Below are 288,358 nucleotides of genomic sequence, written 5' to 3'. Positions count from 1 at the left end.
AGGGACATATAGTTCCGTGAGACCGGGTCAAAGTCGAAAAATATGGCAGGAAATTTGAGAAAAATGCTCTGAGAAGGTAAAGTTCAGTGGGGCAATGCTGCAGGAGTTGCCTGAGGAGTACATGTCATCATTGGGGAGCCTTGAGCCAAAGCTGCTTTGAAGATTTCTACATTCAGAATTTTTCAGAAGTCGAAAATCTGCAACAGGACGAGGCAGAAGGCTGTGAACGAAGGCAGTCCTGGGGCTCAGATACCCCTATGGCGAAGGACCTCTGAACAGGATTTGCTGCTGCGGAGAAAAAACGTAGCTGGAGAAACCGTGAAGCACATTGAGCAAATAGATATGCGAGTTGGTCCTAGTCTTCTCCTGGTTCTCAGAACAGGTTTTTGTCAAAAATGTCCTACCTCCTCAGGTTTGGTATTTGGCCATCAGGACTTTCTCAGGGTTTTCTCAGTCCAACTGTGGGTTCAAGATGGTGTGGGAGCCTCTTGTATCCCTGCGGCCCTGAACAGGAGGCCAGCAAACTAGACCATGGAGCCACTCTGGTATTTCTGCTGCAGATGAAAATGCAGGGCTCAACAGCAGGGCTGGCCTCTGAGGGTTTAAGGCAGGCTCCAGGCAGCAAAGCAGTTCTTCCATGTACTGCAAAGCAGTCTTGCAAAGTGCACAGCTGTTCACAGCAGCAGCCACTCCTCTGAGAGGCCTTCCACAGGTCCAGGAGTGAACTGAAGAGTGGATCTGAAGGTCTTATTTTTATACCCTAGTGCCCTTCCTCTGGAAGGTGGGAGGCACTTCTAGAAAGATTCTTTGGAGTGCATGGAATTTCCTGACCCCCTAACCTGTCTCCAAGCTGGCTGCATTGATAATGTGGAGGTGCTAGGTCCTTTACGTGAAGGCACAGCACACTCTATTAAAGGGAAAGTGGGGCTGTGCTCAGCTCCCTCATTCCCATCCTGCCAGCAGATGGCTCATCCTGGTGCATGTAATCACTCTTTTGTGTGACTGCCTGGCAGGAATTCACAAAGTCTGACTCTCAGTTATGTTTCAACTTTCTAAAAGTGGCATTTTCAAAATTGCAATTTTAAATCTAACTTCACTACTAAGGAAGATTTTTCATTAACATTAAATGGATACTAAACATGAACTGGATAGCTAATATAATCAAAAGTTAACACTTAATAAATGTAATATGTCAACAGAGTGTTATCCTATGGGACAGGCATGCCTCACAGTCATGAAAAACAAATTTAGGACTTTTTCACTTCCAGGACATGTAAAACTCAAAAGGACATGTTCAACCTGTTAATTCCAATGCACCTTGCCCTATGGGCTACCTAGGGCCCACCTTAAGGGTGGCCAATATGCAATAGAAGGAGAGTTTGAGGCTTAACAAGGGGGGGTGTATATTGCCAAGTCAGATTACGAGTTTAAAATGGCATTCAGGCTGCAAAGGCTGGCCTGGGATACATTTTAAAGTGCCATTTAAGTGGGTGGTACATTAAGTGCTGTGGGCCCATAGGTAGCATTTCATTTACAGGCCCATGATCTATGGTGTGTCACTCTACAAGGGACTATAAGGAAATTAAATTTGCCAAACAGGTGAAAGCCACTCCTACCATGTTTAGAGGAGAGAGCACAAGCACTTTAGCACTGGCGAGCAATGGTAAAGTGCACAGACTCCTAAGGCCAACAAACAGTGGAGGGTAAAAGGCAAAATGTTTGGGGTGATCCGGATAAACAATACCTATACTGCTGTGATTCCCTCAAAAGAGGATGCAACGGAATTTCAGATACAATGCATTGTCCACATAGGTTTAATCTGGTTGGTTGACCTAGTGGGTCAGCAGAAAGACTGAATGGGTAAGCTTTCTAAGGCCACTGTTTGTTCCAGTGGCATCAGTAAGACCCATTTGTGTCATGTACTAAAGTTTGACACTAAACGTTGAACAGTTGGTTGGCTCCATACATACCTATTGCTGATTACACCTCTGATATTCTGCAAATGTTTTTCTCTTAAGAGGTCTCGCTCTTTGTTCCAAGTGTGATCTCCATTGCTAAGTCCTGTAGAAGTTTAGTGTACAGACTCTTAACATCAAAAGACATTGATTATTACAATTGTAGCTACTACCTTCAAATTTGTTGATGAAATCCATACTATCCTTTATGTAGGAATGTACCTGTTGCAAGAAGATTCATTAATAAATCCACATATTTCATCAGAGGCTACAAGATCTAATCTGTACCACATTTTCTGGGTCTTCCTGGTGTATTTCTGAGGTCCTTGTGAACTTTGGGGTGAATATATCAAGCTGAAATATTGGGCTTCTATTGCCAAGATATTCATACTCCTTCTGGCTGAGCCAACCTCCTGCTAAGCCAGCATCGAGTGGGTCTCTTATTAGTCCTTTGATTTCTTTTGTGGGGTCTGATGGACCATGAAATCACCTCAGATGCCACTGGCAGACACCATTGCCAGCTGCTCTCCACCCCTGTCTTGACCAGAGACCCCTCACTAACTTATGCAGCCAGGGATCTCCTCTACCCATTTCATTATTTGCTAAGTTATTCACCAATGTACTGTGTGCTAGGACTGCCAGTCTTAAAGCATCTATAAATTCAATTGTGGATTGCATCACTAGCTGCATCACTAGTTCTGTGGCTATGCATGTTTGAATGAGCCTGTTTGAATGAGGGTTTCTTGTTAATAATGTTGTTACAATAGATGGAAAAAGGAAACTGGTATGTAACTCTATGATAAAATAAGGAGACACTGTGGACCAAGGCCAGATGGATTTCCTCTGAAAAGACTTGGGGCCATATGTACGAACACTTTTTCCCATAGTCACAGAATGGGTAAAAACCTTTGCTACATCTGGCCCTTGTTTTCTAAATAGCTGGGATTAAAAGGAAGAGGGAAGTGGCAGATTTACTTTATTAACTGTAAACCTCCATTTCAAAATGTTCTTAATCCAAATAATCTAAAAATCTAAAAATTTTACAACAATAAAAAGCGCTTAATGAAATAAACACGGCTGTGCAGTTCAATCAATATCATAAAATTGAAAAAACTAAACAATCTATAAAATCACAATAATATTCTGCGTGTTTTGTAAACCATCCCAAAAATATCCACATACGCTGTACTAAACACTAAACACTCTTGTAGAAAAACAAATCCTGCATGTTTTGTAAAACATATTAAAAACAGCCCACGCCTGATGTGAAAACACTAAAAAGTAATCGTTTGTTATTTTGGAAAAAGTACATGCTTAAGATGCTAGTCACACTGACGTTTAGAGAAAATTCTGCAATAATATTTTAGAAGTCATGTAAGTCAGCTACTTCCTTATGATGAAACACTTGAATTTAGACACTCTTGAAGGTTTGCACCTTTCGGGATTCCAGGGACCCAGCAATATAATATCTGTGATTTGAGAGTTAACGAAGATCAGACAAAATCGGAGATGTGAGAAACAAAATAAAGTTATGGAATACTTGAGGCTTGTTATACTATTGTCAGCCATATTTCACTAGACATTTCAGGGACTGAATCCTGGTATTTGCAGACGTATGAGCGAGCAGTCATGTGATGTGAATGGTTCAGCCCGAGGCTGGGTCAATAGAAACATTTGGAAGACGTGTAGCACCTGAGTTTTTAGTAGTGGATGGATGGGTGGGTGGATGGATGAATAGGTAGGTGGATGAATGGATGATAGATAGATAGATTTCCTTGTTTCGCATTGCATCTATGAAAATATTTTCAGAACCACATCTTGACAACTTTCCCCACAAGTGCGTGTGCACCCACGCTCTATGAAAACCACCTGAGCCGCAGCTACGAAGCCCTGCCAGAGGGGAAGAGCCTGGCAGCTCGTTCTCTGTGAAGGCTTCTTTCTCACAGGCCGAGGCTCCATTGAGTTACACGTGCATTGTCAGATGTAAGCGTGTCATTCTTGAAGACACTGTACAATGAGGGCTCTTTTAAATGCGACGAAGAATAACATCGTGCGGCTGAATCTGCAGACACGCTGGAATTGTTTTCCAAACTGAAAGGACCCTTTTTGAAAATGAAAAACTTGTTATTTTGCTTGGCACATCGTTTGCTTGGCACGCTATCTTTGTTCCTTGCGCTGTCTTTTAATTAGGCAGGTCTTCCCCGCAAAAGGAGGCGGCGTAAGTATAAACTACACTCTGGTAATAAAGGAAGAGAGTTGAGAGACTTGTGCATGATGTGGCACATACATTTATGAAATAAACTTATTGTGAAAGTAGTTGTCATATGTCTTCATTGACCAGGACTTTATGGGGGTTATTACAACTTTGGAGGAGGTGTTAATCCATCCCAAAAGTGACGGTAAAGTGACGGATATACCACCAACCGTATTACGAGTCCATTATATCCTATGGGACTCGTAATACGGCTGGTGGTATATCCATCACATTTGGGACGGATTAACACCTCCTCCAAAGTTGTAATAACCCCCTAAATCTGTTCTCCCTGTCCCCAGGCTCCAAAAGAACGTCCATGTTATATCTCAGCACCGGACACTTTCGCGTTTAATTGGAATTAGCATAACGTGCAAGCATCACCCATTTCATACTGAGCGTTTAGCAGTAGACTAGTAATTCCACGCAGGCTGTGCAGACTCACTGCCTCACTTTAACATGGTTGAAGTATTAACTACTGTTTGTTTTGTCTTAAATCTTAAAAACACATACTGAAAAGAAAGGGCAGGCTTAAGACCTTATTTAGGACTGGCAGATGTGTGGCATCCTATCTGCCTCGAAGAGGTGAGTGTCCCATCCTACAACCTTCGTGTCCTCTCACTTCATGTACGGGTGGGGCAACTCCAGGGTTTCCAGTGGTGGAACCTGTCAGTGGAAACACCTAACATGGCAGCCTGTCTGCCACCCAGCCGTTCTATCCTATGCAAGCGCCAATGATGTTTTCTGCCCGAGTTCAAGAGACATCAGTCAAAGTCAGAGAAAACATAGGATGGACCTATCGTGCAGGGTGAAGACTGTTGCTTGCTTCGCTAATATGCATTTAATATGCAGGGTGCCACAAAATGTGTAGCCAATGCAACAAAACAGGGTGGCCATCTTTGTATTGTTGTTTGTGTATTTATCATTGCCATTCCAAGATGGCCACTAAATGTAAAAACAAGGCATCGGCCACCTCGAAATATTTTTATATTAACTGCCAATAGTTCACATAATATAGTGTGTGCATTACAGAGTGGATGCCAGGTTCATGCAAATGTAATTTGAACAGACATACAGCTCTAAATCAAGTGGGAAACTAAAAGGAAAAAACAGACTGGGGCATCTGATAATTTCATGTATTCCTGGGTTGTACATTCCAGGGGATTTATTCCTATTCCTTTTTTAAAATGAATTGTGCATTTTTTGTTAAAAGCGTGAACCTTGGCGGCAGGGGCGTAGCTTGGCCAGTAAAACTAAGAGGGTGTGAGCTTAAAATTTTCCAACAATCATGCTGGAATATCATGTTAATCATTATAAAAGAAGCAGTGCATGTGGGGGGCTTAAAGGCCAGAGGAAAGGGAAAAGATTGCAGATTGTGAAGGGTACTTAAAACACAGACGTGGGTCCCGTGCTTGCTATGCCATCAGATTCAAGCTAGCCTAGCTGATGAAGGGTGATATCCTAAAACCGGTCCAGGGAGGACCTGGCCTGGCAGTGCAGGCTGCACTGTTTCCATGGGGAACAGGGTCAAGAGTGATTTGAATATGGCTGGGTCCAAACTGGAATGGCATGGCAAGCAAAAAAACTGATGGATTAAACCCAGATCTGTGACTGGGGTGAATGTTTGATTTGTTCTGCATTGTGTCCATCATCTGTTGTTTTTGTATTTAACATATGGCGCAGCATGATGCAGGTTAGGGACAATAGCGTCATCATTTTTTACTCTATTGTTGTACATTGCAGAATTAGCACCAAATATATGGGCGCTAATCCTGCAAAGTACATAGGAGCTCATTAAGAGTAATGGTGTGACCCCTTTTAATGGCTGCTCTGTGCAGGCATTAAAAATAGCCCCTTAAAATGGCGCAGTGGAATCTCAGAGATTCCACTGCGCCATTTTTGTGGTCCCACTAACGGGGTATGCTACCCGTGCATATGAAATGGCTGGCACAGGCACAATGTGGCACAAGGGTTACAAAGTGGCACAATGCATACATTGCAACACTTTGTATATCTGGCATAGCGAATTTGGCCTCATTGAGCACCATTAGCATCATAATATATTCTGCTAATGTGGCGCAAGGAGGCTCTATGCCTTCTTAATCTGGGTCAGTATTTTGTATGTTTGAGACCTTCAAAACAGAGATGAGAGGGTATATCTGTGTATATCTGTGTGTTTGTGTCGGCATGAGTATTTACAAATGCAAGATGAAATCCGACAGACACCTTACCATACTCAACTGAAAGCTCCTGTACCCAAATACTTATTAAATAAGACATTTATTAGGAGGGTGCAACATCCCACACACACCCCTGGAGCTGTGCCCCTTCTTGGCAGAAGTGTTGTTTATACCCAAATTGCAATTATAGGCTTTTTAAGGAATGGCACTTAGCACCACGTGTTGCAATATTGGAAAATGAAAGCGGATATAGGTACTTCATTAATACGTCTCAACGGGTCAATAGATTTCACTTTTCTTTAAAAACAAATCAGATTTCAATTCTCCACAAAAAGGCAAAAAAGGCATTTGTATAGGATCAGCATGCTACTCTTAAAGTTGTAACAACTTTGAAAACGCATGGATAGTTCAAACAGTGACCTTGTTATCTTACTATGTTACAAAGTGACATGACAAAAGTAGCGTTATAGTAAAAACTTAAAATATAGAAGACATTTCTTATTTTTATTGGTGGTTTCTCTTTGTTTTTGACCCGAGAAGAAAACAGACCACTTGAACAGAATGTTTGTTTTATCTCCCCTTTCTTTTCAAGCAGCTCAAAAACATGCTTTCACCAAGAATGTCATCAACAACACTTTCTTTTTCCAATACTTTTCAACTATATTTAAAAGCAGGGAGTTTCTGGGGAGAGGCTTTCATCTTGTTAACAAGCAGAAGTACTAATAAATACCCTGTTGCCAATTTCATCATTCTTGGATGATCGTCTTCTTATTTTGAGAATTTGATGTCTACTATTGGGTTCTGTATCAGGAGAGAAATTGCAGTTCCATGGAATTGTCACTGTGCACAGTTGGGGTTGTGATTAATGTTTTCAGTAACAGAGGTTGTAAGGACACCAGTTTTTAAGCAGACATGGGTTACACCACCAATATCCATTTCCCTCGGTTAGCCAGCTGAGATACTAAAGTCACAGTCTCATGACACTCAAATGTCAAAATGAATTAGGTACTCGAAAAAGGTCCTTAGATCTTGTTTTTGAATGTATGTAAGGACCTTAAAATGAAAACAATTTTTTCATGGGTTTGTATGTGCCTTTTCAGTCAGAAAATGTATGCAGCTCCTTCGAGGTGAGGAAAGCCATTAGTTTTGCCACTGTTACATTTGAGTATCATCTACAAGTTTCTATGTGTATCCTTGAGCAATATATCAAGGAATCAGTGGAGACCTAGATAAGGAGCCCCAGACTTTCTGAAAAATCTTGTTATTTGTCAAAAAGTGTTTTGTTCTGCTAGCCATGCCTGTTTACTGCAGGCTCCCAGTGTTTCAGGCAGATTGGCCTTTTTAAACTGTTGTTTTGTAGCGTGACTGTTTGAAATTTCTCTCCTAGTTTTTGGCAAAAGACTGCATAAACCCCACCTCTCTTTTCTAAGTAAAAATGATACACACACCTCAGTAGCTAACCAGAGTGTGCTTAAGAGACTGCTTAATCTGTTTCTGTGATTTAAATTGTGTTTAGAAACTGTCTGCATCACCTGTTTTTGTCTTGAAAAAGCGACATATCTGAGTGCGTGACAAGCATTATGTCAGTATTTTTACAATCTCTTTCTTCCCTGGAAAGTAGGCTCTGCTAGCTAACCTGTAAGTGTGGATTCAGCCTGTCATATCCAAGGAGATTCTGAATAGAGCAGCAGCTCTCACCTCCCCACCTACAGGGGGTTGGGCTTCAGTTGACCTGGCCCTTATATAAATTTCTATAGGTTGTTGCATCTCATGTTGTGATTGGATGTTGGGATTATTATTTCTAATGATTTATGGATTAGGGTTGGTGTTGTGATTGGTACTAGGGTTGAGATTCCTATTAGTTCATGTATTTAGGGTTGGTGTTGTTGTTGGTACTGGGGTTGAGATTCCAATTGGTTCATGTTTTAAGGGTTGGGGTTGTGATTGGTACTAGGGTTGGGATTCTGATTGGTTTGTGGTTTTAGGGTTGGGGTTGTGATGGTTGTCAGACTAGGGCTATGATTGGTGAATAGGGTTGGGTCTCCCATTGTTTGTGGGCTTTAGGGTTACGAATCTGATGGTTAAGGTTAGGACTAGGATTCTATTAGCCAATAGGGGTATTTAAGCCAGGAACTCAGTGCATCTCATCCCGGGTGTCGAGGCTAAGGGCAGAGAGGACAAGGACATTTGCCTGTTTGGGCCTGTTCAGGCCGGGTGGGGCCTAGGGCCAGAAATGCTGCCCAATTTCCTATTTACCAGAAAGGACCTCAATCCCTACACACCCATCAACATGCAAACATATTATCAGCAAAAACATCCAACTCATGCATCTTAAACTGACCTCATACAGATTGAGATGTCTCATCAGCAACACAAAACCCCATATACCCCACCTATACACATATCCTACACCTACAACAGTAAAACACCTTCATTCTGACAGCAAACACTACTCTGTCCATTCCCGCTAACACAACCTGCCATCACCTGCACAACACAAAACCACATTAGACATTACTTTCAACCATCCAGATACACATTCCCTGTTCAAACAAATCAACAGCAATATCCTCAGTTTGCTCCTGCCAGATCCCCTTTTATCGTGACAATACCTAAACCCAGCCTTCCAAAACACAATCTACAAACACCCTCCCCCTCTCTTCACCAATTACACACAACCAGACAATCCTCACACTCCACTCCACCACACACGTTACCTCGTCCAGTAATCAAAACTAACAGAAACACCCCTGACCACATCCATGCTGTCTTACACACCTCATACACTCTTCTCCAAAATACATCAACACCCCCTATAATATTCTAATATGCTCACCAGCACTAACTCACATATAAATCCTTCACAGACAACAACTACATCGATATCTCTTCTCACTATTCCACAAAAACAAAACAGGCTACACACATTAGCACATCAAAATAACACAGACATTCATAATACCTTCCATCACATCCACTCCAACCCTTATAACTACACAAAGAATATGAATCCTGACTAATCTTTACTCCTGCATTCTCACTCTTCACAAACATCTACCACAAGCACCCCAACACAGCAACATTCCTTCACCAGTTTCTCATCCATTGCACAATATAGAGCCTTATATTATGATCAACATGCTCCTTCACAACCCCTAACTCATACTAACAGATGCAAACAAAATAAACAACAAGCCACTCTTAACAATTTTGCATCCCCTTGTCTATTACATATTAAGGGTACTCTACAAAAAAAGTACACTCTCCAGGTCTCTTTCAGCCACCAAGTCTACCACAAACACACACAGACCCAACAACATACCTCCTAAGGCTGCTGGAAGAGGAACACTATATTAAAAAACAGGACTATTGTGACCCTCACATATTTATCACAACTAACAACACACCTGCTAAAAGCACAAAATATACTGCTCACCATTCTCCAAAACAAAACAACACTGCCACAAACACACATTTTCTAAACAACCTGCTCATAAATGCTCGATCACTCTCAAACAACAAGCACCACATCTCACACAACCTGACTTACTATTCCTAACGGAATCATGGTTGGGAGATAACATGGCCCCAGAATTGCATGAAGCCATTTCTCCGGACTATCACACAAAACCATGTAGGCAAGAGAGGAGGTGAAATAGTGATTATATTCAAACAAGCAATAAATCTTAATAAAACAGACATTTCCATACAAGTTTGTAAGGCTTTCCTCACCAGATGCAACCCTACTCTAACTTCCTCCTGTAACATTCTCCTCCTTTACAGACCTCCCTCTAACAACTCAACATTCCCAGAAACCTTTCTAGATACAATCTCAAACCTATCACATTATAGGCAAACCTATGTATTTTTGGGGGCCTAGACATTTGGTTTGACAAACCAAATATGTCCCATTCAAAAGCTCTCACCACTGGCCTAGTCTCATTGAATCTACATCAGATTGTACATAATCCTACACACATCACTGGACACATCCTAGATGTCATTTTTACAAAGCCTGAACTAGTTAGCATTCATAGCATCACACCAATCACATGGTCAGACCACCATTTGATAACCTTACCAGATAAAACACCTGGCTCAAAACAAACAACATTCATGACAAACTTCAGCTACACAAACTTAACAGAATATACAAATAATCGATCAAAAAAGGTTAAAAAAAAGTACTGCTCAGACAGAATTCTAAATGCTTAATCTGCAACCAAAGAATTTTATAAAATTCTCAAAGAATTTCAAAAACCTAAATGCATGGAAGGAAGTCATCCCACTGCTCAAGATTTCACAAACAAACTGGCAAATCATTGCACAACCAAGGTAAGCAGATTGGACTCCTATTTAAAGCAGAAGAAAACCATCAGCACCAACCACTTTCCTACAATCACCCCCAAGAATAAACCAACCCAGCCTCTGCACTCCTTCAAACAAATATCACAAGGTGAATTTATGGATTTGGTCAAAGCAAGCAGGTCTTCCGGTTGCCCTTCTGACCTTTGTCCATCACACATCTTCAAGAACATCCTTTTATCTTCTTCTGCTGCCACACATTTAAGAAGAATCATCAATAACTCTTTAACTACAGAAGCTTTTCCTGAAGACCTGAAAAAGGCATACATATGTCCATTATTAAAGAAAACAAATCAAGACCCACAGGACCCCACCAACTACAGACCAATCACAAATGCGCTTTGACGCCTCATCAGGGGTAGTAAGCGCCATATAAATACTATTACAATTTCAATATATAATCATATATGATGGAGTCCGAAGTACAAAAGGGATGGGTACTCTTCGCATTCAACTTTGATTTATCTTCAGAGTGTCCAACTTCTTCGTTCACAACTATTAGTACATCACTGTCTTCAGTATACTCTGCAAGATGAGGGAAAGTGGCTTGAATTTGTTGTTTTAGCCTGGGTCAAACACTGGACAAATATCCTTCAGGATGCTCAGTTGTTCTGCAGTATTGACAGGAATTGGTGTGGTTGTTGAGTGGGGTGTAACCCTACTCAATCAACAGCCACAATTTTTTTCAGGGTGAATCACAAAAAGTCAATAAATTAACCTGTTGTTAAGCCTCTGGTAGCTTGTCACAAGAGAAATCCCTCACCAATTCTGAAAAATAGAGTACATTTTCATAAAGTATTTGATACCAAATGGCAAACATCCAATCAGTTAAACAGAGTTATGATTTTTTACATTTTAAAGTGAAAAATAGTGCCTAAAAGATGAAATCGCCAACCAAGGGTGCACGAGACCATGGAAAAGTCAAAAGTTATGGCTGACCACGATTGAGGGTTGTTTGAATATACAAGGTGGATTTGGCCTGGTCTCTGCTCACCCTTGAACTTAGCAGAATTTATTTTAAGAAAAATGTCTGACAAGGTAATGTTCAGCATGGCAAGCCAGCAGACGATGTCTGAAGTGGAGGCGTCATTGCTAGGGGGCCACTGAATAAAGTCGCAGTAAAGATTTCTACATTTGGAATTAGTCTCTTTTATAGAAGTCGAAACTCTCCAGTGGGATGAACCTGCAGGCTGTAGCCAATGAGGGCTTCACAAGCTGGATACCCCTTCTGCAAGGATTCTCAATAGGATTTGCTGCTGCAGAGCAGAACGTAGTGGGAGCTGTGCGATGTTAGTCTGATCTGCAATGCACCATGGGTGGATCGGCAAACAGGCAGGCCCCAGTCTCCTCTCAGTTCTCAGAGCGTTTTGTGGCTGAACAGTTTCCTAAAAAGTCCCAGGCTTATGATGCGGGGTATCTGAACACCTTTAGCACTACCTTCAGGGGTCCAGGACTGGAGAGTAATCACTTGAAGGGTCAGGACTTCATCAGGTGGGACCAACAAGGTCCTTATTATAACATAGGCGTTAAGTGCCGCCTACCGCCGCGGTGACGGCCGCCAAAAGACCGTCACCGTGGCTTACATCCGTCCGCCATAATATGACCTCAGACTGATTTCCGCCACAAGCAGGGCAGAAATTCGGCTGTGGCCATGCTGGCGGATGGTGTTAAGACCCCCTGGATGCAGGTAAGTCAGGATTTCCGACAGGGGAGGGGGGTGTTGTGTGTGTGTGGGGGGCGTGTGTGCATGAATGTGTGAGTGTGTGTGTGAATGCAAATGTGTGTGTAGTGTTGTTTGCGTGTGTGTGTGCATGTTTGAGAATGTGTGAATGAATGGAAATGTGGATGCGTGTCTGCATGGATGCATGTGTGTATGAATGCGTGTATGCCTGTGTGAGTGAGTGTGTGAATGCGTGGTGTGTGCCTGCAAGAGTGTGTGTATGGGGTGATTGGAAGGGGGGAGCGTGGATGGAGGCGGGGTGAGGGGCATGTGGGGAGTCTAAAGGGGGGTGGGTGGGCCTCCTACCAGTGACAGGGTTACCCTGTCACTGGTAGGGCCTACCACCATGGTTTTCGTGGTGTTCATGGTGGTAGGCTGGGTTATAATGCAGCCGGTGGTACAAGAGCGGCCACCGGGTTGTAGAATTTTATCTCCAGCACAGCAGCTGCTACCGCCATGGCGGTCGGTGTGGTATATTGGCGGGTTGAATGTCATAATGTGGCTGTATATATCGCCAGCCTGTTGACGTACTAACGCCACATTTACACTGATGGCCAGAGTCAGCTTGACCCCCCAAGTGTGGGTTTAAGATAGCTGGAGGTCAGCCAATGAGCCTTATAAGTCACTCTGGAAGTTCTGCGTTCAAGCAATAAAGCAGGTCCCAAGCAGCAGGGCAGTCCTCTGAGGGCAAAAAGCAGGCTTCAGGCAGTAGGCAGAACTTTTGGTGCAGGAACACAGTCCTCTGAAGTTCACAGCAGGCCACAGGCAGCAGGCCTTCTGAGAGCCCTCCGCTGCTCCAGAAATGAATTGGAGAGTGCATCTGAGGATCCTAATTTTATACCTGTGCCCGTTTAGAAGTGGAAGAAACTTCTAGAGTATTCTCCTTAAAGATGGTGCTGAAATGTCCTTCCTCCATCCCCTGGTCCAGAATGCCTGGGGACACAGAAGTCTAGTGTGAAGTTCTTTATGTAGGCGGAGGCAGCTGCTTTGAGGTGCAAGTGGGGCTGTGATCAGCTCTGCCCCACCCTCCCCATCCTGCCAGGTTGGCCCATCCTGCCAACACCCAGGCCCCCTATTATGCAGCTGTCGGGGAGCAATATACAAAGGCTACCTGCCAACTACATCTAGTTGTGTGACCCAGGAATTACTCTGCAAGCACCAAATGGTTGCAATAAGCAAATGGCATCTGTCTAAAAGTTTAAGTCAAGTAGGGGTCGGGCCTGGAAGGATAGGCCACTAGAACATTAATTGAACAGAATCTTACCTGACGCTAGTTAACATCTTTTAAATTGTGGGCACAAAAATGTAATTGTTGCATCCTTTTTATTATTTAGATTTTTTCAAAGATCCATTCAAATATTTCTCAGTCTCTTGTCATCTATGTTGCATGGTGTAAATGTATAATGTCCAATGTTGCAATTGTGAATTTATTTTAGTGAATATTTACGGTTCTTAAAAGTAAAATGCTGTAACAGGCATGTGAAACAAGGTGGTTATGTCATAAGTGATGTTTTCTAATGATTTTCTACATTGTCTCTCTGATGTGTACAATATGTTTTGTAAAAGTTTTTTTTGTGCTTTGAATGATTCTTTGAAAAAATCTAAATAATAAAAAGGATGCAATAACTTAAGTTTTGTGGCCACGATTTGAAAGGCATTAGCTGGTCTTTCTAAAAATGACATTTTCAGAATTATGACATAAAATGCGACTTTACCATTAAAAATGATCTTAAGTTACAATTCCTTAGACAGCAAACATGAGATTCTATTCATTCTCACACAAACGTTATCACTTATTAAATGTAATAAGGTAATCCAATGTTATCTTAGAAGAGGGGAAGGCCTCACAGTAGTGAAAAACATATTTCTGTTGTTTTCCTTACCAGGATATGCAAACTTAAAATTACATACCCAACTGTTTAAATACAATACATCCTGCCCTAAGGTCTATTTAGGGCCTACTCTGGGGTGACGTATATGTATTAAAAAGGGAGTTTTAGGCCTGACATGGGGGTTTATTTTACCAGGCTGAATTGTCAGTTTAAAATATTACAAAGGCTGAAATGGCAGGCCTGAAACAATTTTTAAGGGGCTACTCAGGGGGATAGCACACTGAATGTAGCATGCTAACTAGCAACCTTTAATTTACCAGCACTGAATATAATGTACATCACTTTACTGGGGACTTACAAGCATTGTAGCACTGGTTAGCAGTTCTAAGGCCAATAAAAATGAATTCAGCAAAACAGGCGAGGAGAAGGCAAATCTTTGGGGGGAAGACCACCCTAAGGCTGACAGGTCTAACAGGTAGAATGTCATATGCTCACATAGTTTAAATACGTGCATATTTTATCTAGAATACACTGAATGAAGTCACAATCTCTTGTTCAGAATATCAGATGCTTTTAATCATCCTTCTCTTGTCTGGCTTGGTGTTTGCTATTACTATGATACATGAGTGTGAAACACCCTGCATGGTATCCTACATCCCTAGCAATTAAGCATCATCATCTCAGCATTTAGCCCATTATGTAAAGATTCAAAACACACTGCCTTACATCTTTATCCACTTTAAAGGTTAATGCAATCAGCAATGTTCTTTCTACATCTCATGGCCTTTATTGTCACAGAAGAAATATTTCTGTTCTGACATATCATGAATAATTAATCTTTTCCCCTCGCAAATCTTAACATAGAAATGGCCTTACATTCACATTCTGATATCTATACAATATTAGACTTAGAAGAATCAAGTTGATTCCTCTTCTTCCTCCAACATTCTGTAGCATAGCACATTGCCAGGGCCATGCTAGCTGAATTCCACTGCAATCAGTTAATCAATCTAGTATCCCAGTTTCTTCAGGTAAGCCACTTACACAATCATGAGCTTGAAACATTTTCTCTATAGTCGTATATCGTGAAGCCACATTTGTACTGTTGTAGTCAGCAGGACATGTTAGTATTTTAGCTGTAGTTTTTTTAAAGATTTTTTTTTCCCAGTCCATAGCTGATCTTCCTTGTGGTCTGGACACACTATCACCTTTCACTAACGTAATACCTCTCTACATAGTTTTATCTCTTACGGTCAGTTTGTGATGAACCAGTAGTTAATACAGGTACAGGTTCTACTAGTTTCATTGTTCCTGAACTTGGAGGTTTGCACATGTTAATGACAAATCTGAAAATATTTTCTGTGCAATTAGGTTAAAATATGTTAACGGAGCAACGTTATTGCTGTTCCTTATAGGCAGGCAAGCCTACCTAAATTACTGATTACATGGGAACTAGATAACTTCAGATACCCAGGAATACAGGTGACCCATAGAAAGAACAAATACCAACTTCTTAATACTTGCAAGGTTATAAATGGCAAACAAATTGCTCACATTTTGGCCAACACTGTACTTGTTTCTCTCAGGTCTGGCCTTCTACCATTATCCAAGATGATACTGCTGCTAGATACTGATATCTGTTTTAAGTTGACATGCATCTGTTACCATGCCAAGTCTGTACAGAACTGAATAGCATGCTTACAGCACTCTTCTGGAGTGGAAAATATGTAGAATATACCTGAAAATACTGAAGAAGCTACATTTGGAAGGGGTCTGGAGGATCCAGGCATAGGAAGTTGTCGCCTAAAGGCTGGCTTCAGCTTGTGGCAGAGTAGTTCACAGATGAAAGAAACATAGACATAGGGCCTGATTACAACTTTGGCTGAGGGGGTTAATCCGTCCCAAATGTGACGGATATCCCACCCACCATATTACGAGTTCTATAGGATATAATGGGCTCGTAATACAGCGGGTGGGATATCCATCACATTTGGGACGGATTAACCCCCGCGGCCAAAGTTGTAATCAGGTCCATAGTCTTTCTGCTGGGCTCTTTGATATGTATAGACTTACAAAAAATGTTGTTTGCCAAAGAGTGCATGGCACCAGATACCTGACAGCTGGTATAGATGGGAATACTGGATGGAGATATTTCTAATAGTAATGTGGGTCAAAATGCAAAACAAACACATCTGGTGTGCTCCTAGAATTTCATAAAGTGACACAAGACATGAAAGCCTAGCAACAGGGAGGGTTTTTAACAATGAGTGACCTCTCTTAGAATAGACCATAATTAGTTTTGAGGATGCAGAGGTCTATTTTGATGTAGGACAGTTTTTGTGGTGTAATATTGGAATGATCTACTAAAGAGGGAATGAGAATAAATTTGACCCAAAATGAAGTCAAGCCAAGTCTGCCAGGCTCAGTGCCTTCTATTACACATCAAGTCAGATTAAAAACTGTTTGATCTTCATGGACTTGGTGTGTTATAATTGCATGCAAGCTGTTTGCCAGCACTTTATCTAAAATGTTTGTGCTCATATTTAGCATTAATAACAACTATATGCTTTTATGTTTTGCCTACCTTTACCAAGTTTTAAGTGTATCAACAATAATGTTTCTCACACTGCTTGCAGAAGAGTACAAGTTGCCATTGCTTAATAAATGTGTTTCAAACATAGCCTTGGAACTGGAAACCTAACTCTTCACAGATTTTCTCCTTGTTTAGGCTCTAATGCGATTATCAATTAGTCTATCCAAAGGGAGGTACCCAGCATATCCCATTGTCCTGGGGAGAGATTAGGCTGACTTCTGACTTTTACGTTTACTTTATGGAGGTTCTCTGTCTAGTGAGCCATCTATTACACAGTTAATGGCCACAATCAATAATGTGACCCCTGCATTGTGTTGCAAGATGCAGTAAGTGTAAAAAGGATATATTGTGATCATTAAGTGGATAAATGCAAAGCAAGCAGTCCTTCCAGCTGCTCAGTAGTCCAGGTAGCAACACAGATCTACAATTATGATAGGCTTTTACTTTTGTTCTTGATGGTGTAGTGGTGAGAGCTAGCCATATTTCTGTACCTTTGGAGTGTGAAGAATAAATTGAGTGGTAAATGTTCTCTCATCAGCATCTAGGGACTTTATCGGCCTCCATCTGACTCAGATACATTTCCTGAAAGTAGGGTAGATGAATATAATGTTTACATAGGTATGATCCAACACTTCTGCATTTAGTGTAATCATATAGCCTCCCTCCCTCCGATCTTCCTTGTGTGTACCCCACTGCTGCATAATACATATATTTGTTAGATAAACCCACATTCTCCTTGAGTATCCAGGAGAATGCACAAGTGACCATATATGGTTAGTATAAAGAATATATCCCTTCTATATAGAGAATCCAAACTCAGTAACACCAAACTGCACTGGAACAAAGCTAGGCCAAAGTTCAGACTCAACACAATTACTCCTACATCAAGATAAAAAAATCCTATGTTTGCTATTGCAGATTCTCTCCTCACATTACAGGTATGTCGGTAGTGCCATCCTGACTGGACAGAGCAATCAGTGATGCCAGTATTGGGCGTAGGTCCTTGTTAGCACTCTGATACAGTATTTCACTATTTATATATACACAGTTGTAGCCGATATACCAGGTTAGATTTACACACTGCTAAGCCCACTGCCACACTTAGCAATTTCTAATTTTTAAAGCTTACCCTCCCTCAGCCATAACCATGGGAAGTGGAAAGCGAGATTATTTACTTACAGAATCATCCTTTGGTGAAGGTGTTGCATTTGGCAAAAAATGTTGTCTTCCTTAATTTGTATGTGACCCACAAGATCCCGGTGTTCGCTACCTTAGGGCTCATCACTAGTTGTGTCATTTCATAGTGATATTTTCTAGAAGACTCATCCTCCCCCCTCCACAGTTTGCACCTTATTGTGTGCAAATGATCCCTTCCAACCAGGGCCACGCCTGTTCAGAGGATGTGAGAAAATATGACTGGTCACCATGCAATATTTTCAGATTTAAAGAGAATAACATTGTTAGACCTGGCAGCTCTTAGCATGGTACTCCTGTACTTTTTGCTTCTGACCTCCTGTTTTTGGAACCTGTGCTGTAATTCATGTTTGCTGGTTTTGATACTCTGGGCAGTTTACCGCTGCTAACCAGTGCTAAAGTGCAAGTGCCCTTGGTCTAAAATATATTGGTAATTGGTTTTCTATGATTGGCACATTTGATTTACAGGTAAGTCCCTAGTATAGTGCATCATGTGTTCCCAGGGCCTGTAAATCAAATGCTACTAGTGGGCCTGCAGCACTGATTGTGCCACCCACATGAGTAGCCCTGTAAACATGTCTCAGACCTGCCACTGCAGTGTCTTTGTGTGTAGTTTTGCACTGCCAATTCGATACTTGCCAAGCCAAAACCCTCCCTTTTACTACATGTAAGTCTGCCCTAAGGTAGGCCCTAGGTAGCCTTATGGGCAGGGTGCAGTGTATTTAAAAGGTAGGACATGTACTGGTGTGTTTTACGTGTCCTAATAGTGGAATACTGCCTATTTCGGTTTTTACTATTGCAAGGTCTATCTCTCTCATAAGTTAACATGGGGATTGCCTTGAAATATCTTTTAAATGCAGTTTTCCATCAGGAGCAGATGGAGATGTGGAGTTTGGGGTCTCTGAACCCACAATTTAAAAATACATCTTTTGGAAAAGTTGTTTTTTAGGTTGTCTGTTTGAAAATGCCACTTTTAGAAAGTGGGCATTTTCTTGCTTAACCAGTCTGTGCCTTTGCTTGGCTGTGGCTGCTGAATCTACGTCTGGGTCAGACTGACGGTTGGACTGTTTATGAATTCACTCTAGACATTGACACAAAGGAAGAGGAGGTGTGTCCTGCATTTCCTGATGAGTCTTCCTGGGCTTGAGTGGGAGGGAGGAGCTTTTACCTGCACGTGAAAGGGCTGTGCCTGTCCTCTCACAATACAGTCTCCAACCCCCTGGTGTGTGTCTGGGGCAGGGCAAAGAAAGACTTTCCTTTGAAGTTTGCCTACTTCAAAGGCAGAAAGGAGTATAAGGGGTGGACCCAAAACCCAGACTTTTAGATTACTTTTGGATCAAGAGGAGCCTCTGCCAAGGAGAAGAGCTTGTTGCTTGAGGAGGACCTGCCACTCTGCCTGTTGCTTTGTTGTGCTGGCCTACTGCTTCTGCCTAAAGACTGAAAGGACTGGACTTTGCTTTCTGAAACCCTGCTTGTGAAGTTTCTCCAAGGGCTTGGACTGAGCTTGCCCCCTGTTCTGAAGTCTCAGACCCATCAAAGACTCCATCTGCCAGCACCTGGGCTCTCTTTCTGAAAACCCTACCCTGCCAATTGGAGCCACCTCCAGTCCCTGGGCCAGTGAAAGGAGAAGCTTGTGAACCCAAGGTGAAAATCACTGGAGTCGAGTGGCAGAAAAATCGATGCAGTGCCTACATTGCAGCTGAAAAATCGACACAGCACTGATGAAATCGACATATCTCCAGTTCAGAACAGATTCATTGTTGCCGTGCCGGATTTTCCATGCATCATCCCTGGGGGTCAAAATCTTCAACATCACTGCACGGACCTGAGGCTGCTTGTCCGTAAATTGACGCATCTCATCCCTGCGAGGAAATAATCTATGCGTTGCTTGCTTTTCCAATGCACGCTCACCTGTGCAGCTTTTATTTTGACGCATACCAAGTACTTTGTGCTAAAACAATGCATCCATTGATTTCTGTTGATTAATACTCTGTACTTTAAAAATTCATATCTTTGCATGTGCATGTTAGATTTTTGTCATTTTGGTCTTGTTTGATTTAGATAAATATTGGCTATTTGTTTAATTTGGTGATGAGTTCTTTTTTGGGTTTTTTCACAGTGTTTCTGTTTGTGTTTCTACAAATACTTTACACATTGCCTCTGCGATAAAACTGTCTGCTTGTGCCAAGCTACCAAGTGACACCCCCTTGCAGGGGTTATCTGAGTGGTGTATCTCCCTTTACCCTGACTAGAGTGAGGGTCCCTACTTGCACAGGGTGTAAACTGACTGAAAACTATAGACCCGTTTTCTAACAAACATCATTTACCTCAAGTCTAGTTCCCTGTGTGCTTTTTCATTGTATAATATGCTCACCTCAGTTTTTTAGCTTCTGAATCATTATAGTCATGCTTTCGAATTTCACTGTGCCACATCTGTGTACAGACTGAATGATGACATCCCTGTCCCAATAATTCAACAGAGTTTAAATAAGCTTACAGCTCGGAGAATGCCCCAGGTAGGGGCGGCAGAATAGGAGACCTCTCTGCTGTAAACCTCCCGGTTTTGCTTTGTTATCCAATTCTCCAGGAACAGCTACATGGGTGAGCATCTCTATCTTTTCCATCATTCCTTTACCTTTATTCTAGTCCTGGGCAAACCTTTAATTATGCTGAGTAATCAGAGTAATATTGGTAGTTTTGCATTACGCTTGTGTTGCAAAATTACCGAAACCTACGTGATTATGCCCAATTACGTAATTTAGAGTAATTTTGGGGATAAACACATACCGAATTAGTACAGGCACAGAGAGTGAGTGGCTGCTGCCTGCTGGTGATCATTGTTCTGTTACATTTTGTACTATTTTCCTAGTACAAAATGCATCCTCTGCTCCATTTTGGACATAAGGGCACTTTTTACGTGACGAAAATAGTGTTAAGTGCAGGGATACTCTCCTCGGGTAATTATGCGCAATCTTGCATAATTTTACTGTCATTTTACATAACAATGCTACAGCAAATTACGCAAGTTACGCCACCTTTATGTTATCTGTTTACGACATACCATCCACATCCTTTGTTTGTGTCTTTGGGGCTTTAGTGATCTTTTCAACAGCATCTTTTGGTTGAACGATATAATCATTCGCAGTTTTAAATGTGCTTTTTGCAACTTTTCATAGGTTTGCACAGACTAAAGTCAGGTTAATGGCAAATGCCATCAATGCTGGTTTCCAGTTAGGCGCTAGATCTGTTGATTGAAGTCCACAATTGAGTTTGTAGGTTTTGTAGGCCCATCCATCTGTGGTTCAGCTTGTGCTTTCTACCGTGGATGCTGTGGCATTTCTTCAGCAGATGTGTTTCATCCGTCCGGTCTATTTCATTAGATTGAGCATTGTTTGTAGGTTTGTCCTCATCATTTTTAGAAGATTGCAGTTGTAAACAGTTACCCTGGATTAAGTTAGAGCTCCCTCACTTTTCCTTGCGCTGCCTTTATAGGCCAATTAGTTTAAGCACCTGCCAGTCACCAATTTAATAACATCCATCGACTAACCATCGCAGGAATGTAATATTCCACTTAAGGAATGAGAGAATCTTCAACTGCTCTAGAAACAGATGGAACGTTTTTCCACCGCCTTGTCACAATTGAAAATGTGTACACACAGCATTCTTTTCCACATGGTCATGTCATTCACAGTGCTCATCCAGTGTGTCTAGAACCGGACACACAAGTTACTGATGCTAAAAGGATTGCTGTTTCTTTACAATGGATTTCACTTTATCGCACCAAGATCATATTTTATCCCTGGCTTGTTAAAGCTTTGAGCTCACTGAGACATGGCATACTAAACGTAAGTGATTTTTCCTCCTTTCACTGGGTGAAGAAAGGGGGTCTCTCACAGACCATCAGTACTGCCCCTTTACAGTAATATCATGTTGTTTCCATCGGTGGTGGGGTTGGGGAATAAAAAATTAAATACATTTTAAAAAAACACCTCTTTCTTCTGGAGACTAACCTTCTCCTCCGGGCAGCACATTCTCCTCTTGGCTGCTCAATACAGCCGGGTGGAGAAATGTAAAGTGTGCATATCTGTTTGGCCGGCCGAACACCGCCGGCCAAACAGTCATGCACACTAATTGTGCACATAAAGCTACCCTTCTAGCCCAGTCCCCAGGAAAAATAAAATGATAATAACACTTCATTTTTATCATTTGATTTTTTCTTCCCCTTCTGCTTGAAAGCAGCGGGGGACGTTCTTCCATCTTAGTGAAGGAGCTGCCCTTGGTCTCTAGGCAGACGGGAAGGGTTTGGGCATATATAACAGGCAAGATTACGGATCTTGCAATAATCCACTCAAGAACTCCAGTATCTCCTCACCTGGCTTAAGTTTTTTATCCACAGCAAATGTCCTTTTCCAAAGCCCCACACATATCTTCGCTGTGGTCTGACATGGGGGTGATATCGCAGTCCGTGCATTACCAACCACCTCTTGCAAAGTTCTGCAGACGAATAAGGAGGATATTGGGACTGAATTAGTGCACTCTCCAACTATGGAACACTGAGATGTGAACCCAAAACATGACAGTGCACTACCAACCACCTCTTGCTAAAGCCAGGCCCAACGTCTCTTCTGAAGATTGTAGTACTACATAATTCCCTGTCCGCTTCCTGTCTCAATCCTGACCTTTCCATTTCCCACTGTTATTTTGAAAATGACATTATTGAAATGTTAAAGTCTGAACCATTTGCATAAATATCCTTTCACCTCCATTGGTTCTACAGTTGCTCTATGTATCTCATAAATTCATACTTGTGTGATTTGGGACTGTTTGCATTTCATATGGAGTGTGCAAAGATATACTTGAAAGTATAGAAATGCCAGTCTCTCATTTTGGAAGAACTATCTCTGCTTCTTCTACTAATGCCTTACTCTTGCTAAAGCTCATATGAATCATTATTCATTCCCAGTCGCAGCTCGCTGCACTCACAAGGGGTGGAGTGGGTGCAGGGCGTGGGGGTGGAAGTCGGTGGGGGTGGAAGGGGTTAAAATTTAATTTAAAATTGTTTTATTTTTTAAACGTACCTGATCTGCCGCTGCACCGCTCCTCTTTCTCCCGTCGCTGCAGGCACAGGCTCCCATCCTGCCCTGCAGTCAATCCTGACACTGGCTGGGTGCGCCCACCCAGGGACCTCCCAGACAGACTGGGAGCTTGTGTGGGCTCTCTCCAGCCAGGCAACACAGTGCTTGCAGGGTTTGAGAGAGCCTACAGCGCATGTGCGTTTGTCCGGGCCAAGACAGCCAGCCAAACATACATACGCACTGAGGGTAGTGCAGAGTGCACTCCCCTCATCCTCATCATCCCCAATGCCCGCCCCTCTAACAAACAAAACAATAATAAACATGGTTTAGGATTAGGATTTGCAGTGGCTGCTGCTGACAGGGGTGAAGCGACGCTCCTCCACCCTAACGTAGGAGCCACCGCTGTTCATTCCTTATTAAACTCTGATTCATTTTTGAAAACATAGTAATTAACGATTTCCAGCAAGAAATGTATTATTGCTCTATTCCTATATTAGTTTGCAAGTTAATGAATATGTGCCCTTATATACCACTCAATATACATAAACCTGTCCCTAGAAATAGGTCTGCTATTCTGATGCCTTTCAGTACTCTCAGCGCATACAGCAGATGGTTTAGGAGAGTTACATCTCTGATCCAGCCGTTAGAGACATGCCAGGCCTTGAGCAAAGTAATTACACACCACACAATTATAATAAGTGAGAGTATCATAAAGGATGTGAAAACACTGATAAACATATCACATCACAAGCATAAAGTCAGCGGCATAACATGCTCATTAATATTAAGAGCACAATCACCCATGACATCTCAAACCATAGTATTAAGTTATACACTTGAAACTAATAGGGACAGTGCTCTCAAGTTTAGCCAGAACAGTTCAACTAGGGCTACAGACATTGGTTAACCATAACGATTGTGAGACCTTCTCCCCATCGGAGCACTCTGCTTCTGGCCAATGCCATCATCAAGCTTTCAAGCTACTAACAGTGTCAAGGAGGTATTGAGGATGACTAATGGTATGCTATATAAAATCTATCCCTGAAAACTATCCTTTCTTTAACAGTCTTTTCTTCAAATATCTGTTATGACTTTAATTTATGCTACTGTTTTTCTGTTTCTGTTTTCTATTCCTCCTCATTGGCTAATCTTCTGTTCTTGTGTATACCATCCTATGATACTTTAGCTGTTTCAGGTGAAGGGTTGTACACAAATTTTAAAAGGCCACCCTGCTGGTCATATAATGGGTACTGGAGGGAAAAGGACTTCAGGCTTAATCAAATACTGTTTGCTTCTTCACAGGCCTCATGCTCTCCTCCATGACCCTAGGGCACCCAATCTGATTCATTTCATTCATCTCCCTCGTTCATGGGAGCTCTAGAATACACTGCAGTGGGTACCATGGTAGACCTCTCTCCTTACAGAGATGGTGGAAAGCTGGTAGAATGAACTGTGGTAAGCTTCAATATTATCAGCAAGATAAAGTTTCAGTGACCCCTTTAATCTGAGGTTTATCTCTTTTTTGCAATATAAAGTCAATGTGTACCCCTGAATGATTCCAAAAATGTACTTATGAGAGAGTTATGCCTATTGCTGCGAGGAAATAATAGATTTATTTGTTAACTCATCTGATTTTGTCGAACTCAGTCTATCCACCAGCATGGTTCTCAAAAAGCCGTTTCTGCTTCAGCGGAGAAAAGTGCAGTGAAGCTGATGTAAATGGGAGGGGTGAGGTCTCCCTGCTGCACTTCCATTGCCTGTAATTCACATTCACATTGCATACAAAGCGCATCACTGTTGTGCTGATAAGCCAGCAGAGAGAAAGGAAGAGGTCCATAAGATCTGCTGGAGCATTTTTCACTGCTATCTCATTAGAGCCTGAAACCAATGCTGCTGTTACCCACTAGGGCAATAATGCACCACAGAAAGACCAGGGTTAAGTAACACTTTGATAAACATAATATCACTAACTCGGGAAGCTCTTTTGGGAAACAAGGTCACCCACAAAATTAATTTCTTTCATGATAACATATTCAAACCAAATACCTCTGCAATGGCCATGGCCATCGAGGTGCACAAACCAGAGGTGTCTACACCTCCTCCAGCTAATGAGTTCGCTTTAGACTCATCTTCATCCCTGAAAAACATGGCAACAAAAAAACAATCTCTAATCAGGGTTGGGATATAGCTGATCTTTTAGTAACAGTTGCTAACCAAGTGGCTGTCTGCACTCCACTCTCTCTAGCGCACTCATGTTCTTTTAGTCAGTTGGAGGACAATTCTTGATCTCCTCCCAGAGCAAATGATACCTATAAGAAAGTGGGTTACTGGTTGGGAGGGGTGCATCACAATCCTTGTCAGGGTGACGCACAAACAAACCCTAAATTACCTTGTGCAAAGCCCTCAGGTAGCTTGGCACAGAGCAGTCAGAGTTAACTCAGAGTCAATTTGTAACATACCTGTGCAGCACTTTAAACAGTAACATAGTGAAAGCACCCCACCAAAGGATTCCACACAATTCAGAAAAATAGAGTACATTTTAATAAATAATCCAAGACCAAAGCAACAAAAATCTAATCAGTAGAACCAGAGATATGTAATTTTAAAGATTTTAGTGAAAGTAGCAGCGAAAAACACAAAGCACCAACTGTGGTCCTCTGGTCGCACTGAATGGGCCAAAGTCACAAGTTTAGGCTGACCACAATGAAGCATGGGCCGGCTACAGGGACCCACTTAGGTCCTCTGACAACAGTACCTTAAATCAAAGTGCGCCGTCTGCATAGCGTTGCTATGTGAGACTTCATGTTACCCAGCATCAGTTGCAAGGAATCTGTGCAGCAAGGCTTTGTGGGGCTTTCCATCACATTGCGTCTATTAAGGGGAGCTGGAAGCTGTGCGACAAGGCTTTGCTTGGCTTTGCATTGGTTCCAATGAGCCTGGCAACTATATGGCAAGGCTTTAAAGGGCTTTGTGTTGGTTTGCATAATTTCATGTCAGTTCATATGAGGACCACAGCTGGGCTTGTCAGGCCACCATCAGGCCCACTTCCAAGGGTCCAGGACTGGAATGGCACCACTTGGGAGGGAAAGTCTCACATATGGCAGATCCCAGGTGCTGGGCTCAAGGGTGTTGGAAGCCTGTTGTGTCCCAGAGGCTTCTGACCAGGAAGCCAGCCAACTAGCCTTTGGAGTCACTCTAGGGTTTTGAGTTCAGAATTGCAGATCCAGTACTTTCCACTCAGGCAAGAGAGTAGCAGGCAGTAGGCTAACCACAGCAGGGCAGCAGTCCTTCAGAGCAGATCACTGACAGCAGATCGGAGACACAAATATTGTGCGGACAGAATATTGACTCACCATTATTGAGGACCGTAATATTGAGAAGGTAAGTGCAAATAGGTAATGATAGTATTCTTAACTTCACATCTATGTACCTTGAAGATATACATATTGTCAAGGTACAGATAGGTGGAGTTACATATAGAAAACTTTGGCTTACTCATAGAATCTTACCTTTGCAATAATTTTGTTCTTGATATTCTTCACATAATATTTTGTCCCACAATATTTTTGTTTCTGGTGTTCTGTCTAAACATCCTTCAGAGCAGCAGTCCAGCAGCGTGGCAGTCATTTAAGCAGCACAGGTGTTCTTCCTCCTGGCAGAGTATCAACAGGTCCAGAAGTTTACTGAAGAGCTTGTGTCTGAGGTCCAATGTTCCTACCTGGTGCCCTTCTACTGGAATTTGGAAGAAGCTTCTAGAATTCCCTTTGAAGTCCCCAGGCATCCTGCCATCCCTGTCCTCGCTCCAGACAAACTACTGGGGGTTTGCAGCCCATTGTGTGGAGGCAGAACACAACCTATTCAAGTATAAGTAGGGCTGAGGCTAGCTCCTCCTTCCCATCCTGCCAGTGATAACCCATCCAGGGAGACCTATGCTCTCTATTACATGTGACTGTTGAGGGGGAATACACAAAGACCTACTGCCTAGTACACCCTGTCATGTGACCCAGAGACAGGCTGCTAGCACTAAATGGCTAAGGCAGGTAAATGCCAATTTTCTAAAAGTGGCTTTTTCAAAGTTGTAATTTAAAATCCAACTTCACCATAAGTTAGGATTTTTCATCACAAATCCAAAGACACCAAACATTAACTGGTTACCTGCTCTCATTTGAAAATTACAGCCTGCTAGATGTAAAGAGGTAACTGCTGAGTCTCCGCACTCATAAACTTGCTATTAAAATGCAGTTGTGTGAATATTGGAAAAGTGTAAACTTACACAGATGAATAAGTTTACCTTTGTGAATTAGGCCATGAGTAATAGTGCAAATATAAGAATGCATTAAGGGTTAGTGAGTGATGGCACAAATGTGGTCATGCAGCAAAGACTGCCATATGAAGGTCTAATTTTGGGATGGCACTAAAAAAATGTATGTGCAAATCTGAACAAGTATTCAAGAATAATGAGTGCGGATGCAAATCTGAACATGCCAAATGGTGGTAACTGCTGGCAATTTCTGGGAATTCCTAGCATGATGGTCCTGTTTTTATAATTCTTGCACTCACATAATGGTGATAAGGCTTGGCATAGTACATGCACCCATGGCATGATGGTGCCTTTTAGAAATTGGGCCTCTTTTTGGCAGAGGTATGCACAATCCTACTCAAGGTAAATCAGATACACACCCTAAATTAACCTGTGCTCACCCTCTGGTAGCTTGGAACAGAGCAATCAGGCGTAACTTAAGAGGCAATGTGTAAAGTATTTGTGCAGCACTTAATTACAGAAGCACAGTAAAATACACCACAAAAAGACTCAACACCAGGTTAGAAAAGTAGATTATATTTATCTGATTAACGCAAGACCAAAACGGCACAAAATCCAATCAGTATATCAAAGGATGTGCTATTTGTAATATTCATATCTTGAGTAATCACAGTGCTAATAGAAAAGCAGAAGCTCCTTCTGAATTATGATAATACTAAACTCAGAGGCTCAAAATACACAAGGTGGCCTGAGGCAGACATCACCGGGCTGCCGCGTGACCTGGTAACACTTTGGTTTCTCCAGGCCAGCTTCGGGAAGTGGGTGAGTGTTACTCCTGCTTTGGGATACTGAGGCAAAGGTGAGTGGTACATGCCCTGGAGAAACGATGCAGCGCTCTCAGCACTGGAGTCACAGAGGCAAAGGAATGCAGCACACACACTGAGGCCCTCATGACGACCGCCAGCCTCGCTGTGGCGGTCTTACTGCTGCGGAGCTGGCGGTAAAGACCGCCGCATTACAAGTTGTGGGGTTTGGCAGAAGCCAAATCTCCACAATCCCGCCTGGCCCACCGGTGTGGTCGCACCGATGCAGCCGGCGGTGAGCACCTCTAGCCCGGTGGCAGGCCTCAGTCTGCCAGCCGGATTACAACACTGCAGACCACTAAGCTTTTCGTGGCGGTCACCCCACCACGAAAACCTTGGCAGAAACGTTCCCGCACACATTCACACACTTGAACACATGCACCCACATACATCCACACTCTTACAAACACTCATCCAGCTCACCCTTGCACTCACTACAAACACCCCCATTTACTCGGAGACACACACTCAAACACGCACACTGAAACATCCATTCGCGCATGTACATGTATTCAGGCACACCCATGCAAATGCGCACACGAACACCCCTATTCACATGCAAACAAACATTCACATTCAATCGCATACACGCACGCATTCACAGCCCCATTCCCTTTCTGCATACCCACACTCAGACTACACCCGCACTCACACATACGCAACCCCTTTCATTCACACAATTGCACACAGACACACCCACTCACTAGCTCACAAACACACACTCATACACCCCCATTCTCACACATACACGCACTCATACACCCCCATTCGCACACATACACACACACACATGCACCCAACATTCCTCACCCCGGGAGGGGATTGTCCTGGTGGTTTTGCACCGCCAGCACCACCATGCCAGCAAGACTCCTCAACCTGTATTACGGCTCGTAATACGTCAGGGAGAGTCTTGCTGCCATGGCAGTGCTGGCAATGCAGACGCTTCCTCAATACCGTCGTCCAGGCCGACGGAGTCGGACTTCCACCCATAAATGAGCAGAAGTCCTCCAACGACTCAAACCTTGGCGGTAAAGTCGTAATGAGGGCCTGAGTCCGTAGAGACAGTGCAATGCTCCCCAAGCTGGAGTCACAAAGGCAAAGGACCATGACACGCACTGAGTCTGAAGAGAGGATGCATCACTGGAGTCATGGAGGAGAAGGGGCACGGCACACAAGCTGGGTCTGGGAAACATTGCAGCACTCCCTGCACTGAAGTCACAGAGGCAGAGGAGTGTGGTGCACGAGCTGGGTCTGGGAAACATTGTAGCACTACCTGTGCTGAAGTCACAAAGGCTAAGGAGCATGGCACACATGCTGGGTCTGGAAAACATTGCAGTGCTCCTTGCACTGAAGTCACCTAGGCAAAGGAGCACGGCACACATGCTGGGTCTGGGAAATGATAAAATACTCCATACACACTGGTGTAGAAAAGGAATAATCTAGCAAATGAGGGTTTAGGCTTCCCCTCAGCATTGAGTGCCACTCCTGGTCAGGGAAACATTTTCAGGCAAGAAGCAACTGTAGGTATTTGATGTCCCTGAAGACCTCGAAGAGAACAGGAGACAAGCCAAGAAGCCCTTGGAGTTCTTTTGATTTTCGTAGAATTTAGAGTGCAGGTTCAGTCTTCCCTCGCTGCAGAAGTAGCAGGCAGCAGGCTAACACAGCAGAGCACAGTGTACTGTGGCAGTCCCTGTTAGCAGCACAGCAATCAGCAGGCAGCAGGCCAACACAGCAAAAGAAGTGGCAAAGTGGCAGTCCCTCCTGAGAGCACAGCTCCTTTTAGTTGTAGTCTCCTCGGGACCCCAAAGTGAACTCGTTTGGAGGGGTTTAGGGTCTAGTACTTATACCCATAAAGGCCTTTGTTGTAGGGGGGACTTCAAAAGAGATCTCTGAAGTGCACAAGGATCCCTTTCATGTTAGCAGTCTGCCAGACTTTCTGTAGGGGGGTAATGAGTCATTTGTGTGGAGACATGATGCCACCTATTGAAGTGGAAGGTGTGAATCCCTCCCCTTCCCCATGCTCAGGAAGACCCTTCAATTTGTAGATAAATGCAGATGCAGCTGATTGTCCTGTGTTTGTGGCTGTCTAGAGGAAATTCACAAAGTGTAGCTGTCACCCAACCCATCCTACATGTGTATTCAGAGACAGGGTAAGGCACAGAATGGTTAAAGTAAGAAAATGCCCACTTTCTAAAAGTGGCATTTTCAGACTTACAATTTTAAATCTGACTTCACCACGAGTTGTGATTTTAAATTGTGAGTCCAGAGTTACTAAACTCCATGGGACAGATGTATCAAACTTTTTTCATTTGTAAACTGTGCGAATCGCAAAATTCAGCCGTTTGTGAATGCAAAAATGCCTTTCACGATGTATGAAAGGCATTCACAGTGCAATTTTAAGGAATCGCAAAAATAGCAAATCCTTAAAATTGCGACCCCATTTAGAGAATCTCAAATTGCGATTCTCTAAATAGGAAATCGCAAATAAGGAAGTTCTATTTGCGATTTCCAAAGCACATGTATCAAGCATTTCCTAAATGCGAATTGGGCATTTAGGAGATGCAAATACCACAAACTCAAGTTTGGTGGTAACATGTGTAATTTTTAAAAATGCATTATAAATGCATTTTAAAAAATGACATGTAGCGCACACATGCCGATAGGGCATGTCTGTGCTTCACATGTCCACAAATATTTTTTGGGGTCCATCAGAGGGGGCCTTAGACCCCCAGGACCCAGGGGTTTGTATTACCTAATTTGCGAATTCCCAACTGGAATTTGCAAATTGGGAAATGCAGAACCATTCGCACTTATGGGCCTACAGGCCCATAGGGATGAATGGAGTCGCATTCTCTAATTGCGGTTCAGTAATAGCTTTTGCGAATTTTAAGAAATCACTATTACCAAATCACAAATTTCATAGATCCCATTTTGCATTTCTTAAACAGCGATTTCTTTAAATTTGCTATTTAAGAAATGCAAAACGGATCTTTAATACATCTGGCCCCATATTTCTAACTTCTGCCAATTGAAAATTATATTTAAAAGATGGTTCAAGGCATTCTCAATGCTAACTGATTAGAGAGATAGGCCTAGCAGCATTGGAAAACTAATGTAAAAGTTTTTCACTACTTGGACATGATAAGCTAAAAGGTACATGTCCATTTTTTTAATTCTCTGCAACTAATATGTAATACAAAGGAGGATTTTAGCCTGAAAAGTGTGTACATTTGCCAGGTCGACATGGCAATTTAAACCTGCACATACAGACTCTGCAATGGCAGGCCTGAGACATGTTTGAAAGGTACTGCGGTGACTAGAACAAGCAGTGCAGAAGGCCTAGTAGTAGCAGTTAAGTTACAGACCCTGAGTACACTCATTGCACTTTACTGGGGACTTACAGGTTAATTAAATATGCCAGTTGTGGATAAGCCAATGTTACAATGTTTCAGAGTAGTGAGAATGTGCAATTTAGCACTGGTCAGCAGTGGTAAAATGCACAGAATCCTAAAAGCAGGCAAAAAAGTGTCAGAAAAAAGGTCAGGGGGCAAAACGTTAGGAGAAACCACACCAAGGATGCCAGGTCTTAAAATATACCTCCTTGAATAAAACGTAACCATGATGCAGTAATAGTTTAAACCAACTACCCTTCCAGTCACTTGTTGACTATATCATTGCTTTGAACCTTGTACAGAGCTCTGCTATCTTTGTGGAAGTTTGCACTACACAAATACCACATACATACTTAGATCCATGCAGACACTCATGCATCTATCCATTGCCCATTCTCATATTAACCCGCTAACCCATCAACACAATCACACACACGTGTGTGCTTCTTCATTGTGGAAGTCAGTAGCATAACTGGATTTATCTAAATTCGACCACATGAGAGCACTCATTGGAGGCATCTCGGTCTGATCGCTTTATTTCAAATATTGTAAACAAAGATCATTCTTATGACCTATGTACAAAAATAAAGACGATATCTATATTCTATACTAGAAGAAGGTGTAGTCCTGTGGATCAGATGCACATGTGAAACTTAGATACCTGCTTTTTAATAGCGCCTTCAGCACCTGATGAAACACAACAGTGTCACCACGCCCATGAATCGAGAGATTTCATTCGTCTTATGGCAAAGCCAGCACGGAACTAAAATGGTTCTGTACTGCAGCTGCATGCGTAGATGTAGCCAGTTTCCTATGGACATCACAAGCACAAAAGCTTGTGATTAGACTTTCTGACTGGGCAACAGTATGATTATGGGAATATGCCTTTCTTTACCTCCCTCTATCATGTTCTTTAAAACTGCTTATTGCTGTATATAAAACTGCACAATGTGCTGTCTATTGTCCCAACATCATGGCCTCCCACCCAGTGCCACACGTTGGAGCGGGCCCTCACACACAATACTGTTCCATGTAAAACATCACATATTTGAAATGCTACAATAAGTTTTCTCTGCGAATTGTACTAATGTTCATTTGAACCAGGCCTCTGCCTTATCAAATATGTGTGCACTTTAGCCAATCCTTTGGGGCGTTACAAACAACAAGCATTATTCACGATAGTATTTGTCAATGCTTAATTTGAAAATAAAAAGGTGCCGGTGCTCAAAGCCCTCCTCAAACACGCGGCTGCAGCAATTTAATGTGTGAGCACGGAAGACTGAGGCAGCGTAATCCTGAAGCCATTTTGGGCCTCTCCAATCCATTTAAAGCCACTCCCTGCCCCTTCAGCTCACTCTCGCGGTGTTCTACTTTCTCTCTTTGTGACGTTTTTTCCTTCACCCGCCATTCCCATATGTGTATTTGCTCGCAGCAAATGCTTGAGGCAGAAGATTAAGCGCCGGCCTTCACAAATAAGTGCCGGTGCTCAGCACCGGAAACAACAAGCACAAATTAAGCACTGGTATTTGTGCACATTAGTTCAGGTGCTCACGTAACTGCATTTATAAGGTCCAATCTCCTTAAAAATTTACAAAATCGGTAAAGGATGATTTGTCCTGGGAATAGGAATTCCACTAGCTTGATGTGATTTCCATGTGCACACATGTGCTCCCAGCAGTGCCTCTGAGGGCGCACCTTGGTAGATCCATAAGCAAAAGCTGGCAAACATTAACAAGTTCCTATGTTTGTGGTTATGCACCAAACCTTTGGAGGTAGTTCCACACCCCGAAAATACACACAAAGGCGCTCCTATTAATTTCGTGAACAAATGAATTCTCAGGAAGGGTTTCTACCTGGGTTGGGAGAAATACGTAATTCAAGAACAAACAAAAAAGTGTAACTGTATTTTTCGTTTTAATTGTTCATATATATTTACCTCTGTGACTACTCAGGGTGAATCTGTGACAGTCACAAATTCAGTGGAGCACTCCAGGAACTCTTTGACATTTCGTAAAAGTTTGAAATTTACTGAAAATCAAAGTTAATTTCAAACGTTTTGCATGTTTTTTTAGGGGTCCATCTTGTTTTTGAACACCACTAACAATATTGAAATGCTTTAAATATTAACAAAAATCAACAGGATATATGATATTTTCGCTTAATTTCCTTCACAAACTGTAGATTGTGATCTAATTTTTTCTTGCATCAGAATGTTACATTACTACAAAATACCTTTAAATATTTTCTTCCGCACAATCATTTCTTTTACCTTTTGGGGTTTGAAATGTTTCACGCTGTGCTAGGCTGTCAGTACGTGTTATATTTTTTCATGTTAATACGCACACAGATCATCTTTAAGAAGAAATGAGAAGGAGGAGGGCAGCTCGGGAGGTCCCTCGGTGCCCATAGTGGGAGCAGATGTCTGCACAAGAGCTCCGCTAATGCCCACTTGGATTTTCAGACCTCATCCGCTATAAATTCTGCATTTCTGCCACTTAGGACTCTCAGGGCATTTGTAGCTTCTCTCGCAGAATCTAAGACTCTTTCGGGTGGAGAAATGATAACATTGGGAAACTTGCAGATTTAAAAGACACTGAGACGGATTCCGAATCTGCGTAGAATCCATCATCCCTGGCCACATGAGCACCAAAGCAGATAATCCCAGGAATAAACTCAAAAGATTTCTTAAAGCTTGTAATCGATATTTAGCAGCTCACTTTGCTGACCTATGAAGTTCAGACTTCCTCGTGCAAGAAACCGCAGCTAGAGAAAGAGAAGCAAGTGGAAAGTAACACAGGCTTTCAGCGCTGGCAGTTGATTTTGCCAATGCTTATTTTTTTGTGAACGTTTGAAGGCATGATTGTATCCAGAGTTGCAGTTTCAATTGTGTAATTTTAGTTCGGTCAGAGTTTCCATAGGAAGGGCATTTTGTTTTGCTAATAACTATGGCGCTGTTTGGCAATTCTTTGCGAAACCTTCCAAAAAATTTTCATCCACTTCGGCTCTTCTTGGGAAGTTTCGAGTAATCTGTCAAACTGGGGCTGAAAAAATGGGTGGTCCCTAAACATGTTTTCCTCATGCAATTTCCTTTAGAAATTTAAGAAGCATTTTAGAAAAAAAACAGGTGAACAAAAGCACAACAAATTTGGCAGAAAGCTAGATCCTTACTAAGAAATGGTACTTTTGTTATTTGCTGTAAATCTGTTCAGTCATTTTTGAGAAATTAAGGTTTAAAATTAGTGATATTTGGAGGGTTGGTGTAGTGGAAACTGTAAATTAAACAAGCATTTGCAATGCAATAGGTCTCACATTTGCTTGAGTTAGAGCGACTGGTGTTGTAAATGCATAACTGGACTTTTCTTGCCACATACATTGGTTAAGAGTGCTGCATAATTTGGTTCTCTCTGCCACATAATTCCAGTGGCCCTGCATATAACTAAAGCACTTTCATTTACCTTCTTCCTCCACCTGCAGCAAAAAATGAAAATATTGCCATTATTTATTAAATGTTTCAATATTATTGTTTGGGGCTCCCTGGTGAGATATGAGCAAAAATGTTTTGTCAAAGGAATGCCCCGCTAAGCATTATGGGGCGAGTTTCCGAGTGCAGCGAATACTGTAGTATCTTTACTTTAATGCTCAGAACAGCCCATAGAGCGCACCACTATAAAAATAACAATTGTTGAAGCATAGTCATGTAACCGTATAGTTATCCCCTAGAGAGCATAACCACATGAAAACAGAATGGCAGAACATAATGCAGTGTAACTACATATTTGGACTCTAGAGGGTTAGTGCATTACACATTTTCAGGCCTAGCATGCCTACTAGAATAATATTGCAAAAAAAGGCCCTTAAAACACACACTACTCCCAGCCTTAAAACAAAAGTTTCAGCTTTGAGAGCTTAAAAAGACAATGAATGGTGGGAGAGGTTACTGTTTTTGGGTCCCCGCAACCTGGAGATGCTTTATGGAGAACTATAGGAATATACTTTATTATAACTATAACATGGTAGACTGTAATAATTGTATTACTCTGAGATCCAACTTTCTTATTTAAGTCTATCTGTGTCATCACAGCTCACCTGTGATAAGAAAATGGTATAGCTACTTTACTACAGTAATGCATTACACTTGAGTTGTGATGTTGCATTGCCAGCAGGCAGCATAAAAGGCCGGTTGCAAGCTGTTGTTTAAATAACAAAAGGTGTCACTGAAATTTCCGATTTGTTCTGGGGTCTTTGTCTTAAACTTTAAAAAAGTTATTCGTCGACAGGGTGACTTTTATGGCACTCTTTTGCACTGCTGGAGCTCATTACAAGAAGTAAGAATTTTGCAGGTTACCACACATGCTACAGCTACTTGACTTACACTGAATTTCTTATTATTTCCAGCCAGTTATAATGTGCATATTGGCACTGGTTTTGTTTTCTCAGCACATATGTTTTACTTATTTTAGGTATATGCTGATTTGGTATCTCTTTAGAAGTAAGTAGCAAGACAATGAGGATTTTATTACAAGACTAGAGGCTCACATTATGCAAGAAGCAACAATACCCAGAAAACCCTGGGAAAAACAACTACAGTATTACATCACAATAGGAACGCCAATCATACGTCAAAAACAAGCATAACTATCTTGACTGGAAGCAAAAAGTCCTCTTTTCTTACTGCTCGCAGTCAAGATAATTACACTGCTCTGTAATTTTATTCTTTTGTAGTTATTTACTAAAGTTATATGGTTCTAGTGTGAAAAGTTTAATTTATGCCAATGTTAAAAGCGCTGCACACATCAATGCTAGTTCATTTATCTCTCAGCGAGCCCTTCCCCATCTGTTGGAAGGCTTGCAACGTTTTTTTCGCTGGGTGACACGTTTCCCACCCTCATTTGCCTTCCTCACAGCTGCAGCCTGTGGTTCCTCACGCTGTGGTACCTTAGCGCTTAGCGCTTTTATCTTCGACGCTCCATGATTTGGAGAAATCCTTTCTCTCATTTCTCTCATTTTCAGAGGTTTCCGAGTCTTCCCATACAGGAAAGGACTCAGAGTGGGCATTTTCTTCCTTGTTTGCCCTCCTCTACCGGCCTTTGGCCCGTCATGCCTCCAGGCCCAGTGCCATCCCCTCTTTTTGTTAACCCCTGAGGGTTGAATTTTTCTCCCTAGTTACATTAGTTTTCCTGTGATATTTAGTTTCAATCATTTTTTCTTCTATAAATTCAATATAAATAAGGAGCTATTTTCATATATTTTATTTTAAATTAATTTTAAATTTCATAAAGACTGATAGTGATCACTCCCAAATTCTAAAAGGCAATTTAAAATCCTTTATCAAGGGTTCAGTCCAGCCTGCAGTGTCCGTCTCAATGCTGGATATAACAAAACATTTAGGCCCTCATTACGACCCTGGCGGTCGGTGGTAAAGCGGCGGTAAAACCGCAAACATGCCGGCAGAAAAAAAAATGGAATTATGACCGCCGCAGTCATCCGCCACTTCACCATTCCTACCGCCATGGCGGTGAAGACCGCTGGGCTGGAGATTGCAGTCTCCAGCCCGGCGGTCGTCACTAGACCGCCGACGGTATCAGGACCCTGCATACCGCCATGGATCTCGGGTGGTTGGGAACCGCCATGAGATCCATGGCGGTAGGCACTATCAGTGCCAGGGAATTCCTTCCCTGGCACTGATAGGGGTCTCGCCCACCCTCCTCTACCCCCCACGAATCCTCCCTCCCCACCCTGACCCCGAACATGCACATATACACACCCCTACACGCACACACCCCGAACATGCACATATACACACCCCTACACGCACACATACACCCCGACAACACATACCCGCACACATACACACAGACATGCACACTGTCCGACCCGCACTCATTTCCCATACACACAACACCCCCGCACGCATACACTCACCCCCTCTACACTCCCACACGCACACCCCCATGCACGCACACAACACACAACATCCCCCCACCCCCTTCCCTAACGGACGATCAACTTACCTTGTCAGTTGATCCTCCGGGAGGGGACGGGATCCATGGGGGCAGCTCTGCCACCAGAACACTGTCACCAGAACACCGCCACACTGAATCATGGGACGTGATTCAGTGGGCGGTGTTCTGTTGACGTGGCGGTGGAGGTTGAGCAACCTCCACTTTCCCGCCGTCCGCCAGTATGGCTGCTGGCGGCTTTCCATACGAAAAAGGATGGCGGGCTGCCAGCGGTCATAATACGTGGCGCGGAAGACCACCACCACTGGCGGTCTTCAGCACAGCGGTACCTCGGCGGTCTTGCGAAAACACCGCCGAGGTCGTAATGACCCCCTTAGTGGTTTCTGTTTCTAAGATGTTACAAAACCCCTCTGAGGTTCCTTATAAAAAAAGGAAGGAAATGTTCTTCTTTGGAGTCTCATGAAGGTGCTTTGATAAAGTTTGGGCCTCTCGCCCGAGAGGCGAATAATATTTTGGAGCTACCCTCTTCTCCTCTTAATATTGTTGAACTCTATGAGACAGATGGTGATGGGAATGATGTGGATGATCTTTCATCCCATTTTGATTTAAATGATGACAGTATTCATGGTGGGCCTTCAGAGAAAAGGCAAAAAATTATCCTTCAGAGATTTCTTCCCACACCAAACGTTTTGAGTTGCTTGACCATACTGGAGTTCCTCCATTCATCACCCTAACTCATCTGAATGGTTCCCTTCCGAACACGTGTTGGATTATATTTCTTTTTACTTTAGACATTCCCTAGATAAATCAACTAGGAATAAGTTAAAGTCTGAATTTCCTCGTCCCTCCTTACCCTCCAAGGTGGCTGATGCCCCTGTAATTGACCCTAATATGATTTAATTTTTTACTAAATTTGGGAAAGATCCCAAAAAAGGGGTTGACAGAGCCAACTTCCAAGATAGATTGTTGGATTCGATTGGTCCTTTAACCAGGATTTTGGATTTAGCCAAAGAAATGAAAATGGAGGGTGAATACGAGGACCCCTACACACTTGCGAATATCCTAAGAGTGACGTAAGAGCCTTCTACTTGAAATAGATCCAAAACTGAGCAGTCTAGCGAACAAAGAGGAGGGTCCTGAGGCTCAAGGACTACTTTTTGGAGATTCTTTTATAAAAGAAATGGGCAAGTACGTGTCTACTTTCCCGGTAATTGATAAGGTACAGGTCTCCATGAAAAATATATTTTCCAATCAGGTTTTTGGCAGGGCTGGCAAAGGAAGGAGCCGTTTTGCCGGCTGTTATGCTTCAAGAGGTCAATACCTCAATAGAGGCTCCTACAGTGATGTCTACCAGCATGATTCTTACCTGGGATGTAAACCCCCGTTCTACTACCGTCGCTCATGTGGATTTCACAACAGGGGTTTCAGAGCCAAAGGAGAACACCTTTCAGTTAAGAGTTTCCAGTACTGGCCGTCCTCCTGTTGGGTGCAGGTTGACAAATTTTCAAGACTCTTGGTTATCTCTGACTTCAGATCCTTGGTGATTCAAACTGTGCAAGGTTCTTGCATATATCTCTACCAGATCCCTTTCCAAGATCACTTTCCCTGACCTCTAATGTTTTCCAAAGAACAATTTCTTTTGGTTCAAGAACAAATTCAACTCTTCTCACAAAACAAGCTATAGAACCAACTCCCTTCAATCCCTTGGGTTTCCTCAGTACCATATTTTTAGTTCTAAAGAACAAGAAACATCTCCCTTTCATAAATCTCAAGCTCTTCAACAATTTTGTGATTTATCGACATTTCAAAATGGAAACCATTCTCCATCTCAGAGCTATTTTACTCCAGAATGATTGGCTAGTTCGCTTGGATCTTCAGGATGCTTATATGACTGTTCCCATTCATTAATCTTATAGGAAGTTCCTTTAATTCCAATGGGAAAATTCATTCTACCAGTTAAAGACCCATCATTTTGGTTTGTCTTCAGCCCCTTGGTGTTTCACCAAGATTCTAAAGCCAGTGGTTGCTCTCCTCAGAAGTCAAGGGGTGAGGCTCATCATCTACCGGGACGGTTTTCTGATTATGGCTCAGGACAAAAATTGTCTTTTGCTTCTCTCTCTTTGTCTAGGTTTTTTAATGGAGCTGAAAAAATCTTTCCTCATTCCTTTCCAATAGCTTGAATTTTTGGGTTTCATGATAGATGCCAACAGAGCCATTCTTCAATTACCTCAATTGAAGGTAGACCTCATAAAAAAGGAAATTTGCCATGCTCTATCTCTTCCTCTATGTTCCCTCAGATCGAAAGCTCGTCAAGTAGGTGTCAGTAATAGAACCATGCGCGGTCCAGGTCCCGCCCTAAACTCCGCTGTGCGGATCTACAGCGCTTTCTGCGCACCACTTGTCATCCCCTCTTGCTCCAAAGGTGGGCATCAATGTCGTCTGCCCTGTGGTAAAGCTCATAGAGCTGCAGGTTGAGGTCAAGATGCACTTATCAGTGCTATTCCATGAAGGGACTACAATTCCCATGTTTTTAGAGGCAGCAGCCTTCTTGGGGTGTGGCAGGCCTATAAAGCCCAGCCACACCCAAGCACGTTGCTCACTATTTTGAAGACTTTGATGCAGCCAGACCTCGTGGGGGTTTCTCTGGAGAAGACCAGAGTTCCTGAATGGCAGAGTGTCATCCAACCAAAGTATCCTTGTTTCCATGGTGCATTCAAAAACGAGTAGGTCGTACTCATAGCGGTAAGGCCTTGCTGAATCCAGGTTTGAAGAAAGTCGTTACTTCCAAAAGGTAAAGTCCCCCTTAGCATAACGAGCAAAGCGTTTCAGGCCACACTGGTAAAGCGCACTTGGCACGACATTTAAATCGCTTCAGTTCACAGGAGTAAAGCGCACTTGGTATGGTATTCAAAGTGCTTCAGTTCACAGGAGTAAAGCGCACTTGGTATGGTATTCAAAGTGCTTCAGTTCACAGGAGTAAAGCGCACTTGGCACGACATTTAAAGTGCTTCAGTTCACAGGAGTAAAGCGCACTTGGCATGGTATTCAAAGCGCTTCAGTTCACAGGAGAAAAGCACACTTTTGCATTGTATTCAAAGTGCTTCAGTTCACAGAAGTAAAGTGCACTTGGCACGACATTCAAAGTGCTTCAGTTCACAGAAGTAAAGTGCACTTGGCATGGTATTCAAAGCGCTTCAGATCATAGGAGTAAAGCACACTTGGCATGGTATTCAAAGTGCTTCAGTTCACAGGAGTAAAGCGCCCTTGGCACAGCATTCAAAGCTCTTCAGTTCACAGGAGTAAAGCGCCCTTGGCACAGCAATCGAGGTGCTTAAGTTCACAGGAGTAAGGCGCCCTTGGCACAGCATTCAAAGCGCTTCAGTTCACAGGAGTAAAGCACCCTTGGCACAGCATTCAAAGCGCTTTAGTTCACAGGAGTAAAGCACCCTTGGCACAGCAATCAAGGTGCTTCAGTTCACAGCAGTAAGGCACCCTTGGCACAGCATTCAAAGCGCTTCAGGTCACAGGAGTAAAGCGCCCTTGGCACAGCACTTAAAGCGCTTCAGTTCACAGGAGTAAAGCGCCCTTGGCACAGCATTCAAAGCGCTTCAGTTCACAGGAGTAAAGCACCCTTGGCACAGCAATCAAAGCACTTCAGTTCACATAAGTAAAGCGCCCTTGGTCCAATAATCAAGGCGCTTTAGTTCACATGAGTAAAACTTTCAGGCCTTGGTGGCAAATGTGAAAACATTTAAAAGATAAGCAAATCATAGATTCCTTGTTTTTGGAAGCATAATATGTGAGATACATATTTAAGTCTTTGATGATATGTGAGATGCATATTTAAGTCTTTTTGAATTTCTAGGCTGAGACCACACATTTTATGTTTATGAATGCATAGTTGTTGCATGATTGATGTTCAGAGTATGTCCATGGTCCAAGCTCTTGCCTTCTCAAGGTTCAGAGGTCTCAGTTTGTTCTTGTTCCATGATTCAGAGAAGGGCCACGCCCAGTTTTGTCTAAAGTTCATGACATTCTGAAGTATCATGATTTTACTAATTGTTCTTGTTCAATGATTCAGAGAAGGGCCACGCCCAGTTTTGTCTAAGGCTCATGACATCCTGAAGTATCATGATTCTACCAATTGTTCTTGTTCCATGATTCAGAGAAGGGCCACACCTAGTTTTTTGCCTAGAGCTCATGCCATCCTGAGGTATCATGACTTTACTAATTGTTCTTGTTCCATGATTCAGAGAAGGGCCACGCCCAGTTTGGTCTAAGGCTCATGACATTTTGAAGTATCATGATTCTACCAACACTTGCATCCACGGAGACACCTTTGTCTATTCCATAAGGGTCTCAACTCTTGCACCTACGGAGACGCCTTTGTCTATTCCATAAGAGTCTCAACTCTTGCATCCACGGAGACGGCTTTGCATATTCCATAAGGGTCTCAACAATTGCATCCATGGAGACACCTTTGTCTATTCCATAAGGGTCTCAGCACTTGCATCCACAGAGACGCCTTTGTCTATTCCATAAGGGTCTCGACTCTTGCACCCACAGAGACGCCTTTGTCTATTCCATAAGGGTCTCAACTCTTGCATCCACGGAGACACCTTTGTTAATTCCATAAGGGTCTCAACTCCTGCATCCCCGGAGACGCCTTTGTTTATGCCATAAGGGTCTCAACACTTGCATTCACGGAGACGCCTATACTCCGGATATCGTGGGGCTTCCCTTTAGTATTTAGTGTCCTGGAAGGAATACGGACCGGAAAACGACTCATGGGAACCTGTGAAAAATGTCCATGCACCACGTTTGGTGCGATGATTTCACCTCCTCCATCCTGGTAAACCGGGCCCTGGACCGCGCTTGGGAGAGGGGTGTAATGTCAGGAACAGAACCATGCATGTTCCAGGTCCCGCCTGAAACTCCACTGCGGGGATCTGCGGCGCTTTCTGCGCACCACTTGTCATCCCCTCTTGCTCCAAAGGTGGCCATCAACATCGTCTGCCCTGTGGCAAAGCTCATAGAGCTTCAGGTTCAGGTAATTGGTGGACAAGATGCACTTATTAGTGCTATTCCATGAAGAGACCACAATTCCCATGTTTTTAGAGGCAGCAGCCATCTTGGGGTGTGGCAGGCCTATAAAGCCCAGCCACACCCAAGCACGTTGCTCACTATTTTGAAGACTTCGATGCAGCCAGTCCTCGTGGGGGTTTCTCTGGAGAAAACCACAGTTCCAGAATGGTAGAGTGTCATCCAACCGAAGTATCTTTGTTTCCATGGTTCCATGGTGCATTAAAAAACGAGTAGGTCGTACTCGTAGCGGTAAGGCCTTGCTGAATCCAAGTTTGAAGGAAGTCATTACTTCCAAAAGTTAAAGCGCCGCTTAGCATAACGAGCATAGCGTTTCAGGCCACACTGACAAAGCGCACTTGGCATGACATTTAAATCGCTTCAGTTCACAGAAGTAAAGTGCACTTGGCATGGTATTCAAAGCCCTTCAGTTCACAGTAGTAAAGCGCACTTGGCATGACATTTAAAGCGCTTCAGTTCACAGGAGTAAAGAGCACTTGTTATGGTATTCAAAGCGCTTCAGTTCACAGGAGTAAAGCGCACTTGGCATGGTATTCAAAGTGCTTCAGTTCACAGGAGTAAAGCGCACTTGGCACGACATTCAAAGCACTTCAGTTCACAGGAAGTAAAGCGCCCTTCACACAGCAATCTAAGCACTTCAGTTCATAGGAGTAAAGCGCACTTGGCACGGCATTCAAAGCTCTTCAGTTCACAAGAGTAAAGCGCCCTTGGCACAGCATTCAAAGCACTTCAGTTCACAGTAGTAAAGCATCCTTGGCACAGCAATCGAGGCGCTTCAGTTCACAGGAGTACAGCGCCCTTGGCACAGCAATCAAAGCGCTTCAGTTCACATGAGTAAAGCGCCCTTGGTCCAATAATCAAGGCGCTTCAGTTCACATGAGTAAAGCGCCCTTGGTCCAATAATGAAGGTACTTCAGTTTACATGAGTAACACTTTCAGGCCTAGGTGGCAAATGTGAAAACATTTCAAAGATAAGCAAATCATAGTTTCATTGTTTTTGGAAGCATAAAATGTGAGATACATATTTAAGTCTTTGATGATATGTGAGATACATATTGAAGTCTTTGTGAATTTCTAGGCTGAGACCAAACATTTTATGTTTATGAATGCATAGTTGTTGCATGATTGATGTTCAGAGTATGTCCATTGTCCAAGCTCTTGCCTTCTCAAGGTCTCAGTTCGTTCTTGTTCCATGATTCAGAGAAGGGCCACGCCCAGTTTTGTCTAAAGTTCATGACATTCTGAAGTATCATGATTTTACTAATTGTTCTTGTTCCATGATTCAGAGAAGGGCCACGCCCAGTTTTGTCTAAGGCTCATGACATCCTGAAGTATCATGACTCTACCAATTGTTCTTGTTCCATGATTCAGAGAAGGGCCACGCCCCGTTTTTTGCCTAGAGCTCATGCAATCCTGAGGTATCATGATTTTACTAATTGTTCTTGTTCCATGATTCAGAGAAGGGCCACGCCCAGTTTGGTCTGAGGCTCATGACGTTCTGAAGTATCATGATTCTACCAACACTTGCATCCACGGAGACGCCTTTGTCTATTCCATAAGGGTCTCAACTCTTGCACCCATGGAGACGCCTTTGTCTATTCCATAAGGGTCTCAACTCTTGCATCCACAGAGACGCCTTTGTATATTCCATAAGGGTCTCAACACTCGCATCCATGGACAGGCCTTTGTCTATTCAATAAGGGTCTCAACTCTTGCATCCATGGAGACGCCTTTGTCTAATCCATAAGGGTCTCAACTCTTGCATCCACGGACCCGCCTTTGTCTATTCCATAAGGGTCTCAACTCTTGCACCTACGGAGATGCCTTTGTCTATTCCATAAGGGTCTTAGCTCTTGCATCCACGGAGACACCTTTGTTTATTTCATAATGGTCTCAACTCTTGCATCCACGGAGACGCCTTTGTCTATTCCATAAGGGTCTCAACACTTGCATTCACGGATACGCCTTTGTCTAATCCATAAGGGTCTCAACTCTTGCATCCACTGAGATGCCTTTGTCTATTCCATAATGGTCTCAACACTTGCATCCATGGAGACGCCTTCGTCTATTCCATAAGGGTCTCAACTCTTGCACCCACGGAGACGCTTTTGTCTATTCCTTAAGGGTCTCAACTCTTGCATCCACGGAGACACCTTTGTTTATTCCATAAGGGTCTCAACACTTGCATCCACGGAGACGCCTGTGTCTATTCCATAAGAGTCTCAACACTTGCATTCACGGAGACGCCTTTGTCTAAGTGTATAATTGAATGTTAATGCTGTTATGAACAAGTATATACATACATGCTTAACCATTTTTCCTTTTCAGATCTCTCCCCCTGCTGTTCCCTACCCTAATTCCCTTCCCCCCAACTTGCTTCACCATAACTCTGTGCTATAATAGCTTTCTGAGTTGGTGACGCCGGAAGGTGGGCCTTTTGTCCGGCGGCGTGCAGATCCCGAGGAAAGGACACTGTGACAGTAGGTCTCCTTTCTTCCTGGATTCAAGCTATTTTACAAGGTTCTCTTCATTACAGAGTGCTCCTGAGATTAAAAAATTGTCATCTACACAAAGTGCTTGCTTATTCAGACCCGGTATCTTTGGATTCAGAATCCAAAAAAGAAATGACTTGGTGGCTGACTCATTTAGACGCCTGAAACAGGAGAACAATTTTCTCTTTCACCCCCGATCTTGTCTTAGAATCAGATGCAAGTTAGAGAGGACGGGGCGCAAGGTGTGGTTATCTCTTGACTGGAGGTACATGGTCCGCAAAGGAGTCATTACTGCACATCAATTGTTTAGAGATGCTTGCAGGTTCCTTTGACATCCAGTCCTTTATCAAAGATAGAGTGAAATGCGCAGTTCTCCTTTGCATGGACAATCTTTTAGCAGTCAGATACATAAATCTTCTAGGAGGTACAAGGTCCAAACCTCTGGCAACGGCAAGACCAGGAGTCTCTGGGAATTTTGCCTTCCGATAACATTTCAGTCAGGGCAGAGTATCTCCCTGGCGAATTGAACACGGTAGTGGTCTGGTTTTCCAAACACCTATATGACTCAAGTGATTGGAAGCTTCATCCTTCAGTCTTCAATCTTCTTTCTTCAACCTTTGGCATCATGTCAATAGATCTGTTTGCTTCATGTACCAATGCCCAACTTCCCTCCTTTTTCAGTTGTAGACCAGATCCTCTGGCTATAGCTACAAATGCATTTCTCCAGACATGGCCTTCGTCCCTTTTGTATGCTTTTCCTTCTTTCCTCTTCATTGCCTGAGTTCTAGCATATGTCCGCAGACAACAATCATACCAGTCCTCATTACTCCTTTCTGGCGATCCAAACCTAGTTTACCAACTCTACTGGAGCTAACCTCGAACTTCCCGATTCTCATCCTTGCATTTCCCGACCTATTCCTCAATCCACAGGGATTCAGACACAACGTTATTCTGGATGCCTCTCTATATCTAGTTGCTGGGAAGATTTCGGGCTTCTTGGAGAAGCCCAGAAATTTTGGAGGATGCTATCCATTTTATCCAACAGTTCATCCAACAATCCTGGGCTCCTGGAACAGCAAAAGTTTACAAATAAGCCTGGTTGGCATGGTGTAGTTGGTGTTTTCACAGGGATTCAGATCCCTTTTTGGCAAATGCCACTCTGGTGGTAATCTTTCTGGCTTCTCTTGCAGCCCAAGCCAAAGCCTACAGACCAGCCAATACTCATAGATCTGCAATCTCTTCAGAGCACGTTAGAGTGGACGGGAGACCCATTGGTGTGTCGTCTTATAAAGGGAGAATGTTTTGCCAAACCTCCTATTCCTAAATACAATGTTAAGGTATGTGGGATGTTAATCTTGTTTTACGTCTCTTTCGCTCATGGCCAGATAATGATGAATTATCTCTTAAACACTTATCTTCAAAGCTAACCATGTTGTTATGTTTGGTTTCTACCAAACGTGTTTCGGATGAAAAAGCTCTTGATGTCTCTTCTTTCCATTACTCCTCTCTGGGTGTCTATTTTCAAGTTCATAGATGTACCAAAACTAATCTGCCATCTGTACACTATCCTCTTTTCTTTTCTCAACCCAAATTATACATTGGCAATTGCTTAAAATGTTATGTTTGACAAACTGTAGATTTCAGAAGTCACTCCTCTTCCCAACTCCTGGTATCCTTTCAGAAACCACACAGACCTGTTTCTGCCCTTACCTTAGCACATTGGGTCAACTGGGTCATGTCTCTAGTGGGAATTCCCAATCCTTCCTTTGGGGCCCATTCAGTTAGGGGAGCCATTGTTTCCAGGGCGTTCTGAGTAGGTGCAAATTTACACGATAGTCTAAGATCTGCAGATTGATCAAACGTTAATACTTTTAGAACCATTTATTGCAAACCAGTTGATCATCCATCTCAAACGGTAATCTCTCTGCTTTAAACAAGCTTAATATGAGCCTCCGGTCTTGTAATAAAATAGCAGACAGGCAGCAAATTGATGTAAAAAATCACATTTTTAAGAACAATGCAACTTTGGCATCTGGGTCATTATTCATGGCCATGCATTATCATAAATGCATACAGAACACTTCTAGTCTGAAAAACGGTGCCCACGGAAACAGCATTGAAAACACAGCACATTCACAGCTTATCTACAGATGAAAAATATTTGCATATTATGCCAATCATTACTACCTATTTGAACTGGTCTTGTTATGAAGGAAGAAACAAATACATTTGTTTTGCACATGGAATGCTGCTTTAGTTTTGTGTAACTGACTGCAAACAGAGGGTGAAGAAAATGCAGGCATTGTTTGCTCTGACCTCATGGGTAATGTGTGCCGTGTGCATTGGGGGGGACCGCGGAGAGAGAGACTCGCTCTAGTCTCTCCGCGGGTCTTTTCGGGACGACAGGAAGTGGTGCGGGTGCGCCAGGATTGGTGGACAGGTAAGTGGGGGTGGGAGTTAGGGATGGGTTAAAAGGGGGTAGAGGGGTGGGGTCGGCCTCTTTCCAGGCCGACCATTAGAGGGAGGAAGTTTTGGACCACTCACCCGCCCTGCACAGAAGGTAGGCAGCAAGGAGAGGGTTGCTAAGGGTAAGGCATGATTAGGTAGGTAGGGTTAGGTTTGACGTCAGTTAGGACAGGTGCGGTGCACAAGAGTTGGCAGGAAATGGGGGAGAGGGGAGAGCCAGATGCGGGCTTGTTCCCCCCTTCCAAGGGGAAAAATGAGGTGAAGGATCATAATGGGGGGGGGGAGGATTGTTTATAAACAAGGAGGGCATGGAAGGAAGAGGGGAGTGTCTAGGGGAGGGGATTGGAAGAGAGCTATTAGAAGAGAAGGAAGGGCATAAGGAAGCTTTTAAGTTGAAAGTTGGGCGAAAAGGATTTCATGCAGTTCAAAGTTGTTGTTTATGTTAAATCCTGTCCTAAATAAATTACCTTTTGCACTAGAAATGAGTGTCAATGTATGTTTGTCCCGATAGGGGAGCCCGCGGAGAGAGAGACTCGCTCTAGTCTCTCCGCGGGTCTTTTCGGGACGACAGGAAGTGGCGCGGGTGCTCCAGGATTGGTGGACAGGTAAGTGGGGGTGGGAGTTAGGGATGGGTTAAAAGGGGGTAGAGGGGTGGGGTCGGCCTCTTTCCAGGCCGACCATTAGAGGGAGGAAGTTTTGGACCACCCACCTGCCCTGCACAGAAGGTAGGCAGCAAGGAGAGGGTTGCTAAGGGTAAGGCATGATTAGGTAGGTAGGGTTAGGTTTGACGTCAGTTAGGACAGGTGCAGTGCACAAGAGTTGGCAGGAAATGGGGGAGGGGGGAGAGCCAGATGTGGGCTTGTTCCCCCCTTCCAAGGGGAAAAATGAGGTAAAGGATCAGAATGGGGGGGGAGGATTGTTTATAAACAAGGAGGGCATGGAAGGAAGAGGGGAGTGTCTAGGGGAGGGGATTGGAAGAGAGCTATTAGAAGAGAAGGAAGGGCATAAGGAAGCTTTTAAGTTGAAAGTTGGACGAAAAGGATTTCATGCAGTTCAAAGTTGTTGTTTATGTTAAATCCTGTCCTAAATAAATGACCTTTTGCACTAGAAATGAGTGTCAATGTATGTTTGTCCCGAGTCATGATTCCCGAGCTGGGAATGTTTCAACACTTCACGAGTGCAGCAGGTCTCCGTGCAAGACGCCTGCCGCTTGTAGAGCAAGTTTCTGAATTTAAGGATCCATTAACTTAACACACGGGTTAGATAGGCCCGCCTGCTTGTTTATCTTAGAATTCCACCTCTATATACTGCTGTTGGTAAACATGCCCGACATTGAACACGAAAAAGATCGTAATTCAGAAAAATATCATCTGGTGATATGAAAGTGATATTTTCATTTCAAACTTCTGATTAGAGTCTGTTTAAAAAAATACTTTAAAGTACTTTTTAAACAAAGCCCATATATCCTGTGGCCAACAAATTGTGCAAACGTTTTTTGATTTCTTAAAAAGGAGGCGCATCAGTGTTCTGAAACAACGCACGCATACACTCCCGGACCTTGCCAATCTTAAGGCATGTGAGATTTGCCTCTCACGACTCTACGGACTAGATGGAAAGTCCATTGGCAGAGATGACTTAATGAAATATTGTTATCTTTTGACAAAAGCGCCGACGAGCAAAAACAAAAAGAAATGAGTGGGACCTGAGAAAAGACGACTGAACAAAATAAAATAAAGTTAGCTTTAAAAAATAAAACTTTGCAATTTTGTTTGTCCTGCTGGGCACATTTTTGCCAGTCACAAGCCTTCTGTTTACGGGCCACTGGAAGTTAGAACAAAATAGTACCTCAATCACATCAGGAGCAGCGAACAAGCTCTAATTAAGTTGAAATCAATTAGTGCTTGATCCCTGCTCCACACAGAGGAACGGAAATGATGCCAGACATGCCTTGACAAATTACGAGGCTGTAAAGAAGCGTGCCATGCAAACCAACAAACGGTGAGTGACAGGTGTGCTCCAAGCCCTTTACTGAAAACAACAGCGTCTCGCATATGAGACGCATGCGCATGCACTCGCAGACTCGACCCTAAACAATAGAGCAATCTCATTGATTGAGAGGGCTTTTTTAGGTTGCGCTTGCACAGCGCTTATGCTGTGCACGTGAAACCTCTTGGAACCAAAAAAAAACCTTTAAAGGGGCTTGGAGCCCCCTATTACCTACCAGTACTTGCCATTGGTTAGCTCCCACAACACTTTTCTTTCCTTGATTCTGGAGGGTCAGCGCCTCCTGCTCCTTCCTCCTACCTCCCGAGGCTTCAATGTTGAGTCTTCAGTGTGTGCCTTCCCTGGAGCTTGGACCAAGTACAGTTTCCTGTCTGTGGTCAGTGTCCTTCCACTGGCCCAGACATTTTCCAGATACTTTTTTAAAAGAAATGTTGGACATGCCCTCTTAGAGAGTGCATGTCTCTGCAGTCATGTCCCACTCCCTTGTCTTGATTTCCCCATCCCATCCCACTGATCATTGCTGGTGCTCCCTACCACCTCTCCCACCTGCTGTTGCTTCCCACATGTCCCTTTTGTTTGAGGGCCTGGAGTTTCAATTTCCAGTACAGTTTGTATGAATCCTCAGCAAATACTCACCCAATTGCTGAAACCATTTCACGTAGTAAGCCAACATAACGCTGCAGCCACATTAGCGATGTTGGTAATCCAGCGGTATACAGATACAGCACAGTAAAGCCGGTAAACAGTTAATTATGATTAACTTGTCCCACTCCCATGCATCACACATGCAAGCATCCCCAGTATCACCCACAAAACCATATTTGTAAGACGAGTGAGTAAACAACTCCAGCTGCGCACATCTTTTGCCAGGGGCATATGTACCAAAGGTGTATTTTGTCCATTCTGCTAATTCCTCTAGAAGGTGTATTTTTTTAAACTATAACGCAGTTTAGTAGTATTGCCCTCTAAGATATGGTTTGCGAGAGGCTTGTGTTTTACTTTCTAAAGCTCAAATGATGTGTGTTTGTTGTGATGACCCAGTTGTAGAATGCAAGTATACTTGTACATTGAATGAAACAGCTGAGTGAGAAATAACTTCAAGTGATGGCTAGGTAAGTAGTATTTTATAAGTATAGCTCATATCAGTTTTTGTCAGGTGAAGCTCACTTTCCTAACTCACAAGTGTTATTGGTGAAAGTTTTACTTGCTGGTATGCGCTTCTTTAAAATGGGGCCAAAATGCCAATTGTTTCCCCCGGTGACTGCTGCTTGGACCAGTTTAGAGTTGTTCCCTGATATATTTCAAGTCTGCCACTGCTGTTTTTAAATCACTGCCACATATCATATCATAAGAATATGTTCTGTCAGTTTCTTCTCTTGCAAGGAGAACTGATATAATGCCCAGTATGGGGATTTTGAATGCTGCAAAACGCTAATTTATTTTCACTTGACTGATTTATTTGCACTTGAACAGTCCATGCCATCAATTGCCCTTCCTGCTGTCTTTGACCTCTGTTTCAAACCCTGCTGTTTTAGTCGTCAATTAATGCTTTCTAGGGCTTGTAGTTTCTAATCTGTAATAAACGTTTGTAGCATAAAGCCCAGGCATGCAATGGGTTGTTGCCTAGTGGAAGATGTCAACCATGGTGGCTAAGGGCAGGATGGCAGGTACTAATTTATACTCTATTGCTTGCTAGTGTTGCATACTGAACAAGTTGAAATGTAGATGTAAAGTATTTAATGATGCATGCGGTACTGTGATGAAAGTTTTGGGATGGCGAACACTGTTCGAAAAAAAAGTCTAGGTCTATATGACTTCTCTTTTCTCTAGTGACAGCGGAAGTTTTTCTGTAGATAGCCATCACAGAAGGAATGTCAACCTTTAGTCCTACCTGTTCTTCTCCCTGGTTGTCCCATATTTGCATGTTTATGCAATGAAAGCTTTGTTTACTCTGCCTCAGTAGCTGACAACGGGTTGCACACAACCATCCCCAGAATCATTTTGATGCGCACAAGTTCATTAAAGTGAAGTGAATAGCCCCTGTTCAGTGCAGGGTTAGTCATACTGTACAACAGCCCTGAAGGAAGGGCTGTAGCTTTGTGGTGCTTCAAAGCCACAGTCATGTGACGGCAGTGCATCTTTAGTCTACTTCCCTAATGCTCCGAATGCCTTGCAGCCCATGCACCACGTACAGTTAGTAAGGATGGGATGTGTGTTGTTGGGAAGGCAGCTTCATGACCGGGGTAGAAAAGTCTCAATATAGTAGAGAGCGGTGACGGTGGCATTCCCATCAGCCCTTCTTCTCGACATGCATGGGTTCACTGTCAGACACTGATTTGTGATGGAGCGTTTTGCCCGTCTTCCTTAAGTGATGGGTCTTTCTTCTTTGAAGTAATAGATGTAGGAAGTTAGTTCTCAGCTAAGTCAACATCAGTTTACATTGTAAGCAATTTGGTCACACAATAAGGACCCAAATCAGAAGTATAGTTAACGATTTTATTACAAGTTAACAGTCACGTTTTTATAAGCGGATCTCAAAAACATGCTGTAGAGATACAAAATAACAACAGGGTAACTATATATCGCCTGAAAAAGTTTAAAGAATTTAGCATAAGTTAAAGTGATACAGAAAATCAGCAATAAGACTTGATGCTTAGAGAAAAGTCTTTCGGCCTTCCCTTCTATAAATGGGTACAATTTCAGGGCATTTACCAACTTTCATCTGTATAATGATAAGGAAAAATCTGAAAAACTCCAACAGCTATGGCAAAAAGAAAAAGTTTGACTGAAGAAGACATAACAAACAAAAATTGAGGGTGTTAGCATTTCTTGGAGACAGGTAAGTATTAAGTGTTAGCCTCAGCCCCATTCAGCTAAGCACAGGGACAAGGGGGAAAGTCAAAGGTCTGTATCTCTCAAAGTGCGGAGGGTTAGTGTCCTAAAATCAATCTGTGAGAATGCTAGCTCATACCACACAGTTCTGTCAGGTAAGACCCTCCCCATGCCATCAGGAGCTCCATTGTATTCTTCAGTTACACGTTGTAAACTTGCAACATTCACATTTTATTCTAGAGCAGGTCTGAGTACGCTAGAAAACTAACATTTCGTGTCAATGACATGTTAACCCCACATTAGTTAGACACGTTAGTTTCTCATGTTGAAAGAAATACAGGCCTAGTCAAGACAACTGAAGAATATTATCCACTGATACACATTAAGGCCCAGATTTATGAAAAGTGGTGCTACACCATCTGTACTCCGTATTTAACATATGGCGCACCATGGCAGCTAGTCAGTGGGACTAGCATCATCATTTCTGGTGCTAGCCCAGCGCTTTGCAGGACAAGCATCAAAAATGTTGATGCTGATCCTGCAAAGCACCCAAAGGCCCATTGAGCACAATGGGAGCCACTTTGTAAAGCTTGCACTTAGCACTTAGCGGGTGTTAAAAAATGCTGATAAAAATGGTGCAAAGGGAATCTGGTAGATTCCTTTGCACCATTTTTACAGCCCCCCTAGCACTGGAATGCCTCCCTTGCATACATTATTCCTGGCGCAGGTACATATGGCACGGCACTTTTGCCTTTCTAACCCCACATTACCAAAAAAAAATGATGGTAATGTGGCATTGGAGTGGCGCTAGGCCACCATAAATCTAGGCCTTAGTTTCATTTTACATTATATACATGTTAATTTTAACTTTCATATAAATGTCAGTTACATAATCTCAAATAAACTTCAGGTTACAGTTAGAAGGAATGTAATACATTTAAAAATACAGAAACGTGTGTCTGACTGAGAACTACATTCTTAAAGTTAACTGTAAACATTAGTATGAGGATGTTTTTTTCTTATTCAAATGATTCCATTTCATTTAATAAGGTTAAAGCACCCCGTGTACATTATTCTCTAACAGTGCAGTGAATGCACTCCATCTCTGAACTCAAGTGCAACACTTTACATTAATAAGATTAGATCACACATTATATGTCATATTAAATATACATATAGATTGAAGTTGTAACATCAAGGGAAGAGCAAAAATTACATTTACTTAAAGTGCAATTTCAACCATCTGACTTGGAAAGATTGCGTAGTCTTTCACCTGAAGGAATTTATGGGACAATACAGATTCAAAGTTGTTTTATTTTACTGCAGGGGTTGTCTGAAGTCAGTCTACTATAAGACTGAATCCACAGAAATAATGGATGAATAATTGGAAGCCAGATCTTGTTGGAGCCTTCATTTGCTACCTTAATAATCTTGTTATGTTTGTGTCGAAAAAACAATGCATGCTGTGCGGTTAAATATGTTTGTACTAATTTAACTCAGTCCATGCTTTTTATTAGATACAGTATTCACTTTCTGATTGAATGTCTGCTTATCGACGTGGCTGCGCAAGCGTGTCCACCATTCGATTTAAAGTCAGTTCTTTTTTTTTTTTTTTTCAGTCTTGATTTTGATTTATTCAGCCAACATTTGTGCCCAAATAATCGTTCTGTACATTTTACAAGTTCTAATCAACATCAATGTGAATGGATTTGAAATACAATGGTAAATGCAGCTGATATTTCTGTAAAGAACAATGAAGAGTAAACACTGTTGTAAACATTCTCATAGCATCAATGCCTGTATAGGAAGATATTAGACTCTGGTATATTTCTTGATGGCAGAGATTTTACAAATGTTCATGATCTGTGAGGAGACAACAGTTTTTTTTACCGTTTGGCTAATGCACTTTTTCATATATTTTGAACTTATATGTAACTAGATAAAATTATGCCTACAACAAAAAAACTAAAACAGAATAGGAAAATACAGTTTCCTTAAACATAATTATATAAAATATAATCAGGAACGTTGTTAATATAAAACATTTAACAAATGTTGTGCTTGCATTATAAATACATTTTACAATTCAACAAGCATTACTGTACGTACTGTAATGTACTGGTAAATTCTGTTGCAGAACAAAAAGCAGCACTGAAAGAATTTTACTATTAGTACTGTCTAGTTAAATACAGAATATCTTAACCTTCATGGAAATCTATGTTTTGAGCACAAGAAAATAATTTATATGCTCCTCAAGCCAATCCAGACAGTAGACATTTTGGAATATCCCACAAGGATTAGGGGTCTCCAACAGCAATTTAATTGAAGGCCTGTGGTGAATATTCTTTTACAAAACAAATCACTATAATATCATCATTATTGATAGATCTCTATTCCGTTTTCAACTATCTAAAGGGTCAATCAAATGCCATTCAATCAACAACATTTTGAAGACGTACTGACTGCCCATATTTGATAATTTAGGCAAGTATGAGCTCAAGTCATTAAGTGCTGTCTGGAAGTATCTACACTCTTTAAGCAAAGGCTTTGCTCAAGATGGCTCAAGATGTTTGTCAATGAAAATAATAACCTTCTTCTAAAGACATTAAGTAGATTTCAAGATATCCATATCACAATTATAAGTATCAAACATTAACAATTCCAACCCAAAAAAGTATTATTTAGGAACGTTATATTGTCTGTTTGACAGACACATTTACTAGACATCAAACCATTCATGATGTATTTGCTATTCAAGTTTTCACTCAGAGTTGGACTCTTCAATATTTCATTGTAGCAGTGTGACAGCAGAGATTTCTTTGCAGACAATGACTATTGCCTCTTCTGACTGTTTTTGCCTCTTTCCTTTTGGTGACTTTTCTTTTCTGCCTGCTGATTTCTCGTTTGTTGCCTCACATACCGCTCTTACATGGATCATGAACTTCTCTGTGTCCTGTGCCAATAGCCACATATCGCCAATGTAGACAGAAACCAAGAATACAAGAGCAGCTTTCTTTTTGTCGTCCTCCACGTTTGCAGCACGTTGGCATAATTCCTTCAAAGTTTCATGAAAACGGTGTTGTTGTGTTCCTTGCGCTTCCAATAGCTGGATCATCACAGTGTTAAATAGATGGAGGGCAGCAAAGTTGAGGGTCTTCATACAACCTGCATTGTTGACTTGGTTATAAATCTTAAAAAGAACGCTTTTTAGTCCACAGTCTCTCAGAATCTCGTCTGTCACAGCACCATGAGGCAATATCTTTGTTTTAAGCCACTGTAACATCTCAAAAACATTTTGCCAATTTATGGTGTGTGTAGCCATACATTTTAACACCCACTTGACCACGACATATGCAGTTGTACACACAAGCCCTACTGTTTCCTCCTGTGACTCTTTTATTCCATCCTGCCTAGCAGGAAGATTTGTAGACACAGACTGGAACGTAGGCTCCCAGTAAAGAAATATAATTTCCAAGTGTTCTTTACATGTTTCCAGAAGAGTATCATCCTTCTGTTCATCTACTTTGTCCTCCAAGTCTACGTTCATCTTTTTCCGACTTTGGCGAGTCGATGACCATCCTAGAACATGAGGCTTGTTTTTCTCTTTTATGGTTTTAAGCAGTTCTTTGACCTTTTATTTCTGAGCCAATGTCTGCAGATCACCTTGAAGTTCCTTGTCCTTTTCAATCACACTCCACTTGTGTAAGAGCATCAGGATGGCATTTGTTGAAAATACTGACTCGTTCAGGGTAAACCTGTCCATTTGCTTGAAAGCAGTCATGACTGTAGCACGATACCGCAGTATTGAACTTAACGAACTGAAGAACTGAGTTAGATGGACCAACTCTAAATTCGTCCGCATACACTCAATGAGTTTAATGAAAACATGGAGGAACTCGTTGATTATCTGCAGAGGTAGCAGCTTCGGTTGCTTCTCTGCTGCTTCCTTTTCACTCACTCGGTCTCCCAAGATGGTTTTCCACAAGTTGCTCAACAAAGTTATAACACTAGCTAACATTCTGTTGTCGTGAAACTTCTTATTCAAAAAATGCAAAATCCAGGTTAAAATACTGTGATCTCGAATGAGCTCATATGCAGCCTTTGTAATCATAGCTGCATTCTGCAGGATTTCAAATATCAGGTCCTGGGTGGACCCACTACTCAGTGGGCTGTTATAGTAAGACATGATGACTTGAAAAATCCTCTGATTGTTATACAGCTCATAGCAATATCTGTCTTGCAAACCGTCTGCCAAGAGTCGGAAAGTCCACTTCTGTTCCACTTTATGCTCTATGTCAAAGCTAAAAAAGAGCTTGTGGAAATCAGGTACTTTCTGCAAGTCCAGATACTGGTGCATGAGAAGGAATTTGGTTATCTTGATGTACATGTGATCCTCTGGGTTTAAGCACTGCTGGGCCACCTTTGCAATGTAGAGTGTTAATGGGAAAGTCAGTCTAAGATTCTGTCGACTGATGCCATTTTTTAACACATCCATGAGATAAAGCAACTGCCTCCTGTCGCGAAAGCCAGGACCGTCCAAATGAGAGTGAAAAGATCCCAGCACGTAATAAGTGGCTGCTCGTATTTTGGAGTCATAACTGCTGAGGGAAGCCACAGTTAAACCCAACGCATTGACTTCCACAAACTTCCGGCAATCCATCAAATACTCTGGCCTGACCAACTCACTGAAGAGTGGAAGCAGGAAACATGGGTCATATAGGTCCTGGAAGTCCTTCACATTTTCATCTGTAAATAACATCCTGGCCCCTTCCTTGGGATGTAGATGACGGTGCCGAGGGAAGTGGGCTATAGTTTTACTCATTCGTTCCCGATCCAGTAAAGAGAGGAACTCATCTGTACTTGGCTGCTGCCCTAGAGATTTCCCCAAACTTTTCCGTGTCTTGTGATGTTCAACAGCAGCTGGACCCCACAACAATAATCTAAAGTCTGTGAGGCTTATTTTATTATTTTCATACATTCGGAGAAGTAGCAATATTTTTTGACCTGTTATACTCATTGTTGCACCATATGCTCCCAAAAGTACAGCAAGGTGATTAATGTCACATACTGAGGGGCACTTCTGAACTATTGACGATAACACATCCACTAATGCCTCTCTTGTTCTATTGCTGTCCAGACTTTCTTCATCTCTAGACAGCAGAAAAGATTGTAGAAATAAAGAATGCTGGGTAACCATCATGTGAAGCATCGGCAATTGAATAATTTCTTTGTTTTCTGGGCTTTCCGTCTCATCCAGTATGTCAATGGCGGTCTTAAGTGTTCTCAGAAAAGTATTATCCTTGTAGCGACACTTGAGGCCCTTTTTCACAAAATTGTTCCATTCTGTCACTACCATTTCTTTAAGAAAAAGCTAAAGTTCATCTAATCTTGTTAAAATTGATGCTTCTGTATCATGTAGGTTTTCGTGTTCTTTGTTACTGGTGTACGAGGCTGTTAAGTACTTTGTGCACGCTGACAGCAGGCTCTGTTTCCAAACTCGTGACTGCTCAACCGTATTCTTTAAAACACTTGAAATAGCATCGGCCACAATCCAGCTTTGGTGATTTTCGGGAAGTGCCAAAATACCAGGGAGTTGTTCTATAAGATTTAACATCTGTTGTTCTTCTGCAGATGGGATCAAATTGGAAAACACAGCCAGCTGTTGGGAAAGTGTTTCACTGTGTGGATTTGTCAGAGCTACAGTCATCAGTTTGTTCCAAAAGGCATCTCTTAAAACTTCTAGGACTGCTGAGGACACTTGTAAGGGTCGGGAAAAATTGTACTGGTCTTTGCATAGCAGGTAAACATCAATCAGAGGGATATAGGCATCCATGTATTTCCTCAAGTGTTTAACTTGTCCAGTTTTCAAACACCAAAGCTCAAACTGGAAGAGGTGAGTTCTGCTGTGGTGCACCAGCAACGCTCCAATGGAAACGCAGGTTTCAGTCATCTGACCCAAGCAGTACACGAGAACATCCACTGAAACTGCATGCGTAAATACTGGTTCTGTCTGCAAGGCATACAAAAGAACCTTTGCCAGTTCCTCACTGGAAGATGTGGACAGCAAAATTCCCAATCCTTTAATATGTTCTGTAGATATTACCATCTCTCTTTTTGTTGGCTGCCTTCGGTTGCTTTCTGTGAGTAACTGCACCAGAGCCTCTCCATAAAAACTTAAACGCTTTTCTTTAGTGGTCTCATTCTTGGACCTCTTGATAGTAAGGCAATCTTCTGGAAGTTGTAGCATAGCCAGAGTCACATCTTTTATCATGGGTGTGTCAAGATACTGATATATATCTTGTAGACACATCAGTGGCTGAGACATTTTGTCAGGCATTTTGCTGCAGTCAGTTAGTCTACTCTTAAGTTCTTTTAAGATGCACTGGGTGACAACATGAAAGTATTTGGATAATATGTCAAGACAATTGATGTTTTCCAGCATCGGGGCACTTAGCTTCAGCAAGTTAATGATACCACTGTTAATATGACCTGAGAGGAGCTTTACAGTGACAGGGTTCAAATTGTGCTGAGGAAGAGTCTGGTGTTCTAAAGCCAGGAACCAGTTGTCCAACACAGGATGCTTCAAAATTGCTGTAAGTATATCTTGCAATACCTCATCCTTTGTAGGTTCCTCTGTGGTGAAAGACTCTGGCCCTCATTCTGACCTTGGCGGTCGGCGGAGAGACGGCGGTCGGACCGCGAACAGACCGGCGGTATTAAAAATGGCATTCTGACCGCGGCGGTCACCGCCGCGACCGACCGCCACTTCCCCACTCCGACCGCCACGGCGGTCATGACCGCCGGGCTGGAGTTTGCGCACTCCGGCCCGGCGGTCGTCCCAAGACCGCCAACGGTATCATGACCCTGCCTACCGCCGCGGTTTCTTGCGGGCGGGAACCGCCATGCGAACCATGGCGGTAAGCACTATCGGGGCCAGGGAATTCCTTCCCTGGCACTGATAGGGGTCTCCCCCACCCCCCACTACCCACCCGAGTCCTCCCCCCACACCCTCCACCCCCCTGCCACCCCCCAGAGGTGGTACGAACCCCCTCCCCACCCCCACCCCGACATGCACATACATGCACCCCGACATGCACACACCCCCAACATGCACATATACACACCCCCTACACACACATACACAACGGGGACACATACCCGCACACATACATGCAGACATGCGCACCTGCCGAACAGCACACATTACCCATAGACACAGCAGCACCCCCCGCCCGCATACACGCACTCACACACCCCCTCTACACACTCACATGCACACCCCCATGCACGCCCACATCACACAACACCCCCCCTCCCCCTCCCCTCACGGACGGTCAACTTACCTTGTGCGTTGGTCCTCCGGGAGGCGACGGGAGCCATGGGGAGGTGACCGCCAACAGAACACCGCCAACAGAAGACCGCCACACAGAAATGTGGGTCGTAATTCTGTGGGCGGTGTTCTGCTGGCGTGGCGGTGGAGGTTGACCAGTCTCCACTTTCCCACCGACCGCCAGTGTGGCTGCTGGCGGTTTTCCGGCGGAACGCTCCCAGCGGTCAGAATGCGCACAGCGGCATACCGCCGCGGTCGGCGGTCTTCACCGCGGCGGTAACTCGGCGGTCTTGCGAAAAGACCGCCAAGGTCAGAATGAGGGCCTCTGTGTCCAGAAATAGGTCGGTTGCTGCCTGAGATTCAACAGGCATCTGTTGGTTAGAAATGTTCTCCTGATCCAGCCTACAGATTAGTGAATAAAGCAGGTCCATGAAAAGGGTGACTAGGGCAGAACCAGGACCGCGGCTGAGCTTACTGAAATCGTCCACTGTAGTTTTAAGATACAGCATCACTTGTTTAACTTCTAACAAAAGTTCAGAGAGTTTTAGCTTGGAGATTGCTTCTTTCAGCTGATCCTTGGTAGTTTCTGCCAAGAGTAGGACATCATGACTGCTGTAGGCATTTTTCAACACAGTCGAAAATGAACACTGATCTTTGAGGTTGATTACAATCAATGGATCTTTTGCTTGTTCAAACAGTGTTTCGTTGACTTGTTTAGGTATCCAGCGGCTATAGTATGTGTTTAACTGATAAATCTGAGAGGTTTCATGTTCAGAGAACTGAGTTCTTTGTCATAGGATTGTAGAAGCAAGCAGAAGGCCAAAGGATCTCGCTGACAGTGCAAGATATCAGTCAGAACTGCCTGCAGATACGACAGCATGCACTCGGCTGACTGATCATCCCGGAGAAGCAATGTATTTCTTGCTTCCAAAGATGCAGGGACTACTGCACTGAAAGGAAATGTGTTGAGAATCATGTCTTCGTTCATTGTGAAGCCAATCTCTTCATCCAAGCCTTCACTGCCTTCCACGATGACATCTACCATATCTAGCACATCATCGATATGAGTGATGGGCACACTGACACTATCTGAGTCACGCTGGTTCACATTGACCTGAAGCATGCTGGCTTCCTGGACAGCATCTGCTGCCTTATCAGTATATGGGTGGGGGTTCGACATCAATTTAATTAAAATCTTTTCCAAGAAATTAATCACAGTTTCCTTATGGGTGTCTTCAATCTTATCCAAATATTCCAAACACAAATTCAGTTCCTTCCATGTGTAATCAAACACTCCACTATCACGTAAAATAAAGAATATGGCTTGTCTACAATACGGCAATATACGGTTTACATCACAATTTCACAACTCCTTAACCGCTTCTATGCCCTGGACGAGATCATCTCGTCCTAGCCACAGGGGAACTTGGGGGAGCGCTAGCGCGCCCCCCGTGCACTCCCCTCCCCCCCAGGTGGGGATGGAAGGGTTAAAGTCAGTTCTAACAACTGACTGATGTAAATTTGATGTCTCGCAGATACAAGTTTCAACGGTTACCTGAGGGCAGCCGGAAATAGCAAACTATGAAAAAAAGAGTCCCCCAGGTTAACTAAATAACTTGTGCAAGTGAGTGTGGCTGATTTGTCAGTATGCGGAAATCAGCATTAACAATACTATAAATGATCAACACCTTGTCAGGGGTAGTAAGTGAAATATAAATACAACAACAATACAATGGGCCTGATTCTAACTTTGGAGGACGGTGTTAAACCGTCCCAAAAGTGGCGGATATACCACCTACCGTATTACGAGTTCCATAGGATATAATGGACTCGTAATACGGTAGGTGGTATATCCGCCACTTTTGGGACGGTTTAACACCGTCCTCCAAAGTTAGAATCAGGCCCAATGTCTCCTTATTAGGGTGAGGCAAGGCCATACACATTGTTAGTATGCTATAGGCAGGGCCACTGGAATCATTTAATTTTGCGACCAAGTACAGTTTTCTGTCTGTAGCCAGTGGCTTTCCGCTAGCCGCAGGCTTCTTCCAGGTACCTTTTTTTGGTTACTTTTGGACATGCCCTCTTCGAGAGTGCATGTATCTACAGTCATGTCCCACTCTGTCACCAGCATTGACTGCGTCATTGTGTCTGCATAGGCAAAACCTATTGGCTTTGCCGATGCTTGTTTCTCATGGGCGCCCCTGTGCCATGTGGCCGACCGTGGTTCCGATGAACCTGATTCACTGGCCTCGTTATCAACAGAAATGTTGGGGATACCATTACAGGAGACGTGAACTCATCATATAAACACGAGTACAAAATGGCAGTAATAGCCTAGGACTACTCAAATAATACTCATAGACATAGCACTGAGGCAGAACACAGTTTCAGAGACGTTGGTATATAGACTACAGTTTTAAACATTATAAGAATATATGCAGGTCTTGCATAACAAAGATGAGTGTTTTGCGTTAATCATACAGTAAAAAACAAATAAAGACACATTTTGTGGTCCACTTTACATGGATGTATTTTAGTAAAGACATATGGCACAGAGTGGGTGAGGGAAGAAAGGGTTGGGGCAATCCAGAACCAGTGATCTTGTCTGCTGTGTGCACACTATTTGTTCCTTTTTCCTACAAGTATAACACTAGGATTGCATGCAGCACAGCACATCTATGTACAGACGCCAAAATAGTTAGAAATGCTAAGACATGCCATACCCCATGTCAAGCTGGGCTGCTACCACGTCTTTTGGAATGAGGGTGGAGAATACTAGCAGATGCTCAGGCAGCAGGATGCCTTTATTGTCATAATGCTCTAGAAATAGTCTAATGGAAATGAACACTTGTACAATACCTTACTTGTAAGGTTCATGCTCATCTGAATTTCTCCTAAAAAATGGGACGCATTTATTTTGGTATAAGAATCTGAAGACCAGAGAAGAAGTTAGAAAAGTGGGACCATCCAGTGAAATCTTTGACACCTGGTTACCCTAAATTGACAGCCAGTGGGTATAAATTAAATCACAAAAGAATTTAGTTTAGCAAACACAGCAGCAGTAAATCTTTGCCTGTGTATTATGCAATAGAAAGGTGGCCAACCCTGTCCTCCTATAGCACACCTGAATTGGCCGACAATCCTCTTTAGTCTGTGTCAAAGTTAGTATAAACCTTCTATTTCTCACTTGAATCGAATGATTGCATTGCCAAATAAGACAGCGTGTAAAGCAGCCGCTAGGACTGTGGTAGGGAATATCGAGGACAAAATATTGAAAGGTCACAATATCTTGTCCAGTATATCCAGGGACAAAATACAAACAGGTAAGTCCACAGAGGGAGGTATTTACCATTCTTAACTTCACAAGTATGTACATATATGTTGAGTTAGGTATAGAAAATGTATACAAAATTATCTTTCTATATTTTGTCCCTCAATATTCTGATCATGATTTTGTGACCATTCATATTTTGCACTTGATCTCTCCTACCTACATCAGCTGCCAGACTGTTTCTCATCACACCTCAGAATGATAAAATCAGCACAATATTAGAGTAAGTGCACTGTCTTTGGTGAGCAATATTAACAAATGTGCAATTCCTTGTCATCAATTTTAGGTCTTTGTGAAGCCTAGCAATAACATTTTTTTAAATTAGACCCAGCAGTTTTTTGATTTAGGTGTTATAGAGTGTTATTACAGCATGGTGCTGTCACAGTTTTCGAGGTGGATTTAATGTGACTGTGCCAACTCTTTCACAAAGATCCATTATCTCCATGGCCTGGAACTCCCGAGGCACTACGATAGTACACTGAGGCAACCCTCAGCCCATTTTGTCCCTACACTCACTATGGCCTCTCCCCATCCTCCTTCTTGTCCTTCACAGTTATGCTTATTGTCATGTTTTGCCCAGCATTTCACCCCGTTTTGTTACATTGCCACCTTGCAGTTCATGTAAGAAACTGGGTTACTGGTTGAGGGGGTGAAACTCTAATCAGGCTGCAGCCACAATCCTTGTCAGGTTGGAGTCACAAGCAAACCCCAAATTAAACTGTGCTCAACCCTCTGGTAGGTTGGCACAGAGCATTCAGGCTTACCTTAGATGCAATGTGTAAAGCATCTGTGCAACACTTCAAAAAGTAATAAGATGAAAACAAACCACAAAAAGGTTCCCACTCCAAATTAGAAAAATAAGGTAGATTGTAATAAATAAAACAAGACCAAAACAACAAAAAACAATCTGTAGAACCAGAGATATTTAGGTTTAATGATGTCAGTGAAAATAGCACCAGAGTGCCAAATGTGGAAATCTGGTCATGCCTGACTGGGACAAAGCCACAAATTCAGGACAATTGTGAAGCACTGGTGGCCAGCTACAGTGACTTTTTTAGGTCCGCTGAACAAGAGTACCTTAAATACTGGTTGAAGAGTGTTGAGAGGTCCTGTATCGAGGATTCATTGTATAGCCGAGGCAACGCGTTGGTTCCAAGGGGCTGCGAAGCTGCAGTGCAAGGTCCTGCGTCATTGTCGAGGATCCTGTTGATGAGGGCTTGCGATGTGAACTCCGGCATCAAGGAAGAGTTGCAGCCAAAGTGATGCATCCATTCCGTAGAACTAAGAGGCTGCAATGCGAGAACCTGTGCTGTGAATGAAAGTTTTGAGATGTGAGGGCCTGCCTTGGGGCTCCGTCGTGCATCAGCAGCTCTGGTACTTGCTGCAAGATCAATGCAAGATCCTTGCTCTGGGTAAATCCTCGCAGTAGAGCTGACGCGTCGGTTCTGCTTGGGGTTGCACTGCACCTTCAGGCCGCGCCTTCAAGCCCACTTCCAAGGATCCAGGTCTGAGATGGCACCACTTGGCAGGGTAGAACTCACAGTTACAGAGTCAAGGTGCTGGTTAGAAGAGACTACCCCTGGAGTAAACCTGCTCATCATGTGTTCAAGTTAAAGGTGCAGTCCTTCTCACGTAGGCAAGAGGGCAGTAGGTCAGCACAGCAGGGAGCAGTCCACTAGCCTGGCAGTCCTTTCAGCAGCACAGCAGTCCTTCTTCCTGCCAGAGTCTTCCATAGGTCCAAAAGTGTACTGAAGAGTTGGTGTCTAAGGTCCAATATTAATACCTGTGCCTTCCTTTGAAGTCGGAGAAGCTTCTAGAGGCTTTCTCTTGAAATGCACAGGCTTCCTGCCTCCCCTGTCCTGGTTCCAGACTAACTACCTGGTGTACGAAGCACTTTGTGTGGAGGCAGGATACAGCCTATTCAAGTGTAAGTAGGGCTGTGCCCAGCTGTTCACTCCCATCCTGCCATTGATGGCTAATTATTGTGTGTGGCTGTCTAGGAGGAATATGACGCAGAAGCAGGCTTCAGGTATTAGATGGCAATGGCAGGAAAAAGCCAACTTTCTTAAAATGGCATTTTAAAAATTGTCATTTAAAATCCGACTTACCATAAGAGGGGATTATTCATTACAATTACGAAGACACCAAACACAAACTGGTTACCTGGTCTTATTTGGAAATTACATCTTTTAAATTTAATAAGGTAACTCCAATGCAATCTATGGGAGGCATAGGCCTTGAGAAGTGAAAAACAAACTTAAGGGTTTGTCACTATCTGGACATGTAAAACTTAAAAATACATGTCCTACATTTTAAATAGACTGCAACCTGCCCTCTGGGCTGTCCTGGGCCTAGGCTAGGGGTGACATATTTGTTGTAAAAAGGAAGGTTTGGGCCTGGGAAAAGATTTATTTAACCAGGTCGAAAAGGCAGTTTATAACTGCACGCCAGGGTGCAATGGCAGCCTCAGACATGTTTAAAGGGCTATGTAAGTGGGTGTCACAATAAGTCTGCAGGAACACTTTTATAATTTAAGTTACAGGCCCTTGTTACATGTACTACCACTTTACAGGGGTCCTATAGGTAAGTGAATAATGCCAATTGGGCATAAGCCACTATAACCATGTTTTATGGAGTGAACACACGTACTTTAGCACTGGTTAGCAGTGGTAAAGTGCACAGAGTATTAAGGCCAGCAGAAACGGTTATCAGCAAAAATTGAGGAGAAAGGCAAATGTTTGGAGGAAAACCACCCTAAGGCTGGCGCGTCTAACAGTTCACCTCAACCATTCCCTCCTTCCTGTATTGTTGTTCATATCTGTCCTGACTTATTTACATTCCTGCATTGACCAGGAATGTATGTGCTTGTGCCTGACATGTAGAAAGTAGAAGGAGACACACATATAGTGCTTAATTTGTGCCAGTGTTTGCCAGTGCTTCACACCGCACTTAATTCTTAACAATGGCGCAGCATACAAATGACAGTGTACTACACGTTGGCATTGTCCATCTATTTTTATATAAGAGAACTTCAGAAGCAAGTTTAACAATTCAATATAGCCGTATAGCCCGCTGCCAAGGTCTCTACCGGATTTAATGTTCCTGAACCTGATTTATCGGCCTGAGCCACAGGGTAGGACCTATATCAAGAGAGAGTACCTTTAACAACCGAGAGAGCCTGAGACAGAAAGGCTATACTGCTATAAGAACATTCAATTCACTAATGGCAGAATATTCTTAAATAAAAAAGGAGAAACAAGAAGAAAAACATTGGAATGTTGAAACTCTGGGCTTATACCGCCCATTAAAAGCCTGGAGCTACTCCATTGTCTTCAATGGAGCTCTCAATATTTCAGTGTTCAGCTGTAGCGTGCTATACCGGCCATTAAAGGCCTGCTCTAGCATGGGTCGGGCCTTTAAAAATGGAGAGGGCCTTTAATGGCCAGTATAGTCCACTACAGTGGGCTATACAACTATTAGAACATTCCGTCCCATGAACGCAGAATGTTCTCATTTAAAAACACAAAGGCCTGTTGGAGCCTGAGGGGTGTTGAACTACCCCTTGGGCTCCGAAGCCTTTGTTTCACAGCTCTTGCTGTGAATGATTTATAGCTAACAGTGCCCGCAGAGCCACAGCTGTAAGCTGTTGAACATTTACAGCAAGAGCTGTAAAAGGGAGCGAAGTCAGCCCCTGGTTCTTCCATGCTTGCTTAAACTGTTTTTTTCTCGTTCAGGGCCAGGGAGATCCAGGATCCGAGCAGCACTCCCTCTCCCTCCTTCCAAGGCCCAAGTGATTCTGTGAGCTATGGGCGTAGGGATGGGGAAGGCTCTGGTGTGCCCTGCAGCGCAGCACCTGTTTTTTGCTTTCCCTTGCTCACTCCATATATTTGGTGAGAAAGGGGAAAGAGAAAAGCAGTGACTGTGGATTAGAACATTAAAATGTTGAGATCAGCGGGCCTATACCAGTTTACATAGGCCGCTGCTTGTCCATTGTCTTCAATGCAGCTCTCAACATTTCAATGTTCTAATATATGTTAGACAGGTAATTCTACCAGTAAAGACAGGTGATACTACCAGCAAATTGAGGCCATTCTTACAGGTGTGGGTGCCCAGGAAGAGAACATACTATAACATGTGTTGGAGTGTAATTGTTGGTAGGCAGAGTCGGTGCTGGTATTTTGCAGCACTGGTATGGAAAGTGATTTGTGGAAGTTACAGTGGCCTTGATAAAAAATGTCTTAGGCCCTGGCACTTCCTTTTGAAACACTACACAGACACCTCCGAGGTGATCCAAAGTTGAAATGGGAAGTCATGGGAGAGAAAAGCGAAGGTGTCGGTGTGTTCTCCTGTTGGACACTGAGGCTTCTGTTTGGAAATCACCTTACACTGGTGTTCAGGATGCTGATTTGTTTGAACAGAGACACTGGCATTTCGCCTGGGTATAAATTTAAATGGTTTGTGTAGACAACGGACAGTGAAGGAAAAGGGACCGAGTCAGAGTTGTTTCCTTCATGGCTAATAAGAAGGACCTCTGGGTTGTTTAGGAAGAGACATGTGTCAGACAGCCCTATTTGTATAGTAATGAAATCACAAAGCCATTGCACCACCTCAGGGGTGGACATTTTGAGGAATAGTTGAAGGTGTACTGAGCATGAAACAACCCATGCAGAGAACAAGGTGTGAGGAGAGTGACCAGGGTACTGAAGTGAAGGAGCAAGAGGGTGATAACATGGGGTATGTCATATGTCACAGGGAGCCAATTAGATGTTGAAATGGTGGGTTTTGTCTCCAAAAAGGATAGTGACCCAGACAAACTTGTACCCTGTAACCCTATCAAGTTTTAAGAGTCTACCAGGTCTTTACAAACGCTCTACTGTAGCTTGAGGACAAGGTTACAACGTATTTTAGAGGTGCATCTGTGCCAAATCCATTTTTAAATGAGTAAATAAAAACACTGTTTGCGTTTTATTGGTTATCATGATCTAGTGAACCAACGTGTGCAAAATGATGCTCATCTGTCGTATTAGATATGCTCATACAGAATTGTTAAAAGCCATGCAGACTAAGTTACTCTGCTGATTTTGAATACTGTGACCTTTTCCAAACTGGTATTGGCCACTTAGTACTGGAGTGATGGGTTCTCAGGAGCTTCATTATTGTCACATCCTGCATTTGTTATAGTCTCTTCAGTAAGCACAGATGAAGGCTCACACATATACCATTTCCATAATCCTAGCTAGATAATGCCAGGTAATTCAGAGGCTGGGCACTTCTAAGCTGGGCTAAACACGTGCTAAAGTTCCTTTGGAATATCAGGTGACAAGACTTGCTTTTACGGTCTTAGAAGCCTGAAAGAATGATGAAACCATGACAGGCGTATAATGGAAGGTGTGGGCACTGGAGAATCTCCATTTTGGGCATGTCAAGCGCAAAGAATCAACATCTAACTGAGATAATGCAACTGGTAAAGAACAAACACCTGTACTCGAAAACGATTTGCATGCTATTTTCAGAGTTCAAAAGAGAAAGTGCACACAAAAATAATGAGGGAAGTGAAATAACAAGAATATGTATTAAAAAAAATAAAGTATATAAATCACTGGGGGAGACAAAAGAACAAGGTTACACATGGAAACAAACACTGGAAATAAGAGTTTTTTTTCCTTTCCTTTGGTAAAACTTGCAATGTATAAATTATGTACTTATGATAATGGGGTAGTGGAACTTGTAGTCTTGGTGGTAATGGTGAAGTAGTCATAATGGTAGTGGTGATAGTGGTGTTGATGGTAATGTTGATGATAGTAATGTGGTATTTCTGACGGGGATAAAAAATGGTGGTAATGGAGTTTTAATAGTGGTGGCAGTGATGGCGCTGATGGTAATTTAAGTGGCGGTAGTAGTGGTAATGATGGTGGTGATGGTAAAGGTAGTGGTGTTTGTAATGGTGGCAGCCGTTATGGGTTGGGTGATGTCAGTGTATCTTCAGCAAAAACACTGTCTTACACAGTGCTTAATTTATGCCCATGTTTGCTGGTGCTGAGCACTGGCACCTTTGTCTAAAAAAATGGCCCATATTCATCCACCACAATGTAGAACTGTGGGCCAGATGTAGCAATGGTTTTTACCCCGTCTGTGTCTATGGGAAAAAGTGTTCGTACATATGGCCCTGTGTGCCTAATTGTTTTTAGCAGAATGACCTAGTGAAAGTTTAATATTTAAAAAAAAAACTTTCACATAGTTACTGCTGTCGCTGTCAGGACATGGGGCGGGTGGACTCCTGAGAAATACCGTGGGCCCTGGTGGTTAACTTTTTACAAATTAAGCACTTGTCTTACAGAAATATTGTGTCCTAAACAACATTCACAGAAATAGTTCTCCTTCGGTTGTAGATGATTTATGTTAAGTTTAATTGTACAATATCTAGAAAACAATAGTTAGAACACAACATTTGCATTGGATGATATTTTGGTTATGATATTCTGGTACGAGACCTGGTAATGTGGAGGTAAAGGTGTTAATGATGGTGGTAGTTTAGGGGTGATCGTCATGGCTTATAGTTGACTCCTTACAACACCATTGATAAAGTCTACTGCTGTGAAAATAATTGCCAAAAAAATAGCTTTCTGTATGAAACAGAAGTACAAAATAAAGAATTTGAAGTGTGAGAAATTGTATTTTTCAGAATCTTAATTGCCCCTCATTCAGTGCAGTGCACACACTCCTTAGGAGACAGTGATACATCAAACAACCAGTAAATAGCATGAGATGACAGGGTATTAATTCTGTAGGCGGAGCCAAAGCATGCTCTTTGTGAATTTTAAAGATTTTTCTAACAGTATGTTGTGGAAACACCTGTCAACACACTCCATAAAGACCAGTCCTGTGACAATTTGATACTAACATTTTGTTGATAAACAATGAAAGAGGGGGAAAAGACACACTGTGGCCAGTCTGATAGCAAGGAATGGAAGTTTAATGTCACACATTCTTACCAATGTCACTGGGCATCAGAATAGCTCTGAATAGTGGCATTCTTCAGGGTGGTCTTTCACTTTATAAAATATCCATATAAACATATAGATCAAGTCAAATTCATTTCAGAGTTAAATTTGGGTCAGCATATCCATGCCAGTGCCATCGCATTATGCCACTGGCCAGTTGAGAGTTCTTGTCATAAATGTTATGGGATCCTCCAAAGCAGGACCTCACCTTGAATTTCACGTCTGCTCAGTGGTTAATGTGTAAAGGAATGATTAATGGTACCCAAAGCAATGCTCAGAAGCCCGTGGCTGATGCAATTAAATGTCCGTGTGGCAAATACCAAGGCTGTGTATTCTTGAATCATGTCTCTTTAACCCGTTCTGTGCCTTGGACGAGGTCACCTCGTCCAAGGCTACAGTTCCCGTGTGCCTTGGACGAGGTCACCTCGTCCAAGGCACATGGGAACTTGGGGGAGCGCTAGCGCGCCCCCCCTGTGCACCCCTCTCCCCCCCAAGGCGGGGATGGAAGGGGAAGACCTTCCCCTTCCACCCCCGACCCCCACAGGCAATCCGATGACGTCAGCGCGCGCACTGCGCGCCGACGTCATCAAGTGTTGCCGAACGCGCTGGTAGCCATTTGCTTCCAGCGCGTCGAGGGGAAAGGACCCATCAGGTGAGTCCTTTCCGTTTTTGGGGTTTTGGGGGAGGGGGGAAACAGACACGGGGGGAAAGGAAAGGGTTTTTCCTTTCCCCCAGTGCCTGTTTTCACAAGATTCCTGCTCCACGATCGCGGGCCAGGAATCTCCACTAGACACCAGGGATTCTTTGGGCTGTGTTTCTTTTGGGGGCGACCCCCTGGGGGGCAATTATTTTTAGTATTTCACCCCCCCCCCGGGGGCAGATCCACCGATTTTTCAGCGGATCTGCCCCCAGGGGGGGGGGGGCGAAATCCACTAGACACCAGGGATTTTGTTTTGTTTTTGTATTTTGGGTGCGACCCCTTGGGCAAGGGTGGCCCGCCCCGGGGTCAATTTTTTTTAGTGTTTCGCCCCCCCCTGGGGGCAGATCGCCTTTTTTTCGGCGGATCTGCCCCCAGGGGGGGGGCGAAATCCACTAGACAACAGGGATTTATTTTTAGTGTAAAGTTTCTTTTGGGGGCGACCCCTTGGGCAAGGGTCGCCCCACTGGGGGGCTATTTTTTTTGTATTTTGCCCCCCCCCCCCCCGGGGGCAGATCGCAGATTTTTCGGCGGATATGCCCCCGGAGGGGGGGGGGTGAAATCCACTAGACACCAGGGATTTTGTTTTTATTGTGTTTTTTGGGGGTGACCCCTTGGGCAAGGGTCGCCCCACTGGGGGGCTATTTTTTTTGTATTTCGCCCCCCCGGGGGCAGATCGCCTTTTTTTCGGCCGATCTGCCCCCGGGGGGGGGGGCAAAATCCACTAGACACCAGGGATTTATTTGTAAAGAAAAGTTTCTTTTGGGGGCGACCCCTTAGGCAAGGGTCGCCACCCTGGGGGCTTTTATTTTTAGTATTTCACCCCCCCCCTGGGGGCAGATCGCCAATTTTTGGGCTGATCTGCCCCCAAGGGGGGGCGAAATCCACTAGACACCAGGGATTTTGTTTTTATTGTTTATTTTGGGGGCAACCCCTTGGGCAAGGGTCGCTCCCCTGGGGGGCTATTTTTTTTTCTGTTTCGGCCCCCCTATGGCAGACCAGCCATTTTTTTGGACGATCTGGCCCCCGGGGGGGGTGGAAGCACACTAGGCGCCAGGGATTGTGTGGTGTGTGGTGTGTGTTTGGGGGAACCCCTTGGGCAACGGTCGCCCCCCTAAAGTGGGGAAAGTTTGTATTGGCCATCTCTGCCCCCTTTGGGGGCAGATGGGCCTATTTTTGTAGGCCCATCTGCCCCCAAGGAGGGCAGAAACCACCAATACGCCAGGGATTTTTTTTGTTTGTTTTGTTTTGTTTTGTGCTGGGGGTACAGAGGTGTTGCCCATTGGCCAATTTTTTTACGCCCATCTACCCCCGAGGGAGGCAGGATCCACTTAGGTACCAGGGACAACTTCAAAGTTCTTGGTGGTGGGGTGTTTGTCAACTGGCGAAGTATTTGTATTTGTGATTATAACAATTTATTTCTTCTTTTTCTTCTAGTTCAACGCTTTTGCTTCCTTTGCTGTGGATCCTAGCGGTTTTGGCAGTAGTTGTCCTGCGGTTTGCATAGTTGCATGTTTTAGGTAAGTGAAAGCAATTTACTCCAAAGGAGTATTGTTGAAATGCATGAATGACATGTTTGTAGGTGGTGTACTAAATGCAGTATTGTGTGTTTGACATTGTCCTTAGATTTGAGCACAGTGATGTTTGTGTTGTCATATGTCTAATTTGCTTTTTTCTTTTTTCTTTTTAGTGGGATATCATTGGTGATTGCTGTGTCTGTGCAGAGTAGTTGCTTGGTGAGTAGCTTTTTCAGGCAAGTGAGTGGTATAGTTTTTTGTAGTACATAACTCTTTGTGATAAAGCTACACTTTGTTTATTACTTATTTTAGTGCTAGTTGTTGTTGGCAATCCATTTGTTGTTAGTGAGGATCATGGCTAGCCGCAGAGTGACCGCTCAGCAGGTTGTTCGCATGCTCTTTGAGTCCTCTTCAGACCATGATTACGACACTGACTCTGCATCTGAGGCAGAGGAGGAAGCAGGAGATTCTGGAAGTGAGTTTTCTGTCCGAGAGTATTCTTCTGATGAGGAAGTTACTCTCAGTGTAGATGAAGGGCCTGTGTTAGAGGAGGACATTGATGTGCCAAGAGTGCAGCAGCCTGGGGCTGAAGGGTTTCCCATTAGAAGACCTGACACCTGGAATGCCCCAAACATGGAGCAGCCACAGTTACCTGCATTTACTGGTCTCCCAGGGTGTAGAGTTAATACGGAAAACTTTTTGCCTGTCCATTTCTTTCACTTTTTGGACGATGTATTTTTGGAAGAGATTGTGGAGCAGACAAATGTGTATGCAGAGCAATATTTGCGGGACAACGCTGCCAGACTTAAGCCTCAGTCTAGAGCTACTCAGTGGGTTCCCACATATCTGGAAGAGATGAAAAGGTTTTTAGGTTTGACTTTTTTGATGGGGTTGATCAGGAAGCCATCACTGGCTTCTTATTGGTCTACTAGTCCCTTGATGGCAACCGCTATATTTCCTGCAACTATGACACGTAATCGGTATTTGCTTCTTCTTCGTATGCTGCATTTTGTAGACCATGCTTTAGCCTTGCCACGAGATCACCCTGATTGTGACCGTCTTTTTAAGATTAGGCCTGTCCTTGATCATTTTGTGGATCGTTTTTCAGAGGTCTATGTTCCAGGCAAAGAGATAAGTGTGGACGAGTCTTTGGTCCTTTTCAAGGGGCGCTTAGTTTTTAAGCAGTACATTCCTAGGAAGAGGGCACGGTATGGGATGAAATTGTATCTGCTGTCAGAAAGCAGTACAGGATATGTGTATAATTTCCGGGTCTACACTGGTAGGGATTCCAGTATTGACCCTCCTGGTTGTCCGGTCACTTTTGGAGTTAGCGAACAAATTGTGTGGGAACTTGCTAGACGGCTGTTTAACAAAGGTCACCATTTGTACGTAGATAATTTCTACACTGGAGTGCAGTTGTTCAAGGAGTTGTTTAGAGTGGACACTGTTGCTTGTGGCACAATCCGTTCTAACCGGAAAGGCTATCCAAGGGAGCTTGTCTGTAAGAAACTTGTGAGGGGACAGTGCAGTGCTTTGTGGAATAATGAGCTGCTAGCTATGAAATTTTCAGACAGGAGGGATGTGTACATGCTATCGACCATCCATGATGAGAGTACTTCCCCTGTGGCTGTTTGGGTTCAGGTTGCGGAAGTGCGTACTGCGTGCATTTTGGACTACAATAGGCACATGGGTGGTGTTGATAGAGTAGATCAGAGGTTGGAACCTTACACTGCTCTTCGTAAGTCTTATGTGTGGTATAAAAAGTTGGCCCTACATTTATTTCATTTGGCAACTTTTAATGCCTTTATTGTATACAAGGATTGTTCACCTGAGTCAAGGATGACATTTGTTAAATTTCAGGAGTGGGTGATAGAAAGCCTTATTGTGGTGGAACCGGCAAGAGTTCCTAGAGTAGAAGTGGTGGAGGATGTGGCTAGATTGAAAGATCAGCACTTTCCAGATCACACTCCTCCCACTCCCAAAAAAGACTTGCCCACAAATAAATGTAGAGTATGTGCCCGGAGATTAATCCGGAGGGAGAGCCGGATGTACTGCCCCGAATGCCCTTCAAAGCCTGGGCTGTGTGTGCCCAGCTGTTATAGAAGTTACCATACCCAAAAAAACTTCTGGGAAATACCATGAGCGTAAGCTGTCTGTTTTGTATTTTCATATGTTTCACGGTTGGCATCTCTGTCATGTATTTAGTTAGAGCTTTTGTGTTTGTAGTTTTGTGCTTATTTTATAATTAGTGGTTTCTTTGTTGTTTATAAACAAAAAAAAGTGATGGCGGTGTGTGTGGGGTGGCGCTTGGCTGGCGGTGTGCGTGGGGTGGCGCTTGGCTGGCGGTGTGGCTTGGCTGGCGGTGTGCTTGGGGTGGCGCTTGGCTGACGGTGTGCTTGGGGTGGCGCTTGGCTGGTGGTGTGCTTGGGGTGGCGCTTGGCTGGCGGTGTGCGTGGGGTGGGGCTTGGAAGGCGGTGTGCTTGGGGTGGGGCTTGGCTGGTGGTGTGCTTGCGGTGCCAGCCAAACGCCAGTCCACACTCCCATCAGCTGGTGTGATTCTTGTATCAGGCATGTGGGCGTATGTAAGTGATGGGCCCTTGAGTGGCGCAGTCTGTCGATGTGAGTGTTGTAATGTGCTGGGCCCGTGGCTGGTGGTGTGAATGGTCTTGTGCGTGTCATGTATGCAAGGTGTGTGAATGGACTGTAAAGCGGTTGGTGCCTTGTCGCGGCTTTACAGCTCAAGAGCTGTGAGTCATTGGTTCAGTTTTTTGCCTTTCAGTTATTAACAGTGCATTTCATTTTTGTGAAATCTCTTGTTAATAAAATTTGATCCACTGAACCATCACTCACCCTCGTGCCAAATCCAACCAGTATGTGTGGTAAAAATGACAAAACCTGCTCCGCTGTAATCAGGCGTCGCAGCACACCTGTGACACACTAGGTGCCTCGGGTGGGATCCCGATGATGAAGCATGCCACCAACTTGGTTGGTGGGTGAGGGGTCTTTTTCACATAACCTAAGTGTGTTTCTTTTCACAATTTTAGTGTTTGGCACATCACAGACGTATGTGCACACATCAAAATGATATATTACAAAAATACCTGTGTTTGGGGGGGAGGCCCTGGGGGGGAGGGCCCACCCATGTTTTTGGTCCTGGGTGCGGCCTTCATCTAGGGAAACCTACAAAACCCAGACATTTTTTAAAACTAGACACCCCAAGGAGTCCAGGGAGGTGTGGCTTGCGTGGCTCCCCCAACATTTTCTTACCCAGACTCCTCTGTAAACCTCAAAATTTGCATAAAAAAGCATATTTTCCTGACTTTTCTTAGTAGGATCACCGTCCAGCACAAAATTACTACTCCCCAGTTTTCCCCTCAGTCTCCCAAGCAAAATGACACCTCACTTATGTGGGTCCCCAAAGCAGAGTCCGTCTAAAGATGTGTAAAAGAATATGTCCTTATAAACTCGCTGTGCTATCCCCTCTATCTCTACAAGTTTTGGGCCTTATTCTGTTGCAGGCACCTGGCCCACCCACACAAGTGAGGTATCATTTTTATCGGGAGACTTAGGGGAACGCTGGGTGGAAGGAAATTTGTGTCTCTTCTCAGATTCCAGAACTTTCGTTCACCGAAATGAGAGGAAAAGGTGTTTTTTTAGCCAAATTTTGAGGTTTGCAAAGAATTCTGGGTAACAGAACCTGGTCAGAGCCCCACAAGTCACCCCATATTGGATTCCCCTAGGTCTCTAGTTTTAAAAAATGCACAGGTTTGGTAGGTTTCCCTAGATGCCGGCTGAGCTAGAGGCCAAAATCTACAGGTAGGCACTTTGCAAAAAACACCTCTGTTTTCTTTAAAAAAATTGGATGTGTCCACGTTGCGCTTTGGGGCATTTCCTGTCGCGGGCGCTAGGCCTACCCACACAAGTGAGGTACCATTTTTATCGGGAGACTTGGGGGAACGCTGCATGGAGAAAAAAATTGTGGCTCCTCTCAGATTCCAGAACTTTCTGCCACAAAAATGTGAGGAACATGTGTTTTGTAGCCAAATTTTGAGGTTTGCAAAGGAGTCTGGGTAACAGAACGTGGTCAGAGCCCCACAAGTCACCCCATCTTGGATTCCCCTAGGTCTCTAGTTTTAAAAAATGCACAGGTTTGGTAGGTTTCCCTAGGTGCCGGCTGAGCTAGAGGCCAAAATCTACAGGTAGGCACTTTGCAAAAAACACCTCTGTTTTCTTTCAAAAAATTGGATGTGTCCACATTGCGCTTTGTGGCATTTCCTGTCGCGGGTGCTAGGCCTACCCACACAAGTGAGGTATTATTTTTATCGGGAGACTTGGGGGAACGCTGCGTGGAAGGAAATTTGTGGCTCCTCTCAGATTCCAGAACTTTCTGCCACAAAAATGTGAGGAACATGTGTTTTTTTAGCCAAATTTTGAGGTTTGCAAAGGATTCTGGGTAACAGAACCTGGTCAGAGCCCCACAAGTCACCCCATCTTGGATTCCCCTAGGTCTCTAGTTTTCACAAATGTACAGGTTTTGTAGGTTTCCCTAGGTGCCGGCTGAGCTAGAGGCCAAAATCTACAGGTAGGCACTTTGCATAAAACACCTCTGTTTTCTTTCAAAAAATTGGATGTGTCCACGTTGCGCTTTGGGGCATTTCCTGTCGCTGGCGCTAGGCCTACCCACACAAGTGAGGTATCATTTTTATCGGGAGACGTGGGGGAACGCTGGCTGGAAGGAAATTTGTGGCTCCTCTCAGATTCCAGAACTTTCTGCCACAGAAATGTGAGGAACATGTGTTTTTTTTAGCCAAATTTTGAGGTTTGCAAAGGATTCTGGGTAACAAAACCTGGTCAGAGCCCCACAAGTCACCCATCTTGGATTCCCCTAGGTCTCTAGTTTTCAAAAATGCACAGGTTTGGTAGGTTTCCCTAGGTGCCAGCTGAGCTAGAGGCCAAAATCTACAGGTAGGCACTTTGCAAAAAACACCTCTGTTTTCTTTCAGAAAATTGGATGTGTCCACGTTGCGTTTTGTGGTGTTTCCTGTCACGGGCGCTAGGCCTACCCACACAAGTGAGGTATCATTTTTATCGGGAGACTTGGGGGAACATAGATTAGCAAAACAAGTGTTATTGCCCCTTGTCTTTCTCTACATTTTTTCCTTCCAAATATAGGAGAGTGTGCAAAAAAGACATCTATTTGAGAAATGCCCTGTAATTCACATGCTAGTATGGTCACCCCGGCATTCAGAGATGTGCAAATAACCACTGCTCCTCAACACCTTATTTTGTGCCCTTTTTGGAAATACAAAGGTTTTCTTGATAGCTATTTTTTACTCTTTATATTTCAGCAAATGAATTGCTGTATACCCGGTATAGAATGAAAACGCACTGCAGGGTGCAGCTCATTTATTGGCTCTTGGTACCTAGGGTTCTTGATGAACCTACAAGCCCTATATATCCCCGCAACCAGAGGAGTCCAGCAGACGTAACGGTATATTGCTTCGATAATCTGACATTGCAGGGAAAAGTTACAGAGTAAAACGTAGAGAAAAATTGATGTTTTTTTCACCTCAATTTCATTATTTTTCTTTTTCAGTTGTTATTTTCTGTAGGAAACCCTTGTAGGATCTACACAAATGACCCCTTACTGAATTCAGAATTTTGTCTACTTTTCAGAAATGTTTAGGTTTCTGGGATCCAGCATTGGTTTCATGCCCATTTCTGTCACTGGCTGGAAGGAGGCTGAAAGCACAAAAAAATTGCAAAAATGGGGTATGTCCCAGTAAAATGCCAAACTTGTGTTGAAAAATTGGGTTTTCTGATTCAAGTCTGCCTGTTCCTGAAAGCTGGGAAGCTGCTGAGTTTAGCACCGCAAACCCTTTGTTGATGCAATTTTCAGTGGAAAAACCCCAAGCCTTCTTATGCAGCCACTTTTTCCAATTTTTTTTTAAAAAAAATCACTGTATTTTGGCTAATTTCTTGGCCTCCTTCAGGGGAACCCACAAAGTCTGGGTACCTCTAGAATCCCTAGGATGTTGGAAAAAAAGGACGCAAATTTGGCTTGGTTAGCTTATGTGGACAAAAGGTTATGAGGGCCTAAGCGCGAACTGCCCCAAATAGGCAAAAAAAGGCCTGGCACAGGAGGGGGAAAAGGCCTGGCAGCGAAGGGGTTAATCCACCTCCAGACATCCCTGCCCCTTTATATAAAGCTTGCAAGTTCCTGCTTTCTCCGATTGCAACAGGTTTTCCGTCCTTCTCTTGCTCTTCTTTCCCCGTTGTGTTATTCCCTCTCCGGGCCTGGGCAAATATGTGACGTGGAAAAATAAGTGCTGCTTCCCAGTAATGAGTGGAGGTGGCCCCACCGGCAACCACCGGCTCAAATTTAGCACTGAGTCTGCTTTAAAATGTACACCGTTTCGCATGTGACCCTCCCATAATTGAAAACAATAACCAACTACCCAAAGGATATGTTTTAATAGTTAGTATCTCTATGCACAACATGCCATTAAAATGTACAGCAGAAAGAGACAAAACTCATATCATTCTATGAAGATAAAACTTATTTAGATTCAAGAAAATATAATGGATGGTCCACAATTTGTATGTGTTTAATGCAAGAAAAAGTATTTAGAATTACCATTTCCTTTGGAACAAAAGAGAAAACTAATCAAAAAAAGGTTTTCCAAAATAGGAGTTTTTGAGAAGTTCGAAAATGTCAAAATAGACTTTACATGCCACCTAGGTTCTTCGAGGAGGAGACTTTATACTGGGCCTTTGTAACAATTAACGCATGAAGGGACAGCTTTCAAGCTCCGTATTTCTGTATAAGGGAATAGAGGGAAGAGAAAACTGACTCCGATCCCCAATTAACTGGTCTGTTCTTAAAGTGTATACATAGTGCCTCTAAGCAAACGTTGGCACATGATGTCAGTAGTGATGATAGAGTCTGAATTTGAGGCTTTGTGCTGGTGTTGTTGTTTTTCTTTTATCTGCAACATTGTATGGTTTGTGAAGTATTTGTGATGATTTTAATTGATCATACAGTAAATTTCAACTTAACTAACTATAGCGAGAATGTAGTGAATGTTAGTTTTAAGTACCGAAACGTAGGATGTTGGATTACACTATGCAATCGGTTTGGTCAGTTTAAGGGACCGTGAGGGTCATTAATGTGACTGTGCTCTGCCGACATTCACAATGACACAAATACTCCTCCAAAATGCTCGGTAGCCCGTGTACCTAAGTGTTAAGTGGTCCACATGGGCTGTATTCTTCCACCATCCGTCCTGCAGTGACTGTGGATATCCCTCCCCACTCAGGGAGAAGTGTTGTTCCTGTCCTCTACTTCAGAGCCCAGGAGAGTGTGCAGCGAAATCTGAGGAGCTAGAGTAAATTGTTAATGCTTAACTCTACAACTCAATGAAATGAATAAACATTTCAGCTGCAGCCTAGTGTGACACTACCTACCTGTGTTCTCTGTGGCTTTTCATAAGTATTGACTGTGGATTTGGAGATGGTCAGTCAGTCAGTCAGTCAGTTACTGTAAAAATATCAGTATCACAAGGTGGAAGGCTATCATAACTGTAAAGATTTCAGATTTGGTGGTGTGTGACCTTTGGAAAATCGAAATTGTGCACAAAGGTGCCAAGTGAATAAAGGACAACAAGAAAAAAAAACAGGCCCACAATCTTGGCCTTTAAACAGTTAATCCACAAAAGGGCAAAGTTGGATTTTACTAGTTTGAGTGTTAACAAATGCTCTGTAGGCTCATAACGTGACAAAATCAATGGAATAAATTATAACTTGAAAAAAAAGCATAAGCAATGATGTTGAAATTTCTTTTGCCACCAGATTAAACCCACAGTTGAAACATCTATGCAATTATAATAGGTTAATTTGGGTAACTTTTATTTTGCACACAATGTGCCATGCTTCAAGTGAAAACATAATTAATTGAAAACAAGTTGCGGGCCTATTCACAAACATAAACTTAAAAATAAATGTAGTGACTTCCGCCTCCACCTGAACATACTTTTAGGGTTATTCTTGATGCACCAATATTCCCAGTAATGTAGGTTTCCAGGCATACTTGTGGAATACCTGGGTGTTTTTAAAAAAATGCTCCTATTCCCCCTGTGTAAAGTTCTCCATTGGACAAATAGAGACCATTCTCAGAATGCACTTTTTTTCTTCTTTTTAGAAAACGTATTTTTCCCCAATGGAAAAAGCCTGTTACCCACATCACCAACAAATCTGGGGGTGACCCATTTCCCTTTAGTCCATATAAGCTAGTGCTGAGGTACGTCTCGACCATTTCCAGAGTGGGAAGTGGTTGGAGAGGAGTTTGGGATTATCCACAAATGTAATTTTTTTTGTCCTTCCTAAACCTCCAATGCAAGCCACACCTTGGAGCACCTTCTTCCATCTTTCAGTGAGGTTTGGGCATGCCGATACCTCTGCTCTCCTGGTGGAGAACTCCTCCCTCATAAACCATTTTAAGCCTTCCAGGAATTTCTTTGCTAATTCCAGCCCAGTGCAAAAAAAGGTATATTTGGTTATAAACATACATTTACCACCAAATTTACTTTTGTTGATAAGTCATCCTATGTTTCAGAAATCTCTGAGAGGTAAGTGCCAACTGTCTACTGGAAAAGTTTAATAAAATTAGGCCATCATGGATGCAGTGTGGATAGAGCACAAAGGTGGAGCAACACTATCAGAAGCAGAAGTACAAGCAGATACTGACGGCACCCACAGAATATGAAAAACTAGCATGTGTTGGCTGGATCTATACTAGTTTAAAGTGCACAGTGTGTCTCACTTGACTCTTGCGACCCTCAAGCAAAATTTCTGTTTTTGCTAACATTTTACCAAGCGTTATGCATTGGAGATGCGTTCGTAATCTCTTTCTAAACCAAAGACCCAATCTTGAGTCACCTGATTTAATCTATTCAAGGGGAGAAACAGAGTTCCTGATGATATTGTGCATACAGAACACATACTAGTGAAAATGTTTGAGTGACTTCATGCACATGCACACAAATCTGCAAACCGGCACAGTGCCTTTTGACTGCAAGAAATCCTCAGGCGAACAGAGAAGAACATCAGCAGTGGATCAAAATGTCCAAAGTTTGAATAGAAAGTCTAGAAAATCACGAGACAAACTGATGGCCAATCTTTGCCAATAAGTACCAAGCGGTGGATGTCCACATGGGCCTCTGATGCTCCCAATCGGTGAACCTCAGTTACCTCCTGCCATCACTCAATCTTCTGCAAAACAACACCAACCACCAGTGAGTAGTTGCTGAGTGATGGTGTATAGTTAATGTAGTCGGTAGGCATTCTATTGCGAGTTCACTGTTCTCATCATTATGCAGTAGTAAAGTGACACTGGTGTACAAATAATTAACTTCCTATGGAAAATTCTCCACAAGGTAGGGCATTTATTCTGTGTTTAAAGTTGGTATTTACATTTGACAGATTGACTGAATATTCCAAACTTCATCATGACTGGAAATTCAGATTTATCCTTCCCCGAGTAATGTGTGATACAATAGACCTCTAGATATTAGTATGACCTCCAGACATTTATTTATTTTTTCAAGTGATTGCATGCCTGATTCTGCAAAAAATAAATGTCCAGATGCATATCATTAATACACACTATTTTGTACCCCACTCCACATCACACTGTTTGCGTCTCTCATCAAACTGCATCACAGGCACACCTTCCAACACACCCTGGCTAATGGCAGACCGTGGCTAATGACATACTTGCCACCCTCTAGTGTTTCACCTATTCCAGTGTTTCACCCATTTCATCAATAGTGATCTATGTGTATCTTAAGCCGATGACCTATCAACAGTACCTATCTCTTCATGCTTAACTTTTGCAGAGGTGCAGTATTCCATACTACCCAACAGCCCATGCATTTGGAAGCAGAAATTGATACTGTGTCCATGCCACCAAATTTTAAGACAGTGTTTGAAAACAAATGATTGGATGTATTGGTTTAGATTAACCATAAGCACCTGAGGTTTGGTCAGGGATTTTAATTCAGCAGGATAAGCATCATATTCAAATACTTCATTACACTTCTAACATATTAGTATTGGATCTACATAGCCAAGTAGTGCAGAATACTTTAAACAATTAAAAGTATTTGGAAACACATGCCTATGGCTCATGGTTTTTAATGTGACATCATTATTTCTTTGAATGAATTTAAATTTAGAAAAAGGTGTGTGCTCCGAGTCCTACAACCTGAAAAAAAAAGAATTAAAGTCTTAATAAAGCACAAAAGCTATGAAATCAAATACAATGCATGTATAAAACACTTTTAATATGACCACATATATCTGACTAAGCAGACTGGGCAGCCCCACCATACATGACTGTATTCATTCTCAAAGTATTAGGAGGTGGATGTGAAGCATAAGTCTAGGTCAGTTTCCATTAAGAGAAACAAGAGGGGTTTAATACAAATTAGAACAATGGAATGTTGGGAGCTCCATTGAAAACAATGGAGTGCTCCGGGCTTCTAATGGCCTGTAGAAGCCCGGAGCGCCAACATTCCAATATTGTCATTCACAGCTGTTGCTGTGAACAAAAGCATCACTTAGCCTGAGAGGATGTTAATCCCTTGAGCTCCTTGAAGTCTTTGTTTCACTTATTAGAACCTTCTACCCTCTAGTGGCAGAATGTTCTAATAGCCTTGTACCCCTTTGTAGCTGAGCTATACTGGCATTAAAGTCCCGCTCCCTTGTTAAAGGCCGTCCGCATGGGCCTTTAACGCTGTAGTGGGCCTTTAATGGCCGGTATAGCACGTTACGGTGGGCTATAAGGCTATAATATGGAACGCCTTTAAATGACATAGCTGCTTAACTGGATACTTATTACAGTTGAATTCTGACTTCATAATGCCTCGTGGAAGGCCACAGCCCAGTTCAAGGGAGATCACTGAATGTAATTGCAGCTGCAGGTATAATGAGCACAAAAAATAACATTTTTTTCTTATGGTCTGTTTTTCTAAAACAGTGACAAGCATAAAGGAGACATTTCTGGCCAACTGTTTTTTTTTGTCATTACCCTCATATTCTTACACACCCTTATAATGTATAAGATATATTCTATTCTGTTCTATTCTATTAAGAAAGTGGAGGGGAACTCTTCCTGCTCCTATTAAATAGTATTATAGGTCTGACCATGGATTGAGATGCCTTTCATGTGTTCTGTCACGGGCTATGATGCTGCTTTTTTGAGGGTTGTACCCTCTTCTGCAAAGCCATCTGGTTGGAGCATATTAGATAGAAGTTTCATATCTGAAGAGCATAAAGTCAAATTATTCAATGGCTGCTATCCACTTGTTATCAAGTAAGCATGTGTCATGTTGTTGGCCTATTTAATCATTAAGTGTGAATTGAACATTTAAAAAACACGACTAACACAATTATGTCCATGATATTGGAAATATGGACAATAACATATTCGCGCCCTACTACAGCCACATTATGCCTCAGTTCTTCTATATACACATATTCTACTGCAGCATAGGCCTCAAACACAGGGGCTGCTCCCCCGCAATGGCAGAGGAGCATCGCCCCGCTGGCCAAGAACAAGGAGATGAAAAATAAAATGATAGTTACACTATTGTTTTATTTTTTATCTGCTAGCTCAGCCAGCAGTACAGGGAGGGCAGGTGCTGAGCCATGGGAGATGGGAAGTGTGAGGAGGAGATAGTGCACCTAAGTGCGCATGTGTGTTTGGCTGGCCGTCTCAAGCCAGCCAAACACACATGCACACTTACGTTTGTCCAATCCGAGAAACTGCACAGACCCCAGGGCTGTGTCTGAGTGGGTGGCCAAGCCGCTCAGACCAATCCTGATAATGCTTTCATGCTAGGTTTTGCATGAAAGCAGCAGCAGGATTGTTGGGGAGCTTGTGTCCCAGTGAATGCTGGGACACCAGAGAGCGGTGGCAGGAGGCAGCTGGGGTTGGCAGGAATGGCGAAAAAGGTGAGTTTTTTTATTGTTTATTTTTGTTTTCCCCCATCCTCGTCATCCCCCAAGTCCCCTTGACATGTGTGGCTGCCGCCGCTGCTGCTAACATGTTAACTCCACCATCCACCTCCATCAGTGAAAACTTTCCTAAACAAACGTCAGTCTATCAGCTCTCCACCCTCGCTTTGATAGCTTTCCTGTTTCTGTCCCTTGGGGTTCTGATGCATCTCCTGTGTACACCTCACTGATGCATTGTAAACAACTGAATTTACAATGTGTGTGCTCTTGTTGGTTTTGAAAGAGATGCTATGTATGTGTTTTGTGTCCCTGGTAATTTCATTTTGATTTTTAGGTCTGGGGTTAGCCAAGACCTTTTGATTTTACTAAAATATGTATATTACGGGCTTTTAGCCAGACCTCTTCATTCATTGGTCTGTAATTGTGTTTTCTTCTTACCTCCAAGGCATGATGAACTGTTGGCAAACTTCACTGTGAGTGGCTACATTCTGCTCTTTCACAGGAAGCACATCCAAACAAAAAAGTTAAAGCTCTTCAGTTCCATGAACTACTTTGCAATCCATGCGTTTTGAGATTAGAACTCTGTTAGAAATGGGGTTTTTGGTTGGCAGATAGGTTGCCCTCTGTCCAAGCAAGAACCCTCACTCTAGTCAGGGTAAGTCACACACAATCCAAAATCAGCCTGTGCTCACCCTCCGGTAGCTTGGCACGAGCAGTCAGGCTTAACTTAGAAGGCAATGTGTAAAGCACTTGTGCAATAAATCATACAACACCATAGTATAACACCACAAAAATACACCACACAGTGTTTAGAAAAATATAGAATATTTATCTGGATAATTGTAGGTCAAAACGATCAAAGTTGCAATACGAATTTGTAAAGATATCACTGAAAAGTGATATTAAGAGTCTTTAAGTCTTTAAAAAGCAATAAAGGGTCTTTCAAGCACAGAGTACCTGGTTTCTGGTGGGAAATCTCCTCAGAGGGCCACAGGAGAAGAGATGCGTGGAAAAAGGGGTGTGTGCGTCGTTTTCCGCTCAGCACACACAGACTTGCGTCGTTCTTTTCCACGCTGGGAAGTCGGGCGTCGTTTTCCGGCGCGCAGACAGTCTCTTTTTGTGGATCGCGAGGATTACCAGATGTCCCGGGTCTGTGCGTGGGTTCTCCTGCTTATTTTCCGGCTGCGCGTCGTTCTGCGGGGCTGCGCGTCGAAGTTTCGATCTCACGGTAGGCGTCGCGTCGATTTCTCCTTGGAAGTCGGGCGGCGTTGTCCTTGCGAGGCCGTGCGTCGAAATTTTGGTCTCACGGCAGGCGTCGCGTCGATTTCTCCTTGGAAGTCGGGCGGCGTTGTCCTTGCGAGGCCGTGCGTCAAAGTTTCGCACTCCCGGTAGGCGTCGCGTCGATTTCTCCTTGGAAGTCGGGCGGCTTTGTCCTTGCGAGGTTGTGCGTCGAAGTCTCGATCGTCCCGAGGGCGTCGCGTTGATCAGCGTCGGTGTGCGGCGTTTTTCTCGCCGCGAAACAAGCTGTGCGTCGAAATTTTCGGCGCACGGAGTGTCCACGTGAAAGGAAGAAGTCTTTTTGGTCCTGAGACTTCAAGGAACAGGAGGCAAGCTCTATTCAAGCCCTTGGAGAGCACTTTCACAGCCAAACAAGAGTTCAGCAAGGCAGCAGGGCAACAGCAAGACAGCAGTCCTTTGGAGAAAGCAGACAGGTGAGTCCTTTGAGCAGCCAGGCAGTTCTTCTTGGCAGGATGTAGTTTCTGGTTCAGGTTTCTTCTCCAGCAAGTGTCTGATGAGGTAGGGCAGAGGCCCTGTTTTATACTAAGTTGTGCCTTTGAAGTGGGGGTGATTTCAAAGAGTCTCTAAGAAATGCACCAAGTTCCCTTTCAGCTCAATCCTGTCTGCCAGAGTCCCAGTAGGGGGTGTGGCAGTCCTTTGTGTGAGGGCAGGCCCTCCACCCTCCCAGCCCAGGAAGACCCATTCAAAATGCAGATGTATGCAAGTGAGGCTGAGTACCCTGTGTTTGGGGTGTGTCTGAGTGAATGCACAAGGAGCTGTCAACTAAACCTAGCCAGACGTGGATTGAAGGGCACAACAAGATTTTAGTGCAAAGAAATGCTCACTTTCTAAAAGTGGCATTTCTAGAATAGTAATATTAAATCCGACTTCACCAGTCAGCAGGATTTTATATTACCATTCTGGCCATACCAAATATGACCTTCCTGCTCCTTTCAGATCAGCAGCTGCCACTTCAACAGTGTATGAGGGCAGCCCCAATGTTAGCCTATGAGGGGAGCAGGCCTCACAGTGGTGTAAAAACGAATTTAGGAGTTTTACACTACCAGGACATATAACTACACAGGTACATGTCCTGCCTTTTACCTACACAGCACCCTGCTCTAGGGGTTACCTAGGGCACACATTAGGGATGACTTATATGTAGAAAAAGGGGAGTTCTAGGCTTGGCAAGTACTTTTAAATGCCAAGTCGAAGTGGCAGTGAAACTGCACACACAGGCCTGGCAATGGCAGGCCTGAGACAAGGTTAAGGGGCTACTGAGGTGGGTGGCACAACCAGTGCTGCAGGCCCACTAGTAGCATTTAATCTACATGCCCTAGGCACATGTAGTGCACTCTAATAGGGACTTACAGGTAAATTAAATAGTCAATCATGGATAAACCAATCAATAGTACAATTTACACAGAGAGCATATGCACTTTAGCACTGGTTAGCAGTGGTAAAGTGCTCAGAGGTCAAAAGCCAACAACAACAGGTCAGAAAAAATAGGAGGAAGGAGGCAAAAAGTTTGGGGATGTCCCTGTCAAAAAGCCAGGTCCAACATGACCCCCCACCAGCCTAAAGCCAGGGGAGAACAATCACTATCCTGATGTACTTCCCTGTTTGAGGCGACAGAACCAGGACCCAGGCCCACAACAGCAGGGGCATGCTCCAGTTCTTCGCCTTCCTGACTCCAATTGGATCCTCTGTCCATACTCTCAGGGCCCACTAAGCCCATCCATGGGGAACCTTTCTCCTTTCCTGCGGATCCCATCTGTGCAGCACCTAACCTTACATTGCTCACAGATGTATCCCAGGAGCAGGATAGTACCACCAGGACCAACACAGTGGTGTTGCCCATTCTATCCCCGGGGTGGGACACTTGTCCCCTCCCCAGGGATAACTCTGTCCACCCGGACAGCAAGCCACAGGGATTACTGACAGCTGCCAGGGATGAGAGCCAGGCCCCAGGCCTCTCAAAGCTCTCCAACCACTGTGGCTGTGGAGAGTGGGGGGCGGTAGCCCCAGGTGCTGGGCACCCTTTAACCACTCTCCCTTCCACCAGGTCAGGGATGACAGCCTGAACCTGGTCCTCCCCTCTGGGGCTTTGTACCCTCCCTCCTGGAGCGGTACCCCCAGAGTCCAACATGGCCAGGGGGCTTACAGAAGTCGCCCGGTACCATTCCTCCACCAGTGCAGGGCTGTTAACCTGCCACTGGCCCTCCAACCTGGGGTCTGTACCTTCAGGTTGGACTAGGGCCCGGGGTGAGGCTTCCCTCCCCCTGCCCTCCTTTCTGGGGTCCAGCACCCTCCAACTAGGAGTGGCCTCCTCAGAAGACAACATGGTAGGGGCACTGTTATCAGTAGCCCCTCCCTCCAGGTCCGGGGGGACACCCTGAACCTGGTCTTCCAGCCCAGGGTCTGTACCCTCAGACTGGATCACCGCCTGGCAAACCAGGACTTCCTGGGAGGCACACCTACCCCCCACCAGGTCAGAGTTTAACCTCTGCACCTGCCCATTCAACTCAGAGTCACCACCCTGAAGTTGAACAATTGCCTGGCACGCCAGGACTTCCTGGAGGGCACACTGACCCTCCACCAGGTCAGAGTTTAACCTCTGCACCTGACCATTCAACTCAGAGTCACCACCCTGAAGTTGAACAATTGCCTGGCGCACCAGGACTTTCTGGGAGGCACACCTACCTCCCACCAGGTCAGAGTTTAACCTCTGAGCCTGGTTCCCCAACCCAGGGTCACCACCCTGAGGTTGGGCAGTTGCCTGGCACGCCAGGACTTTCTGGGGGGCACACCTACCCCCCACCAGGTCAGAGTTTAACCTCTGAATCTGGTCATCCAACCCAGAGTCAACACCCTGAGGTTGGACAATTGCCTGGCACAGCAGGGCTTCTTGGGAGGCACACCTACCTCCCACTAGGTCAGAGTTTAACCTCTGAACCTGGGTATCCAACCCAGAGTCAGCACTCTGAGGTTGAACAATTGCCTGGCACGCCAGGCCTTTCTGGAGGGCACACTGACCCTCCACCAGGTCAGAGTTTAACCTCTGAACTGGGCCATTCAACTCAGAGTTACCACCCTGAAGTAGAACAATCGCCTGGCACGCCAGGACTTCCTGGAGGGCACACTGACCCTCCACCAGGTCAGAGTTTAACCTCTGAACCTGGTTCTCCAACCTAGGGTCACCATCCTGAGGTTGGACAACTGCCTGGTACACCAGGGCTTTCTGGGGGGCACACCTACCCCCCACCAGGTCAGAGGTTAACCTCTGAACCTGGATATCCAACCCAGAGTCACCACCCTGAGGTTGAACCATTGCCTGGCAGGCCAGGACTTTCAGGGAGGCACACCTACCTCCCACCAGGTCAGAGTTTAACCTCTGAGCCTGGTTCTCCAACCCAGGGTCACCACCCTGAGGTTGAACCATTGCCTGGTATACCAGGACTTTCTGGGGGGCACACCTACCCCCCACCAGGTCAGAGTTTGACCTCTGAACCGGGTTAGCCAACCCAGAGTCACCACCCTGAGGTTGGGCAATTGCCTGGCACCCCAGGACTTTCTGGGAGGCACACCTACCTCCCACCAGGTCAGAGTTTAACCTCTGAACCTGGCCATCCAACCCAGAGTCGACACCCTGAGGTTGGACAACTGCCTGGCACGCCAGGACTTTCTGGGGGGCACACCTACCCCCCACCAGGTCAGAGTTTGACCTCTGCACCTGGTAAGCCAACCCAGAGTCACCACCCTGAGGTTGAGCCATTGCCTGGCATTCCAGGACTTTCTGGGGGGCACATCTACCCCCCACCAGGTCAAAGTTTAACCTCTGAACCCGGTTATCCAACCCAGAGTCACCACCCTGAGGTTGAATCTTTGCCTGGCATGCCAGGACTTCCTGGGGGGCACTCTCACCCCCCACAAGGGACACGCCGTCCCCAAGGGCCACACAAGAGTCTGGTTGGCGCAGGTCTCCCGACCTCTGCCCATCCGGCAGAGTCTGGGTTTCCCCCAAACCAGAAACGGTCTCACCTGGGTCATTCCTGGGGGGCTCTGCTCTCAGAGCTGACCCCTGACTTTCAAGATCCTCCACTGGGGTCTGCCACCCCCTCTCAACCCTATGTCTGGACTTCTGCACCCCCTCACTAGGAGTGGTACTGCCAGACACCAGAACTGTTGGGATGCTGTCTACAGTCATCCCCCCAAGTTCTTCTGACACTGCGGGGCTTCCCTCAAAAGGTGGCCCTACGGTACAGGTTAGGCTCTGAGACCTACCTGGGACACTACAATCCTCTCCCACCTCACTTGGTCGGGAACCACCTAGACCACTCCCTTCAGGAGCACCCCCAAATGCCTCTTCAGACTCTCTGGTACTCACCCAAAAGTCTGCCTCCACTGTAAGTTCCCTGGGGTCAGAGAACTCACACTCCACCTGGTGTTGGCGTAGCTCTGGAAAATAAGGACCAGACATATGCTCTCCAGCAATTACATCACTCTGCCCTTCCCATGTATTAACCACAGTACCCTTCACCCAACCACCCAGTAACTCAACCTTGGAAAAGCACTCTACTTCACCCTCCTGAGACTGGTGAGACAGTATCTGTCTGTCCCTGACACTCAACCCAAACTCTTCTGGGATGTCTCTACACTCTATATCCAGGACGTCCACCAGGGGGGAACCCTTTTCTCTGTCACTCTCTGCTAGAGTCAGTAAAGTGTCCCTCCCCCCAGTAGGAATATGACTCCCTGTGCCAGTTCCCCAATCCTTCTCAGGGACCCTGTGCATACCGGGAACTACCTCATACCCTTGAACTGCCTGGGGTGTGTCAACTCCCTTCTTCAAGTTGGGCACCACATCTCTGGGCTTGTGCCCTTCTTCAGCAGTACTAGATGCAAGATTTTTGCTGCCACCATCTGAACTGGACTCAGCCCTTCCGGCCTCCAGTTTCAGCTCTTTACAGCTCAGCTCTTGAGCTGCAATCTTTTCTTCTTCCAGGGCTAAAAGTCTTTTTGCCTCAACCTCTGCAAGATACTCCTCTAATTGTTGCTCCTGTCGCCTTTGACTTCGGAGCCATTCATCTATTTCTGGGTCACTGTCCAACTCTGAGTAGCCTTCCTCCTCATCTGAGTAGTCTTCCTCCTCATCTGAGGGGTACTTAGTCATTTGGTTTCTTGCTGCCTCTCTCTCTGCCCATCTTTCCTCCCCCCAGACTATGTAGTGATGGAGCATCTCCGCTTTAGTAGATCTCCTTGCTACAGGAAGGCCCCATTGTCTGCAAAGCTTCCTTAGGTCAGCCTTAGTGAGGTGGTCAGTACGAACAAAGAATGAGTAGGTAAGCAATCCCATTTTGATAAGATCTTATCAGCAAAAACCAAAATCCAAAGTCCAAAATATCAATAGTATATCCAGGAGGACATCAGAGAACCAAGAGCCAAAAAAAAGATGAAAAATCAAGTTGACCTTCCACTGTGGGTAGGTAGTGAAATACTTAGCTACTGTATGTCACTGCACAAACACAAGTCCTATCCTCACCGCTGATCACCAATGTTAGAAATGGGGTTTTTGGTTGGCAGATAGGTTGCCCTCTGTCCAAGCAAGAACCCTCACTCTAGTCAGGGTAAGTCACACACAATCCAAAATCAGCCTGTGCTCACCCTCCGGTAGCTTGGCACGAGCAGTCAGGCTTAACTTAGAAGGCAATGTGTAAAGCACTTGTGCAATAAATCATACAACACCATAGTATAACACCACAAAAATACACCACACAGTGTTTAGAAAAATATAGAATATTTATCTGGATAATTGTAGGTCAAAACGATCAAAGTTGCAATACGAATTTGTAAAGATATCACTGAAAAGTGATATTAAGAGTCTTTAAGTCTTTAAAAAGCAATAAAGGGTCTTTCAAGCACAGAGTACCTGGTTTCTGGTGGGAAATCTCCTCAGAGGGCCACAGGAGAAGAGATGCGTGGAAAAAGGGGTGTGTGCGTCGTTTTCCGCTCAGCACACACAGACTTGCGTCGTTCTTTTCCACGCTGGGAAGTCGGGCGTCGTTTTCCGGCGCGCAGACAGTCTCTTTTTGTGGATCGCGAGGATTACCAGATGTCCCGGGTCTGTGCGTGGGTTCTCCTGCTTATTTTCCGGCTGCGCGTCGTTCTGCGGGGCTGCGCGTCGAAGTTTCGATCTCACGGTAGGCGTCGCGTCGATTTCTCCTTGGAAGTCGGGCGGCGTTGTCCTTGCGAGGCCGTGCGTCGAAATTTTGGTCTCACGGCAGGCGTCGCGTCGATTTCTCCTTGGAAGTCGGGCGGCGTTGTCCTTGCGAGGCCGTGCGTCAAAGTTTCGCACTCCCGGTAGGCGTCGCGTCGATTTCTCCTTGGAAGTCGGGCGGCTTTGTCCTTGCGAGGTTGTGCGTCGAAGTCTCGATCGTCCCGAGGGCGTCGCGTTGATCAGCGTCGGTGTGCGGCGTTTTTCTCGCCGCGAAACAAGCTGTGCGTCGAAATTTTCGGCGCACGGAGTGTCCACGTGAAAGGAAGAAGTCTTTTTGGTCCTGAGACTTCAAGGAACAGGAGGCAAGCTCTATTCAAGCCCTTGGAGAGCACTTTCACAGCCAAACAAGAGTTCAGCAAGGCAGCAGGGCAACAGCAAGACAGCAGTCCTTTGGAGAAAGCAGACAGGTGAGTCCTTTGAGCAGCCAGGCAGTTCTTCTTGGCAGGATGTAGTTTCTGGTTCAGGTTTCTTCTCCAGCAAGTGTCTGATGAGGTAGGGCAGAGGCCCTGTTTTATACTAAGTTGTGCCTTTGAAGTGGGGGTGATTTCAAAGAGTCTCTAAGAAATGCACCAAGTTCCCTTTCAGCTCAATCCTGTCTGCCAGAGTCCCAGTAGGGGGTGTGGCAGTCCTTTGTGTGAGGGCAGGCCCTCCACCCTCCCAGCCCAGGAAGACCCATTCAAAATGCAGATGTATGCAAGTGAGGCTGAGTACCCTGTGTTTGGGGTGTGTCTGAGTGAATGCACAAGGAGCTGTCAACTAAACCTAGCCAGACGTGGATTGAAGGGCACAACAAGATTTTAGTGCAAAGAAATGCTCACTTTCTAAAAGTGGCATTTCTAGAATAGTAATATTAAATCCGACTTCACCAGTCAGCAGGATTTTATATTACCATTCTGGCCATACCAAATATGACCTTCCTGCTCCTTTCAGATCAGCAGCTGCCACTTCAACAGTGTATGAGGGCAGCCCCAATGTTAGCCTATGAGGGGAGCAGGCCTCACAGTGGTGTAAAAACGAATTTAGGAGTTTTACACTACCAGGACATATAACTACACAGGTACATGTCCTGCCTTTTACCTACACAGCACCCTGCTCTAGGGGTTACCTAGGGCACACATTAGGGATGACTTATATGTAGAAAAAGGGGAGTTCTAGGCTTGGCAAGTACTTTTAAATGCCAAGTCGAAGTGGCAGTGAAACTGCACACACAGGCCTGGCAATGGCAGGCCTGAGACAAGGTTAAGGGGCTACTGAGGTGGGTGGCACAACCAGTGCTGCAGGCCCACTAGTAGCATTTAATCTACATGCCCTAGGCACATGTAGTGCACTCTAATAGGGACTTACAGGTAAATTAAATAGTCAATCATGGATAAACCAATCAATAGTACAATTTACACAGAGAGCATATGCACTTTAGCACTGGTTAGCAGTGGTAAAGTGCTCAGAGGTCAAAAGCCAACAACAACAGGTCAGAAAAAATAGGAGGAAGGAGGCAAAAAGTTTGGGGATGTCCCTGTCAAAAAGCCAGGTCCAACAAACTCATTCTTCCTTATAGCCACCTTTTTCACATTAATGAGGACCCAGCACCTCCCCCATAAAAAGGTTTTAGAAAACCACGAAGAATAGGCATTGACAGAGGCAAACAGCTGCTGGCAGACCTACTGGCTTTGCCAATTCTCATATTCTGGTTTTTAAGATTCATGCAAGATTAGATTTAAAAAACACAGACCTTTTCTTCCTTTTTTCTTCTCATGGAATCTTTTAATACGTGAAGTTTTGCTTTCAGAGATGGACACAAATGTTAAAATAGTAATATTCAGTGTACAATGGAAAACGTGAATGTCTATAATCCTGCACCACTCATACCTGGCTTATTCAGGATTCAGGAGAAGCATTGTGTGAGGGTCCTATTAAACAAGATAGGAAGCGTAGTGTGAAAGCTGAATGATGAGAACTGCTTGTAGAATCATGTTGTACTAGAAAAGATACAAATGTTAACTTGATGGGTGAGACTGAAATGCTCCCAGGAATTAACAATGGATGCACTGAGTAGAGTACAGATTGCAACAAAGAAGATGGCTGACGAGCCTGACAATGGGAACAGGAGAAGAAGAGTCAATCATCAACGTGTGAAAGACAGTTTAGATTTATCCTAGATTTGGGTTTTAGTTTTCATTGGATCAATTGTAAATGTATGATTTCCTGACCAGTGATGATGTGGGAAGATGTTTTAGGGAATGTAAACTTAGTCTGACTGCAAGGAGAGTTGTCTGCCATTTTTACTTTAGCCATTGCTGCATGAGTCGCATACCCATAGCCATTTTGCCCTCAGTCATTTTACCTTAGCCATTTAGTTATTTTCTTTTTGCCACTCGTTTGCTTGTTTTTTTCTGATTGGGGAGCTGAAGAGTTCCAGGCAATCTTTTGTTTTATAACCATCCTCGTAGAGTAAATTTGTGCTAATACTGATTCCTTAGTTTGCTAAACTTAAATGGTTCAGATAGCTTAGAGACCACCATGTCTGAGCCATTCCCTTTCCCTTTCACTGCCTATTATCGACGCTGACCAGACGGATGTCCAACTGACGAAAAGAACCGCAGTTGGCTGATCCATTTTAGGAGAGTTATAACGCAATGCTATCTGTGTGTTGTATATTTTTGTGCCACTTTGCTCCTAGGCACCAACCGCTGTTTTGATAGAGCCATAGTTAGATGTTTTCCAAATTAACTTTTGACAAAAAATTGTTTTGCATGAAGCCCAAACATGCTATTCTAATTCGAGGGTTAGTAAGAAATCCTAATACTGACTAAATTTGTTTAACTGAGAATTTATCTTGTATACCTGCTGCAGCCCGATATATGTTATTTCTCCTGCACAGCCTGTGTTGTTATTTATTTGTATTGTAGCTCTTGAAGGTCTAATTGTGAATGCTTTAGTTAAATTGAGATTCTTTAGAAGATTTGGTTAGCCTCTGTTATTCATTCACTTGTATTAAGACTGACATACATGTTGCTAGCATTGTTAGTATAGGGAAATAAACATTCTAAATTTTACTAAAAGGTGTGGTTATTCATGGCCACGTGGTTCGTGGTGTGTGACGTTTAATGACTCAAAGCTTTGACAGATTGATTGTTTATATATTGTGGGGTCTAAATTGTTTATGGAGCAGGTTGGGGGTAATGATGGTGAGATTCCTTCAAGCATTGTCAAAAGGTCTATCAAACCTCTAACGCATCCCCTTATAAATTAACGATGTAAAAGACCAAATAAGGTCAGAAGCGCTGACAGTTTTTGGTAGCAGAGTCGGATGGTTAGTCTCCTTAGGAGGACACCATCATTTTCAGTTACGCTTGCCCAGTTCTGGGAGGAGTTGGATGGGTAAGTCTTCTTAAGAGGACACCATAATTTTAAATTGTCATTTTCCAGTTTTGGGACAGTTCAATGTTCAGTCTCCTCAGGAGGATTAGTATTTCCCAGTCTGACAAAAGAGTCGGATGGTTTGTTCCAGTGGTATAAGAAATTAAGATAATGGTGCTCATTATGACATTGACTGTCTTTTACGAAGACCACAGTGCTGATGGCCACCAACGACTACCATGGAGGCGGATATCCACCCGCCAGATTATGACACACAAACACAAAACTGATAGAAACCAGCCACAACAACAATTCCACCAGACCCAATGGAGGCAAAAAACTGTCAGAACCACCACCCTCCCCACTATGCCGGCAATACACCGCCCTCCAAATTATGAACCATGAATCACCATAGCGGACACTCAACGGCGGCCATCCATTGGCGGTGCACACTGCCGAAGCAGAATTGGGCACCTAACACCAACAGGACGTAACATTGGCCAGATTGAAAAACCCACTCCTGGCACATATACACACACCGTACACACCCACCAACAGCACTATGAAACACACCCCCACACAACCCACAATCCTTGCAAAAACACAAAAAACGAAATACACCTTGCCAGCAAAAAGATAATACAAGAACTGCACACACTAACCGCAGTCACCTATTCACCTGTCATGCATCACACACCACACCATACCCCAACACCTATCACACTCTGCACAACACACACACTACATCCACCACACAATAGGCATGGCCCAACAGAAGAATCCCAGTTTCACAGATGAGGAGTTGTGGATGATGGTGGAGGAAATCGTCAGGTTAGAGCCACAGCTGTTTGGTGTACAGGTCCAGCAGATATCCATTGCCAAGATGATTGAGCTATGGCGGAGGATCATGGACAGGGTGAACTCCGTGGGAACATATCCACACACAATGGAGTACATTCTGAAGAGGTGAAACGACCTACAGGGGAAGGTGCATGCAGTGGCCTCCAGGCACCAACTTGCCACCATGAAGACTGGCGGTGGACCCCCACCTCCTCCCCCACAGTTGACAGCATGGGAGGAGAAAGTCTTGGAAATCCTGCATCCAGAGGGCCTCACTGGAGTCACTGGAGGGCTGGACACTAGTAAGTCACCGTTACTACCCTACCACCACCAATACCTGCATGGCATGTCACTCCCTCACCCTGATTCCCCTCACCCTACTCCATCCCATAGAGTGAACCACCCCATAACCACCCTCAAATGTGTACCCCTGTATGCCCTACCCACTGCAAGCACACCTCTCCCAGGTCTGCATGCACACTGAACAGTTGTTCCCAATCCCTCACCATATCAGAACCAAAGGTGGGAGGACAACACCAAACCCATAAGGAAAGTCAGAAATGCTGAATATGTGACAGACAAATACTGTAACAAATCTTCCACATGTCCACAGGTACCTGAAGCCAAAGTCAGCGGCGAGCATGTGTCACAGCAACCCAGTACCCCACCAGAAGATGCCCTCAGTGATGACAGCAACTCTGGATGTCCCGATCTGGATGATCTCCGAGGCCCATCTGACCCTACTGGTCAGTCGGCTTCCTCATCCAACACCCAGTCCACCACAGGGCCCACCCATCCGACTCTAACACCACAGCAGCCACCCCACTTCCCCAAACCTCTGTTCCCAAGACACGTTGATCACTTGTGTGCCCACCTGTACAGGGACCCGAGTTGACACCACACAGGCAGGACAATGAAGATCCTGGTGTAAGTGGTAGTGGGCACACCATTCAGGGGACACAGGCACAGGGGACCAGGCCCAGTGGGAGGTTCACTTTGCGCCAGGGGGACACCCAACCCAGAAAACCAACTGCCCAGGAGGCACTCACACATGTCCTGGGGGGCTACCAACAATCCCAGGACAGGATGGGCCAGGAGATTTCCATCTTGTAGGAGAAACAGCAGCTGCAGGGGGTACACCACCAGGAGGTCATGCAGCAGTTGTGCCAACATGGCCACCATTGCATGGGTGCTGGGTGACATGGCCAACACGATGCATGAGTACACAGCAAACCAGTGGGCCCCTTCCTTGAGCCAGTCTACTCACCATTCAACAACATCTGCTGCAGCTAGTCAACAGGAGGACCTGCCACATCACTCACAGGCCACCAGCACCCCTCCCACTGCAGAAGGAGAACCACCCCGCAACCATTCCCTGCGACCCAGACAGACACCAGAGACTGTTGCCAAGACCCAAGCCACCACCTGGAAATGAGCCCCTCCTGAATGTCTCCCTTGTGTGCCACTGAGACACCTTGTTTACTTTGGACTGCCATTACTCCTTTTCCTATGGCCTCATGGATACTGTGCCTGTGCTACAAACCAACTAGGACACAACACTGAAGTTTACATCCACCATCACCCCACTCTATTGCACTATCCCATCCTTTTCGTCACTTCAATAAACACCCTTGAACACAACTGAAGTGTCTGTGCTTCATCATACAACAATGTGCAATGTCCTAAACTGCATTATCCTGTGCAAATGTCCTGGAATGTGTGAATCCATCCAACAAATGTGTGTAAGCAGTCTGTAGTCATCACATATGTACACATTTGTGACCACAAAAACATCTGCAAAAAAGGAAACCACAAGTGACAGTCACTTGAGAAGTAAAGGAAGTGCTTGGCACAACACAGCAGCCACACAGCATTTAACTGTAATGGAGGTATGAATAGAAGTACAGTTTTACCTAAGTGTCACGGGAAGTACTGCTGTATCATATGTGTCCTGTTGTTCACATCGTCCTCCTCCCCCTCCTCATCACTGTCTTCAGTGCCCTCTGCTGCAACAGGTGCATTGTGTCCCCCCCACCTCCTGCAGGTAGGACACATGGCGTCTGAGTGCCAAATTGTGCAGCATGCAGCAAGCCACCACTATCTGGCAGACCTTCTTAGGGGCGTAGAATAGGGATCCACCAGTTACTTGGAGGCACTGGAACCTGTCTTTCAGTAGCCCAAATGTACGTTCAATAATACTCCTGGTACGCCCATGTGCTTCATTGTACTGAAATTCTGCCCATGTCCCCGGATTACTCACTGGTGTCAACAGCCAGGACAGGTTTGGGTAGCTGAGTCACAATGGCACAGAGTCCAACTTCAGGTGGCATACAGTAACATACATTGAGTGAGGACTCAAGCTCACCTATGAGCCACACTCTTTGCCTCTGTAGTTGTGCCATCACCTGTGGGACGCTGGTATTCCTCAACATATAGGCATCATGCATAGATCCAGGAAACCTGGCAGTGACGTGGGAGATATATTGATCAGCTAGGCACACCATCTGGACATTTATGGAGTGGGAACTCTTCCTATTTCTGTAGACCTGCTCATTTATCCTGGGAGGGACCAAGGCAACATGGGTCTTGTCAATGGCCCCAATCACATGTTGTATGTGTCCCATGGCGTAGAATCCAGCCTTCACAGTGGGCAAATCTTCACTCTGGGGGAATGAGATGTAGCTGCTCATTGTGAGAAAGTAGTCCATTTCAAGCATGGTTACCCCCATGTTTGGCCTGTGTGTCAGTGTTTGTCAGTGTGTTTTTCTGTCTCAATGGGATCCTGCTAGTCAGGACCCCAGTGCTCAAAGTTTGTGGCCTACATGTCAGTATTTTCTACTGTTTTGTCAGTATGCTTGACTGTGTCACTGGAGTCCTGCTAACCAGAACTCCAGTGCTTATGCTCTCTCTGATTCAAAAATTGTACTTACATACTGATAACCCAGTATTCCACTCCAAATTGACATGCTGGACCCCCCTTATAAGTCCCTAGTATATGGTACCTAGGTACCTAGGGCATTGGGCTGCAGCATTTCTTTTGCCACCCAGAAGGAGCTCACATAAACACTTCTTCAGGACTGCCATTGCAGCCTGAGTGAAAAAGTGTAAACACTAGCCATTTTTCACTGCACCAGGCCACTTATAAGTCACCTATATGTCTAAACATCATACCCTGAAGGCTAGGTGCATGGTACCTGTGTGTGATGGCATCCCTGCACTAGCAGAGGTGCCCCCACATCGTCCAGTCCATTTTCCCGAACTTCATGAGTGCGGGGACGCCATTATAAGTGTGCACTACATATAGGTCATTACATATATGTAGCTTCACAATGGTAACTTCGAATATGGCCACGTGGAGTGTCTAGGAACTGGAAATTGTACCCCCAATCTGATTCTGGTATTGGGGAGTCAATTCCATGCACCCTGGGGGCTCCACCATGGACCCACAGTACTACCATACCAGTCTTCTGAGGTTTTCACTGCAGCCCCAGCTGCTGCCACCTCATAGATAGGCTTCTTCCCTCCTGGGGCTTGAGCAACTCAATCCCAGGAAGGCAGAACAATGCATTTCCCGTGGGACAGGGGTGTTACACCCTCTCCCTTTGGAAATAGGTGTTACCAGCATGGGAGGGGTATCCTCCTGGAGCCTCTGAGAATGTTTTGAAGGGCACTGATGGTGCCCTCCTTGCATAATCCAATCTACACTGGTTCAGGGACCCCCAGTCCGTGCTCTGGCACGAAACTGGACAAAGGAAAGGGGAGTGACCACTCCCCTGTCCATCACCACCCATGGAGTGGTGCCCAAAGCTCCTCCAGAGTGTCCCTGCGTTCTGCCATCTTGTTTTCAGATGGACAGGGAATTCTGGGAGCATCTGAGTGGCCAGTGCCAGCAGGTGACATCAGAGACCCATCCTGATAGGTGCTTACCTGGTTTGGTGACCAATCCCCCTCTCAGGGCTATTTAGGGTCTCTCTACTGGGTGTCTCCTCAGATTCAGTTTTGCAAGACTCCAGCAGGAATCCTCTGCAACCTCTGCTTCACCTTCTACCATCGGATCAACCACAGAACTGCTCCAGGAACTCTACAACTGCAACAAAGTATCCAAGAAGGCTACTGTAACTCTGTAACTTCAGCTGCTGCCAGCAACTGCAACAGTTTCCAGGTCATGCATGCTCCAGACTCCTTGTCTATATCCTGCACCAGAAGGACCGAATGAATCTCCTGTGGATTGACGGAGTCACTTCCCTGCTTCAGCAGGCACCTCTCTGCAGCAATGACCAGTACTCTGGGTCCCCTCTCCTGATGATGAGCATGGATCCTGGAACACAGGTGGTGGACTGAAGTGACCCAAACTGTCCAAAGGTCCAACTTTCCAAATTAGGTGGAGGTAAGAGCTTGCCTCCCCGAACCAGACAGTACCCCTGTGCGCAGCATGTTTTGAAGCTCCTAGGGCTGCTGTGCACTTCTACAAGGAATCCTTCATGCACAGTGTAGCCCAGGTCACCAGCAGGTCACTGCGACACTCAGCTCCCTGAGAAGTTCTCCAGGTGGCGTGGGATCCAATTGTGTAGTGCTGCGACCACCGTGATTTACAACTCCTTTGTTCCCATGTCCTGGGACTCCTGTGGGTGCTGCCTGGACATCTGAGGGCTCTCTGAAGTGCTTAGAGCCCCGTCTGTCTCCTCAGTCTGAGTTGAGACTCCCAGGTCCCTCTTGGGTCCAGGTAGTGCCTTCTCCCACCAAACGTGTCTTTTGCGTGAGCCATGGCTTGTAGGCAGAATTCAATGACGAAAACCAGCATGCATTCTTCTACTCTTTGTGGGACATCTCTTGCACCAAGCAGGAACCTGCAGCTGTCTTCTCTGGTGCATTTCTGACTTTTTCTTTTAATCAGAATGCACTTTTGCACCTTCATCCGGGTTAGCAGGGGTTCCTCTTCTTCCTGGACTCTTCAGTTGTTCTTGTACTTGGTCTCCTCTCTCCGCAGGTCTTCAGGTCCAGGAATCCATTCTTGGTGTCCTGCAGTCTTGCTTTGTTTTTCCATAATTCTTTATCTCGACTTCTAGTGTGTTCTGAGGAAACTTGCTGTACTTTACTCCTGCTTTCCTGGGTTCTGGGGTGGGGTACTTTACTTACCATTGGTGTTTTATTACATTCCCAGCACCCCTCTACACACTACTCTTGCCTAGGTGGGAAACCGACATTTGCATTCCACTATACTAGTATATGGTTTGTGTTCCCCCTAGGCCCATTGTAACCTATGGTGACTTTCACTATTTGCACTATTCTATGACTGTTTACTTACCTGACTTTGGTTACTAGTGTATATTTTGTGTATACTACTTACCTCCTAAAGGAGTATAACCTCTAAGATACTTTTGGCCTTGTGCCACTGAAATAAAGTACCTTTATTTTTGGTAACAATGAGTATTTTCTATTCTTGTGTGTAAGTACTGTGTGACTACAGTGGTATTGCAAGAGCTTTGCATTTCTCCTAGTTCAGCCTTGGCTGATCTGCCTACAGCTACCTCTAGACAGCCTGGCTTCTAGGCACTCCATACACTTCACTAATAAGAGATATATGGACCTCGTATAAGGTGTAAGTACCTTAGGTACCCATTACAAACCAGGCCAGCCTCCTACACTAATGTGTTTTAGCAAGGCAGACAAAATTCTTCCAAGCACATTTGAAAACATTGGCTGTGACATTCCTGCAGCCAAGCCGACAGTCACCTCCTCTGCAGTGGTAGGTATCTAAGTAAAGCAAACATGAGATGTGTGTGACTACAGGAAGTAAGGACACACAGTATAACAGTACACAGATCATGTATGTATGTAGCAGACTGGAATTGTCTTGGTCTGTACCATCGGTACCTATGATGCACATTAAATTGTCCGCCATGAGTACCAGCATTAGGAATTGATAACCACCTGTCCCGTATGCAGGGACAGGTGGAAGTGACCTCAATCCGCTGGAGTTTGGCGTCATGGCGGAAGGCAGTCTGCACCAGCGTGCAACTCCTCATTGGTTAACATGGAGCTCTATGGAGCACAAGAACCAATGATGATCAACGCTGGTAGTGACGGTGTTCACCACTGCGGACATGAGCGCCATTTTCTCTGTCCCACTTCACTTGATTCCTAACTCTCTGCAGGTCAACACCACACTGCGTTTGCTGCTGTGTCCTGTGTCTGGAACCCACAATGGCCTGTGCTACAGGGGAAAGGGCCCTCACATTGGAGGAGTTGGAGAAGCTTGCGGATGGGGTCCTACCCTTGTATGGGCAGTTGTATGGCCTCCAGACCAACAGGTGAGTACCTTATGGGTACGTTGGATGAGACATTGCTGTATGAAGACATATGTGTGTGCTGGCAGTGTGTCGTTTAGAGAGTGTATTTTTGCTGCATGCTAAGTGTATGCAGAGGTACGGGTCATGTGTGGGCTTGAGTGGGATCTTTGCAGTATGTAAGCCATTTCTGTTACAGAATGGAGTGTTGAGGGCATGGTGTCCATTTGTCTGTGTTCCCCATGAAGGTCAGAGCCCATCGGAAGAAAGGGTTGTGGTGAGCCATCTCCAAGGATGTGTGGATCCTGGGGGTCCATAGCCGGTGGAGCACCCACTGCAGGAAAAGGTGGGAGGACCTGAGACGCTGGGTCTGGAAGACCGCGAAGGCCCAGCTCTGGATGGCCTCCCAATGAGGGAGGGGTGCCCATCGGACTCTGCCCCCCCCAATGGCATGCATACTGGCGATGGCCAATCCTGAGTTGAGTGGGCGCTTGAGGGCAGCACAGCAGCTACAAGGGGATGAGTACACAATGGGCCTGATTCTGACCCTGGCGGCCGGTGACCGCCAGGGTCACCGGCCACGGGAGCACTGCCGACAGGCTGGCGGTGCTCCGAAGGGCATTCTGACCGCGGCGGTTCAGCCGCGGTCAGAAAGGGTAAACCAGCGGTCACCCGCCGGTTTACCGCTGCCCTTCTGAATCCTCCATCGCTCCGCCGCCATGGGGATTCAGACACCCCCTACCGCCATCCTGTTCATGGCGGGAAACCCGCCATGAACAGGATGGCGGTAGGGGGTGCCGCGGGGCCCCTGGGGGCCCCTGCAGTGCCCATGCCAATGGCATGGGCACTGCAGGGGCCCCCGTAAGAGGGCCCCGCAAAGTATTTCAGTGTCTGCTATGCAGACACTGAAATACGCGACGGGTGCCACTGCACCCGTCGCACCTTCCCAATACGCCGGCTCAATTCTGAGCTGGCGTCCTCGTGGGAAGGTTGATTTGCCCTGGGCTGGCGGGCGGCCTTTTGGCGGCCGCCCGCCAGCCCAGGGCAAATCTCAGAATCACCGCTACGGTCTTTCGACCGCGGTGCGGTGTTCTGACGGGGTTACTTTGGCGGGCGGCCTCCGCCGCCCGCCAAAGTAAGAATGACCCCCAATGTGTGGTATTTTTTTTTGTTTCTTGCCATGGGGTTTGGGTGCAAGGTTCTAGTCAGTGTGTCCTGCTTAGCAGTGTAGGGTGGAATGTATATTTGGTAATGACAGGTAGCTAGTATACCATGGCAGACATGGCTTGGTTAGTCCCAGTAGGAGTGCTGATGGTAGTGTTTGGGTTAATTTCTGCTGTTGTTCCCAGGTAATGGTTTGGCATTGTGGTTCATACTGAACAGTGTTAGTCCCAGTAAGAGATTGTGATGTGTATGCCATATCTGCTGCAGTTGCTGTAATTGACCCTGTGCTCCCTTTCTTTCTCCCCCACCCTCTCTCCTTTTTTCATCCTGTCCTTGTGTGCATTAGCATCATCTGGCAAAGGAGCAGGGGCACCAGCGAGTGGGGAAGCTGCAGCCCACAGGACCCAGGAGGCAGAGTCCACTGACACCAAGAGAACCAGTGGGTTGGAGGGCAAGGGGAGCACCATGGAGGAGACTGGAGCTGATCCCTCTGACTCCTCCTCGGATGGAAGCTCCCTGGTGGTGCCGGACCCCTCTGGGACCACCCCAGCCACAATATCTTCCATCACCCCGCGTACCAGCACTGCCCTCCCAGTAGCCCTCCACCCAGTTGCCTGTGCCCGCTCACCCAGGTGGGTGGGCGTCTACTTTGCCTGAGGCACCTCAGGCCCTACCCCAGTCAGCCTGGCTGCCCTCACTGAGGAGGCTATTGACCTCCATAGATCCATCTCTGTAGGGCAGTCAACCATAGTTAATGCCATCCAGAGGCTGGCATCCCAGATGCAGCAATGCAATACCTACCTGGAGGGCATTCACAGTGGCTTGGCTGCCCTACAGAGATGGTTTCAGGCCCCGGCCTCATCTTTGATGGCAGCCAGCATCCCTGGTTCTTCCATATTGCCACCTGTACATCCTTGGCCACAGTCACCACAACAGCAGACACGCAGACTAGCACCCCATACACCACATGCGCAGTCACCAGCATCACAACCTCATGCAGCACACCCACCTCACTTGCAAACACCACCACAACATACATACACATGTCCTGTTTGTCCTCTCCAACCCTGCCTGCCCCCCAAAAAACACATAAACGCTCCCACTGAGACACTCAACAGCCATCCACCTCACACACGGACACTGTGCATGCACCTGCAACCCAGTCCAGCACACCTACTCCTCCTACAACCACTCCCTCTACCTCCACTCCCAAACCTCCTCCCACAACCCGCCCTATTGGACCTAAGAATGTTTTCCTTTCCTGTATTGACCTCTTCCCTCCTCCTCCCCATCCTGCCCCTAAGCGGAAGCTCCCTCTCCCCCAGCCTAGTACCTCCAGCTCCCAGTTCACTCATGTCCCTCCCCCTTCAGCTACACCTGCCACTAAGGAGCACAAGAGTGGCACACCAGCCCCCCGCTCTAAGCAACCACCTTTGCCCCTGAGCAACGGAGCAAGGACCTGCCCCATCACAAACCCAAGTCCAAGGAACCCCCTTCCAAGAAACCCCTGCCCCACTTCCCCTCCCCAAAACCCCTCCCCCCCTCCCTTGAGGTGCCTGCCTACCATCAGCATGATGTCCCTGCCCAGTGGAGTGACTTGGGCTGTCAAGTTGGGCCTTGTTCATTGCCCTGTGGCTTTAAATAGATGTATACATATATTATTTTATTGCTGTCACTGTTTCCACCGAATTACAGTGGTTGGACCAAAGGTATGTGTCCTGGCTTTCTTTGCTCCTGGCTTATGTTGTTGAATTGCTCTGCAGATTGTTCTCAGTGTGTGATATGTGTGTACAGTGTGTGTTGTACATGTGGGTGTGTCACTCTCCCCTCCCTCCATTATGTGCTTGGTGGCTGTACTCACCATTGTTGTCGGAATTGCTGCACCTTGACTGCCATCACGTGGTACAGCATCGACAGGACAGGACCAGTTTGGGTTCCAGGGCGGCGGCGGACTCCTCTATGTCCCTGGAGGTGAGTGTCTCCTTTATATGATCCATTTCTGCCAGGCTTTTGGTGGTAGTGGTGCCGCCCCAGAAATCCTGGCGGTCTGCTATATCATAATATGGTGGGCGGAGTGTGGTGTTCCGCCAGCCTGAAGATGTTATCCGCCGTGGTCAGTGGTCGGACTGTACTGGCGGTTGAGGTGATACTTTGTCTGTCTATGGGAGGGATCACCGCCATGATCATAATTTGGCGGTTTTCACCGCCAGACTGGCGACGGAACTACCACCATCGATGGCATGGTGGTCAGCTGTCCGCCAATGTCATAATGACCACCTATGTCTCCCTAAGGGCCTAACCTCATTTTCCCAAAACCTTGGAGTTTGACAATGCTTGTTTGAAGACTCTCTCTGCATTCTAGTGAGAGAGTGAATGTAACAGGTTTTGCGCTTGCACAGCTTAAGCAAATCACAGGCAAATTGTGACGTTTGTGTGTGGATAGGGAGTCCACGTACTCCAAATTAGGTTGTTTAAGGAATTTGCGTACTCCAAATGAAGTTGTTTAGGGAGTTGGCGTACTCTAAAAATGTGTTAGTAGAGAAGTCGTCAAACTTCACATGTGTGTGGCGCTTTGTGCTAAAACATTGCCCTCGTGGTTATTGGTATACGGACTCTGCGTGGTCTAAGGCTCCGGAGTATTGTAAAAGTGTTTGTGACACTTGGTTTATGTTGTAATTTGTCTGCTTAATAGGTCAATCGGGTGTGGTTAACAAACTCAGAGTGCGTGTTGAAATTAGTGATAGGTTTTCAGCTGAGATATGGTGAGTCCTAAATGCACCAGGAGGATCCAATGATCAGTTGAGAGTAGAATTTGCAGATCGAATTTTGCTTGCAAGTCAGGGAAACTGAGATAGAAGGAGCATCTGTCAGAACAAAATACCACAGTGAAAAATCAGTAAGGTTTCTGAAGTGAATGTTACCTACCTGTAGTAAACAAACACGTTGTATGTTGATGTTATTTAGTGATCGCAATATTTGCATTTCGTTTTGCATGGATCTGAGTTTAGGAGGGCACGCCGAAGGACTTTGTCAGCCACTGTACATGTGAGTGTGACGTCACTAGAGCTGCGGTAGGATAGGTCAGTTACTGAGAAAGGTCGCGAACAGATTGGTGGACAACCGTGAAGCGTAATTGGGTGAGAAGGTGGACGAAAAGGATTTTGGGATTGAAATGTACTTCCTGATTCAATTGAAGAAGTGCAAGATTACTGAAAATGAAATTTTTCAAAGCTTTAAAGAGCACCCTAACAGGAGATGTGTTCATTCCAATTAGAGTAGGAGAAATTACACTGCCAGAAGGTAACCTCCCTATGTTGTATTCGAAGAACAAGGTCCTGCGCCTTGTCTTTGGCTGAAACAATTGTGCAAGGAAACAGAGAGGGATGAGAGTTTAGTGTTTCATGCCCATGGAACATTTAATTTGAACGTTTTAGAGAATTTGAGGCAAGTACTGTATGACTCAGAACTTCTTCAGAGACCTGCACAGTTTGAAGCATTAGCTATTTGGGAATTAGTGGCCAGACAGCAACACCAACTGAAATTTGAGAAGGGAATGATAGAAGCTGAGAAGACTCTAGCTGAGGCGCGATAGGATAGTGAGCAGAAATTTTGGAGAACAGAGACTTTACAGGGAATCAAGTTTTTTCTGGCAATTACACAAGAGAACATGAACAACGCTAAGAAGAGTACTAGGAAGAGGGATTCCTATCCTTCAGACAATGGACAGCTGAAATCCACAGAGTCTAGAAAGTCTTTGACTCACGACAAAGAGTTTATTTTGCAATTATTGAGAAATCGGCCCCACCGTATGCAGCACATGAGTCAGGTTCAAAGGCTATTACAGACCCTACAGCTCCGATGTCCATAGAAAGTACACAGAGACAAATACAGGTTAGCCATAAGGTCCCTACCACTTCTGTGATTCAAATTCCTATGCCACAGATTGAGATACCAAGAATTTACCCAGACGTACCTATGGAAGATACTGCAACAAACTTAGTAGTGCCAACAGGACAGACTGCCCACATGAGACAGGTTTATCTGAAGCCGACACTTGTCCAAATATAGTCTACCCCAAATTTGATGTCTCCAGGACAAACACACGCGATTCCGAAATACACCCCCATAACAGGATCACAGAAAGAGATGTCTGCATTGATAATTCAGAATACAGGAGTAGTTTACCCAAGAGATCCAAATGTTCAGCAAAGTCCAGATGATGTGGCAGTACCAGTTGCCATTGGTCCAGTTATACCATTGTTTGCCCAAGGAAATGATAAGAGCAGTGAACAGAAAGTAATGAACCCAAGCATAAAAAAGGAATTGGTTCAATGAAAACGCAAGAATAATGACTCCCATTAGATCGACATTTGATGGAACAGGTCCTCTAATAGATTTGAGTTCTTTTAGAACTCCTCCAAGTAACAAGTGAGATTCGACCTAAGTTCCAACCCAAGCATGAGGACACCAGAAACCTCAAGCCAAACATTACAGGAAGTTGCTGGTGCAAGCAATAACAACATTTCATTACAAGGTTTGACAGATCAGCAGTTAACCGAATCGTTAGAGAAGTTGAGTAGCACACAAGGAGATTTCAGTGGAGGAAGTGTCCCGAATTTAACCAGGCTTAGACTAGAAGCAGAAGACTTAATTGAGGAATGATGGGAATAGACAGAATTGACTCATACCGTGAAGAGGAGTTGTGTTAGTTGTGCAAATTGGTCACCAATAAAGCAGGACTAGTACATCAGAAATTAGCAGACCTGGCAGAGAAAAATGACATAGAAATTGAGAAAAACAAGTCTTTAAAGAGGAGTTACAGGTTAGAGTTTGACTGAAAGGACTTTGAGAACATGAGAAAATCGATAATGAAAATTCACCTCAGAGAATTAATTCAGAATATTCAAACATGGGGAGCATTTGATAAGTGGGAAGGCAGATGGGTGAAGAAAAGAGACAAGAAGAAGAGAGATTTGGGGAATCTTACTGTGAATGTGCAGTAGGTTGAGGACCCAGTAAAAATATTACCAATTAGAGAAATTCCGGGAGGGAATTTTGTTCATGTCCCTTGGAGCAGGAATGACATATTATCGTTTACCAATGGTTATCCCAGGTTGAGAGAGAAGCCAGTAGAAGGGTACCAGCAAACAGATAGGTTTGTGAAGCTTGCAAAGTGCCTCTGGGAGGATTTGAACACCCTGTTAGAAATAGTAGTTCGAGCAGACTTATTGGTCGAATGCAAGAGGAGAGTAGACTGGACAACACGAGAACCTCGGAGAGATCCAGCAACAGGTGTACCATCCCCTGATGTAATAAAATATTACTATAAGGTGATTGATTTTTTTTAAACAAGCATTTTGCCCAAGAAAATAGACTGGCAGAGGATAGACAGGACAGCTCAAGAAGGAAAAGAGTCTATACATGAGTACTATGAGCGACTGTTGCAGGCTTTGAAACATTACAGTGGGACAGAAACAATTGAACCGAAAGATATGATTCATTTTGGGTTAAGGTTTATCGAAGGGTTGAGACCTGAAATTAGCCAGATGATTCAGAGTCATTTGATTTGTTGGCAAGCAAAGACAATGGATGAGGTATTGCAGTATGCCAAGTATTGTAGTCACGAGATTGAGTTGTAACAGAGAAAGTTGAAGGAAAAGGCAATAATGATGCAGTTAAAGCAGCACAATCAGGAATGCAGGGAAGTTTTCCGCAACAGGAAAATGCATGGATACAAAACGAGGCAAAAGGTAGATGTCGAGGTGGAATGAGAAATGTGAACCATAGTCCTGATTTGAATACTGTGGTTGTTCAGAATGATGTGCAACCAATAAAAAGGATGTTACCTTGTCACACTTGCGGAGGCCTCGTACATTGGAAATGGGAGTGTCCGATGGTAGGTCAAGATGGTGTTGTTTAGCAGACGAGAGAGATCACTTCTTTTCCAAACATGAGAGAACCAATGAGAATGAGAGGTCAGACTAAAAATTTCCAAAGTAATGTGAACTCGATGCAAGGTTTTCAGCCTGTGCAACTGATACAAATGGCATGTTTGAAGACACATCAAATGCAACCCGAAGTTCACATGGTACCTCAGCAACAAATTCAAATACCTCAAGCCCCAATGGAGCAGCAGCAGGTGATGCTTCCTCATCAGGTCACAGGTCAAAGGTTTAATCAGAGTAACAACACAATACACCAATACCCACTACACAGTGAGGATGAAGCGAACGATGATTGGGTGAGTGAGAGTTCAGATGAGGAGGAATGTGTGTTAGCAGCTTCATTAGAGGTGGATCAGAAGGGCCCCTATGTGAAGGGAAAGGGTAAGGGTCACAAAGTCTAATTTTTAGTCGACACAGGAGCTACACGCTCTACAGTGAGGACTGCAGAAGTTCCAAATTTACCACTTTCAGGGAAAACAGCACAGATCATAGGAGTTGCAAATCAGTATTTGACAAATCCAATCACAGAACTAGTTCAGGTTAAAATTGTAAACTTTAAAGGGTTACACAAATTCGTAGTTTGTGATTCAAGTCCGGTATCCTTACTGGGGAGAGATTTGCTGTGTAAAACAAGATGTTCGATTACTTGCTCAAACTATGATACTGCTATCCAGACAAACAGTGATGATGCAACAAGTTGTGATACAGTAAATGAGGAGTCCCCGTTGATCAGTTTCTTTCCAGCTTTCACCATGAGAGATCTTCCCTGTGACTTACAGGGAACAGTAAAAATGAAAATGTGGGATTTTACAGAAAAAAAACATTGGTCTAATCAAAGGAGTTGAGCCAGTTATGGTCCCAGTCAAGGCCAATGAGATTTTTCACCAGATACCCCATACCACATGACACAGGACTGAATTGAAGGGATTGCACTTATAATTGCAGAATTCGTAAACCAAGGGGTCTTAGAGGAAGTAGCCCATGTAACTCACCAATAATGGTTTTGCGAAAACCCTGTGGGAAACTTCGGATTGTTCAAGATTTGAGGAAAATAAATGAAATTGTGATTAAATGTTGTCCTATGGTACCAAATCCAGCCGTGATATTGTTTTAGATCCCATGCGATGCTGAATGGTTCACTGTAGTGAACCAGTCACAAGCATTCTTTTCTGTATCTCTTCATGAAGATAGCGAATTTCTTTTACTTTGAATTAATGGACAAAGTTTACTGTTGATGCAGAATTCCTCAAGGGTTTTCAGAGTCACCATCCGTTTTCAATCAGATACTGAAGAAGAATCTGGAGTCATTGGAATTGCCTTTCCAATTGATGTTAGCCCAGTACATTGATGATTTGTTGACTGCTTCAAAGACAAGAGAGACATGCAAGTATGATACTATTGCTTTATTGAATTACTTGGGAAAGAATGGACATTAAGGAGGTCATTACGACCCTGGTGGAAGGCAGAGAACCGGCGGTAAGACCGCCAACAGGCTGGCGGTCCTACCTTGTGGGATTATGACCATGGCGGTTACCGCCATGGTCATCCGACGGTTCTCCGTTCCGCCAGCCAGGGCGGAGATGACCGCCGGGCTGGAGACCTGGGTCTCCAGCCTGGCGGCCGTCACAATACCGCCGGCGGTATTTGGACCCGGCTTACTGCCGTGGATTTCCAGCGGTTTGAACTGCCATGAAATCCATGGCGGTAAGCACTATCAGTGCCAGGGAATTCCTTCCCTGGGCACTGATAGGGGTCTCCCCCACCCCCTGACCCCACCCCAACTCCCTCCCCTACACCCCCCACCACCCCTGCCACCCCCCAAAGGTGGCAGGACCCCCTCCCCACCCCGACCCCCAACATCACATAACTCGCACACACCCGACATGCATGCAGGCACCACCAACACACACACGTACACACCCCGACATACATGCCAACATCCACACACACACTCAGACACGCACACCCACATTCAAACATACACGCACACATCCATACAGACATACCCACAGACATACACGCACTCACACACTCCCTCTACACACTCAGACGCACACCCCCATGCACGCACACAACACACAACACCCCCTTGCCCCCCTCCCCTAACGGACGATCGACTTACCTGGTCCGTCAATCCTCCGGGAGGGGACGGGAGCCATGGGGGCAGCTCCGCCGACACCACACCGCCAACAGAACACCGCCACGGCGAATCACAGGACGTGATTCGCTGGGCGGTGTTCTGTTGGCGTGGCGGTGGAGGTGGAGCAACCTCCACTTCCCCGCCTCCCGCCAGTATGGCTGTTGGCGGCTCTCCATCCGAAAAAGGACGGAGAGCTGCCAACGGTCATAATAGGCCGAGCGGCAAACCGCCTGCACTGGCGGTCTTCCGCACGGCGGTCCCTCGGCGGTCTTTAAAAAAGACCACTGAGGTCAAAATGACCCCCAAAGTGTCCACAGCAAAGTTACAGTACTGTCAGAAAGAAGTAAAGTATTTGGGACACCAAATTGAAAAAGGAGCTAGGAAGATTTCCAGTGAGAGGATTACAGCTATATTACAGATGAATCCCCCTGGCATACAGAGAGATGTCAGAATGTTTCTGGGAATGGTGAACTATTGTCACCAATGGAGTCCCAACTTTTTGATGATCTCAAAGTCATTGCAGAAGCTGACCCACAAAGAGGTTGCTGATCCCTTAGTTTAGACCAAGCCTGTATGAAATCCTTTACTGAATTGAGAGAGAATCTGTGCAAAGCTCCGGCTTTGGAAATGCCTGACTACACCACGGGCCAGATGTGAAAAAAGCACATTGTGATGCCCAATCCCCGTTTTGCAAGTCAGTAACCAGTGGCAGCGCGATGCTGTATTGTTGTGTGACCGCGAACGCATTTTAAGGAAAACGGGCTGCATTACAAAAAAAAAAACTGCATTATTTAAAAGCAGTCACAGACATGGTGGTCTGCTGTCTCCAGCAGGCCACCATCCCTGTGAGAGCCGCCACTCGCAAGGGGGCCGCAAATTGCGACCCACCTCATTAATAATAATGAGGTGGGCCTTTGCGACCCCCTTGCGAGTCGCAGATGGTGTCAGGGACACCATCCTACTTCTGGATTGCGACTCGCAAATTGCGAGTAGCAATCCAGATTTTTACTACATCTGGCCCCAAATCTTTTATGTTGTTTTGTCAAGCGCATGATCAATGTTTTTTGTCTGTTTTTATGTAAATCCATGGTGGTGTAAACCACCCAGTAGCATATTTTTCAGCTACTTTGGACCCAGTCACAGTGGCTTTACCTGGCTGTTTGCATACAGTAGCAGTGGTTGGACTGAGTCTCACTCAGTGAGAGTGTTGTGATGGGGCATCCTTTAACTGTCATGGTCCTGCACTCCATTAGAGTTTTGCTTACTCAAAACAAGACCCAACACTTGACCAATGCTAGACTGACTCCTTACGAGACCATAATCCTAGGGTCTCCGAATGTAACATTGAAAAGGTGTACGAAGCTTAATCCCGCAACTTTGCTTCCCAATGAAAATGTAGAAATTGATAAATTGAAGGAAGTTGAACATGACTGTCTGGAGGTAACTCATTTGTGTGCAAAACCGAGACCTTACATTAGAGATACTCATTTGGAAGAAAATGATAAAATAGTTTTTGTTAAGAGCTCCTGTTTAAAAGATAACATGGGAACACTGAGAGCAGGATATGCTGTGTGCACAATTTCTGGTGTGCTTGAAGCGTCATGGCTCTGAGGAGTGTATTCCGCTGAATTAGTGGCTCCTAATAGAGCATGCCATGTTTCCGCACACTTGAGGTTACCATCTACACTGATAGCCAGTATGGATTTGGAATAGTCCATGACTTTGGCGAACTTTGGTCACAGAGAGGTTTCCTGACTTCTTCTGGTTCGCCAGTTAGAAATGGTGAAAGAATTCATGATTTGTTACAAGCTTTACAACCGCCTGAAAAGATTGCTGTGGTGAAATGCAGTGCAAATCTGAAATTGCAAGATTTTGTATCAATGGGAAATGCATATGCGTATCAAGTCACAGGGCTTTGAGCCCTGAATTGTATATCCTTTAAAGACAAATGGAAAGTTTTGCCAGAGGAAGAACTGTGTGCCAATTTTGTTTTAAATGTAATTGACACTTGGGAAGAGCTGAAGGAGCTTCAGGATAATGTTGACAAAGATGAAAAAAGAACTTGGGTAAAATTGAAATGTTTACAGCGAGATTCTGATGTATTGGTGTCAGGAGAAGGACAAGTGGTTTTACCAAATAATTTATTGACACAAATGACTAGATATTATCATGGGCAAGCGCATGTTGGAGAGATGCCATGATTCATACATTTAAGCAGTTTTTGTTCAATCCAAAGTTTAGGCAGATTGCTGAAGCAGTTTGCCACCGTAGCATCATCTGTCAGCAGATGAACGTGGTCAATTTGAGCCACATTGGAAGAGCGGGAGGTCCATTTAGCAGGATGCAGAAGGATTTTATTGAGATGCCAGTGTGTGGAGGATTGAGATATGTGTTGATGATAGTGTGCATTTTTAGTCACTGGATTGAGGCATACCCCACACGAAGGAGTGATAGTCTTACTGGAGGGAAACTACTGCTTAGGGAACTGATATCTCGTTTTGAGTTTCCAGTCTATTTAGAATCAGATAGAGGAAGTCACTTCAACAGTGAAGTAATTAAATTGCTATGTTCAGCTTTACACATTGAGCAGGAGTTGCATTGTTGCTCCTGCCCTGAAGCATCACAATTGTTGAGCAAATGAATGGTAACTTGAAGCCAAGACTTGCAAAGTTGTGTGCGTCCACGAATCTGAAATGGTCAGATGCACTACCGATAGTACTGATGAATATGAGAAAAAATCCCAAAAGGAGGACTGGACTGTCACCGCATGAAATCCTCATGGGCAGAGCAATGAGGTTGCCGGCAGTTCCTGCAAATGCTCTTGTGAATATAACAGATGATGTGGTGTTGGACTACTGCAAAGGCCTGGCTGATGTGGTTCCCTCTTTATCTCATCAGGTGGAAGCCACCACATTGCAACTGTCTCAAGATCACAGCCACAACCTCAGAGCGAGAGATTGGGTTGTGATCAGAAAACACGTGAGGAAGACTTGCTTGGAGCGTTGGTGGAAAGGCCCTTAACAATTAGTACTGGTTACTACTACAGCTGTGAAGTGTGCATGAGTCCCGAATTGGATTCACGCAAGCCATACTAGGAAAGTACCCTGTCCTCTGGACAATGAAGATGTGCTGTTGAGAGTACCAACAACTTCTGGACGTTCTTCAGAAAGGGAGCAGAAAATGGAAGAATCAGAGACTGACTCTGAGCACACCAGAGGTGGTTCAGGCACTCCTGTGAGAGATGATGTGGAATACCTACAAGAGGTTAACAGCGAACGAACCTCACATGAAATAGCAGAACAGTCTAGTCAGAGGAGGGCTCTCCCAGAAGCAGACGATCTTGAAAGACAAACAAAGCAAGTAACAGGCTGTGAAGAAGTGGAAGGAGTTGAGGCAGGTCAAAACGATCTGACTTTTCCAACAGAAGTTGAAGGTACCTCAAGTCGAAATCCTGCAGAATTGGGAAAAGTTGAAAGTTCAAAGCTGAAAAGAGCATTGACCAAAGATCTACTGAAAATAAATTAAGTGGCTGAAATCACAAGCCAAGAGAAAAGAAGCAATTACAGTGACAACAATTGAGGAAGAAGTAGACACAACAAAAAGAAAAGATTTGAGCGATGGAGGGTTAAATGGAGATCGAAGATTGAAAAGAAAACAAATTGCAAGCAGAAGGTTCGCAGGTCCTGAATGGGAGTATGCAACGACAAGTAAATGGTAAAGTGCATTTTTTTCTTTTTGCTTTGATCATGAAATTACAGGTCAATATTTTATCACGTGATGGAGAACAATGAATTGTAATTTGTAAAAGTTATACAAGAGAAACGTGAAAAGAGACAATTTAAATTAACTGGAAGAGATATTTTGAATGAACGGATTTGACAAGCCGCTAAACCGATTGTGACAATAAGTTACCTATTTTTGACAAAGTCCTGGAAAAGATACTGAAAGCTGTAAATATTTTGCAAAAGAAGATTTTGCTTGGATGCATAACTATAATGTCTGAGTTCTTCTACTTTCTAATTCTTTACAGACCATGAGTAACCCTAACAAGCAAATTAGAGAGAGTAGATACTGTAGATATATAGAAATAGGCTTAGCGATTGTGTACCTGATGGTATTATTGATATTGATTGTGAGTGTTAGTCTTATTGAGAAAACTATGGTCAACAATGCTACCGCTTTAGAGACAGCTACTACACTTACAGGATTAGAAAAGTTTAATAGGGATGAGAAATATTTACATTTAGATCATTCACAAGGAGCTCTTTCTTCTGATGTCTTCTATTGCTTATTAGATGAATATGTTGAGACGATGAATGCAAGAGAGAAATTGAAGAATGATCAGAGGAGGGAAGAAATTAAAAGGGAGAAATATCTTAGAGAAAATTCAAAGCAGATAAGAAGAAATAAAAGTTATGGAGAAACTAAATTTTAGGTGAACAACAAATTTGTATGGAATGATGTAAAGTGTGAGGACATATTTAGACATCAGAGGAGGGATGTGAAAGCTGAATTAATTACTAATGATTTTGTTTCTTAACAAGTAAGAATTTTCATGGAATTGGGTTAATGTAGAAAATAATGTGTGACTTGGAAAATGTGCCCACTTGAGTGGTCGTCATCATTTCATAAATGTTTTTAGTGAATGCATATTATTATTAATCACAGTGCACGTTTGGAGGGAAATGTAAAAGTATGTCACATTAACAGATCTATGTTATGTATTTGATTTATTAACTGTAGTCCATAAGCTGGTGAGGTCTGGGCCTAGTTTGTGAGGCCTAATGTCAAGCTACAATGTTTAATAAAATAGTGTGAAATGTATGGCCAATGAATTACTAACTGCGTTGTTCACACTGTGCTGACCAAACAATGTGCAGCTATCTTTTACTTTCTCATAAGAAGAGCTTGTAGAATCATGTTGTGTTAGAAAAGATACAAATGTTAAACTGATGCGTCAGACTGAAATGTTCTCAGGAATTAACAATGGATGCACTCACTCAAGTAAGGATAGCAACGAAGAAGATACCTGATGAGCCTGACAATGGGAACAGGAGAAGAAGAGCCCATCATCGATGTATGAAAGACAGTTTAGTTATATCTTACATTTGGGTTTTAGTTTCTATTGGATCAATTGTAAACGTACGATTTCCTGAAAAATGGCGGTGTGGGAAGATGTTTTAGGGAATTTTAACTTAGTCTGACTTCAAGGAGAGTTGTGTGCCATTTTCCTTTTGCCATTGCTGCATGAGTTGTTCGTCCATAGCCATTTTGCCCTTAGTCATTTTACCTTAGCCGTTTAGCTATTTTCTTTTCTTAGTTTATTTTAAGAACCACAGGTTCAAATTTTACATGTAATACTTCAAATGAAAGGTATTGCAGGTAAGTACTTTAGGAACTTTGAATAATCAAAATAGCATATATACTTTTCACATAAATCACATATAGCTATTTTAAAACTAGACACAGTGCAATTTTCACAGTTCCTAGGGGGAGTAAGAGTTAGTTACTTTTTGCAGGTAAGTAAACCACCTACGGGGTTCAAGTTTGGGTCCAAGGAAGCCCACCGTTGGGGGTTCAGAGCAACCCCAAAGTTACCACACCAGCAGCTCAGGGCCGGTCAGGTGCAGAGTTCAAAGTGGTGCCCAAAACACATAGGCTTCAATGGCGAAGGGGGTGCCCCGGTTCCAGTCTGCCAGCAGGTAAGTACCCGAGTCTTCGGAGGGCAGACCAGGGGGGTTTTGTAGGGCACTGGGGGGGAAACAAGTTAGCAAAGAAGGTACACCCTCAGCAGCACGGGGGCGGCCGGGTGCAGTGTGCAAACACACGTTGGGTTTCCAAAGGAAATCAATGGGAGACCAAGGGGTCTCTTCAGCGATGCAGGCAGGCAAGGGGGGGGCTCCTCAGGGTAGCCACAACCTGGGCAAGGGAGAGGGCCTCCTGGGGGTCACTCCTGCACTGGAGTTCCGATCTTTCAGGTCCTGGGGTCTGCGGGTGCAGAGTCTTTACCAGGCGTCGGGATCTGGGAAGCAGGCAGTCGCGGTCAGGGGGAGCCTCGGGATTCCCTCTGCAGGCGTCCCTGTGGGGGATAAGGGGGGCAACTCTGGCTACTCACAGTCTCGTAGTCGCCGGGGAGTCCTCCCTGAAGTGTTGTTTCTCCACACGTCGAGCCGGGGGCGTCGGGTGCAGAGTAGCAAGTCTCACGCTTCCGGCGGGAGATGCAGTTGTTTTAAAGTTGCTCCTTTGGAAACAAAGTTGCAGTCTTGGGTGAACAGGGCCGCTGTCCTCTGGAGTTTCTTGGTCCTTCTAGAGCAGGGCAGTCCTCTGAGGATTCAGAGGTCGCTGGTCCCTGGGGAAAGCGTTGCTGGAGCAGTGTCTTTAGAAGGAAGGGAGACAGGCCGGTAGAGCTGGGGCCAAGGCAGTTGGTGTCTCCGTCTTCTCTGCAGGGTTTTTCAGCTTAGCAGTCCTCTTCTTCTTAGGTTTTAGGAATCTGAGTTCCTAGGTTCTGGGGAGCCCTTAAATACTAAATTTAAGGGCGTGTTTAGGTCTGGGGGGTTAGTAGCCAATGGCTACTAGCCCTGAGGGTGGGTATACCCTCTTTGTGCCTCCTCCCAAGGGGAGGGGGTCACATTCCTATCCCTATTGGGGGAATCCTCCATCTGCAAGATGGAGGATTTCTAAAAAGTCAGAGTCACCTCAGCTCAGGACACCATAGGGGCTGTCCTGACTGGCCAGTGACTCCTCCTTGTTATTCTCATTATCTCCTCTGGCCTTGCCGCCAAAATTGGGTCCGTGGCCGGAGGGGGCGGGCAACTCCACTAGCTGGAGTGCCCTGTGGTGCTGTAACAAAGGGGGTGAGCCTTTGAGGCTCACCGCCAGGTGTTACAGTTCCTGCAGGGGGAGGTGTGAAGCACCTCCACCCAGTACAGGCTTTGTTACTAGTCACAGAGTGACAAAGTCACTCTCCCCATGTGGCCAGCAACATGTCTCGACTGTGGCAGGCTGCTAAAACTAGTCAGCCTACACGGGTAGTTGGTTAAGGTTTCAGGGAGCACCTCTAAGGTGCCCTCTGGGGTGTATGTTACAATAAAATGAACACTGGAATCAGTGTGCATTTATTGTGCTGAGAAGTTTGATACCAAACTTCCCAGTTTTCAGTGTAGACATTATGGTGCTGTGGAGTTCGTGTTTGACCGACTCCCAGACCATATACTCTTATGGCTACCCTGCACTTACAATGTCTAAGGTTTTGCTTAGACACTGTACGGGCACAGTGCTCATGCACTTGTGCCCTCACCTATGGTATAGTGCACCCTGCCTTAGGGCTGTAAGGCCTGCTAGAGGGGTGACTTATCTATACTGCATAGGCAGTGTGAGGTTGGCATGGCACCCTGAGGGGAGTGCCATGTCGACGTACTCGTTTTGTCCTCACCAGCACACACAAGCTGGCAAGCAGTGTGTCTGTGCTGAGCGAGGGGTCCCCAGGGTGGCATAAGACATGCTGCAGCCCTTAGAGACTTTCCCTGGCATCAAGGCCCTTGGTACCAGGGGTACCAGTTACAAGGGACTTACCTGGATGCCAGGGTGTGCCAATTGTGAAAACAAAAGTACAGGTTAGGGAAAGAACACTGGTGCTGGGGCCTGGTTAGCAGGCCTCAGCACACTTTCAAATCAAAACTTAGCATCAGCAAAGGCAAAAAGTCCGGGGGTAACCATGCCAAGGAGGCATTTCCTTACACAACCCCCCCCCCAAACGAAAGAGGATGAGACTAACCTTTCCCAAGAGAGTCTTCATTTTCTAAGTGGAAGAACCTGAAAGGCCATCTGCATTGGCATGGGCAGTCCCAGGTCTGTGTTCCACTATGAAGTCCATTCCCTCTAGGGAGATGGACCACCTCAACAGTTTTGGATTTTCACCTTTCATTTGCATCAGCCATCTGAGAGGTCTGTGGTCAGTTTGAACTACAAAGTGAGTACCAAAGAGGTATGGTCTCAGCTTCTTCAGGGACCAAACCACAGCAAAGGCCTCCCTCTCAATGGCACTCCAACGCTGCTCCCTGGGGAGTAACCTCCTGCTAATGAAAGCAACAGGCTGGTCAAGGCCATCATCATTTGTTTGGGACAAAACTGCCCCTATCCCATGTTCAGAGGCATCTGTCTGCACAATGAACTGCTTGGAGTAATCTGGAGCTTTTAGAACTGGTGCTGTGCACAGTGCTTGTTTCAGGGTGTCAAAGGCCTGTTGGCATTCTACAGTCCAGTTTACCTTCTTGGGCATTTTCTTGGAGGTAAGTTCTGTGAGGGCTGTCACTATGGATCCATATCCCTTCGCAAACCTCTTGTAATGCCCAGTCAAGCCAAGGAATGCCCTGACTTGAGTCTGGGTTTTTGGAGCTGCCCAGTCAAGAATAGTCTGGATCTTAGGCTGGAGTGGCTGAACTTGGCCTCCACCTACAAGGTGTCCCAAGTAAACCACAGTTCCCTGCCCTATCTGGCATTTGGATGCCTTGATAGAGAGGCCTGCTGATTGCAGAGCCTTCAAAACCTTCTTCAGGTGGACCAGGTGATCCTGCCAGCTGGAGCTAAAGACAGCAATATCGTCGAGATAAGCTGCACTAAAGGATTCCAAACCAGCAAGGACTTGATTCACCAACCTTTGGAAGGTGGCAGTGGCATTCTTTAAACCAAAGGGCATAACTGTAAACTGATAATGCCCATCAGGTGTGGAGAATGCTGTCTTTTCTTTTGCTCCTGGTGCCATTTTGATTTGCCAGTACCCTGCTGTTAAGTCAAAGGTACTTAAGAATCTGGCAGCACCTAATTTATCAATCAGTTCATCAGCCCTTGGAATGGGATGGGCATCTGTCTTGGTGACAGAATTAAGTCCTCTGTAGTCCACACAAAACCTCATCTCTCTCTTTCCATCTTTGGTGTGAGGTTTGGGGACTAAGACCACTGGGCTAGCCCAGAGGCTGTCAGAGTGCTCAATGACTCCCAATCCCAGCATCTTGTGGACTTCCACCTTGATGCTTTCCTTAACTTGGTCAGACTGTCTGAATATTTTGTTTTTGACAGGCATGCTGTCTCCTGTGTCCACATCATGGGTACACAGGTGTGTCTGAGCAGGGGTTAGGGAAAAGAGCTCAGCAAACTGTTGCAGGACCTTCCTGCAGTCAGATTGCTGTTGGCCAGAGAGGGTGTCTGAGTAGATCACTCCATCTACTGAACCATCTTTAGGGTTTGATGAGAGGAGATCAGGGAGAGGTTCACTCTCAGCTTCCTGGTCCTCATCTGTTACCATCAACAGATTTACATCGGCCCTATCATGGAAGAGCTTAAGGCGGTTCACATGGATCACCCTCTTGGGGCTCCTGCTAGTGCCTAGGTCCACCAGGTAGGTGACCTGACTCTTCTTCTCTAGCACTGGGTAAGGGCCACTCCATTTGTCCTGAAGTGCCCTGGGAGCCACAGGCTCCAAAACCCAGACTTTCTGCCCTGGTTGAAATTCAACCATTGCAGCCTTTTGGTCATACCAAAACTTCTGGAGCTGTTGGCTGGCCTCAAGGTTTTTACTTGCCTTTTCCATGTACTCTGCCATCCTTGACCGTAGGCCAAGTACATAGTCCACTATGTCTTGCTTAGGCTCATGAAGAGGTCTCTCCCAGCCTTCTTTCACAAGAGCTAGTGGTCCCCTTACAGGGTGGCCAAACAGAAGTTCAAAGGGTGAGAACCCTACTCCCTTCTGAGGCACCTCTCTGTAAGCGAAAAGCAGACATGGCAAGAGGACATCCCATCTCCTTTTGAGTTTTTCAGGGAGCCCCATGATCATGCCTTTTAATGTATTGTTGAATCTCTCAACAAGGCCATTAGTTTGTGGATTGTGAGGTGTAGTGAATTTATAAGTCACTCCACACTCATTCCACATGTGTTTCAGGTATGCTGACATGAAGTTGGTACCTCTGTCAGACAACACCTTCTTAGGAAAACCCACTCTGGTAAAAATACCAATGAGGGCCTTGGCTACTGCAGGGGCAGTAGTCGACCTAAGGGGAATAGCTTCAGGGTACCTAGTAGCATGATCCACTACTACTAGTATGTACATATTCCCTGAGGCTGTGGGAGGTTCAAGTGGACCCACTATGTCCACACCCACTCTTTCAAAGGGGACCCCCACCACTGGAAGTGGAATGAGGGGGGCCTTTGGGTGTCCACCTGTCTTACCACTGGCTTGACAGGTGGTACAGGAGACACAAAACTCCTTGACTTTCTGGGACATGTTGGGCCAGTAGAAGTGGTTGACTAGTCTCTCCCACGTCTTGGTTTGTCCCAAATGCCCAGCAAGAGGAATATCATGGACTAAGGTCAGTATGAACTCCCTAACCTCCTGAGGCACTACCACTCTCCTAGTGGCACCAGGTTTGGGATCTCTTGCCTCAGTGTAAAGGAGTCCATCTTCCCAATAGACCCTATGTGTTCCAGTTTTGTTGCCATTGGACTCTTCAGCAGCTTGCTGCCTAAGGCCTTCAAGAGAGGGACAGGTTTCTTGCCCCTTACACAACTGCTCCCTTGAGGGTCCCCCTGGGCCTAAGAGCTCAACCTGATAAGGTTCTAACTCAATAGGCTCAGTTCCCTCAGAGGGCAGAACTTCTTCCTGAGAAGAGAGGTTCTCTTTTTGTTGTTGTGTTGCAGCTGGTTTCCCAGTTGTCTTTCCTTTTCTCTTGGTAGGTTGGGCCCTTTTTCCAGGCTCCATCTCTACTTTTTCACCCTGAGCCTTGCACTGTGCCCTTGTCTTGACACACACCAGTTCAGGGATACCCAGCACGGCTGCATGGGTTTTCAGTTCTACCTCAGCCCATGCTGAGGACTCCAGGTCATTTCCAAGCAAACAGTCTACTGGGATATTTGAGGAGACCACCACCTGTTTCAGGCCATTGACCCCTCCCCACTCTAAAGTTACAATAGCCATGGGATGTACTTTAGTCTGATTGTCAGCGTTGGTGACTGGATAAGTTTGTCCAGCCAGGTATTGACCAGGGGAAACCAGTTTCTCTGTCACCATGGTGACACTGGCACCTGTATCCCTCAGGCCTTCTACACTTGTCCCATTAATTAAGAGCTGCTGCCTGTATTTTTGCATGTTAGGGGCCCAGGCAGCCATTGTGGCTAAATCCACCCCACCCTCAGAGACTAATGTAGCTTCAGTGTGACACCTGATTTGCTCTGGGCACACTGTTGATCCCACTTGGAGACTAGCCATTCCAGTGTTAGCTGGAGTGGAGTTAGAAGTGGTACTTTTCTTGGGACAGGCCTTGTCTCCAGTTTGGTGTCCAGGCTGATTACAGCTACGACACCAGGCCTTTTTGGGATCAAAGTTTTTACCCTTGTACCCAAAATTGGATTGTGAAGAGGCTCTGGGCCCACCCTCCTGTGCAGGTTTTTGGGGGCCTGTAGAAGACTCTTTACTATTTTTATTTTTGGATGTCTCAACACTCTTCCCCTGGGGAGGCTTTGTGACCCCTTTCTTTTGGTCATCCCCTGTGGAAGTCTTGGTCGCCCTAGTATTGACCCAATGGTCCGCATTCTTTCCCAATTCTTGGGGAGAAATTGGTCCTAGGTCTACCAGATGCTGATGCAGTTTATCATTTGAACAATTACTTAATAGGTGTTCTTTCACAAATAAATTGTACAGCCCATCATAGTCATTTACACCACTGCCTTGAATCCAACCATCCAGTGTTTTCACTGAGTAGTCCACAAAATCAACCCAGGTCTTGCTCGAGGTTTTTTGAGCCCCCCTGAATCTAATTCTATACTCCTCAGTGGAGAATCCAAAGCCCTCAATCAGGGTTCCCTTCATGAGGTCATAAGATTCTGCATCTTTTCTAGAGAGTGTGAGGAGTCTATCCCTACACTTTCCAGTGAACATTTCCCAAAGGAGAGCACCCCAGTGAGATCTGTTTACTTTTCTGGTTGCACAAGCCCTCTCAAAAGCTGTGAACCATTTGGTGATGTCATCACCATCTTCATATTTAGTTACAATCCCTTTTGGGATTTTCAACATGTCAGGAGAATCTCTGACCCTATTTATGTTGCTGCCACCATGGATGGGACCAAAACCCATCTCTTGTCTTTCTCTTTCTATGGCTAGGAGCTGTCTCTCCGAAGCCAATCTTTTGGCCATCCTGGCTAACAGGAGGTCATCTTCACTGAGGCTCTCCTCAGTGATACCAGAGGTGCTGTGCCCTCCTGTGAGGGAAGCAGCATCTCTGACTATTATGTTTGGAGTCAGGGATTGAGGGTCCCTGATCTCCCTAATTAGGACTGGAAGGGGGGAATTCTCCTCCAAGTCACTATCTTCCCCCTCTGTGAGGTCATCCTCAGAGGGGTTGGCTTTTTCAAACTCTGCCAGCAGCTCCTCTTAAGCCAACTGGGATTTTCTTTATTTTGCAGAGAGACCTTAGCTCCCTCATCTTAAGATGGAGGTAAGGTGTGAGGTCGAGTTCCCTCACATTCTCTTCTGCCCCAGACATTATGGCCCTCATTCCGACCCTGGCGGTCGCGAATGACGGAAGCACTGCCAACAGGCTGGCGGTGCTTCATTCGTCATTCTGACCGTGGCGGTAAAGCCGCGGTCGCCCAGCCGGGTCCGGCGGTTTCCCGCCGGATTTCCCCCGGCTGGGAGAATCCTCCAGGGCAGCGCTGCAAGCAGCGCTGCCCTGGGGATTCCGACCCCCTTCCCGCCAGCCTGTTTCTGGCGGTTTACACCACCAGGAAGAGGCTGGCGGGAACGGGTGTCCTGGGGCCCCCTAACAAGGCCCCAGCCTGCTTTTCACTGTCTGCCTAGCAGACAGTGAAAAGCGCGACGGGTGCAACTGCACCCGTCGCACACCTGCAACACCGCCAGCTCCATTCGGAGCCGGCTTCAGTGTTGCAGGCCGCCTTCCCGCTGGGCCGGCGGGCGCTAACAATGTTAGCGCCCGCCGGCCCAGCGGGAAGGTCGGAATGGCCCCAGCGGTCTTTTGACCGCGGGGCGGCCAAATGGCGGTTTCCGCCAGGCAGGCGGCGACCGCCGCCCACCGGGGTCAGAAAGACCCCCTATGTTTCTAAAAGTTGGAATACTTTTTAAGAATCTACAATTATTTCTAGAACCTAAGTCAAACTTTCACAAAACTTTTAAACTCTAAAAGAAATGCTAACAGGGACTAACACAAGGCCCTAGCAGGACTTTTAAAAATTTAGAAAAATAGCTCAAATTTCAAAAATCAGTTTCTAATGACAATTTTTGGAATTTAGTCGTGTGATCAGGTATTGGCTGAGTAGTCCAGCAAATGCAAAGTCTTGTACCCCACCGCTGATCCACCAATGTAGGAAGTTGGCTCTGTATGCACTATTTCAAAGTAAGGAATAGTATGCACAGAGTCCAAGGGTTCCCCTTAGAGGTAAGATAGTGGCAAAAAGAGATAATTCTAATGCTCTATTTTGTGGTAGTGTGGTCGAGCAGTAGGCTTATTAAAGGAGTAGTGTTAAGCATTTGTTGTATACACACAGGCAATAAATGAGGAACACACACTCAGAGACAATTCCAGGCCAATAGGTTTTTGTATAGAAAAATATATTTTCTTAGTTTATTTTAAAAACCACAGGTTTACATTTTACATGTAATACTTCAAATGAAAGGTATTGCAGGTAAGTACTTTAGGAACTTTGAATAATCAAAATAGCATATATACTTTTCACATAAATCACATATAGCTATTTTAAAACTAGACAGTGCAATTTTCACAGTTCCTAGGGGGAGTAAGAGTTAGTTAGTTTTTGCAGGTAAGTAAACCACCTACGGGGTTCAAGTTTGGGTCCAAGGTAGCCCACCGTTGGGGGTTCAGAGCAACCCCAAAGTTACCACACCAGCAGCTCAGGGCCGGTCAGGTGCAGAGTTCAAAGTGGTGCCCAAAACGCATAGGCTTCAATGGCGAAGGGGGTGCCCCGGTTCCAGTCTGCCAGCAGGTAAGTACCCGCGTCTTCGGAGGGCAGACCAGGGGGGTTTTGTAGGGCACTGGGGGGGACACAAGTTAGCACAGAAGGTACACCCTCAGCAGCACAGGGGCGGCCGGGTGCAGTGTGCAAACACACGTCGGGTTTCCAGTGGAAATCAATGGGAGACCAAGGGGTCTCTTCAGCGATGCAGGCAGGCAAGGGGGGGCTCCTCAGGGTAGCCACCACCTGGGAAAGGGAGAGGGCCTCCTGGGGGTCACTCCTGCACTGGTGTTCCGTCTTTAAGGTCCTGGGGGCTGCGGGTGCAGAGTCTTTACCAGGCGTCGGGATCTGGGAAGCAGGCAGTCGCGGTCAGGGGGAGCCTTGGGATTCCCTCTGCAGGCGTCGCTGTGGGGGCTCAGGGGGAGCAACTCTGGCTACTCACAGTCTCGTAGTCGCCGGGGAGTTCTCCCTGAAGTGTTGTTTCTCCACACGTCGAGCCGGGGGCGTCGGGTGCAGAGTAGCAAGTCTCAGGCTTCCGGCGGGAGATGCAGTTGTTTTAAAGTTGCTCCTTTGGAAACAAAGTTGCAGTCTTGGGTGAACTGGGCCGCTGTCCTCAGGAGTTTCTTGGTCCTTCTAGAGCAGGACAGTCCTCTGAGAATTCAGAGGTCGCTGGTCCCTGGGGAAAGCGTTGCTGGAGCAGTGTCTTTAGAAGGAAGGGAGACAGGCCAGTAGAGCTGGGGCCAAGGCAGTTGGTGTCTCCATCTTCTCTGCAGGGTTTTTCAGCTTAGCAGTCCTCTTCTTCTTAGGTTGCAGGAATCTGAGTTCCTAGGTTCTGGGGAGCCCTTAAATACAAAATTTAAGGGCGTGTTTAGGTCTGGGGGGTTAGTAGCCAAAGGCTACTAGCCCTGAGGGTGGGTACACCCTCTTTTAGCCTCCTCCCAAGGGGAGGGGGTCACATTCCTATCCCTATTGGGGGAATCCTCCATCTGCAAGATGGAGGATTTCTAAAAAGTCAGAGTCACCTCAGCTCAGGACACCTTAGGGGCTGTCCTGACTGGCCAGTGACTCCTCCTTGTTATTCTCATTATCTCCTCGGGCCTTGCCGCCAAAAGTGGGGCCGTGGCCGGAGGGGGCGGGCAACTCCACTAGCTGGAGTGCCCTGTGGTGCTGTAACAAAGGGGGTGAGCCTTTGAGGCTCACCGTCAGGTGTTACAGTTCCTGCAGGGGGAGGTGTGAAGCACCTCCACCCAGTACAGGCTTTGTTACTAGCCACAGAGTGACAAAGGCACTCTCCCCATGTGGCCAGCAACATGTCTCGACTGTGGCAGGCTGCTAAAACCAGTCAGCCTACACGGGTAGTTGGTTAAGGTTTCAGGGGGCACCTCTAAGGTGCCCTCTGGGGTGTATGTTACAATAAAATGTACACTGGAATCAGTGTGCATTTATTGTGCTGAGAAGTTTGATACCAAACTTCCCAGTTTTCAGTGAAGCCATTATGGTGCTGTGTAGTTCGTGTTTGACAGACTCCCAGACCATATACTCTTATGGCTACCCTGCACTTACAATGTCTAAGGTTTTGCTTAGACACTGTAGGGGCACAGTGCTCATGCACTTGTGCCCTCACCTATGGTATAGTGCACCCTGCCTTAGGGCTGTAAGGCCTGCTAGAGGGGTGATTTATCTATACTGCATAGGCAGTGTGAGGTTGGCATGGCACCCTGAGGGGAGTGCCATGTCGACGTACTCGTTTTGTCCTCACCAGCACACACAAGCTGGCAAGCAGTGTGTCTGTGCTGAGCGAGGGGTCCCCAGGGTGGCATAAGACATGCTGCAGCCCTTAGAGACCTTCCCTGGCATCAGGGCCCTTGGTACCAGGGGTACCAGTTACAAGGGATACCTGGATGCCAGGGTGTGCCAATTGTGAAAATAAAAGTACAGGTTAGGGAAAGAACACTAGTGCTGGGGCCTGGTTAGCAGGCCTCAGCACACTTTCAAATCAAAACTTAGCATCAGCAAAGGCAAAAATCCAGGGGGTAACCATGCCAAGGAGGCATTTCCTTACAGATGGTTTCCAAATTAATTTTTGCATGAAGCCCAAACATGCTATTCTAATTCAAGGGTTAGTAAGAAATCCTAATACTGACTAAAAGTGATTAACTGAGAATTTATCTTGTACAGCTGCTGAAGCCCAATGTCTGTTATTTCTACTGCACAGCTTTTGTTGTTATTGAGTTGTACTCTAACTCTTGAAGGTCTAATTGTGAATGCTTTAGTTAAATTAAGATTCTTTAGAAGATTTAGTCAGCCTGTGTTATTCATATATGTTTATCAATTGGTATTGAGGCTAATATATGTGTTGCTAGCATTGTTGATATAGGGAAATAAACTTTCTAAATTTTACTAAAAGGTTTGGTTATTCATGGCCACATGGGTCATGGTGCATGACGTTTAATGACTCAAAGCTTTGACAAATTGATTTTTTATTTATTATGGGGTCTAAACTGTTTATGGAACAGGTTGAGGGTAATGATGGTGAGATACCTCCAAGCATGGTAAAAAATTCTATCGAACCTCTAACACATCCCCTTATAAATGAGCATTATAAAAGGCCAAAAAAGTCAGACGCACTCACAGTAGTATTTGTGACAATTATGTGAGGTTCTCAAGAGAAAAACGTGGCTACTTCGAACAACCCTACTTACGAGTAAGTTTCAAAATACCTCTAGGCTTTCGTTACAAGTGGCCCACCAATTCAGGTGAGACCGGACATGGATATTACGGCCCCATCGGAATTTCAAGTTTTGCATGAAAACCGCAAGTCTGTGTTTTTTAGGGAAGCTGTGGGTACTAAAGCAGACTGGAAATTAGCATAAAATATTGTGAGGAAATATGCAGGAAATGGCATGGAAAACTGAGTCACAGATGGTTTTTCACAAAAACGTGTACAGGTGAACAATCTTCCCCCCAAAGTTCCCAATGCAGCATGATCGGTAATTTCGTGGGTGAATTACTAGGTTGTTTTCTGTCCAAAAAATAACCGAGACCCAGTTGTGAGAAAAAAATTGCAAAAGTTTCCAAATTCTCACAATGTTGCCATTTTAGGATGCTGACACTGTTTACCTTGCGTTTTCATCACCACTTTCCTCTGAAGGTTAATGACACAACTAATACTTTTGTATGCATCATTTCTGAATGCTTCTATCGAAAGCCTGCTTATGCACCCATAAGGTCGGGCTATTTTGCTTTCATGGTTTTGAAGTAAGGTCCCTCTTTCAGTTATACATGCTGGACCAGGGACATCTTAAGGATTTTGGGGAGCCTGGGCCAAACGTATTTTGGGGGACCTTGTCCGGAGCAGCTTTGAATATAATATCCAATGTCAGGTCTTTCATGCCCTCTTTGGCCAGGTCACTGACAGTGCACAGGCAAACTGGTCTAAATTCTAAACATGCTTACATCTAATATTCAGTGGTAATGCCGTGTTTTCGATATTGTAAAACAGGAGCAGCTCAGTAATGTTATTGCAAATAATCTCTGAGACTCCCTTCTATTTATCATATGAGAGGTCTCGTTTTGATCTAAAAGGAGCATTTTAATGGTTGCTGCATGGTGCTGAAAACCAACTGGTATAGACTCTTACACATCACCCACAGTAAACATATATTAAAGGAAAACAGTTTTTACAACAATTTGTTTAATAATCATTCAAGGTCATCGCTGCAGGACTGCTTGCAGAACTGATCACCACCAACCAACCAGCTCTCCACATCACTGAGCCTGAACCCCCCGGCAGCTCAACGGACCCCAACCAAGCAGCCAACAACCTCACACAGTGGATCACCAACTGCGCCGACCACCTCGCACCGCTGAAAAGCCATCCCACCAGACCCAACAACAAGAAAGCCCCCTGGTTCAACAGCGACCTCAAGAACTCCAAGAAGAACTGCCGCACCCTCGAGAAAACCTGGCGAAAAAACCCAACTACAGACAACATGACCGCCCTCAAGCACGCCTCCCGCAAACACCACCAGCTGATCCGCACCACCAAGAAGACAGCATTCAAAGAACGACTAGACAACAACGCACACAACAGCAAGGAACTCTTCAACATCGTCAAAGAGCTCTCCAACCCCAGCGCCGGAAACAACGACATCACGCCCTCACAAGACCTCTGCGACTCACTCGCCTCGTTCTTTCACCGCAAGATAGCCGACATACACAACAGCTTCGGCGCACAGACCACGCACCCAACCACCAAACCAACGCCCCCCAACACCACCCTCCGCGCCTGGACCCCGGTCAGCACCGAAGACACTATCCACACGATGAACACCATCCATTCCGGATCTCCGACCGACCCATGCCCCCACCACGTCTTCAACAAGGCCGACTGCATCATCGCACCCCATCTCCGGGACATCATTAACTGCTCCTTCAACACTGCCACCTTCCCGGAGAGCTGGAAGCATGCCGAACTCAGCGCCCTCCTGAAGAAACCCGCAGCCGACCCCACCGACCTCAAGAACTACCGCCCCATCTCGCTCCTCCCGTTCCCTGCCAAAGTCATCGAGAAGACCATCAACAGACAGCTAGCCGCCTTCATCGAGACTAACGGATCCCTCGACCACTCGCAGTCCGGCTTCCGTGCCAACCACAGCACCGAGACCGCCCTCATCGCAGCCACTGACGACATCCGAGCACTGCTCGACAACGGGGAAACAGCGGCACTCATCCTCCTGGACCTCTCCGCAGCGTTCGACACTGTCTGCCACCACACCCTAGTGCAACGCCTCAGCAACATCGGAATCCAAGAGAAGGCACTAGAGTGGTTCATCTCGTTCCTCACCGGAAGAACCCAGAGAGTCCGCCTCCCCCCGTTCAGTTCCGAGGCCACCAAAGTCATCTGCGGCGTACCGCAAGGATCGTCACTCAGCCCCACCCTATTCAACGTCTACATGAGCCCCCTCGCAGCCATCACACGCCAACACAACCTCAACATCATCTCCTACGCCGACGACACCCAGCTGATCCTCTCCCTCACCAACGACCCAGCTACCGCTAGAACTAATCTGCACGAAGGGATGAAAGACGTAGCCGAGTGGATGATGAATAGCCGCCTGAAGCTGAACGCAGACAAGACGGAAGTCCTCATCCTGGGATCATCACCCTCTGCCTGGGACGACTCCTGGTGGCCCCCTGCACTGGGCAGCGCACCCAAACCAACGGACCACGCACGCAACCTGGGCTTCATCCTGGACTCCTCCCTCTCGATGACCAGACAAGTCAACGCTGTTTCATCATCATGCTTCAACATCCTACGCATGCTCTGAAAGATCTTCTGATGGATCCCCACCGAAACCAGGAAGACGGTCACCCAGGCACTCGTCACCAGTCGACTGGACTACGGAAACACCCTTTACACCGGAACCACGGCCAAACTACAGAAAAGACTCCAACGCATCCAGAACGCCTCCGCACGCCTCATCCTCAACATCCCTCGAAACAGCCACATCTCCGGACACCTGAGAGACCTGCACTGGCTCCCCGTCAGCAAGAGAATCACGTTCCGTCTCCTCACCCACCCACACAAGGCCCTCCACGACATGGGCCCCAGGTACCTCAACAACCGCCTGACCTTCTACACTCCCACCCGCCAGCTACGATCGATCAGCCGCGCCCTCGCCGCCATTCCACGCATCAGGAAAGCCACCGCGGGAGGAAGATCCTTCTCCTACCTGGCAGCCAAGACTTGGAACTCCCTCCCCATCCACCTCCGTCTGACCCAAGACCACCTCTCCTTCAGGAAGCAACTCAAGACCTGGCTGTTCGAGCAGTAGCGGTCCCCCCCTCCCCCAGCGCCTTGAGACCCTCCGGGTGAGTAGCGCACTTTACAAATGACTGATTGATCTGGCTTTTTCGGAGGGGTCCTAAATGGCTGGGGCACTTAGCCAGGGCCCACTTTGCCGATTCCTTAACCGTCTCTATGCTGTAAACAAAATTTCTCTCTGAGCAAAGAATAAGGTTTACTCACAAAACGATCTCAGCCTGCGCTTTCCAACTATTTCCCACGATACCACACACAGTAAATACCGGAATCGCTTGGTGAGATATTTACTGGGCGAAGTATTGCGGCATAAACCTGACTTTTGCTTCGATTCCCCAGAATTGTGGATATTATGGTAATAACGCATGCGTTCCCCAATTCAGAGGTGCACACACTCAGAATTTGCTTACTTTCCGACACATTTTTGACAGGTTTCACCTGGCGAAAATCATACCGGCACAAAATACAATGGATGGTGATCTCGAAATCGTGATTTGGTCACTAATAAAAATTTGTGATGAAATTCGGTATACAAAGAAAGGGAGAATTTTAAGGCCATATACTTTACATATAAAAATATATGTTATACAAAAAGATGACTATGTAATGCAAAATTGAGTGGATCGAAAAAAACACTTATGCGTTATAAATACATGTGCCTAAAATATACATGCCTATATACATAGAGGCGTACACATACCTATATATTATCTCGTGTAATATATACACATTAGGCTGACATGGAATTTGCGGCTATTAGTTAGTGGGCACTGTTACATCATCATCTCAATCCATTAAACGTAATGCAAAGTAATTAAAGCTGCAAGATTCAACAGATATGAAAAACCCAGTAGCACAAAATGTTGTAAATTGATTAAATTCATTGCAGCATTTGTAGTACATACTGTATGACAGCGTTTGATTCCTCGCCGTCAGTATTTAACAGATGGAATAAGCACAAATTATGCCCGTTACTTCACATAAAGAACAAGTGGGACTTAAATAACATAATTTCATTAAGAAATGCCCAGTGATTGCTGCTGGAGATTAAGACTTCAGGCTGCTTGCCAAGTAGGATGAATGCATCAGTCTGCGAGAGGGCTGAAGACTGGCAGATGGGCTCTATCATGCCATTGGTTGCTGGGTGCCAAGCGAACAGCCGGCCAGGGGGACTGGGCTGGCTGGTCAGGGATTCAGGTCTGGGTTATAGGAGGCAGATTGTGCAGTGTGGTCTAGTTCTTGTTGACACTGCTTACTCAGGGGCCTAGCTTCTGGGGTGTACACCCCCCTAATAAATGTATTATCTTGTAAATAGTTGGGTACAGGTGCTTTCAGTTGGGTATGGCAAGGTGACTGTCGGTTTTCATTTAGGATGTTTACATACACACAGAGACTAAAACACACACATACTCTCTCCCCTCTCTGTTTTGAAGTCCTTAAAAAAGCCACATTATTTTACAAAGCATTCACTAACAATCCGCACTGCTCTCGCTTTTCAATACCCCTCAAGCCCCCTCACCTCTTGTTTCTCAGATAATGTATTTTACCATAATATGCCCGCGTGATTCTTGGGAAATCTGAAACTCACTCCCCAAAATCACCCCTACCCCCATCTTACTGACCAAGCCAAACCCCTTTGCTTACTGCCACCACGCTGGAAAACAGTCTGGGCACCGTGTAGGCACAGTTTGCTAGCATTGTGTGATGGATAGTCGCAAGAAAAAAGAAGGGAAACATTGTTTAATTTGCACAGGGTTGCACTGAAACGTGGGATGTTCCTATGCACAGAGGAGCAGGCAGGTGTCTGGGAATCTCTGTTTCTAATCCGAAGGATCTGTGTTTATATTAAAACCAGAGTGGAAGGGCCTCCATGTTAAGTGACAGTGGAAGATGCACAGAAACCCACTCGCCTGCTCCTTTTAACCCTTGCCTGAGGCTTGAAAGCAAAACAAAATGGAGGGGTGAAACTTAGAGCTGAAGATGTTCACAGCGGGCCTGACACAGCGGGACACTGATATCCAAAAGAAAACGTGCATGCATTTTGGAGAAATTGTTTCTAATTCACACAGTCTCATTAGTTTCATGGGGAATGACCTTATCTACCTACACGTTAGTTCTGATTTATTTTCACGTTTTTTTCTTTCACCTATCTGTCAAGCTATTTGGTACGTGAGACAATACGGGCTTACAGAGGAGCAAAGAAATTCATTTTCCTGCTTTAAAAGACTGCTGTGGAAAGTGTATTTGCTTGTAATGCTCTGGATAATCAAAGTGGCATGGTAAAGTTGCTCCCAAGCAAGAAAAATTAAACATTCCTACCTGACAATCACGCAAAGTTGCCACTCCTAATAGTCAAGGATAATATGCCAAATTCAGTGCACAAGAGGTATGTACCTCATTTGGGATTAAGTTCTGAGTTTGGTTGTAGGGCGCTTTCACCTTCTCCTACTAAACTTAAGGTGGGCCAGGAAAAACTGGAAGTAGCCCTTTGTGTGCCCCGCACATACCTTACAGTATGTTCTGCTCTCACAGTGGTGTAACGTTGTTGTCGTGGGTCCTGGAGCAAGGAAGATGGTTTCCCTGTTCACCGGTTGGGTAGTACATTAAACTACAGCCATAATTAGAGTTCAGTGGGTCCATAAGAGCTCTGCGTCCAGTTGCTACTATATGTGCAGCACTTTTGAGAGCTAGGCCCCTACTGTCAAGGAACTAGGCAGGCCTATCCAGTAGGAAGGAACATCAGCTTGGTGCTAATACTACATCCGTGGTGAGGTCAAACATAGTCATGACACAGTTTGGGCATATCTTATATCGGGAGGGGGAAATCCTATGCTGACCTGTTCAACGCTATGGTAGAGCACAGAGCTGAACAAACCGAAGCACCACGCAACATTAGCACACTGACCTACCCCATGCAAGGCATACACAACGTCTCTTCATTATCGCGCGTCTTTGAGAAGCATTTATCACAGGCTGATAAATTTACTTTTGACATAGCGTTCTTTTGTCTTTGACAATTTTTTTTTACAGCATAATCAAGAATTGCTTGTTATTAGTGATCTTTTAACTTCGTGCTTTTGAAATTACTTTAATTGCCGGAAACCACAGTGCAAGAAACCTAAAGTGAACAAATCATGTCAATAATTCTTTGGTTTTTTTTTTAAGTCGGGATATCTTTATTCTATTTTTTCTGCTAAATTTTTAGGCGAAATTGTGGACATTTTTCAGAGAAACGTTCAAGTGTATCTTCTGCCAGGCTTTTAGGGTGAAATTTCTAAATGAAGAATTTGAAACACGTATTCAAGTGATTCGGTGATGAATTCGTCATTCATTTTGTTTTGTGTTCCATTGGCACACGTTAATAGGAATCTTTAAAATTGGAAGCAGTCATTCAGACTATGTGATCCACATTCTGTCACGATTATAGTCGTAGTCAATTTGCCCACATCTGGAATCATGGGTAGTTCTGATGCTGACATCACTAAGCCAGAAAGAACATGTCCGCGAAAAACATTTTAAAATTCGATAAAAAAATCAGGTTTAGGTAGTGTTTGGAAAGAATTTGTCATATAACCATGTTTTCATGGAGTTATTGATTGTGCACATTTTTCACTCTAACCCTAAAGATCTAAAAAATATATTTCCAATATCCTAATTATCAGTTTTCCGCACCCCTGGTTACAAAGCTAACACTTCTGTAATTTCCTCAAGTTGTCAGTAAGTGTGGGCTCTGCAGTTCAATCAATTGGGTATACCTATACAGCAACAACGGAAAGTGTTTGAATTAATCTTAACCACTGTGAATTTCTCTGGTCACTTCCCATCATCTACATTTTTATCTTTCCTGTGCATTTACAGATGCGGTGCAAACACAAAGCAACCATGATCCTGCACAAATATGAACAATCCATCTGAATGTCTAGGCTACAACTCCTCTGAATGGCTTGAGTTTTGGATTTGCTGGTCTATGGCGTGAGACGTAGCATACGTCCTTGTGGCACATCGAGCAAAAGACTCTTGTATGGGCATTGGGCACACCATCAGCACAAAACTTTGGGTGGCTCAACTGGACAACACACAAATGACTAATGGAAAGGCTTAATTTGAACAAGTGCTAATTGATCTTGGAACATTTCAAACTATTGTTTTTTGGTTTGCCTTAGTACAACAGCACTTGATAATATCATAGGAGGACTGACACTATTATGGTACACATCACAGCAAATGGCTGTGATTCATTCTTTGGGCGCAGCAAGAGCGCCAGATCATAAATGTCCAGATCCCAAAGAAATGCTTGATTGAAAAGTCACTTGTAGGATGTCTGTCTCTGTCTATCTGCCAGCAAGTGCTAATCACAGAAAACGTTTTATTGGTGACATTATCATCATCATAATCATCTTCTTCATCATCATCTTCTTCTTCTTCATCATCATTATCAGCATCATCATCATTGTTACTATTATTATTTACAGTACAACTTTCATGAATATTTTTCTTATTATTCAAATGCATATCAATAGTTATTATTTCACTTATTTATATGATTTCTACTGCTACTACTACTAATAATAATAGTAATACTATTAATGATTCATTTAAATCCTCACCAACATTGCTCGTTAATAAGCAATACACTGCTTTTAAAGTCTCATGAAGAAACTACAGCCAGCTCATATTGGTGAACTAAGCAGGTGGGTTGTAGAATCCAGTGTACTAAACTCAGCTTCTAATGCCACGGAACACGTGCTGTCCACCCACACTTCATGTTCCAGGAGGCCTGGCGTCTCTCATGTACAACAGAAAGACGGAGAGAATTGCCAGTGCCCCATGTTAAACTATTAGCGGGGGTCTGCAGTGACCCAGGGACATTGGCATTGCATGTGAACACATTTCGTATTCCATATACAGATCACAAAACACTTGCTTTACTTTGTTGCTTCCAGCTTCAGCGGCTAAATTATAAAATGAGAGTGCTGACCAAGAAAAGTTGTAAAAATGCAAATGTGTCTAATATCATTACACAAGCTTGGCCATGGAGATAGCCATTGCTGGCTCTGTTGATGTGTCATGCGGGTGTGTATTACTTTGGAACACATTCCATTTATTTCTTCCAGAACTTGTCCTCACTGTTGCTATGCAACAAGATACTGGCAGATAACATTACATGCTGGCATCAGTAAAGGAAGGACTGGTTTAGGTGTTTCACCATGAAGTGACCCTCATCTGATTAATAAACACGTTTAAACCTCTTTGCCCTGCTAAGCAAAACAAAAAAGAAAGTTGGAAAAATATGACATTTTTCAAAAAAGTTTCTTTTGGCTACTTTTTTTAAATCAATGAAACACTGATTTAAATAACTTTTCTATTTTGTATTGTAATACAGTTGTCTAAAGAGGAATGAACACGCTGTTTTCTGAAACAATGTATCATTTTGCTGTTCATCACGTTTAAAATACACGTTGTATTTGTTTTTTTCATATTCTCCGTGGCTTGATCTCAACAATGGGAACTCCCACTGCTTCATTGTCACTATTATTGGCAAACACCGGAGTTTCTTATGACCCAAAATGACTTGTTGCAGACAATCTTCAGTGCAAATTTCACCGAAATCATTGGTTAAAGGCATGTGCTATAGTTAGGCAAGATGCGCGTTTTTCTTACCCCTCTTGGCATTTCCCTGAGTCCTGTGTGAATACAGCTGCCATGACGTCATCTTACTTGCTAGGCAGGAGCTCCTTTATGGCCAATGTGTTCGAGGGCCCAGCTGCTTCTTGGTTTGTGTTCTATCCATTTGGTATCTCTTGGACTTTCTTCAGTTGGCCAAAACACCTCTGAGTCTTATTGCTGGAATTGTGGCGCACTGTAACATTTGGGAAGGATTCATTTAGTTCCAAAAATCTGGATTAATTTAGCATAGATAATCCCAAAGTGGCCCTTTTTGAATGGCATAATCTTATATTTTTGCATCAAATATGCCTCCTCATTGGCTTCATTTGTAGATGGTGGAGTTTCACTCTTGCTGGGATTTTCCATCCTTATGTCTTAAATGTACACCTGCTTTGTTGGTCAGCCGAAAACAAAAACTTTAAAATAGAGATAGTTTGATGTTAGTTTCAGCAGGAGAGTCCTGGCAGGGAGATTTGCAGAATGGGCAGAAAATAGTAAGTGTCAGAATGAGAGGATTATGATACGACACCACCTTGAGGCACCGCTAGATTTCAGTAGCATAGAGCATGTTTTTTGAGACTAAGATTATGTCAATTCTCGAATAGTTTTCATGAACGTGTGACTTGTACGTAAAACTAGGTTCCTTAGGTTTAAATCCTCGCCAGACGTCAACCAAACCGTTTATACACATTGATGCGTTAAAAGACTTATGAACCTGTCATTCATGGATTTGCACCTTGATTTGTCGTGTCCTTTTTCTATTTAAAAATACAATGAAAATTCCCTACAACTATTAACAGTCCCGGCCAATCTAAGAGTACTGTAGAAATTGCATAAAGTATCTGAGAATAGTCCTGGTTTGTCAAAGAGATCATAAAAACATTATAGTTGATCTGATCAATCTTAATCTTTGCAATAGCCCTCCTCCCTTATCTATCCTCCATTGTCCTACCAACTTTAAAAGGCATCAATGTAGTGACCAGTGTAGCCACCCTTCTAATAGAAACTCACTGTGATGTAATGCCAGTATGTATAAAATCGAGTTGCCTGTAAAGTAATCAATTCTTATAGGCTATATGGGTCTCTGTAAGACACACTGTTCGAGGTTTATATGTTTTGATTGTTTCTTTTACAAGTCACCTTTTAGCTACATTTTTGAGTTCTCTGACATTCCACCACATAATTTTACTTACCACTGGATGTGTGATAAAACATCAAGTTACATGGACTGATATTCCGTACAATTTTAGTATGGGTAATATAGGTAATATAATTACATATTGAATCCAAAACCAACAATTTATGCGCTGATCTTTCAAAGTCAAAGTCAAATTGAGAATCAAATTGACATGACCATGCCTTACATTTTTCCACTCTTTTCATCTCCCACTCCCAGATCCCCCAACTCAGATCTATCTGACCCATAATAGACACCTCCCAGGGGAAATCACCCCACCCATTGAAGTCAAAGCACTTGGCTGCCCCTCATGACCATGGACGAGATCCACCAAGAAGAAAAACAAAATTATATTATATGAAGTTAAAAAACCTTGTGCTTCTCCATACCTCTCCTCCACGCCCAAGTGACAAAGTGCTTAGAAGAAGGATAAAGGATAAAGAACAATAAACTAAAAAAAGGAAAGAAAAAAGAGAACAAGTGCAAAAAGGAAGGGAACAACTAAACCATACACCAGCTACCTCTCAACATGTATAGTTAACAATCATTTCATAATTACCCCCCTAAGCCATATTCAAAAGAATTGGAAAGCATTGAGTGGTTGGAGAGCCAAGGAAGCTAGGTGAAATGGGGTTTAATAGGAGCTGAAACAGAGTATTAGTAATTGCCAGTATCATGTGACCCAATATAAGTATTAGACCAAGGGCCTGATTTATATTTTGGCGGACGGTTTACTCCTCTTTAGCAGCCGAGTGGGTTCCTGCATAAATGTCTTGACTCCCAGTTCTTGTATAGGAATAATGAATTTGCTGTGCTGCCACCATTGCTCTATAGTGGAATGACAAAAGTCAGACCTCACAAAGAACTTCACATTCTCCACAATGGCTGATGAAGACTGCTTAACTATGGCATAGACCTTTTGCCGCAGAATAAAGATACCTATATAAACCAGGATGGGCCTAGGATGCTGTGTTCCAGAACCTGATTGTGCGGACGGGCTCTGCCAAAGTGGAAATAATTGGGTCTCTTGTTGGCAGAGGTATGCAATCTGTCTAAGAAAGGACCACAATCCTTGTCATTGTAAGTCACAACACAATCTAAATTATCTTGTGCTCACCCTCCGGTAGCTTGGAACAGAGCAGACAGACTTAACTTAGAAGGCAATGTGTAAAGTATTTGTGCAATAACTCATACAGTAACACAATGAAAACACTACAAAAAGTACTTCACACCAGTTTAGAAAAATAGATAATATTTATCTGAATAAAACAAGATAAAAAAACCAACAATGATCCAATATGCACAAGTCAACATATCACGTTTTGGAGATTTAAGTAAGTCTCAAACCATAGGAAGCAATGTATGTATCATTTGAGCACAAAGGACCTTTGGTGCATCAAAATACCAACGTAGAAAGAATTAGAGGAGGTGAAGAGTCGGAAAGTAGAGTGATGTGCAGATTTTTCCAGTGAGGCGGGGTTGATGCGTTCAATTCCTTCCTCGTGGATAAGGTGATGCTGGATTTCCAGGTGCGCAGCTTTGGCTCCTTACTGTGGTGTTGGGATATTCAGCAGGTGATGCGTTGATTTTTCAGGCGTTGCGTCAGTGTTCGGGCGCAGTGGATTTTCTCCCATGGGTGAAGTCCTTGATGGCTCTGAGACTTCTTCACAGGAGGCAAGCTCAGTCCAAGCCCTTGACTACCACTTGTGGGGGAAAGCAAAGTCCTTCCAGCAGAGTCAGGGAGCAACAGGCAGAAGAGAAACAAGCAGGAGAGCAGTCCTGATGAGTCCTTTGGACAGCATGGCAGTCCTTCTCACACTTGCATGTCTAAAAGTGTCTGATTTGAGGGGGTCACAGACTCAGTATATATACCCAAATGTGCCTTTACAATGGAGAAGGCTTGAAAGAGTGGTTTTGAAGTGCACCAGATACCCTTTCAACTAAGTCCTGTCTGCCAGGAGATCTGGGGGGGTTATCAGTCCTTTGTGTGAAGTCAGGCCACCAACCTTTGAAGTGTAAGGAAGAGCCCCTCCACCTTTCCTGCCCAGGAAGAGCCATCAGTATGGAGTTGAGTGTCCTGTGTGCATGGCTGTCTGGGTGGAATACACAAGGGGAGCTGTCAACTAGCACAGACCAGACGTGGATTGGAGAAATCCAACTTCACCAGTAAAGCAGGATTTCTCATTACCATTCCAACCATACCAAACATGACAATTCCACTCCTTTCAGATCAGAAATTACCACTTAAAAGCATATCATGGAATTTCTAATGCTGGCCCATGAGAGGAGCAGGGTTCACAATAGTGAAAAATGACTTTTGGAGTTGTTTACTACCCAGACATGTAAAACGTACCAGTACATGTCCTGCCTTTTACTTACATAGCACCCTGCCCTTTGGGCTATCTAGGGCCTACCTTAGGGGTGACATATGTAATAAAAGGAGAGTTTAAGACTTTGCAAGTAGTTTTAAATGTCAAGTTGATGTGGCGGTAAAACTGCACACACAGGCCTTGCAATGCCATGCCTGAGACATGGTTAAGGGGACACTTATCTGGGTGGCACAATAGGTGCTGCAGGCTCACTAGTAGCATTTAATTTACAGGCCCTGAGCACATCTTGTGCACTTTACTAGGGGCTTATAGGTAAAGTAAGTATGCCAATTGGGTAGAAGCCAATGTTACTATGTTTAGGGAGAGTGCACTTAAGCACTGGTCAGCAGTGATAAAGTGCGCAGAGGCCTAAAACCAGAAAAAACAAGATCAGAAAAACAGAGAGAGGCAGGCATAAAGTTGAGGGAAGACCACCCTAAGGCTGTCAGATCTAACATGTGTGTCCCACAGCTGAAAGTGGGGACAGCTACCAACCCCTTGGAAGCTCTCTTCACTAAGGCAGAAGAATATGGAGAGACCATGAGCATTGGCGATGCTCCACTGTAAAGTCTATGCCTTGTAGGGAGATGCACCACCTCAAGAGTTTAGGATTTTCAACCCTCATTTGCATGAGCCATCTGGAGGGCCTGTGACCTGTCTGAACCCGGAAGTGTGGTCTTCACTTCTTCAGTGCCCAGACCACAGTAAATGCTTCTCTTTCAATGGCACTCCACCTCTGTTCCCCTGGAAGTAACCTCCTGCTGATGAAGGTCTAGGCCATCCTCATTCAGCTGTGCTAAGACTGCCCCTATGCCATGCTCAGGAGCGTCTGTCACCACAATGAATTCTTTGGAGTAATCAGGGACCCTGAGCACAGGTGCTGCGCATAAGGCTTCGATTTCTTCTGGGAGGATGCTCTCTGTATGCCTAGACAGTATGGCCTTCTTCTCAGGTTCTAACACAAAAGCTCTACTGTACATCTTGCTCCCGCTCTCACTTCTTCTATGGACTGAAGATAGAAGAACTTTCCTTTTTGTCACCAATGGCAGCGGGAGAACAGTACCAGGGATGTTAGGGCCAACAGAAATATCAAGAGTACATAGGATAGCAGGTTCAGCAGAAAATTGGTGTTCTTTGTGAGCTAATTGGCTCTCCAAAGCTGGAGTTTGATGAAAGCTGTGTCCTGAGGCTGTAGTTGGAGCAGAAATTGCTAAGACTCTGTCTGGTGGCAATCTCTTTGCACAACCCTCTGAGACCTGTGCTGTTTCTGATGCAATCCACTGCAATAGTTACTTGACACAAGGGAGTTTCCCTTGCCGAGTCAGAGAGTTGGATTTTGCAATGTGTGTCTCTCTTTCACTCTCTCTCTGAAGATGTTGGGACACACCTGAACACACCAAAGCAAGGTCTCTACCTCCCCTGCCCTCAAGCTGGCAAAAATAGCCTGGGGATAGCCCAACCATGGCCCAAGTGGCATGTTCATTCTTATTTTGCCACTGATTGGGCAATGCAGTGCTTAATTTGTAAAACAATAAGTATCAGAGTCCTTGCCAGGATGTCACTTCCACATGCACTGCCAATTGCGTTTGTCAGTGCTGCCAATTACTGTAACAACACACCTACTAACCATCACACTCTTACAAGCTTGACAATTCTGACTACACCTGGCTCCCAAGGCTGTAAGAATGACTTTAGTGGCAGGTATTGATCATTTTATTATGTATTGAATTAAGAAGCAACTGCTGTTGTGCAGTGACACATGGTTCTGCTGGCTCCAGTAAGGCATGTTTTTACTATTTCTTTTATTATTTCTTACTTTTGATTCCTACTAGTAAAATTACAACCTTGTTTATACGATTTACTTTTTTCTCCCCCATGTTTGTTATCCCTGTATTTCCCTGTGTTTTCTATATTTCCTGTTTCTGCAGCTGACTTTCTCCTGTCTGTAGATTTCTGCTGCTTCCTTTATTAGTAAGCTTTCCCTCACCCCTCTTTAACATGGTTCAGGTAGGACCGCTAAGAAAACAGATTTTTGGGACAATAAAGAGGATTGCAGGCCCAAGTATTCACCAAACATGTTGGTTGATCAAACAGTCAAAAAATACTGAGACAGTGACAGAATGGTCATGGAACTCTAATGTTGTCTTATTCTTATACTCACAGTTTCCACAACAGTGCAGCATGACAGGAATGATTTATCATTGCCAACTATACCATTTTTCCTTCCACCCCCTCACTGCGTTTCACTCTTATCTTTTCATAGCCTTATCTCTCCATTAGGAGAAAACTGTTTTTGGTTGACTCGATAACAACCTGGGTTTTAAAATGTTGTCAACCAACAAACCACCAAAAGTGTTACTTTCGATGGAAGATACTGATAGATAGCTAACCTAAATGTAGTGAGGTATTGCTGTTGCACCTTCAGCAAAATAAATAATAATTTAAGTGGCTAATATGGTATCTAAAATAGGTGTATTATGTTCTTCTCTAGGCACACAGGGGGTCATTCTGACCCTGGCGGCCGGTGGCCGCCAGGGCCACCGACCACGGGAGCACCGCCAACAGGCTGGCGGTGCTCCCACGAGCATTCTGACCGCGGCGGTTCAGCCGCGGTCAGAAGCGGCAAGTCGGCGGGCTCCTGCCGACTTACCGCTGCTCGGGGGAATCCTTCATGGTGGCCTCCCGTAAGAGGGCCCCGCAAAGTATTTCAGTGTAATGGCAGACACTGAAATACGCGACGGGTGCAAACTGCACCCGTCGCACCCCTGCAACTACGCCGGCTCAATTCTGAGCCGGCGTCCTCGTTGCAGGGGCATTTCCTCTGGGCCGGCGGGCGCTCTTTCGGAGAGCGCCCGCCGGCCCAGAGGAAATGTTAGAATGGCCGCCGCGGTCTTGTGACCGCGGTGCGGTCATTTGGCGGCGGAACCTTGGCGGACGGCCTCCGCCGTCCGCCAAGGTTAAAATCAGGGCCACAGTGCCGCCACAAGTACCAGCCAGCCAGGGAAATCTCAGGAGGCACAACCGGTAAAGGGAGGGGCAGGCCAAGTATTAAGTCACCTTGCTTTCCAATTGACAAAACTGTACTTGATAAGTGTGGAAGATATCGAGCCCATCTCCTCCAGTTCCTACCCACAGCATTTTGCTGCCTAAAATTGCAGCACAGTTTAATTCAGCGCTGCAGTGCAGGTGGTGAAATGTGCATCTGCAATGGCACAACAAAGTCTGTAATACATACAAACTAAACACAAGATGTGTTTTCACTGCCCACTCTGTCACCTTCTAATATTTCAGATCACATTTTTTTCTTTCTGTCCCACCCCACCCTAAGTTGTAAATTCTGTCTCTACATGTGTCACTTTTTTTCTGCCCAAATGACTTATGTATCAATCCTTCCATTATGGATTTATGGTTGCAATTTCTTCCTTTCATCAACCAATCTGACTAAGCAAAAGCATAGTACATGATCAGTGACATCTAACCATTCCATGGCTGAACCTCTATGTAGGCCAATCCCTATAGCTTACCTCCCTGTATACTAAGGGGCATATTTATACTCCATTTTACTCCAAATTTGTGTCATTTTTTTTTTTTTACGCTAGCCCACCCTTTGCACCGGCTTGCACCATTCCATGCATGCACTGTAACAGCTTGGGTTTGAGCTGGTGTCATTGATGTGTACATTTAGTTAATAGAAAGCAAACCCAGACAGACTTGTTCTTCTGTAGGTAGACTTACGAGCCTCTTTTCATCTGTCTTGTGAAAGAGTGCTGTAGGAGGCTGAGGGGCTACCAAAACAGGGCCTGCAAAGTTACATAATTAATATGAATACACTTGGTAAGTTTTATGTAGGCCAACCTAAGGCAGCAGAAAGGTGATTGTGAGATATTTTCTTGACATTCAAAGAAATATGTGGTACACCTCTAGTGTGTGCTGAGTACAGACATGGCATTTACACATACCGGGCTTTGTGATGGGCTGTTGAATCAGTGCTGCTTGTATTCCTGACACACCTGTTGGACTGCTTATGGTGCTTCAACATTCTTTTCATGTATGCACATACTGAGACTGGGAGGAGAAAAGGAGATGTGAGGCAATGTTCATTTTCTGCCTTTCTGTGGATAGTTCCTAAAAATGTTGAGGGTGCATGTTTGCTTGTGTACGTGTGAGCGTTATGTCTAATGCGTGACATCTGTTTTGTTTGTAAACATGTTATATGTGCAGCATATGTAATTTATTGCTGTGAGTAGAACTGAGTGCATTTTACCTGCCCTGACAATGAGTTGTCTCTGGACCACAAAGGTAATGCAGCTGGTGGTGGTACATGGTGGAGTTGATACATTGATCCCATGGAGATCTTCTAAGGCAGGATCAGAGTCCATTGCTAAGGCATACAGCTGCTAAATGATTCTTGTGGAACCAAAACACACAGAAGGTGATGGTGAAATGCTGGCAAATAGCCTAATCCATTGGCAATAGCTCTGGATATCATTCTGACTCATTTTTTGGCCTCTGTACCACTCTTGACAAAGACACATCTAGCCGGTGTTGACTGTTGTCCACATGGGGACAGTCCATCCCAAAGTGCCCGGTGAGGACCCTTTAAGATGGAGATTCAAAAAATCCTAAGACCAGCTTTGGCCTTGTTAGGTGCCCCATCAGTGAGGTATAACTGGGACCTTGAGGAGCAAAAAGCAACTTATATTCACTTACTTGCTCTCATTCTGCCATTATATTGTGATGACCCCACAGTGCGTATCTCCACCCCAATGCATTCAACCTATTGGTGACATACTTCCAATGGTCACCTTTTCCTCTCCACTGAGGGTGTATGGATGCAGACCATTTAATTCTTCTTGGTGGTCTAATACAAAGGTGACCAAAACACATGTCACTTCTTGAGTGAAGTTCTATCTTTCTATTGAGGATACTGGTGTGCATCTTGCTTGATTTACCACATGTCAGGCTCCAAACAAGACACGGGAAAAAAAAGTCAGAGCCACGGTTGTTGAATATATTTGTGGTCTTCAAAGTGTGATTGGTGCTTAGTGTCAGTGACTGTGGTTAAGTGTATCTTTTCTTTTCCCTCAATTTTGATTTATATGCAGCACAGTGTATTCATATGGTTGTCAGAGATACACTCTCTGCTTCTAAAAAAGCGTAAAGGCTACTTCTCTCCAATGTGCCATTTGTGTCTGGATATTATGGGTCACTTTGTTTATGTACGATACCTCTCCTAGTGAGAAAATGTTCAAATTACTTAGAAACCAGCTAAACCCTAATCCTAATATCTGACAAAAAATGATCTAGAATCGCCCTCTCTATGAAGTATCAGACTCAGACATTTCACCACCATAGACCAGCTAACGTTTCAAACTGAAGAAACATCTGTACATATCCATAAATACAATTAAATACAAAGGCACCCAATCTTCCTAAATTTGGCCAAGAACATCAATAGTAATTTCATCGCGTTGGCGTAATCGAAAAAACCTGCCTACCATTAGCGGTGTCTTCACTCTCATACTTATCGCAACTGACACAATCAACACATTCTCTCTCTTCCCTCGAATCTCTGCCAAGAACTAGTATTCAATCCTCAACTTCTTTTTGGTCTTACTATACCAAAAAGAACTACATGGGCAACATCTGTCAACCAATTTATAATCCAACAAAGAAGAACTAATCTTGATGCTCAGAATAACAATCAATCCTGCAGTTCACTCTTCATCAACCAATACGCTTTAGTATTCATACCTATACCCTTATGATACTTTCATCCTTAAGTCACATATCCGCAGACCTCTTGCACTTTTTGATGAGATTTTAGTTCTGACAGTAGTTCTTCTTGTGCCTGTCACAATCCACACTTTATTCACACATGTCCCTCCTCATCATTACCTCCTATCTCTCCATCAGCCTCATTTTCTACCGGTCTAACAAACCGTCCTCTGTTTCATTTCAGACACACAGAATACACTTTACTTCAAAATCACCACCCAGCAAAGCAATTGCACACTTGCATATTTTAGATGAAACCAAATCCTAAATACTCTTTTTTTGAAAATATATCTCATAACCTGGTAAGCATCTCAAATTTCGCACCTCACAAAAAGTTCTTAAACATCTTGATCATCTAATGTACCGCTAAAGCCTCTCTCTCAATAGTTCTTCTCTGCTTCTCGTAAGATATGAAAAACAAACGCTAAGATGTTAAAGTACTCCTTAACTTGCGGCCTTAAAAAATAACACATTTAACCCTTATATCTGTAGTGATACTACAAGTATCTGCTGGAATAAAGCCAGTGGAACCTGGAGCTTGAGTCATTGAATCACTATGGATAGGTATAGCAGTTTTTTCATACTCCATTTCCAACTCATTTACTATGGGGACACAAATTTGACTATAACTTTTCTTCTTCATCTCTTCAACAAACACCGTAGAAAGGTTCCTCTCTTTTGGTCACCATTAACATCACATTCAAATTCAGATTATTTCTAAGACATTGTCCCATATTTATACTTTTTTTGCGCCACATTTGCGCCATTTTTGTACTCAAAAGCAGCGTAAACTTACAAAATACAATTGTATTTTGTACGTTTGCGCCGATTTTGCGTCAAAAAACGATGCAAATGCGGCGCAAAAAAAGTATAAATATGGGCCCTATTTCTTTACATTTTATCAATACTACACCGGAGCATAAATTTATTCGCAATACAAAGCAGATTTACAAGGAGATGCGAATTTCCTTAGAGTTCCAACACAGTGTTGTACTTTTTTGTCATGTCTTTGTACACACATGCTAGAACTTTGTCAAACTTTCTGATGCAAATTGTATACTTATTTAGGATTGCATCTTCCTCATCATCTAGACCTGATAAATTGCCAAAAACTGGTGCACTTCAATACCAAGATATTGTTGTCAAAGTTGCACCACATATATATTTTAGCTTAGAATCAAAATAATTTCTTGCGTTTAAATGACTTTACAGCACGCTTTGCAGGATATATCAGGAACAGGGTGGTGAATTACAATTTTGCATGTTGAAACAATTACACCAGAACAAACTCAAAGAAGAATAGGAAAGCACAACCATCACCAGTATCTGACATGACATCCTGATTCCTGGAGTTAATGCAATTATAAATCAGCACAAACTTTCCAAGGGATAATATATGCACAAATAGTCAAAGAGATGGATGCTCTACTGATGAGACTGCAAAAGATAATGGGGGTCATTCCGACCCTGGCGGTAAATACCGCCAGGGCCGGGGTCGGCGGTAGCACCGCCAACAGGCTGGCGGTGCTCCGCCAGGCATTCTGACCGTGGTGGTACAGCCGCGGCCAGAAGCGGAAAGCCGGCGGTGTACCGCCGACTTTCCGCTGCCCATGGGAATCCGCCATGGCGGCGCAGCTCGCTGCGCCGCCATGGGGATTCTGACACCCCATACCGCCATCCTGTTCCTGGCGGGTCGCCCGCCAGGAACAGGATGGCGGTATGGGGTGTTGTGGGGCCCCTGGGGGCCCCTGCAGTGCCCATGCCAATGGCATGGGCACTGCAGGGGCCCCCGTAAGAGGGCCCCACAAAGAATTTCAGTGTCTGCTTTGCAGACACTGAAATTCACGACGGGTGCAACTGCACCCGTCGCACCTTCCCACTCCGCCGGCTCCATTCGGATCCGGCTTCCTCGTGGGAGGGGTGTTTCCCACTGGGCTGGCGGGCGGACTTTTGGCGGTTGCCCGCCAGCCCAGTGGGAAACCCAGAATGACCGTTGCGGTCTTTTGACCGCGGTACGGTCTTCTGGCGGTTCCCGCTTGGCTCCCGCCGCCCGCCAAGCTTAGAATCAGGCCCAATGTTCCTCAAAATTAAAACAAAACAGTCACACATTGAAATGTACATACAAAACTAGAGAGAAAATAAAATAGACAAATCTCATCCTTGGATGTGGGGAAACGCTGCTATGTGGCTAGCAGTTGTATTTTTTAAGTTTGCGCTGCTTTTGCGGCAAAAAATGGCGCAAATGTGGCACAATAAAAGTATAAATACGGGCCTAAGACTGTGTGGATTGATACTTGACAATAACATAAAGGCCTGATAAAAAGGACCGGGACACAAATCTGCACCGTTGACACAGTTTGAACCAAAACCAACTTCACAGTCCCTAATGGGTCTCCAGGACCAGGACCAGGAATGATTGCTGCTGCAATGCTGAGCACTGTCAATATTTTGCACAAACTCATCTAGATTCAACATTCCACACTATCCAACACAATGAGTAACAGCCACCAATCTGCCAAACCCCTTCACATAGCTCAAAACGGGAGGGCAGACATACACCTACTACTGTTCAGAAAACTCTGAAATTATTAACTGAATAGTTTCCTTTCAGAAAATATGCACAGTGGTGGATTTACAAGTATGTATGTGTGAGTGTACATTTCCAGATGTATATCAGCTTTGTGAATCAAGTCCCTGGTTTCTGAGTCCAAAAACTTTTTCACTGAGTAGTTACCTCCTAGTCCCAGCTCACATTTGAAATTCCAGCAATATGGCAGATTTAGCCACAAATAAAACCTACGTGACACAGCCCCCTATAAAGCTTTTTGCTCAATGTGTGTAAGGAACGAAAGGGAGCTTTCCCTAACAATGGTTGCCTTGCTTAACCAATTGTGCAGAGGTGAACCTTTTGCATTCTGGAATTCATCCCTCTGAAAATGATTCTCTTTCGCTTTAACAAAAAGTATGCTGATGTCGACCAAGCAGAGGATGGAGGAAAGTCAAAATGAGCAGAGAGAGAGAGCCTGGTATAAAAACACAAAAAGAAATGCATACAATCATTATCAAACAATAACTTCATACAATATTTCATGTGCCAAAGGCAAACAGTGCATCTGCTGGTTCCCTGCCATTCAGGGGAGGGATGTTTCCAAGCTGTGACCTAGTATCAGATAGACAAGAAGCCTAATGGCTGTTACTAAGGGTGACTACTCTAGCAATGTTCCGCTGAAAAATTAACTTTGCAATAAACGACCTTCACGGAAGAAGACTATTCATGTTAATTAGTGGCTCTTTTCAAATATGATTCACATGTGCATTAGGCCATGTCATTGCGAACAATGCTGCCATTGTGGGAAACTTCAAGGCAAGACTCTTAAGTATAGTTATCAAAATTTTTTAGAAAACTCTGGTTCAGGTTTTTTTTTTTCAAAATAAGATTGTGAATTGCTGCTGCTGATGTATTGCACAATAGTATGTCTCCTAATGGCTTTTTAGCTTTCTCCACCGCCAACTTTTATATTTAAAATCCATACAATTATGGACAATTTATGGGCATTATGAGGCGTCCTTTCTTTGCATGTTTTTTTACAGACTCAAGCTAGCTTTTATAACGAGAAAATCAAATGCATTCTGCTTGCAACATTACATTCGTTCTCACATAGCCTACTTTATTCTTACTATGTGTATTACTTATTATGCATACTTAATTTAAGAATGCACTTTCTCCATTAAAAAATTAGAATAATCAGGAGAAGCAGAGAGTGATTATTAGTTAGTGGTTGCCTTGATTAACTCTTTAACTGCTGAAATGACCTTCATAAAATACATCACATTCTTGTGAGAAGTGTGCAATTTGAAAGCCAGACCAAAGCAATGAATGGCAAGTCAGCAGGAAAACATTTTTCCACGTGCAAAGCAGATCACAATTGCTATAGTGCTGCAAGCCCAAATCCTAAAAAAAACACAGCCATTCCAGTCTCAGTTCACCTCTCATTGTGTATCAGAGTATGTCCTCATAATTTGTAAACAGATTATGTTATTCCAGTATTTCTCTTTAAAAAATGATTGACACTAACCTAGGCTCAAATCTCATTCTACCAAAGTGTTATAAGTACCCATAACCTGACAATCAAGAGTGGTTGCGCACAATTTCTAAAACTTAAGTTTTATCACTTCTATGTGAGTCAGGAATTTTAGTAAATAAGGTGTCTGGGAACCACAACTAGTTGTTAATAATTTAATCCATTACAGTTCAAGCATCATATTCAAAGTCAAAGGTAATCCATTAAAGTTTGAAGTAAGAATTGCAATAGTTTGTAATACTATCCGCATTTTTGTCGTCACAAACCACAGAAAGTATCCCCTTTTCCTAATTTAAGTCTTTTGCATTTGTTAACATTTATGTGGTCACATGACTGCCTGTGTCCTTGGCTTCCAGCCACAACTACAGGTCAGTTCAGAAGTGATTCCTTTTAATGGCTTCTCTAGCACTACGCGTTTATAGCCACACAAGAAAGCATGGGTTGTTAGTACATTGATAGAAGGTAACATACTTATTTTACGTAAATGAAAAAAACAGGTCACCATTTACTGTTCTTTTTTAAATTCAAAGTATGGTTGAATTAGTAATTATGGAATACTTGTTTAATAATTTAGGAGATGTAGTTCTACTGTAATAATTTGCGATGACGTCTTGGAACTTTATTCTTAGTTTAGCAAAAAAAAAATGTATTTAGTTCTCTGATTCTCCAAACCTTCTTTCCAGGCCCCCCTCTTTAGTTAATGTCCTACTACTTACCAGTAATCTTCATTACTTCTGGTCCTGTTGTTCTCGTCCCATTCATTGCAATTGAGGATATATATTATCTCCCAGACAGGTCCTTCCTGTCCTCATCCAATTCATTACATTAGGATGTATATATTCTACTATCTCCCAGATAGAAAAAACGAACAAAAGGAATGCGGGAACGCTGCCCCAATCCCTCCCACCAGGTGTACTTAATGTGTACTTACCCAGCATTAATTCAGAACTACCAAGCCTCCACATATGAAGGCCGGACATTTGGGAGGGAGGGCGAGGTGCAATGAATGGGATGAGGACAACAGGGCCAGGAGTAATGAAGTTTACGGTAAGTAATAGGACATTACCCTTAGGCCCCACCTGTCTTCATCCCATTCATTACAATTGGAGAATACCAAAGTCAAGAACCCAGCATTCATGTAAAAAAAGACATCACAAAAGGATATAACACCATACAGTAGCACTCAAAAGTGATTCATTAACACTGGTCAGAAAACACATCAGGAGTACACCGCTTGCAGCACTTCCCACCCAAAATTAACATCATCACCTAACACAGTCTGGAGACGGTAATGCTTGACTAAGGTATTGGAGGATGTCCAAGTAGCAGCCCAACAAGGAATCCCCCTGCACTGCCACCCCCTCCTTTCAGAAACGTCTTCAGCGAATACAAAACGCCTCTGCAAGCCTCATCCTCGATGTACCCCGCCACAGCCACATCTCCGCCCACCTGAGACACCTACACTGGCTACCCGTCAACAAAAGGATCACCTTCAGGCTCCTCACCCATGCACACAAAGCCCTCCACAACAAGGGCCCTGAATACCTCAACCGTCGCCTCACCTTATACACGCCCACCCGTCAACTTCGATCCACCAGCCTCGCTCTCGCCGTCGTCCCTCGCATCCGCCGAACCACTGCAGGTGGAAAATCCTTCTCCTACCTGGCAGCCAAGACGTGGAATTCCCTCCCCGCCCACCTCAGGACCACCCAGGACCACCTCACCTTCTGGAGGCAGCTCAAGACCTGGCTCTTCGAGCAGCAGTGACCCCCCCCAGCGCCTTGAGACCCTCACGGGTGAGTAGCGCGCTGTATAAATATGATTGATTGACATGGACACGCCCCTCAACTCAGCCCAGGAAGCTGTCACCCCCCCCAGTAGAGTGCCCTTGCACCCCTGCAGGAGGAGGAGAACCAGGCAGATAATAAGCCATCTCAAGCATCTGTTTGATCCACCTACTAATCGTCAAAGAGGAAGCCTTAACCCCCCAGGACGAAACCCCACAAGAGACAAACAAGGAGTTAGTCTTCCTAAAAGGCATAGTCTAATCCAAATAGACCGGTAAAGCCCGTTTCACGTCCAACAAGGACCAAGCCACCTCTTCTGCACCACCAAGGCAGGAAAAACAACTTCCAGAGATTTATAAAGCTGAGATGCCACTGTGTGCACAAAGAAGGAATCCAACTGCAGCACCACCCCATCGTCAGCAAAAGGCAAAAAGGGTTCCCTAGCCATCATAGCCTCCAATTCACCAATCCGCCTGCTGGAAGTGATAGCCACCAAAAATACCACTTTAAATGCGACAATTTAATGTCCGCTAACTCCAAAGGCTCAAAAGGAGCATTCAGCACCAAAAGGAAGTCCCATAACAGAAACAGGGGCAGGAAAGAGAGAAGCCACACAACAACCTTGTCACCAGGTCATCCACATCAGCCAGGTTCACACGAGGGGAGGGCAATTCCTTGAAAGCAGCCCACTGTCTGACAAAAACTGCAACACACCCATCAAGGAATATTTCAAGGGAGCCAACTGAAGAGACCCACACCAACACTGGAAATTACCCAATGCCTTTCATAGGACTTCAAAGCAGGAGGCCTACTGGACTGTTGGGCAGCCACAGCTAAGTGCAGAGGAATCCCCCTGCACTGCCATCCCCTCCTTTCAACCTCCAGACCAAGAGACAAAGCCTCAGAAGAGCCAGAGAAGGAGATGACCACAGATGAGGAGGAGCAAGGAATCATCCAGGGACCCTGAACTGGCATAAGCTTGAGACTTGAAAACCACGAGCAATGGGGCCAAAATGGCAATACCATCACCACCGCTCAGGGCTCTCCCTTTAGACGAGCCAGAAACCTGTTAATTAGAGCAATCAGAGGAAAGGCATACAACAGTCTGGTCACTGAATGGTCAGAGCGTCCACCCCTCTGGCCCCTTCCTGCTCAGTGTGGGCACAGAACATGGGAACCTGTGCATTGAGTCGGGAAGCAAATATGTCCAGGACAGGCACACTTGAAGAAAAACCTCCCTGGTGAGAGAAAGTTCCTGAAAGGGAGGAAAAAAATGACTGAGGGCATCAGCCACTCCATTGAAAAAGGGGCTGAGCCACCACATTGAGACACCTGGAATGGATCCCCCGCCCCCGGTTGTTCAGATATGCCACAGTCATCTGGTTGTCATAACGTATCACCAAGTTGTGCCCCAACAAAAGATGACAAAACCCCATGGCAGCCCTGTAGACTGCCATCAGTTCTCTCCAATTGGAAAAATGCCTCCACTCCTGAAGAGACCAGTGAGCCTGCAGGGAAATGTCCCTCAAAGTTGTTGTCCGAGTCACCAAATCCTCGGGGTCTGTGCACGTACCCAGCACTTCCACCACAAGACAGCTCCAATACTCTGATTAGATTTATCACAGAGTCTAAGAGAGTCCAAGTGGGGAAAAGGGGATTAGGACAGGAACAGCTGGGAAGGAGACCTATAGGAAACAAAAGGTTAAAACACAACATCAAAATTACATCTCATGAAATCAGTACCATGCTACAACTCTAAGCTTCGTCTTTTCCGAAAAAACATGAACAACCCTAGAATAGTCCTAAAATTGACTAGGCTTTAGATGACCGAATACCTGAGGAGGAAACAGGAAAAGTTAAATAGGACTTTCAGATTCAAGTACTTTCTTTAGCATGAGAATCAGGAAACACTCTGAGCAATTTCTAAACAACCATATGAATCTCCTTTTAAGAATACATATCAGGAACACACAGCATTACATCTAGAACTCTGGTATTGTTGTGTTCATCTCAGAAAAAACATTGGAAAGTGAATTGCGCACATTGCAGATTTTTATATGAGTATTAAACACCGTAAAGGATTGTGCACCATGAAATCACACAACGTAGATTCAAGGAATAAATCACGCGACGTGTCAACTTTAAATGCTACCAAGAAAATGTCTTAGAATGGTAGCGCACAGTAATTTACATTATTTATACACGAGGAAAGAATTGCGCGTCTTGCCGATTCAAATGCCACCATACAAATGCCAAGAAATGGTAGCGCACAATGAACAACATGAAAAGCACTCAGGAAAAAAATTGCGCGTCTTGTCGATTCAAATGCCACCATGCAAATGCCAAGAAATGGTAGCGCAGAATGAATAGCATGAAAAAACACTCAAGGAAAGAATCGCGCGTGTTGCCGATTCGAATGCCACCATGTAAATGCCAGAAAATGGTAGTGCACAATGAACTGCATGAATTACACACGAGAAGTGAGCCACCATGTAAATGTCAAGAAAAGGTAGCGCACAATGAACAACAAAATTAAATGCTCATGAAACGAGTTTCACGTCTTGCCAACTCGTAAAACATCATGTAAATGTCAAGAAATATCAGCGCGCAATGAACAACAATGTAATAAAGAAGTCAAGTCTTTATGGAATAAATTGCGCGTCCTCCCTATTTGCAAACCACCATACAAATGTCAAAAAATTGCAGCGCACAAGTAATCTGTTATTCATTTAAGAATTAAAATCAAGAATATGAAAATTCTCAACTACGGTGTTGGAAAATGTCCAAACACCGTCTTACCGCCTGGAAACAGTGATCACCAATGAGAGATGAGTGCAGAAGACTGGAAAATCCAAATAGGCCGCCGGGACAGGAGCTCAGGAAGAAGCTGCTTCTCTGCCCCGGGACCTCTGAATAGTGAGCACTGGAAGTTGGGCTGACTCTCTTTTATAGAGTCTTGGCCCAGCCTAGAACCACGCCCAGGCATGTTGCAGGGAAAGTCTCTAGAAGGCCCTGGAAAGGGACCACACCCTAACAGACTCTGAATGTCTGCAGCAATACATTGCAAATGTACAGTATTTATAAGCACCTTAAAAATGAATCTTTTGGATGGAATTCTGCAATGCAAAAGGTTAAACAATAACATATCATCACAATGCATAAATTACATTATCTTGCGAGTGTTGTTTTTTTGCATTCTAGATGCCCGTAAAGCGCACACTGTCCTGGTGTTGACAGTACTCCCCTCTCCCAGGCGCGCTCTAGGGCCTGGTTTATCTGGATTCAGACGATGAAAGCGTCTCACAAGTATTGGAGCATGAACATCAGATGCGGAAACCCATGAATTACTTTCAGGGCCATAACCTTTCCATGAGATTAAGTACCATAGGTTACGCCCTCTCAGTTTAGAGTCCAACACTTTCTTGACTTCATATCCTTCTTCCCCCTGTACTAGAACAGGAGCTGGATGAGGGCGGACCTTTTGGACTGCCTTTTTTAAGAGGGAAGTATGGAACACTGGATGAATCCGTAATGATTTTGGCAATTGTAGTTTATAGGTCACAGGATTGATTTGCTGAAGAACAGTGTAAGGACCTATAAATTTGGGGTTGAACATGTGCTTCTTCTTGAAGTCTATATGTTTTGTGGAAAGCCACACTTTGTCACCAGGTTGATACTGCGGTCCCTCACAATGTTTCTTGTCATAATGCTTTTTGTATTTTTGTTTGGCTTTTTCTAAATGTTGTTGAATCAATTTCTGAGTTTGATGCAAATGTTGAATGATTTCTGACACAGCTGGAGTGAGAGAACTTTCTTGAGGAAATGTGATGGGCAAGGTGTCAGGATGATAGCCAAACAAACCAAAGAAGGGTGTAACGCCAGTAGAAGTGTGGAAGGAGTTGTTGTAGGCTAATTCAGCTAACCAGAGCATTGATGTCCATGAATTAAGTGCTTTTTCAGCGTAAGCACGTAGGTATTGCTTCAAAGTCTGATTTAGTCTCTCCGTTTGACCATCTGTTTGAGGATGGTGGCTAGTAAATAGGGTAGATGTCACTTGGAGTGTTTTACACCACGTCTTCCAGAAGTTGGAGGCAAATTGCGATCCCCGATCGGAGAGGATCACTTTTGGCAGTCCATGATAACGAACCACTCTATTCAGTAAGATAGTTGCCAGTTCACTAGAGGTGGGTAATTTCTTACAGGCAATGAAATGTCCATATTTCGTGAGACTACTACCACCAGAATTACTGAATGCTGTTGAACCACTGGCAGACCTGTAATAAAGTCTAAAGAGATGTGTTCCCACGGACGACTTGGGGTTGGGAGTGGGTGTAACAACCCTTTTGGTTTTGAATGACTTGTTTTAGTGCGAGCACAGACTTTGCAGTTGTTTACCATTGTTTTTACATCCTTTGTTAAGGTAGGCCACCAAAAATAGCGTTGGATTAATTCAAGAGTTTTAGGAGTACCAGGGTGACCTGCTGTAGGTAGAACATGCAACCAATGAAACACTATCTTGCGAAGTTTGGTAGTGGGCACGAACAAACGAGCATCGTGAAAGGGTAATCCTTGCTTGATTGATCTTTTCGGATCTGCTTGGGCCCACGCCTGACATTTTTCAACAGTGAATGAATTGCGGATGTCTTCAAAGAAATCTTCTGTTTTTATGATACATAGGACCTTGTCAGGAGCAATGATAGCTCTGGAGGTTTGAACTGCAGGCAATGTGGTAGACTCTTGGCGGGACAAGGCGTCAGCTTTGCGATTATCTTTACCAGGCCGGAAGGTTACCACAAAATCAAGCTCGGCAAAAAAGAGCATCCAGCGTAATTGCTGAGGAGTCAAAAGTCTGGCAGAACTCATGAATTGAAGATTGCGATGATCAGTATATAGTGTGACAGTATATTTAGCTCCCAACAAATGATGTCTCCATTCTTTAAAGGCGTCACGAATCGCCAGAAGCTCTTTTTCAGCAATGACATAGTTCTGTTCGGCTTCGTTCAACTTCCGAGACATGTAAGCTACAGGATGAAGCTGACCAGTGTCTTTGTTTCGTTGTGACAAGACTGCTCCTATCGCCACATCTGAAGCATCAGCTTCCACAATGAAAGGTCGATTCGCATCTGGATGAGTCAAGACTGGGGCAGTGGAGAAAGCTTCTTTCAAAGTTGAAATGGCTTGGTCTGCTTCTGGGGACCATACACATTTTTCTTTCTTTCTTAATAACTTAGTAATTGGAGCCACTGTCTGGGAGAAATGATTGATGAACCGCCGATAAAAATTTGCAAAGCCCAGGAAACATTGTACATCACGAACAGTCTTTGGGATGGGCCATTCAGATACGGCTTTTACTTTCCTTTCTGCCATCACCATACCTTGAGGGGTAAGGATAACCCCTAAAAACTCAACTGTGGTAACATGAAACTCACACTTGGTTAGCTTGCAATATAAATGGTGTTTACGAAGGGCTGCCAAAATTTTCTTGACATGTTGAACTTGTTCATTCTCATTGTCTGAGTAGATCAAAATGTCATCAATGTAAACTATGGCAAAGATATCGAGGTACTCTCTAAGAACGTCATTTAAGAAAAACTGAAATGCTGCTGGAGCATTGCACAGACCAAAAGGCATGACGGTGAATTCAAAAAGACCATGGGGGTCATTACGACCCTGGCGGAACAAGTCCGCCAGGGCCGTGGGACGCGGTGGCACCGCCGACAGGCCGGCGGTGCCCCGCGGGGCATTCTGACCGCGGCGGCTCAGCCGCGGTCAGAGAAGGGAAACCGGCGGTCTCCCGCCGGTTTCCCGCTGCCCCAAAGGAATCCTCCAAGCCGGCGCAGCATGCTGCGCCGGCATGGGGATTCCGACTCCCCCTCCCGCCATCCAGTTCCTGGCGGTTCTCCCGCCGGGAACCGGATGGCGGGAGGGGGAGTCGCGGGGCCCCTGGGGGCCCCTGCCGTGCCCATGCCTATGGCATGGGCACGGCAGGGGCCCCCGTAAGAGGGCCCCTAAAAGTATTTCAGTGTCTGCAAAGCAGACACTGAAATACGCGACGGGTGCAACTGCACCCGTCGCACCTTCCCACTCCGCCGGCTCTATTACGAGCCGGCGTCATCGTGGGAAGGGAGTTTTCCCCTGGGCTGGCGGGCGGTCTTGTGAAGACCGCCCGCCAGCCCAGGGGAAAACTCGGAATACCCTCCGCGGTCTTACGACCGCGGAGCGGTATTTCGGAGGGGGGAAGCCTGGCGGGCGGCCTCCGCCGCCCGCCAGGCTCGGAATGAGGGCCCATATCTTGTTTTGAATGCCGTTTTCCATTCGTCACCCTCTCTCATTCTGACAAATGGTAAGCACCTCGAAGATCAGGCTTCGTGTAGATTTTTGCTTTCTTTACTTGTTCCAGTAAGACCGGAATTAGAGGCAAAGGATATTTGTTCTTGATGGTGATTTTATTCAAGCCCCTATAGTCGATACACGTTCGAAGCTCTAAGTTCGCTTTTGGAACAAAAAACAAAGGAGAAGCTGTGGGAGACTTAGAGGGGCGGATGAAACCATTCTCTAAGAATTGATCCAAGTATTTTCGTAAATGTTGATTTTCATGTTCTGACAGGGCATACACACGACAGTTGGGAAGTATCCCCCCCTGGGACTAGATCAATTTGACAGTCATAAGATCTATGAGGAGGTAAGTTCTCTGCTTCCTTCTCATCAAATACATCTTCATAAGACGAATACTGTTTGGGCAACTGAACTTCTTTCTCTGCGGCGGTAGCTATGTAAGAATGGCCAACTTCCGATTCTTGAGTCCTTTGGAGACAATGTTCTTTACATAGCACTGATGAGAACACGATCTTTCGTTCTGCCCAATTAATCTCTGGATTGTGATGAGTTAACCATGGCAAGCCAAAGATGATCCCATACTGGGGAGCATGGATCACGTCAAGGATGAGTTTCTCTTTATGTTTCTTTCTTTGATTTTTACCTTCACAAATTATTGTCAAGGGGGCAGTCTGAAGAGTTATCGGACCTCCAGTCAAGAGTTTTCCATCAACTGCCTGGATGGTTTCTGGGGTCTTCTTTTCAATACATGGGATCCCCCATGCACGAACCAATTGGGCTTCAACAAAGTTTCCGGTAGCCCCAGACTCGACTAGAGCCTTCTTGAAATAGGTCTTTTTTCTTGACCTGAACTCTTATTCCCAATTTTAGATGTTTGGATTGTGAAGGATCCACGGTGACACCCAAGAGCAACCCTTCTCTGCAACTTGGGTGCTTTAGATTTTCCGACTCGACTGATGCATTGGTTGCAACTTTCTGAACTGGGCCTCGCTTGCTCTTTGTTTTGATTGGACAATCTTTGGCGAAATGACCTTTCCGCCCACAATAGAGACATTGCCCATTTTTTCTGCGTAGGTCCTTTTCATCTTTGGTCAAAGGTCTCCTGATGGTTCCAATTTCCATCAGTTCCGGCGTTCTTTCTCTCGGAGTTCTTGAGTCTTTGTTATCATGAGCATGCCAAGAATGTTTTTCAGTCTTTTTACGCGTTCCTTTTCGTTCATTTAAACGATGATCAAGCCTCAAGACAAGGTTTATTAAATCTTGACAGTTTGCAGGTTGTGGGTAGATTTGCACTAAGATGTCTTTTAGCTCCTCTTTGAGTCCCCTGTAAAACAAGGCCGCTTGTTTTTCTTCAGGCCAGGATGTCTCAGCGACCAGCCGATTAAAATTGGCTAAATATGACACTAAGGGGGTCATTCTGACCCTGGCGGTAAAAGGCAGTTACCGCCGGTCAGAAGACCGCCATAACACCGCCGTGGCCGCGGTAACCCACCACGGTCATTCTGACCCACAACTGCCAAACCGCCAAAAACCCGACCTCCACTGAAGGCCGCCACATCAGCGGTCAGCGATAAACTGGAGATGACCAAACCTCCACCGTCACGCCAACAGAAATACGCCCATGCCATTACGACCCACCAATCCACGCGGCGGTCTTTCAACCGCGGTATCCCATTGGCGGTACACACCGCCGCGGTCAAAATACACACACCTTTACAAAACACAGCCACATTGGATAATTCAAAATACACACACCTGATACACATACAAACACCACTCCCACACAATCAATACAATATAAAACACACACCCACATCACCCACATCACCCACAAACCCCCACAAATCGAAATTCAGAGACAAGGCGCAATACACAGAGAGAGAGCACAGGGAACGCAAACCACAACACACACAGGAACCCAACATCATCCCCCACACTACATCTACGCACAAAACACCACACACCACTACACTCATCACCACAAACACCACCCCACACCTCATCCACACCACCCCATGGCACCCCCAAAGACACCCCAGGTTCTCAGACCAAGAACTCAGGGTCATGGTGGAGGAAATAATTAGGGTAGAGCCCCAGCTCTTCGGCACACAGGTGCAGCACACCACAATAGCCAGGAAGGCGGAGCTATGGCAAAGGATCGTCGACAGGGTCAACGCTGTGGGACAGCATCCCAGAAATCGGGAAGACATCCGAAAGCGCTGGAACAACTACGGGGGAAGGTGCGGGCGATGGTGTCAAGACACAACATCGCTGTGCAGAAGACTGGCGGCGGACCCCCACCCACTCCACCCGAATTCACATCATGGGAGCAAGAGGTCTTGAACATCCTGCATCCTGAGGGCCTCGCTGGAGTAGGCGGAGGAATGGACTCTGGTAAGTCTAATCTCAACTACTTCCCCCCCCAACCACCAGCATGCCAACCCCCAACCTCACCCCCAACCCCCCAGCACATATCCTCCCTGCTAATGTCTCACCAGCACAACCCACCCAAACCAACACCAACCCCTGAATGCCAACACAAACCATGGACACCCATCACCTAAGCATGACCACTGCACATACCCATCCCCCCCAAACCACCCTCACAACTCCTCCCACAAGGGAATGCCAGCACTGGGGGACAAGGGCACCCACAATTCGCACGCCATGGCACACACAGAAGCAATAACCATACTCTTTTACCCCTGCAGGGCCCGAACGCCAAGACACCGGCCTGGAGGGTCCAGAAATGTCCATCCCACCCCCAGAACAGGCCCCCAGTGATGACAGCAGCTCTGTCGACCTAGAACCTGATGAGCAGCCCGGACCATCGGGGACCTCTAGACAGTCGGTTCCCCTCAGGCAGCCACAGGCCCCAGCAGACCTACCCCCCTCTGGAAACCCCAGCACAGCACCCACCCAGCGGGCCCATGCCTCTGTCTCCAGGACAGGTCAAGCAGTAGTGTGTCTACCACTACAGGGCACCCAGGGCAACCCACCACCCCAACAACAACAGGGACCTGGGGGCAGTGGTAGTGGGCACACCGTCCAGGGGACAGAGGCCCAGGAACAAAGGGGAACTGGGAGGGCTGCTGTGCGACAGAGGGAGGACAGGCCTAGGGAACCCACTGTCCAAGAGGCCCTCACCACCATCATGGGAGCGTACCACCACTCCCAAGAGATGATGGCGACGGTCCTGGCCAGGTTCCAGGAGATCCAGGCCATGCAGGAGGGCCAGTACATGGGGTTCCGGGAAGAACTGCGCAGCATCAGTTCCGCAATTGGTACAATCGTGGTGGCACTCAACCAGATTGTCACCACATTGCGGGACCATGTGGCCCCCCAAAGGGCCCCTGCCACTAGCATGGAGGAAGAACAGCCCACCACCTCCGCCGGCGCTAGTGGTCAGGAGGCCCCGACACAACAGCAACGGCCCACCCGGACCCCACCCCCTGCAGAACATGAACGACCCCGCAAGAAAGGCCTGAGATCGAGGAAGAAGACAGAGTAGGATGTCAAGACCCCCGCCATACACGGATCCCCCCGGATGTCATCCCACTGTCCCACTTGTTCACCCTGTCCAACCTTGAACTGCCCCTGCTCCACCTTCCACAGGCATATGGACAATGCACCTGTGCGAACGTGAGTCTGGACTCTGCCATGGACATGCCTCCACCATCACCCATCACCCTTTTTGAACTATACACCAATTTTTGCACTTCAATAAACACAATTATTGCACAAAAACCATCTGGAGTCTGCTATTTATTTTTTTAAACCAAATGTATTCGATATAACCAACCAAAAATTTCCAAATACATTGTGATGACAACATACCAGTGTCACACAGCGGTAGTCCATGGGGAAATAAACCAGAGGGCACTCCATGGGGACCACATCACTGAAATAGGAAGGCAAATTCACAACTAAGTTACCATACACTGGGGTGAAAGGTCAGACAGTAGAGAGCCAGTACTGTTACAGAGATAATAAAATGCAGGAGTAGATTCTTACCTGTGTGTTACTGGAAATACTGCAGTATCCCTCTGTCCCTGTTGTCTGTGTCGTCCTCTTCGTCTTCCTCCTCTTCACTCTCCGCAGGCTCCACAGCAGCCACAACACCACCATCTGAACCATCCTCCTGCAGGAAAGGCACCTGGCGTCGCAAAGCCAGGTTGTGAAGCATGCAGCAGGCCACGATGATATGACACACCTTCTTTGGTGAGTACATTAGGGATCCACCTGACATATGCAGGCACCTAAACCTGGCCTTCAGGAGGCCGAAGGTCCGCTCAATCACCCTCCTAGTACGCCCATGGGCCTCATTGTACCGTTCCTCTGCCCTTGTCCTGGGATTCCTCACTGGGGTCAATAGCCAAGGCAGGTGGGGGTAACCAGAGTCACCAATTAGCCACACACGCTGTCTCTGTAGCTGTTCCATCACATAAGGGATGCTGCTATTTCGCATGACGTACGCGTCATGCACTGACCCTGGGAACTTGGCATTTACATGGGAGATGTACTGGTCAGCCAAACAGACCACCTGGACATTCATGGAATGATAACTTTTTCGGTTCCTGTACACCTGTTCATTGTCTTTTGGGGGGACCAAAGCCACATGGGTACCATCAATGGCACCAATGATATTGGGAATGTGTCCAAGAGCATAGAAATCACCCTTCACTGTAGGCAAGTCACCCACCTCAGGGAAAATGATGTAGCTCCGCATGTATTTCATGAGGGCAGACAACACTCTGGACAACACCCTTGAAAACATAGGCTGAGACATCCCAGATGAAATGGCCACTGTAGTTTGAAATGATCCACTAGCCAAAAAATGGAGTACTGACAGCACCTGCACTAGAGGCGGAATCCCTGTGGGTTGGCGGATGGGTGACATCAGGTCTGGCTCCAGCTGGGCACACAGTTCCTGTATAGTGGCACTGTTGAGTCTGTAGGTGAGTATGACATGTCGTTCTTCCATTGTCGACAGGTCCACCAGCGGTCTGTACACGGGAACATTCCTCCATCTCCTCGCAAGTCCCAGCGGACGGTGCCTAGGAAGGACAACATGGAGCACAGAGTCAATCAACCCACAAGTAAGTTCCCACAGCCTGCACAGTACACAAATCTCTCTGGATTGAATAGCTTGTATGAGTGTCGATGCAAGGCCTAGCCATGTGTGACGCAGTAGGAATTAAGCCATGTGGGCCCTTGAAATGGCGGCTGCCTGACCTGTGAAGTGTGACAATGTGAAGTGAGGTCATTGCGCTGGCGTGGCACGCCGTGGCGGTAGGCGGTCGAAGACCGCGGCGCAAAGCAGCATTGGTTAACATTGAACCCTATGGGTTTCAGGAGCCAATGACGATGTGCGCCGGCGGTCGCGGTACGCACCGCCGCGGGCGTGACCGCCATTTTCTCTCTGCTTAATCACACGAGACCTGACCATCCACAGGAGAGGACCTATACTGCAAGTGCTGCTGTGACCTCAGTCTGGAAGTGACAATGGCTGCTGCGACTGGGGAAAGGGCCCCCGCCTTCAGTTCCGAAGAGTTGGAGAAGCTCGTGGACGGGGTCCTCCCCCAGTATGCGCTACTCTACGGTCCTCCAGACCAACAGGTGAGTACACGGGGCCAATGCATAGTGGGCAATGCCTGTGATGAGTGGGGTGGATGTACGATGGAGGGCAGGGGAGCGAATTACGAATGCATGGCACGACAGATGAGAGCATGTGCCACCTGGCAAGTTTGGGGAGGGGGGCCACTCACATCGAGCATGCAGAAAAGTGATGATGTTTCTTTTCCCCCCCTGTACATGTCACATAGGTCAGCGCCCATCAAAAGATCGATATTTGGCGTGCCATCGCCAAGGACGTCCGGGCCCTGGGGGTCCACAACAGACGGGGCACCCACTGCCGCAAGAGGTGGGAGGACATCCGCCGCGGGAGCAGGAAGACCGCCGAGGCTCTGCTGGGGATGGCCTCCCAACCTAGGAGGGGTGCCAGTCGTACCTTGACCCCCCTGATGTCCCGGATCCTGGCGGTGGCCTACCCCGATTTAGATGGGCGCTTGAGGACATCACAGCAGACACAAGGGGGTGAGTACCAGCACATTCAGCTAAATTTGCGCGCAGTGGAGGTGCCTGGGTGGGGGAGGAGGGCTGTGGGTATCCCTAGGCCAGGGCGATTTCTGTAGGCTAGGCCCCTCCGTGAGGTATGGTCCTGTGCCCCCGCCCCCCACCTCTGGAGGGTGCCTAGTGACGCTATTCATGGACCTGTGTATTCTGTGTGGGCAGTTGTCGCCCATAGGCTTGTAGGGCATGTCCCAGGGAATGAGTAGTGTACCCCAAGTGCGCAGCGTAGTACAGGGGGCTTCTGTGTCTGTCGTCTCCGCCAACGGTGTCCCCAATGCATGCACTCAACTTGTCTTTATTTCTCCATCCCCCCCCCCCCATTTTCTTTGTTTTTCGGTGAATGTGTGCATTAGCATCATCAGGCGGAGGAGAAGTGGCATCGGCGCAAGAGGGAGCTGCATCTCACATGGCCCCGGAGGGCCATGCAACGGACTCCGACATGACCAGTGAGACGGAGGGCGAGGGGGGCTCCACCACGGGGACCCGTGCAGACGTCAGTGACACCGACACGTCCTCGGATGGGAGCTCCCTTGCGGTGGCGGCAACATCCGTGCCCACCGATACTACAGGTACAGCCGCCACCCAGCGCACTAGCTCCGCCCTCCCAGCAGCCCCTCGGCCTTCGGCCCCTGCCCGCACGGCCAGGAAGGCGGCCATCTCCTTCGCCCCAGGCACCTCAGGCCCTGCCCCAGTCACCCCTGCTGTCCTCAGTGAGGAGGTCATTGACCTCCTGAGGACCATCATTGTTGGGCAGTCTACCCTTTTGAATGCCATCCAGGGTGTGGAGAGGGAGGTGCATCAAAGCAATGCATACCTGGAGGGCCTTCATTCGGGTCAGGCTGCCCATCAGCGATCGTTCAACGCTCTGGCCTCAGCACTGACGGCAGCGATTGTCCCTGTCTCCAGCCTCCCTCTTCTAACTCCCTCCACCCAGTCCCACTCCCCTGTTCCTCTGCCTATCCCATCCACACCTACAGACCAGCCTGCACACACCTCAACACCCAAGGGAAGCTCATACAGACATAAGCACCACAGAACACACAAGCATTCACACAAGCAACATACAGATGCAGACATGCCAACAGCCACTACCTCCTCTGTGTCCCCCACCTCCTCGTCTCCCTCCTCCCTCCCTGTGACGTCTACACTCACACCTGCATGCACACCACCATCAGCCAGTACACCCATCACCAGCACACCCTCCACACCAGTCCGCACACGCGCAGTCACCACCCCCACTGCCATGTACACGTCCCCTGTGTCCTCTCCCAGTGTGTCTGTCACCCCCGCTTCCAAACCACACAAACGCAGGCAGGCACCCAACCAACAGCCATCCACCTCACGTCAGCCTCCAGCCCAAGCACCTGCACCCAAAGACACCAGACTTGACTCTCCTACAACCACATCCTCTTCCTCCACTCCCATACCCACTCCAGCTCCCCTTCCCATGGCTCCTAAAAAACGAATCCTCTATAAACTGGACCTCTTTTCCTCACCTGACCCACCCCCTCCATCTCGTAAGAGTTCCAAAAGCACCTCAGCCACCACCAGCCCAGCAACTCCCAAGAACGTCGTGGCTGGTTTTTGGAGTCCGCCCTTTCCTTGTGCAGGGACATCGGCCAGCAGCAAAGGCACAGCCAGCCCACCCCCTGGGAAGAGGTGCAAAAAGCTGAAGGGCATTCGCGACAGGCCTGATACGCCTGCCCCCAAGGAGGGTAGCCTTGCACCGTCACCTGCCACATCGGGTAAGGGAGCCAAGGGCTACAGAGAGTCTGCCAAGGAGGGCAAGAGCAGCAAAGCGCAAAAGGCAGGGAGCAGCCGACCTGGCCATGAGGGCCCCACCAGCCCCATTCCGGGGGTATCGGAGGAGACCCAGGGCCCCAGGACTCCATCACAGGAGGGCCCCGCAACGGAAAGGTCCGATGCTGACTGAGCAGGAAGTATTGGCCAGGTGTGGTTCACTCGAAACACAAGACAGGCACCGCTGAACAGGGCCCCGCCAAGACAGGCACCGCTGAACAGAGCCCCGCCGTGAGAAGCACCGCTGAACAGGGCCCCACTGTGAGAAGCACCGCTGAACAGGGCCCCGCCGTGAGGAGCACCGCTGAACAGGGCCCCGCCGTGAAGGGCACCGCTGAACAAGGCCCCGCCGTGAGAAGCACCGCTGAACAGGGCCCGCCGTGAGGAGCACCGCTGAACAGGGCCCCGCCGTGAAGGGCACCGCTGAACAGGGCCCCGCCGTGAGAAGCACCGCTGAACAGGGCCCCGCCGTGAGAAGCACCGCTGAACAGGGCCCCGCCGTGAAGGGCACCGCTGAACAGGGCCCCGCCGTGAGAAGCACCGCTGAACAGGGCCCCACCGTGAGAAGCACCGCTGAACAGGGCCCCGCCGTGAGAAGCACCGTACATTACATGTACATTCCAGGATATCTTCAATTATTCCAGATATTTTCCAATGTGAATCTGGATCAAACATAAAACCCGAGACCTAGCACCAACATTTTGACCTCTCTCAAGGGTCTCCTCAGGACAGAGTCGTCCATATATCTTATGATATGGATCAAATTTTGTAGAAGTGATCCCTTTGTGAAACTTGCTGTGCTGCTGACACTGTGCTGAAATACCAATTCCTTATCTCCAATTATCAGATATGTGTCATACCACAAATGTGGAATTGTACATGTGGCAGCTTTACGTCTGTTATGTGACACTAAAAAGTTTAGTGTGATAATGCTCATGCACCATCTTTGGTCGTGGATGGGATATTTATATACAACTACAATCAAACCACCGCTGGTGGTGTCCGTCTGTCACTGTTCACAAGATGCCGTGGGACAAGCCACATTGGCTAGTATGGATGATGCCATTGGGTAAGTGACAAGTAAACTCTGAAAGACATCTGGCTGCAGCAATGTAACAAATAATTTGAGTGCCTGTAACATATTTTGTATCTCCTTTTACCCAGCTAAGCATCTTAATGGGGGGTAAAAATTGTTTTAGGATGCCATCATCCGTGGAAACAAGCAGGTACACCATGAACCACATTGACTCAAAAGGAGGTGCGGTGTACAGAAGGTAAGACATTATAGGTTTCATATATCATTCAGTCTCCTTCATAAGATTCAGAATTTGTCTACATGGTAGATGCTCTTCCCCACTCTTTAAGAGGTAAGCTACTCTTTTCTAGGTATGTCTGATACATTCAAAACTGAGATCTGGCTCCGTTATTAGTGATATATCTTCTCAATTTATCTGGTTTCTGATACACAGTTGTCATAGGTCTTAACTTTAGTGACCTACATTTGGAAAAAAACTGACAAATGCTTCATCAGACATATGAATTAACCATCACACTCTCTTCACCTCTTCTCTAAACAAATGTTAATGGGGGACTACAAATTTATATTGATTATGGGACCTTCAAAAGAGTAATTTTTAACATTTGAGCCCTCTCCCATTTCTGTCCCACGAGACAAGCACAAAAGGTGATTATTTTACACAAGACCTGTTTGTGAGATGGTTATCACCTGGTTTAAGAAGAAGAGGTGTGAAAGATAACTTTGCTTAATAAATATGCATTAGTAAACTATGAGGCAGTGTAATTCAATCACCTATGAAGACATTTCCAATGCAGTGTTCTGTGAGTACCTTAAAATAATATTAATTTTTTATATCAAGGTTATTCTCATCTGCTCTTGTGAGAAACATGTAAGACACACTAATTTTATACTGTAAAAGATGTTTAAAAATACTCTAAATTGGACAAATGTGAGTTTCAGAGTTTCTCTGTGATCTTCCTGTCCTATATCCCGATATTGGTGTGGATTTTCACTGGCCAAGTAAACTCAGTACTAAAATGGCTTGGCTCAATCTGTGTGAAGGAAAAGAACTGTTTCTGTGGCTTTGCCAACTTCTACAGAGGCCCTGTTATTAATGTAAGATATGAGAAGCCTTCTTCATAAAATATTGACCTTTCTTGAGCCAGTACATTGTAAAAACAAATGCCTTTAGTCAAGTTAGGTTTATTTAACACACTTTGGCCATTTGACCTTTGGGTATCTGAAATTCATTAAGCAGTCTATTATGTAGAACATTGGGCTAACTAGGGCTGAATTTCATAATAAAACACATTAATAAAACATACAATATCTGTACAAAAGAAGAGTAATAGAACAGACAACAAGTGTGGCCCATTTCACAGTGTAATGGCCACTGGCAGAAAGGACTGGTGGGGCAGTGCGGAGTGGGGGAGGGCAAATAATAAATAATAAAAAAACCAGACATGCCGTGCCGCACCACCTCGGCACCACCTCTCCCGCTGTCTCAGTGCTTCTGCCTTCCTCCCCTCCCCACCCAATCCAGAAGCATGAAAGAATCAAGGGTTGGCCTGAATGGGCTGAAATGCCACTCAGGGAAGGAGTTAGAGTCTGAACTTGGTCTCCACTCCACCCAGCTGTCAAACACAGCTGGGTGGAGGATTCTAAGCGTGCATGTCAGTCTGGATGGACTAGAATGGCAGGCCAAACCAACATGCGCACTTGGAGTGCACCTAACACTCCTCCCCCCCCACTCCCCTGTGATGCAGAGAATGTTGGCTCCACCCTGCCCTACCTAAGTGGAAAGATAAAATGATAATAAAAATGCTTTTATTGTCATTTTTGTTCTGCTTCACTGCTTCCTCCTTTCAGTGGGGAGTGAAGCTCCTCCGCCATAGCAGAGGTGCCGCCACTGGGTAAAGGACAATCAAAGACAAATAAAGCTAAGCATTCAAAATATCTAATGTCCTCACAACTTTCGTTTGCAACATTGTCCAAAGGGATGGTTAAAGACCTGCTTGCAAAATATGATATGGTACCATCACTCAAAACCTGGAATGCAAGTGGTGCATGGTTTCATATGCAAAAAGTAATTTTGAGAAGCACACTCATACGAAAATATCTAGGGCAGGATGTATCAAAAACCCATTTTGCATTCCCTAAATAGCGAATTTTAAGAAATCACTATTTAGGTAATGCAAAATGGTATGTAACAAAATAGTGAATCCCAAATAGCAATTCCTACAGAATTACAATCGCTACTAGGGAATCTCGATTTGGGATTGTGACTCCATTCGTTCCTATGGGCTTGAAGGACCATAGGTGCGAATGGTTTTGCAATACCTAAATTGCGATTTCCTGTTAGAAAATGCAAAAACAAGGGTGCCAATGGCCTAAGGCCCCCTTTGATGCACCTTGAAAATAATTTGTGCACATGTAAAGCACACACATGCCCTATGGGCATGTGTACGTTACATGGCACTTTAAAGAATTCATTTTAATGCATTTTTTAAAACTGCACATGATGACCACCAAGTTGCAGTTGGTGGTAATAGAATTTCCTAAATGCCCATTTCACATTTAGCAACAGCTTGTTACATGTGCTTAGCCAATTGCCAATTGTGATTCCCTATTCGGATTCGCAATTTTAGGTAATTGCAAAAAATGGGACTGCCAATGCCTTTAATACATTTGGAAAGTCTCTTTTGCATTCGCAAACAGTGAAATTTAGCAATTTGCCCCATTTGCGAATGCAGAAACATTTGATACATGTGGCTCCTAGAGTGAAAATCTTCGCTTGCACATGTGTAATTACACATTGCAGCGAGGTGTTGCTGACTGGCGAGTTATTGGCTTGTCCCAGACCATAATGCTTTTTTGCATCGATAAGGGTGGTACAGAAACAGTGCCCCCTTTGAGTCAGCATGGAAGTTGGTACGCCAAATCTGGGTTTTGTCAGTGTGCATGACACCTCCCAAATGATTGTTCCCCTCTTTTAGCTGTTGCCAGTTTATTCTTCCTGCAAATTAATTTCTAAAACCAGTATTAACACAAGCATTCTACTTCCCGCTTACGCTGCAATCTGAGTCTGACTGAGTTTAATTTAAAGTTTTTCATGAAATTATTGTGATTTTAAATTAGACGTAAAATTGTATTGATGATGTCAGGTTTTTAGTATGCTGTAACTGTGGACCTCTGAGTAACTTTGTTTTTACGTTTTGTCATTTTTGTCATGAATTCTCTTAACCACATGATACAGTTCAATTAAGTAATTAAATATCTCCTCAATCAGTTTGGAAGTATTGTTCCCTGTGCGTCTTCCCTCTCTTGCCACCATAAAACCTACCACTCTACGCGTACCGACTAATCCTGGCCAGCCTCAACCTTAGACCGCACCACTTGCATCCATTCCCAAAGTAATGACAAGGATGCATTCTCGTTCACCAAGCCCTACTTTGCTCAGGTAAAGAGCCACATGTGGACCTGATATGCGTTCATAGCTGTTGTGTCCTCCCCAGCTCAGGAGCATGCACAAGAACACAGCACACACAAAGCTCATAACCAACGTCTTTATTCATCAGCATACAACATTCTCACTTCTCATTATCTCATTACTGTTAATTCCCACATCTCAACATCTCCCAAATGGTTGTGTAATTCCTTCATTGAGTCCGCCTAGGTCAGTGGGGTCCTAGTGTTCACAGTCCTAAGACACTACAATAGCATCCCTGATTGATTGCTGATTAAGCTAGGGTACCAACACTCTTGCCTACTGTCTCAAATCTTATGAGCACAGCAATAAGTGCCCTTAATCGTTGTCTTGGTGATATCTGCTGGTGCATTAGTGAAAGCCAAGACCTGAATTTTCCAGTAGTGCATCGGATGCACCACACAGGTAAACTCTTGTACCAATACCAAGCGGATAGTCAGGCACTGCTCATTTTACACAAAGTAAGTGTTTAAGCACAAATGTACTTCCGCAAAAAGTTTTGTTCCCAAACCAATGCCCTGTCTTTGGTTTTTTCCATGCCAGTGAACACTGTACGTGTGCCAGTCGCACAGCATAGAAATAAAAGTGCTGGTCTAACATCACAGTAAAGGAGCAGGTCCTAATCCACAATGATTGGCTTCATGAGGTGCGGACTGTGTACGTACATTTGGCGGCACAAGTCTTCCAGTTGGCTTTGCTAAACCTCTGATATATAGATATGCCTGAAACCTTTCAACAGAGCTCTGTAGATTAGTGAGCAAATGCTTCAAATGATAATACACCTGTTCTTTCTGCAAACATCTGGAATGTAGGTGTCGAAAAGCTTCTTTCACAGATGTACAACTGAGGTACTTTGTGAGCATCTCAGCATGTCCTCGGTATTCGTGCTTTTGTATTAAATCTTGAAGTCTTATTTTATTATCATCTGTTGCTTCTAGCATATCATTCTTTTTACATTGTGATGCACTAGCGAAAATATAGTAATTAACAAATATATATATCGCCACTGCTTCTTCAAATTTTTATTGTTATTCGGATTGGTTTCTCTTTAATCAATGATCAAGACATCATAGGTACACCATGAACCACAGTATAGTACAACGCATTTTCAGCTCGCCTGTTTCATGCTGATATGTAATTTTGAATCAATACAGCTACACCAAGACACATGCCACAAAAAACAGCAGAAAGGTATACATCATTATTTTATTTCTTCACGAAGAACTGTCGAAAGTAGGTCAATTCCTTATTGAAACAAACAAAAGCAACAGAAAGGTGCAAAGACAATAAGTTCTCTCCAGCAAGCAGTTGCACGGCTGGTCTGTATTGCACCACAATTCCACCGGTACCTCACCAGTCCTAAGGTAATTACTGGCTTACTGTACTGTGCTCCCCATCCCCAGTCTCGTGACTTCAAGGCAGTGATATTTATCAGACACAGAGTCCCCTGAACTCACGATTTAAGGATCTCTTCCATTTGTACAGAGTCAAAACAGTCAGATTGGACGATAGCTCATTTTACTGTTTCCGCAGCACGCCTATAGAATTACATCCCACTAGCCCTACGCATTGAATCATCTTGACCATGCTTTAGACAACAGTTCAAGATCAACTTTTTCCCTAAGTAACTTTAATGGTCCTGACCAAATTCTTTATGGTCGTGTGGGTCAAAAGCGCCATGAATCTTTAGTATACCTGCACCATAGAAATGTAATTGACATGACACAACAAATACCCAGACATGACGGAATGCCCAGATATTTTGCACCCCCCTCCTGCCATGCATGCACTGGAATCTGGGGGTGGGGGCAATCTTTGGGGAATCCCTAAGCTCTAGAGTCTAGAGGAAGGATGATGGCGTATGACAGCCCCACAATACAAAACATCATGCTTCTCTAGGACTACTCTCCCAGGGGTGAGAAAGTGGCCATTCAAAAAACGGGAACTCAGAAGATTTTCCTACAGTACCTCAAGCCAGGGAATCCAGAGGATTCCTTTTTTCATGGAAAGATCATTGTGTGTATGAAGGGTGAGGGAATCACAGAGATTTCGAAGAGCCTTGGGCTCTCTGTCAAAGAAAGGCTCCACCTGGTGATCATCAAATGATACCAGGTGGAACAAGGACATTTACTCTGATGTTCACCATAGTCCTCACATCTCTCACCGCTCTTCCTGTTTAATCAATAGCAATTACCATTTGTGACTGAAGGGAAGGGCACAGGATGGTAGTGGGAATAAACTGAGACTGAGGCAGAGGCAGTGCCCTATTGGGTAGTATTATAACTTTGAGATACTACAAACGTGGGTAGGATTCCCTTGGGATCATTTGCCCCATTGGTTAAGGAGGAACCTGGAGTCACCCACAGCCATAAGCTCATGCCAGGCTTAAATGTGGCAACTCCAGGCACCCATTTCTGAACACTTTTTGGACCTGTAGAATACCAGAATTTGACTGGACCTGCTGTCAGTGACCTGGGGGCACTAGACTGGACCATCTCTCTTGTGTACCCAGGACAAAGAAGTGGACTCCATTTGTCAGTTGGTTGACCTCATGTCTAGCTACAAGGCCACAACAAGCTTCCCAAAATGCCCAGCCAACCAGTACCAACAGGACCTCACCTGAACCCTGCTGGTGGCTTCTGCTGGTGTAAGTATGAACCCCAAGGCCCTGGAATCCTTGGCTGTGTCTAATTGGACTTTTCCTATCACCTCTGAAAAGTTGAGACTCAGAAACGTTTTGGATGTCCAGACCTCCAGAGGACTGAGAAAAAAACACTCCAGCCTATCTGCCAAAGTTCTGACCTCACTGAGCTGAAAAATGAGGTTTCTCCTGCTCTGAGCTTCTCCACAACAGCAACTCTGATCCAGCAGACCCTCAGCAAGAAGGTATGCTGCCTTGTGAAACCCATTATCAGATAGAGACTGCCACCTTGCCCTGCTGGAGGATTCTGAGCTCCATAAAGGGTCAGAAGGTGAACATCTTGTCCAGGCAAGGGTACCAAATGTATCCAGCCAGCAAAAGGACTTCCATGGGTGTGAAAGTTTAACTTTTCCCAGTTAGAGCTTTTCCCACTAAAACCACCTGCTTCAGTGGGACCTCATCCTGTGCCTATACAACTTCTTGAAGACTTCTCTAGTTACAGCCTGCTACCTTGTCTCGCTGAAGGATTTTGACTTCCATTTTTTAGACTAAGGGCCTAACTTGCATGCTACCAGAGAGAGAACTCCATTGCAATGGTGACACTTTTTCCTCCCCACCAACGTAGTGGTCCACCGACCCAATTTATATGCAGGAGGGCCCCATGATTATACCCCTCTAATAGCCCTGTGGAGTAACAGCCGTTATGAGGCCGATTTGTAATTTCACCCACCTGACTTAGATAGGTGGAACTAGAGATCAGTTTTTACTGCCATCACTGGTATGAAAATATTGGTGGTAAGGGGAAGTAAAAACTGCTAAATGCTCCTGTCACCATAGAAGAATACCCCATGGTGAGAGAAGCATTTTTATTTTTCAAATAGGAAATCCTGCTTCTGGATTTTCAGCTTGAAAAGAAAAAATAAAACAGCTTGGTGCAAGGCTCCGTCGTGTTGATGCTGCCAAGCACCAAACTATGAAAAGCATTAACAAGAACTGTTTTGATGGCATTTCCTGCCAATGCTGAAGAAATGACCATTAGCTTGGCTGTCATCTCTAAATTGGGGGAGTGGGATCTCCGTCTGGGCAACAGAGAAATTGTATAGATATTCACAGAAAAAACAAAGGTTACAAGGACGTTATAGTTATGGTTAGGTTGACATTTTACCCATACACAACCATAGAAAGTCTGCAGTTATATGTATACTTATAGTTATACTTATGTTAAGAAACTATAACTTGTGGCCTAAAGTTACTTAGCGGCACGAGTTGTAGTGTCTTCAGGTAAGTATAACTATAAGTATAACTATAACTGCAGAATGTCTGTGGTTTTGTATGGATAAAACGTCAACTATAACATCTCTGTAACCTTTGTTTTTTTTCCACTGAATTTCTATGTGTTTTCAACATGAAGGAATATCTAATTACCGCATGGTAATGCAACCACTGCATGCATGCATGTGAGGAGGGTTTGGCTGCAGGGCCTGGCCTGGCCAACTACCCCACATGCACTCAACTCCACACCAAGCAGAGCCTTTGGCCATGCACAGTGGGTTTTGGTGTGTGAGCATGTTTTTTAAATTTTTTGGGGGATCTGCATATCCTTTGCATGTTTACATGAGGGACTGCACTAGGTGCCACGGTGGATCCGTGGATCCACGGATTAGCCCCCAAAAAAAGAAAAATAGCCAATGTGTCCCCATAAGGAGAAAAATATATATACATTTGTATATAGCCTGCACTATTACACTTTACACTACTCCACCGTACACTACTCCTCTACATGCTATTACATTCTTCGCCCCTCCACTTTATGTCACTCTAGTCTATGCTATTCCACTCTACACTATTCAACTTTATACCAATCCACTGCATGCTACTCCACACTATGCTACTCCAGTATACTCTCCTCCACTTTATAAAAACCCACTCCACAAAACTCTACACTCACTTCCACTCTACCAGACATAACTCTACTCTGTCCCTTTACACTCCACTGTTCAAATTTACACTTTACTCTTGCTCGTACACTCTAACGTACAATACTCTACTCCATTCCATGACAGTTTTCAACACTGTATGACACAGCATTCCATTCTACTGTATGAGATGCCACTCCAAGTTATGTTTCCTCAACTCTATGCTACTCCACTTCAACGTATGCCTCCCTACTCTATGTTAATGCACTGTACTGTACTCAACTCTACTCCAGTCCATTGCACATTACTCCACTCTGTGCTATTCCACTCTATGTCACTCTACTCTTCTACGCTCCACTGTACAGTATTCTACTGTACACTAGCCCACTGTATGCTACTCCATTTTACGGTAAGCCACTCTACACCACTATAGTACACACCCCTCCACTCTATGCTGCTCCTTCATATGACACTCTCCTGCACATTATATAACTCCACTCTATAAAAGTCTACAACACTTCATGGCACTCTACGACACTTCATGGCACTCTAGCCACTCTATCTCTGTGCACGCCACTGTCCAGATCTATATTCCTCTCTATGCCCATACACTCCAATGTACAGCACTCTATTCCACTATATGACACTTTTCTATATGGCACAACACTTCACTCTACTATATGAGACACCAAAGCAATTTATAAAAGTTTACAACTGATGCTACACCAGTACCCTGCCCTCCATGTCACTCTACTCTACGACACACCATTACACTCTATTGTACTTGACCCCACACTACTTAACACCACTACACTTGACTCCACTGTATGAGACTTTACCTCACTCTGTGTTATTATACAACAATCCATTCTATGCAGCTCCACTGTTTCACATATCACTATACGTTATGCAGCTCCACTCAACAACACTCTACTACACTTCATGCCACTCTCTCACACTTTACTCCTGTCTATATCTCTTCACTTCATTGTACAACACTGTACTATACTGTATGCCACCATACAACAATCTAATCCACTCTGTGATACTGTAGTCCACTATACAACACTGTACACAATTCTTATATGCCCCTGCACCCCACTTTACTCAATTCTACTCTGACACATTACTCCACTCCGCTCCCCTACTTCACTGTACACCACTCCACTCCATCCCACTCAATGCCATTGTACTCTATAACACTGTATGTCAAGTCACTGCACTACATTCTACCAAACTGTACTGTAAACTACTCTACTCAACAAAAATCTGCGAGATTGTATGCCACTGGACTCTACTGCAGCCTACACCAGTTTCCAATGCTGTTTCCAAATTTTTACCAGGGTCCAGAATAAGAAGAGGATCCAACAACATAACTCCTTATGGTACAATGCAGTCTGCAGGAAGGCAAAGGGAGAACTCCTCAGATGCATCAAGGAGGGAACAGATAGAGAGAAGCTGCGAGAAAGTAGACAGGCTTATAAAAAACTGGTCATTCATGCTAAAACCGAATGGGAGGAGAACCAGTGGGAGGAGCTTACCACTTCCCTCGCAACAAGAGACCACCGAATGTTTTGGAGAGTAGTTAACGGGGGGTCGGGGAACCTCCCTTCGGCAATAGAACCAAATATTGCAGCAGGGGTGTGGCAGGCACACTTCCAGTCTCTCTACAGTTCCGAGCAGGGAGAAACTAAGATTGATTTTGGTACTGGACTGGTAGAGTATGGCGGGGATTTGATAACAGTGGGGGAGGTGAAGGTAGCACTAATGGGACTTAAAGCTGGAAAGGCGCCAGGATTGGACGGCCTGCCCGGGGACCTGTTCAAGCAGGAGCCCGGTGTTTGGGCCCCCTATCTGGCTGCAGTGTTTAATGGAGTTTTGTGTGGCATGGAAATTCCGAGTACTTGGCTGGGGGCAGAGGTGGTTCCTATATTTAAAAAGGGCTCGCCCCTGCTCCCAGCCAACTACAGACCAATCAGTCTAATTGACGTGTCACAGAAGCTGTTTGGCAGGATACTGCTGAATCGGCTTCAGGACTGGGTGGAAGAAACGGGTGCCCTCAGTCCGTATCAGGCGGGATTTAGAAAGGGAGTTTCTACAGTGGACCAGGTTTTTCGTCTGAACGTTATCTATTGGAGGGCAGCAATATTGGAAGGGGGTAGTTTATACACTATATTTGTGGACCTGAGGGCTGCGTTCGACCTCGTGCCCAGAGGGAAACTCTGGAGTGTTCTGGCTGAGATGGGGGTCCCCCCAGACATCCTGATAATTTTAAAGAGATTGCACCATAATAACTATGCCCGGGTCAGGTGCGGGAAATACGGGGAATTAACGGACAGATTCCCCGTTGACAGGGGGGTTAGACAGGGCTGTGTATTGGCACCGACCCTGTTCTGCCTCTTCGTCAACGGGGTAATCGCCCATCTCAATGGAACTGAATACACTGATGCCCCAAAATTGAATGGCAGCAGGGTGCCTGCAATCATGTTTGCAGATGACACCCTGCTGCTGTCCAAAACCCCCATGGGGATACAGAGGATCCTTGATTCTTTTGTGGCTTTTTGCACAGATAGGGGGTTAGAAATCAATGCTAACAAAACCAAGTTTATGGTTATGAACCCAACCCCAAGATCACGCCCGAACCCCTTACTGGGAGCTTCACGTTTAGAGAGAGTCTCCACCTTTGAATATCTAGATGTAACGTTGAATGAAACCATGTCCTGGGGAACTCACCAGACTAGGGTTAATCTTAAATTAGTGCAGACCACTGGCGGCATTGCTCGGTTGATGAGAAGCTCCACATATCGACCGCTGGGGCCGCTTATCCAGATATACAAGGCACAGGCTAGAGGAGCTCTGATGTACGGGGCGGAACTGTGGGGTCACACAGCTTCCTGCAGTTTGTCTATAACTGAGAACAACTTCATTAGACAGATAGTAGCACTCCCGTCCAGTACTCCGCTCCTCCCCCTGAGGATGGATCTGGGTCTGAGACCAATAGCAGATGCATTAGGTCTCAGACCCATAGTCTTCTGGCGAAGGCTATGGAGCACCGAAGAACTCTCTTCTTATAGGGCGGAACTGAGGGAGTTTTTAACCCACCCTAAAGCTCTACAGATCCCGTGGATAAAATATATAAAAAAGTCCTGTATGGGATTGGGCCTCCCTGACCTGTGGTCGGATCCAGCTAACGCCTCACTAAGGATCCCACGAAGAGCTTTGGTCAGTGCTTACCACGAGCAGAAATTAGCTATGGCCCTAGACTGCAAGAACGAGGGGTCATTAACATCTGTATTCGCGCAAAGCAAGGACTCATACCGCTTGGAGAGGGTTCTGGATGCTATGTCTCCTGTGCTGGCCAGGAAGCTATTTCTCCAATGGAGATATGGCACATTGCCTCTGCGATCTTACACCTGCTCCTGGTCAACACTGCCATCTACCAAGCTATGTCCGACATGTGTGGGAGCAGAGGAAAGCGATCTGCATGTGGTCTTGTTTTGTCCAACTTACAAGGCCGCCGGGAAATATTGGCTCCTACCACTTATTAGAAACCTTGGTTTTAGGGAGTACCTCCCGGTGTACAGAATTTTAAAAACTGATGTTTCAGGTCCAATTGTGTTTGCACTAGCCAAATTCCTTACCAATGTCTGGCATATTCGTACCCGTATTTTAAAGTTGCAGGCTCCTATCTAACTTTAAGTTTTTATTTTAATTGTATGGTCTTTTATCTGATGTGTTTCCTGTTTACTTTTCCTTGATGGTTTTACATGTTCATATGTGTGTTTTTTGTGTACATCTTTTATGGCCAAATTGGCCGAAATAAAGATTAAAAAAAATGCTGTACAACACTCTATTCCACTCTACTGTATAACACAGTACTCCAAATTATGACACTTTACTCCACTCTCCACTACCACACTCAGTATACTCCACTCGACTATGCTCCACTCGTCAACACCTTATCCCAATCTATGCACTGTACTATACTCTACTCTGTACAGCTCCACTGTCCGACACTTTACTCCACTGTATGCAACGCCTCTCTACAACACTGTATTCCAATCTATACTACTTTATGACACTCTACTCCATTCTTTGCCCATCCACTCTACCTCACTGTACTACACTGTATGACCCTTGACAATACACCACCCATTTTCTCTCTAGGATAAGCCACTCCACTATATGATTACACACTCTACTCTTTGATACTCTCCTCCACTGTACTCTATGACATTCCACTTGATGATACTCCACTCTATGTCACTCTACTCCAGTTTAATACACTCTACTCCACTCTATGACAGTCAACAACACGGTACTCCACTGCTCGACATGCCATTCCACTGTACAACTTGTACCCATATTTATACTTTCTTTGCGAAGCATTTGTGCCATTTTTTGACACACAAGGGGTGCAAACTTACAAAATACGATTATATTTTGTATGTTTGCGCTTGACAAATGCGGTGCAAAAAAAGTATAAATATGGACTTTGGTGCTTCAGTCTACAATATTTGACTCTACTATATAAGACACCATGCCACTACACTATATAACACTTTACTACACTGTACGATATGCTACTACATTTGACTCTGCTCCACTCAATTCCAATCTACAGTACTCCAGTCCATGACAATAGACAGTGTCCTCCACTTTACAGTACGACACTCCACATAACAACTCTCCACTTGCAACACTGTATTGGCAATGTTTTTAAAAACATTAAAAGCCAATTAAAAAAGCAAAGGATAATGCATACTTATAGTTAGGAAAACATATTTGTCCCTATGCAAAGCAGGTTTAAACTACACAAACTTTAAAAATGCTAAATTTATAGTGATAACTTTCACATACAAGTTATCTACCACCTTCAAACTATTATAAGTAACAGACCTCATTACATACTCTTTTCAGCTCGCAATCCAGACAACACTAACTATAACTCAACACTATACCATGCACTGTGTTCTCAAAATAATGATACTCTACTGTACAACACTACACTGTGCAAGGCTCTCCACCACTGTACTGCATGACACTACACTCAACAACACTGAATTATACAACACTCTACTCCACTGAACTTCACTCTATGCCACTACACTCTACAACTCTCTGCTACACTCTATGCCACTGTACAACTCTATATTTAATGACATTCCACTCCACCACATTCCCTTTCATGACACTCCAGTTGATAACACTCCACCCTACAGCACTCAACTTTACTGTTCCACACACCACTACACTGTACAAAATGCCATTCTACTCTACAATACTCCACTCCATATCACAACATTCCACACCACTGTATACCACTTCATTCCACTGTACACTACACCACTTCACTGTACTCAACTCCACTCTATTCCACTCTGTAATACTCCACTCTACAACACTACAATCTACAACACTCTCTTTCACTGTACTGTACTACCCTCCACTTTATAATACTCCAATCAATGACACTCCACACTGCATTTGACACATATTTTTATTAAAACATAAAACCATTAACATACAATCAACAAAACAAAGGTTAAGGATAGTTTATAGTTGGAAATAACTTATGTATTATTTCTATACAAACCCAAATTATAATTCACACACATTACAATTGTAAAGTTATGATTATGGCTTCAATTTATATTTTATGCACCACCTTCAAACTACTATAAGTGGGACACCTCCCAACACATTTTTTCACATCACTCGCCAACTACATTAGCTATAACTCATGCCTTTTCCATGCACTGTTTATACCCTTGTATAATGTATGACTTATAGCATGTGAAATAGTAGCATTCATAACAACACTTATAACTTATCAAATTACATTATTTGTCACAAAACAGTGCACAGTAGGGTAGTGAGTTATAGTTAGTGTTATCTGGTTAGCGAGTTGAAAAAGGTTACAGGGACATTATAGTTAGGTTGACATTTTACTCATCCAAAATCATGGAAATTCAGCTGTTATAGGTAACTATCAGTAACTATCACTTGTGCCCCCATGGTAGGAAGTGCTACCTCGTTGGGTATATATAAAATGCATCTCCTACACTACAGCTACTTAAGAGACTCCATGGCAATGTCTCCAGTGACCTTGTGTGTCTGTAACTTTGTCAATGTTGTTATTGTTCGATGAGTGTCTTTATGAGAAAGCTTTTTAAGAAGAAACTGCAGATCTGCAGTTCTACCTTGAAAAGTTTTGTTTGTTCTTGGGGACGGTGGGGGGAGCCTCAAGACCCCCTCAGTTATAGCGAGCTCCCATCTCCTGCAGGAGCCAGCATTGCTCCCACACACAGAGAGCTAGTTTTGTATCTTTAAAATGGGAGCCTAACTATATTGTCCCTGTAACCTTTGTTTTTTTAAGTGAACCAAATATATATATATTCACTTAAAAAAACAAAGGTTACAGGGACATTATAGTTAGGCTCCCATTTTAAACTTATAAACCATAGAAATTCACCAGTTATAGTTAGAGTTATCCCTAAGGTAACTATAACTCGAAGCCATGCCGAGTTTTTATCTCAAAACTTTTACTGCAAATATTACATTGATATTATCAAGGATGTTATCAATGGTGTCATGAGTGCCATAATTTGGTGCTGTAATTAGCAGTGCATGGCTAGGGCGCGAGTTATAGTTCCCTTAGGGCACGAGCTATACTTACTTAATATAACTCTAACTATAACTGGTCAATTTCTATGGGTTGGTACATTTAAAATATGACCCTAACTTTAAATCCCCTGTAACCTTTGGTTTTTAAGTGAATTTCTCTGTTTTAAAAAAATTCTATTTCCTAAGTATATCGTCCCTGTAACCTCTGTTTTTTTCAGTGAATTTCTATGTTTTTTTTAACGTAGAGTAATTTTTATTACCATACATTAATCTAACCACCGCCGCTCACGGCAGTCCCTGCGGCAGACCCCTATAACCACCAAACCGTGCGCTGGACAGTGCAGATGTGCACAGCCTTCTGTCCTGCGCAATGGGGGTTGGTCACAGGAGCTGGCCTGTGGCCAGTCCCTGTTGGCAAACCCTATACCATTCAAACTCTGCAAGGCACCCCTCCCCAGGCAGATCTCGGCCCCAGGGGCCCCATCCCCCAGCCCAAACATTTCATTTTTTGGGGGGTGATGGGCTGCGAACCCCTCCTCCCCAGGCCTATCTCCACCCTATCCCTCTGGGCCCAGCATAATTAAATTATTTTTGGGGAGGGGGTTGTGCGACCCCTCTCCCCAAGGCCGATCTTGGCCCAGGGGACCCCCAGCCCCCTGGGCCAGGCCTAAACATTCTTTTTTTTCTAGGATGGGAGCCACACAGCCCCCCTCCAAAGAGCTGACCTCGACTCCGGGGTCGAGGATGAGTTTGGCTTCTGCGTTCTGGATGGTCTTGAGTTTCCTCATGAGTTGGGTGGTAATTCCTACATAGAAGGAGTTGCCGTAGTCCAGTCTGCGGGTGATGAAGGCTTGCATGACAGTTTGTTTTGTGTTGGGTGGTAGATATCCAAAGATTTCCCTGAGCATTCAGAGGGTGAGAAAGCAGGTGGAGGAGACCGTGCTGACCTGTTTCTTCATTGATAACTGGCTGACGATTGTTTATTTTTTATAAAGAATTTGGTGGATTCGCAGATCCCCCACAGATTTTGCTGACATTTTTTTTTAATATATGATTTTTGCTCAAGGGTACTCCAGCACCAAGGTTACAGGATTAAGGTATTCCTACCCTTTGCTTTTTTGAAATTTGTTTGTGACTCAGATGAAGCCAAGTCCCAAAACTGCTGCCAACACTTCCTCTGAATGAGATCTCAGGGATCCGTGGAGCCTCCACTTCCTTAGGTATCTATACTTCTCTTTCCTTTTATATCTCTAAAACTACTGAATGGATTTACACCAAATCAGAGAAGCACATCCTGTGTACTCAGATTTAGCTTTCTGTCAAATTTGGTGCATTTCCATTCAGTCTGTAGTCATGTCTAACAACCTTATGGGAAAATGCATGAGGAAAATGTGTTTCGGGACCCCCCTTTTTCTCAGCCCCCCTTTGACGGAGAATCCAGAAACTTTCAAGATAACAGCTGAACTGACTGTTGTATTAGTTTTGAAATTTCGTGAAGATTCATCAAAAGACACCAAAAGTTATTGGCAAAAGAAAAAACATTTTTCCTATGGAAACTAGGTCCTAACTATAATGAGCTTTGTGTAAAAAACCTAGTCGCGGTTGTCACTAGGTCATTATAGTTAGAAGTGTTTTTTGTTTTGCTAATAACATGAGTGTCTTTCATTGAATCTTCGCACAATTTCTCAAGAAAATAAGATGCTCACTTCAGCTGCTGTCTGGCAAGTTTCAGGGGCTGAGAAAAAGGTGAGCCCATAACGCATGTTCCCTATTCATTTTTCCATAGGCATTTTGAACACAGAGAGCTCCCAACTACTGGATGGAAATGCACCAAATTTGTATCTTGGGACATTTTTTTTATTTGGTATAAATCCGTTCAGTCGTTTTTGAGAAATTAAAGAAAATGCTAATTTGTACATATAGGCACGCGAAGGCTCCGCAAACCATCCCAATCTCATGCTAAGATCTAATTGGCTGTGGACAATTCAACAAGGAAGTATTGGCAGCCATGTTGGGACTTGGCTTCAGCTGAGTCCTAGAAAAAAATTAAAGAAATAAGAAAAGGGACCAGGGTAGAGTCACCCTGACACCTTACCTCTGGTGCTGGTGTCTGAGAGCTCCCACCTAACAAAAGCAAACAAAGTCCGCTTTCTGCAAGAGAGAGCTGTCAAACAGCTCTCCCTTGCAGAAAGAGAAGCTTTCATCTTTCTTCCCTGCGTGCAAATATACATCCGGGGAAGACAGATAAAAACATTGCTTACACTTGCAGGGAGCGGCTAGTTAAAGTAGCTCCCTGCTTGTGGGAGCAATACCAGTTCCCACAGGACTTGGGGAGCCGGCTAGGACCATGGGGGCCTTGAGGCTCCCCCTGCAGTCCTGTCACTCTCTCTTCCATCCCATTGGGTGATTGAAGAGAGAGAGATAGTCATTACAATGTTCAGACCCACTCAGACACTCACACACCCGCTCACAGACCCACTGAAACCCTCAGGCACCCACTCACAGACCCACACAGAAACTGACTCACTCACTAAGACACTAATGTATCCACTCTCACACCCAGACTGACACTCTCACAACTACTTTCACCCCCAGATTCACCATCTCACCAATTCTCACACCCAGAGAGACAGGCCGTGGCCAACATCTTCAGTGCACAGCCAAAAGGCCGTGCCCAGCGTGGGGTTGAGTAGTTAAGATGGTTGGCCGCAGGGTTGGGCCGCAGGCCAGGCCCTGCAGCCAACTGCTGCTGTGCACAGCCAAAGGCGGTGGTTGTTGGATAAACGTATGGTAATGAAAATTGCTTTACATAAAAAAAACATAGAAATTCACTGAAAAAAAACAAAAGTTACAGGGATGTTATAGTTAGGCTCACATTTTAAAGTACCAAACCATAGAAAGTCACCTGTTATAGCTATAGTTATCGAAAGTAACTATGGGCCAGATGTACAAAGCGTTTTGCATGGTGCAAACAGCAAATTTCACTGTTTGCACCATGCAAAACACGCATTGCGATGCTCATTCCCATTTTGCGAATCGGTAACCTGGTTACCAACTCGCAAAATGGGAATGCGACTCGCAAATAGGAAGGGGTGTTCCCCTTCCTATTTGCGATTCTGATTGCGATGTATATTTGCATTGTGACCGCGAACGCGGTCGCAAAGCAATTCGCAGTTAGCACCCATTTCAAATGGGTGCTAACCCATTCGCAAAAGGGAAGGGGTCCCCAAGGGACCCCTTCCCCTTTGTGAATGGCTCTGAAAAAATTAAACAAAAATGTTTCATTTTCTCGAGTGTATTGCAACTCGTTTTCCTTTAAGGAAAAGGGGCTGCAATACAAAAAAAAAACTGCTTTATTAAAAAGTAGTCACAGACATGGTGGTCTTCTGTATTCAGCAGGCCACCATCCCTGTGAGTGCAGCGAATCGCAAGGGGGTCGCAAATTGTGACCCACCTCATTAATATTAATCTTTGCGACCCCCTTGCGATTTGCAGATGGTGTCAGGGACACCATCCTGCATATGGGTTTGCGAGTCGCAATTTGCGAGTCGCAAACCCATTTCTTGGTACATCTAGCCCTATAACTCATGCCTAAGGCAGCTACTGCTCATGCCCTCCGCATGCACTGTTAATTACCCCATAAATTACGGCACTAATGACATCTTTGATAACATCGTTGATAATGTCACTTTAACATCTGCAGTAAAATTATTGATCAGATAAAACTGTGCATGGCAATGGCGTGAGTTACAGTTACCTTAGGGCATGAGTTATAGTTGCTTTAGATAACTCTAACTTTAATGGGTGAATTCTATGGTTTAGCATGTTTAAAATGTGAGCCTAACTATAACGTCCCAGTAACCTTTGTTTTTTTAAGTGAATATATGTATATATATTCGTCACTACTAGGTAGTTATAGGTACAATCACATTTCTATACAAAAAGCGTTTTTTTACTTGCCTATATCTTTGGCATCGCTTCACAAATCTTCATGAAACTTTCCCCCTAAATTTGCTGCTGCCTGGAGAATTCAGGGTGATCCACCTGGGGGGGCATAGAAAAAAGGGGTGTACCAAAACACATTTTCCCCATTCATTTTTCCATAGGGATTTTGAACAGCATTAGCGCAAAAAATAGTATCGGAATTACTCCAAATTTGGCAGGAAGGTAGGTCCTGGTCAAGAATGAGTGCTTTTTTTTGTTTTGGTGTATTTCTGTTCAGTAGTTTTTGAGAAATTAAGGGGAAAATAAATGTGTATATCTAGGGACGCACAGGATTCGCGATCGCTAATGATCTTGTGCTGATCTTGTGCTGAGACCCGATTGGTTGATAACACTTCTACAACAGAAGATGTGGAAGTGTTGTCAGCCATCTTGGGACTTGGGGGCTTTTAGAAAAAAAAAAGCGGGACAGTCTGATAGCCCCCTCCTGCTGCCCCGGGGACCACCACCTCCCTTGGGCTCATTTTCTTTTGGATGTGGGGGGTCCTGTGGCCCCCTGGCTTCCCTGGGGACTGCCATCTCCCCAGGGCTTTATTATAATCCTCCTAGGCCCCTCCTGCTGCCCCAGGGACCACCACCTCCCCGGAGCAATCTTGTAATCCCTATGGGACCCCTATGCCCAGGGACCACCACCCCCTGGAGCTAAGATCTCATTGGAGGGGGGCCACGGGCCACCCTCCAGGAGCCTTTGATGGCCCACCCCTGGGACATAGCAGTTTGCTCTAACATGGTGGCAGCTTTGACAGCTGCTACCAAGTTAGAGAAAACACTACATTCTAAGCAAGGGAAAGCTGTCAAACAGCTGGTGGTGGTCCCTGGGGCATAGGGGGTCTGTAGGACTTACCCTAATGAAATTTTAATATGTTGCCTAAGGTGGTGTTGGCCCTTGGGGTGCCCACTGAGTACATTTATAGACAATAATGGGAATTAGTAGGAAGAAAATAAAAAGAGACAGCCGTGTGAATGAACTTTGAACAACAATGTATTTTCATACAATGAGAAAGAATAGAAACAAATGTAACCACATGTCTGTTTGGTTTTAAATTCATGTTTTTCATAAGGGTTAAAATATTGTTTGATTTTATGTAAACAACACTGTCCACCCACATTTTAATAGGAACAACTTGAAGACATCAGATATTGGATATTATGTAGTAACAATGTAGACTTGGAACAGTGTGGTCATTTGTGTTAAACATAAAGTTAGTGAATAAATGATGGTCAAATATAGAAATATGACTTTGACAGTAAAATGGTGAAAATTGAACTATATATTTAATGTTTAGGAATACAAATCTATGAGTATCCATGTTCTGTAACGAAAGACCAAATTGGTAATAAAATAAAAATATATATATTTGGGTAAGAATGTATGAATGTTATAAACGATATAGTGTCACAAAACATGGATACATTATAATAGAATATAAAAGAATGGTGTAATATAAGTTAAGAATATAAAAGAAAAAATACCTTTGATAGATGTTTTCGAGAAAAACTACATGGTCCAGAATGCATTGCTAGAAACACATAATAGGGACTATATAAGTGTGGTGAAGGGATAGTGTTGTTACCTGTCATGAAGACTTGTTTAGGTCGAAACGCGTTAGATGGTGGAGGCACTAATTATAAAATAATAAAAACTTCTCGTAGTGTGATGGTTCATTCTTGGTGAATATATATATATATATATATATATATATATATATATATATATATATATATATATATATATATATTCATTTTAAAAAACGTTACAGGGACGTTTTAGTTAGTTATAGAAATATAGTAATTCACCAGTTATAGTTAGAGTTACTTCAACTAACTATAACTCGTGCCCCCGCCATGCACAATTTTTTCATCAAAAATGTTCCTGCAAATATTACATTGATATTATCAATGATGTTATCAAAGATGTCATGAGTGCTGTAATTTGCGGGTTAATTAGCAGTGCATGGTGTGGGCGCGAGTTATAGTTACCTTAGGAGACAAGGGCAGGCCCTCCGCTTATCATTCTTTGTGCCATGGGCCTCCTCCACAAATAAAAAGCATTTTTGCCCAGGAGGGTGGTGGCCCCTGGGATGCGGGGCACTGCCGGGCCCCCTGCTCATAATTCATTGTAGCCCCATGGGGTGGTGGTCCCTAGGGTGCGGGGGGAAGCCATTGGCCTCACCCACATATAAAAAGCATTTTTGCCCCAAGGGGTGGTGGTCCCTGGGGTGTGGCAGTCTCTTCAGCCCCCCGCTCATAATTCATTGTAGCCCAGGGGGTGGTGGTCCCCTGGGTGCGGGGGGAGCCATTGGCCTCACCCACATATAAAAAGCATTTTTGCCCGAAGGGGTGGTGGTCCCCGGGGCGTGGCAGTCTCTTCAGTCCCCCCGCTCATGATTCATTGTAGCCACAGGGAGGTGGTGGTCCCCGGGGCTGTGGAAGAGGCCTTCTCCAAATATAAAAGGCATTTTTGCACCAGGGGGTGGTGGTCCCCGGGGTGTGGTGGGAGGCCATTGGTCCTCCCCCACATATAAAAAGCATTTTTGCCCCAAGGGGTGGTGGTCCCTGGGGCGTGGAGGTCTACGCGGACCTCCGCTCATAATTCATTGTAGCCTCAGAGAGGTGGTGGTCCCCAGGGCTTTGGGGCGGTCATCAGGCCTCCCCACAAATAAAAAGCATTTTTGCCCTAGGGGTGTTGGTCCCCGTGGTGCGGAGGGGCCAAACAGGCCCGCTCATATTTTTTTATTTGCCCTGGGGAGGTGGTGGTCCCTGGGGCTGTGGGGAGGCCAGGAGGCCCCACCCTTAAAAAGTAAACAGTTCCCCGGGTCCTGGCTCACCCAAGGGCTTTTTTTAAAAACAAGCACGGAAGCCTGCGTTTTTTTTTTTTACCATGGATTTGTGACCTGATCATGATTCTGTGGTAAAAAAAAAATCCATTTAGCCGTGGGACCCCAGGACCAGAGCGAAGGGGTCAGGCTTTTCGTACACTGGCCCCTTTTGTAGTTTGTCTTCTTTTTTTTTTCTGGGACTCGGATCAAGCTGAGTTCCAAGATGGCCACCAACACTTCCTGGTTTGAAGTGTTTGGAGCCAATCAGATCTCAGCACGAGATCAGGAATCCTTTGCGTCCCTATATATACAAATTTGGATTTCCTTGAATTTCTCAAAATCTCCTAAACGGATTTACACCATATAACAAAAAAGGCTATTTCTGGACCAAGAGCTACCTTTCTGTCAAATTTGGTGTAATTCCATCCAGTGGTTTTTGCCCTACAGCTATTCTATTTTTCCTTAGGAAGTTAACATTGGAAATGCTCTAAATTTCACCCCCCTTTATCTCGACCTCCACTTGATGGATCACCCTGACATTTTCCAGACAGCAGCTCACGTGACTGTCAATTTTTGGGAGAAACTTTCGTGAAGATTCGTCAAGCTGTGCCAAAGATATAGGCAAGCAAAAAACGGCTTTTTTTTTACAGAAACTAGGACATAACTATACATATCTGCTGGCGATCGCCAGTAGGTAATATCTGTAGATATATGTATGTAAGTATATATATATATATATATAAATATATATATATATATTATACACATATATAAAAAGAATGGTTATCAGATTCACCATCTTGTAATGTAGAAATATTAAATAAGTTCATCCAAGCATAGGTCCAATCGGTCTGAGGATGCTAATTGTGACAACTAGGTTATATGTCAACATTTTGTTTCATCATTTGGTGAGTTAAATGTATAACATCAGATTCAAAACAATTCAAAATTTGGCCATAATGAACCAGAAACAGTCTCTGTCTGTGGCTGTTTTCTAAATCGTAAGGTATATCTTCCATCATATTACAGAGGAAACCTTTAACTAAAACATATACAACAGGTGAAAGAAAATTTGTTTATTTACAACGAAATTGTTTCACATAAAATATGCTATAAATCAGTAATCTTTCCCATGTGGGCTGATATACTGCCAGTATTGGTGTGCATTCATTGGCTATATCAAGGACATACTGACACTGAGAAGGATAGCAATAGACTAACAGTGATAGCAAAATATAAAATTGCTCCAACAGTTTGCAATACTAAAGATGATAACTATTGTCACTAAATGATGTGTTGGCCCATAGTCCAGAGTTCACAAGTCAAAGTTAGCCAATCCAGATGACCTGTCTAGGGCAGGGGCAGAGCCATCTGCAGAACCACAGACAACAAGAAAAGGCTATGGGCCTCTACACAAACTGCATTTTGTAGGACATTTACTAGTATTAAAATAATATTACTGATATACTACAAAATTCTGTTTACAAAGTTACCTTCAGAGGTCTCTGGCTTGCCTATCTACTATGCACTGAGATCTCCACTCAGACTGCAGAGATCTCTGCACATGAACAGCTACATTTTAGATGTAAATGTGGAAGGGCTACAGGGGAGTGGCTGGAAAATGGAGAATACTTCCTACTAAATGAGAAGGGTTTTGAAAGTAGTAGTGAGGGGTTAATAGAGGGGTAAAGAGGGGGTTTCACAGGAACATGCACCCACCCAAGAAAGAGTATTCCCACTGCTAATCACAAACTACACTTCTAAAGTTGCTATAGCAGAAAAGGACCCAAAGCAACAGTAAATATACTCCAGCTCAGACCTGGAGTAAGTCCAGCACCACGCATGGCCGGCCACTAGTATTGCACCACCCCCCATGGAAAATAATGGAGGCAGGGATTTAAAATATACCACATAGGAAGTAATGTTAAAATGAATGAATGAATTAATTTTTTTTAGACTTCTTAATTATATGTAAATCGAATTAAATGCTAAGAAGTGACACATAATTTCAAAATAATTAGTAGTTTATATTCAATTATTTTAATAGTCTTTTTAATGTAACTTTGTTTCTTTAATTAATTTAATGAAAATATATATAACTTTTAATATTTTTTGTGACATAATTAAAAAAAACATTTTACTTCAGCTAGGTTTTTGTTAGTGAATCTTAAAACATCTTTTTTTTTTCTTAATGTATTTAAATTAATTAATTTTTTTATTAATGTTTAATTGATGGTGCTGAAGCATTTTTATTTTGTTCTACATTTGAATTAAATAGATAAAATCAATTTAGATTAACATTTATCATGAAAATATTTTATACTTTTTTAAAAAATCTAATGAAATTTTACCGTACTTTACCATAGGGAGATCTCCGCCCTGGTTGCGTAGATCTAAGCATACGTGTGCACTCTGAGCACGTGTACCAAACACTATGCCCGTCATTGCCATATCCCCTCTACACTACAAAAACATTTATGGAAATAAAATAAGTAAATACATTTCATTGAATGTTAGGTTCGGGCTTTCAAACAAAGATATTTCTGGAAATGAAGTTTCCAGTCTTCGTTTTACACTGACCTGGCCTTTGTAGTGCACAGATTAAGTGCACATCCGCTGATCTTCACCTTGAGAACTCCCCGCTTGTATTACAAAGCGCTTCTTGGCAGTAGATCATGGCTAATGCCGGACACCATGATCCAAGTATCAAAAATAAAAAAATTCAAAAACGGCTACATTTACTGAAATAAGCGCAATTCCTTTATTTCTCTCGTGTAATTAGAGCGTCTGACATTAAAAGAGTAATTTTACAAGATTGAAGATGCGGTCCTTTTCCCCCCGCAAGGTAATCGCTAACAACCTGCAGTAATTACATATTAGCTATCATGTAATGACAGAGAAGACTCTTGGCTAGTGCTGTCTTTTGCTCTTAAAAGCAGGTTACATGCCTTAGTGGGCACCGTGCATGTGTAAAGTATAAGTATCATTAGTTCACACAATTTAAATACTTCTGTCATTAAAGGCCATGATTTCCCTAAGACTTGAAAGTGGCTGCTGTAGGAAACTAGAATCCGGCGTTGTATTGCCCTTGGTGCATTCAGAGAAGATCCTTGATAGCTGTGGAGAGGAGCAGACACATGCTGGAAGAGTGGCTCTGGTAAGTCCATGGAGCAGTGTGTGTCACCAGCTGCCCACTTCCAAGACAAAGAGGCCTCTTCTAGCTTCTTGTCAGACCATGCAAAACATGTATGTATGTATTTGGTATTTTTAAAAGGCGCGTTCCGGCAGAAGCAACGAAGTGCTCAAAGGAGAGAAGTAGGGGCCAGATGTAGCAAGGGTTTAGCGAGTCGCAAACAGCGAAAATCGTCGTTTGCGAGTCGCTAAAGCCACTTTGCTATGTAGAAATGCATTTTGCGAGTCGGAACCGACTCGCAAAATGCATTTCCGACTCGCAAATAGGAAGGGGTGTTCCCTTCCTATTTGCGACTCGCAATGCTATGCATTTTCATTTGCGAACGCGATTGCAGTCGCAAATGAAAGCACAGTTACCATCCACTTGAAGTGGATGGTAACCCAGGCGCAAACGGGAAGGGGTCCCCAGGGGACCCCTTCCCCTTTGTCTCTGGATAAAAAAATAATTTTTCAGAGCAGGCAGTGGTCGAAGGGACCACTACCTGCCCTGAAAAATACCGAAACTAAAGGTTTCGGGTTTTTTTTCAAAGTGCAGCTCGTTTTCCTTTAAGGAAAACAGGCTACACTTTGAAAAAAAAAAGACTGCTTTATTTAAAAGAAGTCACGGACATGGTGGTCTGCTGTCTCCAGCAGGCCACCATCCCCGTGAGTGCCCTGAATCGCTATTGGGTCGCACATTGCGACCCACCTCATTAATATTAATGAGGTGGGTCTTTGCGACCCCATAGCGACTCGCAGAAGGTGTCTGAGACACCTTTCTGCATTCCAAATTGCGAGTTGCAATTTGCGAAGTCGTTGGGACTCGCAAATTGCAACTCGCAATTTGGAATCTTCCTACATCTGGCCCTAAGTGTCTGATCACAGAGAAAAGAAAAATAAATCTGGATTAGTGTGGAAAAAGCCAAGTTTTGATTGACTTTCTAAAGCTCAGGAAATTTTGTTCTTGCCTTAAGGTTATAGGAAGTAAATTCCAGCATTTGGCAGCAGCTACTGTGAACGCCTTATCACCCCATCTAACCCTGTTTGTACGAGGGACCTGAATCCAAAAGGCTCATGTGGATCTGAGTTGTCGGCTAGGTCTGTACCGATGTAGTCTAGAGGTTAAATATTCAGATCCTCTGTCATGAACAGCCTTAACGGTAAGGCATATGGAAAACATACAGATACATATGTGCGCATGCAAACACACAATCACACGCACATTTAACATACACACGGGCATAGATGCACATCGACATCACAAGTACAGACATGCGTGCGCACACACAAATGTGCTTGCACACAAACACATCCCACATACAGTCATAGCCAAGTACCCCTACAAAATGTCCAGTATTTACATCAATAGCCCAAGTGAGGAGGGAAAAGTAATTGTGCCAACCATCTCTTCTAAATCATTTGTCATCCCAGGCATTTCTGCACTGGCTCACCCATATCACCCAGATGCTCTTGATTTCATGATTACACCACTAAGTGCCAGGTGTATCAAGCAATTTTGCATTTGCAAACTGTGCGAATCGCAAATTCGGGCGTTTGCCAATCCAAAAATGCCTTTCCAGAGGTATGAAAGGCATTCGCTGTGCAATTTCAAGGATTCGCAAAAATAGCGATTCCTTAAAATTGCAACCCCATTTAGAGAATCGCAAATTGCGATTCTCTAAATAGGAAATCGCAAATAGGGAATTCCTATTTGCGATTTCCAAAGCACATGTATCAAGCATTTCCTAAATATGAATTGGGCATTTATGAAATGTAATTACCACCAAATCCAATTTGCGGGAAGCATGTGCAATTTTTAAAAAAGCATTATAGATGCATTTTTAAAAATGAAATTTGCCACACATATGCACCTAGGGCATGTGTGTGCTTCACATGTCTGCAAATATTTTTTTGGGGTGCATCAGAGGGGGCCTTAGGCCCCCAGCACCCTGGGGTTTGCATTACCTAGTTTGTGAATTCCTAATTGGAATTTGCAAATTGGGAAATGCAAAATCATTCACACCTATGGGCCTGCAGGCCCATGGGGATGAATAGAGTCACATTCTCTAATTGCGATTCAGTAATACCGATTGCGAATTTTAAGAAATCGCTATTACCGAATCGCAAATTTCATACATCCCATTTTGCATTTCTGAAATAGCGATTTCTTAAAATTTGCTACTTAAGAAATGCAAACCGGGAGCTTGATGCATCTGGCCCTAATAGTTGTAGCGCTTCTCTGCTATCACAATTTATTAGCGTAGGGTGATGCATTTGAAGTATCCAGTGCCTTTTTATGATTATGGAGCAGGAAGCTCACCTGTAGGTTGTGAACCAGTCACATTTTTATCATCCCCCTCCATTTTCATCATTAGATCAATAATTCAATCAGGGTAGCCTATGATTATCTCTGTTTAAACCTCTAATCTTTACTAGTGGCACTTCCCAAAAAATGAAATTATTTATAATATTTGGTATAATTTATACTTTATGTTGTCCCATGGTTATAGCTAACTCAGCGACAGTGGTTTATATTATGGCACAAGATAATGACGCTCACTCTAATGACTACCATATTTCGGGAATGAAACACCGATTCCTATGGCAATCCTCCATGGTTCCTCTAGCAGCCAAAAGCTGAGAATTCCTAGGATGTGTATTATATTACTAGGTCACTTCCCAGTGTTATCACCACATCTCCCGTCACTTCTGTAAATATTTCATAATGGTGCAAAGCAGAAAAACTGTCTGGCATCCCAATTAATGGATATTTTATCCCTTCCTCACATTTAACAGCAGCCACATAATTGGGACCTTTATTAGTCTTCATCACTTCACCAACATCTTCTTTAGAAACCTCTTGTAGCCAATTAACGTAACAAATAATAATAAAGTTAATGCTTTTTTGTATTTAAAATGCAATCTTCCTATTGTGATTGCATCAATAATAAAAGCTGAAATCTCTCCACAGTATTTTTTGGCACCATTTGAGAAAGCTTAAGGATTCGTTCTAAAGAGGCGCATCAAACCAAATTTGTGATAAGGTAAGAGCAGATGGTCCATAGTCATACTGCTGCCCTTGATTGCAATGACTTGGACTGGAACTCTTTGAACTGGGCCATGTCACCTAATTCGTGGAATGTTGCACTTAATTACTTAACTAGTGGGCTTAACCTTTAAAACTTCTATAGACCAGCAAAGCCCAATCTTCAGAAAGTATCAAGAGAATCTACTCTCTACGGCCTATATTTATACTTTTTTGCTCCGCATTTGCGCCACGTTTTTGAACGCAAAAGCAGTGCAAACTTACAAAACACAATTGTATTTTGTAAGTTTGCGCTGCTTTTGCGTCAAAAAATTACGCAAATGCATGGTGAAAAAAGTATAAATATGGACCTACATGTTTGGGTGCTTGCTGAAGAATTCACTTGCCAACTGAAGAATATTAGTGCCTCAGTTCTAAAATTTGTTCTGAATCACAGAACACAAATGTTGAGAATGTTAACAATTCTGTTCCTAGTCTGTGGAATGGCTTCACTCACGTTGGTGCACCCACAAAGCACAAGTTGTATATGATGTCACCTGGGACCCAGAGGTGTAAAACCAGCCTTTGATGACACTTGCCCATGCACAATGCATTATTTACCTTGCTTCTCTGCCCTCTTTGTATTCCTGCCCCAGCGAACAGGCAAAGTAAAGGATGAGAAAAGGTGTCAGGGAGAGCCATAAATAACATTTGGGAAGCTGTGGATGATGTAACTGCAGTAGACAAACAGACCGTTTGAAATTAGGTTTCTGGTTGACAGGGATAAAAGCCTACTCATACAGCAACCACAGTCTCTTGTCAGGGTGAAACACAATCAAAACCCAAATTGACCTGTGCTTGACCCTCTGGTAGCTGGGCCCAGAGCAGTCAGGCTTAACTTAGAAGCAATGTGTACAGTATTTATGCAGCACTTAAAACAGTAACAGTAATCAAGTGAAAAATCAAAACATGAAAAGTTGCATACCAATTTAGAACAATAGAATAAGATTTTATAAATTGAGTCCAAAGGGACAAAAATCCCATCACTAGAACTGGAGATATGCAATTTAAAGGTTTTAAGTAAAAACAGTGCTTACAAGCACGAATCGACAACTGTGCTTATCTGGTCATGCCAGACTAGGCCAAAGTAATAATTTCAGGCCGAACACAAAGGAGTGTGGGTTGGATAAAGTGACCCCATTAGGCCTGCTGAATAAAGTCCCTTAAATCCTGGTATGCAAAGCATTAAGAGATCCTGTGCTGAGGTTGCTTCACACAGTGGCTGTTCCGAGGACTTGTGAGGCTGTGTTACGGAGTCCTGCATTGTCATCGAGGATACTGTCAATGAAGAGGTTGAGAGATGAAGTTTGACAATGGACATGCATCATGCACTGGTGGTTTTGAAGAATCTGCAGGGCTGTGATATGGAGTCCTGCCTCATCATCCAGGATGCCATCAACGAGGGGCTTGCAAGGCGTAGCTGGCATTGAGTATGCATCACGCAGTGACAGTTCAGAGGAGACAGCAGGCTGTGGTGTGAGGTTCATCGTCGGAGGTGTTTCACACCGCAGCAGTTACAAAGTGGTTGTGAAGAGATGCTTTGTATTTCATCAGTTCTGCCCACAGGACCACAACTGTCTGTCAGAGCGCATTCAGGCTCCCTTCCAAGGGTCTAGGACTAAGGTGGCACCATTTGGATGGAGAACCCACAGCAGACACAGTACAGGTGCTGGGATCAAGGTGGATGGACTTGTTTCTGTCCCTGAGGATCTAGGGCAGCACAGCAGTCCTTCTGAGCCTTCCACAAGTCCAGAGGTGTACTGAAGAGTTGGGTCTGAGGGTACAATATTTATGCCTGGTGCCCACTTTGAAGGAGGAACACGTTCTGGAGGTTTCTACCACCATAGGTGCTTGGCATTTCCTGCCTCTCTGCCCTGGTCCCAGATTTGTATATGCAGGGCTATGAAGGCTGAAATATCCAGTACCTTATATATGACTGGGGGCAAGATGCTCACTGCAGTTTGTGAACCTGATGTTGTGAGGTGGACCCACCACATTTTCATCATCCTCTGCCATTTTCATAATTAGATCAATAATTCTAAATGGTGCCCAGGGTACCCAAGGCATAGGGTGGTAAGAGTTTGTGCCACCTAGGTGACCCATGCAAACTCCTGATGGCAGGCCTGCCATTGCAGACTGCCAGAGCAGTGCAAACTGCTCAGGTTTGACTGTGCCCTCACCAAGAGCAGTACAGTCCCATGCACTCACTGCCTTATATGTATGTCAAACACCGCTGAGGTGGGCCTCTGCAGCCAAAGAGGAAGGGTGCATTATATTTAAGGTGCAAACATAAAAGTACAAGCTACTATGGGAGTCATTCTGACCCTGGCGGTCATGGACCGCCAGGGCCAGCGACCGCGGGAGCACCGCCAACAGGCTGGCGGTGCTCCCATGGGCATTCTGACCGCGGCTGTGGTGGTGTCCCGCCGGTTTCCCGCGGGCCAAGGGAATCCTCCATGGCGGCGCTGCAAGCAGCGCCGCCATGGGGATTCCGACCCCCTTATCGCCAGCCTGGCTCTGGCAGTTTTGACCGCCAGAACCTGGCTGGCGGTAACGGGTGTCGTGGGGCCCCTGGGGGCCCCTGCAGTGCCCATGCCAATGGCATGGGCACTGCAGGGGCCCCCTAACAGGGCCCCACCAAGATTTTCAGTGTCTGCCAAGCAGACACTGAAAATCGCGATGGGTGCAACTGCACCCGTCGCACCCCTTCCACTCCGCCGGCTCCATTCGGAGCCGGCATCCTCATGGAAGGGGGTTTCCCGCTGGGCTGGCGGGCGGCCTTCTGGCGGTCGCCCGCCAGCCCAGCGGGATACTCAGAATGGCCGCCGCGGTCATATGACCGCGGTGCGGTCATTCGGCGGCTCCCACCGGCCCTGCGGTTACCGCGGCCGGCGGGAGTCAGAATGACCCCCTATGTCTCTATAGCATCCTTCCCACTGATTATATCCTATGGAACTCGTAATACGGCTGGTGGTATATCCGTCACATTTGGGACGGATTAACACCTCCTCCAAAGTTGTAATAACCCCCTATATGTGTGTTGGAAAGTGAATTACTGGTAAGGGCAGGTAAATACCTACACTTAGCAATAGGCAACTAACCTCCACTATGTCCAGTGAGGTCTCAATAAATTCATCCCAACGCAATGCTTGGTAGCTTGGCAACAAGCAACGAGGCTTAACTTAGGACACAGGTGTGTGAAGCATTTCAAAATCACAAAACAGTAAATAGGTAAAACACAAAACAAAATAAAAATCGCACACTGATTTATAAAAATAGAATATATGTTTATCTTTAAAATGACACAGAAACGATTAAAATCAAATAAGGGGAACTGGAGATATTAATTTTTAAAGAATTTACGTTTTCTAGCGCAAAGAAACTAAAAGCGCCAATCTGGTCATCTGCTCGCACTCGACTGGGGCAAAGCCAAAATTTGACGCCGACCACAATGGAGTTCTGCTCGGCTACAGTAAGCAGGAGGCCCAGGTGAAAGGTTTACCTTCGGATTTAGGCCCTCATTATGAAATCGGCAGTATATGCCACCTACCCCCATGCTGACGGCCGCCAACATACCGCCACAGTGGGGAATAGCTGTTCGCAATATTATGACACACACACACCAATCCGACAGAATAATGCCACATGCACATATCTGCCAGCCCAAAGGTAAGTGCAAAAGTGGCAGTCCCAACACCCATACTGTTATGCCAACAGAACAACGCCCACCACATTATGACCCACGAACCACCACGGCGGACATTCAACAGCGGTAAACCATTGGCGATACAAACCGTTGCGCACAGAAGGGACACTCACATACAAAACAACACCACATTGGCCAATACGAAAAACACACACCTGGCACCCATACACACACACTACATCCACCCACACCACTATAAAACACACACACACATTACCCACAACTCTTTACGATTACAAATCATTGCCACCAGACTGACACCAAGACCACTTACACAACTAGACACACACCACGTACACCCATACATCCCTCACGCACCCACATTACACACCCCACCACATTACTCAACACACTCTCACCAACACACACCATACACACCCATGTCCCCACAAAGACACCCCCGTTTCACTGAGGAGGAGTTAAGGGTCTTGGTAGAGAAAATTGTCAGGGTAGAGCCACAGCTGTTTGGAGCACAGGTACAGCAAATATCCATTGCAAAGAAGATGGAGCTATGGCAGAGAATCGTGGACAGGGTGAACGCAGTGGGACAGCATCCAAGAACAAGGGACGACATCAGGAAGAGGTGGAACGACCTACGGGGGAAGGTACGTTCCATAGCAGCAAGGCACCAGCTCGCCATACAGAGGACTGGCGGTGGACCCCCTCCTCCTCCCCCACAGCTCACAGCATGGGAGGAGCAAGTCTTGGCATTACTGCATCCTGAGAAACTCACTGGAGGAGCAGGAGGACTGGAAACTGATAAGTCAATATTTACAACACCAAAGATAGGGGGGAAGCCAGCGATGTACAATATGTAATACCCATGAAGCATAATACGTCACTTACATCCCCACAGGTACCCCAGCCAATGTCAGTGGAGAGGTGGTGCCACGACTATCCAGTCCCCCTACAGAAGATGCTCTCAGTGATGACAGTAACTCTGGACTTCAGGATCTGGATGACCTACCTGGCCCATCAGGGACCACTGGACTGCCGGTCACCCAAGCCCACTCACAGACCACCACAGAGCTTCCCCCTTCAGTATCCAGCACCACTCCAGCCACCCAGCATACCCACACCTCTGTCCCCAGGACACGTCAATCAGCAGTGTGCCCACCTGTACAGGGACCCCAGTCCACACCTCACACCCCAAAAACAATCAGGGACCTGGGGTCAGTGGCAGTGGGCACACCATTCAGGGGACAGGGGTACCGGCCAACAGGGACACTGGGAGGACTGCTGTGCACCATGGGGAGGAAAGGACCAGGGAAGTGACTCTCCAGGAGGCACTCTCCAAGATCCTGGGAGCTTACCAACATTCCCAGGACACAATGGGCCAGATCCTTGACAACGTGCAGGAGAACAGGCGGCTGCAGGAGGGACAGTATCGGGGAATCAGGGAGGACTTGCAGGCCATTAACAACACCCAGATCTCCATAGCAGCGGTGCTGGCAGACTTGGCCAACATTATGAGGGAGGCAACAGCACACCAGCGGACCCCTACCACTAGCCAGTCCATTGACCAGCCCTCCACCTCCTCTGCCGCTAGTGAGCAGAAGGCCCTGCCACAGGACCCATAGGCCACCAGCACCCCTCCCCCTGCAGAAGGTGAACCACCCGGCAAATGTTCCCTGCGACCCATACAGAAGCCAGAGACACTTGCCAAGACCACCTCCAGGAAATGAGACTCTCCTGATTGTTCCCCGTATGTCCCACTCAGACACCTTGTCCACCTTGAACTGCTGTTGCTCCCCTTGCTATGGCCTCTTGGACACTGGACCTGTGCTACAAACAGAGTGGAACAATACACTGGACTTTCCTCCATCATCACCCCATTCCATTGCACCTTTCCCTAAATTTCTTAGCACTACAATAAACACCCTTGAACACAACTCGACTACTTGTATGTCATGTGTTGAAAAAGTGTACTTATGGAAACAGTTACATCTATTACAAATGAACTGTACATGGTGAGAGCACGGATATATGATCTGTAGCTGGCTGTAGTCAGCACATCAGTACACAGTTGTCATAGCACCAACATCTGTAAAATGACAAACCATAGGTGGCAGTAAGTAGAAGTGAAAGGAAGTTAATGCCATCATGCCAGAGCCACATAAAATACACCAATAGTCATAGAAATGTGAAGTTGCATTGTCTCACCTGTGTTCATTGGAAGTACTGATGGATAACTGGTAATCTGCTGTCCTCATCCTCATCCTCAGCCTCTTCATCCTCACTGTCATCAGGGTCTACTGCTGCCTCAGGGGCATCTCCTGTCTCCACCTCCTGCAGAAAGGGTACATGGCGTCAGAGGGCCAGGTTGTGCAACATGCAGCATGCCACTACTATCTAGCAGACCTTCCCGGGTGAGTAGCACAGGAATCCACCTGTCAGATGGAGGCCCCTGAACCTGGCCTTCAGGAGGCCGAAGGTCCTCCAGATGATCCGTCTGGTTCACCCATGTGCATCACATGCTGATTCTCAGCCCCTGTCCTGGCATTTCTCACAGGGGTCAGCAGCCACAATAGGTTTGCGTAGCCAGAGTCACCTGCAGGTATTGAGGGACAACATTTAGCCACACACAATCCTATGGGGTCAACACCAGAGGCATACACTAACATACAGTGGGTGGGGAGCAAGGCTCACCTATTAGCCACACCCTGTAACTCTGTAGTTGGGCCATCACATTTGGGATGTTGCTATTCCTCAGGACGAAGGCATCATGCACCGACCAAGAATACTTAGCATTGATGTGGGAGATGTACTGGTCCGCTAGGCACACCATCTGCACATCCTGTACACCTGTTCATTGTGGTGGGGAGAAGGGGTGACAAACGCAATTTGTGTACCATCAATCACCCCAATACTATTGGGGATATGTCCTATTGCATAGAATCCGGCCTGGGGGAAAGCAATGTAGCTGCACATGGGTTTTATCAGATCAGACAACACTCTTGCCAGCACGATTGAGAACAGTGGCTGTGACATTCCTGCTGCCAAGCCCACTGTCACTTGGAAAGAACCTGTTGCCAGGAAATGGAGCACTGATAGCACTTGTACAAGAGGCGGGATCCCAGTGGGATGACGGATAGATGAGATCAGGTCAGGCTCCAACTGGTCACACAGCTCTGATTGTGGCCCTGTCCAGTCTATAGGTGAGTATAATGTGCTTGTCCTCCAGTGTAGCTAAGTCCACCAGGGGTCTGTACATGAGGGTATGTCTCCACCTCCTATTCATCCGCAGCGGTAGGTATCTAAGGGACACAAGAGTGAGTAGGCTATCACAATTGGAACAACAAAACCACAACTGCAGTCCAAATGGTGCACTTATGTATTGGGAAAGTGTTAATGGCGAAGTATGTGCCAATCTAATCTGTGAGGCAGTAATTGTCGCTATGCCTGTTCCCCCCCCTGAAATGGCGACCGCCTGTCCTGTATGTAGGGGCAGGTGGAAGTGAGGTAACTCCACCGACGTTGGGTGTCGTGGCGAAAGGCGGTCTTGCACCGCCGTGCAATTCCTCATTGGATAATATGGGGCTGTATGGAGTACAGTGGCCAATGATGATCTATGCCCGCGGTCACGGTGTACACCGCCACGGACGTGACCGCCATTTTCTATCTGATTCCTCACTTGTTTTCTGACCTTCAACAGGAGGACACCTACACTGCGTGTGCTGCTGTGACCTGTGTCTGGAACCTACCATGGCCCTTGTGACCGGGGAAAGGGCCCCAGCCTTCACTTCAGAGGAGTTGGAGCGACTGGTGGATGGGGTCCTACCCCAGTACAGATAGCTGTATGGGCCTCCAGACCAACAGGTAAGTACACTTTGGTCACAATGCATGTGTGAAGGATGCATGGAGATGTGTGCGCAAGCATCGTGTCATCGGAGGGGTGGGGAAATGTCTCACGGCGGTGTACAAGTTGTGCGCTGGGCTATGTGTGTGCCAATGGTGATGGAAACGGGTATGGTGGGCCATTTGTGTGACAAGCTGGACTGTTTGTTTAATGGTTCCTGTCTGTATTGCCTCTGCAGGTCAGCGCCCATCAAAAGAAGGGAATATGGCGTGCCATCGGCAAGGGCGTGCGGACCCTGGGGGTCTGTGGCAGGCAGAGCACCCACTGTTGGAAACAGTGGGAGGACCTGAGACGCTGGGATACGGAGACCCAGCTGGGGATGGCCTCCCAACGAGGTAGGGGTGCCCGTCAGACCCTAACCCCCTGATGACCCGCACACTGGTGGTGGCCTACCCTGAGCTGGATGGGCACTCGAGGGAATCACTGCAACCACAAGGGGGTGAGTACAGTGGGTATCAATACATATTTTGGCTGGTGGGGTGGTATCCAGGTCGTGGATGTGTGTTAGTGGGTGCCCCTAAGGCCAGGCCAGACATTGCAGCGTGGGTCATCTGAAGGGTAATGGATGGATGGCAAATGCAGGCAACCTAGCTTGTTAGCAGTCCTTTTCAGCCAGGGCATCATGGGTCCCAGGAGTGCTGCAGTTGGCGGTGTGTGGTCCTCATCTGGCCTTAGTGACTAGCCATATCACTGGTAGTGCAATGCATAGTGTTTACCCTTGTTCCCTGTGTGTGACGGTGATGTGTATGCCAATAGATGTGTTGGTGCAATCATTGACCCAGTGTATCCTTTGTCTCTCTCCCCCACTTTTTTGTTTTGTCATCCTGTCCTTGTGTGCATTAGCATCATCCGGTGGAGGAGCAGGGGCATCGGTGACAGAGGGAGCTGCATCCCACAGGACCCAGGACACAGAGTCCACTGACACTGAGGGAACCAGTGGGACGGAGGGCGAGGGGAGCACCACGGCAGAGACTGGAGGAGACAACACAGACTCAGATACCTCTTCTGATGGGAGCTCCCTGGTGGTGGCCGACACCTCTGTGACCACCCCAGCTGCAGGTACAGCCGCCACCCTCTGTACCAGCACCGCCCTCCCAGCAGCCCCTCAACGAGTTGCCCGTGCCTGCTCACCCAGGAGGGTGGGCATCACCTTCGCCCCAGGCACCTCAGGCCCTGCCCCAGAGAGCCCTGCTGCCCTAAGTGAGGAGGCTACTGACCTCCTGAGATCCATCTCTGTAGGGCAGTCAACCATTGTGAATGCCATCCAGGGGCTGGTATCCCAGATGCAGCAATGCAATGCATTCCTGGAGGGCATGCATGGTGGATTCGTGGCCCAACAGAGATCGATTCAGGCTCTGGCCTCCTCTCTGATGACAGCGGTTGTCCCTGTTTCTACCGTCCCCCCTCCAACTTGTACTTTCTAGTCCCATTCTCCTCAACCCCAACCCATCCCAAGCACACATACAGACAAGCATGCACACAAGACAACACCCAAGAGTGTCACAGCAAACACAAGCACCACACTTCATCCCATAAGCACTCACGCAAACACCATACAATTGTAGACATGACAACATGCACTGCCTCCACTTTCTCCCCCTCCTCCTCCTCCTCCTCCTCCTACACCTCCCTCCCAGTCACGTCGACACTCACACCTGCATGCACTACATAAACATCCACTACCAGCATCACCACACCAAGCAGAACACACACCTCACTGGCAGACACGTTTACAACAGCCATGCACGTGTTCCCTCTGTCCTCTCCCATCCTGTCTGCCCCCCCTCCTAAAGGACACAAACGCTAGCACTCAGACACCCAACAGCCATCCACCTCACATCAGCATACAGCCCAAGCACCCTAATCCAGCAGACATATACCTCCTACAACCACTCCCTCAACCTCCACTCCCATCACTCCTCCCTCCTCCCACTCCAACATCCCTAAAAAGCTTTTCTTTTCCCTACTTGACCTCTTCCCTCTCCCTCCCCCCATCCTGCCTGTATGAGCAGGGTACCAAAAACCTAGCCCAGCACCTCAACCAAACAGTCCACGGGGACAGTGGTAGCACCACCCACTGGTGGTGGTAAGGATACCACACCTCCATTGAAGAAGGAGAAGGAGCCTGCACCAGCAGGCAAGAAGAGGAAGGAGCCTGCACCTCCATCCGGGAAGGGGAAGAGGCCATCCACCCTTGCCAGGGAGGGTAAGGGATCCACGCTCCATGTAACGGAGGAGACGAAGCCCTCTACTCCAGCGGAGGCTGTCAGGGTGACACCTCCACTACCACCAGCTATCACGGGGCCCCCACCACCAGCTAATGAATTGCAGCCATCAGCAACTGCAGAGGCTGCCCAGGAGGCTCCTCCATCCACCACCACACTGCAGCCATCAGCAACTGCAGAGGCTGCCCAGGAGACACCTCCATCCGCCAACAAAGACGCCATGTAGGCCACCCTCCAGGGGCTACTGTACAAGTTTCCCCATCCAGAACCAGTGGGGAAGTCACCCACTCCATAGACTGTGGCCTTCCACTCCCCAGGACAGAGCAATGGGCTTGGAGACCCATCCAGAACCAGTGGGCTTGTTCCCGCATCCGGCTAAGGTGCCCCTCCCCTCCCCCTGAGGTGCCTGCCCATTTGGAAACTGATGCCCCTGCAGAGTACTATCCGGATGAGATCAGTATTCGAGTTGGGCCTTAGACTGTGCCCTGTGGCCATGTGGGCCCTTTGAACATTGGACTGGGCAGTGTCCCTTTGAGTACATGTGTACATATCTGTTTCATTGACAAATTGAATACGTGTTTTAGATGTTGATTTGATTACAATCACTTTCGTTCATTCCTGTAGTCCTTGCATTATTCTGCCCTTTTTCGGGGACAAATTGTTTTTCGTGTGCAGCTGGATGTGTGTATGGTGTGTGTGTGAGGATGGTGTGTGTCGTGTGTGTGTGTGTCACTCTTATTTTCCTCCCTCCCCTGTGCGCCAGGTGGCTGTACTCACCGTAGTCGTCTTCGTCGGCATTGGTGCTCCAGGTGGAGCATAACGTAGAAGATCAGCAGGAAAACTTGCAGTTCAGGTTCCATGGCGGTGTTGTTCTTCATTGTGCCTCCGATTGCGAGTCCTTTCTCTTCTGTGATGCGTTTCCACCAGGCTTTTGATGGCATTGGTACCCACCCACAAAAGGTGGCGGTGTGCTGTGTCATAGTATGGTGGGCGGTACCTTGTCTTCCGCCTGGCTGTTGCCGGCTACCGCTGTGGTGAGTGTTGTTTCCGCCCTCGCAGTTGGTGTGATACATTGGCTGTCTATGGAAGTTATCACCACCATGGTCATAATTTGGCGGTACTTAACGCCAGCCTGTTGGCGGTATTACCACCACTTTATCACTCACCGCCAGGGTCATTATGAGGGCCTTAGTCCTTTTCTTGAAGATTTTTCTCACCAGTACGAAGTCACTAATCTGATCCAAACTCTCTGGAGCCCTCTTCGGATACATATTGTAGGAGACCTCGGTGAAGAATTCTACCTTTGGATTTAGACGATTTTTCAGGACAGAAATCTTCATCCGGGCCGAAGTTGAATTTCGATCCAATATCCCTGGAGCCCTTCTCGGATACACTGCGCGGGAAGACCCTATCAACTTTTTATATTCTCACTTTTTTGGAGCTTTTTTTCTCTGACATCGGACGACCCTCCACAGCAAGCCGATTTCAAATCAATGTCGTCGGAATGCCTTTTCAGGAGTCCCCGTGAAATCCTTGAAGTCTGGGGCTACGGAGCTTTTTAACGAGACAAACCTGCAAGTCAGGATGGGTAACAGTTGAGGTAAGCCGGCTTCGGCTTGACTCATGATGCTCGGCCGGTCCCTTTATGGACCTTTTTATCAAAAGTTCTCCAAAGTTCTCCAAACATCTGGATCCTCTTCCAGAAGGTTTTAGAAGACCCTGTAGAAGTCCACAGCTCAACCCAAGGTTCCAAAAGTTCTGAGTTGCTCCTTTAGGGTTAGGACTCCAACTCCCAGAATACACCAGGTTCAAACTCTAAAATAACCACTGGACAGTGGTCAGTTGGTCTCTTTCTTCAGGATTTGATGAAGGGGACTCTGGCTAGCTATTTTCCACCTGTAGGAAACAGGGAGTCCCTTCTTGAACCAGTTGGAGCCAGGCAAAGTCCTTTTTGTGGTGAAGCCCAAGTGTGCAGCTGATACAGTCCTTCAGAGTACAGTGCCAAGGTGCAGGTCATGGGTCAAGGAGGGCAGTCCTTCGTCTTCTATTATTGGTCCTTGTAGGGATCTGAGGTATGGGTGCAGTGCTGTCACATTTATCCTTGCTCCTGGGGTTGAAAGCGGGGAGGCAACTGTCCAATCAAGTGCATGCCACCACCCTCTTGGATGACCACTTCCTGGGAGGAGTAGCAAGAATCAATCTCAGGGAGCAACATTCTTTACAAATCCAAAATGGCAGAATCTGGATTTTCGAGGTTAGGTCTGGCTGAGACCACCCACTTGTGTGACTATGTTCCTTCCCTTAACACCCACTCTCCAGCTCTCTCCTAATCTATTCAGGGGAAACCTTGTTGTCTGGGGTTGCAAGAAATGGGGAGGTCCTGAGCACCTCCAAATGTCCTTCCCTCCTTTCAAGACCAGTTTGGCTGCTCTTCCCCATCCTGTTTCACCATCTGCTGAGGTAGATCTCCTCCTCCAGGCACTTCCTTTGTGTTCAGCCCAGGCCCCTTCGCACCTCATCAATGCAGCCTGGCCAGGCTGCCAGAGGCTGGCCAATTAAAGAAGGGCACTCAGGAACTGAAACTGGTAACTTTTAGGAAGAGTTCTAAAACTCTTTCTAGGTGCAAGTTATATTAAATTCAATAGTGGCAAGTTGTTGGATTTATTATAACAATAAGTTTGATTCCAAACTTGAAATGTTAGCTCCTTTTGAGACTTTATTAATTAAAATAAAGGCCCTCATTATGATCTTGGCGGTCTGGGCCGCCATGCCAGTGGTGGCGGGAAATCCCGCCATCCAGCATGGTGGCGCAGACTGCCACATAATGAAGACAGGGAGGGCCGCCATAGGTGGCCCTCCTCCACCGTCAGGCTTCCTCCGACAGGCAGCCTGACAGTGGACGGCATCACTATCCGACAGGGCTGTGCTGCTGCCCCTCGGATAATGATCCCATTTCCTCCAGCCTTTCCCTGGCGGGTTTCTCCGCCAGGGAAAGGCTGGTGGAAGGGGTGCTCCGGGGCCCCCCTGGGGGCCCCTGCACTGCCCATGCACTTGGTAGCATTTAATTTACAGCCACTGGGTAGATGTAGTACCACTTTACTAGGGACTCACAAGTAAGTTAAAAATGGCAATTGTGTGTAAGCCAATGTCACTGTGTTTAAAGGAGCGAGAACAAGCACTTTAGCACTGACTAGCAATGGTAAAGTGTGCAGAGTCCTAAAACCAGTAAAAATGAAGTCCGCTAAAACAGGAGGTTGTAAGGCAAAAGGTTGGGGAAAACCACTCCAAGGATGTCAGGTCCAACGCAAACTCTCAACTTCAGTTATGTCCCCTCAGTAGAAGAGTGCAAAGTTCCGAAGTTGAACAGCTCAAAACTTAGGGCCTGATTACAATCTTGGCAGATGGAATACTCCCAAACCTAACAGATATTCCATCCATTGTATTATGATCTCCATTGGATATAATGGAATTGTAACACCGCAGACGAATTATCCATCACATTTGTGATGAAGTAACCCTGTCCACCAAGATCGTAGCCAGGCCCTTCGTTAAAAAAAAAATGTGCATGTTTCACAAAGTACTCTCTGCAGCAGGGTTAAACCACTCCCATAACAACTAGGGGTCAAAAGGGATAGTCAGTAAACTGCTGCCACTCAGCAGAGGCGTCCCTGTCAGTGTCACCATCCTGGCATGTCCCCTCCCCAGAGCCTGAGCACCACCTCTTGCTTTCCACACTACTCTTATTTTCTGAGCTCCATCCTTCTTTCCGAAATCTCGTTTTTGAGAACTCCATGCCGCGCCTCCTGCCCCCGAGCTTGAGACCACCTCTTTCGCCCCAGTCTAGGCCCACTCCACTGACTGTGCTTCAGGCTGCCGCTCCCACCCACAGACAGTATGAGCTTCGTCGGTGAGTCACTCAGCATCTTAAAGTAAACAATGCGCGGTAAATCTTTGCCTGTCTTTACCGTGGGTGACGTTCCTGACTTGGCTCGGCCTCACGAGGGAAGGCTAAAGCTTTGCCAGCCCGCATACAGCAGCTGGCAATAACTGACAAAAATACTTCTTTCTTCTATGTAAGGCTTCCAACGAAAGCTTTAGAGAGAGCTAAGTATTACTCGTTGCATCATGCGTTTGCATTCACTCCTCGCAAGTCACGTCTAGTTCTCAGCTTCTTGTAAATGTTGATGTATTTTATTGTCCACCAGCATTTCTAGAAAAAAAGCTGCCTCTAACTCCTAGTGCCGTGTTCCTCATGCAGCCGCTGGTGTTACTCCTTTCATTTCCATCAAAAGGAACTGTGCACGTGGGCAAGGAGAGCAATGTCTTGAAAGAGCTATAATAAAAAAAAGCTCTCAAAAACAGGATAAATTATGCCACACTAGTAAAATAAAATGTTTGGAGTCCCAAGCATTATGCCGGCTGCTCTGTAGAGATCAGACTTTTTAATGCAAGTTTTAAACTCTGATTAATCCTCCGGAGAACTAGAAGCTTTGGCCTGCATTCAAGTTTTTTTCAAAGGGCGTAGATCACTTCCATTATTCAGAATATTTATTAATTGAACATTATCATAACGAGGGGCACAGAGCAAGATTTAAAGTGTGTTTGCATCTGTCATTGTTTATGTCTAAATAAGTCGTTGCAAATTCAAGCTTAGGGAAAAAAACAGTTTAAATTCTCTATCCCGGAAAGCAGCAGCTTCTCTCCGTTGGCCCTCGCTCTGCACTCAAACAGAAGCTCGGCAAGCCGGATGTGTTTAATATTCCGCGGCGGTGGGATGCCTATTCACTAAGGATCATCCGCCCTCAGATATTGTTGTGACAAGGCGCATCTTCCAGGTATCGTCGGGATTTTCCCTAAAGAGCTGGATTTGGGGCCTCATTTACGAGGGCCTAGCAGCACACTGCGCCACTGGACGTGATCCTTTTTACTCTCCAGTGGCGCAGTGTGCTAGCCCATATTTACAAGGCCATGCAAAGCCACCTTGCGTGAATTTTCATGGCCTTGTAAATATGGCATTCCATGGGTGCTGCATGGGGTGTTCCCACGCAACATCCAGGGAACCTGAAGGATTCTGACGCATTCCCCGATTTATAAATCTGGGAATGCGTCAGATTCCTATGCCACCTTAGGGGTGGTGTAAGAGTGGAAGGCAGAGGAAGCACAGTGAGTTGAAAATGGGTGGAGGCATAAAGTGCTGGGAAAATAATAGTGGTAGATTTAAAGTTTTTTAAGACAACCTGCCCATGTAACTACTACACATAATAACAAGCATTTGCAATGCAACGGGTCTCGCGTTTGCTCATGTTAGAGCTAATAACGTTGTAAAGTCCTAACCGGACTTTTCACTCGTAATGAAACCTATCGGCAAAAGTGCAATTATGTACGTAACCGGAAAAAGTGCAATTAACTGTTTAACAGGGTCGATATGCAAAGCGCTTGACTTCTGCCCAGTGAAATCGTGCTGCAAAAATAGAGAAAAAGTAGTCCACGAACCGGATGGAAAACAGCGAGCATCGTATGTTTTCTGTACTTGGTCAATGCACTCGAGGAGGGCTAACCACCGGTAAAGGCATGACGTATGCGTGCCTTCCTCTAATGAAATCAAGCAGATTCTAACAGGCAAGCCCACGAACCAATGAAAGACACTGACGTGACGTGGATGGGGCTCTGAGCCCTTTTTAATTCATAAAGTGTCTCGCTTAGCGAAACGCATGCGCAAGCTTTTGTCTCTCAATCTCTTTATTTCAATGTAAATATAACTATATTAGCCTTTGTCTTTACATTGGTCTGCCTGCTGTTTCCGGCAGCCTGCCTGTCTTTGTGACTATCTCTGTTTATAGTGAAACCTATCACTATGTTATTCGCTCTGCCTCTGTCCAGTTACCTTTATATCCAACTAGAGTACCACAAAAGTGACAGGTGCTAATTGTACTCCAGTACATACCAAGATCTGAATTGCTCAGCAGCTTGAAGCTTCATAGTTTGCCACCCATAAAATCAGTCAAACAAGGTGATCAGCAAAGTGTCCTCAGTCAGTACTACTCATGACAAAAAAATGCACGAGACACGTGGCTGAACATACAATAGCTAGTCTAAAAGTTTTTTCCCATCATATTCAAAAAGATTGCTTGTGGTGAAAAAATAACTTCGAACCCTCATGGCGAGCCTCGCATCTTTTCTGTACTTGGTCGATGTGCTCGAGGAGGGCTAACCACTGGAAAAGGCATGACATATGCGTGCCTTCCACTAATGAAATCAAGCAGATTCTAACAGGCAAGCCCACGAACCAAATGAAAGACACTGATGTAACGTGGACTGGGCTCTGAGCCCTTTTTAATTCCTAAAGCATCTCGCTTAGCGAAACGCATGCGCAAGCGCATGCGACCCAGGCGCGGCCCTAAAAACGTGTGTCAGAACCAACAAAAAATCTATATTTCAATAATGCATTACAAAGAGAAAAAATATGATACAATTATCTTAAAATCTGCCTTTTTTTCAAGCAGGGTTTAATTTAATTCTCCGCAGTTACTTACATTTTATTAAAAAGAAGCTCTGGGATAATTTAATTTTGAACACACATACATACCATCCACATTTTTGGAAAGAAGGCACTGTATTTACCTTTTACATTCAAAACTGGACGGGTAATTTAAAGTGCATGCTTTATAAAACGTAATAGACATCTTTACAGGTAAAAAGAAGCTCTGGGATAATTTAATTTTGAACTCTTCAAGTTGCACACACATACATACCATCCACATTTTTGAAAAGAAGGCACTGTATTTACCTTTTACATTCAAAAGTGGATGGGTAATTTAAAGTGCATGCTTTATAAAACGTAATAGACACCTGTTAGAAATGGAGTTTCTGGTTGGCTAGGGTATGCACCTCAGCCAGGCAGAACTTACCTACTCTAGTCAGGGCAAGGGAGTTACACGTCCAAGATAACCCCTGCTCACCCCCTTGGTAGCTTGGCACGAGCAGTCAGGCTTAACCCAGAGGCAATGTGTAAAGCATTTGCACAACACACGTGACGCAATATTCCCACCACAAAGGAAACACAACACCAGATTATATGAAAATATACTGTATTGTACACAAGGCAATTATCAGACCAAACATCACATATCAGTACTATCCTGCTACCTTAGCAGTTGTCAGAACGTTACACATTAGTTATTCAGCAACCTAGCAGTAGTCACACATAACACACAGGTTACTCAGTATTCTGCAACATAAGCAGTAGTCAGGAAAACACGTTATTACATCACAGCACTTGTCATAAGAATATCATAAAATGCCCATAGTAGGAACATTAGAAAACATATGGCAAGTTAGAAAAACATATTAGCAAGCATGTCCATAAAAGGAACATTTGCATACACATATGTAAAAACATCAAACGCAGGTAGGTAATATATGAATCAAACAAAAGTCTGTAGAAAGAACTTTGGATTGCAACTATATTGGTCCTTTAAACAGTACCTGGTTTGATGAAGGCACCTCTCGTGCCTAGAAGGCGAACAATGGGGCCCCCGGCGCTCCTATGCGCAAAACGGGGGACTCCCTTATACTCTGGGGTCAGAGGAGGGCCACATGCACCTCCTCTCTTTTATAGACAGGCCCCTCCGGGGACCGTGATTACTGGGGGCCCCCCAGGGCCTCAACCGGCCATCACGAGAGGGTGCCAAAGCCAGCAAAAACAACTTAGGGCAGGAGGGGGGCACCACGCACCCTCTCCGGTTTAATGACTGGCCCCTCCCGGGACCCGTGATCTCTTGGGGGCCCCCCCGGGCCTCCACTGGCCCTTCCACCAAGGGGGGGGCCACAATAATGCCCATTTGACCTAACAGCAGAAAAGGAGCGTCCTACTTCTAACGCAGAGGCCAGGGGGAAGGGGGCACTCACTGCGCATTCCCCTGGTCCTGCCGTGAAGCCACAAGAAGATCGGACCCCTCCTGGGGCACGAGCAGACACTTGCCTGCACCCGATGCGGTGCACGAGTGTTCTTCCAGCTTCCCGGGCCTCTGCGGGGATCTTATTTAAAGGGGCACAATGCAGAAAGGAGCCTACGAGCTCCCAAGGCTCCATAAGCGCACTGCAATCAGCGTTATGGCAGCCGCAACCACGGAGAAGCACCCCTCGTAAAGAAATGGATGCAGGAGTCAGGGGCCACAGCACCCTGCCCCGGGCAGCAGAATCTTAAGACAAGGTCCTCAGGTGGAGGGCCCAGCTACAGGCCAGCACAAGGGAAAGGCAGCAAGTGGCAAGTCCTTCACAGTGACCAGGCAGGTCACAGGTCAGCACAGCAGCAGCAGTCCATGGCGGATCCTGGTGAGTCCTTTCAGCCTTTGGTGTCCAGTTCCAAGATGATTCCAAGAGTCTCCAAATTGTGGGGAAAATTCCCCTGTAGTTACAGTCAGTTCTTACAGTGTTTTACAATAGTAGGGAGAGGAGGTTCCAGCCAGTTACAACTGGTTCTGGGAGTGCCCCATCTCTCCTTTCAGCACAGGCTCCCAACATCAGTGGGGGGTTAACGACCCTATTGTGTGAGGCCAGGGCACAGTCTTTACAAATGCAGGTGTGCCCCGCCTCTCCCTTCTCTCATCCCAGGAAGACTATTCAGTATGCAGATGCACCTCTGTGACACCTCCACCCTCCCTGTGTACAGGCTGTCTGAAAAGTATGCACAAAGCCCCAACTGTCACTCTGCCCAGACATGAATTGGAGTCAAGCTGCAAAACACCAGAGTCATAAGTACAGATAAATGTGCACTTTCCAGAAGTGGCATTTCTGTGATAGTAATAAAAAATACACCCACACCAGTAAGCAGTATTTATTATCACCATCACAACCATACCAAACACGCCTACGCTACCCCTCATAAATCAGACAATACCCCTTACACATAAGGCAGGGCATTTCTAATGCAATCCTATGAGAAGGCAGCACTCACTGCAGTGAGACACCGAGTTAGGCTGTTTGTCAATACCAGGACAGGCCATGCAATATGGCACATGTCCTGCCTTTCTAAATACATGGCACCCTGCCCATAGGGCTAACTAGGGCGTACCTTAGGGGTGACTTACATGTAGTAAAAGGGGAGTTCTGGGCCTGGCAAGTAAGTTTAGATGCCAGGTCCCAGTGGCAGAAACTGCGCACACAGGCCCTGCGCTAGCAGGCCTGAGACAGGTTTGAAAGTCTACTTCAGTGGGTGGCGCAAGCAGCGCTGCAGGCCCACTAGTAGTATTTAATTTACAGGCCCTGGGTATAGAGATACCACTGTACAAGGGACTTATAGGTAAATTAAATATGCCAATTAGGTATAAGCCAATCATACCAACTTTAGATGGGAGAGCACCTGCACTTTAGCACTGGTCAGCAGTGATAAAGTGCTCAGAGTCCTAGAGCCAACAGCGAGAGTTCAGATAAACCAGGAGGAAGGAGGCAAAAAGACTGGGGATGACCCTGCGTAAGGCAAAAAGTCCAACACAACCCCCTACCAGCCGAAAGCCAGGGGAGAACAATCAATACCTTGATGTACTTCCCTGATTGGGGCGACAGAACAAGGACCAGGCCCACAACAGCAAGGACATGTTCCAGTTCTACCCCTTCCTGACTCCACTTGGATCTCTCTGTTAATGCTTCCCAGGCAGCCTAGACCAACCCACGGGGGTTCTCTAGTTGCCAATGGCCAGAATCAGGCCCCAGGCCATCTAGGAGCCTCTGGTCTCTGAAACCATAACGAATGGGGGGCAGTAGCCCCAGGTGCCAAGCAACCTGTCTCCACTCCATTTCCAATCAGTTCAGGGGCTCTACCCTGCCACTGATCCACCAACCTAGGGTCCGCACCCATAGGTTCTACAGGGGCTAGAGACGAGGCTCTCCTCCCTCTACCCCTCCTTCTAGGATCCCGCCCTCCTCTCCTAGAAGGGGTATCACCAGAATCCACACTTGCCAGGGTGGTGGGTACAGCAGCCCTGCACAACTCTCTCGCCAACCTAGAATCACTACCTGGCGACTGACCACCCAACCTAGGGACGACACCCTTGGGTTTCACCGGGGTCCGGGCGGGCTTCCACCTCCCTGAACCCCACTTCCAGAGTCCTGCATCTCCCCACCTCGGGAGACGCCACCAAAAGTTTCACATGGGGGTGAGCACACTAACCGCCCCCCAACCAGGTCAGAGTTTACCCCCTGAACCTGTCTATCTAGTCCAGGGACGACACCCTTAGACTGGACCATTGCCCAGCGAACCAGGACTTCCTTGGCAGCACACCTACCCCCTACCAGATCAGCGCTTACCCCCTGAATCTGGCAATCCAACCCAGAGTCACTACCCTGCGGTTGAACCACTGCCTGGCGCACCAGGACTTCCTTGGGAGCACACCTACTCCCCATCAGGTCAGAGTTTACCCCCTGAACCTGATCATCCAACCCAGAGTCACCACCCTGCGGTTGAATCATTGCCTGGCGCACCAGGACTTCCTGGGGGGCACACCTACCCCCCACCAGGGAAACACCTTCCCCAAGGGCCACACAAGAGTCTGGCTGGGGCAGGTCTCCTGACCTCTGCCCATCTGACAGAGTCTGGATTCCCCCCAGCCCAGAAATGGTCTCACCAAGGTCATTCCTGGGGGGCTCTGCTCTCAGAGCTGACCCCTGACCCTCCAGGTTCTCCACTGGGGCCCGCAGCCCCCTCTCAACCCTATGCCTGGATTTCCGCCTCTGCTGTAGAGAGAGACTACCAGACACTAGGACCGGCGGAACGCTATCTCTAGCCACCCGCCCAAGTCCTAATGACAAAATGGGATCCTCAACAGCTGGCCCTACGGCACAGGCTAGGCTCACCTCCTTGCGTTCACTCATGGAACCCTCCAGGACCTGCGACTGGAGCTCGGGTACCCTGGGCCTCAGCCCAACCCCATTCCCTCTCCTCTGAGACTGGACATGGGGTGCCTTTACCCGCCCCAATACACTGGGACCTACCTGGGACACAAGCCTTTCCCACCACACCTGGTTGGGAAACACCTAGACCACTCTCATTAGGAACACCCCTTAATGCCACACCAGACCCTCTGGTTCGCAACCAGAAGTCTGCCTCCTTTGCAAGCTCCCTGGCGTCAGAGAGCTCACACACTGACAAGTGTTGGCGTAACTCTGAAAAACAACAACGAAGCAGGTGCTCTCTGACAATCAGATTAAACAGCCCTTCAAAATTGTTTACTGTGCTACCCTTCACCCATCCATCTAGTGCAATGCAGCAATCCTCCACAAACTCCTCCCAAGACTGGTGGGACAGTTTCTTACCACCCCTAAACCTTTTTCTGTATTTCTCAGGGGAAAAACCATACTTCACAATCAGTGCATTTTTTACAGTGGAGTACCCCTCCTGTTACTCTCTTCTAGAGTCAGTAGGGCATCTCTCCCCTCCTCAGGAATAAAGCTCCCTAGGCCAGTTCCCCAATCCATCTCAGGGATCCTGTGCTCTACCAGAGCCCTCTCATATTCCTTTAACCACTGACGTATGTCACCCCCCTCTTGGAACCTAGGTACCAGATCTATGGGTATGTGAGGAACATCTTTGCTACAGCACTGTACATTGCTGCCACCACTGGACTCCACCTGCAGCGCTGGTGAGTCCAGAACCTTCACACTGCGCTCTAGAGCGACTCTTTCTCTGGCAAAGGCCCTCTCTGCCTCTGCCATTCTCTCCTGTACTATGGCCTTCTCTACCTCAGCCCTTCTCTCCTCAACAGCTAGGCGCGCTAACTGCAACTTCAGGTCCCTCTCTTCCCGCCTATCTCTTAGCTCATCAGGCGTCAAGGAATGAGAGGTAGCCCTGCTTCTTACACTGGACCCAGCAAGGGACTACCTATCACTGGGGCCTTCCCTGTCAACTGGCGTCCCCAACCGGTCATTCTCACCCTCCTGATCAGTCTCTCTACCACTCTCTAGGGATGAGGTCTGGGAGCCCTCCCATTGGGAAACCTTGCTACACTCAGGATCCTCTGGGTACCCCCTAAGCACACTCCCTCCCTGGGTATATGCCATAAACCTTTCAGAGAAATTTAGAGATCTCCTGAGGTCCCCTTCTACAGGCAGCCCTCTCTCTCTACAGAACCCCTCTAATTCCTCCTGCGTGTAAAACGGCAGGTCCTCTAAATCAAAGGTAAGCCCCATCTTGAAAAGGTACAAATAACTCAAATGTGACAGCCACAATATCCAAGCGTGAGAACTGAAAACAGGAAAAATGACCAAAGAGAGAAAGTTAAGAGAAGCCAAACATGTGATGGTTTAAACGCAATCCTTGTAGTGAAATAATGAGTCACAATGGTATTGTGCAAGCGCAAGTCCTATCCTCACCGCTGACAACCAATGTTAGAAATGGGGTTTCTGGTTGGCTAGGGTATGCACCTCAGCCAGGCAGAACTTACCCACTCTAGTCAGGGCAAGGGAGTTACACGTCCAAGATAACCCCTGCTCACCCCCTTGGTAGCTTGGCACGAGCAGTCAGGCTTAACCCAGAGGCAATGTGTAAAGCGTTTGCACAACACACACAACACACGTGACGCAATATCCCCACCACAAAGGAAACACAACACCAGATTATATGAAAATATACTGTATTGTACACAAGGCAATTATCAGACCAAACATCACATATCAGTACTATCCTGCTAACTTAGCAGTTGTCTGAACGTTACACATTAGTTACTCTGCAACCTAGCAGTAGTCACACATAACACACAGGTTACTCAGTATTCTGCAACATAAGCAGTAGTCAGGAAAACACGTTATTACATCACAGCACTTGTCATAAGAATATCATAAAATGCCCATAGTAGGAACATTAGAAAACATATGGCAAGTTAGAAAAACATATTAGCAAGCATGTCCATAAAAGGAACATTTGCATACACATATGTAAAAACATCAAACGCAGGTAGGTAATATATGAATCAAACAAAAGTCTGTAAAAAGAACTTTGGATTGCAACTATATTGGTCCTTTTAACAGTACCTGGTTGGATGAAGGCACCTCCAGTGTCTAGAAGGCGAACAATGGGGCCCCGGCGCTCCTATGCGCAAAACGGGGGCCTCCCTTATACTCTGGGGTCAGAGGAGGGTGACATGCACCTCCTCTCTTTTATAGACAGGCCCCTCCAGGGACTGTGATTACCTGGGGCCCCCCAGGCCCTCAGCTGGCCCTCACAAGGGAGGCCAAAGCCCACAAAAACAACTTAGGGCAGGAGGGGGCCCCACACACCCCCTCCGGTTTAATGACAGGCCCCTCCCGGGACTCGTGATCTCTTGGGGGCCCCCCGGGCCTCCACTGGCCCTTCCATCAAGGGGGGGGGGCCCACAATAATGCCCGTTTTACCTAACAGCAGAAAAGGAGCGTCCTGCTCCTAACGCAGAGGCCAGGGTGAAGGGGGCACTCCCGTGCCTTCCCCTGGTCCTGCCGTGAAGCCACAAGAAGATCGGACCCCTCCTGGGGCCCGAGCAGACACTCGCCTGCACTCGATGCAGTGCACGAGTGTTCTTCCAGCTTCCCGGGCCGCTGCGGTGATCTTATTTAAAGGGGCACAATGCAGCAAGGAGCCTACCAGCTCCCAAGGCTCCATAAGCGCACTGCAATCAGCACTATGGCAGCCGCAACCACGGAGAAGCACCCCTCGTAAAGAAATGGATGCAGGGGTCAGGGGCCACAGCAACCTGCCCCTGGGGAGCAGAATCTTAAGACAAGGTCCTCAGGTGGAGGGCCCAGCTACAGGCCAGCACAAGGGAAAGGCAGCAAGTGGCAAGTCCTTCACAGTGACCAGGCAGGTCACAGGTCAGCACAGCAGCAGCAGTCCATGGCAGTTCCTGGTGAGTCATTTCAGCCTTTGGTGTCCAGTTCCAAGATGATTCCAAGAGTCTCCAAATTGTGGGGAAAATTCCCCTGTACTTATAGTCAGTTCTTACAGTGTTTTACAATGGTAGGGAGAGGAGGTTCCAGCCAGTTACAACTGGTTCTGGGAGTGCCCCCTCACTCCTTTCAGCACAGGCTCCAAACATCAGTGGGGGGTTAACGACCATATTGTGTGAGGCCCGGGCACAGTCTTTACAAATGCAGGTGTGCCCTGCCTCTCCCTTCTCTCAGCCCAAGAAGACTATTCAGTATGCAGATGCACCTCTGTGACACCTCCACCCTCCCTGTGTACGGGCTGTCTGAAAAGTATGCACAAAGCCCCAACTGTCACTCTGCCCAGACGTGGATTGGAGTCAAGCTGCAAAACACCAGAGTCATAAGTACAGATAAATGCGCACTTTCTAGAAGTGGCATTTCTGTGATAGTAATAAAAAATACACCCACACCAGTAAGCAGTATTTATTATCACCATCACAACCATACCAAACACGCCTACGCTACCCCTCATAAATCAGACAATACCCCTTACACATAAGGCAGGGCATTTCTGAGAAGGCAGCACTCACAGCAGTGAGACACCAAGTTAGGCTGTTTGTCACTACCTGGACAGGCCATGCAATATAGCACATGTCCTGCCTTTCTACATACATGGCACCCTGCCCATAGGGCTAGCTAGGGTGTACCTTTGGGGTGACTTACATGTAGTAAAAGGGGAGTTCTGGGCCTGGCAAGTAAGTTTAGATGCCAGGTCCGTGCGGCAGAAACTGTGCACACAGGCCCTGCGCTAGCAGGCCTGAGACAGGTTTGAAAGTCTACTTCAGTGGGTGGCGCAAGCAGCGCTGCAGGTCCACTAGTAGTATTTAATTTACAGGCCCTGGGTATAGAGATACCACTGTACAAGGGACTTATAAGTAAATTAAATATGCCAATTAGGTATAAGCCAATCATACCAACTTTAGATGGGAGAGCACCTGCACTTTAGCACTGGTCAGCAGTGATAAAGTGCTCAGAGTCCTAGAGCCAACAGCGAAAGTTCAGAAAAACCAGGAGGAAGGAGGCAAAAAGACTGGGGATGACCCTGCGTAAGGCAAAAAGTCCAACAACACCTTTACAGGAAATATACAAATACATTTGGCAAACAAAAATTAGGGGGATATTTAAGAAAGTTGGCGCTGCAAACAGTGCAGCACCACTTTTCTTGTGCTCTATACTGCCCCCCCCCCTACTGCCACCTTGTGTGCGCTGTGTTTATATAATGGTGCAGGGTAGGGTCAATACCGTCATCTATTATGACGTTATTGATGTACTCTGCAGGAGTAGCGTCAATCAGGACCAGAGGCGCAAGGAAGCAGGAGACGGCGACGGGAGATGGGTTGGCAAAAGGTAAGTCGTTTTTCTTATTTTTTTTTTTTTATGTTTCCCCTGTCATCCGATGCCACCCCCTCTCTTAAATATGCGGCAGGTGCCGCTGAATAAAAGACGCATGACTTTGGAGAATATTTGAGTTAGAGGTCGGTCAATGAAGTCTATGTATCGTCTGTTGTGTTTTTGATGGTGTTTTGACTTCAAGATTACTACGGTCACCATCAGGACAGAAGGTGTTAGCTGAGCAATTGATAAAAGCCAAACTCCAGGGCCTGGAGAAAAGATTAATGGGACCCATGAGATAATTCAATGTATGGGCAGCAGTCATTCAAAATCTCTCGCACAATAAGGATGAACAGGACCCAAAATATTTGGTCCTCAAATTTGCAGGCAACTGTCAGGACTTATTATTAAGAGACAAAATCAGGGTCACGGAGTAAATCCAGTAGGTGAATCTGGATCAGCAGCAGGAGACTTCATGAGCGATGTGCATCAAAAAGTTTAATGAGTATTTCTCTTTTACATCCTGTAGAAGATGGACAAATTAATCCTCACAAATGATAAAACACAATAAACACATTCACAGGAAATATTTAAATATACTTGTCAACAATACTATTCTTGTTGCAACTTAATCCTACATTCAAGTGTGAAGGAATTTGCTATTTCTAACAGGTGCTGGAATTGCAACTGCCCTGATATCAGCACTGTCCATGCTCAGACATTTCACCAGCTAAACTCTTGTGAGATCTCTAGGTTGGGTATTGCAGAATGTGGGAAATTACTTTAGTGATCTTGATAACCACAGTTGAAATAGCAGAGTTTTCCTGCTTCACATATTTACTGAAACCATGGTAACAGTTACTTCAAAAGTGCGGCGTTCTCCTCCCTTTAAAATGAGGGTCCTAAGGTAGGTAAATAGCTTGGGTTTTGTGACTGTATCCCACATGGTATCACCACTTATTTCATAGATTAAATTGCATAAGTTTTTAATTAACAAATATGTGTACCCATTACTTTCCAGTTACCTTGTAACATACATAGGTGGTCATTCTGACCCTGGCGGTCTTTGACCGCCAGGGCGGAGGACCGCGGGAGCACCGCCGACAGGCCGGCGGTGCTCCAATGGGGATTCCGACCGCGGCGGTAAAGCCGCGGTCGGACCGGCACCACTGGCGGGGTCCCGCCAGTGTACCGCCGCCCCATTGAATCCTCCGCGGCGGCGCAGCTTGCTGCACCGCCGCGGGGATTCCGACCCCCCCTACCGCCATCCAGATCCCGGCGGTCGGACCGCCGGGATCCGGATGGCGGTAGGGGGGGTCGCGGGGCCCCTGGGGGCCCCTGCAGTGCCCATGCCACTGGCATGGGCATTGCAGGGGCCCCCGTAAGAGGGCCCCTACATGTATTTCACTGTCTGCTGCGCAGACAGTGAAATACGCGACGGGTGCAACTGCACCCGTCGCACAGCTTCCACTCCGCCGGCTCGATTCCGAGCCGGCTTCATCGTGGAAGCCTCTTTCCCGCTGGGCTGGCGGGCGGTCTGAAGGCGACCGCCCGCCAGCCCAGCGGGAAAGTCAGAATTACCGCCGCGGTCTTTCGACCGCGGAACGGTAATCTGACGGCGGGACTTTGGCGGGCGGCCTCCGCCGCCCGCCAAGGTCAGAATGAGGGCCATAGTTTGGAAGAGTCTCATTGAACCACAGCACACGGATCCACCCTCCTCCAGAATATGAGGCAGTAATTGCAGGTCACAAGCAACACAAAATAAATATTTGCAAAAGGGGGAAATAATCCAAAGCGGTGAAGCAATCTGAGTTTGAGCTACTGCTGTCTGGTGGGTATTTATGGACGTCAATTCACCAAAATGCCACGGGTAGCGGAAGTGACATCACACTGCGTTTCATCTTTACTTTCACTCACACACACATGCTCACACATACACACACATTCACCCATACACCCACTGTCTCTCACATAAGCACACTCACCCGCAAGCATGAACACAACATACACTTAAAAGTGTTTTTACTTACCTCAGCTCCAAAGGAGGGCCATATTCTAACTATTGCACTCCATTTTTTATTTCACTAATGGTGAATAACACAAAACAAAGCTGCTTATGTGTTCCTGGCACTGATTTTGCCACTTCTGAGGCCAGGGGTCGTAAAGGCAGTACCAGGGGTCGCAGCTGCGACCCCTGGCGATCCCTAAATTATGTCCATGTGTGTATCTATAGGTGAATTGTGTTGATGAATTGTATTTGGTGAACACAAAGATAGCAGCACTTAATATTATGATTCTCGTTTGGAGTGTTTGGGTTGAAAGCATGGGATTCAAGGAGCATGTGCACAGATTAGAAATGGTCCAATAACCCCAGAACAGTGGTGGAATATGCATGGTAGGATTGGTGTAAGATCAAGACAATGTCAAGAAGGTATGTGCAGAGTTCACTACATACATATGTCACAGACTGTGTTAGGTCTGTGACTGGTATACTGGTATGCTCAGCACCACATTTACTTGGAAAGCATCCTAGCGCAAATGTTACTAAAATGAGCTGATGCTGTGAAAGGCATGTTATGTTATGTTATGTTATAATGATTTATATAGCGCCTAACTGCCCAACGGCCTCGTAGCGCTTATACTGCCCTAGCGGTGACATACTGTTTAAGTTTATACAAGAAATTTAGATTTTTAAATAGCCAGGTCTTCAATTCCTTCCTAAACGACATCTCTTGAGGATTTACTCTCATCTTGAGGGGGAGATTATTCCAAAGCAAAGCGCCTTGGTATGCTAACGATCTTCCTCCCCATCTGGCTTTCCTCGTTGTTGGAATTATGGCCAGATTAGCTGAAGAGGATCTAAGCGACCTGGCTGGAATGTAAACCTGTGCCAGTGTTTTCAGCATTTCAGGTCCCTTATCAAATATGGATCTATGAAAGTGGCACAGGGTCTTGAACTGAATCCTTTCCGCTACCGGGAGCCAGTGTAGGGAGACAATTCCTGGCCGTATCGAATGTAGTTTAGGAATATTTAGTAGCAGACGAGCCGCTGCATTTTGTACCCTTTGTAGTCTATGAATGACATATTTCGGGGAACCTATAAACAGAGCATTGCCATAGTCAATCCGAGCACCAATCAGTGCCTGGACCACCATTCTTCTAGCTGAGAATGGCAAAATAGTTAAAACCTTCCTAAGGGTCCTTAGCAGAGCAAAAGCAGTTCCTGCTATTCTATTCCCATGTTGGGCCATTGAGAGAAAAGGGTCAAGCCATACCCCTAAGCTTTTAATAAGACATTTAGGGGGTGGGAGGGTAGACACCCCGCTCAGTAGGCTGGAATTGACAGGAGGAATTTTATTTCCAAAAAACATAACTTCAGTTTTGTCATCGTTGAGCTTTAGTTTACTTTTAAACATCCAGGATGCAACTGCTTTCATACAAGGACCTAATGCTGAACCCATATCTGGGCGGGCCTTGGAGAAGGAAACTATCAGTTGCGTATCATCTGCATATGATACTAGATTCAGCCCGAAAGGCTCAACTATACCTGCTAATGGCCACATATAGATGTTGAAAAGTAATGGACTTAAGGCCGAGCCCTGCGGAACACCACAGCTATTAAAGGAGCTCCTAGAGATATACTCTCTATCAAGTACCTGAAATGACCTCCCATATAAAAAAGAGCGAATCCAGTCTAACGCGGTTCCAGCAATTCCACAGCCTCGCAATCTATCTATGAGGATTTTTAGGTCAACTGTATCGAAAGCCGCACTTAGATCAAGGAGGATAATTGCAGTTTCCAAACCTTGATCCATCCTCTTCCTTGCTTCTTCTGTAATGGCAATCAGTGCGGTTTCTGTGCCATGTTTAGGTCTCAAACCCATCTGAGTCGGGTGTATAAGTTTATTTTCTTCCAAGAGCGTGGATAACTGAGAGTGTACATGTTTCTCTGCAAGTTTGGCAATTAGAGGCAGTAATGAAAAAGGTCTATAATTACTCAGAATCTTAGGATCTAAATTATTTTTCTTCAGGAGCGGTTTGATAATGGCTTGTTTCCAGTGATCAGGTACTATGCCATCAACCAATGAGGTGTTAATGAGTTTCTTTATTATCGGCCCTAATACTGAAATTCCCAAGGATAGGATCTTGGGGGGGGCAGGATCTAGTGGGGAGCCTGATTTCGTTGAGCTCAGTAGGTTGATAACTCTGTCCAAACTAATAGGAGTAAAGTTTGGAAAAAGAGTTACCTCCCCAAACTCTTGGCTCAACTTCTTCTGATCTTCACTAGGGGGAATGGGGAAGGCTCAATAAATATTCTCAATTTTATTTAGAAAAAAACTAGCCAGATCTTCTACATGTTGTTGAGGGAAGTCCTTAATTTCTACTTCTTCCCTTGGATGAATAAGATCTTTTAAAGCATTAAAGATCTCCTTAGGTGAATTAGCTGCTGCTTCGATTTTTCCTGCATAATAGGTTGCCTGAGATTTTTTAATTTCCAAATGATATTCTCGAATCAGATTTTTATAAACTCTTTTCATGGATTCATCTTGGGTACATCTCCATCTCCTCTCTTGCTTCCTACACTCTCTTTTCTTCTCTAATAGGCAAACATTGTACCATGGAGCCGACTTCTTACGAAGGGTACTTTTGGACGAGGCGATAGGTATGATCTCCTCTAGGCTGTCCTCTATCCATTTATTAACAGAGTGCGAAAAATCTGTTATATTATTTGTATTTATACTTCCTGGTCTATTTTTCTCCAAGGCGGAGATGAAATCTGAAGATTTTAATCTGTGCCATTTCCTTCTGCGGGGGGTTGCCCCCGTGTGGGTGATCCTAGAGTGAGTGAGATGTACTTCCATTTCTAAAAGGAAGTGATCCGACCATGCTAACGGGCAGGATGATACATTTTTTATACTTGGGTCATTAGAAAAAGCCAGATCAAGTGTATGACCCTTAACGTGAGTGGGGCCTTGAATAAGTAGTGTTAAGTCACATGCATTCATGTCTGCAATCAGCATCTTAGTGGACGCATTATCTGTATTCTCAGCATGTAGATTAAAATCACCCAGCACTAAGAAGTTTGGTTTAGTGTATATTATTTGTGAAATGTTTTCTGCTAGTGACATTAGGAACTCTCCCATGGGACCAGGAGGACGATAAATCAAAACACCCGAAAGGGTGTAATGAGGGTTCACATTGATGGCGAACGACATACTCCCGCAGTCTTTGATAAGGGTGGGAGCAGTGTTAATCTTGCATGTGTCTCTGAAAATGACTGCAATGCCTCCCCCTCTACTAGATCTGTCCATTCTACTGATCTTGTAGCCTATGGAAAGGGCCATAATGACATCAGGAGCAGAGCTTTCATCTAGCCAGGTTTCTGTTAGAAACAAGGCCAGGGGTTTGATTTGTTCAATTAACAGATGAATATCCATTATATGAGCTCCTAATGAGCGACAATTAACTAAGAAAATGGATAGTTTATCTAAATTCTCCATTTGTCGATAATCTGTGTGCCTATTGAATGCCCATGCACACCTGGGGCATCTAAAGTTGACCTTATGAGGGTCTAAGCTTTTACTACACATGGCATGAGATTTATTGTTAAGGAGAAGTAATTCATCTTTAGAATAAGTGATAACTATCTTTCCAGATAGCACTTGGGCATAATTTCTTGGCTCTTGGCTCGTTCTGGCGCGGACGTTCATCGTGTGCCTAAATAGCTTTCTAGCAATAGAAGCTAGAGTGCTAACCCCCCAAAATGGCGGCAAAAAGCGAGTTTTCTTTATATTAAAAACGAGCGTCTAGCTCCTAAAGTGCAAGGTGAAGTTTCAATTCAGTCTGTGGGAATAACCATAGTAAGCCTTCTTTGAACCATAGCTGATCCACAAGCTTTCATAATCTTATGAGGATAGAAAGTCACAGGAAAGGTATAAAGAAATTGAGTTGAGAGACAGAGTGAATGCTACACCCTCTTTTATGAACACTTAGGGCCTGATTTAGAGTTTGGCGGACCACTTATTCTGTCACAAACATGAAGAATATACCATCCACCTTATTACGATGTCCCTAGAATATGATGCCATATGTAATACGGCGGATCGGATATCCATCACGTTTGTGACAGAGTAACCCCATCCGACAAACTCTAAATTAGGCCCTTAATAATTAGAGATTTTTAATTAATTTATCGTATCTCAAAAGGGTTTTAGTCCCAAGAGATGAAATTTGAAAATAATTGTGTAATGGTGCATTGGAGGACCTGAGTGGGGTATCAGAGGACTACTTAGTGATGGACAACTAGAACAACTTAATAGGAAGGGAGCACTAGAGACGTAATATAAGGATGGCACATTGAAAAACATGATATGATGTAGAAATTACAGACCTAATGGTTTGGTGGCTCAGCGAATCTGGTAGGGTACTGCCGTAGTCAAGACCTGGTGTGGAGTCCTGGGGACCGGGTAGAGCATATAGAACATTGACACTCTGCTAGCTTGTGATAGGAGAAGGCAGCCCACAAGAATTAAATTGAGACTGGTTACTCATCCTGCGGTGAAGAGGGAACTTAATAATTGGTAAGGAAGAGGACATTTGGGGCATTATGGAGATAGAGGGCACAGGACACATGATAATAGATGGAGAGAAATTGAATTCAACATTGGGGAACATGAGTGGGATGGATGCACTGAAGACGTTATGGATGAGTTGGGGCTGAAGTTCTGGTGGAGTGAAGAGTGCATCAGGGCACTGACTTGGTGCATACTTGTCACATGTGCTTCACATGAATGTCATGCACGTTGCAAGCATTTTCACCATCAACATATACATGTGACTAGTAAGTGTCAGAGTAAAGCAGGTGTATAGAACTGTGTAGATGAGACTGCAGGTGTGGTGATATGGAATACTGTAGCATTCTGTGGTGTGAACTATACAGGAATTTTAATTGTTGTAGGTTTGCATCTCGTTTTACATGTGATTGCAAACCCACCAGCTTGAAAGAAACCCCCAAAACCCCCAAAATATTTCAGTTTGATTTGCTTTGACTTACATTGCAGCTTTTTTTTACATTGGCCCGTCTGTTAATCTTGCTGAAGTATAGGTTAAGGAGGTGAGAGGTCAGTCTTGATATCTTGCTGAACTCTTACACTTCCTGACTAAATAGTCCCACAAGAAAAAAAGATTTTCCCAAAGGGTATACTAGGTAAGATTTAGGGCCACATTTATGAGAGTCTTGCATCACGTTTGCACCACACAAAGTGGTACATGCGTGATGCATGGCTCTCAGTCAGATGTATGAGGCCATGCAAAGCAGCCCTACGTAGCTATTCCATGGGCACTGCAGTGGGTGTTCCTACGCAACTGCCATGGATTTTGACGCATCCCCAGATTTAGAAGACCTTGTACACCTGGGGATGTGCCAAAATCTTACGCCTCCCAGGGGAGGTACAATGAGAAGAAATATATAATTTTTTCCTCGTTGTTTCCTCTTCATATAAATATGCTGCATACTGCAGCACACACAGAAAGAGGAAAATGTCTCCAGGGATTGTTTTGTGCACAAAAAAACAATCCTGCATGCAATGCAGGCACCCTTGCACCATGGTGTACGGATGCCTACATTTGTGCTAGGCTGCCAAAATGGTACCAGCACGGGGAAAGGACAGGAATGTACTGTATGCCATAGATACAGCACATTCTTGCACTTTCCTTTTGACATAGGACAGCCAGCAAGGTAAGTTGCTATGCTGTCCTTCATCACAAATCCGAAACACCCACCTTTCAGCAGCAAAGGCTAAATCAAGGGTGTCAAATACTGGCCGAGCCTTTATTGGTTGTTTTTCTTTTCTTTTCAGAAGTTCCTGGAACTTTAAGGGGGTCCAGTATGCACTTTCAATGGGCTGTATCCAATTAAGGTTCCACAAGGCAATACTCTGTTTAAGGGAATTCGTGCTGAGCAGGTTAGGCTAAGATGAAAGTTCAGAACGAGGCTGGCAACCACCGATGTATCCAGAATGGTGCCACAGGGGCCCTTACTCTCCTTTCCAGGTAGGTGCACCACGGTCCTTTCATCCTCATTTGGGAGTCCACAAAAACTACAAAAACTCTCATTGGTGATCCTAATGGTGCCCAGGAGTACTCAGCAATAACTCAGTTGTAGAAGAAATGCCACCTTACTTTTTTTGGAGGCCATCATGACTAATCCCAATGAGCCCAGTCCTCATAATCGCCAGCACAGGTCGCGCAATCTTCCCAGTTCTTTCAGTCCAGATGAAAACATGGATCCTTTCAATAGACAACAGGGATTTTAAAGCACATGGATGCAGAGGTCAGGTTCCACAGCAGTATGAGCAGCAGCACATGGGACCAGGGTTGCTTCTATCCCATTGAAAACAATCAGGAAATGGATATCATTTGTCTTGGAAGTATTCCTTTCAGACTACAGGCCAAATGTACCAATCCACTTAGCATTTCTTAACAGTCCCAATCTCAATTTTGGGTCATTTTAAAAAAGCACCCAAAGAAGCATTTTTTAAACTGCATAGAACACACACATGCCCCTAGGGCATATTTGTGCTCTACATGTGCACCACTATTTTTGGGGTGCTTCACTGGGGTCTTATGCTCACAGCCATCCTTGGTTTAGCATTTCCAAAACAGTGAGTTCCTAATAGGAAATCGCTATTTTGCAAATGCAAAACAGTCCAGCTGGAACAAATGCCATGGGTATTCCTAATTGCGATTTTATAATAGCATTCCCTACTTTGTAGGAATCGCTATTAGGAAATTGGAAATTCCATACACATCGTTTTGCATTTCCTAACTAGCGATTTCTATGGAGTCGCTATTTAGGAAATGCAAAAGTGCATTTGGTACATCTGGCCCTAAGAATCAAGGGGTGGTTAGAAAAGCTCTAGATGTATTTCCTCCAGGAGGCGAAGTAGGTATTCATCAGACTGCCCTTTTCAGGCTTGAACTGAGGGTCAGTGAGCCTAGCATTGTTTTTTTTAAATAGAGTCTCGGCTAAAAGGTAATTAGAAGATATTGTGGGACCAAATCAAATCTTAGATGTCCTTAATAAGTTCCACTGCCTCTCTACAGCACAATGATATCAGCCAAAGTAAAATGTCCAGGTATTCAAAATGTTAATATGTGAATTTCCTCTATACCTCTCCCCATATCTACTTTTACACAAAAAACTTTCTGTATTTAGGCAGTGCTGCTAGAATGGGTCTCTGACTTTTATGGAATCAAACATTTAGGAATTATTTGCTACCATAATCTATTATCAGGGGTCAATGACTGCGTAAATTTAATGGAAAGTTTGGTCTGTAAATGACAATGGTTATAGCACGATACTTTAGTGATATATTTGTGACAGTGTGCTCCTAAATACAATACCAGCTACAACCTACACCCTGATCACTCTACTGATGAATGGGTGTGGCCCATTTAGGACTTTTTATGTGATGCTTGGATTTTTCAGAATCCCTATGATTTCAGTGATGTAACATTGATGGCAGCACCACCAGTCTGAATATGGTTCCAGAACCACTAGAGCCACAGGGGTTCTTAGAGCACTGGGTGCTTGATGTTAGTTCTGTACAATTCCCTCAGCTGCAGGAGCCAGACTCTGAGCAGCAGAATCTACTTACACATCTGCAGGGGCACTGAAAAGTCTTCATTGCACACACACTCCCAAGCAGTGCGTATGCTCACTAATATAATTACAGAGGGGCTTATTTACAAGAAACTAGCTCATCATAGGTGATGCACCACTTTTCTTGCGCCCCTCTATCAGCAACTAAGGACACCATGGTGCATCATATTTACAATAAGGCACACCGTGGTGGTTGTTATCACAATAGCATCACAATTTTTTACGGTATTGTGGCACTTTGCTACACTAGCATCAAAATGTTTTATCCTAGTACATCAAAGCACACGGAGGCTCACTGGACATAATGGGTGCGTCAGTTTAACACCTGCTCTGAGTAAGTATTACAAATGGTGAAAAAAATGATGCAGTGAAATCTTGTAAATTTCACTGCACCATTTTTTCGGGCCTCCCAGTGCCGGAACACCCCGTTGCATACATTATGCCTGGTGCAGGCATAGTGTGGCGCAAGGGGTTACAAAGTGGCACAAAGGAAGCATTGCACCACTTTGTAAATGTGGTGCATTGTAAATGCCTACTTTTTTTTTTTTTAAATATGTTTTTATTTTATTTAACTCAACAAGTGAACATAGTGAAAATATACAAGTACACGTGATGCAATGCGGTGATATGCACATATCCCTCAGACCTTATTAGAGCAATCGTTTGACCAAAAGTAACCGCGCTCGCAGGTGGCCCAGGGTGTTAAACCAGGCAACGGCAGGCGCTCAATCGGTGAGGCAAGGTCCGGGGGAAGCGCTTTTAGAAGAATTTTAAGGGGGTAGGATACTACAGAAAAAAAAAGGGGGGGGGAGAGTGGGAGGGCCAAGAATAGGGGGGAGTCGGCGGGAGCTCAGTTAGTGTGGTCCTGTGGTGGGGGGGAGTTGCCCAGAGGAGCGCCGAGCCAGCAGTGCGCAAGTTCTCGACCCCTCCCCACTCAGGCTATGTCTAACCTGTCACTTGCGATAATGTAGTCTGATTCATTTGCGGAGGCTCGCTATGGCGTGTCTGGGGGTGTTCGATAATGTTAATGGGTGTTGCTATTTTAGTGCCTGGGATGTAGAGGTGTTCATGGTGGGCGATCATCGTCTTTGTTTTCGATTTTTGTGATAAAGGAATTCCATGTCTTCAATCCCTTGATCGGGATTCCCTTAGCTAACAGGAGCTGCAACGTCCGTGCCTCGGCTCTGGCCCAACGCAGCAGCTCTGCGTGCCAAAAATCTATTCCAGGGGCGGCCGGGGCCTTCCAGTGCATGGCTATAAGGCGTCTATACATCACCAGTGCCAAGGCTATGCATCTTAGTGAGTGCTTCCGGTTTTTGGGCTAGGGACCTATACCAAGCAAGCACAATTCCGGTGCGAGAGGGAGTGCAATGGCCGTCCACTCCGACAACTGGGTTATGATATCTTGCCATATTGTACGGACTGGGAGGCAGTCCCAGGTCATATGAAAGAAATTGACATCGGGAGTTGCGCATCTAGGGCAGACCTGGGGCGATTGGGGGAACATACGTGTAATGCGGTGGGGTGATAGGTAGGTTTGGTGTACATAATTGAACTGGGTATAACGAAATCGTGGGTTGCGTGACACTTCTTTTACCATGTTCAGAGCCTGTGACCAAGCGCGCTGTGTCAGGGGTTCAGATAGCACACCGTCCCATCTATTTTTTGCCTGGTCTTGATTGTGCTCTAAGTGAGAGGCGAGGATCGTGTATATTCTGGAAACATTTAGTGGGGCGGTTATGCTGCTGAGTATGTCATGAAGCATAGGGGAGATGTCAGGCTCGTCGTTGCCGGAGTTCCAGCAGGCACGAAGCACCTGTCGTACTGCACCAAATATTATGAAGCCGCCTTGCCCCAAGTTATATTTAGTGGCAAGAGCGTTGAACTTTAGGAGGTGGCCGTCACTGTATAGTTCCCCAATTGTGCTTATGCCTTTATCAACCCATCCATTCAGGCCCACCCTAGGAGCTATATTTGCAAGTTTTGAGTTTGCCAGTAGGGGGATCCTGGGGGAGTACGGCGGTGATTGGGCATCTGATACTACGTAGCGGCCCCATATCCTGTGTGCTGTTTTCAATAGTATATTATGTGGGTGATTGGGGTGCTCGCGATTCATAAGGTACTGGAGTACTCCCGTGTTACCTAAGGAGGAGAGGATCTGTTGTGATTCCGCTTTGTCGGGGCTACTGAGCCAGGCAGATATCCATTGTAACTGGGCGGCCGCGTAGTATAGTTCCAATCTGGGAACTCCCATGCCACCCCTAGCCAAAGATTGATGTATTTTAGTTAATGCTACACGTCGCCTTCCATTGCCCCAAGTTAAGGCAGTTAGTTGACTATTCAGTGGTTTAAAGAATGAGGCTGGTATTATCAGCGGTAGAGCCATGAAAAAATAGAGGAGTCGGGGAAGGATTATCATTTTGGCAATGGCCACTCTTCCCATAGGTGAGAGCGGGAGTGAGCTCCAGAAGGGTAAGGAGCCTCTGATGGATCTGATCGCCTGCCCTAGATTCCCGTCCCTGAGATCTTGTGTGTCATGATATATATTTATGCCGAGGTATTTAAAAGTTGTGAAGAACCACTTCAAGTCGCCCGGGTTGGAGAGTGACCTGTGAACCTCAGGAACCGGCTGCATGGGGTATATGCACAATTTTGTCCAGTTCACCTCCAATCCGGCGAGTGAGCCGAATTCACGCAATAGCTTCAGTAAGTCAGGCAGAGAGTCATTATAGTTGCGAAGAAAGATAAGGGCATCGTCTGCGTACAAAGAAACTATGCAGTATGTGTGGTCATCTTGGATGCCCCATATAGGGGCTACCAACCGTAAGCGGGCCGCTAGGGGTTCGATGGCGAGGGCGAACAGGAGAGGGGACAATGGACACCCTTGCCTAGTTCCCCTTTCAATATTAAATGATTGGGAGATCGTGTCACCTGTTTTGACCCGTGCGGTTGGGTTAGTGTAAAGCACTCTCACCCATGTAATATATGCCCGTCCGAAGCCCATGCGATGGAGGGTTTCCATCAGAAAGGGCCAACAAAGCGTGTCAAAAGCTTTTTCTATGTCTAGAGATACCGCTACTCGGAAGTAATCGTCTGCTGAGGAGTTCACCATTAATCGCAGTAAGTTTCTGATATTGCCATGGGTGCTGCGGCCAGGGATAAAACCGGACTGATCTTGATGGATCAAGTCCGCCATATATGGGAGCAATCGGTTGGCCAGGAGTTTACCTAGTAGTTTACCGTCTGTGTTCAGAAGTGATAGTGGTCTGTATGAGCGTACATCTAGAGGGTCGCGGCCTGGTTTAGGGAGTACTGCAATTAAAGCTTCCCGGCTAGTGTCGGGTAGTTGGCCCCGTTCTCTAGCTTCGGATAACATCGTGAAATATGGGGTTAAAATCTGCGGTGAGAACGTGGTGTAATACTCTGGAGGAAGACCATCGCTGCCAGGTGCTTTATTTTGCGCTAGTTGTTGCAGTGCCTGTTGTATTTCTTTTATGTCTATGGGCCTGTCCAGTTCAGCTGTTTGTACAGTGGTCAGGCAATTTATGGTGATGTCTTTGAAGAACTCGTCAATATTAGTTGTGGGGGGAGGAGGGGGAGCTTTGTATAGTGTGCAATAGTATTCTCTGAAGGCATTATTAATGTCTGCTTGGGTATTTACAATTAAACCTGTGCTTAGGCGAATGGCGCCTATAGGAGAGTTCAGCGGATTAGTTCTTGTGAGCCATGATAGAAATTTCCCTAGTCTATCCCCCTCAGAGTGCGTGCGGGCCATGTGGTGTCGATAGTCGAAGAGGCTTAGTCGTTTGTCTGTTTCGTACCACTTTGCTCTTACTTCAGATAGCTCAGCTTGGCCAATCGTGCCGCTTGCTAGTTTATTTTCAGAGAGGTGGACTTCCGCTTCTAGATCGCAGAGTTCGCGTGCTAATGTTTGCCTTTCTCCTACTGTCTTTGATATGCAAGCCCCCCTTAATACTGCTTTGTAAGCATCCCACTCGATTGCTCTGGAGTTCGATGTCCCGTCATTTTGAGTGAAGTAGGAGGAGAGATGTTTGGATAAGTCAGTTCTGAATGGCGGGTCCTGTAGTAGCTGGGTTTGCAGCCGCCATGTTGGGATGCAGGCACGTGGCCTACCCCATGTAATGTGGGCTATAAGTGGGGAGTGGTCTGAGATTACCCTGGCAGTATATTCAGCACTCGTGATTTTGTGTATCAGATCCGGCGTTGTAAGAATGAGGTCTATGCGGGTATGAAGAAGGTGTACCGGGGAATAATGGGAGAATTCCCGGTCTTGTGGATGTAAGTGCCTCCAGGTGTATATTAGGCGGCGATCCGACATCCATTTCCGTAACAATTGCGAGTTTTTGGTGATCTATCTATATCTATTTGCGGTACGCAGTTCATGTCCCCACCCCAAATGCATGCTGTGAGTGAGTCATTAGATATGTGGGATATAGTATTGTGTAGGAAGTCTCCTTGCCCTACATTAGGGGTGTATAATCCGTTAATCACCAATATCTCACCGTCTAATTGGCCCGTTAGATGTATATACCTGCCATCTTTGTCAGTAACACTGCGTTGTACTATGTAGGGAACCCCGGGAGCTATCCACACGAGGACCCCTCTAGCGAAGGATGAATTACCTGAGCCATATGCCTGTCCCGCCCAACACTTCATTAGCCGAGGGATCTCCGCTGAGGGAATGTGTGTTTCTTGGAGGATAGCGATATGGATGCGGTGTCTTTTTAGGTGTGCGTGTATTCTGCTGCGTTTTTTGGTGCCCGCCATGCCCTTAACGTTCCAGGTCATTATATTGTATGTAGGTGTTTTATTCATTATATTGGGATGGGGTTTAGCGCATTGAAATTATGTTCCCGGGATCCCTTCCCCAGGGTCCAGCATGAGTTATCATCCTCCCAGCGCGTGTGCACTTCATGCGTGCAGCGCGGCCGCCTCGCCCCCGCCTGACATCCCGTCCTGGCCCAGAGAAGGGGAGATGGTGCCAAACAACAATGAGAAAAAAGGAAGGAAAAAGAGACAATAATATACCACGATAAAGGATATATCGGGAAAGGCCCGATTTGAAAAATTTGGCACAACCGGTGCCTAAGCAGCAGTTCAAACAATAAAGTTCCATTTGGGGAATTTTCAGTTGAGGGGGAGCGTGGGTTAGTAGAGGTTGGACACCACGTAGTCCACCTCCAGGATAGTTCTGTCCCTTTGCGCCTTGTATTGTGGTCTAGCCCTCTGGTACCGTCTCGGCGAGCAGTCAACATGGCCGCCGCGGCCTCAGCTCGCATGATTTTGATCTAGTCCAACTGGGGAGTAGGGAGTCTCCCAGCCCCAGTTCGGTGCTCGGGGAGCGCGGCAGCGGCGCGTAGGTTAACACTAAAGTTCGTCGGCAGAGCACGGGTAAGGTTGGGTCCGACCAGGAGCTGAGAGAGGGGAGAGCCAGATTCCCCCCAGGAGAGCTACTGTCGGAGATGCACGCCACGCTACTATTATCAACTTGGGATCCAGTGAATGTGCTGGTTTCCTTTAAGCTTTGCGCCTGATCGGCCTCTATTTGTGATCTCGACGGACGAGATATTATCTTAGTTTTCTTTTTCTTGTTGTGTGCTGGCGTGGTCCATTCTTCAGTTGCTTCTTTACTTTTAGGGGAGCCGGCCATTCCTTTTGCATTGATCCATGTCCAGGCATCCTCTGGAGTAGAGAACATGAGTGTTTTTTCGTCAATGATTACACGGAGCCGGGCGGGGAACACTAGTGAGTAGGCGATATTGTTTTCCCTCAGTAGTTGCTTTATTTTGATATATGTGGCACGTTTACGTTGCACTTCCATCGTGTAATCTGGGTAGGCGGATATGGTGCTGTTTTCCAAGCGAATGGGGTTGGATTTTTGGAAGTGCTGGAGGACTGAATCTCTCTCCCTGTAATTCAGGAAGCGGGCTATCAGAGGGCGTGGCGGTGCACCAGGTCCTGGGGGTCTACTTGGGATTCTGTGCGCTCTTTCTATTACTGGCCTGTTTGTGGTGCTTTGTATGTTCATTATTTCCTTTAGCCATTTCTCTATGAAGTCTTCGGCTGTAGGTAGTTCCATGCGCTCCGGGATGCCGATAAATCTTATGTTGTTGCGTCTCGATCAACCCTCTGCTTCTTCTGTCCTGCGTTGCAGCTGTGCTAGTTCTGTTTCTAGATGTTGGATTTTGCTTTTCATGATTGTTACTTCTGGTTGGATTTGTTCGATTGAGAGTTCTGTGGTTTGCACTCTGTCTTTTAATTTACGGTGGTCCGCGCGGAGCTGTGAGACTTCCAATGCAGCAGCATCAATTTTACTTTCCAGTGATGTTTTCGTCTCCATTGTTGCTTGCATGATTTTGTCAAATTGGTGGGAGTGCGTTTGAAGTGTCTCTCTCAATTGGAGCAGTGTGGCATCCTGAGCGGCTGAGCGCCCCATGACGAGGGGGGGGTCCCCTTCCGAGGGGGCCCCCAGTTTGGGATGTTTAGGTTTAACCATGGCGCGGACTTTGCCGCAGAGGTAGGTGGAGTGAGCCAACTTCCTAGGTAGATCCTGGAGGGGGAAGCCAGTGGCCTAGTCTGTGCTGGCTATTGCTGCTATGCTTACTGTACGGAATGGCCGCGTGGGTGTCTTTGTTACTTCTGTTAGTGTTATCACTGGGAGTACGGTGTATGATCTGTAGTTGCTACCCAATTCCTCTTTTTATTGTTTGGCAGCTCTCTTCCTCGTTTTTTTTTTTGTTGTACCCTTCCCGTTCCACAAGCAGTCTCCACACCTTTCAGAGTTCAGCGCCGCTGGGTTTTACTATGCTGGGGGGAGGGGTGGGCGGGCACCAACAATGGGTCACTGTCCTTGTCTTTGTTCCCGGCCGCGTCGCCGATCCTCGCGTCATCGTGGACCAGGAAGCTCTCTTTGGGCCAGAGGTAGAGTTCTGGTGGCTCCGGGCACCTCTGTGATACATGCAATGAGCGAGCGGCACCTAACCTAGGCGTCCGCTCGCAACGTTCACTGTCCTCCCGGGCAGCCCAGCAATCAAGTCCAATTTCCCCGCAAGCAGCCGCTCACCTTCCGGGTCGTTACTCCGCTCGCTCACAGGGCCTCGGCCGCACGGGTAGAGCACAGTCGGTACAAAGGGGAGAAGGACTCCCCCGCCGCCACCGGCCGAGCGACTCCCAGCCCTTCGGGCAGCGGCTGGGCATCAGTTTTCCAGCGCCGGTCGGAGTGGAGTCGTAGATTCAGCCCAGCTCCCTCGTATGTGAGGGGACGACCTTCAGCGGAGCTGAGGCCACAGCCACGCCCCGCTCCTCGATACGGGTCCGGGCCACCGCCGAAGTGGTCCGACCGGCCGTTTTATGCTCAGGGCTTGCCCCAGGGGCCGCGGGGGAGTCCCGGTTACTGATGGCACTTCAGGGGCCAGGATATTTATAAAAGAAAAGGCGGACCGTGAGCAGAGCTCCGAGCTCAAGCGTCCGCTCCGGCCGCCATCTTAGCCACGCCCTGTAAATGCCTACTTAACACCACAATAGCATGAATAAGCTTAGATGCTACTGCAAGTGTGATACTTGTTTTGTACGTGAGGATATCTTAGTTTCTGCTGTTGATGAGGGGAACTTACACTGCTGCCAAATGTTGCACATTGAGTGTGTTTACACACACAGGCTTGGACCACTGCTTCTGATACTGTCCATGTTCTGTGCATTGGAGGGAAGCTTGTATTGCTTCTGACCAGATAAGACCAGTGTCTGTCCTATGGAGATAAGGGAAACGTATACTCCTCCCTTTGTTGTACCTATTTTGTGTGTGGAAATCTTATGCGTGTGACTCAATCTTGCACTCATACACCCCAGTGCTGTTCTCACACTTGTACCAGATCTGTAATGCTGCTTGTTTGTTGTACCTAAGAGAGGTGTTAAATGGTGCTACACAGTTCCACACTAGTTCCATATATTTAAAGGAACCTTGCATTGGCTCTCAAATACCACAGTTGTTCCATGTCTTTGAAGGAATCTTGTACTAGCTGGCTCTGCATACCATACTTCACACTTGTTCCATATCTTTAAATCAAGCTTGATCTGGCTGGTATTGAACTACCATACTTGTTCCATGTCTTTAAAGAAAAGTTGCACTGGTCTTGCAGTACAACACATGTTCCATGTCTTTTAGAGATCCAGAGATCTCAGAGTATTTGAAGCTACTTTCATATGCGATAGTGAAGAAAATGAAGATTGGTAAAATAAACTATTTGCCTAACATCACACAATTTGGTTAAGTGAGGAAGCCATTGTAATCAAGTTGTTATGGTTTCACATTCTACAAATCAGCCCCTAAATGGATCTCTGTTTGTCTTTCAACGTTTTCTCCTTTGTGCAGGATGAGGGTAGAGCGATGGTGCAGGACGATGGTAGAAGAACTCATGCAAAACTTGGTTTTTCATTTATGGGCTTCAACAGAGACAGGATTCAGCAGAGAGAAAGAGCAGACGAGAGGCAGAGAGATGATGCTCTGAACATAACGGTGCTTAGGCTGTAAAAACAAAAAACAAAAATATCCATCCTGTTCTAGACTCGTCACAAGGTTAGGTGGGGTCAATTATGTTTGATGACCCCATGGAGCGACGACTAGGGAAAGGGCAGGGAGTTTGTGACAGAGTGAGAAACATGCAGGTTCTGGAAGTAAAGAGCTGATACCTTACCCGCCGAGGGCTGCTCCAAAATATGATGCTGCCTTGTATCATTATGGAAAAAGAACAGTTGATGGAGGGAATGCTGAACAATGTCAAACATTCACCCCCAGTCAAAGATCTGGACCTAAATCCATTTTGTTTTCTCCCCACACCATTTCCAGTTTATACCCAGCCATATGCAAATCAGCCTTGACCCTGCTCCCCATGGGAACAGTCTAGCCAGACCTGCCATGCAAGGTCCTTCTTGGGCTGGAAAGAATCCTCCTGGGACCGGTTTTGGGGTATCACCCTGCATCAGCTGGCTAGATTAGTTCTTGTGAGCTACAGTGGCATGGCGAGCATGGGACCCACGTCCGGGTATACCCTTCCTGCTTACAGCTACAAATGCAAAAAAACAGATGATGGATGGGATGCTAAACAATGTCAAACATTCACCCAGTGAGAAAAATGGGAGTAAATCGATCATTTATTTTTGCTCACCACACCATTCCAGTTTAGACCTAGCCATATGCAAATCAGCCAGGCCAGATCCTCCCTGGACTGGAAATAAGCACCACAGGACTGGAAATAAGCACCGAAGGACTGGTTTCGGGGTGTCACCTCTCATCAGCCAGGCTAGCTTGAATCCAGTGGCCTCATCATCATCATTATTCATTATCATTTCATGTTCCTAAAGCAAGGCTACTCACCTGTGAGGGTAACCAGGCACTGATGTCTTATTGAGATCAGTCGAAGAGCCAGGTCTTGAGGTCTTGAGTTCCTTTCTAAACTCTGTGACAGATAGGGAAGTTCGAATGTGGAGGGGAAGGTCATTCCAAGCTTCGGAAGTGATGTAGGAGAAGGAACGGCCTTCACTTTGGCTTGCATGGACGCGGGGGGGTGCGAGGACACAGGAGGAGGATCGTGGGTGTCTTAAAGGTCAGCAGAAGTACAGGCAGTGGCTGATCCATGCTGATCCTTTGTTGTGTAGGGATTTGTAGGCATGTACAAGTATCTTGTATTGATATCTCATTTGGATGGGGAGCCAGTGGAGATTCCTGAAGTGGGGGGTTATGTGTGCTTGGGAAGGTTGAGGGTGAGTCTTGCAACTGAGTTCTATACTGTCTGGAGTCTCTTCAGGAGTTGGGTGGTGATTCCAGTGTAGAGGGTGTTTCTCTAGTCCAGGTGGCTGATGACAAGAGCTTGAGTGATGGTTTTGTTGGTGCTGACAGGGATCCATCCGAAGATCTTTCATAGAATGCAGAGGTTGTGGAAGTAGAAGGATGGGACAGTGTTAATCTGGCATTTCATGGTGAGCTTGCTGTACAGGATGATGTCGAAGTTACAGGCATGGTCTTTCGGGGAGGGTGTGGGCCCGAGTTTGGCGGCCCACCAGGAGTCGTCCCATGGGGAGGTGTTATTCCCAAAAATCAGCACTTCTATCTTGTCCATGTTGAGCTTCAGGCTGTTGGTCTTTATCCAGTCGGTGACATTCTTCATGGTTCTCATGGTGGAGGTGTCTTCAGTGAGTGAGAGAATGAGTTGGGAATCGTCTGTATAGGATATGAGGTTGAGGCCATGGGTTCTGATGATGTTGGCCAGGGGTGTCATGTAGCTGTTGAACAGGGTCGGGCTGAGGGATGAACCTTGAGGGATGCCACAGATGATGTTCTTGGCCTCTGAGGTGAAGGGTGGTAGCTGGATTTCTTGGATGTGTCCTGTGAAGAAGGATACAATCCATTTGACGGTGTCTCCCTGGATTCCGGTGTGGTGGAATCTCTTGATGGGATGTGGTGGGATGCTGCCTAGAGGTTGAGGAGCATCAGGGCTGCTGTTCCCCCGAGTTGAGAAGAGTTCTCATATCGGAGGTGGTGATCAAGGCAGTCTCGGTGCTGTGGTAGGCATGGAAGGTGGACTGGGAGGCTTAAAGCAGGTTGTGTCTTTCCAGGTGCTTGATAAGCTGGTGGTTCATGGTCTTCTCGAGGGCCTGGCGGGAAAAGGGAACAGTGAAATGGGGTGGTAGTACTTGAGTACACTGGGGTCAGAGGAGGGTTTCTTGAGGAGGGGCCTCACTTCTTCATGTAGCTTACTTTGAGAGGTTTGAAATGTGCTAGTGGCCCAAGGCGCCTGTGTCTCCTGTGCCACCATCTGTCCAAACTCCTCTCATTCCTAGCAAGCTGTGTCCATGTGTGTGAGCAGTGTGCTTGATTGAGTGCAGAATGGCCCCATGTTTTGTGAGTGCATTGTGAGGAATTAAGATTGTCTTTTGTGCGTGCAGGGTAAATGATCCACAGGTTGAAAGTTGTGCCTGTGTGAGTGCATAGTGAGGGATATACCTATGGGAGTGCAGTGTGAGGGATGTGTCTCTTGAAGGGCAGCAGTGTGAGTGTGGGGTCCATGCAGGTTATGTCTTAGTGTGGAGGCATTTAACAAGGGACAAATCTATTGGCTTTGGTAATGCTTGCAAGGGTTACGGCTTTGAATTGCCAAAACACAGTGTACAAAGTGGAAATACAGTAGTGTCTATAGGAGAATTAGTAGTGTGTTTTGATATGGCAGATGCAGACTATGTTGAAGAAGGGTCGAGGAGTGTCGGGAGCAGGTGACAGACTGAAATGTCACCCTAGTGAGGGGGCACAGTTACTACGCTTGCATTAAGGCCCATTGCAACCAAACTACACCACTTGCTCAGCCCCTTGTCACATCAAAGCTGCAGCCTCTTGATGCCGTAGTTCAACACTGTGATTTCTGCACTCACTTGCAGTTGTCTAAGCATCGTACGTTTGACATATTTTTCAGATGAAAATGCTATAAGATGTTCGGGTGTGCTGAACATTATTTGGATGTTTCATGCAGTATGTGCATGCACATTGACATTTACTCATGTGGTAGATTACATCTTTTACAAACACAATAAATTAATGTTTTTGAAAATATTTTTATGGGTGCATTATTCAAACCTTGCATCATGTATTGGGAATTTGCAAAAGGCATGCAAGATGCACCTGTCCCAAGTTGTTTAGATATCCTGCACAATTCCATCAATGTGTTTTTTTAAGCACAAGAAAATGTGCTGCTCAAACTGCTGATCCCCCTCACAAAGCACTTACACCACATATTTCCCCTGTTCAACTCACTGCCCCTCACATTTTGCCGACCTCACCACACATTGTGCCTTCTGCAAAACATCACCCAACTCCCTTCTCCAACACACTGCCTTTGCTACAATCCACTTACATCAAGCTACTTATTTATTCATTCTCCATCCATGCACTCACTCATTTATGTATGTGCTCACTGAGTCATCCATTCATCCATCAATTTGCTTAGTAATCATTCCATTTGCTGAGTAATCAACCACTTCATATACTTAGTGACTCATTTTTGTGTTCATCTTTATGTCAGTTACTAGTCGTAGAAGTGTACAATTAAAATAGTCCTTCCATTTGTAAAAAAATAATTGTCAGACCTATTGGCTTTACCCTTTTTAGTATAACATAGTAAAATATATTCTTCTCTGTACACCGTGTGTAGCTTGTACCATACATAACTCCTTCCTTCAACCCCAGTCTTTAGCTTATTTCTAGGCTTGGTAAGGACATTTAGTGAGTGATGGATCGAGTCCAGGTTGACCCAAGTGTTGTGAAACTGCTTTACTGGTCATTTGGGTATTGTTCAAAATAATATTTCTATCCAGGGAAAGCATCATCAACACAAACATATGCATAGGTTGTGCAATTAAAAGTAACGTGGGGAATTAATTATCAGCAGCTGATTAGTATCAGGTCTTAGGACATCTAAGTGTGCCTCAGGTATGAATATCAGCTGCCATCTGATGTAGCCTACCTCAGGGTGTGACAATTAGGAGCCTTCCAGAAGTGGTGTTTTAAATAGCCTGTAAGAGTCCTGGGGGTCAAGCAGAGGGAGTTATCCCTGGATGTTAATGGTTGATTGGGAGTGAACTAGTTGTGTGTAGTTATTACATGGCACTAGCGTTTCTACATCGGAGTCATGATGATGGTGCATTCAAATTCACCATACTGGGAAATGAATCCCAAATTTATTTTGTTTTCATAGTCTTGCTTATCTGGGTTTCATAACATCGCCGGGTTCAAAACTCATCATAATGGGACATGGTTCCTATTTTTTATGTCCAGCATCTTACCCAAGTTGAGCTCTGTTGTGTTGTATGGTTGCACCCTCCCCCCACGTCATAGTCATGAGAGATAGGGGTTCTAATGTGCACCTTTTTGTGTGGTGTGATAACCCCACTGCTGTTTCATTTTTTTATGATGGGGGTTGGATTCCAACCATGTCTTGGTTTACTCATCACCCCATCATACACTTCAACCTCACCGGCCCACCACGCACTGACCTCAACCGACACAGCACCTCCAACCGCAGCTGAACCAAGGTAACCCAGCAGCAATGGACTGTCGCCATCAGCAGTACTCATCTCCACCAACCTGGACCAGACAGTAGAAAATTTCAATGCCTGGATGACAAGGGTTGCCAACCAAGTCACCCCCTCCAAACCAGCCAAAACAAACAGACTCACCAAGCGAGCCAGCTGGTACATGCCAGAATTCAGCACATGAAAACGCAGGTGTAAATAACTGGAAAGAAGATGGCGAACCAGCAAGAAAAACACTGACTGAGCCGCCTACAAATCAGCCCTCAACGACTACCACCGCTTGCTCAAAGCCACAAAAAAGGAGGCCCTGACATGCTGTATCGAAACCAGCACCAACCAAACCAAGGAACTTTTCACCACCATCAGAAAATTCACCTGCCCTTCAACCACTGAAAACTCAATTCCTCCCTCACAACAACCCTGCGACTCCCTCGCCGACCACTTCAACAACAAGATAGAAACCATCTATAGAAACATTGATTCCTAACCCTCCGATCTCTTTTGCAACCCAAAAATCATGACCATAAACCACCTGCGCACCACTTGGGAACAACTTAGCACACCGACAACTGTCACCCTGATGAACTCCATCAATTTAGGAGCACCTACCAACCCATGTCCCCACCGACTCTTTAACCATAGAAGCAACGAGATCAGCCACCAACTCACCACCACCCTCAATGCCTCCTTATCGACAGACACTTTTCCTGATGCATGGAAACAAACAGAGTTCAGACCACTCCTCAAGAAACCTTCGGCAGTCCCCAGAGAGCTCTGGAACTACTGTTCCATTTCCCTTCTCTCGTTCCCCATCAAAGTCCTGCAGAAGGTCATCAACCTCCAACTCACAGATCATCTGTAAAGAAACGAGCTGCTGGACCCTTCCCAATTGGGCTTCAGAGCCAGACAGTGCTGATCACAGCAACAGATGACATCAAAGCCCTACTCAACAGAGGAGAATCAGCTGTCTTCATCCTCCTGGATCTCTCTGCAGCTTATGCCACCGTCTCCCACCACACACTCATCGAGTGACTATGCCAGATTGGAATCATAGACGATGCACTCAGATGGATGGAAACTTTCCTCATGGAATGCACCCAGAGAGACTGCCTCCCTCCCTGCAGCTTGCAACCCAAGCACACCATCTGCAGAATAAGCCAAGGCTTATCCTCCAGCCCCAACCTCTTCAACATCTACATGACACCACTAGCAGACATTGTCAGGTCTCAGAACATCAACATCATCTCATGCGCATACAACACTCAGCTCGTCCTCTCACTCTCAGCGAACCCCACCTTGACAAAAAACAACTTCAACAACTGCATGAAGAGCATTGCGACATGGATGAAAGACAACTGCCTTAAACTCAACACTGACATAACAGAAGTTCTGATCTTTGGCAGACACACCACAATGTGGAGTGACTCCTGCTGGCCAGTTGAGCTTAGACCTATCCCCATGCCAAAAGAACATGCCCTTAACCTCAGCATCATACTGGACTGGAATCTCTCCGTGAGACCTCAGGAGAATGCTGTCACCTCAGCCTGCTTCCACACGATCCACATGCTCCACAAAATCTTCAGCTGCCTCTCCATCATCATAAAGAAAATCACCAGCCGGATCGACTACAACAATGCACTCTATGTTGACACCACTGTTGAACTCATGTAACAACTCCAGACAATCCAGAACGCCGCAGCCAGCCTGACCCTCAACCTCCCCAAGAGGACACACATCACCCAGCACCTGAAAGACCTCCACTGGCTCCCTGTTTAGAACAGATGCCTGTTCAAGCTCCTCAGCCATGCCTACAAAGCCCTACACAACGAAGGACCAGACTATAAGAACCACCGCCTGATCTTCCACAAGCCGAAAAGAAACGTCTACCCTGCACATCTCGCCCTCGCTCAGATACCACGTACCTCCCCCTCCAACTCATGACTTCACCCTCGCTGAACCAGTTCAGGAAGGAACTCAAGACCTGGCTCTTTGACTGCTACTGAAGCACAGCGCCTGATTACACCTTAGGGTGATTAGCCGTTCTTGACTTGACTCTGAGGCAAATTCTGTGCCCGTTCTGTGTTCTATCCTGTTCTGTGCTGGTACTTGTTCCTGATAGTGGACTAACTGTATGCCGTCATTTCCGTTTATCTAGTTTTTTTAATTTAATAGAATTATGGATCGCCTGATTTTATCACCATTTTTTCTACGCCTTTTTTTCTAAACCATTAAAACTTAATCTATGTAAGCCACAGATGCTATTTCTTGCGAATTTGTGCTGTGATATATGTCACCATGTTTGACATCAGAAGAAAACCCCTGTGTTTGTAATAGATGAACTTCTCCGCTAAAATACCATTCCTAAAGTTTATACAACAAACATGGATAGATAGATAGATAGATAGATAGATAGATAGATAGATAGATAGATAGATAGATAGATAGATAGATAGATAGATAGATAGATAGATAGATAGATAGATAGATAGATAGAGAGATCATGCAAGGGGATGTCAACGTATATAAACAACTACAAATATATGTACGAATCTTAACCCTTACAAAAGTTTAGATTTTTTATTTGCGTTTGCTCTAATGTTATCTATTTCGTTGATATTCTATGTACTGACATGCTGTCAAGCTGTCATTCATCTGGCCACGCAGTCTAGTCATCCGATCATTCAAATTAGACAAACTGCTGTACAAATGGAGGATTAAAAATGTATGGCCCGATTTAGCAAATTTATTTGTCAGCCATAAAAATGCTGAATCTTGCACAACACGAAGGCATTAGACCCTAATGATGAGAAAGACATAAAGCGATAATGGTGCAATCATAACACATCTCATGGTTTGCGCATCGAGGCTGCAGTTTGGCACTTGCCTTAATTGTGTTGTGCCAAACTGGCAGCAAACCGCAATATATTGTTGAAGAGGGTCCGCAGTTTCGAAGGAAAGTGTTAACTACACACTGTCTAATTATGCAACCTTGCTGTCTCACAGAGCTCTTCCTGCACCGCTCCTGACATATGGGAGAGAGAGGAACAGCTGGTCATTAAGGCTTCCTCAAGACTATTTAGTGACACTCTTGAATGTGATTAAAGTCTGCACCAAACACTGCACTTGTGTACAATGTATTTTTAATAGTTATGACATGTTGTAAAAACAAATACAGGAAGTGAATTAGACCCTGAGATTTATATTTTGAGCTGCCTGCCACAGGCTGTTAAATAGCTTTATAAGATGGCTGTCGCAGTGCCATTGAGGAAGGATCTTGCTACTTCCACACTGAGCTGAAGCTGCTGGCAATCCTGGGGAACAGCTACTTCTAGGTTCTAGAATTGCCACTTAAGAACCTGTGTCTCTGAATTATTACAGCTTGCCCCACCTCGTTGTCAGGGGAGTGCATGAACTTAGAGTTTCAATATGAATAAAGCATCATCGGGCTAGATGATGATGAGAATAATACTGATGGAGACTCGTATTTGATGTGAAGCTTAACTACTTGAGAAACGAAGTGCAAATCTCATCATAGTAAAAAAATAGACCATTCATCATCACAGAATCCATCTCGAACAATAAATAAGCCTGCCGTCTCGAGTCCCTTCAGTTTCGAAAAGTTTATCAACATCTCAATCCATCAGCACAGTGGGTGATAATGGCAATAATTTGGGCTTTTGTATGGTGAAAAGATGTTAACCATGCTTCACTAGCATACAACAGAATCTATGTGGGCGCACACAAGTGTGCAAACATACAGTGCAACACTATAGCAAAAGTACACATCTTCAACTGTGTATGCACAAATAGATCTAATATGGAAGGCAGAAGTGCAAGTTCTTTAAGGCAAATAAGAGGTCCAGAATTGGTAGTGGAGGCAACAGTGCCCATTCCTCACCATTTCAAATAAGAGATCCAGGATTGGTAGTGGAAGCAACATTTTAGTTCCCTCACAATTTTCTCCCCCCATACACAGATCTTGTAAAGCATGGACAGCAGCAGTGCAAAGTTCTCTTGCTCCCTTACACAAACCAGGTGCAACCCAACACATTTCTACATACACATGCAGAAAAGGCACGTGTGCAGCATTAGTGCAGCCTTCTCTTCCATAAACAGAAGAGTGAGTCCTACTCACTCCCCACCAATTTACCACGAAGTAACAAAGAACTTTCAAGTAGCTCATTCACTTCTACATGCATCATTTGTTAGGAGTGTTTCCACACACTTGTATAGCTACTGTTTTTTAAAATTTTTGGTTGACCACTGTGGTGGACAGGCACCAGCTTAATGAAGATTTTTAGGAACAATCTCTGATCTGCCAAGTGCTGCGTAGATGAGTAACCACTGTTGTTAAACTTGTCGGACTTAGGGTGGTGTTTCCACTAAGGGCCAGATGTAGCAAAGGTTTTTACCCATTCTGTGTCTATGGGAAAAAGTGTTCGTACATATGGCCCTAAATGTTGCATTCACTCCACCAATTTTGCTAAATTTGTTTTTGTTGGCCTTAGGACTCTAATCACTGTACCACTGCTAATCAGGCTAAAGTGCTTGTGCTCTCCCCTTTGAAAATGGTAAAACTGGCTTACAATTAGCATATTTAATTGACTTGTATGTCTCTAGTAAAGTTGTACTACATGTACCCAGATCCTGTAAATTAAATACTACTAGTGGGCCTGCAGCACTTATTGTGCCACCCACTTAAGTAACTCATAAAACATGTCTCAGACCTGCCATTGCAGCTTGATGGTGCAGTTTTAAACTGCCGTTTGGACTTGGCAAAATAAACTATTTGCCAGGCCTAAACTTTTCCTTTTTAATGCATGTAGGTCATCACTAGAGTAGGGCCTAAACAGTCCATAGGGCAGGGTGTAACAACTTAAAAAGTTAGACATGTATTTTTAAGTTTTACATGACTTGGTAGTGAAAAACTCTCAAATTCATTTTTCACTGTTGCAAGGCTTGCCTCTCCTATTGGATAACATTGGGTTACTTTATGACATTTAATCAATGATAATTTTTAAATGGTAGCAGGCAGGGAACTCATATTTGGTGTCTAAGGAATTGTAAATTAAAACACTCTTTAATGGTAAAGTCAGATTTTAAGTCACAATTCTGAAAATGCCACTTATAAAAGTTGCCATTTTCTTGTTCTAATAATTTAGTGCCTGCAACCTGTTCCTTGTTCACATAACTAGGTGGTCCAGTTGGCCTCTGTGTATTCCTCCCAGATAGTATCACAATAGGGGGTCTGGATGTGGGTGGGATGGGCCATCTCTGGCAGAATAGTTTGGGCAAGCTGTCAATTTCTACACTTGCATTCCAGTTCAGCTCACACGCAAAGCACTTCACACTAGCCTATTGTGCGCCCAGATAGACTGGGACCAGGGCAGGAAGGCAGGACATTCCAGACACCTCTGTAGGTGGTAAAACAACAGAAGCTTATCCTACTTCAAAGTAGGCACAAGATATAAGAAGGGAACCCTGAGAACCACTCTTCAGATCACTCCTGAACCTGTGGCTACTACAGAAGAAGGACGCTCTACTGCCATGTTGCTTGAGGCCTGCCCTGCTTGCTGAGAAAGAGGACTGGACCTCCACCCTTCATCCCAGGCTAAAGTGAGTCCAAGGGTCAGCAGACCAACCTCCTGTTCTGAGATACAGACACACAACAAGCTCCAGAGGCCTCTCTGCAACTGCCCAAATGACCTGCTGCAACTGGACCTGCCTTGACCTGCCACTGGACCTTCCTGAACCCTGCTTGTCTCAGTCAGAGTGAGTCTCTGATCCCCAAAAGGTGCCTCTCAGGTTTTCTACCCTTGGTGTGGCATCAGTTGAGCTCCTCTTTGAGTAGAAATCCTGAAGGTTTGGGCTCTTCACAACCGCAAACAGGCCTGTTCACACCAAGATCTTGCCACCCCCACCGACTGCCAACACAAAGCTCCGGTGAACTAGACTCTTCATGCTACAGCCACCACCAGCAACAACCAGCAACAAGAGTCAGCATTTCATGCTAAAGCATCAACAATATGCGGGGACTGCCAATGTGAATCTCCAGCAATGACCATTTGTGACACCCAGCAGGGTCTTCATGCTACAGTGATGACTGTCCATAATCCATTGCTTGCTCTTCACACTACAGTGATGACCAACAGCGATGCTCTTCCTGCTTCTTGCAGTCTTCTTCACCATGAGCAGAACTCTTTGCACTGGACTTTAGAAGGTAACTTCTTCAGCAGGACTAATCTGGTCCCTGTATCCAGCACACGCTCCATCACAGTCAGCCTCAACTTGTGACTTTCACCTGGTCTTGCACAACCCGGTTACGCAGGTTGCACTCTGTGGTTTTAGGCACTATGCTTAACCTAGATCTACAAAATTGCATATCTTCAGTCCTACTGAGTGGATGTTTGTTGTTTTGGTATCATATAATTTATTAATTGTTACTGTATTTTTCTAAGCTGGTATGGGCCTTTTCTTGTGTTATGTTTTCACTTTATTACTGTTTGTGTGCTGTGTAAATACTTCACACATTTCCTCTAAGTAAAATCTGACTGGTTTTGTGCCATGCAGTAACAGTGTTAAGTACATGTTAATTTAGTGACTTTTGTGGTCCACCCTGACAAAGATTGCAGCTGTTGCCTCAGAAAGGCTTTCATTCCCCTCAAACAGCAACACAATTTCTCACAAGTGTCTTCTGTGAAAACAGAGCTATTAGAAAGCTTTGTCTTTAAATGTGGGTGCCAGATTTCTATCTCAGGACTACAGCTCTTGTCGTAACATTCAGATGTTGTCTAGGTCGAGCCAAGCAGACAGCACAAGCAATTTGGTTGCAAGAGACCTATTGTGGGCATACCAAGAATTTACAGGGGCTTACAGCACACCCACTTTATTCAATTTGATTGCCTTATTATCACTCTCATTTGCTTCCATTTTATTTAATGGCATTCCTTACACTAGCTGATCCATGTTTTGTTTGTCCCTCCCCTGGGGCATATCTTCTCTCTAACATCTTGCGGATTGGCTTGCTAGTATCCTTTTGCTGCTCACTTTTAGGGAACTGCTTTTTTGCTTATGCTTTCTGTGAGAGTGCATGGGATTTCCAGAACTCTTCCCCATGTGTCTGTCCCCCCCCATGGAAAAATCTTTCCCTTGGCTAATGTTGTAAGCTCTTTCTTGTATGCATCTTCCCTGCCCCTGTGTTTCTCTCCCACACACACTTCCAATTGACTTCCCAACCCACTCTTCCATTTACACCATGCCCACCGTTTTTGTTTTTTTTGGTGGGGAGGAACAGGCAGCAAATTACTGCGAACCCTCTGCCTTAAAAAAGTGTCTTCAGACTACCTCTCCTTTATTTACTGCTCCATCTTGGATGAGTAAGTTAAAATAAATGGCACACACATCATATTATAGGCATGCATGTGTAAAAACAATTGCACGCACACGTCATCATACCTGCACACACCTATAAAAGGATGAGATCACTGCAGCCAAATCATCCCTGCTTTTTTTGCCTTTTTGTCATGCTGCAAAGCATTTGACAATGCTGTACAGATCGCCAAAAAGCATTGGCAAAGCCAATAATACACAGCTGTGAGTACTCCACCTGTCAACCTTCCAAATTAATATTTGCTGTGGGCTTGTAGAGCACCGGTTAACAGATGCAACTCCACGTCTTTTGTCATACACTTTTACTAGCATCAAATTATCTGAAACCTATTGCAATATTGCTTAATCTTTCTATTGCTTAAACCTTTTCCCAGGATTGAAATGTTTTGTGAAAGAAGGTAGAGGTGTTTCTTTCAAATGCAAGAGGCAAGCTACTGTTTTCTGTTAGAAGGGCACTAGGGTGCAGTAGGTTGCTTAATCTTTGAAGGCGGCTTCAGGTGGCAGGCATTTGCAATCACTTTTAAGGACTGAGCTTATTTTTTATAAAATCACTTTGATCCAGAGCATGAGAGATAAAGACAGAAAACGGAGAAAGGAGGAAGAGAAAAATAGGAAAATAGTGGTAGCAGGAGATAGCAGAGATGAAACATAACAAGGGGTGGGTGTAACTCAGGTAATTCTGTGCATTGTAATCACACCAAACTACCTAAGAATTTCACTAGGCTTCACTTGAATTACGCAAGGAGAGTAATTCTGCATTTAGCACTATTTCTTTGTGCATAAATGCCCCCTCGCATCCACAATGGACACGAGGATGCATTTTCTGGTAAGAAATAGCGCTAAATGCAACTGAACATGAATAGGGAGGTTGAGTGGTTGCTGTCGCTCACTAAGGTGCATATTTACAAGAAAGTGGCCCATCTTGGATGATGCACCACTTTTCTTGCATCCCATTGCACCCCCCTAACGACACTATGGCCCTCATTCTGACCTTGGCGGGCGGCGGAGGCCGCCCGCCAAAGTCCCGCCGTCAGGTTACCGTTCCGCGGTCGAAAGACCGCGGCGGTAATTCTGACTTTCCCGCTTGGCTGGCGGGCGGCCTGGCCGCCAGCCCAGCGGGAAAGAGGCTTCCACGATGAAGCCGGCTCGGAATCGAGCCGGCGGAGTGGAATCTGTGCGACGGGTGCAGTTGCACCCGTCGCGTATTTCACTGTCTGCGCAGCAGACAGTGAAATACATTTAGGGGCCCTCTTACGGGGGCCCCTGCAATGCCCATGCCAGTGGCATGGGCACTGCAGGGGCCCCCAGGGGCCCCGCGACCCCCCCTACCGCCATCCGGATCCCGGCGGTCGGACCGCCGGGATCTGGATGGCGGTAGGGGGGGTCGGAATCCCCTCGGCGGCGCAGCAAGCTGCGCCGCCTTGGAGGATTCAATGGGGCGGCGGTACACTGGCGGGAGCCCGCCAGTGTTGCCGGTCCGACCGCGGCTTTACCGCCGCGGTCGGAATCCCCATTGGAGCACCGCCGGCCTGTCGGCGGTGCTCCCGCGGTCCTCCGCCCTGGCGGTCTTTGACCGCCAGGGTCAGAATGACCGCCTATGTGTGCGCCATAATTGTAATATGGCACACCATGGAACATGTTAGGCCAATAGCGCCAAAAATGTTAGCTTGACACTATTGTGGTGCTCTGGTGGTTTAGCACCACATATTATGGCGCTAATCCACCAAAGCCAAGACAGGCACATTAAATACAATGGGAGCGTCAGTTTAACGCCTGCCTATGGCAGGTAATAAAAATGCCACTAAAAATGGCACAGTAAAATCTTGTAGATTTCACTGTGCAATTTCTCTGGGCCTCCTAATGGTGGAACACCCCCGTTGCATACATTATGCCTGGTGAAGGCATAATGTGGCACAAAGGGTTACAAAGTTGCCCAATGCAAGCACTGCGCCACTTTGTAAATATGGTAGGATGAAAATGCCTCCTTAACACCACATTAGCGTAAAAACAATGATGCTAATGTGGCGCAAGGAGGCGCAATGGGCTTGTTAATCTGCCCCTAAATATGCTATTGGGCTAGGATTTCTCCTCAATTTACTACCGGCATTTAGGGCTATTTTCTCAGTGCAAAATGCCCCCTTGTGTCCAAAATAGATATGAGGATGACACTTGCTCTAAGAAACAGATTAAATGCACAAGCAGCCACTTGCACTCGCAAAATCTGCTCATCCTGTAGGAATTGTCCCCACAATTACTCTTAATTATTGCAGGAGGAGTAATTGTTTAATTATCAGTAATTCCACATCAAAGAGTAATGTGAAACTGCAGAAATTCCTTTGATTACTCCGGTGTAACTTAACTTCCACAGAGGGAAATAACCTGTACGATTAAGATTATGAAACGTTGAATGTAGGGTCATGAATTAAAGACTCAGGAGATGGGCATAAACTAATCAGCATTGGTATACTGCAACCTCTACATGTGGCAGATCCTTTGGTAGGCTCACAAAGAGAATTTGTTGGGCCACTGCACTTATATTTTTTTCAAATGAAGCACTGACTATGATCACTTCTCTTCGGTCTTCATACTCGCTTGATCTAGCATTACATCATACTGCTGGATCGTTGATTCGTTATTATCGTCCTCTCCCTAGTTTTCTAATTAATGTCCTAATGGAGATGTTTTGAAGGTGATTTTGGTGCTCCGGTATCTGAAAGTTTAACCTATAATTCAAGATTGTTTGGCATCACAAGCGTTTAAGTTATCTGACAATGGGTAACACATTTGAAGTTGTTTTGAACGAAGGCCCCATACTATGTAGTGCCCCTATGAACAAAAGTACTACCTGTCTAATGTCAAATAGGAGACAGTTGTTTTTCCTACTTTCTCCTTGTCTGCGCATCTTTTGCAGTCAAAGGGTCTGAATCCAACCTCCAGCTCTAAACTATTTGTTCCTTATAGCAATGGATGATGTAAATCTTCATTCATTTTGCTGACCATTCTTTTGTACTTTATTTGCAATCTAAGGTTTCTTTTTGCTCTCTGGATCAGCTGCCAAGTATTTTCATAGGTGAGCAATACCGTACCAGCAAGATGAATTAGTGAATTAGGAGCTGGCTTCTCACATGCGCTTTCATTTGCAGATCACACGTTCTTAGCTCAACAAAGTCACCCCAGCCATCCCCACTTCTAAAGTAAGGAAATCATGTACCAATCAACTACGTGGCAGTAGCGCCAGTTTTTACATCACTTAGAAATGGCAGACGTCTAATATAAATCACTATATAAAAAGCTGGGCTTCTCAGGTGGGGATTTGTTCTATTATTGTTTCATCTAGGGCGAAGAGGTCAGCTCGAGTTATGGTGTTCTCACACAGTTTCATTTTTGCTAGCCTGTCATTGATTTGTCTTTTAACAGTCCACTCTAACTCTCAACCCCCTGCAGTTACCAGGGTATGTGTGGTGGCACGATCAACCAGCTCTCCAGGAACTGGTGATTCAAAGAGTTCAGGTATTGATTGTTCCTCTTGCCATTTAAGAGTTAATAGAGTTAGTTTGGGAGGGACCTAAACCACTTCTCACACCTTTTAAACATCATCTTCACCGATTGACTTTTCAATAAGCTTAGTTTCGCACCTATTCAAGGCATCCTATTTCACTGAAGGTCTCTGCTGTCTTTACAGCTTCTTTGCCTGCCTTGCCATCCAGCATCTTTGTGGAAGGCACAGCAATTTTATCCATGACACTCAACGCACAAAAGATGATCGGAGGAAGTTTAAACACTGGCAGTCACTTTGGGTAGCATTCTTACTTATCATTCATTAGCCCCCCCATGTCACCTCAGTTTGAATTTAGCCATATGCAAATCAGTCTTGACCCTGCATTAATAGGAATAGTCCAGCCTGAACTGCCAGGCCGGGTTCTTCCTGAACTGGAACAGAAACAACACAAGACCAGTTTCACCCTGACTGAGGGTCATCAGTTGGATGTAGGTTGGTTTCAATGGCACAGTGAGCATAGGACCCACATCTGGGCAAACCCTTGCCACTTATTCACTTAGGGTAGAATATCAAACACACAAAAGCTAATGGGAGGAATGCTTGCAATAAGAGTAACCGCCGGCATTTGCTTGGGGTAGCATTCCAACCTATTCTTTTGCCAACAATCTCACCTCAGTTTGGACCTAGCCATATGCAAATCAAGTTTGACCTCCTCCAATAAGTACAGTACAATCTCAACTGCCAGCCCAGGTACTCCCTGAACTGGAACACAGGCAACCCAAGACCAGTTTCACCCTAAGTGGGCTTATCAGTCAGGTGTATCCTGGGTACAGTGATGCAGTGAGCACTGGCCTCAAGTATAGGCATTCCCTTGCCACTTAGGGCAGTAGATCAAACACACATTAAATGAATGGATAAATGACATCCAACACACTACAGCTATTGAATCCTGCTTTTCCCCTTAATAATAGTACCCTGCATTCCCCTTGGCACATCTTGAAGTTCCCATTCCCTTAGGCCGTTAATCTACCTCAGCTCCATGTGTCAGATGCCATCTCATTTGGAAGTTCTGTTACTGTGCAAGGATGCCACCGCCCTATGCTTCCCTACATTCTCTGCCTCTATTACATGGTGGGAACAAGATGACTCTCAGCTACCAATTGCTTAAAAGCCCATCTTTATACGCTCTGTTTTAAATTGCTAGTAAGTACCCCTCTCTAGATCTAGACCTCTTGTTTCTGAAAGACACCTGGCTCAACGACCCTTTAAAAAGCATTATAGACTTTCTTTCTAAACCCAATTAAACTATTATTCAACTTGGTTAAAAAGGGAAAACCATTGGTGGTGTGGCAGTTAATAAAAAAAGCTCAATCCTCTGAAAGTGTCTTCTTTCACCTTCCAATGCCCGGTGCATGACTATAAACCCACCAATTTCACTTCAACTAGGGTTATTAACCTCATCAGTCATCTTCATGCTGATAGCCGCACTGTTATTGAACATAATATTGAATGCATCTCTGTTTTACAGTTCTAAAATACTCTACAACAATAATCTTGAACAATATAGAAAGAAGTCTTCATGAAAAATATTCCATACTTATGGCCTGATTTAGAAAATGGCAGACTATTTACTTCATCACAACAGTGATTAATATCCCGTCCACTAATATCCAAATACCATTATATCCTATGGGATTTAGATATTGGCGGACGGGAGATCTGTCAACATTGTGATGGAGTAACTCGTCTGCCAATATCTAAATCAGGCTGTTAATCTCGTAATTCTGGTGATCATACCCCAGTGCATTGGTGTGACCAGCTGCAAATTCCTTTTAACCATTTTTTTACTAAAACCTTAATCATTGGACGGCAGCAAGAAGTTATTTCCCGGGCCCACAACAGTAAACCACATTGACCTCTCCAATGTAGCAGTAAAAGTTGCAGTAGTCTTCAAAGTCCATCAAGTCACCTTCTTTACTTCTGTTTACAATTACACCGTGTCTGAAATACTTCATTAAATCTTTACCTTAGTCCAACAGGCAACCAATCCTCCATCAGCCTCTGTTGTAACCTTCTCTCATCCTAAATATACAATTCAAACTCTGGCAGCAAAGTCAAAAGCATCAAACTCTCCTTATCTTCCCCCGTTTCCCTCTAGAAAATCTTTCAACATCTCTTCCAATTTCGACCAAATCTACATTTGGCCCAATTTAATCCCAATCAGTTGGCAACAATATTTTCACACTAAATCCCTCAAACCACTTGTTTGATCCCTTTCGTGCCTCAACACCCAATCTCTAGCTTGCTTTTTCTAGCAAAAATTATTTTAAAAACTGCCTGGTGCCCAAAATCCTACATTTTACCTCTCCTTACTATATATCTCACAAACTAAAACCTCCAGGGACTTTTATTCTTTCTGTAGCACAGAAACACTCCTATTCGATTTGAACACTCTGTTTTCACAAAATGCTATTGTGTGTCTTAATAGTTCTCTGGCTGCACTCCTAAAATTTCTAACGCAGCGCAGAGTAACGCAACTTAGCGATTTGCGCTGTTTTGCGTTACTCTAGCTTTGTCAAGCCAGGAAAGGCCAAGTGAGGTGGCCTTTCTTGGCTTAATAAATCTGCCTTAAGAGTTGTGTCACTTGTTGAAACTCCTTGATAAATATTGTCCTAGATTTTGTGCATTCCCCTATGCCTAAACCCTTCAACCTCTGTATTTACTCAAAATCCTCCTTTCTCCTTTGCCTTTCCTTAAAATTGGCATTACTTTTTTCAGTCTGCTTCTTAGAATTTTTTTTATTAATCCTTCTTTATCCCTCCTCTGGCTCCTTTTGATTTTCAATACGCATTTTTGAACTACTTTTCTATATTTATGTATTATTACCGTTCATGTGAACTATGTTAATGTTGTTTGTATTTTGCTTGCATGATGTAATTACCTCTTCATTTGACCTTTAGATGTTTGCATTAATGCCTCTCCGGTTTTTAGGCAAAGTGCTCTGCTTTCCCATGGCCTTGAGTGCACTATATAAAACTTCATAATTAAAGTGAAAAATAAAATGTGGGAATAATTAGCCCCATATAAGTTCTCATTGTATAATTGTACGAGAAGATAATAGAAGAAAGATGAATATTATGATAAGAGAAAAAATAAGCACCTATAGGATACTGAGTAACCCCATAGTGAGAGGGCCAAAGCCTTTTTAGGAAAGAGGAAAGTGTGAGCAGAAAGGCTGATGTGAAACCACTCTAAAGCAAAGACAAAAATATGTAACAAACAAAGAGTAGAGGATTGAATGCTTAATTTTGTCTGTGATACGTCAAGCAAGATAAGCATAGGAAAATTCTTCTCAAAAGGATTAGATGGAGAAAGGTTGAAAACTGGTTCAGCAATTTCATGTGCACAGGGCCCAATTCACAAAGGTAAAGGTAGACCAGAAGTGTAACTTTACTACTTTTGGTTTTCACAAAGGGATTTACAAGTCAAATCTTTATGACTGCGGAGGTTCTGCAATCGGGGCAGAATCCCTGCACTCAGAATGGAGACTGTGCACTCGGGGCGGAATTAGTGTAAGTTTATGCAGCAGTAGACAATTATTGTCACCTGTGACTCATGCACTACAAACTACACAAAAGCAGCACACATCTGATGGAGTATTTGTATGCTCTAATCTTGAGGCGATGGTCCATTGTGTTCCCTCTCAGGGATTAGTGAGGAAATTAGGTAACTATCCATCATCATTAATTCCCAGTTTATCCAATTTGGCCACACAGTGAAGACCTAAATATGAAATCAAGTTAAAGGGTTTTATTACAAATTAACACATGTTAATCTAAATAAATCTCAAAAATATACTATAAAGATACAAAATCACCACAGGGTAGCCAAATCTTCTGAAGAAATTTAAATGGGTTAGCATAGGGCAAATCAGAAATTTGGTAATAGCAATACAGTATAACAATAACAAGGTTTTGGGGCATATTTACAAGCCCCTTGCACCGCAATAAAGTCATTTTTGTTTATGTTAATGTAGCTTTTCTGCCACTTCATACTTACAAATAATTTGTGACCCCTGGTGCCACATTATTCCTGCATCAGGGGGCCTCCCAGAGCATGGAGGCCTGAATTTACAACATTTGCAAATTTACAACTTTTCACTGCAACATTTTTTCCGTCATTTTTAACGTCTACTCAGAGCAGGTGTTAAAATGCCGCCATTATATTCAATTGCCACCCCTATGCTTTGCTGTATTAACATCAACATTTTGGACGCAGGTGTAGCAAAGTACCACAATAACGTCAAAACATTTGATGTTAACTATCGCCATGGTGCACTGTATTGTAAATACGATGCAACCATGGTGTCATTAGGTGTGTTAAGGGTGAGTAAGAAAGGTGGCGCATCATTTATGATGCACCACTTTCTTGTAAATATGCCCCTTTGAGCTCAGAAAACATTCATAGGTCTTCCCTTTTACAAATGAGTTCAAGTTAAAAGCACCTAACTAAAAACCTATGAATTAATAGAGAAATTCTTTAAGAGTCTAAGCTATTGAAAAAAGGGAACTCTCTCTAGAGAAAGGCATACAGAAAAAAGGTAAGATGTGGAAATCAGGCAATAATGAATGGGTAAATAAAAAATATACGGGAAAGTGTCAGCATTTCAGAAGCTCAGTCAAAAGTCTTCTTTCAGAGTTAAGTGTAAGCCTATGCCACACACAGCAAAGCATGGGGGACAAAAGGGAAATGCAGAGGTCTGTACGTCTCAAAGTACAGAGGTAAATTACCTAAAACAAATCTATGAAAGCCCTAGTTAATACAACAAAATCCAAGTAGGTAGCTCCTCCAATTCAGAATATCACAAGCTCTATTGTATTCTCTTTCCCACAGTGTAACTTGCAACATTAGCTCCAGTCATCTCAGTGGTCTCTGCGTGTTCACCTTTCAAGGTTTTACTCTCAGACTTTCCATTAGTAAAACAGTAGCACAACTATTTCCAAACTAGCATTTCATGAGAATGCACCATGACACGTTAGCAGTAAATGAAGAACAATTTCTCACGTTAAAGAAATTCAGGCATAGTTATGTCAACGTAAAAACATTATTCTCTATTGACATTTGATTTTATGCGATACATGCTATACATGTGCACATTTTAATTTCTACAGTTATATCAATGTCAATTACATGTATTCACATTACATTTCCTGTTAGGATAAATGTATGAATTGAAAATGCATGAGTTTAAAAGTTACTAAGAACTACATTTCAACATTAAACTTCAAGCATTAGTGCACACTTTACATAAATTGTTATAATTTCTAATGCAAATACATTCAAATAACATGAAGATGTTTATGAAAATACATTTAATGATTACATTTAATTTAATAGGTTTATGGCACACTGAATGCATTTATCTTAACATTACATTCCCTAACAATACAGTGAATGTACTTCATTACTGAATTCAAGTGCACTAATTTACATTAATCAAATGTTAAGTCACATAATATATTGTCAGGTTATGAATACATATAAGTTATAATCGTTATATCAGGGTTTATAGCAAAGCCTACTCTGCTTCAGTCCCCCCTCTGATGAAGAAACAAGCCATCACATCAAACTGTGATCTTTTATCAGACAGACAAATAAAAGTCCCAGAGGTTTAACAAGGAAAGATCTTCTGCATTGCTCCAACTGCTTAATGTAATCATATTATAGGCTTGGCCTAGTTTCAATTTCTCTGTCTGCTCTACTCCTTTTCACTTCCTACTTCAGCTGCACTCTCTTGTATATCTTGTAAAGTCCAAATATGACTAATCCCCAAAGAGGAATTATCAGCAAAGTTCTCAAAATGCTTCCAACGATTTCACTACCTAGATTCCCAAACCATTTACCAACCACTGAAAATCCACTAGCTATAGTTTCCCATTCACCTAATGTTTCTAGCTCTTTTAAATCTCCTTTCAAATCAGAAATGTTCTTTATGTATTTCTTCAACCCCTTACAATTGTCTGGGATGCAAGTGCAATATTATTGAACTTTTTACATCTGGCAGGCTCCCCCACTTTTGGGAGAAGTATGTCTAACGCAAGTCTGTTTTTCAAAACCATTGATCGCATAATAACCATCTCAGCATCGACAATCAATAAGGACAACTTATCTACAATTGTGGATACCTTTCTTAACTTAATGTCATTCAAAATCACTCCGACAGCTGGAATCAATGCACCAAAAATATCCCCTACAGAATCTGAACCACTGGCACCTCTCTTAGTTCTGTTATTTGTTTCCCATACAGGATCATTAAAATGTTCCACATGATAAATCTTTGGAAAAACTATACCTAGATAGCATGATACCATCCTTTGGGCAACTTAATATATCCATGATCCCCACAAATAAAGTATACTCCAGGTACAGCAGGATCTCATACTGACAACATAAATGTCCAAATACTTTTAATTTCAAATGTGTGGTCACACTCACTTTTTCTCATGAATTTTGTGTTAGTTATTCATCTCATTCTAAATATGCATAATTTCCCTTTATGTTTCCAATCTAGTGTTAAGCCAAATGTTCTATTTCTTTTCTCTTTCCTCTTTTCTCTCCCAGTTATGTTCCACTATACCCTTTGCTGCTCTCATGTTCATTCTTCCTCTCCTATCATCCACTAAGTTCAGGAAATCCTTCTCAAATCTTGTCAAGGCACATGTTATTTCTATGAGTATAAACTGTATCTAAGGACATAGCAGATTTGAAGAATCCTTCAACTGTGTCAATTTTGTTTGCTTTGGGGATTTCTGTTTTGTTTAGGAATAGGAACTTCTGAAAAGACCAAATCATAATTTGAATATTAATATTGAAAATATTCTTGCTCCGACAGAGGGCTCATTAATAGGCTACAACTAACACCAAACATCTAAAAAATATGGTGAAACATTATTCTCTTTGCATCTGATGCAGGTAATTGCATACATACGTAGCAGTTCTTTGCATCACTAGTATCAATGTAGTCATAAAGCAATTTATAATTTTTGATTCAAAAATCTCCTTTAGAAGTATCTACGTGTCATGTTTTCTCACCGAGTGAATGCCTTCTATTTTCATTAGGATATGGGTTTTCACGGGCCCTTGCAGTTCTAATGTTCACTGTGCTAGGATGTATTGGTAAGCTCAATCCTATCAGCAAGGCAATCATTACTACAACTCTTACAACTAACACTCCTTCAAGCATGCATCTATATCTACCCTTTTTGTGATTTCTAGATTCCATGGTTTCTCTTGATTAAGACGGTTTAATAAAAAACAGCAATAGAAATACAAATAGTATCTTTAGTCTTTTGAATGAGCAAAGCAGCAACAAGCAATTGTCCTTACAGCAAAGGTCAAATGTTCATTGCAATCTTCGTTAGTCTTCCTTAACCCTACTTGTGTTCTTCTAAATGACAACCGTACAATGAATTCTGCAGACCTGGACCTTGATAGTCTTCTTTACTCTCTACAAAGTCTGCCAAATGTCCATAAATTTACAGTTCAAATTCACTAATAATCACATCCAGGATAAAATGTCTCAGCCTCTTTAGTGACAGTGCAATTTCACAGCTCATTTCTGCCACAAAGTTCAGTTCAAGGATACTCAGCGGGATTTGAATTGTTATAACAAAGTAGTCCAAACTCTCCCCCAGACATTGGCAGCAAGATAAGTCCATTCAGGTACCTCGGACAGAGAGCCCTCGCTTACTTCGATCTCCGGACTACTGGCCCTTCACCATCACTGTCACCTTGGCCAGACTCCTCAATCTCTTCTGGAATAGTTTGAGGAACTCGTAGTTCAGGCACAGTCTGTTCTATTGGCCACTGGTTTTCAGGCAGAACTCGTTTTGCTACAACACTAGGTCCTTTTTTCAGCATCTGATGTTTGCACTGTAAGGTCTCTTAGTATGACCCTGCTGTACTGACTTCACCTGTTGACTCTCTCATACCCCCCTCAGACTGAACATGTGCTGCCCCAGTCACTTGTTCATCCCCAACAGCTTGACCAACCTTCTCCCTTTGTCTCATTATAACCGACCAGATGCTGTTGTATCATCAAGGTGGGAGGGGACTCTACGAGTGGCGCTGTGTGCACTGGATGAACCAAGTTGGGGAGAACTTCACAGTTTACAGCAGTTGTAGTGACCAATATCACGTGGAACAGACCCTCCCAAAGTGGCTCCAGTCACCGGGGCTGAGGTCATGGCACTGTTCTTGGTACAGCTGAGCTGCAGCCTCTGCAACCTGATGAGACACAGAACAAACCACATCAGCCACTCACACATCAACATTACATATGAACAAAGTCATATGTAATGTTCACAAGCACATTTGCAGGCATTGCTGGTAATACCAATGCCCTTTTTGTGATGATTTCATGGGGAGACAGTCCTGTTCTCTTATCTGGAGTGCTGCAAAGACTCATGAACTCAAGAGCCAATGCATCAAGCCCTTTCAAATAAATGGAAGCTCACACTTTAGCCAGTCTGGATTTCAACATTCCATTTACCTATTCAACAAGAGCAGACCTTCTGGTCTAAAGCTGCAATGTAGCCTCTGCTCCACTTACAATGCTTCACACAATAATTTCAGGACCTCATTACTGAAATGAGTTCCTTGGTCTGACTCCAGTTAAGTCCGGAACCCGAAACGTGGAATGAGTTCTCTTAACAGTAACTTTGCTAATGTGAGACTGTCATTTCTCCTAGTCAGGTATACTTCAACCCAATGGGAGAAAATGCAAACAATTACTAAAACATATCTCAGTACATTGGGCATAGGTAACTCAATGAAGTCTAACTGCATTCTGTTGAAAGGTCCTCCTGATCTCCCTATGTGACTCAGGGTTACTGCAATTCGTTTGCCTACATTCAGCTGTTGACATGTAACACATCTGTGACACAAAGCTTCTGCCATCAGTCTAAACCTGGGATTGAATCATTGCTTTATGAACAATCTCATCATTGCATCGTGTCCCACATGAGCTTAACCGTGGTAATGTCTCACCATAGGTGGTAACAAAGGTCTGGCAATAGAAGTCTTCCACGATTTTAAATCAAAATATCATCCTTATCTCTTTTGACACATTCTGCTCTGATCCAACCCTGCTGTTCAGCTTCTGTTGCTTCTTCCTGCAACCTCTTAACTTCCGTCCATGTATCTGCCCCAGTTAGCAAGAGAGTGTAATTTGTCTCATCTGTTCCTTCATTTTGATATTCACAATTTAAAGCACAAGCATTTAAGCATAATTATTTCCCACAGTCACATAATCAGTTTCCTTGAAGGGAGCTGAGCATTTCATAACCGCAATTTGGGCAGGCAGCTGTAATGCCTTAATCAGGTTATACACTCTCTCACCATTCCTAATGGGAGGGCCAGAGGAGGTGATGAAACCCATCTGTGACCATAACTGTCCAAGGTCATGACCGTCATGAAAGCCATACTGACTATCAATGAAAGTGGTCACCTTCAGCTAGTCTGAAACAGAGCATGCTCTCGTAATGGCAATCAATTCAGCCACTTGTGTTGAAAATACTCCTTGAAGCCAGGAAGCTTCAACTACATCCGAGACAGTACAGAATGCGTTGGCAGCTCTCAGGTTTCCTTCATGCTCTTCTAAGCAGGAGCCATCTACAAACATTACATAATCTGACTCAGAAAGTTGCCACATCTTGATTGTAATGTATTGGCTTGGTGCACAGTTCAGTGACATCTAAACAGTCATGCTCAATTTCATTTTCAACATTTGCATCATTTACAGTCAAAGGCGACAAATTGTTAGGATTCAATGTAGCACATTTTGAGATTCACGTTTGCAGCAGCTAAACTTTTCTTCTCATATCGTGGCAATCTGCTTGTGAGGTGCTGTGTCTTTGTTCGAGTTAACACTTCTCTACAGAGTATGAAACAAAAACATTCCAAGGATGACCCATAACAATGCTTTTGCACTGTTCGATTCTGACACCGGTGTCAGTAATGGCTTTGAGACAGCTGAGTAACACCGAAGCTACTGGGTCAAGTGTAGCTGAAAAGTAGGCAACTAGTCTGTGAGTGTTTTCATGTAACTGTGTTAGAACTGAGAGAGACCATTCCTCACTTTCACTGCAGTACAAAGTAAAACATTTGTTGCAATCAGGCATTCCCAGTGCCGGGGCACAGCAGAGATTTTCTCTCAGCTCTGAGAAGGCAACCATGCAGATGTTAAGCAATGATACCGGATCTGACACATACTTGTGTGTCAGCCTCTGTAAAAGCGTGGCCAGAAGGGAAAAGTTGGGAATCCACTGACGACAGTTGCCCATCATTCCCAAGAACATCCTGACTTCTTTCTGAGTTGTTGCCAGATTCATTTTCAGAATTGCTGAAATTCTCTCTTGTGACACCTTCCATGCACCTTTTTCAAAGCGATGTCTAAGGTATAGGACTTTTCTCTTACAATATTGCAATTTGGTCAGGGACTTTATGTCCATTCTCAACTAAGTGATTCAACAGGGCAATTGTGTCTCATCTGAAAGCGTCTTCTGAGTGTGACTGCACCAATAGGATGCCAACATACTGGATCAGAACTGAATGATAGAGCATCTCTAGGGTCTCCAGATTCTTTTTCAGAATCTGATTAAAGATTGAAGGACACTCAGGCTACCCTTGTGGGACTTGGCACCATGCCAAAACACGACTGCCAAACTAGGAAGCGATGAGGAATTGGTTTTCCTCATGCAACAGTATGGAGAAAAATGCTCGCCAAAGGCTGATCACAGTGAACCACTAGGCCTCACTTGGAATCGAAAACCAAATCACAGCTGGATTTGGTACCACTGGACAGCAATGAACTACAATATCATTGACCTTTCTCAAGTCAGGGACTATGTTGTACTTTCCACTGGATTTCCGCAGTCCCATGATTAGAGAGTTACATGGACTTCCCATATGAATCTGTAGTTCTATGTCTTATGGGGTGCAAGAACAATTAGGTTTTCACAAGAGATCATGTCCAAGAAAGACTCACAGGACTCAAATCACACACCACAAAATCAGTGATGCTCTTCAAATGACCCAATTTTTACAGGTACAGATTCTGTGACAGGGCTACTCAATTGTTTATTTAAAACTCCTACAATCTGGATTTTTTTTCTTGAGAGGGATCGGTTGGGAACCTCTGTTGTTGTCACAGTAGAGCAGGTATCATCTGTCCTGATTAAAAATTACATGGGCTGACCATTCACCTCACCATCTACGAATGGACCACTCTGGTCTACCTCTAAGAATGTGCCAAGTACGCACTCCATGTCCCCCTTCAGGCACCATCATTGTGACTGATCAGAACTGTAATCCTCACTAGTTGGGGTCATAGGGTACTGTTGGGACATTCGTTGATTTACAAAAGGATTGGTTTTCAGATTTGGGACTTGGTTCAATTTAAATTTGGGAACATTTGCCTTTTGCTGTAGCATTAGAGCTAGTGGGACTTCATCTATTGACCATGGTGCACATTAACATTTTGCATTCACTGTCTCCATATATATGCTGTGACACAACCAAATAGTTTCCCTGAGACAGCACAGATCCTCCATTCTGTACCTGATTCTCACTTGCCATATTATTCATATTAATACAACATTCCCTCTTCCAATGGCTCCTTTTGCCGCAAACCTGACACAGATTAGTCCTTTCAAAGATGCCTCATCTACTCCTGTACTTGAGTCGGTTGGAACACCTTGTCCTTTACCCTGCTGGTGAAACCTATTGCCTCCTTAAATTACCGGAACCCCCAGCTGTTAGACTACCTGTGTAGGACCAACATTCCCTATTAACTGAGAATTCTGACTCCTCTGTGTGACTCTCATATGTGCCACCATCAATTTTTCCTTCAGTTTCTTCTGTTTCATTTCAAATTCATCACTGCAATATTTTGCGTATCTCAGGATCACTCTGCCAACAAATCAGTGCTGCTGAATCACTGCACTAATTTCAGGTTTCAATCCCTGCACAAATCTGATCTGAACACAAAATGTCCTATATCCTTTGCCTCAATAATCCCCATGTCACTATAATGTTTGAACACCTGCAACAATATCTCAAAGTAAGAATGTATGGGCTCTTTGAACTCTTGGGTTGTTCTGCAAGTCCTGACCCATTCACTGGGCCTGATTCACAAAGGTAAACTTACACATTTGTGTAAGTTTACAATTGTTTGCTACTCATAAAGGATTTACGAGCGGTGTCTTTACAAGTGGAGAGTGTCCGCACATAAAAAGACCTATCTTTTTATGTGCAGAGACTCCGCACTGGTAAAGATACTACTCATAAATCCCTTTGTGAATAGCAAACAATCGTAACCTCACACGAAAGTATGAATTTACTTTGTGAATTAGGCCCAATGTCTTTAGGAGACACTTTCAATTTCGAGAACAAAATCACCTGCTGATACTTCTTCATCACTATTAAAGATGGAGCTTTCTTCTCTGGATGCCTCATAGGTTCTTTGTCAGGCCAATCAACAGACATTTTGCATTCAACTCATAAATCACTTGGAGTGGCAATGTCAAACAGAATGTTCAAATCTTCCCATAAAACTTTTGAAAGCTTCACAAACCGTTCGAACTGTCTGTACCACTCCATAGACTTCTTTGTTAATTTGGGGAAATCATTTGTGACTCACACAATATCACTCCTCCCGGGTACATGAACATAAACCTCCACCTGGAACTTCTCTCATTGGATGCATTTGGATATCTTCCTCATCCACATACCTCCTGGCTAATTCAGCCAATCTTTCATGAGCTTATTCTGTCTTTGCATATGAACAGAAGTTCGTCTTCTTGGTAGGTGTCTAATTGGGATATGTCAAGTGTTCCCAATATAATTTTATTCAATTCTAATTTCAATTTAGACAAATCTGTTGTTCTTTCTCTCTCTGGGGTTTGAAATGTCCTCCTACTGTATCCTGAACTTCCAGCCTCATTTGGAATGTCAATACCTTTAACCCAATCATCGCATTCTTGAGCAGTAACACCTGGTTGTTCTGCTGGGGTATGCAATATTATCTCCTCTTGAGAGATTCTCAAATCTGCATAATCTGGGATGTTTTCATTTAACATTGCAGAATTTGGCATGTTCAAAGATATTCTTGTCCTAGGAGTACTACAGTCATCATTTGGAATAGTGTTCCTTCTAGGTATAAAAAATGGTGGCCATCCCTGAAGAAACCTTGCACTGGGAGAAAATCCCATCTGACTTGTTGTTGGATCTGTGTTTGCGATGCTTGTAGTATTTGTGTGTCTCAGGACTGAAGGAATTTTCCTTATTGTCGTATTCCCTGTATTGTCATTACCTGGGACATCCCTTTCTACAGGAACAGTCAGTGTATGTGTGTTCTTTCCGGTCGCTCCTGGACCATGTTATGGAACTACAGGATTAACGGGAACAGCCAGTGCATCTGGAGCAGTTAAAAGCTTTGGACTCTGAGGGATTGTCATCCCTAAATTCCCTGCTGTCTAATTTGAATTTAATTCTGCTGGTACAGTAGGTATGTCAAAATTCTCATTTCCTATTGTCTCAGTTGCCCCCCCTGTTTGAATCGTATTATAAGGTGGTGGACAATTCAACAACAGCTCATTTATGAAATTGTCATCCAAATTGCTGTCACTGTTTTCAACCCATTCTCAGCTTTTTTTGTTTTATCTTTGTTTCTTTTTCTTCACTTTTGGTGTAGCTTTCCCCTCTACTTCACGTGTCAAGGCTGGATATAATCTAATCCCTCCAATTATGTCAGTTCTCCAAGGTTTTTGTTGATTATCCCACTTAGCATCTACACAAGTAGCAGCACTTTCCTGACCTTTCCCTCCTATTTTTCCTCGTGTCTTTGATGAGCTGTATGTTCCCAGGCATTAAGTGCTTCATCTCAACTTCTTTGCATTAAGAGCCACATTCACACAATAACCTCAAATATCTCTGCAAAACATTTCACAATCATCACAAATCACCACAATCTAAGCATAAACAAACCCAATGCGCAACCCTAGTAATACTCAAACATCTTCTGAGTTGTAATGACGCAGTCGTCCAAACAAGTCATGGCCTTAAAATTTTGGGCTGAGTTTGGGCAATTTCATTAGGGGACACCCTAATTCCCTATCTCCCTGAAAGAACCATCTCTGCTACCAACTTTGATGGAGCACTTGTATGTTATAATCTTGAGACAATGATCTGTTGTGGAAATTAGGTAACAATCAGTCCTCAATAATTCACAGTGTAACCTATTTGGCCACACAATAAAGACCTAAATCAGAAATCAAGTTAACAGGATTTATTACAAATTTACACTGAGGTTAATGTAAACAAATCTCAAAATTCTCTGAGAGACAAAGCTTTTGAAAAAGGAATATCTATCTAGAAAAAGGCACGTGGAATGGAAAGGTGACTTGTGAAAATCAGGCAAAAATGAACTGGGAAATAAAAAGAAATGAAGGTAAAGGTGTCAGCTTTTCAGAAGTGTGGTACAGAGTCTTCTTTCAAAGTTAAGTGGAAGCCTAAGCCACACTAAACAAAGCAGGGGGGACAAGGGAAAAAGTCAAAAGGTCTGTACCTCTCAAAGTCCAGGAGAAATTGTCTTAAAATCAATGCGTGTAACCCCTAGTTAATACCACAAAATTCAAGTAGGTAATACTTCCAATTCACACCATCACAAGCTCCATTGTATTCTCCTGTACCACGGTGAAACTTGTTGCATTAGCTCCGTTTCTCATACCGATTCTGAGAACGCAGTTGTCCTTGGTCCTTTGGACATCGTTTGCAACATGTATGAATAAGGGATGATCATTTCACACTTGGTCTCTCCGTGTTCTCCTTCCAAGGTTTTTCTCTCAGACTATCTATTAGTAAAACAATTGCACATCTATTTTCAAGCCAGCATTTTGTGTGTATGCACTTGCGATAAAATGGCACATTAGCAGGAAATGAAGAACAATTTCTCACAGTAAAGAAATTCAGGCCAAGTTATGTCAACGTAAAAACATTATTCTCTAATGCACATTTAATTTCATGTTATCCTTGTGCACATTTTAATTTCGACTGTTATATACATTTCTCTCACATAGATTACATAGATTCAAATAGGATTTCATGATACAGTGAGAATAAATGAATGAATTGTAAATACATGAGTTTAAAAGTGGCTAGGAACTACATTTTCAACAATAAGCGTCAAGCATTAGAGGACACCTTAGATAAACTGTTATTGTTTCTAATGCAAATACATTCAAATAACAGGAGGATGGTTATGGAAATACATTCAATGGTTACATTTCATTTATTAAGGTTAAGGCACACTGAATACATGTTTCCTAACTCTACAGCAAATGCACTTCATTAACGAATTCAAGTACACCACTTTACAGTAGTCAAATGTTAAAGTACATAATATTTTGTCAGGTTATGAATACATATGTTATGATTGTCACAACAGGGGCTGTATGAAAAACTACACTGTTCCACATCCAAGGCTCATTTTTGTTCCACACCCACACATCACCTGTCTGCACTGTGCCTTGGCATCTCCATGCCACTGGTGAGGAGGAAGAAAAACTACACAGAAGAGGAGAGCACTATGATAGTGACTTTTGTAGTGAGGAACTACATAAACTGCATGGTCTACCTCCATACCTTAGCAGAGCAACACTGAAGGCAGCTCTGTAGCAGCAGTTGGTTACTGCAGTCAGTGCACTGGAGGAAGATGTTCAATCTGTCACAGACAACAAAAAGAAGTGGAAGAATGAGCCGAGGCAAGAAAAGGAGAAATTCACCAGGATAGAGGTGGCCAGAGCTCTCCCTGGGGGACAAACTGGAACCTGTCTCTGACTCATCACACTTGAGAAGGATATCCTCTCCAACATGCAACCCAGCTGCTGCATGGGCTTCATGTTGCTGATTACCCTAATGTAGTGTCAGTTAGTGTATAACGATTCAAACAATGAATTAAAGTGATAGATGTGTACACTACAATGCAAATGTGACTATGTAGTCCACTTCAAGTTAGTGCACATATTTATTGTAATGTAGATTTGCATGCTGTCACACTGTGTATCATTTCTTCTACTGCACTACAAGTCCCAAAATCCTTTGTGATGGAAGATGGAAATGTTAACGTCCAAATCTCAATTTGTCTCATTGGGTCTCATTTTGTCTATTACACTTCAAGTCCCAGAAGCGTTTGTGGTGAAAATGTTATCTTTCAAATCGCAGTTGGTATCATTGTGTCTCATTTTCTCTATTGCACTAGAAGCACCAGAATCTTTTGGGATAGAAATGTTATCTTTCAAATCTCAATTTATATTATTGTGTATCTTTTTGTCTATTGTACTACAGGTCCCAGAATCCTTTGTGGTGGAAATGTTAACTTCCAATTCCTCATTCACAAACAGTGGCCCATTAATGCTGGTGATTTAATTTTAGACTGGTATGTGGCCTTAGAAATGTGCCTGATTTAGTAACCATCACAGTTGTCTTGCAAATGCAATTGAATAAATATGAGAAAAATTGTACATAATCATCATGTGTTGGTATTGTCTGTTGATTTATTTCTATTACCATGTACAGCCAGAAGAGATTCACCCACTGGAGCAGAGGTCCCTACACTTACAGGGAGGCAATATCATGGGGCACATCAACCCATAACACCTGTAAACTGGTACGTCAATATGGCCAGAAGACGGTCCCATTTACTACATTGTGATCAGGTAACCCATAGGTTATTTATATAGAATCCATCAACAGCCTCAAATATGTGAACTGAACTAGGATATGTTGTTCATAATATGTGTCAACTACAATGTAAATGAAATACACTCATATTTTAGGCCCTGTGACATTGGCCAGAAAAACATGTACTGCAGCCGTCTGCTCCACATACAGGTGTGACATATGATCTGGCACCACACACTGATCGGATGGTATACCCTGATAAGTTCACTGAAAAATTACTTTATTAGTGGCTAACAGTCTTAAGTATTGGATTATGTCAGCAGTATGTGGTGTGTATCCCTTTACCCTGTTGTCACTTCTCTTAATATGCTTCATATAATGTTGGCTAATGAAAGGATGACTCTACTTTTATTTGTAATATTTAGAGTTTGTACCAAATTGCTTACATTTAACCAATGTAGGTTGAAATTCTATACCTATGACATGTACAAGTAAAATGATGCACACCATCCTTTATCATCAAATATGGATATGTATGGTACGTTACAGCTGCTGTCAGAACATACTCAGTCACCCACAGTACCTCATCCAGGGACTAGAGAGACATTCTATCTGCAGCAGTCAGACCCACTCCAATCTGTCCATCAGGTAAGTGTGCCATTTAGTGTTGTAAACTATTGATTCATAAATAGTGCAGAGTAACAAATTCCATGTGAATAGATATCAGCAGATATTGGCACTTTTTTTTAAAGCATCTGATGTTGGTGTGTAATGTGTTCCTTTGGGCATGTTCAACTATATTTCACACTGGACATTAATTATTATATCACTTCCTTCTGCGCTGGATCGAGGATCACCTCTTATTTCACACAATCAAGAAGCCAGATTCAGCAGCTGGCAAAATGGGGGATCTTAATACCACACAGAGCTGTAGCTGGTGAGTTTTTAACATCTGCATTAAACACCTCAATGCTACAGAGTGAACTGGCACATGTAGGTTTTCACAAACCAGGCCATATGTGGAACATCAGACAGTTGCAAAGAATATTGGACCCAACCCTTGTGTTGTAACACATAATATACAATGGAAAATACTTATTATGTTGCAATCTCTGACTTTCTGGTACTGAGGACAATGAGTCACTTGATGAAGATTAACCTACCTCCACCAGTAGAGGGTGGTGGGCATCAGAGGAGAGAATTCACTCCCCCTTTAAGCAAAAATATCAGCTACATGCAATGCCCAAGAAAGGAGGGTGAGAAAGAAGAAGATGATGATGTGCTGGTTGTGGAGGATGACCTGGATTTCAGGAGGATGTTGTTGGCCCACTGGCCAAAACACTGAAGGTAACATCAGGTCCGGCCAGCATTGTGCCTCCTACTTCACCTCTGAGGATTGCCCATTCGTAGAAGTCTGCCAACCAGTTAACCTACCCAATAAAACCATGAACTTCTCACAGCCTTCACATTCAAGCTAGATGTGTTGTTTCTCCTACACACTCCTCCCATGACAGTGCCTCCCTGGCCTTCAATGAAGCATCTGATGGACCTAACACCCCTGGTGAGGAGCAAGTCCCTCCTAGGCACCAATCTCATCCCCACAACCTCCCATGTGCTACCCCTCCCCATAATGGTGTACCAGATGGTCATATCAGGGTCCATTACTTGCGGAGGGGGCTGACAGATGGTCAGCCTGGCAAGTGGGAGAATACATTTTTCCAACAACAAACTGATGTGAGGGAGGACATTCGTTGTGTAGGGGAGACTCTGGCCCTCATTACAACCCTGGCGGCCGGTGTTAAAGCGGCAGTAAGACCGCCAACAGGCCGGCGGTAAAATAAATAGGAATGACAACCATGGCGGAAACCGCCAACATAGACAGCCACTTTAACACTCCAACCGCCACGGCGGTAGAAACAAACACAGCGGCGGTGACCCCCAACAGACAGGCGGAAGACAATGTACCGCCCACACTATTATGAGAGGTTAATCCGTCACCTTTTCCGGAAACAGGACTTGGAAGGGAAAACACTCACCTCTCCATACCCCACGAGGAACCAGGACGCCATGGAGCCAGAACTCCCTGCGATGGTATTCCTTCTCCTCTACCAGGAGCACGAAAGACGGCAGCGACGACCACAGTAAGTACTGCACCTACAGCACAGGGGAGGGGGGAGGGAAAAGAGAGTGACACACACACGCAACACGCAAAACCCTCACCCACAACAACATACACACAAATACACACAAATACATGCTGCAACATTACATTTACACCCCCCCGGAAGAACGCAAGGACAAAAGGAAATGAGTTGAACGAGTGTAATAAATAGAAATCCATTAGTCAAAACTTTAAATACAGTATATACAATTGTGTACACCAACTACACAAGTCCGGATAGTGCACCATTCATAGTCCGTGGACCACTGGGCCCAAAAAGCATGGGCGAGGCCCACACTTGATACCAGACTTCAAATGGAGAGAACACTGCAGGGGCATCAGATCTAAATGAAACAGGCACCTCAGGGGGAAGGGAAGGGGGGGGCACCTCAGCCGGATGAGTGCACCACACCAGCTCCACGAGGGGGCTCCATGCCCACTGCTGTATCCTGGGGAGTGCAAAGCCACAGTCTCAAACGTCTTTACAGTGGGTGGTTTGCCCACTGCTCTATCCTGGGGAGTGCAAAGCCACAGTGTCACAAGTCTTTACAGTGGGTGGTTTACCCACTGCTCTATACTGGGGAATGCAAAGCCACAGTCTCACAAGTCTTTAGAGTGGGTGGTTTGGCCACTGCTTTTTCCTGGGGAGTGCAAAGCCACAGTCTCACAAGTCTTTACAGTGGTTGGTTTGCCCACTGCTTTATCCTGGGGAGTGCCAAGCCACAGTCTTTCAAGTGGATGCCTTTCTCCACTGGTTCTGGAGGGGGCTTTGAGCCCAGAGTGCTTCATCCTGCCAAGGACAGAGGTAGTGGATGCCTTTCTTCACTGGTTCTGTAGGGGGCTTTGTGCCCAGAGTGCTTCATCCTGCCAAGGACAGAGGTAGTGGATGCCTTTCTCCCCTGGTTCTGGAGGGGGCTTTGTGCCCAGAGTGCTTCATCCTGCCAAGGACAGAGGTAGTGGATGCCTTTCTCCACTGGTTCTGGATGGGGCTTTGTGCCCAGAGTGCTTCATCCTGCCAAGAAGAGTGCTTCATCCTGCCAAGGACTGAGGTAGTGGATGTGATACTCCACTGGTTCTGGAGGGGGCATTGTGCCCAGAGTGCTTCATCCTGCCAAGGACTGAGGTAGTGGATGCCCTTCTCCACTGATGGTGGTGCAACATGCAAGCTGCCCAGACTCCTGGAACTGACCACCAGCCTCGTACGCCTTACCACTGTCTACATTGGTGCAACTGGCTCAGGATGTCGCGGGCCGCTGGCGGTGCTGGCGGCGGTGTCAGTGGCATTGGTTCTGGCGCCGGTCTCACTGGCATCGGTGCTGGTGGCGGGCTCTGTGGCATTGGTGCTGGCGGCGGGCTCTGTGGCATTGGTGCTGGCAGCAGGCTCTGTCGGTCTGTGGCATCGGTGCTGGCGGCGGTCTTTGTGGCGGCGGTGCTGGTGCCAGTCTTTGTGACGGCAGTGCTGGTGCCGGTCTTTGTGGCAGCGGTGCTGGTGGCGGGCTCAGTGACTGCGGTGCTGGTGGCGGGCTCAGGACTGCGGTGCTGGTGCAGGTGGCGGTGTATGTGGCTGTGCTGGTGGCGGTCTTGTCCGCCGTGCAGGTTGGCGTCGACGTGGACCTGCCCTTGATTTTCTGGCCCTTTCCCACCTTGGATGGTGGCGCAGCTGTCTTTTCCACTATGCACTTTTGTTTTGCCTGAGCCCTTGGTGGCAGGTGTTTTCGCTTTCTCCCTCTGGGATGTGGGCAACTTTTTTACTTTTGGAGGTGGCGGAATGTCCTTGCCCTCGCTCCATGGAAAACTGGCAGCCATGATGCTTGGCGCACTCCAAAAGCCCGCAGTTGCTGGCACCACTGTGCCCGGTGATTTTGTGGCAGAGGTGCTGGGTTGGGACCTGGAAAGGTGGTCCGTAGGGGACGGACGGGGGGGGGGAGGTGTAGGGAAGAGGTCAATAGTAGACAGGAAAAGCTTTTTAGACACACTGGGACGGGTAGATGGAGTGGGTTTGGGAGTGGAGGAAGAGGTAGTGGTTGTAGGAGGTGTATGTTTGCTGACTTTGGGTGAAGGTGCATGGGCTGGAGGCTGTTGTGAGGTGGGTGGCTGTTGGGTGGCTGCGTTTGTGTACTTTGGAAGGAGGGCTCACAGACACACTCGGAGAGGACACAGGGGATGTTTGAATGGTAGTGGGGGTGGTGAGTGCACATGAGCGGTGTGTGGTGACGGGCGTGCTGGTGATGGAGGTAGTGGCTGAAGATGTAGTGCATGCAGGTGTGAGTGGAGACGAGACAGGGAGGGAGGAGGGAGACGTGGAGGAGGGGGACACAGTGGAGGCAGTGGATGTTGGTATGTGTGCATGGGTATGATGCTTGTGTGAGTGCCTGTGGGATGTGTAGTGCTTATGTTTGCCTGAGCCACTCTTGTATGTTGAGGTGTATGCATGATGGTCTGATGGTGTGCTTGGGATAGACTGAGGTACAGGGGATTGGGTCTGGGTGGAGGAGGTTGGAGGGGGGAGGCTGGTCACAGGGACAATGGCTGCCATCAGTGCTGAGGCCAGAGCCTGAAATGCTCTCTGTTGGGATGCCTGGCCAGAATGAATGCCCTCCAGGTATGCATTTTTTTGTTGCAAATGCCTCTCTACACCCTGGATGGCATTCAGAATGGTAGACTGCCCAACAGTGAGGGATCTCAGGAGGTCAATAGCCTCCTCACTGAGGGCAGCAGGGCTGACTGGGGCAGGGCCTGAGGTGCCTGGGGTGAAGGAGATGCCCACTCTCCTGGGTGAGCGGCCACGGGACACGTGTTGAGGGGCTGCTGGGAGGGCGGTGCTGGTAGGGGGGGTTGCGGCTGTACCTGTTGATGCGGGGGGCACAGAGAGGCCCGCCACCGCAAGGGAGATCCCATCAGAGGAAGAGTCGCTGTTGTTGATGTCACCTCTGGTCCCTGCCGTGGAGCTCCTCTCCCCCTCCGTCCCACTGGTGGCTTCAGACTCCGTTGTCTCACCCTCCATGGCCATGTGGGATGCAGCTCCCTCCTGCTCCGGTGCCACTGCTCCTCTGCCTGGTGATGCTAATGCATACAAGAACAGGGAGACCACAAAAAGGGTGGGGGAATGACAGAAGAAAGACATGTTCAGTGCATGCAATACCACTACCGTTGGCGGACACCACAGACACAGCAGCCCTCTGCACTACGCCATGCACTTAGAGTTCCCTAATTGATCACAGGGACATTGGGTAAAAGGCCTATGCCCAATTGCTGCACACATGGATGTCACAGGAGCCTGACTAGGTGTAGTTGGCTCCTACCACTGGTGGGGTTGGGGTGCCACATAGCCTGCCTCACGAAGGGACCTTGTCTACAAAACTCGCCCTGGCCTAGGGGAACCCACAGCCCACCTCCCCCACCCAGACACCTCTTAATGCGTGCAGAGTCTGCTGAATGAGAGTGTACTCACCCCCTTGTGGTTGCTGTGATGCCCTCAAGCTCCCATACAACTCCGGATAGAGCACCGCCAGGATCCGGTACATCAGGGGGGGTCATGGTGCAACTGGCACCCCTCCCACGTTGGGAGGCCTTCCCCAGCTGGGCCTCCGCCATCTTCTTGCTCCAGCGGCGAATGTCCTCCAATCTTTTACGGCAATGGGTGCTCCGTCTGTGGTGGACCTCCAGGGTCCGGACGTCCTTGGTGATGGCACGCCAAATATCCTTCTTCTGGTGGGCGCTGACCTACAGGAATAGTACAGGGAAAAAAGGAAAATCTTTAACCGTCCGGACCGTCACAGTCATTGACCCACGTTCCCACCCTTGCCCTGACGCACATACACTCACCGTCCGCTCATGAAGGCCTCAGTCCCCCCCGTATCTTCCATCCACACCACTCCAAACAGGCATTGCCGATACAGCATGCTCACAGTGTACTCACCTGTTTGTCTGGAGGACCGTAGAGTAGCATGTACTGGGGGAGGACCCCATCCACTAACTTCTCCAACTCCTCCGAAGTGAAGGCAGGGGACCCTTCCCCTGACACATGAGCCATTGTCGCTTCCAGACTGAGGTCACAGCAGCACTTGCAGTGTAGGTCCTCTCCTGTTGAAGGTCAGGTATCAAGTGAATGAACAGACAGAAAATGGTGGTCACATCAGCGACGGTGCGTACTGTCACCGCCGGCGTACATCATCATTGGCTCCTGGGACCAACGTTAACCCATGCAGGATTGCGCCGCAGTCTTCGACCGCCTACCGCAACGGTGTACAACGCCAGCGTAGTTACCTTATATCCCCTTGTCCCACTTTACAGGTCAGGCAGCCGCCATTTCAGGGGGCCACATGGCATTAATTTTAAATGTGTCACACCTATCTAGGCCTTGCATACACACAGTGACACACACATTGCGGATTGACAAATGTGTGCAATAAACATTTTGTTTAATACCTCAGTGTTGGCTGAATCTCTGCTCACTGTTTTAGTCCATAGGGCACGTCCGCTGGGGCAGGTGAGGAGATGGCGGCATCCTCCAGTGTACAGACCGCTGGTGGACCTGTTGACAATGGAAGAGAGACACGTAATAGTCACCTACAGACTTGATCGTGCAACAATCCTGGAACTGTGTGCCCAGTTGGAGCCAGACCTGATGTCAGCTATCCACCATCCCACAGGAATCCCCCATCTACTGCAGGTCCTGTCAGTACTCCATTTCCTGGCAAGTGGTTCTTTTCAAACTACAGTGACCATTAGATCAGGGATGTCCCAGCCTATGTTCTCAAACGTGTTGTCCAGAGCATTGTCTGTCCTGCTGAAACACATGCGCAGCTACATTGTTTTCCTTCAGGTGGAGGATTTGCCCACAGTGAAAGGGGACTTCTATGCCCTGGGACATATCCCCAACATCATAGGTGCCATTGATGGGACACACATGGCCTTGGTACCCCCCGCAGAAGTGAACAGGTGTACAGAAACAGGAAGAGCTACCATTCAATGAATGTGCATATGGTGTGTTTGACCGACCAGTACATCTCCCATGTGAATGCCAAGTTTCCAGGGTCAGTGCATGACGCTTACATTTTGAGGAATAGCAGCATCCCTTCTGTGATGGGGCAACTGCAGAGGCACCATGTGTGGCTAATAGGTGAGGACCTGGACCCTATACCCTGTGAATAGTTGTCTGGGTCTGGGGTTTTCCCTAAGGGTTAGCGTGTGTCTAACAGTTGTCCCTCAATATTTTCAGGTGACTCTGGTTACCGCAACCTGTCATGGCTACTGACCCCAGTGAGAAATCCCAGGACAAGGGCAGAGGACCGCTACAATGAGGCACATGGGCAAACTAGGAAAGTGATAGAAAGGACCTTCGGCCTCCTGAAGGCCAAGTTCCGGTACCTCCATATGACAGGTGGTTCTCTCTACTTCTCACCAAAGAAGGTGTGCCAGATCATCGTGGCCTGCTGTATGCTGCACAACCTGGCTTTGCAACGACAGGTGCCTTTTCTGCAGGAGGATGGTGCAGAAGGAGGTCTTGTGGCAGCTGGGGAGCCTGTGGACAGTGAAGAAGAGGAGGCAGAAGAAGAGGATATCGACAACAGAAACAACGTTATCCAGCAATACTTCCAGTGAGACACAGGTAAGATGTCACTGGCTCACACATCTCATACAATTGTTAGACCTATCATAAGTCTGTCACTTTCACCCAGTGTATGGACCCTGACTTGTCACTTTGCCTTTCCATTTCACAGATGTGGGTCCCACTGTGTGACCTCTGCTATATTAGCTCATGGATTGGAGCTGTGTGACATAGGTGTGTTGACAATACAATCGACATTGCTATTTTCCTTAGTTATTGCAAATACACATTTGTGGAAGCACAGACTGACTCCAGATTGTTTTGTGATTCAAGGGTGTTTATTTCAGTGCAAATTAGTGGAGGGGGTTGTAAAGTGGGCAGGGGTGATGGTGGAGGATTGTCCATGGCAGAGTCCAGTCTATTTGTTTCACAGGTGCATTGTCCAAAGTGGCATAGGAAGTGGAGCTAGGGCAGTTGATGGATGGACAGGGTGACGAAGTAGGACAGAAGGATGACATTCAGGGTGGTCTCATTTCCTGGCGGGGGTCTTGGCATTGTTCTCTGTATTTGTCCTGGATCCCAGGGACCGTTTGCGGGGTGGTTCTCCATCTGCAGGGGGTGGGGTGCTGGTGTTGTGGTCCTGTGGCGGTGCCTCCTGTCCACTAGCGCCGGCGGAGGTGGTGGGCTGTTCATCATCCAGGCTAGTGTCAGGGGTCCCTTGTTGTGCCACAGTGTCCCTCCTGGTGTCCACAAGGTCCTTCAGCACCCCTAAAATGGTGACCAGGGTGGTGTTGATGGACTTAAGTTCCTCCCTCATCCCCAGATACTTTTCCTCCTGCAGCCGCTGAGTCTCCTGAAACCTTGCCAGTACCGTTGCCATTTATCTCCTGGGAATGATGGTACGCTCCCATGATGTTGGAGAGGGCCTCGTGGAGAGTGGGTTCCCTGGTTGCACAGCTGTCCTCCCAGTTCCCCTGTTATCCTGTGCCTCTGTCCCCTGAACCGTGTGCCCACTGCCACTGCCCCCAGGTCCCTGATTTTCTTGGGTTGGTGGGTTTGCCTGGGTTCCCTGTAGTAGTAGACACACTGTTGCTTGACGTGTCCTGAGGACAGAGGGATGGGCCCACTGGGAGGGTGCTGTGCTGGTGTTTCCTGAGGGGGGGGGCTCTGTGGTGGCATGTGCCAGTGTGAGGGAAACCGACTGGTCATCTTGATCCAGTTGGACAAAGCTGCAGTCATCACTGTTGGCCTCTTCTGTGGGGGGGAGTGGACATGTCTGGAACCTCCTGTCCGGTGACGTTGGGTAGGGGTCCTTCAGAGGTATAAAGGCATGATTATTGCATCTGTGCGTGCCATCGTGTGCAATGGGTGGGTGACCCTGTACTCCAGTGCTTGCATTCTTGTCTAGGACCATGTGTGATACTTGGTTTGGGGTCTGTGTGGGTATCTGTAGTGGACATGCTTTGGTGATGGTTGTCCATGCTTTGTTGTTGCATGCAGGGCTTGGTATTAGGATGTGTGGGTTGTGATAGTGGGGCATATGTGAGATGTTGGAGTGATGGGGTGAGGGTGAGGGTGGGGTATGTGATAGCATGCAGGTAGGGTGGGGGATGTAATAGTTAAGATTTGACTTACCAGAGTCCATTCCTCCTGCTACTCCTGCGAGGCCCTCAGGATACATGATCGCCAAGACCTGCTCCTCCCATGTTGTTAGTTGTGGGGGAGGAGACGGAGGTCCGCTGCCAGTCCTCTGAACTGCAATCTGGTGTCTTGAGACCACTGAACGCACCTTCCCCCGCAGGTCGTTCCACCTCTTCCTGATGTCATCCCGTGTTCTTGGGTGCTGTCCCACTGCGTTGACCCTGTCTACGATTCTGCGCCATAGCTCCATCTTCCTAGCTATGGAGGTGTGCTGCACCTGTGAATCGAATAGCTGTGACTCTACCTGGACGATTTCCTCCACCATGACCCTGAGCTCCTCCTCAGAGAACCTGGGGTGTCTTTGCGGTGCCATGATGTGGTGTGGGTGATGTGTAGGGTGGTGTGTGTTGTGATTTGTGAGGGGATGTGTTTGTGTGTGTTGTCTGAGGTTCGTGGATGTTGTGTGAGTGATGATGGTGTGTGCCTGTGGATGCTAGTATTGTTGATAGTGGTGTCTCTCTCTGTGCTTCTTTCTCTATTTTTGTCGTAGGGGTTTGTGGGTGATGTGGGTGTGTGTTTTATATTGTATTGGGTGTGTGGGAGTGGTGTGTGTATGTGTATCAGGTGTGTGTATTTTGAATAGTCCTATGTGGTTGTGTTTTATAAATGTGTGTGTATTTTGAGCGCAGCGGTGTGTACCGCCAATGGAATACCGTAGTTGAAAGACCACCGCATGGATTTGTGGGTCGGGATAGTGTGGGCGTATTCCTGTTGGCGTGACAGTGGAGGTTTTGTTATCGCCAGTTTATCACTGACCTTTGGTGTGGCGGACTTGTGTGGGTGTCTGGATTTTGGCGGATTCTGGCCTGTGGGTCGTAATAGCTGTAGTGGAATTCCACCGCCGTAGCAGTGTGTTGGCGGTCTTCTGCACGGCGGTAAGCGTAATTTACCGCCAATGTTGTAATGAGGGCCTCTGTCTGAAATGTCATACTCACTACAGGAAATCTCTAAGATGATTGACAGGCAGACCTGTGTCTTGGACAGGATTGATAAACCTAACTAAGACATATCAAGTATGCAAAATTACAAAATAGCAAGTTATAGGGAAGAGAGTGCAAGACATCATGCCTTGGCCATGAAGATTATGGAGGGCATGTTGAAACTGTTTCAATGTCTTCCATCATGGTCAACACATGGAGGGGGCTCAGCACACCGATCCGCACCACACCCTACCCAGCCACCTGTACCACATCATGCACATTTACCCCCAGAGGTACATAGGCACCACCTCCCATGCACATGCCCCCCACACAGTCTTCCCCCCTCAGTCATGTCCCCACCTGTACATGCACACTCACCCCCTGTACAGGACCCTCCACCACCTGACATGTGTCCTCAACCCCTGTACAGGCACCTCCCTCACTTGAACGTGCACCCTCAGCCCCTGTACAGGCACCTCCCTCACCCGTACAGGCATCTTCACTCCCTGTACAGGCATACCCATCAACTATACAGGCATCCTCACCCTCTGTACAGGATCCTCCCCATCCTGTACAGGCAGATGCACCTCACCTACCCATACATCAGCGCCAACAGAGTAAACACAATTACAGAGATCCTCACCACCACTATTGCAACATCGCAAGAGGGAACCTCCATGATCAAAGTAAAATATACTTCCTACAATCATTGTAAATAAAAATATTTTCTACATTGGAATACTGAGTTGAGTAATACTTAATGATGGTTAATTTGTTACTCTGGTTGTATGCCATATATGTGACGATAAATGTGTGTGAGTAAGGCATGTAGATTTGTAGGACCATCTGTGTACCAAGGTATCCTGTTGAAAGCATAGCTAAACACCTACCGATGTAGGCTTCCATACTTTGAATCCAGCAAATATAATGAAAAACACAAGACAAGGATGTTGATTCAGAAAAAAATTATATAATGTTGTAAAGAAGCTAAATGAAAAAACTGTCCATCAGAAAGAGAAAAAGAAAATCAAAGAAAATCTTATTGCAGATTGGGCAAGTGGACTTGGAAGGGGTGGGCAAAATAAATAAAACATGTCAGGAAGGGGCAGGGGAACCAGTCTATGTGCAAGAGGTTAAAAAAGGCAGCAGTCCAAACAATGTCCAGTCACTGGCCATCCTCACTGCCATCCTTGACAATAATCATCAAGTCCTCTGCTCCTGAGGACTCTTCCTGGCTGGCCAGTGCAATACCAGATACCCCACAGGAATGGCAGACATGAGGGGTAGCAGGAGTAACAGGGTTAGCAGGGGAAACAAATAGGGAAGACAATCTGGGAGACACTACAACAGTGGTTTGGTTTGGTCGGTGGATCAACACAGACAATATGGATGCACCCATGGAAGTGATGGAGGCAGCGAGATTGGCCATATCTCTGATATGTGCCTTTTAGAGCATACCAAATGCATCCTTGAGTTCCTGTAAGATGTGAGAGGACTCATTCTGGTAAATCTCAGATACCACCATCACTTCCTGGAATACAGCCACAGGAGTAACAATACATGGAGGGGTTTGGTTTGAACATGAAGGCTGTGGGGTGTCGGGAGCAGATGTCTCCCTCAGCCTTTCTGAGGAGGCACATGGAGGGGGAGAAATAGCATGGGGTGCAGCTGGAGGCCCAGTAGAATGTGGGCCTCAAGAGATAGGGAGGGGTCAGTGGCAGGCACAGATGCTGATGTGGCCTGCACCAGGGACACCACTACAAATTCAAAGTCTTCAGGGCCAGAGGGAGACCCACAATCTCTCCCCCCGGAAGGTGGTATCTTTCTCAATATGCCCCTTTCATTGTCCTCAGCCTCGACCCGGGCTGATGATGCTGGTGGTGTTGGTTCCGTCTAGGTGGGCGCACTGCCCCTATCTGGTTCCTGGTTTCCCTCCTCTTCACTGGTGCTGTCCAGAGGACATACCCGCCAATGAGCCGAGGTTCCACTGGCCTGTCCCATTTCCTTTCTGGATGTTTCTTGGCCAGCCGGATCCACTGAAATAGAAGGAAAACAATTATGTTGTTGGTGTACAATTCATAACAAAGCTCAAGACAACTTGAAGCAAGTGCTAAATTTATACTCCTTTGATCTCACTAACCAATTATGGGGGTCATTCTGACCCCCCGCCCGCCTGGAGGGAACCGCCAGAATACCGCTGCGAGGTCAAAAGACCGCCGCAAGTATTCTGGGTTTCCCACTGGGCTGGCGGGCGACCGCCAAAAGGCCGCCCGTCAGCCCAGTGGGAAACACCCCTCCATGAGGATGCCGGCTCCGAATGGAGCCGGCGGAGTGGAGGATGTGCGACGGGTGCAGTAGCACCCGTCGCGAATTTCAGTGTCTGCTGAGCAGACACTGAAATTCAAAGTGGGGCCCCCAGGGGCCCCACGACACCTCTCACCGCCATCCTGTTCCTGGCGGGCGGAACCGCCAGGAACAGGATGGCGGTGAGGGGGTCGGAATCCCCATGGCGGCGCAGCAAGCTGCGCCGCCATGGTGGATTCCCATGGGCAGCGGAACGTCGGCGGTACACCGCCGACTTTCCGCTTCTGGCCGCGGCTGTACCGCCGCGGTCAGAATGCCCAGCGGAGCACCGCCAGCCTGTTGGCGGTGCTACCGCCGACCCCGGCGGTCCTTGACCGCCGGGGTCAGAATGACCCCCTATGTGTCTTTTTAACTTAAAAGTATATGTTTTATCACTATGATGGCCTGAAATTACTCACACAATAACATCTTTCTCAATTTTGGTCACTATAGTGTTCAGTATTTGCTATACCTCACCTTCAGCATTAGTGCAATGTGAGTTTCTGGACATAGAAACATAGTTATCTTCCATTGCAATGTTCCAAGTGGAGATTGGACACAGTCTGGATGGATATATCCATACCTAAAAGTAGATCCAGGCTTATCCTGTAATGTGCAGTCTGAACAGTCTTACACTTACTATCAAATATCATCTGCTGTGTAGCATATTGAAACACTACATACATGCAAAATTGGGTGTACATATACAACAAACGCCTTGGATATGACCTTTGCAAAGACGTGATTCAAAGTATTGGAATATCCCTTGACAACATCACTCTGCATGGCAAGTGCCACATTTAGCATGCCAAGGCTGCTTTGTTTGTGCTGTACACTGGTAACCACATGTGCATAGTTAGTACAGCTAACTAGATATTTACAATGACAAACCTGCCACTGAGAAAATGTGTGTCTATTGTCCCTATTGGATATGCTTGTATCATTTAGAGTGAAACAATATCACAAAGCCAGCTCTTACTTCATGGTACAAAAATATGGTATTTAGGCCCTCATTACAACATTGGCGGCAAAAGCCGTTTACCGCCGTGCAGAAGACCGCCATAACACCACTGCGGCAGCGGAATTCCCCACGGTCATTATGACCCACTGCTCGGAATCCGCCAAAATTCAGACACCCACACAAGTCCGCCACAACAAAGGTCAGTGATAAACTGGCGAGAACAAAACCTCCACCATCACGCCAACAGAAATACGCCCACACTATCATGACCCACGAATCCACGTGGCGGCCTTTCAACTGCGGTATTCCATTGGCGGTACACACCACCACGCTCAAAATACACACACATTTACAAAACACTACCACATTGGACAATTCCAAATACACACACCTGATACACATACACACACCACTCCCACACATCCAATACAATATAAAACACACACCCACATCACCCACAAACCCCTATGACAAAATTACTGAGAGAAGGCCAGAGAGAGACACTACAAACAACTACCAAGCATCCACAGGCACACAATACCATCACCCACATAACTTCCACGCACCTCACACAACACACCACTAAATATCACCCCACACATCACTACACACACCACCCCACACATCACCCACACCACCCCATGGCACGGCAAAGACACCCCAGGTTTTCTGAGGAGGAGCTCAGGGTCATGGTGGAGGAAATTGTCGGGGTAGAGCCTCAGCTATTCGGATCACAGGTGCAGCACACCTCCATAGCTAGGAAGAGGGAGCTATGGTGCAGAATAGTGGACAGGGTCAACGCAGTGGGACAGTACCCAAGAAATAGGGATGACATCAGGAAGAGGTGGAACGACCTATGGGGGAAGGTGCATTCCGTGGTCTACAGACACCACCTTGCGGTACAGAGGACTGGCGGCGGACCCCCACCTCCTCCCCCTCAAGTAACAACATGGGAGGAGCAAGTCTTGGCGATTCTGCATCCTGAGGGCCTCGCAGGAGTAGATGGAGGAATGGACTCTGGTAAGTCAAATCTTAATTATTACATCCCCCACCCAACTTGCATGCTATCACATACCCCCACCCTCACCCTCACCCCCATCACTCCAACTCCTCACAAATGACCCAACATCACAAACCACACATGCTAACACCAAGCCCTGTATGCAACAACAAAGCATGGACACCCATCACCAAAGCATGGCCACTGCACATACCCATACACCCCCCTAAACCACGATCACACAAGGACCCACACAGGAATGCAAGCACTGGGGTACACGGTCACCCACCCATTGCACATCGTGGCACACTCAGATGTAATAAACATCCTTTTATACCCCTGCAGGACCCCTACCCAACGGACAGGAGGGTCCACACATGTCCACACCCCCCACAGAAGAGACCCACAGTGATGACAGCAGCTCTGTCTAGCTGGATCTAGATGACCAGCCTAGCCCATCTGGGACCTCTGGACAGTCGGTTCCCCTGACACAGTCACAGGCCACCACAGAGCTTCCCCCCTCTGGAAACACCAGCACAGCACCCACCCAGCGGCCCATACTTCTGTCCCCAGGACACATCAATCAGCACTGTGTCCACCACTACAGGGAACCCAGGCTAACCCACCACCCCAACAACAACAGGGACCTGGTGGCAGTGGCAGTGGGCACACGGTCCAGGGGACGGAGGCCCAGGAACACAGGGGAACTGGGAGGGCTGCTATGCGACAGGGGGAGGACAGGCCCAGGGAACCCACTCTCCACGAGGCCCTCTCCAACATCATGGGAGCCTACCACCATTCCCAGGAGACAATGACAACGGTACTGGCCAAGTTTCAGGAGACCCAGCGCCTGCAGGAGGAACAGTATTTGGGCTTCAGGGAGAAACTCAGATCCATCAATTCCATCCTGGGCACCATCGTAGGGGTGCTGAAGGAAGTCCTCAACACCAGGAGGGACACTGTGGCACAACAAGGGGCCCCTGACACTAGCCTGGACGATGAACTGCCCACCACCCCCGCCGGTGCTAGTGGACAGGAGGCACCACCACAAGACCACCACACCAGCACCCCACCCCCTGCAGATGGAGAACCACCCCGCAAACGGTCCCTGAGATCCAGGAACAAGACAGAGAACATTGCCAAGACCCCCGCCAAGAAATGAGACCACCCTGAATGTCATCCTTCTGTCCCACCTTGTCACTCTGTCCATCCTCAAACTGCCCCAGCTCCACTTCCTATGCCCATTTGGGCAATGCACCTGTGAGACTAATAGACTGGACTCTGCCATGGACATTCTTCCGCCATCACCCCACACCATTTTGCCACCCCCTCCAATATTGAGCACTAAAATAAACACCCTTAAAGCACAAAACAAACTAGAGTCAGTCTGTATTTCGGAATACTGTATTAGCAATTACTGTGGCAAAAAGCTCTTTCATTTGTAATGTCAACATACCTATGTCACACAGCTCTAGTCCATGAGGAATTAAAGCAGATGTCACACAGTGGGACCCACATCTGTGAAATCGTAAAGGGAAAGTGACAACTCAGTGACCATACACTGGGTGAAAACGACAGACAGTAGAGAGGTTGTAGTGTTTAAGCACATGTAATAGGCAGGTTTGTATTCTTACCTGTGTCTCACTGGAAGTATTCCAGGATCACAGAGTTCCTGTTGTCGATGTCCTCTTCTTCTGCTTCCTCATCTTCACTGTCCACAGGCTCCACAGCTACCACAACACCGCCATCTGGACCATCCTCCTGCAGAAAAGGCACCTGTCGTCGTAAGTTGCGAAGCATACAGCAGGCCACGATGATCTGGCACACATTCTTTGGTGAGTAGGATAGGGATCCACCTGTCATATGGAGGCACCTGAACCTGGCTTTCAGGAGGCCGAAGGTCCGCTCTATAATCCTCTGAGTCTGTCCATGGGCCTCATTGTAGCGTTCCTCTGCCCTTGTCCTGGGATTCCTCACTGTGGTCAGTAGCCATGACAGGTTGAGGTAACCAGAGTCACCTGCAAATGGCAAGGGCAACTGTTAGACACACGCTAACCTGTAGGGATATCCCCAGACCCAGACAACCATTCCCACTGTCTTGCTTCCAGGTGCTCACCTAATAGCCACACACGGTGCCTCTGGAGTTGACCCATCACATAAGGGATGCTGCTATTCAGCAGGATGTAAGCGTCATGCACTGAGCCAGGGAATTTAGCATTCACATGGGAGATGTACTGGTCTGCCAAACACACCATCTGCACATTCATGGAATGATAACTCTTCCGGTTTCTGTACAACTGTTCACTCCTGCGGGGGGGTACCAAAGCCACATGTGTTCCATCAATGGCACCTTGTGATGTTGGGGATATGTCCCAGGGCATAGAAGTCACCTTTCACTGTAGGCAAATCCCCCACCTGAGGGAAAACGATGTAGCTCTGCATGTGTTTCAGCAGGGCAGACAACACTCTGGACAACACGTTGGAAAACATAGGCTGGGACATCCCTGATGCTATGGCCACTGTTGTTTGAAAAGAGCAACTTGCAAGGAAATGGAGTACGGACAGCACCTGCACTAGAGGGGGATTCCTGTGGGATGGCAGATAGCTGACATCAGGTCTGGCTCCAGCTAGGCACACATTTCCAGGATTGTGGCACGATCAAACCTGTAGGTGATGATCACATGTCTTTCCTCCATTGTCGACAGGTCCACCAGAGGTCTGTACATCGGAGGATGCCGCCATCCCCTCACATGTCCCTGCGGACGGTGCCTATGAAGGACAACAGCGAGCACAGAGTCAACCAACTCAGAGGTACGTACCCACAGCTTACACAGAACACGAATCATATTC

General features: G+C 45.4%; 1 protein-coding gene across 1 annotated transcript; it reads right to left on the bottom strand.

Annotated features, from left to right (window-relative positions):
• Window positions 1–55,172: 55,172 nt before the first annotated feature.
• Window positions 55,173–183,192, bottom strand: LOC138297011 (nucleolar pre-ribosomal-associated protein 1-like). The gene is given in 7 exon segments (XM_069236530.1): window positions 55,173–59,169; window positions 60,171–60,631; window positions 60,634–61,196; window positions 62,592–62,699; window positions 64,277–64,488; window positions 135,875–136,012; window positions 183,061–183,192. Coding segments are annotated over 7 exon segments (5,457 nt in total). The 3' UTR covers window positions 55,173–55,326.
• Window positions 183,193–288,358: the final 105,166 nt, after the last annotated feature.

Source organism: Pleurodeles waltl, chromosome 5 (assembly GCF_031143425.1).
Source record: "Pleurodeles waltl isolate 20211129_DDA chromosome 5, aPleWal1.hap1.20221129, whole genome shotgun sequence".
In the NCBI taxonomy this organism is placed as follows: Eukaryota; Metazoa; Chordata; class Amphibia; order Caudata; family Salamandridae; genus Pleurodeles; species Pleurodeles waltl.
Note: the sequence above shows the minus strand (reverse complement) of the source record. Positions and strands in the feature narration are given on the sequence as shown.